The 260,748-nt window shown below is 41.2% G+C and overlaps 5 protein-coding genes across 23 annotated transcripts; 3 read left to right on the top strand and 2 right to left on the bottom strand.

Annotated features, from left to right (window-relative positions):
• The first annotated feature begins 1,154 nt into the window (after positions 1–1,154).
• On the top strand, positions 1,155–15,796 carry MAEL (maelstrom spermatogenic transposon silencer). Its single transcript, XM_074816703.1, has 12 exons — positions 1,155–1,298; positions 1,983–2,069; positions 4,228–4,330; positions 7,126–7,281; positions 7,782–7,823; positions 8,700–8,827; positions 9,681–9,735; positions 10,314–10,455; positions 11,678–11,740; positions 12,592–12,724; positions 12,980–13,058; positions 13,832–15,796. The coding sequence occupies exons 1-12, from the start codon at positions 1,155–1,157 to the stop codon at positions 13,945–13,947; spliced, it is 1,248 nt and encodes a 415-aa protein (XP_074672804.1). The 3' UTR covers positions 13,948–15,796.
• Positions 15,797–25,339: 9,543 nt separating this feature from the next.
• Positions 25,340–36,214, bottom strand: GPA33 (glycoprotein A33). The gene is made up of 7 exons (XM_074816831.1): positions 36,117–36,214; positions 31,308–31,459; positions 30,178–30,388; positions 29,473–29,631; positions 27,196–27,309; positions 26,540–26,663; positions 25,340–25,888 (listed from the first exon to the last, which is right to left on the bottom strand). Exons 1-7 carry the CDS (start codon positions 36,163–36,165, stop codon positions 25,807–25,809), a joined length of 891 nt encoding a protein of 296 aa, XP_074672932.1. The 5' UTR covers positions 36,166–36,214; the 3' UTR covers positions 25,340–25,806.
• A 6,360-nt stretch (positions 36,215–42,574) lies between these two features.
• Positions 42,575–54,274, top strand: STYXL2 (serine/threonine/tyrosine interacting like 2). Its single transcript, XM_074812790.1, has 6 exons — positions 42,575–42,711; positions 43,459–43,594; positions 45,996–46,090; positions 47,099–47,330; positions 48,079–48,296; positions 50,467–54,274. The coding sequence occupies exons 2-6, from the start codon at positions 43,479–43,481 to the stop codon at positions 53,295–53,297; spliced, it is 3,492 nt and encodes a 1,163-aa protein (XP_074668891.1). The 5' UTR covers positions 42,575–42,711; positions 43,459–43,478; the 3' UTR covers positions 53,298–54,274.
• Positions 54,275–81,568: 27,294 nt separating this feature from the next.
• POU2F1 (POU class 2 homeobox 1) lies at positions 81,569–201,774 on the top strand. 16 transcript variants are annotated; one of them, XR_012621664.1, is made up of 19 exons: positions 81,569–81,675; positions 144,905–144,970; positions 152,032–152,132; positions 155,044–155,097; positions 156,730–156,849; positions 158,593–158,772; positions 164,599–164,725; positions 173,854–173,948; positions 176,272–176,445; positions 180,163–180,304; positions 182,465–182,610; positions 182,838–182,954; positions 183,444–183,623; positions 186,241–186,346; positions 186,773–187,118; positions 187,973–188,061; positions 189,794–189,921; positions 195,810–195,859; positions 198,485–201,774. XR_012621664.1 is itself a non-coding variant. In XM_074812745.1 (18 exons), the coding sequence occupies exons 1-17, from the start codon at positions 81,612–81,614 to the stop codon at positions 189,910–189,912; spliced, it is 2,226 nt and encodes a 741-aa protein (XP_074668846.1). In that variant the 5' UTR covers positions 81,569–81,611; the 3' UTR covers positions 189,913–189,921; positions 198,485–201,774. The 16 variants fall into 16 exon arrangements, 14 of the variants coding, with proteins under 14 accessions (XP_074668846.1, XP_074668829.1, XP_074668819.1 ...); XR_012621663.1 differs by having other exon boundaries at positions 189,794–195,859; XM_074812745.1 differs by lacking the exon at positions 195,810–195,859.
• Positions 201,775–202,973: 1,199 nt separating this feature from the next.
• CD247 (CD247 molecule) lies at positions 202,974–259,873 on the bottom strand. Of its 4 annotated transcripts, XM_074812635.1 has the most exons (9): positions 215,756–215,844; positions 214,246–214,931; positions 212,692–212,798; positions 210,500–210,553; positions 209,004–209,087; positions 208,273–208,308; positions 207,280–207,336; positions 205,348–205,386; positions 202,974–204,097 (listed from the first exon to the last, which is right to left on the bottom strand). In XM_074812635.1, the coding sequence occupies exons 3-9, from the start codon at positions 212,716–212,718 to the stop codon at positions 204,032–204,034; spliced, it is 363 nt and encodes a 120-aa protein (XP_074668736.1). In that variant the 5' UTR covers positions 212,719–212,798; positions 214,246–214,931; positions 215,756–215,844; the 3' UTR covers positions 202,974–204,031. The 4 variants fall into 4 exon arrangements, with proteins under 4 accessions (XP_074668736.1, XP_074668726.1, XP_074668718.1 ...); XM_074812625.1 differs by lacking the exons at positions 214,246–214,931; positions 215,756–215,844 and adding an exon at positions 259,259–259,873 and having other exon boundaries at positions 205,348–205,383; XM_074812617.1 differs by lacking the exons at positions 214,246–214,931; positions 215,756–215,844 and adding an exon at positions 259,259–259,872.
• Positions 259,874–260,748: the final 875 nt, after the last annotated feature.

The raw sequence follows: 260,748 nt of genomic DNA, 5'->3' as shown, positions 1-260,748 counted from the left end.
CGAGCTCACTAATTATTTTTAATAAGCAAGTTTGCCTTTCCAAGCACATGCACGCCCTCTCATCTCCTCCACTTTTCTACCACATCGCTCAAAACCAAACCCAGGCCTCTTAACTGAAGTTAGTCTTCACCTCTTCCCCCACTCCTTCCTGCACCTCCTGGGCCCCTACCCCTGCTATCTGTCACCCCCTGTTCTCACCTAGGACCCCAGCTCCTGGTAGCGCTTTGAGCACTACTGCAAGCGTCAGAGTAGGCACATCACCATGATCATCTCCTCTCACGGAGTACCAGCTCTTTTGTGAGCTCGGAAGGAGAGGAACGCCGGGAGCCAAAGGGGCGTGCTGCACAGGCACCTCTCCCGCCAATGCCCAGCCCTACAGCGAGATGCAGTAGGATGCCTGCTTTTGGCCTAGGTGACGTAGCTGCAACCAGTAACAATGATCTCTGAATATTTTCATAAGTCTCATGTACCAGTTGATGTATTTGGGATATGGAATTCCAGTTGGTCTCTTCTTCTCTTCTTTTGTTTGTTTATAGATGTGAACACAGCTGCCTGCATAAATTAATGCAGCACAACTCTTTGTAAGGATTTTACTAAATTTAGTATATAACATTATTCAGATTGAGAGGATATAGAGGAGTATGACCCTTTTACTTTGAAAAATCAGTATATTCCCATTTTTTGAAGGTGAGGAGCCTGCATTTTTGAATGTCTATGAGAACTTGGTGCAAGCTATTGCGACCGTCAGGTATTTCTTATCCTGCAGCACCAAAGAACATTTAAAAAAAAAAAACCCCAAACCAACAAACAACCCTGCCATGCTCTCCTGAAGGCCTGTCTTGAGGTGGCAGTTAAGGCCCGCAGCGTGCCCGCGCCCCTGAGGAGGCCGCCCAGCCCGCGGCTGAGGGCGACATGCATGAGGGAGGGCGGCATCCATGAGGGAGGGCGGGCGTTAACGTGTAAGGGTTATCCTCCCCTTCCCGCCAAAAGGCCGGGGGGGCGGGCGGTAACGTGCCACAGTTAACCTCCCCTTCCCGCCAAACAGCGAGGGTGGGCGTGTGCCGCGCCCGGGGAGGCGGGCCGCCGGCCAGACCCGGTGCCGCTCAGGCGTGGCGGGCAGAGCCCGAGGCCCGGCGAGGTCTGCGGGCGTCGCCATGGCGCACCGCGGGGGTTCCCGCAGCGGGTTCCGCAGCCCTTACGGTTTCTTCGTGCGCGACCAGCTGCCCGAGCTGCGGCGGCGCGGGCTGCCCGTGACCGGCGTGGTGGACGCCGTCCCCTACTGCTCCCAGGCGTGGGCGGTGAGAGGGCTAACGCCGCTTAATGGCGGGGCGGGCCGGGGGAGCCCCGCGGCGCGGCCCCGCTCCAGCCGCAGCGTGCCGGGGCCGTGGGTCACGGAGCCGCTCCCTGCCTCTTGCCGTGTGGGGCAGCAGCCCCCGCCGGGCGCATCCGAGCGGTGCGCCAGGGCAGGTGGCGGGGCACACACACCGCACACGCAAAACGGCGTGGCCTTTCTCAGAGGGTGAACTAGCTGGCGGCTCAGCTGCCGTATGTTTAGCGGCTCAAGGGAGTATGTTGAGGGGCTTCAGCTGGCTCTAGCGAAGAAGCACAAGCTACGGCGGCCTCCTCTCAGCTGCGGGGGGCAGCTCTGGCTTGTGTGCCATGGGGAGTGGCATCCGTGGCTGGCAGGAGTCCTTTCGGAAGACCTCCTGTTTGTGGTGGTGGTGGCCCAGTGCTTGTTGGCCCCCGTCTGAAGATGCTTCAGAAGCCTGTGCTTGCCAGGTGTTTTGGACAAAAGCTTATGGCTTTGTTAGGGAGAAAGCTACTGGAAATGTTTGAGATGATGTTAGCAGTTGGCAGTTCTTGCCAAGCATTGATAATGTCCTTTAGAAATGTGCAATTAGTTTCTTACATGGGGTTTGTTGGTTTGTGGGACTACTAGAAGGAAGCAATAAAAACCTTTTAACAATTTGCTTTCCTTCAAGTTGCTGACTAAGGAAGAAAAGATGGCATATACAGAGAAGGCTCGTAAGTGGAATGAAAAGAAGCGCTCTCAGAAGGCCGTGAAAGAGGTAAATGCTGAGAAAGGAACACCCTTCAGTGTGGCTAATGAGAGGTTTGGTCAGCTGTGATGCTATGGAAGATCACCCGCTCTCTGTAGCCTCCAACCTGTGGAGGTTAGGGCTGCTGTGGTAGCCTGTACCGTTACAAAGGTTATGCAGAAAATTGTTCTGGTTTGAATTAAAGGTGAGAATACGCTACAGTGTTTTAAACCAGCACGGCTTGTTCCATTGGGCTCTTCTACCAGTAAAATGTAGTTCTCTAACAACTTTGTTATATGTTTCACAGTATTTTGCAGTCACTGGCTTATTAGAATGTTTCTTTTATTTATAATACTGTAAATTGGTATGACTTCTGGTCATACGTTCATGTTGCTTTTGCTTTGTGAATGTCTTTAATTTAGGTGGTTCTTGTCTGGAGTCCTGAAACCACATCTTGTATGCAACTGATCTGGCATTCTTGAGTAGCTGCGTGGTGGACCAGGTCAATGAAGTGTTGCAACCTATGCACAAAAAGAATAATTATACCTTGCCATTATTTTTAGGTTGGTTTGATTATGGAGAGAACAGTAAAGCTATGGTGGAGGACAATGAAGAATCCCACAATGTAGAAGTAATCTGTTGGGTTAGGCTGAGTATGGTTGTGGTCAGAAATAGTGCTAAACAGATCCCTTCTACTATTCACTGTCTAGAAAAGGTGGGAGTTGGGATGTCTTTTTTTTTTTTTTTTCCTTCCCTTTCTATCTGTCTCTCTCAGCAGTTCCCTGAAGCATAGTTTGCTTCAGAGGTTGAATTATGTGAGGTGTCAGAAAGCTTATTTTATTCCAGTCTTGGTTGGCAGTGTAAAAACTTGTTTGTCAAAGCAAAGAGCCTGATTGAGTAAATGGATAGTGCTGCATTTACTTCTTTATCCCATATTGCTAGTTACTGACTATAAACTACGAATTACCGGTGAGGTAAATTTTAGGACTTTAAAACGCTTACACGATGCTGGATAGAATGACAGGATGTTTGTAGTTTGGAGTAACTAGTAAATCTGGATTAGTTAATCTAGTCAATCTAGATTAGTAGGGAGATGTTAGGCAATATTTTCTGATTTTCGGAGCCTGCCTGTATGGGAAAGAGCTGTTTAAAACATGAGCATCGTTGTGTTATTTAGCAGGCTAGTGGTATGTAATTAATGAAGCTCTATTTTCATATATAATGGAGAGCTACATGAAGTGACAACTAAGTCATAAATGGAGGCTTCTGTATTCGCTTCCACAAGCGGTAGCATTTTAAAAAGTTGTAGTCAGGGAAAGAAATAATTGCTTTACTGAAATAAAGAACATCATCCTTATTGCCTGTCAGTGGAAATAGGGGAGTGTGTATGTACAAGATTATACGTGATCTCAATTTATTAATCACACCCCTGTACACAGACAACCACAGTTATTTTGTGTAGAGAAAGATCTCGGTCATCTTTTGGAGATGACTTAAGCTTATTTGGATGGGACTAATTCCTCATTTTATTTTAAATATTTCAAACTGATAATCAACAAACTTTGGCTAAAATGGTCATCTGGAATTAGTGTACCTAGATGTGATGTTATTCCCAATTTGGGTCTTGAATGTTTGAATTCTATAAGCCTACGAGGTTTCTCTTCCTGTCCTCTTAAAAGCTTATTGTTTGCATGGATCTGCAATGCTTAATGGGCATATGTGCCTCTCTTACTTGTTCTGTGCCCGAGCAATCTGATGACTTCCTTGAGGCTTTATTAGCTTTTCATGAATTCAGTTCCTAGTCAAAGGAAACTAACGTGTGTGTCAAACTTTTTCATAAAGTTTACGGAAAAATTTTTGAAATTCCAATTTGAAAAGTTCCTCACCTGTGACAAGTGGTTGAACCTAACAATTTATTTTTTTAATTACATTTTGTAAATTTAGCGGTAGTCCTTTCCAGTTGTAGTGGGTTGACTGAGGTACTAAGATACCTATCTCTTTCTGTTAGAAGAGGAATCTCGCCTTCCTGGTCTGCAAGTACACAGGCACTTGTACATAAACTGCGCAGTTGTTCCACCTAACCGTAACTGTTAGCGGACGTTAGTTTTCCACTAATATAAGGAGGTGAAGGACTTTATTGGGGGTTAGTAGACTCTCTTGATTTTTTTAACTTTCTCATCTTTTCCAGACATGTAATCTGGCTGATCCAGTTCCTGCTTGTCTGACCACAAAGATGTCCATTGTTGCTTCTCTTCCAGATGCCTCTGCTATGTCTTGGAAGAATGACCAGGGTATAGTAATCTTAAAACAGTTGATCCTGGTAGATAAAAGCTTGCCCTTTATAGATATTCTCAATGGTAGCTATACAAAGGTTGTTTACATTTTGCTAATAGCCATCTGTGTCAACTGTTTGCTTTAAACTAATGGTCTCCTGCTGTAAAAAGGTCTTTTGTGGTATGGAGGGAAGTCAGTGCAAATGTCCTCATCTGTCTGTCCTGTCCCTCCCCCCCCAAGTAATCCTATCTTTTGTTTTTTTAGCTTGATGGGAGTATAGCCACTAATAGTTTCTTTACAATTATTTCATGGTTTTTAAGAAAAAGGTAATTCTTCAACTTCTACATTTATGATTTGCAAGAACTAATCCAAGTTCAGCATAAAAGAATACTTGTACTGATTTTAAAGGGTGAAGAGTTGTTAGATATTGAAGTTCAAAACTTGTGTGGTACAAGTGTTAAATAAAACGATGACCTGGCCTCTTTGGGAGAATAAAAGAGGGGATATGTACTTTGTCAGTGCTTTTATAACATCCTGGCTTGCTTCCTTATTGAAAGAACTCTTGAAAACTAAACTTTTCTTATCTGTACACCATCTTCAAATTGATGTTTTAATTAGAATTGAGTAATGAACACATCTGTAATCTTTTCCCCAGTGAATATTACATTATTCTGAAAAATGATAAATGTTAGTGCTTACAAGATAAGTAAAGCAGCCAGTTAATATAAGCTATATCTATTGTGTGGTTAAGTCTCAGCTCAAGCCTTTTACTGAACAAGTCTTGAATTATTTTCTCGTTGTCATGGTTATGGAGAGGCAGGAAAAAGTAGCTTCATAAAAAGCATGATACCTGTTAGCATCCTTCCTGCCAGAGGTCGTGCTCCCCTGTCATTGTGATGCAAATTTGATCGGGTTGATCATGGTGGCTTGAGCTGACATGATCAATCTTTAAACTGAACAAGAGGGATAATGATAAGGGGTAACTGAGATGCATGTTGTGATGGTGGTCCTTAATATTTCTCAGTAGAAGTCCTGTATGGTTCCCTGTAGCTATATCCTTCTCTTTCATAAGGAAAGCAGTTCACACTTGGGTAGGAGAAATATCTTTCCTATTACCCTGCAGCTTGCAGAGTTTAAGACCCATGTGGGAGTGTGAGAGACAAAAAACCAGGCCTGCGAGAAACATGGACTGAGAAAAACAGCCTGAGAAAGAGAGAAAAGTTGAGGCCCTCCGAGCTAAAGAATGCCTCAAACACTCGCAAGATGAAACTAGAGTCATGGGGTGGATGGTGTGGAGGTCGAAGCTGCCCAAATAACACAGGATGCAGCTGGAGGAGGGTGCCCTGTGGAGACAGGACGGCTCTGCTCTGGTGCACCTGGCCAGATTTCAAGGGCCATCTGTCTGGTGAATGACCTTTGCTTCATTATCCACAAAATGCATATTAAAGTTAACATCCCTCAATATGCTAACGAAGACTAACATGATCATGCTAATTACATCATCCCATGAAACACCTTACCCCTCCCTGTACATGGGATACGTAGGTATGTGGGTCGACCTAGAGGATGGACCCAAGGAAAGTGGGTATAAATCAAGGGGGGGGCACCGGAGAGAGTGCAGTGAAGCGAAGAAGACGGATGCCTCCTGGAACCCTCGCTGGTGGAATCGACGCAGAAACCCAGACTGGTGATCTCTGTTCCTCTATTCCCTCTATCTCCCTCCTTTCCTTTTTCCCATTTTTCCTTCACTACCATTAGACATACTGTATTGCTTACACAACTTGCTCTATACTTAGCCAATTAGTACTTTGTGGGTAGTTAATAAATGTATATACTTAGTTCAATTAGTACGTTGTGGGTAGTTAATAAGTGTTTGAACTTTGAGACTTGTCTCACCATCGTCCACTCTGTTGGGGATTTGCGAATCTGAGTCACTTGTCTCCCTCATCTGAGCGGGATGTGACAGAGAGAGCACCAGCATTCAAGCTTAGTTCAACTGGTGTTAAATGCCCCAAAGACTGGCATACAGCATTGTTTCTGTGTAACAACAGTTATGCATCTCTGTTACTTAGTAGAGCAAGTAGGAATTTTGATGAGGGGCAGAACTTCAGGGTAAGGATTAAATAGCTATCTTAAACTTCAGTGAGAATGTTATGTGACACACATGAAGAGAAGGATTAAGGTGTATTATGAAATATTTTTCATAGTTGATACTTTTAAAATTATTAAACAATAAATTTATTTCTTAACATTTGCCTTGGGTGTTCTTCTTTGGGAGCTCATTTAGCGATAGAGAAACAATCCTTTTAATTAGCAGACTTCTCATATCCTCTTACCCCAGAAGATTATTACCAGCTCATTTGACTTGTGTAAGTTACTGAATTGAGCTTGTGAGACTGCTTTGCAGGTACTGATTTTTTTTTTTTCTCCTCCTAACCTTATTTTCCTAAAGGGTGAGGAGACCTATCATAAAAAGGAATGGTAGTTTCTGTTGGATTCCAGGCCTCTTAATATTCTTGTGCGTTTGAGGGTTGATTTTTTTTTTCTTTATTTTTTTTAATTGGTTGTATTTTGGGTGATCTCTACACACAGTAGCATCTATGGAAGGTTGTACCTGGACTACCAATATTCCTGACTTGCATAAGTATTAGTTACCTTGTCATCTCAGATACAGAGAAAGATCTGTGTGTTTTACTTGATCATTACCTTACTTTACTCACTCATATGATAAAGTGCACTGAAGCTTTCGCTGGATGAAGAGAGGCCAGGATGACTTGCTGTAACCTGTGGAGGCTCTTTTTTTTTCTTTCAGCTGTGATTGCAGACATCTTTTACTTCCTGAACATTTACAGCCATGGCAAGCTGCCGTCCTACTGTGAACAGCGCTTCCTTCCTTGCGAGATTGGGTGCGTCAAGTACTCCCTACAGGATGGCATAATGGCCGATTTCCATCACTTCATAGATCCAGGTGAGTTCCAAGGAAGGGAGATGAGTAGTTTATCTTGCTTTGGGGTGAGAGGGAGGCTTTCTAGTGTCACTTACTACTACCCAGATTAGATTTCTGGTATTGAGACAGGGTAATTTCTTTGACTATAAGTGGTTGGACTTCTTAAAATATCGGAGCGGTGCTGATTGTTTCTGAAGAGATGGACTTAAGCGTCAGAACTGTGGCAGGAAATCCAGGAAGGACCTTCAGATGTTTGTGCTTTATATTTCATGCCAATGAATGTTTGTCTTGATTGGACCTAAACACACACATTATATAATATACTTTCTTTTTTAAAATGCATATAACTGAAAATAACATTTTCAAAAATAATTGTGGCACTTGCACAAGGCCACGAGGGAAGATGAAGCTGTTCCTTTCTGTACATGAAACTATGGTGTGTAGTTGAGAGTTAAGATCTGTCATTGTGGACGTTGGATGATGATTGTTCTGTTTCTCCTGTCTCCCCTGCTCTTCTGCAGAAGAACCACCACGTGGTTTTCGGTACCACTGTCAGGCTGCTAGTGAGTATCAATGGAGAAAAAGAATGGTATGCAAAGGCGTACAGTTTTAGACTCAGCTTATCTGATCTTTATCCAAATGTTTTGTAAGTCTACAGTTCCTCCTTCTGGGAACTTGTCAAGATTCAAAGAGAAAGGAGTGACAGAGCAGCTTGTTGCAGTCACCTTTTATATGTTTCTTGTACCCGCAAATGGCAGAACACTTCACCCAAAACGGTTTTGTCAATGGCAGAGTTATTTGTGTTCTGTCTTCCTATTTTAATTCAATAATAACAGCAGTATGTTCTTCTTAAATGGGACAACACTGTATAGCTTTAAATGCTTTCAAGCTCATTAGAGCAGAGCGTCCTTCCCTTGATAGTCCTTGTGTGTATCTTTAGCACGAAGTGCTAATTCGTAACAGGGTAACTCAGAGGTACTAGTTTGTATTTAAAAGTTGTGTTTTGCAGCTTTACATATATCAACAAAGTTAAAGTATTTATGCCATTGTTATGTCTGGCTTGGCCTGCCTTGTTTCCCTTGTGACTCTTAAGTAGTGTTTATAGATTCCAGTTTGTTTCTATTAGGACGCTTCCTTCCCTTCTGTACAGAGGGAACAAACTTGGCCCGTGTTTTCCTATGTCAAATACTTAGGTAACGGCCTTTTAAAAGGGGTGAGTGTGGGTGTGTTTGCTCACAGCCCAAACCCACCAGTCTTCTGCTGACAGAGCAAGGTTTTCATAGCTTAATCACAGACACTGTATGTGGAGAGGAGGTGTGTGTGTTTGTGTGTATACACATATGTATATAAAAAGATACAAAAGGGGGGGGGAAACTGTATCAATTAAGGAAGCAGGACTTCTTACAATTTTTTTTTCCTCTGTCCCGCCCCTTCATTAGGTGATGGCACTCATAGGATCCCTATATCTGGATTTCATCTTTCACGTACTTGTTATGCAGTTGTCTTACGGGAACTTCTTGAGTTTGTCCAGCCAGTCAGAGGTGTTTGGCCTCACTTCTACTGCAGGGTATGGTCGAGGTCAAGGTCAAAGTAAGATGCTCTAAGTCAAAGCCTCTAATTTCACTTCTGTTGGATGACTAAGGAGATAGTTAACTCTAAAACCTAATGAGTGGGAAAAGACACTCTTTTTCCAAAGTTTCCCAATTCCATGCAGGAAGAAATGGTCCCTAGAAGCTAACCTTTTTATAAAGCAGAGACTAATTTTCTGCCTTCTTATTTTCAGCCTGCACTTTGGTCTACTGATGAACATTTCACTTGGTCTCTGACATCATTTTGACTTAGGTTAAGGGCTTTTAAGATTGTCTTAAATTGATTGTTCTGAATAATAGTCACACAGTCCTGCTTTTCTAAGGGATGTTTTTATGGTTTTATTACTCTTTCCCCATGAGAATACTGTACATCTTAATTTTTGCTCAAGTTTCATTTGCCAATGAGCAAAACAAAATATTAGGATTCAGAGGTGTTTGACAGCTGTATGATGTTTTGATTCCATTTGAGCTTAATGTTACTCGTTAAAATGGCAGGCAAGGTCAAGGTCTTAGGCTCCATCCATAAATACAGGGCTGTGAAGAAATATGCATGAAAAAAAAATCTCAGAGCACTTAGTGGAGACACCTGTAGTATGGGTTAATGTTTAACCTGTCCCCAAACATTAGTCCAGAATTTCTCCTGGGGTTTGGTTGGAAGGCCTCTGTGGCATTTAGTTCCTCTTCAAGAGAACTTTCAAGAAGGGTGTACATTCAGTCCCACAAACGTTGAATTTTGTTTTGGAGGTGACTTTGTCAGACGTAGTCAGAAGTCTTGCAGATGTCAGAATTATATACTGTACTTCAACGTGACTGAAATTTTCTTTCCTCTAGTCTGATGACCGATTCCGAATTAACTGGTGTCTCAATCGAATGGCCAGCATAACAGGTGGGAAATGGATCATTTATGGCCTACCCCCAAGAAAGAAGGGATATGTAATCATGGACAGCTGTATTTGTCTGAAAATCTTTGGGTCTCAAAGGTTTAGTAAAAGATGGTACTGATAGCTAGAACTACTTTGCATGCTTCTCCCTCTTCTTTTCCTCCTCGTCAGTGACAGTAAACCCGTGGTATGATCAGCTCTAACTGGCTAATGAGCAGATCTGTAGCATAACATACACTGTTTCTTGCTCAGCCAGTTAAAGGAGCGTTACAGGCAGTGAGATTACTGCGAAGGTGAGTGTATGGTAACACAGGGGAAAATGTAACAGCTTCTGTGGAGAGGTGGTCCACAAGTAGGATACATAATTACTGAGATGGAGAATATTAGGGAAATACAAGATGACCCACTTTGCTAGGAAGCTAGGTTTTATTAAAACCACTGGTGGAATAACTTGTTAAGGTTTACAAGAGCTTTGATGCTCTGGTAAGAGGCTGGCCACTGAACAGGGACTGACTGAGAAGTGAGTTGAGCAGAATATTCACTGACTCTTGTTTTCCTGACCTGGATTTTCTCTGAGCTACAGGCATTGAGAGCCATCTGGAGCTTCTTGCTGTAGAAGACCTGGTAACAGAACTGTACCAGAAGAAACACCAAAAGGAGCCATCCAAGACTTGGGTGTGTAAAGAACTGGATGTCTTCCTGTGGGATTTCTCCAGTAATACCAGGTATGTTGGGTTCTTCTTTGTGGAAACATTTATTAGCCTGATGTGTCTTGGTGCCCTACATACAGCTTGTATGCTTCCAGGACTGAATATTCTGTAAGCTTTCATATCAGAAATGTTTCTTGTGACATCATGAGTACAACTGGAAATGAAAAATACTTTCCCAAAAGACGTGTAAAGATAGATGGCTTTTTAATGCGGAGTCTAGGGCCTAATTTAAAGGAGGGGGTGAAAAATGGGAGTAAAATATATTGTGATATTTAACGGGAAATCATAGAAGTGGGAAGATTCAGACTCTCTTGGAAGCATAATTTGGATGGGACCTGGCTGTTGCTATACATCCAATGCCTCATCCTGCTACTGTGATGAGGGACAAGGTATGTTTGCCAGTGGTATCAACCAAGTTCTCAAGCATAAGATAGATGCTATCTTCTTCTTCTGGAATGAATGTTTTTAATTACAAATCTGGAATCCAATTTACTTTGTAGGACTTTTTCCTTTTTTCTTTTTTCCCTAATGTCTTGAACACTAAAGCTTTTCCTGCTTTTCAGATTCTTCCATGTTTGTACAAAGAAGTCATATGTAGCTTGTGGTGTTGCGGGGAAATATTTAATATTGATGCAGCTAACTTAGAAATATACTTGTAACTTTTCCTCTGCCACTGTTTTAAGTAAGAACCAATAATGTGATCTCAAATTTTAGTAATTTAAAAAAAGAAAAATTATCCTGTTTATGTTATGGATTTTAAGATCCATTGCAATAATCAGTGTCACTATCTTTTTATAGTCAGACAGTTTTCCATTTCCATGAGTATCTTCACACTAGAGGGAGACCTTAACAAGAATGGACAAATGTACTTTAAAACACATATTTGGAGAGGAAAGTGGGGATGCTTATACTAAGAGGAAGTATTTTACATTAATGGGAAACTTCAAATTGTTACCTTTAAATTCCCATTTGTCTCTTAGGATTCTCTTTTCACCCTTCCCCCCTCCTTAGCGTGAAGCAGTTTGCCTGTGAAGCGTGCCTTTTAACTCTGCATAAACCACTTAGAACTTAGTTTTTGAATACTGGTCCTCTGAAATTTTAAAGGCACTATATGGTCACTGAGACAAAAAGATAACATATTTAATATTTGTTCTTGTTCCTTCTGACCAGACCAACTATTCATGTTGATTAACAATGTAGATGCTTCTGAAATAAGCCTGAACTTCATTTCATGTAGGTGCAAGTGGCATGAAGAGAATGATATAGTCTGCTGTGCTTTGGCATCCTGTAAGAAAATTGCGTGAGTATTGCGAAGGAGTTACCTCCAGTATGGTGACTGTTTACTTTGTTAGAGATGCATGTTTTTGGCTCTGACTTCTCTGGCTGCTGGGAGCACTGTAGTGGTAGATCTTGAGTTTTAGTTATTCCCTCCATCCCCAAGATTTTGTTCTCTTTGTAACTTCCATTGTTGTTTGTATGGCTTAGCAGTATGCTATAAGTCTTAACAATTAGATGTAATGTAATTTCATTCAATCACTGTAGTCATCCTTTCACTACCTCCACTCACTATTGGAGAGTTGAGGGAAGTGTTAATTACATTAGAATTCACTGTTTTTCTTCAGAGGTTTAGTATACCTGTATTTGAAAAATTCTCAGTATATTCTAGTATATCTCTACTTTAGAAACTTTTATACTGCCCTACGTATAATGTAGATACGTAAGGTTCTGTAATCTTTTTGGCGTGGGAAAAGGGAAACAAGGAAATGCCATTTAAGATCCCGATCAGTAGTAGAGGCACTTTGAGAGAGATAATAATGAATAGTCTTTCATTCAAAAAACTCTTGTTATGTACTGATATGCCTTGCAAAAAAATGTTGCTTTTCACACTTCTAAGTGGCTGCATTTGATAGCGTGGGGCAGCAGTTGTTTTAATTTAATGTGTAGCTGTAGAATAGGCTGGTGGTCTTGGAAGGATGCAGTGTAACTATTTAGCTGCTGCAATAATGTCCTTCTGCCCTCTGTCATCTGCTCTGTGCATGTCAGTCTGGTTGCTCTTGTTTTCCAGTTGAAGTAAAAATGCTGTGCTTCTGTACATGAGCATTACAGCCCTCTTAGCCATACTTTTCTTGTTTTCTTTTTTTCTTTGTCAAGTTATTGCATCAGTAGATCTTTAGCTAGTGTGTATGGAGTCTCGCTGACAGCAGCTCACCTACCTCTTCAAGACTCTGATTATGGTGAAAGCAGAAATACCAAGATGGTGATACTGGATGCTGGACGTTTTCAGGTCAGGTTCTTCAGACTGACATCCTGTTTATTTCTAGTTAACGTGAGTGTTCAAACTTGCCAATTTCAGATTAGCTGTTTTCTCTTTGGATGCTGTCTTTTGTGACATATCTTGGGCAGACCAACGAAAGAAAAATAATCACTAGCTGGGACACTTCTTGTCACTTTTGACCATAATTCGTAGATTTCATGGATAGTTGTGTATAGCACATTTTAGAAGACGTATATTATTTTGAACATTTGTGTCTTCATACAGAAAATGAAGGTTCAGGGTTCTGGATGTGACAGACATTTCGCTTCTCCAAGTCAGGATCAAGAGTCTGTCCCTGCTAATTGTGAGTTTGAAACTTTCACATTTGTAAGGGTAAAGAGGTATTTAAATTTAATCCAGTTGCTGCTTTTTAAAATTTCTGGGCTTAAATGTTGCCTGTCAGTGGCATAAAGCTTAAACAGCTCTGCATGAGCTACACTTATTCCTGCATATGGATTTCATTGAATTTCTGAAGACACAAACATAAAGAGCTGCCCTTTTCTTACTGGATGCAATCTTGTGGTCAAAAAGGTCTCTCAAAATTTAGTTTTTCTTATAAATGTTGCTCTCTGATTTATACCCCCTTATTTTTTCTGCTACGTGAAGTCCATTCTCATATGCTTAGGTGCTTTGAGGCAGGGCCATCTTTAAAATACTCTTCTTGCTCTTAAGTTGTCATATGTGCAGACGCAGTACTTGTTGCAAGTATTCTGTTATAATTCAGTTTACAAAGACTGCTCATTTAAAGTCTTCTGTTTGGAGACAAATTTTTTTTAAGAGAAGGCACTTGAGCTCAGTGCATCGGAGTAGTTCATGGCTAATCTCCAGAGGAACAGAATCAAGTTTGCAAGACAAATAACTGTAAGAATTCTGAGTGTGCAGCTTATTTTCTCGCATATAAAACACACGCTGAATTAAACTCTGAGATCTTATGGTCTTGGTGTTTATAGAGGACACAACCCCTGTCTCTTTATATTAGAGAATAGGTTCAGCTCCACAGCATACAAAGAACAATTCCATTAATTTGTGCAAGCTGTGAAGGCTGATTTGATTTGCAAACTGTATTTAATTTAATAGGTGATTCTCCATGTGGTGTGAAGACTGCCATTTATGGAGCAAGTACCATGCGAGGAAGAGGAATTACTCGATTGCTGAAAAATGCATCTGATCTATCCATGTCTTTTAGTAATTGAAAGGGTTGTTTGTTTGGTTTTTTTTTTTACATCCAGGACAGCTGTAAATTATAATTTTCCTTGTTTCCCTAAGATAACCAGCAGTTTCTCCAGACTGTTTTTCATCTTATATGCAACCCTTCACAGTTCAAGTTCTTGTTAGAATGGTAAAACTATTGACTGTATTTAAAGAAGACAAAAGTCTTGTTTATTATCTACAGAAAGACTTCCTTTGAAGGGACCTGACAGTTGCATCCTCTCTTTAAAAATACATGCCATACTAGTTCTATTTCTTAATGGGTGGAGTGCAAATTCAAGATCTGTTAGTCAATATCATTGGAATAGAAGAATTCTTTAGTGGCCAATGTAGCTTTAAACAAGTGCTTTATTGCTTCTTTAATAACATCCTTCCCCTCTTCAGCATGTGGAAGATAGAATTTTGGTGTATAACAGTCTCTCATCAAAAAATGATGGGGGGGGGGAGCACTGAAGGTATGAAGGGCCATACTAAGGGCATTAAAGGTATAACAGTCTCAAAGGTTTGCTATAATTTGTCAGTTCTAGCCATGAAGAGTGTGAGTCATCATTCAAGGCAAAAAAAGCAGACTTTCTATGGAATGTCTTGGAAGAAACGTGGTGGCAAATTTATCCACCTATTAATGTTCTTTTAGAGGCACAGGCTGTATACATCAGGAACAAGTACAACATAGATTATTTTTTTTCCCTTTAAAAAGAATGCATGTCCCTCAAACTTAAAGACTGAAGCAGAGTGTAGGTGTTACAGGTTTTTTTTGAAAGGAATATCAAATTCAAACTGATACATTAATCTGCAGATATAATTTCACGCGTTTAGTCAGGCTGGGTAGATACCAGTCAAAATTATTTGAGGGCACATAAAAACTGGGAGGCTGTCTGATGTATTACTAGGAAGTTAGAAGTTCCGTTTTATGGAGGTACAAGTCTTGGACTAGTCCCCAGAAAGTTGTCTGTTGTCTGAGCCTTGTACTTAAAGCTTATTTTTTTGAGTTGTTCCTGCATTTTGTTGCAACAGAGGTCCATTTGTGAACTACTATTTCCATAGCAACTAACTGTGAAAAGACACTTATTTCATTCCTTGTAGGAATTAGGTAGTTCATGCTTCTGAAAAAAACAACCAAACAAAACCCAACCAAAATAAGATGATGTAACAAGTGTCCGTTTAGTAGTGGTAAAGGCTTCTCTGCATTGGAATAGAGTTGTTTGAGTTTTAAGTTTCTTAACTGACAGCCATTGCTGCATTGACATTTCAAAACATACAGAGCTGTACTCTTTCTGAATTATTTTCAGAGGTCAGTGCTGCAATAAAAGTTTCAGGTTCAATTCTCAGGAAGAAGAGAATTCATTTTTGTTAAAATACTTCTTCACTATCAGTGTAAGTATACAAACCGAAGAGTATTTGTTACTATGTTTAAGGTATTATATATCTTCAAGCAGTTACAGAATCTGAGCAGAAATGGAGAAATGCAGAGTTAGGGTTCCATGGCATGTCTGTACCTTATCACTTGTAACTTAAACAGTATATAAGCTGTAGAAGACCTTGTTATATGCTGTAGGCAGAGGACTGTTAACTAGGGCAGTAACTGTCTTACTGTAATAACCAACAAACTGTGGTGGTTTTTGTAGTGAAAACAGTAAGATCTATAAAATGAGAATGAATACACTAACTTGATGTAGCCCATTTAATGCTATTATTCTGCATATATTGAGGGGGATCCCTAACAGCTGTTGGAGGATTATAGAAAATCCTTTAATTTTGGAGCTCTGCTTCCCTGGTTGTTTTGCAATTTGAAACTGTTTGATTTCTTGAAAAATAAATTCTTAATAAGAAGCATTACTGTATTGTGCTTTCCTTTAATGGAAAAGTAAAGATGAGGGAAAGATGGTGACTTACAACCTTAGCACACTTCTTAAGTGCAAGGAATAGTACTGGTAAGACACAAACTGTGGGTCAAAATCAGAACAAAATTCTTCCCACTTGTATGACAGAATTCTCACGGAGAAGTAAAACCCAGTAAAGGCAGAATGGCTCTCGAGCAGGGTTTGAGTGATGCAGCCTGGGAGTTTTAAACATGTACTTTTCACGTGGTAAAAAGTAACAGTAACTTCATACTCTCTGCATAGGGGGGTGTAAGTACCATACAAATTGAACTGGCTAAAGAGGTTTTTTTGTAAAGGAGACATCTAACAGATTCTATCAAACCTGGCTTCCTGTCCTCCTGTTAGTGTAGCTTACTCAGTCCCACGACAGTAATGGGTAACAGTCATCTGGGTTTTGCATACACATTAGAAAGTGAATAGGTATTTTTGTTCTTGTTATATGAATAGTAGACGAATTGAATTGTGCATTACTACTCTACTGTAAAGGTTTTGGCTAGAACAGTTGTGTGAGGGTCATGAAAATGTAAAGGACTGTGGTGACAACTTTGCTGATCTAGTCTATGTCATCAGTTATTAACCTATAAGCTACTGCTTTGGTGTAGTAGAAACTATGATTTTGACTGTTACTTGTGCATTTCTGGCTTGTCCACCTTCTCCTTTCAATAAATGGTAGAAACTATGTATGCAAATAAGTTCCTGTTGACCACTGTCTCTGCTCCAGCTAAGAATATTCTTATCAGTACCTTGTATTCTGATTTAGCAGAAATGTTCTCTTAAATATATACATATATACTGTAGATACAGTAATACCTGGTTTTGATGTCTTTAATTTGAAACTTGTTTTGCAAGGCTGATGTTCCTACTAAAGATCAAGGTGAAGAAGGCATTCAGTTCCTCGACCTTCTCCTTGTCCTTTATGGCCAGCTCCCCCTTCCCATTCAGTGCACCCATGGAAGTCCTTCTTGTTGCCCTTCATGTGCTTCACCAGATTTAGCTTTGGGTGGGCTTTGGCTTTCCTAACCCCATACCTGCACACACAGTATCTTTGTATTTCTTCCAGATCATTTGTCCCTGCTGCTACATGCTGTATATTTCCTTTTTACATCTGACTTTTGTCAGGAACTCTTTGGTCAACCTCTGCTTGTTTTCCTGTTTATCTTGGAGGAGGTAATACTTGAAAAATCAACAAGCTCACCTGGACCTCTTTTCAGGGCTGTATGCCACAGGATTCTAACAAGCAGATCTCTGAACAAGGCCAAAGACTGCATTTCTGAGGTCCAGGGTTGTGATCCTGCCTCTTGCACTTTTCCTTCCTCCTAGGATCCCAAACTCCACTATCTCATGGTTACTGAAGCTAAGTTTAGCCCCCAGCCTTCACACCCCTGACCAGTTCACAGAATCACAGAATCATCTAGGTTGGAAAGGACCTTGAAGATCATCTAGTCCAACCATTAACCCAGCACTGGCAGATCCCAACTACACCATAACCCTAAGTGCTATGTCAACCCGCCTCTTGAACGCCCAGGGATGGGGACTCCACCACCTCCCTGGGCAGCCCATTCCAACGCCTAACAACCCGTTCTGTAAAGAAATACTTCCTAATATCTAGTCTAAACCTTCCCTGATGCAACTTGAGGCCATTACCTCTTGTCCTATCACTTATTACTTGTTTAAAGAGGCTCATCCCCAGCTCTCTGCAACCTCCTTTCAGGTAGCTGTAGAGGGCGATGAGATCTCCCCTCAGCCTCCTCTTCTCCAGACTAAACACCCCCAGTTCCCTCAGCCGCTCCTCGTACGACATGTGCTCCAGACCCTTCACCAGCTTCGTTGTCCTTCTTTGGACACACTCAAGTAATTCAATGTCCTTTTTGTAGTGAGGGGCCCAAAACTGAACACAGTCATCGAGGTGCGGCCTCACCAGTGCCGAGTACAGGGGTAAGATCCCTTCCCTGTCCCTGCTGGCCACGCTATTTCTGATACAGGCCAGGATGCCATTGGCCTTCTTGGCCACCTGGACACACTGCTGGCTCATGTTCAGCTGGCTGTCAATCAACACCCCCAGGTCCCCCTCTGACTGGCAGCTCTCCAGCCACTCCTCCCCAAGCCTGTAGCGCTGCTGGGGGTTGTTGTGGCCCAAGTGCAGCACCCGGCATTTGGCCGTATTGAAACTCCTACAGTTGGCCTCAGCCCATCGCTCCAGCCTGTCCAGGTCTCTCTGCAGAGCCTCCCTACCCTCGAGCAGATCAACACTCCCACCCAACTTGGTGTCATCTGCAAACTTACTGAGGGTGCACTCGATCCCCTCGTCTAGATCATCAATAAAGGTGTTAAACAGGAGTGGACCCAAAACCGAGCCCTGGGGGACACCACTTGTGACTGGCCGCCAACCGGATTTAACTCCATTCATCACCACTCTTTGGGCCCAGCCATAAAGTTATTTCTTTGTTTGTAAGCATGAGGTGCAGCAGAGGGCGCCTGCCCTTCCTGGCTCTTCAATCATTTGTATCAGGAGCGTCAGGCTTCTTCCAGTTGTCTGAAGAAGGCCTTGTGTACTGCCTCCTGCTAAGGCTGTCTGCAGCAGGCATCTGCTACAATGTCACCCATGTTGGTCTGCCCTCTCTCTGTATCTAACCCCTGAGCTCCCAACTGACTCGTTGTCCATCCCCAGGTGGAGCTCTGTGCATTCCAGCTTCTCTCACATAAAGAGCAGCTCTCCCTTCTCACCTCCCAAGTGTGAGAAAACAAGCTGGGCAGTCAGTGATGCGTGGGAAGGGACGCCTAGTCATCTCTTTACTCCTGAGGCCTGTAGGCTCAACACTTGTGCCAGTTTCAGGAGCTGCATTATAACAACTTACCAGAGACTGTTTGCTGTGTCTAAAGTAACATTAATCTTTATTACTTCTTTAGCAATATGTCAGTCATCAAAATCTTAAAAGATGGAAGGCAGTAATTTGGCGGGAATTTTCTGGGTGGAGAGTCTGTCAAGTATTAGATGTTGGATTTTGCTGTTTGGGTGCATGTCAAACTGGACGAAGCAGTGCTGAGATCTTTGATCAAATGGCATAGTTGATACTCATACCACTGGCTGTGTTCTTTGCCAGCTACCTAGAGTGAGGTCCATGCCGAGTTATACCCAAATAGAAAACTTGCTTCTGTTTCAGGGCCTCTGGGTCTTGAGCCATCACAGTCAGATGGTGTTGTGCTGAACATCAGATTCTTCTGAATAAAAATTTGTGTTGGGTGAATGAAAACCTGTATTCAGGGAAGCCCTGTCTGGATTTCCTTGTGAAATAGCTGTAGTTTTCCGTTCCTGATATCTTTTTAAAAACCCTGCATAATTAACACAAGAGGGACTGTGCTTTTTGACCTGCTGGTTGAATTAAAAAGTGCTAATCCTTTCCCCTAACAAGAATTTCAAAATTTTCCCAAAAGTGACTCAAGTATATGTATGAAACTGAGTTTTTAATTTCTGGTTGATAGATAGAGGTATATGCAGCTGACTGCAGAGGCTTTAACAACATATTTCAATTTGGCAGAGTAAATGCACTGGAGCAGGGTAATAACAAGTTTGTTATTTAGTTTCTGCCCTCTTGATGTCTTCTGCAGGATTATCATCCCTCATTTTCACCTTGGAATGAGCTGCCAGTTTTTATTGCAGTGATTCAGAAAAATTAAGAAATCAGCAAACACTTTTATTAGTCTAACCCTCTATTATCTCTGTTCCCTCACTTTTCCTTGGTTCCATCTTAGAAGCTCCCGCCATTTTCAAATCATTCCCCTCACTCCGTAGTGAACAGGTGAAATGCAGGAGAGAGAAGTTCCAAATTCCCTTATGTTGGGCTGTAATAAATTTAGTACCAGTTCCAACACATCCAGAATTAATCTTGACGGTTTGCTCATTGTACTGTGAACTTCTTCAGATAGAAGACTGCCTCGGTGTCTTTCCTGGAACAGATGATACAAATAAATAGAAAAGTAGTGCTGTTACTCTAGCAACAAGAATTGTGAGATAATTAACCCTTGTCTGACTGATCAGTTCTGAATTGTGTGCTATACTGAATCTTGAAATAAGCAGTGGCAGCACCAGTTTTGTGTCTGTGTAATACTGGAAATACTTCTCGAAGTCCTGAGAAGAGTGAGGAAGGCAGTGAGAGTAGATCTTGGGGGTTATGTGGAAAAGGGGTAGGGGTGCAATCCCTGGGAGGCAGCTCTGAAGAATAAAGGAGTTTATTATGGTTGGGAGTTCATTAAGAACAGCATCTTCCAAATGCAAGAACAGTCCAGGAATACAGGTAGATTGATCAGGGACTGTCTTGTCTTTACAGGGAACTCATGGCTGCACCCTAGTCCTAGTGCAATATAAGGGAGGTAGAAGCAGGTGTGGGCTACAAAGGAAGAATGCACAAACACTGGCCAGGCCTCTAGGGGTGGTGTTTGGAAAGCCAAAGCTCTCCTGGAGTTGATGCTTGCAAGGGATCAAGGTCAACAAGAAGAGCTCTTATGACTTTGTTAATGGTAAAAGACTGAACAAGGAAAAAGTGGTCCTGTTGCTGAATGGTGTGAGTGATTTAGTAACACGGTTGGAGCAACACAGATAAGGCTGAGGTGCTCAGTACCTTCTTTGTTTCAGTCTTTTCTAGTAAGGTCTCTCAGATCTCTATGCTCAGGAAGGGTTCAGGGAGGAGAACAGCAGCAGTGGATGAAGAGTGAGTTGGGGATCAGTCGGGAGTTCTAGACCCATACAAATCCATAGAGTCAGAGGGGCTGCATCTGACGATGCTGAGAAAGCTGCCTGATACCTTTGCAAGGCTCTAGTCTCACCTTTGAAAGGTCACAGAAAGTCCACAGCAATGAAAGGCAAAAATTGCACCCATCTGTCAAAAGGACTGCTGAGCTCCACTGGACTCCTTGGAAAAAATCATGGAGCGAGTCCTCTTGGAACACATTTTTGGGTATGTGAAGGAGAGAGGGGGACTGGAAAGAGTCAGCATGGATTTGCCAGGGCTATATCATGCCTGACCAGCCTGGCTGCTTTCCATGATAGGTTTGTGAATAAAGGAAGAAAAGTAGTGTTTGGTAGTGACTTTAGCAAGGCTTTCAGTACAGTCTTTCACAGTATGCTTGTATCCAAGTTGGGATGTTACAGTGTAGATGGGTGCACAACCAGATGGGTAAAAATCTCCTCATACTCTACATGGAGGCCAGTTACAAGTGGGGTAAGGAAGAATTCTATACTATGGCCTGTTTCGTGACTTTAGCAGTGATCTGGAGGTGATGGAGTGCACTCTTGCCTGCAGAAAACACCAAATTTGGGAGACCAGCTGATATGCTTGAGAGCAGGACTGTTATACAGAGGGATCTGAACAGGCTGGAGGAGCGGGCTAACAGGAACCTTATGAAATGCAGCGAGGTCCTGCACTTAAGAAGGAATAACCCTTTGCAACACTACAGCCAGGGCTGGCAGGAGAGCAACTTCGCCAAGAAGAAAGCCTGAAACTAAGAAGGAAACGAAAAAAAAAAAAAAAAGGAAATTTGGAAGGTGAAATAGGAACTAGGGTGTTGATGAGAATACTTGCCTTGCAGGGTGTATCAGAGAACTGAGAATCCTGACGACTCCTTATCTCCATACTTCTGCATTGTGGTGATCTGTGTCTCCAGTCAGATCATTTAACTTTTGTCAAATCACTGTCACTCATAAATGATAGTGATTTGCCTGCAACATTCAGTAGACCTTTGAGTTCCTTGGATGAAAAGTGCCTAGGTAGGAATAAATCTTAAAAGCTAAGTGACTATATTGGAAACAAATAACAAACTTTTTTTTTTCCCTAGTAAGCCACATAGTATATTATCTTCAGAATGTTATAAGCAAGTGTTTTGCTGATTAAGGATACCAATTAAACTCAGACACCAGCGTGAAAAGAGCAGGCGTATTTTACTGGTGATACCTAAATAATGTAACAGAATAATACAGAAAGCATGAAGTAAGAAAAGGCAGAATAATGCACCTAAATCAACAAATAGGAAAATACAGGGTAATGCATCAAATCGTTACTACACGAGAGAGAGAATAGTGATTAAGAAAGATCCATCACCACTTGCATACGTTACCATCATCCAGATCCGCAGTCGCCGGGGAGCCCCGGTTACAGCGAGGATTTGGAGAGCCTTTCCCGGCAAGTGGGAAATCCTACGCGGTGCGTCCACCCGTAGGTGAGGCTTCCAAAGTCGCTGTGAGCGGGCCCAGCCTTATATACCAAAAATCAGCAAGCTGGAATAACTGGCACCTGAAAATACCTGGTTTCATTCTCTGTTGGATTCCACCCAAAGCCTGGCCAGGGCTCAGGGGGGGAAACCAAGGGAGTTTACAACAAGGCCAAATACGTGGGTTCTCAGCCTTGAACAAGGATGAGAAAGGAAAGCTGGATACATTCTCTCAGCATTTCATCCTCACTACTGATTATATTCTGTCTAAGCTGCATCTTTCACTAGTGAGCTTACATACTTTGTTGATGACTACATACTAAGTTAGCAGTTTTGGCTCGGGGCCTGTGGTTCCGGCTTCAGTACTTCAACACTTTAGCACTTTTTACACCAGCATAAGTGGGTTGTTATAACTTAGTACAATACCTACTAGCACAATGGTTATCGGTTATAAAATATACAGGATTCATCTATAGGTCAACTCTGGCTTGGGCCTGTTGTCCAAGCCTTAGCACTTCAGCAAGTAAAACCTTTAATGTGAATGGAAAGAATTAAAGCTGGGAAGTGAAGGAGCATTGTCCTGGGGGGACATTCCTCCCCTTTAAACACAAGAGGGAACTGTGGTGTAGTCCTGGTTAATGTAATTGCTTTGAGCAGTGCCAGGTGAGCCACTTTTGCATATGAGATTTCTGTCTTGCCCGCTTTTCATTGGGTTGCTAGACTGATGAAGTAGATTTCTTTGTTTCCTTCACATGCTTCATTATAGAGCATGGCCTGTTGCAGGTTGCTGAGGTAGGTCAGAAGGAAAAACTGGTAATTTTTAAATATCCTCTTGGTATGCTTGGCAAAACAAGTCTTGCTAAGTGATGATGTATCAAAATCTTACTGTGGTGGTTGTTCCAATTGGGGTAACAGATGTCAGCAGTCCTGCAGATGGGAAAATGGTTTGGTGAGGGCTTAAATCCTTGTGTTCTGGTCTTCTTGTTCATGCACAGATAAAGCTCACGTGTATATTCTTCCATGTGAAAGTTGAACATAACTAAACACTGATTTACTATATGCTGGGTAAAGGATAAAGTAGGAATTTACTTTTCTGCTTGGTCATTGATTTTCTGCCTACTTCCTGCCTTTTGAGAGAAGTGAGTATTGAAGTTGAGTATATGTACATTAATTCTTTGGAATTAGATAAGTATTGCTAGCTTTCCCCATCTTTACCCCAAATACGTTAGTGCCTCTTTAATTTTTTTTAAAGTTGTGGGTATAATATAGGCTCTTGAAATTATTCCTACTTCAAAAAATATACAAGACACACAAGTAATTAATTCAGTCACAGGAAAACCTTGGAGTAAGATAGGAATTTGAGTATGTGTATTTCTGGCTGACTGAGTTTAACAAATTGGTTGAGGAAAAACACATGTAGCATTCTGATAAATACACAACTTCCAAAATGTTAGTCTTATTAAAAAAAAAAAAAAGAAAAAAAATATAAGCAGCACTGAAATATCTCCACTGTCTCTCTGTGTGCTATCACTTAGTTTATTTCCCAGCGTAGAACAGAGCTGAGCGCTGCAGAACATAAGTAGTTCTGCTGTAATGGTTGTCAGGTTTGACTCTCTTGCTTTTTCCCTGCTAGTTCTTATGGAACCTGCTTACAGAGAAATGAATTCTTGGTTTTGGGGGTCATTATGTAATCTCGTGTGTATTTTGTTGCTGGCTTCTTCAGATAATGCAGATTTGCTAATCTGCATTCTTCTTTATGCTTAAAATGACCAATGTGTAAATGTTACTTCAAGACTTCGGCTGACAAGCAGCAATTAAGCTTCACATATCCTAAAAATGAAGAGTATGGGATAGGTAACACTGTTAAAATGGTTTAGAGGCCAGAGCCAGTTTCTGGCCATAAATAGTTCTAATAATTGTTGAGTCCTTTTGCTGGCCTTCCCGGGTACAATCTGTGAGAATCCACACTACTAGCCCTCAGCAGAAGCCCTCTTCAGCCCCAGGGTGTAGCTGTTTGTGAGGGAATGCAGAGTGCTGACTTGAATATTTATAAAAGAAATAGCTTTTGTTTTACAGTAAAAACTTGTTAAAATGCTAATTAAATAATTCATACTATACTTGCTTGTTACAAAAGAGAGTAAAATACGTATCAGCTCTGTTTCTCAGCTATGCACCTTGTTTTTTATCTGCCTTCAGCTTCTGTGTGCAAAATTCTTTTTTAGTCATCCATTTTTGCAATGTTTTGTCATGCATCTAAACTAAGCACAGGAATAGGTCCTCAGAATGTCTTGCTGAATTGCATTTCAGGTTGTTCATTGCCAGAGAGATTTGGGTTGTATGTACTTTGTCAAGAACTCTGGTTCTTGGTCTTCGCAGTTGTTATTAGTGCAAATTAATAATTATATTTTAAGTACCATGTAAAACAAAGGCAGCTGGAAAGCAAGGCAGCATAACAATTCTGGTAGTCTGATTTGCATAGCTCAAAATCTAGAAAATTCTGCCCATGTGTAGGAGGATTGCTGGTTCTTCTTTAAAGTTATATTTTAGATTTTTGTTACAGATTTAAAAGTAACTACTTGGGGGTAAAGGGTATGTGGGAGGCATTAAAGTAAGTTTCTGAAACTCCTGAAGTCGAAGATGCAATAGAGAGCTTTGAAAGGATAAATATTGTAGTGTAAGTCATTTACTGAACATATCTTTTTTTAGAAAAAAAAAACAACAAAAAACCCCAAACCCACCAAACAGCTCTTAGCTTTAATACTGTAGTTACAGTCTTTTGGACAAACAGTCCATTCTCTTCCAAAGATACTAGTGATGGGAGTTCTCTCCACATTTGCATGCATCTTGCACATACAGTGCTTCTGATTAAATTGTTACAATACTGAATAAAAAGGTACCTTTCCTCCTTTCCCCCCTTTTTTCTTTTTTTTTCCTTCTTTTTATTTAAGATGTACTTGCTATGTACATGCTCTCACACTGTCACTTTTGCAGAAGCAGCAGCAGGAGCAATGGATTATTTCTGACTTGCCCATCCACCAGTCTGGAGGAAAGCATAATGTAATGAAAATTAGTATTTAGGAACTCTCTGAGCTGGAACTCATAAATTCAGGAATCTGACAGTATATAGGCTACTAGACTGTTCCTAGATCTTAATCAGCTGCCAGTTACAAATCCATCTGTTGTTCCAATCAACTTTCATTGGTCATCAGTGAATTTTTTTCCATATTTTTATTTATATGTGTATGTATAATATATACAAAGAACACATTTAATAAAATGTCCTTAAAAATTAGCTTGCTTAGGTCTGCATAAAATCATTTCTATACTGGACAATGCTGTAAGCTGTGACATTTGCGTAACACCATAAACAAAACCACCCTTCCTCAATGACTTGCAGTTGGTGACCTTGAAACCTTCTGTAGATCTGGGGATACAGCAGCAACTCTGTTCTCCAAATAGACCTGCCTTGGCTTCTTTTTACAGAAAGTGGGAAGTCTTAGAAGACTGCTTATTTTTGGATGACTGGGTGAAACAGTGCTTCACATGTGTTTTTCTGCTGTGAGGTTATATATTAGTACTCATTGTATGGTAGGCACTTCTTTCCAGTGAGACAAGGATAGTCTCTCCCAGAACTTGAAGGCAGAGCTTTCATTTTATTATTCAAAAAAGCCTTCTTGCAGTAAGACAGAGGGATTGATTTATTTTCTACAGTGGTGTCTGTGCCCCAGCAAATCCTGAAGATGGCATTGGCCTCCTGCTTCTTCATTCATCTTCAACATCATCCTCTGCTCTCTGGTTCCTTGTAGGCATCTCCTTGGAGGGTTCATGTCTGTCTTCTCTCTCCCTACATTGTACAGGAGTAGAGATGTTAATGAAAACCAGCTAGAAATTTTAGTGAAGAGATTTTGTGTTAGACTGCTCTGAGCTGACCTGGAAGTGTACCAAACTGAAATAGGTAAATTAAGTCTTGCTGGTGATGTAACAGATGCGTAAGCTACTTTTTTTTTTTTCCTCATAGCATGTATGTAGAGAAAAGGTGACTGGTATATCTTTTCTCATCCCACTTTTCTTCCAGTGGTCTGTTTCCATCATGAGAATAAACAAAAGGTTTCTATCTTGGAGTGACAGTTCTGAATACCTCATGGTGATTTAGGCTAGCAAGGACAGAAACAGCTATAGGGACTCGGAGAAATGAGAAACAGGCTGGGCTTTGCTTATCAAGTAGCTGTGCATGCTTGACTGACTTGGGCTTACTAATTCCCTTCCAAGGCTTGAATGTTTGGGTTCTACCCCAGAGACCACAGAGGTGGTTGGTAATACTGGGCATATTCTGTGAGAAGAGATGGGAGCCACTAGGGTGGAAACTGTAAAGGGAAAGCAGTGCACGCTTTCCTTGATTTCTTTTTACTCCCATGCTTTCCACTACATATGTTGCCAGAGGGAGAACGTGAACCCTTGATATGTTCCATTCGCTTTTCTAGAGGAAGGTACTTACGTCATCTCATAGTCCGTGTCCTTGTCTGCCCGACAGCAGCAGCAATAGGCTAAAATACCAATAACTATAATTGCAGCAACAGCTCCACCAATGATGCCAGCATAAAGAGCTATGTTCATGGATGCTATACGGGAAGAAAAGAATTAGTCTTTTGCAATGAGAAAGATATCAAATGCAATCAGCACAATCGCTGGACTTCAAACCCCACCACCAGATGTCAGCTCTCCCTACTGGATCCAGACTGAGTGGAAGCCACATTTATTTTGACTACAGCAACTGGAATTAATTCTGTACTGGGTAGCTGATAAGTCTGCAGGAGCAATCAGTTAGATGGTGATAGGGAGGAGCCCCTGGATGTGAAAACTGCTGCACTTTATCAATAAAGTTTAGTTTCAGACTTTGGGGGCTCAGGCCTATCTCACACTATGCATTTTTTTTTTTTTATCATCTGTGAATTAACCCCATGAGTTAGTGAGTGCTCTGTGAGCATGTAAACCAATGCAGAGAATGTGTCTTACAGGTAAAAAAAAGTGGTATTTTTTTGAGAGAAAGCAGAATTTTATAGTTCTGTCTGCATTGCCTCTATTAATCCTTTGCCACTTAGCTAGGGTACTTTCCCTGGTACTGCTCTTCTGATAAGCAACCCTGTCTCTTACGTGGCACAACGCTGACTGTCATGTTGCAAAATTCCTTTCCCACAATGTTCGTTGAAGTGCAGATGTAAAATCCAGAGGTATCCGCCGAGATGTTCTTCAGAGTTATCTGTTCCCCTGTTGCAAAACACACACCCAGTCCAAAAAAAGAAAATAATTAAAGCAGAAGGGAAGTAGGGACAGCAGCCTTTCAATTCCGGTCCCAGGTAGTGGGAGTGATGAGAAGTTATTAAAGCTGATGAATTGCTCCGTCTTGCTTGGGAGCTGCCATGCTAGTCCCTAGGTTTTAGTGTGATTTGTGGGAGGACAAACGGAAGTGTGCTGTTTTGATTACAGGGAGCATGTGGCATTTGAACATTGTTTTTAGAAAGAAAATTGTGGGTGGAGGGTAAAGAAGTATGTGCTTAGTGAAAGCTCTCTTGCAGTGGATTTTGCTGAGAAATGTAAGATGGCTCAAACTGACATCTGGCTTTGAGAACTGGCCATCTGATGAATTAACTTGTAAAACAACAAAAAGCTCTTCAATCCTCTAGCTCTTAGGATTTCAGATCTGAATTGTTTAGCAGTGGAGAATATAGTTTTCTAGTCTGGAGAGGTTATGCAGGCTGTGAAAATAAATGAAGGAAAAGAAATGCATTGACATGGGATTACTACGATACTGATGTTTTCTGCCCAACCTAACAGAGCTCAGAACCATATACTAAAGCTTAGCTCTGCTCAAGCAGTCCGTTTTTGTTTATTACATCTCCAGCTGACATTTGTATGTGTAGTCCATGCTTTTTGCTTGTGACCTACTGATAAAGGTCCAGATTCCTGCTCTAAAAGCAAAAGGCTCTGAATACTTCTCAGTGCCTTTCTTGTTTCATTTTCCTTGTGATCTCAGTTCTTTTCAGCCCACTCGTGGGTCTGGGATTCTGTTTAGTCTCTGCTGGCGCCTAGCGCTAGATAGTAAAAGAGCATGCAAACCAAGCAATAACAGACTGCTTGCTTGATTTTTTTTTTTTTTTTTTTTTCAGTGTGATGTTTATAGCTCTTAGAGTTGCAGTCTATAACGGGACTGTAAATCCTCCGAAATTAAATCAAAAGTAATTGGTGAGTAAAACTGGGAAAAATGCGGGTCAGATACTGTCAATTTTGGGGTGGTTCCTAAGGGGATTCTGCACATGCTGCAGCACTGGGACTTGCTTAGCACAGGTACTTAGCGCGGAAAGAAATTGCTTGTAGTGACAGTAGGGCATCCAGCCAGTTTGGGGCAGAAGGGGACAGTCAGCACACTACTTGGACATCGGTGCCCTGATGAAAACAGAAATGAGGTGGAAATGGATCAGAAGAAACTCCCGTCCCAAGGAAGAACAGGATGATGGCAGAAGCAGGCAGGCAGTCGCTGCTAGAAGACAAATCCCGGTATGTTCAGGGCCGTGCGTGATGCGTTGGCACCACTTAGTGGCCAGTCAAACGAATAAGGTTTGTGTCCCTGGTGATGTCTCATCTTTTGCATAATTTATGCAAGAATCGGCTAGTGAGTGTTGAATATCCTGTCAAGTCTGATCATAGTTAGTTTACCTCCGTAGTGATGCTACGATAAGTTAAACCAGGAAGGGTAGGTTCAGATACCAGGAAGAAACAAAGTTGTTTAAAGGAATGACTCCAAGTCCTGTCACTACTACACTTCAAAGAGTATTAAACCCTCACTTCTGTGTGAATACTTTCTAGATTCTGACTTAAAGCAAATAAAATACTGGGCCCTGCATGATAGTCCTAAAGAACCAGAAGTCTCTTTTATGCTCAAAGTAGGAATGGTGTAATTGTTTCTCATACCACCTTCCTCTAGGAGAGGAGTCATCTCTGGAAGGAAAGTAGCTTCCAGAGCCAATTTTGTTTCCCTTCATCCCCAAAGCGACCTGGTCATTGTCGAGCAAGCTGGGATATAAAGACACACCAGTTAGAAAACTTGATGTTATTCCTGAATGTTATGCGCCCTTATGCCCAGCAGTTGAGAAGTAATTATTTCTGGCTGCTTCCAGAGCAAGCCAGCTTTCTTGCCAGGTGGAGAGCTGAAGTGAAAATCTTAGTGACCATTGTTACTTCAGTTAACAGTCCTTTTCTCCCTGCTAAGTTATTACTGAGTGTGCCTTGTATCAAAAGGACAACTTCTCAGAATGCTGGTCAGAGAACTTCCTAGAAAAAGCCTTAAGTGTGTTTTTGTATTTACATTTCAAAATCTTTCCAACCTTGATCTACAGAAAGCTCTAAGACTTGATGTCTTTGAATTTCTCATACCTTCTGTTGTTTGCAGTACACGGGGCTCGTTTTGTACATTGAAGCTTTGCCAGGTATATCTGGGCTTTGGGGAGCCCTCATGAGAAATGCAGGTCAGATTGATTGTCTGTCCATATTCTGTTGTCCCCAAGATATTGCATTCTGGCTTGGATGGTGCAACTGAAGGAAGAAGGAAGGAATGAATTTTATTAATGAGGAGTAGTTTTTTGTTTCAACCCATCTTCTGTACCCGTGGCTTTTATTCTTGCTAAACAGAGGCTGGTCTTGCACCTACCACCATCTTCTCAAAGGCACTGGAGTGAACTTTTCTCTAATTTGTTTCTCCCTTCTTGGCACTGGTCAGCCAAGAAGGAATTGTAAGATGCTTTTTGATATATGTCTTATAGTGATGGGTAACTCATCCTTTGATAACTAGAGTATGACAAGCCACACAGGGAATGAGGAATTCCCTGTAATGAGGCAAGAGTTATTAGGAAAGACTATTTAAAGACTATTTTCTACAGTCAAGTATTGAGGGGAGTTGGGTGCTGTAGGCCTTCCAACCTACTTCCATAGTAGTAGGAAAAGACCAAAAATGGAATTGTGGATGATAAATTCCTGGGAATTTGTTTTCTGTTAGAAAATCTGTTGTCTAAAACTATGTGGATATTAGAGGACAGACAGTGTTTTATCTAATGGATCTGATGTTGCCTCCATCATGCTTACCAAGGACGAAAAGAGATAGGGTTGCAGACTGCCTGGGGGGGTCATTCCTCAGACGAACGCTGCATGCGTATGTCCCATTGTCTTCCATGGTCACTGCATTGATGGTGATACTGACGTCCCCTGTGTTTACATCACCACTAAACTGTATACGGTTTTCATAACCCTTGCCATACTGTACAAGTCCATCAAAATACCTAGTGACAGCATCATCCTGATGGAGAGGGAGGGAAGATGATCAATCTTAGTTTCTTCCGTGTGAGTCTACAACCTAACTCGATGGATTATCCCACTCTTAAGAGCAGCTTGGAAAAGAAGGCCTTAAACTGCCCTGGTTTGCCAAAAAGCCAAGAAAAGCATAGAAATTCAAAAGGGGCTGTGTTTCTCTCTGGAATCCCCTTCTTCCACCTTATCTGAAGTCACAAACAACTGATTTCTTTTGCTGGGGTTTATTCACCTTTCCACTCCATGACAAGACCCATGAGACTTGTCTGAGATCCATATGCCAATCAAATTCCCTTATGATTACACAAACTCCCTTGCCTTCTTCCAGCAAAGATCTTCAGAGAAGAAACCCTTGGCAGTTACTGCAAGGAGATCTCTAAAGGCTGCTCCCCCTCTCACTAATTCTCAAGAAGTCAAGAACTTCAGAGGTCTCTTTACCTTCAGATACTCCATATGAATGTAGGAGACCTCAAGAATCTCTCCATGTAATATTATCATCAACTTAAAACATTTTATATAGTATCAAAGAGATATATCTACACATAAGTAGATATCTAAAATACATATACTTCAAAAAATATATATCTTTTTATAAAGTGTCTGAGTATTTCACATATTTTAATAGATGTTAACCCACAGTACATACAGTGATGTATCCTCAATACACATTTGCAAGACCAAGAGAGAGGAAAGAGACGTTTGGGGGCTTGCCTAGTATCATGCGATAGATTTGGGATAAATTGCATCTAGAATCAGAGTTTCTGTTTGCATAGTTCTGAGATTAAAGGAAGTCTTGAAGGGTTCTTTTTCTTCCAGCACACTTTCCCACCCACAGTCCTGCTTCTATCTCTACTCCCACCCCCCTTTTGTGTGCCCTATAATGTGTTTCTTTATGCAACTCAATTTACCTCACTCTTGATTTTCCTCCAGACAACAAAATCTCCTGAGGTAACAGAAGTCTGTGTTTTAAAATGACAGCGGAGAGTAACATTCTTCCCTCGTGCCACCTGTATTTCCTTGGCAGGTGCTTCCACAGTGAGGGCATGAGCAGTCACCAGAACTAGGAAGAGAATAAATTCTGTAGTCAGCAAAATTAACAATATGTGGATTCTACGTTTTGTCTCTTCGGCTTTTTTACATGCCACAACAACCCTACATCCCCTCTGTCATCCATGACATTCCCCATGGAGCAAGAGGTGATGTGTGCTGGGGCTATTTGACTACAGGAAGCTGCTGCAGATGATGGCTAAGAGCTAAACTCAAAAAAACCTTCTTTCCTTTCCTCGCTTTCCTCTTCTTTACCTGGACGTACATTGCCATGGAGTTTATAAAGATGTTTGGGGTTTTTTTTCTGAGCCCTCTTTCAGTGTGACTGACATCCTTTGACAGTTCTAAATGTACAGAGGGAGACAGATAAACAGATAAGACAAGTGCATCAGCAGTATTAAGGATTCAGGCTAAACTAACAAATTGATATTGTCAAATTTCAGGGATCGGGAAAACTGACAAATAACTCGCCTCAATCCAAGTCCATACAGAAGTGACATTTTGTGCTAGGGAGACAAAACCTGTTCATGTAATGCCCTGAAAGAGGAAAATCTAGAAAAGCAAAGAGAGCTTGAAAGAAACAAGAGATGAATAGCTATCCATTTTTAAAAATGAGTAGGGTGGTAATCACCTTTCTCCAAGAACTGTAGCTCCTGCCTGTGGAGCACAGGAATAGCTGAGAGTTGAATACAACAGAAATCTCTCTATGCCCTGGTGGAGCATGCAGAGCACAGGGTAGGTGTTTCTTGTATGCTGTGTTCCATTTGACTTGATGCTTAATTCATCATACCTGATCAGGTATTAGCTAGTGGCAGGTCTTAGTTATTCTCAGAATTGGGCTGGAGGTTTACCTCTGCCCTGCTATAGATGACTTTCATGTCTCTGGGAACCTATGTTTAAAAATGCCTGCTTTCTCCTTACAGTTTGTGTAGGGCTTGAGGGTTTTTTATGGCATCAAACTGAATATTTTGAAAAAAAAAAAAAGTCTGAAACCAGTTAGAGAGAGTGCAGGAAGGTGGAAAAGGGAGTGCTGCTCAGAGGCACTCCTGTGACAAAGAGTAATATGGTCCAGTAAGGAGCAAAGCGGAGGAGGGCAGGGATGTATGCTCTCCTGAGAGGGGCACGCTGTGTGTGGTGGTGAAGGTTTGCTTCCGGAAGAACCAGGCTGAGTCAGTGTTCCCTGGAGAAGATTTGACTGAGAAGTGGCTGTCTAACAAGCTTTGGGCCCTCATTCTGCTGTATCTCTGTCCAGATTAGATCCATAAGGAAGTGTAATGTGTAAGGCAGAGAACAAAGGACGTCTAGATTCCACCTTGAGTTGCAAGCTGATTGTGAATACTTGCTTTTTTAGGCAGGAGAAAAACACAGACACATGCATTAGGTCAATAAGAGTAAGTCATTGGCAAGTTGAGCACTACCAGATCATTGACTATAGCAGCAGTGAACTATAGTGTCCCTTAGAAAACAACAGCATGGAGACCCAAAAGGTTTTGTTGTCACTGCCCTAGGAACCTGCTGGTAGCAGTTCAGGTACTTGCACAGGGTAACGTGGGACATTTGGCATGAGGATCTGCTCCCCCTTGGGAGAGGCAAAAGCTTCTGTAACAGATTCCCGGATCTAGTCTGTTCTCCACAGCAAATGGGCCTTCAAGTCTCTTCTTAGAAATGCTTATACTTCCAGAACTTCCGCATCTTCTCTCTCCTGAGAGAAGTTTGATGGGAGTTTTCACAGCAACCAAACCCTCCCCTCCCCTGCACCCCTCCTTCCTTGCTGCTGGGCAGGGATGCCCTCCCTTCCACAGCTGTCTTCAGAAGCAGCTTCAGACATTTTCAGCAGGAGTGCAAAGACTGCCTTCTGTGCTTGTTAGTGTCCTGGCAAGCAAGGCGGCCAAGTGACCAGAGCAGGAGGCTTCCAGCTGAAGTTCCGATCTTTCTGCATTCCCCATCCCGTAACTGAGTTGTTCTGTGATCTTGCACAGTTAATTACTTAAGTTTGCGTTTTAGTCTTCCTCTGTGACATGGTGGTGGTGTTCTCTTGGGGATTGAATTCATTTACAGCTGCTGACAGCAATGAGGAGGAAACCAGCAGGGCAAAGTATTTCTAGCATGGTTTTATTGCAGCCACTCCCAGATCTTTCCCTGCTCTGGAGCACCCAGTGTAAGGGCCGTGTTTGTGTAGCCCCAGGGCTCTTTCTGACTGCATTTCTTTCTGACTGTTTTTCCTTGCGCCCTCTATGAGAGACACCTATGAAAGCTTTGTCTTGCCTTTTGTGACTGCAGAGAGACACTTTCCTTCATTTAGGTGAAAAGCACCACCATCTATACTAGGAGATGGAGCAAAACCCATTTCCTGATCCTTTTGTCACTCAGAAACTGGTTCCACCAGGCTGGAGTTCACTGACAGGTCATTAATTCAGCCCTGAGGCAGAGAAGAGACTACCCAACCCTAAGGCTTCCCCTCACAAGTGCTTTTCCTTCTGCCAATTGGATGACTCAAATACTACAATAAATGAGATCTTTGTTTTTTTCCAAACATGTCTTAAGTGCAGAGTCGGGGAACAGCTGAACCAAACCCCATGTTCAAGAGACACAGCCTGTAACAAGTGAGACTGCTTATTCATCTGTTGCTGTCACCCTAATGCCCGAATTCTTCTGATGCTCTCCCGTTTTTCACCCACGACAACTCTTTCTGGCTCCCACTCCTCCCTTGTTAGGGCTCCTTCTGGCTCTCAGGGAAGCTGCACAGTTTCATTCTGGGATGCCATTTACTCACACCGATTTCCTCCTTCCCCCGTCTCACCATGTTTCACTTCTTCACAAAGTCACCAACAACCAGCTGGTTACAGTCAGCATGTCTAAAAACAGGGGTGTTTTCTTCAGGGGTTGGGGCCTTTTTTCTGAGACAAAACAGAATCTATTCAAAGCATGGCTGAAGGGAGGGGAGGACCGATTCCGAAAGAACTTCAGAAAAGGAGAGAGGACTAATAGCCTGTGTAGTACTAGAGGGATGGTGTCACCTAGATTTAACCCTTAGAATTACTTTTTTGTGTGCTATCAATTAGTATGTTTTTAGCATAAGAAATTGAGAAAGGTTTTACCTCCCTCTGCTCAACTTAAACATTTGTACAAAGGAAGAAGAAAATCAGAGTGATGTGCCTACTTTCACATTCCTTACTGAGTAAGTGTTAATCAAAACAGAATGAAGGGCAACTAATAGAGCTGGAAACAATTAGAGGAATCTTTTGTTTGCTGAAAAAATTGAGATTTGGATCAAGCAAAATTATTATTGCTGATTTGTCTTGGTAGATTTCCACTTTTCCTACTTTTCTCACTAGCCAAATGTTTTACTTCACCTTTACAAGGAAATGCTCTGACTTTTAATCCATCAATACTTTACCTCAGAATTTAGCTGAAATTAATTCCAAAGTGGGTGAGGGGAAACCTCTTAAAAGTGAAATTTGCAGAGAAAGTAAATATTTTGTTTGATTCAGAATGATCATTTGGGGCTTTTCCTTCAGCAAGAAGTTCAAAGTACCAGTTATTCACACGCTGCAGTGAAAAGCTGTACAGCAGGAGAAGTCAGCCTGATGGAACACATTCAGGGCAGCTCTGGCATCCCAATACGGCACTGCCATGTGCCGTGCAGTTTCTTCACTCTGATGCAGGGCAGGAATCTACTATACTTTCTCCAAAAATTTTTCACAGGACAATATTTTGACTCTGAATTATTACCATTTGAGTCCTGCCCAAACAGACAAGAAGAGCTTCACCCAACGTACGTATCTTTGCTCTAAAAAGTTTCCCATCTATAATTTGGATAGCATGAATAGTGAGAATAATGAAAAAGGAGAGTGAATACCAATGGAAAAACACAATTTACATGATGATCATCAAATCATGACCCAAGTCACATTTGCTGCATACGGAGCATATCCACTTTTTCTAATTACGTTAAGCATTGTGAATTTCCTTCTTGTGGGTCTTATTGTTGAAGTGAGGTTTTCAGGATTTTTGTTAAAAAAACAAGCAATTGCCATGTGCATAGCTTTGTTTGAAGGCTGGAAGAAGGTGTAGGAGCATTGGTATGAGAAGATGCGACAGGTCAAAAAGCAGTGGAACTGAGACTGCAGGCTCTGCAAGGCAGGATGAGAAAGGGCAGGTCTGTGAGGAAGGCCAGGGCCCAGCTGGCTGATTTATGTGTGTTAGGGATTATTGTGCGTCCCCTTGACATGAAGAATATATAGAGATCACAAGTTGTATCGGAGTACATATAAACAGTAGGATTTAGATATACAGAGACAATGCTACATGCAGATTTACGTATAAAAGAATAAAATCCAAGGACTTTACCACTTCCAGCTGAGGAAGTTCCTTCTTCAGAGATAAACATTGTATTTAACAGAAGCTATTAAAACTGTTTTTAAAAAACATTTTCCAGCCTCATGAAGAATAACATTCTTTTCCTGTTCTTAATACTGTCTTGTGGCTTTAGGAGATGCCTGTGTCTGGACATTCGGCCCAGAGATGGTAAACACACCTGCCTGATCATAAACATGAAGGAACTTTTACTAAACAAAAAAGAAACACACAAAGTCCATTGGAGTACTTGGACTTTGTAGTGCTTTTTCCTTCTGCCCAACCCTGGAAGACATAATCAAATTAGTACTCACTTGCACTGAAAACGAACAGCCAAAGTCTTTTCATTGCCGTCCTCCTCATCTCTCCTTTGTTTCACTTCAAGGTGCTCTTTCTTGTATCTCTAGGTGGCTGGGTAAGGAATTGGCTTTAGCTGAAGGGCTGCTTCACCGTGGCCTCACAAGTTCACTCCTCAGTCTCTTTTAAAGCTTTGCTTTTCCAGTCTGCCACTCCCCTCCCAGCCAGAATGACAAGCCAGATCACCAGTAGGCTTTGACATCGCTTGCTGCTCTCTGCCTAGGGGCAGAGAGGAAACTTGTGAACTCCTTCCCCAGTTGTGAACTTTCTTCCCCAATTAAACTGCCTTTCCCAGTTTCTCCTAACATGCAGGTACATAAAGCAAGAGAAGAGGCAAACCAAAGGGTGCGGTGACTGGGAGTGTACAATAAAACAACTGAAGTCATGCATGTGATGACATGTAACCAGGGGAGGATAAGCCTCATTCATCTTAAATATTTATTAAGGGAGCTGTCTACATCCAGGATTTAAGAAACAGAGGTGCCTAACTCCACTTAACTTTAATACTTGTAAGAATATGTAATTATGAGAATCTGATGACTAAAACGTTATCTAAATATAAGTGAGACGCATCTCAGCCAGGTTCTTATGCTCTTATGGCTACTGTTCAACTGTCCCAGTGTGTGGCTTGCACAACAGCCACAGGTGCCAGAGGTACCTTTATGCTGAAAAAGGCTGTTAGAGAAACCGATCAATGACTTGTAGCATGCTAGCTACATAGCCGTTGAGGCATGCGCAGTGAAAGTCCAGCCACTGCTCACGTAGTCTGGATGGGCACTTGGAAAGCACAAATAACTGCTACTATAATTGACTGAAGAATAAAAGGAGGACTGATGGCGGCTCAGGCAAATATCTGACATTACATTTAATTGAGTGCAGCTGGCTAGCATGTCTTTAAAACTCTTCACTGCCAACAGGCAGCAGGGAATGTCTCCGTCCAGGATAGTCATCTATGCTCTATTTCTAGCCATTTGAGAGACAAAGTCACTTTTAGGGTGTGAGTGATCATTTTAGGCATCTTAGATGGGGACTTCATGTCTTCAGACATTATTTTCAGCTTAAATTAATCATACTCACAATGCAGTGATAATACCGATGATCTCTGTTTTGATTTTTGAAGGAGGCTACCTCAAAAGTTGGTGTTTACATCGGAGATACCTGTGTTTAGCCCAGTAAAGTGGGTCTGGATCTTGATCTTGTGCTGACCCCATACTTGCATGGTAAACCTGCCAAAAGCCATGCTAAAGACTGCCTCTTTTTCTATATGGCAGTTATTCAAAACACCTCTAAGATAATGAAACTTATTAGTGACTGGAAATCCAATCTGTACTTCTGTGCTTGCTACATAACCTCTTCAAACAAACTGTTAGCACAAAGCAAATTAAAGCACATGAGACTACAGAAACTATACTCTTTGGTAATCTTCCAAATTAGGGCATTCAGTAGAAAAATCCATCCTGCTGTATGTGTCTCATCTTTGATAGGCTGCAGGCATTAGGAGATGGCAAGGGCCCTGCAAAGAGAGGAGAGCCTTTTTCCAGAAACAGCTTGCTAACTTCTAAATGCTAACTACAAATGACTCAAGACGTAAACAAAATTGGAGCAAGGTCAGTAGTCTCCTTTCTCCTCTTTGGACCCCACAAGGATAAGGTTCCTCACAAGGATGAATTTCTTAAATTTTTACCTCCTTTAAAGACTTTAAGATCTTTGTGACTTTATCCCACAGCCTCCAGGGAGAGACATGTAGGATCTTTGCCCTAGCTTCCACACTTTTGATTTTGCTCCCATTTAATATTTTAACTGAATCTGATGAACAGAGATAGTGACAGAAATGCCATCACTGTACGCCATCTGCCCATACTTCCTCTGTTAATTCTCAGTTCTCTACATAACAGCTTTGAGTATTCACCGAAAGAAGTTGGTTACAGTCTCTGACAGACACTGTACCAACTTGGTAATCTTGCCGTTATCCTCTTCACAGAAATAAGACTTTCACTATAATTTATACAACCTCTCTTCTCTCTTTTCTCCCCAGTAATTTCAAAACTCACTTGACTGATTTCAGCTAAATTTGACATCAGGAATCTTAAAGATGGGAAGTTCCTTTCAGTCTTGTAAAAATCACCAATCCCAGATCAGTTGGGATAAGAGAGAAATCTAAATGAATGGTATCTCTTAGGCATTAATCACTGTCTTCCATTCCAAGAGTCTGTGGTTGTGCAACCGATGCACCTAACTATGGTCTGTCTCATCTCTTGCACAGTCAGGCAGATAGGGAAATATGGCATAGCAAGTAGTCATGGGGGCAAGAGCTGATGGCTCTGTGAGAGATGTTTATTGTGCTGGGGCGCCTGGACTGCAGGACACACGTCCATTAGAAACCAAGCTTGTTAATCCCACTGCCTGTGGAAATACATGGGGTTTAGTCTGTTTTCTTAACTTCAGCAACTGGCTAGCAAAAAACCCGCAACAGAGAGAACTTGCAGTTGAGCTGAAAACAGCACCTATAACAATAGTTCCTCAAATACCTAAAGCAGGTCTGAACTTAGTAACCTTACTGTCTAAAAGATAGTATGTAGATTAAGCACTGCATGTTAACCCTGAAACGAATTATTTTCACATAAATTTATTATTTAACTGTTAAAATAACAAGGTGCATCCTCTCCAAGTGTATTGGCATGTGTCTAGTTCCACTGCTCTGGGGAGGAGGGACAGGCGCTGGATCTCGCCTCATGGTCCATAACTTGGACAGGCTGCCTTGTCTGGTGTCTGTGCAGAGATACTGCTGTGGAAATGATTCACTGTGGGAACAGTTTTACCCTGCCTCTATCAGCCACTCAGCTGCGTTACTAGTAAGTAAGTTGGTGCTCAGATTGATAATGTTCTGTTGTTTTGGAGACTTAACTCAATAAGACTGGTTTCCTAGGTATCATCGAGAGCATATACTTCAACACCTGATACTTACATAAATCTGATGGTAAGGCACTTGTCTAGATGCACTTTATTTATAGCTTTTGTTAGTTATTTAGGCCTAGATTGGAAAAGGTATTTGGCACTTATATCCCGTCACTTCTCCCTGGCAGTTCTCGTTGAAGGCCTCAGGAACTGTTGATAAATGCAGGAGGCAAATGTACAGTTTACGTCTGAGAAGTCAGTAGAGCTGCCCAAACAGAAAGACTGGGACAGCTGGCAATTTTAAGAAATTTTAATTTTTTTTCTGGGTTAACTTTCTTTCCCTGTCTAGTGCGAGCTGCTAAAACTCACAGGCATTGCCACCACAGCTAAAAGAACTGCTATAGGTACCGTCAACACTGCCAAAGCTTAGCCATGGCCCTACTTAGGCTAACGCAGGCCTGTATCTTAGCTTAGGCTGAAACACATCAACTTCTTCATCACTCAAGCATGGGCAATGCAAACCCTTAAAGTCTTATTTTTGGTAATGGCTGCAGCTCTGGGGAATCTTTTTGCTGATATATAAGATTTTTAGGGGATATTATTACTTTATTTAAATGAAACTGCCATTGACATGAAAAGCTTTAATATGAAGCTAGGGTGGCTTTATTGTCTTGCTAAAAATACATTCTCTGATAAGGCTCGCTTGTAAAAGCCAGTGAGGATTAATACGTAGGTAGTGTAGTGCTAACACTATAAATGATAGTAACTCCTGTTAAGACAGAGAAAGATGAACCTTCCATGAAGATCCCATCTTTCCCTCCTAAGAGGACAGCACCTGGCCGTGTTCAGTTTGGGTTCATCTATGAATGGATATATTAATCACCAACAACAGATGCCCAACCACTTACAGCTTGTTACTTTTTGCAGTGTTTTCATGTGCATACGTTCATTAGCAAAGATTTCTAGCATCCTTGCCTCTGTTCTGCATGGTCATCTTGATCCCATAAAGCAACAACTTGTAACAAACAGTGAAGAAGAGCTGCCAGGCTGCCTGCTGTCTGTGTATTCTCCACAAGTCTCCAACACGTGTGACCCTGTCTGTATCTCTACATGTGAATGGTTGCAGTGGGCAGGGCAGAGCTTTCAGGTGTAGCCATCATCCCCTGCTGCACTTGTGTCCTAAAGATTCATGAACAGGATTTTCAGAAGCAGCTCAGTGACTTAAAAGCATCAGTTTTTACTGATTGTCAATGGTATACATACTCCCACAACATTTAGGTCCTTTGAAAACTCTGTTCTTCAATAATAAGGGAGTTCATAGGCAAATGTCTTTAGATCACTTCCTGCCTCAATTAGCAGTAATTAACAAGAACACACGTGGCATTGCATTGCAGAAGTGGCTAAAAATTACATTGCCCAGAGGAGGCAGCTGTAGGATCAACACAACCCATCCTCTTTTGGTACATGAAACCATTAGGATCTCTTCAAACCTGTAATCAGTAATCCATTTCTCCTCTTGATACGACACCCGAGATTCAATGTACCACTTTGTCTGGTTCCTACTTGCTCACCCCAGTAACTGTATTAAGACAAGTCTAGGCTATGAGCACACAAGGACTTGAGTGCCTGTTTCACGGCTCTTCTCTGCCATGAGGTGGATCCCTACAGATGTTGCCCCATCCCAATGTGGGGATCCAGCACTCAAGTAAATTGGAAGGGGGATTTTCAGGCCCTGCCCAGCATGATGCAGCAGCAAAGGTATCTGTGGTATGAGATAGGTCAGCTCTCTTCTCCACTTCTTTTCTTGTTAGCTTGTTTGTTTGCAAAAGGAATCAACAGTGGGATGTCATTGCATGACTCGGAACTGGAGCCCCCGTTACAGGTAAAAATAGCACTTAGGCTTTCATCTGGATCTGCCCCAGACCAGTGTGGCCCATGAGCTTTGCTGGGGTGTCAAGAGATGGGAACTGTAGGTTTTCTCTTTGAAAAGGCATTGAAGAAGACACAGCGTACCTCAGTCCTAGCTCTTCCAAGAACAAAAATCAGCTAATCATACAATCATAAAACCACAAAATGGTTTGGGTTGGAAGGGACCTTTAAATATCATCTAGTCCAACCTCCCTGCCATAAGCAGGGACATTTTTCACTGGATCAGGTTTCTCAAAACCTCATCCAACCTGGCCTTGAACACTTCAATGATGGGGCATCCACAATTTCTCTGGACAACCTGTTCCAGTGTCTCACCACCCTCATAGTAAAGAATTTCTTTCTTATATCTAATCTAAATCTACCCTCTTAGTTTAAAATCATTGCCCCTTGTCCTGTCATTACAGGCCCTGGTAAAAAGTCTCTCTGTCTTTCTTATAAGATCCCCTTTAAGTACTGAAAGGCCACAATAAGGTCTCCCTGGAGCTTTCTCTTCCCCAGGCTGAACAGCCTCAGCTCTCTCAGCCTTTCTTCATAGAAGTGTCCTAGCCCTCTGATCATTTTGGTGGCCTCCCTGTGGACCCACTCTTACACGTCCATGTCTTGTGCTGAGAGCTCCAAAGGTGGATGCAGTACTGCAGGTGGGGTTTCATGAGAGCGGAGTAGAGGGACAGAATCACCTCCCTTGACCCACTGGCTATGCTGCTTCTGATGCAGCCCAGGATATGGTTGGCATTCTGGGCTGCAGGCGCACATTGCTGGCTCACATCCAGATTTTCATACACCAGCATCCCCAGTCCTTCTCTGCAGCCCCCAGCCTGTACTGATATTGGGGATTACCCTGACCCAGGTGTAGGACCTTGCACTTGGCCTTGTTGAACTTCATGAGGTTTGATGGCCCCGCTCCTCAAGCCTGTCAGTGTTTTTCTGGATGGCATCCCTGCCCTCTAACAAATCAAGTGCACCACTCACCTTGGTGTCATCCATAAAATTTCTGAGGGTGCGGTCAGTCCCACTGTCTATGTCATTAATAAAGATATTGAACAGTACTGATCCCAATACAGAACCCTAAGGGACACACTTGTTGCTGGTCTCCATTTGGACGCTGAGCCGTTGACGGTAACTGGATGCAGCGATCCAGCCAATTCCTTATCCGTCGAATAGTCCATCCATTAGAGGTAAGAATGATGTGGGGGACTGTATCAAAGACCTTACAGAAGTCCAGGTAGTTGACAGGTAGCTTGCTTCTAGTAAGCATGGAGTGGCTCATCCTGCACAGCGTTTCCCAAGGACATCAGAGGTCACACCAGCATTTCAAGCTGCGCCTGGTGGGATCCAACTTGCCTGGAGGCTCCCTGCAGGTGGACGTCCAGTCTCACTGGCTCTGGGCTTTCCTCTGGGCTCCTCCTGCAGCTGGGAAATGTCGGAGGATACAGCTCACAGTGGGGAAGGAGTTAAGTGTTTGACCAGCTGCTGCCTATGAGGCACTGAATTCTTTCCCGTGCAATCCAGCAGCCAGTGTCAGGACATCACTATATTTAGAAAGCTGATAAAGGTTTGGTGCCTACAGTTGTCCTGCCCCTTGATGAAGAAACCGCAGAGAGAGTGAGAGGGGGCAGCTGATTTCTCTCCCCCCAGTACCATTCCCTGCCAGGTTTCCTGCCCTCTTCACTCGACTCCTTTGGCGTGCTTCTGGCAGGGACCCCCAGCAGAATCGTCCAGGCACAGGGGGTAAGTGCTCTTTCCTTGCTCCCCTGGCTCCCCGCTTGTTGCCCATGAGTGGCAGCCACTCCTCAGCCCCGTTGAAGGCATGCGGCCGTGGTCCTCCCACCTGAGGCCAGCTGCTGGGGCCCTTTGGAGCCGCTGCTGGCTATCGTGGCACAGCGAGGCAGGAGTTGCTCCGGCCGGACCTGGGAAAGCATCGGCTGCTGTGTTTTCATGCTCCTAACCGAGCTACAGCCCCCTCGCTCTCCCACGCCCAGGGCGGGCACGGCAGCCTCCCCACAAAGGATTACAAGGACAAAGTCCCGAGGCTTAAAGCGCCTTCAGCCTTGAGCTTTAGGAGCGTTTCATTTTGGGGAGGCGAGGTCTCATGTTTCTTGCCCTCAACGCTCCTTCCAGTCCGGCTCTGGCTGTGTACAGCTCCTTTCAGCCACCACACATGGCTGAGCTGGCCAGGGGGGGGATAGAGTTTCTGCCCCGCCACCCCTTCCTTCCTGGCCTTCCTGCACGCTTACTCACAGGCAAGAAGGGCATCGGCGCTCGCTGGGCAGCAGCCAGGGAGCTGCACAAGGCTTTGGGAATGGCAGGCACCCTGGCAGAGGAGCCAGTGTGGCTGGCTTGTGGCGAGGGCTGCTCTCAGGGTTGTGGGAGCCCCTTTGCCATTCCCCCGCCTGCCACCGCCGCCCCACAGCCGGGGGATGGCCTCCGGCCTGGACGGCTGTAATGGCCCTCCCTCCTGCTGTGCTCCCCTTGTAGCGGATCCTCTCACAGCTGCCATGGCCAGCAGCAGAGATTCAGACAGCGAGCAGGCGGTGCCGCACGATGAGGAGGACGAGGGACAGGACGTGAAGGCCGTGCAGGCCCACTATCTCCGCAGCCCCTCGCCCAGCCGGTGAGTATGCTCGCTGCCATGGCCTCCTGGTAGCACGTGGTAGATCAGCTTGCCTTCCCTCCTCTTCCACCACCTCCTGTCCTCACAGGCACTTGGATTAAGTGTGGAGCGCCCAGGGTTTCCCTCTGCTCCCTGAAGCGGGGTTAGCATGCCAGCAGGGAGAAAGACTGCAGAGACAGAACTCCTGTGCTAATTAATCCATCCCGCTGAGAGTGTATGAGCACACGGAGGGGATAAATTGCAGAAAGCATTACTGTGGGGTGGTATCGTTGCTCTTCCCTTTCTCATCCTCTCCTGTCCATGCCCTTGTCGAAACTTCTGATCCAGATTTCAACTCTTCCCAAATTCATCCCCATTTTTCTGTCCATTATAAGGATCTGTGGATTTTTTTATGTTGATATTAGCCTTTCCCAGCCCCAGAAAGACTGAGGGTCTTCAGATTTGGGTTTGGTTCAGAGACATCTTTAGCTACAAGCTTCAGGCACTGAACAAGAGGCTGTCACAGTGCAAGCCAAAATTGAGTTACCTCAAGCAAAACAAGCATGATTAGATGTGTTTTCTCCTATACAAGTAAAAACACATCCCTTTGTACTCTTTTCCTAAAGCAAAATGCTCTACAGGGCTTTCTGTACACTTTGAGATCCTTTAGCTGAAGGCAGGGAGTAGGGATCAAATTTGAAAAGAACGTGCCCCAGTGGCCCTCAACAAGTAGGAGGTTATGAAATGTTTCGCATTAACTGTTGGGCACTGCAGAAAAATGAAGACAGAGTGCTTATTTCATTTAACTACATGCGTTTAAAAATTGTTTAGGAAGTTCACTGAGCTCACATAAAGTAAAATTATGTATTGAACTTGGTAAATCACTCTTCTACTGCTCATCAGTCACTCAAAATGAACAGAATCACCTCTCCAGTTTATTCCCTTCCCTTCCTTTGCCTTCCTTTTTTTTTTTCTTCTGCTTTTTTTCTTGCTGTCAATGCCAAAAGCAATGATGAACATGACAAGGTCCTTCCCAAACAGAATGAGGCCCTTGAAGCATCCAGGCTCGGGCAGTTCTGCACCTGTGTGTCTCATGGATGCTTGGGGCAGCTACAGGTAAAATGTGTTGAGGCTGTGGTGGCAGATTATTACCAACTGTTATCTTTTTATTGAGCTTGGAGGTAACCTTTACAGCAAAAGGAATTGAAGGCAGGGCATAGCTGCAAATTTCTGTCAGTTCCTGTAAATGAGACTGAGGATCCCCTTGCTCATCGCATAAACTCCTTTGAAGAGCTAGAAAAGGATTATTTTCAGTCACGGTTGACAAGTGCTGGAACCCAACTAAATGACCTTTGCAAGTCCATTAAGTGGTTTCCAATGGCTGTGCCCTCCATTTTGATTCTGGAGGACGAAGGCAGTTTAGCTCGCCAGGCACTTTGCTGCACCCTGACTGCACATTAATCATCCACCGTCTCCTGCTTTAATTAAACAAAAACAAAGAGTGTATTGCAAGTACTGCAAGCCTGCATTGCCATATAGCTTCTGTGATGGCAGCAAACTTGTCCTAATGATCTGTACCATCTATTTGGAAGGAAATATAGAGGGTGTGCATCAGGGAAAAAGCTCTGTAAAATATTTTGTTAAGATGGACTAAATAAGAGGATTTGCTTGTGCTATACAGGTGGACCCGGATGGAAATATATTTCTTTTCAAGATTGTGACCTTTTTTTGCCTAACAAAAACTTAAGTAAATCATGCTGTGTGTCAAAGAACTCCCTTCAAAGGTGTTTGTGGGTTTCATAGTTGTTTCTGACCTGCAGTTAGACAACACTGTGTGAGTGGAGAGACTGATCACAGATTCGTGCTATGAAGTGACCAATGTACTGAGGGAGAGATTCACAGTCTTCAATCTTAATGCTTGCATTGCAGCTTGTGGTAACTCAAAGGATGCTTGTAGGCAATTAGCTAACAGAAGAAAAACCCAACAGTTTTCTACCATAATCTGTTCTGAATTGTTCAATGAATTCTAGTTAGGACAATGTTTATGTCTAAGTAAGAGCTACTTTTGAGACTATTCCTTGTGATCCATCCCCCTCCCAGTCTCAAATCAGACATTGATCTTCTCTACCCAAAAACTCCTCCACCAGTCCATTCTCTTGCACTCCAGCCCACCACAGCTCCTCCCCATGGGACCTGTCTATGTCCTGCAAACACTGGATATCAAGGCATGTTTGAAGCCTGTAGTGCCACGCTGGAGAGCAAGGTGGGGGTGAGGGGTGGGAGAAGAGCTGGGGCTTCCCTTCTACCATCAAAGAATCCTCACTGCTCCAGTTCCCTGCTGCTCTCTTCTGGAATGGGAAGTCCTGGAGATGGGATCCCAGTGGAGGGCATTTGCCTAATAGGCAGTGTGGTTGGTTGGCAGGTATTCAGTGATATCGGACACTGATACAGAGAGCATCTTCATGGAGCCAATCCATCTGTCATCTGCTGTGGCTGCCAAACAAATAATCAATGAAGGTAAGAGGAGCAAGGGTAAAAGAACTATGTAAGTGATAGAGATTTGGGTTGCACTTGTTTTGCCTTTCTCATCCAGAGATCCTAAAATGATAAAAAAGCCTTTATGAGAAAACCCCACCTGAGGTAGAGGTAAAAAACACAAAGAAATAACGATTTACAGAAAGGTTTGGTGACTTCCTTTGAAGTTGTGCACTGAATCTGTGGCTAAATCACGTACTGCAGTGGTGAATACAGTTTGATTGTTGGTTGCTTGCTGGAATGGAATGGAATGGAATGGAATGGAATGGAATGGAATGGAATAGAATAGAATAGAATAGAATAGAATAGAATAGAATAGAATAGAATAGAATAGAATAGAATAGAATAGAATAGAATAGAATAGAATAGAATAGAATAGAATAGAATAGAATAGAATATTTTCAGTTGGAAGGGACCTACAATGATCATCTAGTCCAACTGCCTGACCACTTCAGGGCTGACCAAAAGTTATAGGATGTTATTAAGGACACTGTCCAAATGCCTCTTAAACACTGACAGAGATGGGCCATCGACCACCTCTCTAGGAAGCTTGTTCCAGTGTCTGACCACCCTCTTGGCAAAGAAATGCTTCCCAATGTCCAGTCAGAGCCCCTCCCCAGTGGTGCTACTTTGAACCATTCCCACATGTCATATCACTGGATACCACGGAGAAGAGCTCAGCACCTCCCTCTCCACTTCCCCTCCTCAGGAAGCTGTAGAGAGCGACTGCATTCTTCTGGGGCTAGAATGACCATGCCCTTAACTCCCAGGCCTTTGGCCAGTGTGGGTCTCTGGACTGAGAGGACAGTGCAATACTATTACTAACTACCTAGAGGCTACTAGATGAGCATGTACATGCACACACTGCAGACAGGGCAGTGTGATGTTACTGGGGAAAAAAGCAAGCCACAAGGCTTGCCTAGGAACAAAGAACGATAGGTCATATATTTGTTTTTACATGCTTTTAGTTACAATGTCAGTTTATTCCAGAACTGAAGACAAAGGACACCAATGAAGAGTCAGTGTGTCCCAGGATGTTAGAATCTGCACGGCAGCTGATGGTGGAAGACCTGTACAACCGAGTTAAGGAAAAGATTGATGACACCAGCTTGTTTAACACGCCGTGTGTGATGGACTTGCAGAGGGCACTTGTGAAAGACAGGCTGGAGACCCCCAGGGATGCTGTGGATGAAGTCTGGCCTAATGTCTTCATAGCAGAAAAGTGAGTGTCGGTTTTTGTCATCAAGTTGCACGAGATTCCCAGTGAAGGGTCAGATGGAACCACTGAAGGCATAACATGTATTACATGCATCTAATACCTTTCATCCCTAGAGACCCCCAAAGTGTTTTTCCAAATATGCTCACAAAGATCTCTATACTGAAAAATAAATACTTCTGGAATAGAATCAGCAGCTTTCCTATGCTATTTTCATGCTTTGATGATTTAGGAGAGGAAAAGGCAAACGAGCCGAAATTAGACTGTTCTGATTGGAATTTGGCCCTGAAATTGGGACTAAAATCCTTGTTACACATAAAAGACAGTTAAAAAAGAAATGCTGTAGCAAATGTCAAGTGGAAATGGTTAGGTCTTCTGCAGGTCATCTGAGACGACAGTGCAAGTGATCAGACAGAATTAGAAGGGGACATAGTGTAAAACATCAATTGTGTGGTAAAAATTGAGAAATAAGTAAACAGCCTAAACCTAGGATGGCAGGATGAGTTTAAAATCAAGCTGGAGTGGAAACCGACCACGCAGCTCTACTGGTGAGTGCAGATTTCTCATTTTCTTTTCCCAGTGAGTATTGGAAAGAAATACCTGTAGAACTCTCAAAGGACATTAAGGTCTGAGTGGAACCGCATGTTGGATGAGTAACCCAGACCGGGAGCTCTGTAGACCTTGTAGCAGACGGCTTCTTTCCTACCCAAAATAGGAGCATTGATATCTAACATCTTTCTTTTCTTTTCTGAAGAAGTGTTGCAGTGAACAAAAGCCGTTTGAAGAGGCTGGGGATCACGCACGTCTTGAACGCAGCTCATGGTACAGGTGTATACACAGGAGCAGGGTTCTACAACGGTCTGAATATCCAATACCTGGGCATTGAAGTGGATGATTTTCCAGATATGGATATTTCCAAACACTTCCGCCCAGCTGCAGAGTTCCTTGACGAAGCACTGCTGACTTACAGGGGTAAGAGGAGAAGATTACAGTGTTCCAGAATGCTTGGGAATTAATGGGTGGAACTGTTACTCTGATAAACAGCCAATGCCACATTTGTAATTGGGTAGAAGGCAGATACTTTGTTTTCTGCGTCCAGTTACAGTGAACACTTCTTGCCCATTTCTGGCATGCCTCATTCAAAACAGGAAGGGGCAAACTAGTGAGAGGAGGTAGCCCAGCAGCCCCTGCTGCAAGCCCCATGTCTTCTGACTCAAAGTGGCTGCGAGCCACCTCCCTCAACTGCTTTGAAAGTACCCTACTATTGCAAAGAGGTGAAGCACTGCTCCAATAAATGTATATTTTTATATTGATATAATATTATAATATTGATACATTCCTGTACACTGCGAGTTTCAGTTTTGCCAGGATGTTTACTACAAAAGAACAGGCTGATTTACTAGAACAGTCCAAACAGCTGGGTTGAATCCCTGGATATCTACACCCAGGCTACTCTATAATTTGCTGTACTCCAATTCCATGGCAGCTGTTATTCTGTGGACCTCCAGTGCATACTGGTCATTTTGTTGCCATTTCAGTGGACAGTTAGAAATATTGTCATGGAATTCAATAAAAAAATGAACACCACAATCAGTGGTATCACTGATATTCTTCATATATGTATGCAGTGCGTTTAATTTTGGTAGAGAGACAACAGGTTACCTCCTAGTAGAAGTGACAGTGAGAAAAGTGAGAAGTTTTGTTAGTACACAAGAAAAGTTGAGCCAATTTTAATAGCTCACTGACAACAACATGAGGAGGGACACTCTATCCATCTATATTTGTCCTCATAAGTCCCATTGCTACCCTTGGCATAGTACAAATGTTACTGCTGCTGGCATTTATCAACCCTTCAACTCACTAACCCAGCAAAAATGACAGCCCATCAGGGAAGAGATGATTTTCCCTTGGGTTAGTGAACTGCACTGGCTCATTAAAGGGCCTGGTCAGTACCAGAGATGACACAAGAAAGGATGCACAGAGACAGGAGCCTTGAAAGAAAGCAGAGGAATGAGATCTCCCCCTTTTGGTGAGCTGTTACTGTTAAAACACTTGGAAGGCAACGGAGAGTTTTGATACTAAGAAAGGTGTAAAAGACATTTCAGGATTGTAGGAATAGGTACATTAGGTAAATACTTGCAGTAGCATATCAGCAGTCAGAAGGGTGGTGTTTAAAGTGGCTTCATTAAGTTTCAGTGCAAACAGTTTGATTAAACTGAAGTTTATCACACATTTAGAAACAGTAATTTCTGTTATTTGCAAGCTTGCAAAGCCTCATTTAAGCTCTCTTCATATTTACAAGCTTTTCTTTAACTGTAATTTGCTAGAAAAGTAACTTTAAAAAACAGTTCTTCTGTGCCAAAGCTCAGTTTTCTGCAATAGGTGGTTTCTGTGTAAATGCCATGAAATAAAGCAGATCCTCAGCTTTGATTCCAGCTCTTGCAGTCACTGTTTACAGAACAGTGGGTCCCAGTAGTTTGAAGCAGCTGTATCAGTTTGTCAGAGTCAAAATCTTCTGCTAGTTGCTTGGCTCTCCTGTTCTGAGATATACTATGACTCTGGCCTCCAGCCAGTTTACACATAAACTGTTTGGGTGTACCTTGCAAAACAGCAGCTCTGTATTCTAGCAGAAATATAATTAATTTAATATAAAATTGTATTTAAGTCCTATAATGTGCTTTATTAAAAATTATTTGCTTATCCTCCCAATAGCCTCCTGGAGGCTAATGCTAATATATCCCTTTTTACATATGGGGAAACTGAAGCGTGGCAAGCTTAAATGTTTTACCTTAAGTCAGCCAGCAAGTCAAGAATACTGTATCACTTGTCTTTCTAATACCTTTCTAATAAGCTTTTTGATTATTTGGGGAAGTGAAGTGTATAGGTGAAAATACAAATATTACTTAGATTGTTTTAATATGTGCCTGCCCACAGCTTTTGAAACTAAAGTGGTTTTTATTCATATGTATCTAAATTTTTATTAAGATGAAGCTAACAGATATTTTGTATTGGTTACAGTCACTGAAACATATAATCTGTCTAATTTTTAACACTATTCAGAGAATGCTTTTGTGCTACGTATCAGAGCAGCCTCTCTGTGTTATTGGAAATAACTAACTACTTTTATATTCAATATCTGTAGGCAAAATCCTTGTCAGCAGTGAAATGGGAATCAGTCGCTCAGCTGTGCTGGTGGCTGCTTACCTGATGATCTACCACCATATGACCATTCTGGAGGCTCTGATGACTCTGAGAAAGAAGCGTGCCATTTACCCCAACGATGGCTTTCTGAAACAGCTAAGGGACCTCAATGAGCAATTGTTGGAGGAACGAGAGTTGGAGCATACTGGAGATGAAGAAGTAACTCCTAGTCAAAGTCCTGTTGTCCATGCAGGGACTTCTTCCCAGCTGTCTGGAGTTGAGGACTCAGAAAGCATCATGGGAGCCAAAGCCCACTCCATCACAGTAGAAGAAGAGGACACCAGCAGCCTGCTGGGTAGTCTTATGAGCTCTTCATCAGTGGGAAAAACTAGCCAGGTTTCCAAACATTCCACCCTCATCAGTGAGGAGGAAGAGGAACAGTTGTATGAGGAATGGAGGAAGAAACAAGGCCTGCCTGCAAAGGAACCAGGAGGTAACCATGGAAGAAGAACATCTCCAAAGCTTCCAGATCAGGAAGGAGAACAATCTGAGGAGGATGTGGAACAGAGGATCCATGACTGGCAGTGCAGAAATGAGAAATACCAAATGGATGGTCCACCCAGGGAGGAGGATGGAGATTCCAGCATGGGAGGAAGACCTTACCCAACAGGTGAATTCAGTGATGTTGAGAGTGTGAGCAGTTTTGAGATCCGAACCCTAAAACAACAGGTAGAAGCCAGTAGCTTTAGCAGGATGAGGAGGAGCCGCACAGGCTCTATGTCTTCAGAGAGCACCTGGGACATGTGGAACCAGAGGCTTCTGGAGGTTGAGAAAGAAGCTGCTCAGAGGTATCATTCTAAGAATAAAAATTGTGGGGAGAGACAATCCCCAGAAACAGGAAGAAAGGAGAGGGATGTGGATGAAGAGAGTGTGTTTTCAGACAGTAGCTCCTTTTACAATTTCTGCCAGAAGAACAAAGACAAGTTGACTCCTTTAGAAAGGTGGAAGGTCAAGAGAATCCAGTTTGGCTTTCACAAGAAGGATTTAGAACCATCGTCATCTTCTGCACCATCTCCAGCAGAAGATGGCAGCCAGGCAGATGGGGAGGAGACAGAAGGGAAGAGTTTGTCAGATATTAACCTGACTGCTTACCAGGCTTGGAAAACGAAGCGGCAGAAGAAAGTGGGCAGTGAAAGCAAGGAGGAATTTGTGGAGTTTGCCAAAAGTGAGGATTTTGCTTCAGCTAAAAAGAAGCAGAGGCGTGTAGAGCTCCTTGAACGTTCAAAGAAAATTTTAGAAGAAAGCCAGTCCATGTGCAGCTGGGAGACAGACAGTATGATGAGTGGGAGTATCCCACTGTCAGCTTTCTGGCCCTCGGCGCCTTCTGCAAGCGGTGCTGAGGATGCAGCTTCTGCACTGAGCATGCAGACAAATCATTCATCTTTATCGCAGACCAGGAGCAGCACAGGGGCAATGCAGCCAAGTATACCTGTTCCCAATCTCCCAGTTGGCCCAGGTGACACGATATCCATGGCAAGCATTCAGAACTGGATTGCTAACGTGGTCAGTGAAACCATTGCTCAAAAGCAAAATGAGATCATGATGCTGTCCCGTCCATCGTCTGCAGTGGCCTCCAGCATAATGTCAGGAGACCTCGGCAGGCGTGTAGATGATGATAAGGTTTCTCTCCTCAGTGCTCAGAGTGGCTCATCTCTTGCTACCTCTCACCTTCGCCAGCAGAACTTGCACAGGGCTGAGTCTCAGTCTGTCCTGTCTTGCAATACCTCAGTGAGTGCAAGGACAGATGGGACTAGTTCAAACATGAAGACAACACAGACAAGCAAGCCACTGTACAGCCTCTTTGCTGATGAAGTTGACCTAAAGAAACTCAGGAGGAAGGAGAAGGAGATGCAAATGGAAATGAGAGAGAAAATGACAGATTATCAAATTGAAAAGGTGATCAGAGACAATAAACGCAGCACTTTATTTAAAAAAAAGATGACCAAAGGAGATGAAAATGAAATAGAAGATGACAGAGAGAGTACAACAAATAGCCACAGGCGCCCCTTGCAAGCAGATCTTGACAGAACTGATACAGTCTTTGATCTGTCCAGTCAACCTGCAAACACAGGTGCACCAAAGTCAGAGATGGAGACTGATATCACCAAGTGGCTCAGTGGCCTGAAAGCAGAAAGAGAACCACCGTCATATTATGATCAAAGTGAGAAGGCTAGAGAGAAATATAGCAGATCATCCAAAGTTAGAGAGATGGATTCTGAAACATCCAGTTACAGATTCTCCAGATCCCAAAGAGAAGAGCTGGACAGCTGTTCTTCCTACGAGTCAACAGGAGATTCACTGAGAACCATGTCAAGATTTTCCTCAGCTTCTGCAAAAGAGGACAAAAAGATGTATAAGTTCACAAGGTCAAGAGTCAGTGAGACAAGTTCCAGAGAAAAGAGCCCAGAGCTGCACACTTTCAGCCGAACACCTGAACCGTCCTTTGACTCTGAATCCCCTGAACCATCTACACAGAGTCGAGTTAGATGTCATCATGTGGAGGCGTGTGAAGAGGAGGCCAGGTCAGACATGTCAGAATTTGGAGCTAAGAGAAAGTTCACCCAGAGCTTTTCAAAGTCTGAAGAGGGTGGACAGAAGGAGGCAAAAGTGGAACAAAGTGAAGAAAGATTTGCATCTAGACAGTTCTCTCAGTACAGGCGAAGCACGCGTAAAGAAGAGGAAGAAGAGATGGATGATGATGCCATTATCGCTGCTTGGAGAAGCCGACTAGAAGAAACTACGGCAAAGCTCCGGCGCAGAAGGGAAGAGTGACCAAGATCAGATTATAGGAACACAAGCAGAGCCACAGAGTCCCTGAATCACTCATCATTATATTTCTGATAATCCTTTGTGGTTTGTAGGGCATTTCCTGCAGATAGTTCTCTTCTTAATCAAAGGCGATAAAGGGAAGAGGTCAAGTTTTGGAAGTGTTTGTGGTTTGTCAGAAAGAAGATGCTAGTATTAAATGATCAATGTAGGTAGGAACACAAAGTTAGAAGCCATTAGGAGCCAGACGATGTTTCAGCAGCAAAAGCAAGTAACGGTGGCACCTCAATTCAAAAGACCAATCGCATCCCATTTTGGTTATTTCAATTTCCTAGTCTCATTACAAACTGGACATATTTTTTCTAGGCTCTTTTTGATCATAAATGGAAGAAGCCAACAGCCTTTTCTAGGAACTTGAAGAATGTTCCTCTCTTAGTCAGTTTTACTTTATACCGCTGAGAAGATATTGACAGGTAGGCTCCATTTTCTGCACCAGTCTTATGAATGTCTACAGAAATAAGACAGTTCAGGGAAATACATGTATTCTTTCATTTCACTAAGTAGCAGAAGCAAAGTGAAATACTAGAAAAAAGAAGATGCCTCCTTCTTTTTAGAAGTTCAATGCAATAATGAATGTATTCATGTGGTACCATTGTTATCTATTAGACAGAGTCATCTCTGCTTCAGTATGGTTGGTTCCTGCTAATAACTTTGAGCCGACAAAGGAAAAATGCAGTGATGTTAACAGCCGTCTAAAAATGATGTTCTGATGTAGTTAAAGAGACAGAGTTAGGGTTAGGATTAGTGTTAGGTTAGGCTGGGTTTCTGAAGTACTGACTTCTGTTTGTTGTACGTATGCAGCTCGGTTAAGTCTGTGCTTTTATGTCTATAGTCACACTGTCATGTATTAATTTTCAACGTGATTGCCTTAAAAGAAGAGTGATACACAGACTGACCTCATAATAAAATGATGTGTAACTAAAGTGTTGGTGTAAGGCACCATGCACCTAAGGACAAGTTGTATGTCTGTTGAATGTGGTACTTGGAAGCTCATTTTTAGGAGATGGTAGGTTTAGTTGGCGTGTTACAGTTAATGTGTTGTTTGTATCGTGAGCTACAGAACCCACTTTTCAGAGTGAGTGGAAGAGCACAGTCTCCATGTTAACTGAGTACAGCACGTTAAGAATCTTGGGTTTTTCCATGCCCTGCAGAGCCTCGTGAGCTTGTGTGACATGACCTGCCAGTCCTGCCACAGCGTCACTTGTGTGGCTCGTATGACACTGTGTCTTTGACTCATCAAAGCACCCAGCTCTTTGTCACCAGTCAACATCCTCCACCTCTCTCTTATAAATACCTAAGCCAGTTTCTCCTGATTTCTACTCTGGAATTATCTGTTCCCTCTTCTGTACAGACTGTATTTTGAAACAACAAAACCCTCTGGCAGAGCTGAGTATAAAACAACAATGGAGAGATGATGCGGTATTGCTCTCTCACAGGAAGTTTTGTCTTTCTTTTTCTTGTCATCTCTTCTCCCTCCCACTGTGAGGCTTAGAGCTCACTATTACTATTATGCTAGTACCTCTCCCTATTTTAATTGTGTAATATAGGCTCTATGGAGCAAGGGCCTGGTCTTTGTCCTTGTCTGTATGACGCCATGCACATCAGCAGTGCTATCTAAATAATGGTTACTGATAAGAAAATGCAGCTGCCAATTTTCCTAAACTTAGAATCATTTTTCTCAACTATAACTCACTGATTAGACATTATCCCTGCTTCTCTGAAGATAAAGATGACTCTTTCTGACAGCCAGGACTAGGGTAAATGATAGCTACTTATTGTCAGGTGAATGGAGTCTCAAAATCAGGTGATTGAACAATAACAAGGGTAGAAAAATAAGAGAAAGAACATATTTTACTTGTGTGGGTTGTTGGGTTTTTTTGAGTAAACTCAGATTACGTTTTTGAAGTACATAAGGAGCATGGTCTTGTTAATGTTTCAGGCATCGAGAGGTGCTATAAGGCTTATAATGCACTTCTACTACAATATGATATATAATACAATGCATCCCTTGTTTCTGCATACTTCTGTGAATTGTATGTTTTTAAAGTAGTGGAATTCCAGGCTTTGATCCACATTCCGAGATTTTATACTGAATTTCTGCCATGTGTGTTAGGATAGGCATTTTCCTCTTCATCCCTGGTAAAGTTGCTCTGTGGAAAACAAATCTGCATATGCATATTTGGAGCTTGCTTTAATTTCAGTCTATAAAAGGTCTTAAGTTTTGATGGATGAAAGTGGGAGTGTGCTATATCTTCTGGCAATGAATCTACTTTTTTATCAAAGGCTGTTTCCCTCCGAAAAATCTCTCTCCCATTTCCTACGGCTGGCTGCTGTTCTCAACAGAAATGTCTGTCCTCTGCAGTACTGTAGGGGGCATCTTACACTGTAAAAGATGAGCATTATAGGATGTAGTAATTGGTTTCATTTTGCACTCTACAGCACAGCCTTTGTTTGGGTAGCATTTTGATTTAAACAGTAATCTAGGTCTGCCGCACAAATAAATTATTCAAGACTGAGGGGCAGAATATGGTTCAGTAACAAGCCTGAGCCAAACCATCCTGATAGCAAGTTTTGACCCTTCTGGGAAAGGGTTAAGTGGGTTCTGCTGACTCACTGAGGTAGGTGGCTTATTAGTTCAGTTGTGTAAAAGGGAGATAAAAATGGTTTGCTGGGGAGAGGCCATCTAAGATGCTGGCTGAGCAGTCATGAGGGAGAAGCCTTAGAAATAGCTGAACTTTATTTTCTTATTGCTTATATCCTTGTTAATAAAGCCAAACCCCCAAAGCAATAAGGGGGTGGGGATCATTTTGGACTCCATTCCGTGTACAGCCTGTGCTTGAAAGCGAGATGGGAAAGGCTCCAGCTCACAGGTATAAATTACATGAAACAGTGACATAAAGACCTTGCATGGTGAAAATATTAAAGCATTCAGTCATAAGACCAATAACCAGGAGAGACAGAAATGGAGAGGTTGAAGGCAGGCTAGAAAGTCAGGTTTTAAGATGAGAATTTAGAAGGAGATAGGGAATCGGTGAAAGGGGAGAGGTCTGCACAGATTATTTCAGGTGACCAGAGCTGCAGAGTGAATGGTTTTTCAGCAATGACACTGGTCTGACACTAGATTAAAAGAGTAGGTAAGTACCCAAATTTATCTAGGAAGGATTTTTCAGCAAAGATGCACTGGAACTGATATTTTTGCTCAGTCTCAGTTTGCTGCTATAGACAGGAGGGGTTTTTTGGCATTGTATAGTGGCAGGTGAAAGTGCAAGGAGCATCCATACAGTCAGTTAAGAATATAAACACCGGAACATCAGAAAGGCTGTATGGGGTCAGACCAAAGGTCCGTCTGGCTCAATATCCTGTCTCTGACAGAGAACAACAGTGAATACCTAGGGAAGAATATAAGAGCAGTGATATAAGTGATATTTCCCCAGCATGATCTTACAGCTTCTAATCATTTGCAACTCAAGGACTTCCTGAGCCAGATGTGATATTTTTGTATTTAATAGCCCTTGATAGATTTTCCTTTTATGGAGGTGCCTAGTCATTTTTGAGTTATAGCCATTATAGCCTTGTACCCGCAAGCCTCCGAGATCTCTTGTGGCAAGAAGTCCCACAACTTACTCTACGCTGAATGTTAAGCCATCTCCTTTTTGTCCGTTCTGAAGCCGCCTTTAATGCCAAAATAATCTCTAGCTAGTATCTACATGCCCCACAGGATTTTACCACCCTCTGTCCTTATGACCCATCCGTAGCGCTCTGTTTTTCAGCCCGACTTACTCATTTCTCATGTGAGAGCTGTTCCATGTCTCTGATTATCCTGGCTGTTCTCCGAACCCTTTCCAGTTCTACTTTGTCACATTTGAGATGAGGGACCAAATCCTCAGGCAGTATTCGGGGTTCAGGTGTGGCAGTGATTTATCCTGTGGCATAATGACCTTCTTTTTCCTGTTCTCTGTTCCTTCCCCATTAACTCCTAACAGTTTGCTTGCTTTTTTGGCCGTTGCTGAGCACCAAGGTGATATTTTCACGGAACTATTTATTATATCCACAAAATCTTGTTGCTGGATGGCAATGGTCAGCTCCAAGATCATCATTTTATATGTTTTATTATGTGTCATGCTTTACATTTATTAGCCTTGAATTTCATCTGCCATCTCAGTGCTCAGTCTCTCAGTCTCATTAAGTCCTTCTGTGTTTTTTCACAGCTGGCCTCTCATTTCTACTATTCTGGTTCCTTAATGTCCTTTGAACAGGGTAGAAACTCACGAGTATGTGGGAAGCAAAGAAATTAAGGAGGGATACATGAGAGAGAAACCCATTTGATGTTGGTCTGAGTGAAGTAAGAAAGTGATGAAAGCTGGAGAGCTAGGAGAGAAGTGTTCAAAAAGAGATCTGAAGACAATAGGCAAATTAAGAAGGGGACCTACACTGGACAGAGACAGTGAGATAAGGTATGTAAGCTGAAGAGGCTAATGCAAAATATTAATTTGTTTAGATGTAGAAAAATCTGGGGAAGGTTATGGGACAACCTCTGTGGGAAGGAAGGAGGTGGTATGATTTACAGAAATTACAGGTTTGTGAGAAATGTGAAGGGGACTGTGATAAATTGAAAGGGTGAGAGATATTAGTGGGACATAGGTGATAAAATGACATCTGTGCTAGACTGGGAATTCAATGTGGCAGAAGCAAGTTTGGAAGGAAGCAGAAATGTACCAGAGATAAGTTATTCCTAGTGTAACAGCTGCATTCTGTGTCATAATACTGATAGGTGTGGGGCCATGGCCCATTTCCCCCCATCTAGGATTTTCAGAGCAATTTGATTTATTGCATGCGACACTAGTTTAGACTGGATAATTTTAAAAGGAGTTTAGCACCATTTCCTTCTTTTACAGCTCCTTGAGAAATGCTTACGCATTAGCTGTAGTGGAGAGCTAGGTGAATTATGAGACAAAATTTTTTACTTGGGGATGGTTATATTGCATTACCTGCCTTTCCTTAAAGGGTTTAGCTGGAATACATTCAATATAGACATTATAACATGAAAACACAGTAGCCATGACCTTCCTAAATTTATAGACAATCCAACAGAGATGCAGAAAGCATGTGATTAATATAGTCTAGGGCTTGGAAACAGACACTGCATGCTCATGTACTCCAGCAAAATCTCTTTGAGAGCTACCTACCTATTCTCTGGAATTTCACTTGTCATTTAGAAAAATGAAAGTGGGTTACATCTCTGGCTGTTCTAATTGTGAAGAAAACTTCCAAAATTGGAACTGTGTGTAACAAATAAACAGTTCTCTAGAGAGGTGGGAGCATAGCTCTAAATGGTGTGTGAATTGCCCCTGTCATCTCAGCAAGGTGCTAACTTATTTGCCCGGGAGTAATAATTTAAATGCCAATAAGATTTGTTACATTGTTCTTCCTGTAAAAAATGGACGGAGGTTCAAAGTACATGTATTTAGGTTGTGTATTGCCAGTACCAGCATAATCTACTCAAATGAACACCCTGTCACTCTGGCTACCCCTAGGAACAGAAATTTTTTGGACATGGAAGAATCCTATCCTTTTTTTTTTTTTTTTTTTTTTTTTTCCTAGACTGCCTTTTGTTCTTTGGTACATTTCAACATACTCAGGAGCTGAATTCATGTTGCTTCCATCTATCCCCCTGTTACAACCATTCAGTAGCTTCTGAGCTTGGTGTTTTCCTGTGACTGCTGTTTCCCTGCCACAGGGTGCACAGACATACACACAAGCACACACATGCACACACACACACACAGAGACATTATTTGTGACTTATAAAAGCTGGCAACAATATGAATTCAGTTCTTCCCAGGGCTGACAGGTTAAGGTAAATGTTGGGATGTCTATGCCAAGCTATCCAGGTGTGGCGATGTGAAAACTGTCTTAGAGAGCAGGAGAAGGAACATCCTGTCTGTGCTTCGAACCTTCCCCTCTGAATTGCATTTCAAAGATTATTTGCATGTATCTTTAAAATAGACAAATTTAATCCGTACACAAGAGTGTAACTGCTTCCACATATGATTCATACCTGCAGGCAGACTGGTTTACTTTCATTTAAGATATGTATGCCCTGGAAGACACAAATGGGTGTAATGGAAAACTAGCATCATTGTTAACTATGGAGAGAACAATGTTTCTACATAATCAATCAATCAATCAATCAATCACTTATTTTTTTCCAGTGCACCCTTCATGTCAACATGCCTGAATGCTTTACGGTCATTAAATTAAATCAAAGAACACACCACAGAATGGACAAGGCCAGATCAATAAATCTTAAAACCTGATTCAAACTTACCAAGGACTCTGCACAAGTAACCATGAAAGGAAGGATGACTCCAGTCAGAAGGGCATGTGTGCGGGCATAAAACTGAACCAAGACATAGGTAATACTAGTTAGAAACAGAAACATTTAAAGGAACTGATCATTTTTCTAGCATCACCCAACTACCAACAGCATCTACCTGGAGCTCAATGTCTTAAAGTCTTTTCGGACTTCAGAGCGATATTAGAAAATAACCATGGTGGCATGAACTGTTCAGAACTGGCCAGGCAGCTATATGCTTCAAGTCACGTCCTACCAGGAACATGCCTAATTTTAGAAATTTACCTATTTGTGATCTCTCCATTTGATTATTGCAAGGCACCATATCAAAGAACGATGCAGCACACACCAGCTGGTATTAAACATTGTGTGACTGGTCTATCTTCATGGGCCATCCCAGCAATTTGATCTTTGCAATGACTCCATACTGAACCCGGATCCAGATGAAATCCATCCATTAGTTTGGCAGAACATCTCTCCCTCCTTGCTTGAGAGGAGAGCAGCATGAAACCACAACAGCCTGTATGAAACTACCAATTAATGGGGAGCTTTGTACATTTTACTCATAGAAATTTCCCGGTAGCTGTCATAAGCTATGAAGGTTCATTCCCAGAGCAGATAAAATGACCACAGGCCTAACTACATTCAAAACTAAATGCAAACCCCAGTTCTTCAACTTAAACTTCCTTCCCTCAATAATTTTGCAAGGAATGTGCTCCTTAGTCTGTGAATTGGATCAAAAGTATTGCCTAGAGGCAAAGGGTCAGAGGATATTCCACATATGAAAAGCAGGAGGCACTCAAAAGGGTGCAACCTCAGTTGCTGAACAGACACCACAAATAGGATGGATAAAAGCCCACATGAGACTCTGGTATGTGAGCAAGCAGAAGCTGACAGTTGCCCCTCAGGAATACAGTATAAAGCTTTCAGTTCTGCAGGAGACGTGATCTGAAAGTCTGCTTCCTGGAAGCAATCACACCTGAACTGTTGCATGGTGCTGCAGTTGCATAATTTAATAGTTGTCATGTTTCATCCCAAGGTGAGTGTTCTTGGTGGTAGTGTACATATAAAATTTGTAAGTCATTAGGGATAAAAGGGTCTATGCAAGAAAAGGTCAGACATTATCCTCATGACTGGCAGAAGGGGTCCATATTAAAACAAGGAAGGTGTTTGATTTTCTTTTGAACATAGGCAGATGATTCAGACCCACATGCCCTTCATATGCTCTGTCTCTCCCCTTCCCATCTCCTCTCTTTTGAAACAGATTTAAGTCCACCTACTTTTGTATTTTCAAACAAAACCCATAAAAGGGCCATAAATATCATGACTCGCTAAAATGAAAGCTGTTTTCTTCTCCTCCCAGGAGACTCCTGCCTGAGAGAGAGACAGAAAGAGTTCACCTCTTTGAAAATTTCCTCCTCTGTTGAAGTAAAGCGGGTATCTAAGAGCAGTCTTCAAGGCTTTGTTCTTATCATCTTGACCTGGCTTTGTACCGGCTTCTCTCTGTATTGCTTGTGGAAGTTTGAAGGACGGAGCTAGGGGAAGGAGTTTTGGCTATCACTGGCAGAGCAAGGGTCATGCTTGGAAAGGGATTCCATTGTGGTTTCACAAAATGTTATAAACTCAGTGCACCGGCAAAAAGAATGAAGAAACTCATTCCCCTCCTGGATCAGACCAGTGATCCACCCCTTCTGCCTCTGATGTTGGCCAGAACCAGACGCATCTCAGAAGGTATAAAGAAAGTTTAAGTGGGTAATTATGGAATAACCTGCCCTGAGTAAAATTTTTTCCCCACTTGGCCCAAAGCCCTCCTTCATCTCTCTTCCTTGGTTAGAGTTCAAGTCTATGCCCTGAAGCATGACGGCTTCTCTCCCTTCCAAACCGCTTTTCATCCTGGCCTGTCTAATGTAACTGCCTATGACAGTGTTGTGATGGGATGTAGAGGTCTTGTCCATTGAGAGTCTGTGACAGATCATAGCCTTATTGGAAAGAGAGGCAGAGAGGTGAAGAGAAGGCAAGGGAGGGGAGCATAAACTCAGATGAAATATCCATCAGGAAGATGGAAAGAAGAGTGAGTGCCTGAGAAACTAATTGCTGCCTGCTGATCTGGGCTGTGGAGATAGCTTGCAAGTGAGCATTTTTGCTTTCAGAGATTTCAGCCTGGAGCATGCTAGGAAAGTCAGCTCTTGGTTGGAACTACTGTTCATCAATACTTCCCCTTATATATATATATATATATATATATATATTCTTTTTTTAAAGCTGTAGAAGTATGAGAGTAGTCCTGAGAAAACTATTCTATTATATTCTGAGAGAGCTTTTTCTTCCACTGAAGTTCTCTACTCGTTTCTGAAAAGGTATTACAGTAATCTGGGGCTACTAGACATTGAACATCAATGAAAATCAGGCTATTTTTCTACTGCCTGAAAAGGATTTAGTGACCCAAAGTCAGAAATTCCTGTCTAGGTCCTTGTCCCTATCTTATAAACAGAGATGGCTGCTCATACACCTAAGTCAAGCAAAGAGCCTATCTGAAAGTGTTGCAGAGGTTACCAGCTTCTGTGGGCTTGTTTGATCATTGAATAGTGCATCAACATTTATGTGACACAATGCCAGATGCCCCAATGTGACAGGTAGAATTGTCCAACACATGAAAGCTCTTGACTTTTTAGATGTTGCAACATTGTCTCCAGTGATAGCACTTTACCACAGAAAGCATTAACAAAGTTCCAGGGAACGCTTAGTGTACTTTCTAGATGGATACTTTCTGTAGTATGTGGGTTGGGTGACAGCTTTCACTTATTTGTCCAGGAGTTCAACAGTTCTTACGGAGAAGGAAAGAAGACCTAGGTCTCGGATCGTATCCAAGCCTCAGTAATGATTAATTTCACTCCCACAGTATCCACAGTTTCCCGTATTCCTTTCCCTCAGAAGTGCTGCAAAGTGATCCAGCATTTTCCAAGTGATGGGTGTTGAAATCTCACCTGATCTGGATGCCGCACTGGGGTGTTCAAAGCATCCTGCTGGTGTTAGTTCAGCACAGGGGGTTGTTCATTAAGAAAATTGAGTATATCGTTTATACTGGGAACAGCTGCAGTGAGCAGTTCAGTGGCAGTGTTCAAGGCTCTGTAATGTCCTGTTAGTTGCCACTTGCCATTATGTTTCCTTACTGGCCATAGAGGAGAATTGTAGGGGAAATGCGACGTGACAATGATTCCCTGTTCTTCAAGCTCCTTTATCAATTCAGTAACAGGATGAATAGCATCAGAAAGTATTTTGTACTGTGGAATATTAACTAGCTTGCTGTGGGGTAAACGAGCAGCTGTTTGCAACAGATTAACAGTCAGGGGTGCATTTGTAGGAGGTAAACTGTGGGGCAAAGCGGGTGGTGTCCCTATTTCCCATTTTTCCCATGTCCACCCATGACTGACCCTTCAATACGTCCACACCCAATATAGTATGGAAACCTAAAAGTAAGGTCCGTCCATTAGACAGAATTAATTTAGCCCTGACCAGTGAGTGGTTAGTGATTTTCCCATTAATGACTACAATAGAAACTAACTGCTTGCTAAGCGGAGGCTGTCCTTTGTGAGTGTCCTTACCCACCATATTTGGGCTCCTGTGTCAATGAGGAATGTTGTAAAGTAGCAATCATTAACCATGACCATCGCCTCTGGACTGAGATCCTCAGCAGTGGGAGTAGCAGCTGCCAGTACTGCCACTGAACCAAGCCCCCACCCTAGTTTCCTGCATATTCGCAGTCTAGGTTTAGTGCTGACAGATTTGAGTATATCCCTGAGTTCATATCCCTTGCGTTCTCTGGCCCTCTAGTCATTATCCTTTTAAATCGTAGTGTCACTCCATCTCCTGACACAGGTCCCAGAGGGCTATCATGAGAAGTGAATGAGGGAAGCCCGTCCAGCTGCCACACAAGTGGAGTTGGCAACCCATTGAACTGGCTCAGAGAGAGCCCCTTCTCTAAACACATTTTCCATCATCACTTACACTCAGTAGTAACTGAGGGTTTTTCCCAATTTCCCATTTTTGATTTTATCTTTTGCATGGAGACAGGCCGGCTCTTTTACATTTACTTTAGCTGAGGTTCTCCCCTGGTTTATCCTGTGGGGCATATAGTAAATATGCTAGCATACGTTGAAGGATCTCTTGGAAAGGAATACCATTTAAGCCTGTCTTAATGGCTAAAGCTAAGGATTTCCACACCCCCTCAGCTCCCTTTATTACAGGTCAGAAGCATGCAGACTCCCAAATCATCTCCAGGGATGCGGCTCTGTGGGAAGGGGTTGTTCAGCCCCTGGGTCAACGGGTACTGGTCCTTCTAATTCAGCTAAAATCACAGGTTTCAGCAGGGCAGTCTGCAGGCTGGCTGCCGAGGCCCAGGGCCACACACTTTTCCCCCCATGCTCAGCGGGATGCATCGTGCCTCCCCAGCACAAAGTGCAAGACCATAAGGGATTGGTAATGTTTGTCCCCATGGTATCCAACAATATTCCTAAGGCCAGCGGTCGAGCTTCTGCTGGGGCAAGGTGGAGCTGGTTGGCTCCAGCTGTGCAGATCCACGCTAGCCCATCCACGGGTGTTTTTCCTGGGTTAGCTCGGTATCTCTCCCCTAGACCTCTCAACTTTAAGGCAGTAAACCCTCGAGTGGTTGTTGTGGAGGGAGGCAGGTTTTGTGCCACTGCAGAAGTGCTGTGCTCTGTTGTTCAGTCTTGATTACTGGTGCCAAGAGAGCAGGGGGCAGGGAATCATTATCACCTGGCCCTGAGGGGAGGGGATGCGGGTCTGCTTGTTTCTAGGTATCTCCATCCCGATCAGCATCATACATGGCAGAATAGACTTCAACTGGGTCTACCATAGTAGCTTCCAACAATCTCCTCCTGCACACTTCAGCTTCTGCAGTTATCTGGGGCTGAAGTTTTGACTTCAGCAGTCTATTTTGCATTTCTAATTGCTTACACTTTACTTCCCAAGTATTCTTTCAATTTTCTTGTTTTCCTTTTTCAACTGTACATTTTCCCATGTCAAATCATCAATCATATCCATTGCTGCCCTACAACTGCCTAGTAGTCAGCACATAGCATCTTTCCCTTTTCCCTTTTTTAACTTAGAAGAAGCTGTCCATCTGGCAAACTCCTGCCAAATATGATCAGCATCTGTGCAGTGGCTCTCGACCCAGGACAAATCCCACTTGGGATTTCGCCATCCCTCCTCAAATTTTTCTCCCAGTTGTTGCCACTCAGTGTCTAGTTTTTCATGGCACAGACACACAGTGACACAGCCAATATCTTTACACTCACACCAAAACGATTGCCTCAACAGGCATGACAAGGCACCTTGTGCTTGCCAACAGAGCGTGTTCAAGAGAGATCCCAGTTCTGACACCAATAAAATGTCATGGTCTGTTTGGATCTCTCAAGTTTAGAGGAAGGTGCCAGACAAAAGAGGATGGCTGCTGGAGACAGCACTTTGCAGGTGAGCATAGCTGGATAATGGCCCTTTAGCTCTTTCTGGCCACCTGTCCTGCTGACCTGGTGCTCTGGCTTTGACCTAATGGTGCTGCTCCCAGCATACGTCAGGCCTTAGCATGAGCTGGGTTAGCCAAAATCTGCACAGGAGTTGAGTGAACAGTCACAGAAAGGCCAGGGTTTCAAACAAAAAAAAAGGAAGAAATAAAGGGGTTATTATTATTTATCAGGGAGTGTAGTGATAGGACAAGGGGTAACGGTTTTAAACTGAAAGAAGCTAGATTTAGATTAGACTAAAGTAAGAAATTCTTTCCCATGAGGGTGGTGAGACACTGGCACAGGTTGCCCAGAGAAGCTGTGGCTGCCCCCTCCCTGGCAGTGTTCAAGGCCAGGTTGGACGGGGCTTTGAGCAACCTGGTCTAGTGGAAGGTGTCCCTGCCCATGGCAGGGGGGCTGGAACTAGGTGGTCTTTAAGATCCCTTCCAACACAAACCATTCAGTGATTCTCTGAAAATAAAGCAAACCAATACATAATTTCTCATTTAAGCTCATTTCTCATTCACAACAAAAAGGAATCACGGTTAGGAGATATTATCATACTGTAAAGAATGGAAACCACAGCTGTCTCTTTGAAAGCGTCTCCTTTACTAACTCCTGTGGATCAGCTTAGTAAACTGTCCTTTTGATCTGTATGCATCTTTCTTTACGCTGGGGAACTGAAGGGAAGCTGCTACAAGTATACTTGAAATTGCTAATGTACAGGGACCTGTAAAATAAGACATTTAGTTTTAACGTTAGACATCACTTATGATTTACTAGCTTTTATTTTTTCCTGTATTTTTCCTGTATTTTACTATGATGTATATAATTTCATTTATACTTTTTCCTAACTACCTTCTGTAGTCATTGCCCACTTATAAGATGTTTTGAAACCTTTAACTCCTCGCCTAGTAAAGATAAGACAGACCTTGGACAGCCTAAAAAACTCCCTGAGTACATCCCTAATAGCAGGAACCTAAAGAAAACAAGTGCCTAAGAAGACGCCAGTGTCAAGATAAAGTAACCTCCTTGGAACAACCAGGAGCTGAAGGGTGGATGAAGTAACTCTATGACCATGTATGGACACAAGAAACCTAAAGTTCACTAAGGGACAGTGTGAGAAAGGCTGTGGGGACCCCTAAGGAGGGGAGAAGACCCTCACTCTATTTTTACTACGCATGCTCAGACTATGTAAATGAATTCTAAGAACCCATTAGCATAAGACTGCCTTTTCTAAGAAATCTGATGCATATGTATGCTTTTTGTGTATATTAGTCAGAGTGTTTTGCTAGTAAGTGTGGCACTTGTGGTGGAGCAATCCCCAGTGCTGCCCAGTGCTTCGAATAAAGAATACCTGCTTAACAGTTATACTCAATTCTGACTGTTGAGTGAAGCTCTTTGTTTCAGTACAATACTGTTTTTCCCTCAGGCTCACTGGAGAGGCAGCTGGGACATTGCTTCTCTGGCAGAACTTTATGTCTTCTGCTTTCTCAGGTGACTGATGCCTGGGCCTTCTCAGTGCTGGCTAGCAGATTTGCCCCGCACTGGCTACAAGAGATGCTAGAAAGCCAGGGGTTTAGTTCTGGCTAGTTCTGATGCCAGCTTTTCTCTGGTGAGCAGATACTTGGGTGAGACTTTTGCTCGAACAGTCTAACAGGGGATCTGTAACATGGCAGAGCTGTTACCCTTTTAAGCTGCCATTTACAAATTCAGACAACTAAGTGTTTTCTTCTAATCCCATAACACAGTGCCACTGCCTGGTATGGATGGGGTGATAAGAATACTATTTCACTAAAGTGACCTCATACATGTGTCCACAGCTTGGTCTGATGACAGTTACACACTGTAAAATAATCCCTCACCTCACTGGCAAATCTCTCTTCTGTCCGCAATGAAGTCCCCTTTGTAATTCCATTTTTTGCCATGTCTACAACAACATAGTTCTTGCAACTGTATAGAAATTGTAAATAACTTGCCTATTATTTTTCCTCGTCACCTTTCTCCTTGTCTCTCCTTCAGTTACGAATGCCTTGGAGAGGAGATCATCCTTGCTCAGTGCCTGAAAACTCCTTAGCTCTTAAGGGGGAGCTACAGTAAATAAAAAAATGATGTTAGATTCTGTTTTCAATACAGAAAAAAAAGAGCCATGTCATAACCTGATTTGGTGTGATTATACTGTAAATAGGCCATAAACAGTCAAAGGGAAAATAACCCACAATATTCACGTCATTGAGAGACTGTGTAGTGGTAATCACTGTTCTTCCCTGCTGTTCAAAATATTTTCCAAGTGTCCCCGAAACTGCATTGGCAGCAGAATGTGGCCAAATTCAAGGGCTTTAATGCTACTGCTAAGTAGAAATTATTTTTCTCCTAGAAATTTTCAGTGAAATGGTCTCTATTTTGAAAAAAAAATCATAGCTATTCACTGTAAAAGCACTAGAAATAGGCAGAGGCCATCAAAAATATTTCTGACAAGTCAGTCCCATGTTTTAAAAAATTTGGTCCAATTAAGGACAAAGTAGAAATGTTGAATTTCAAAACCAGGCATTTTCTATCTGAAGACACCAAAGAATTTTTTCAGTGTTGGTTGCTGAAGTTAATAGGAAACATAACCTCCACTTTATACATGGGGAAACAGGAACAGAAAAATTTCTTTGCCTTCAGTTCATGTTTTCCCTTTTCCCCAAGAATTGTTACACCTTCCGTGCCACACAGAGAACCAGCATTTTAAATGGGTGTTTTAGCTTACCTTTAAGACCACAAACCTTCTTCACAAACAGCATGGCCACCTCTGCCTGTTGCAATGTTATGAAGAGCTCTGCTGGAGAACCGTTTCCAACCTTGATGCAGGGAGATGCTGCGCTTTTCCTGCCATTTGCGGAGAGAGTCTTTTTCATCTGATATCCATGCTCAACACTTCCAAATATTTTCCCTTTATGACCTTTTATTTCTCAGCATCCTTTTGGGCTTAGTGATAGCTAAGGATATAGTTATTTACTGTTACTCCATTAGTATCCTGAGGTCTTAACTAGCACCAGGACCCCATTGCAAGACGTACTGCATGCAGCACAATTCAAGATGTTCTCACCCCAAAAGACTTACAAATGAAATGAACAAAACAGACCCAGGCTGGGAGAAAGAGACTGCATCTGTCAGTGTATTTGAGACCCAGAAACCGAGCCCAGCGTTGTACAGGAATACTGCAGCAGAGGAAGCCTGTGGAAAATTTCAAAAGATCAGGCTAAATTCATCTTGCTAACAAAGTCATTCTCCCTGAGCAATCACTCAGCTCTGTGTGGCACAATTAAATACTCACTGGCCTCCAGAGAGCACAAGCATGACTCTCTAAACTGGTGATTAAGGCGTTCGCCTGAGAAGGGCAGACATATGTTTCAGGCCTTTTTCCAGAGAATGTGTGATGTGAAAGTGTTAAGCGTTCATCAGTGCAGGCTCTTCCCCTCCCAAGTCATGGCTCCTGACTGCTAACCTGCCAAGTTGTGCCCTTTCTTTTTGGCCCAAAGAATACTTAAATAATCAATTCAAAGGGAAATAGTTGATGTGGGACTCTTTCACTCCAGAATAACCGACAGCACAAGGAAAGAGCGTGACGCTTCCTCGGGCATGGATTGAGGTTCTCTCAGTGAGTTAAAGCACTGTCTTCTGAGATGGCCTGAACACTGAGCTACTGAGTTGAAAAAAGCCACTCTGTTCTTTTTGTCACCTGCTGCTTATGGACTATGAGTTGTCTGTGGATAAGGCTGGTATAAGAACCAAAAGTAACTTCAGGGCTGTGAGCACAGGCTGGAAAGAAGTGTTTCGTTGCCGTTTTATGTTTATCCATTATAATCCAGTATAATTGCAGGCTGCTGCCAAAAGTGGGGGTCCCATCTCCCTTAGCTTGCCTTCCCCAGCCTCCAGGAAGCACACTGACATCACATTTCTTATGTCAGATCTAGCAATGATGTGGGCATGGGGCTTGTCAGATCAACTTATTGATTTGACAGAAAATGTATCTTTTTTTAGAGGTGAGGGCATGGTGTTAATGACTACCCTGTGGCCACTCAAATCACTGTCTCCAAGATGAGAGTCAGCAAGGCTCTACCTCAGTGGGAATCCTCAAATATACCAGGGTAAAATGCTACCTTAAGACTGGAGCACACCCAGTCTTTGGCATTTCTTATTTTCTGAAGAGGTTTCCTATTCATTGTGGTGGTGTTACGGCACTGACTGTATATAGAAGCCAGGTACCTAAGAGGACTGCAGGATCGGTAGGCAGGCGAGTCCCTAAAAGCTAGATATGCTGCACTGAATTCTACAGTGCCTAGATCATTTTTTGGATCTGGGTCACACTGTGATGGTGCAGGTGGTTTCAAATATAAATGCAGGCCATCACATGGATGCAGCACACATTCCTGGCAAAACTGGCAGCTTTACCTATGTTTTTCTGTTTGAAAAATGATTCATAAACAATCAGATTGGTTCTGGCTCTGTGTGGCAGATTGCACTCGAGCATGCGGCAGCCTTCTAGCTGAAAGCTAGGCTAAATCACCCACTGAAAGTACAAGCCTTCTTTAGCATTTAACACTTCCTTAGCATTTAACAGCAAAACTCAGCAAAGCACCAGCTTTTATTTTTGCTTTGTCCTATACTCGCTCTCCCAAGGCTCAAAAGATTGCAAACGCCTCTGCAGTATCAAAGCTTCAAATCCGATGTAGACTGGGTATTATTCCCTTCAGCTGAGAGCATGGCAGTCACGGATATGGGATGAATGCTCCCCATCTAGATAATTTAAAACCTGTGTTTAGTATTAATTCTGTCACTTTTTAACCTGACTTTTAGTTTGGGAAGTAGTTGGCTAACAATGCAAGGCAATGCAATGCCCTATGCTTCTGCTGGACTTGCACAAGATAAGAGATCATCTTGTAAGATCAGGGTGCTTGCTGGAATAGGAGTGCCATCATGATTTTAGGTGAGATTAGTCAACCGGCAGAAGAACCTGCTCTGGGGGAAATGTCTTGCCAAGATTTATGCAGGTAGTGATAGGATTAGAAAGATGTTGCATGTGGCACATTACAGTGGACACACGAAGAGTCTTCCCATTCCCTTATTCTATTGCATGGACTGAGTTACACGTTCTAAAAACCATGTTCCTTGCACGAAAGAGCGGAATAAAATATTGTTTGGCTTAAATCTATTCCTGCTTGTGAATGTAAATTAAATCTGTTCTCGTTCAAATTTCTTTTGTTCCACTGCTTTTCTCTTTGTGGAAATTTTCCTTGGTGACACCTCTGTTGTCACTCTGGCCCTGACAGGTGAAAATCATAAACCTTCTAACATCACAAGCTCTAGGAACACGACCTTGGTATCTTCCTATCATGGCTGGGGGCAATGTGGAGTTACAGAGCGCCAACCAGAGCGCACTGGTACATTGGCTTTTCCTGCCTTCTTCTGCGCAGTTATTTTGGGGAAAGTTATGAATCTAGGCCAGAGAAACTATATTCATAACATCCACTATTTAAGCCTCTCACTCAGGTTCCTTCCTTGCCACAGGAACTGACATACTGTCAAAGTTGACAGCACTACACCAGTTATTGCACCAGAAGACCTGGCCTTTTCTTTCCTCCCATCTTCTGAGCTCGGCTGCTCCCATTATATGAACCCTGGCTCACTCCTGTCCTTAATAAAATCTCCATGCTCCATATGCTCCCTCAGCCTCCGTTTGATTAGCGCTCCCAGAGTCTTCCTCGCTGCTGACGTCGAGTGCATGCACAGCTCTGTAATTTCCCGGCAGCCCTTTTTCAAACAGTGGCTTTTAATCAGGCGCTCTGTTTTACCAGCACTTCCTTCTTGCACAGAGGGTCTTTGAAGCGAGGCTGCCGATGGTGGTGGAGTTCCTTCTCCACTGCCCTTTTTTTGTTGTTTCCATACAGGATTCTAGGACAGAATTTTGTAGCTTTTCAGATGCTCTGATTTTTTTAATTTTTTTTTTTTTTCCTGTGTTGATCCTAATTTCCTTCAGGATTTCTTCTTCCTCTCCTGGGAAATTTGTCTCTATTTCTGGCATCTGTCCTTCCTAACCCTTCCCACTTTTTTTTCCTTCCAAAGACAGGGGAAAAGAATCCATTTAATATTTTTCTGTAGTAACGTCTATCTCATCTGTCAATAAATTACCCTTTGCCATCTCTGGGAGACCCCTTTGTCTCCCTTCACTGACCTTATTCTGTACCTTGCCTGTTTTTTTTTAAGGGAGGATGCAATATCCCTGGGCTGTCATTCCATGAAGAACAGCTGTCATTCCTCCCATAGTGTATGCGTATGTGTTTGAGGAGGGAGGGGAAAGGGAGGGGGGAATTAGGGGAAGACAGGGAGCTGCCACTGGGAAATATGATGGTCCTATTCACAGCGGTGAATGTTTCTTCATTCATGATATTCAGCTGCAATTCTGTCTTTTTCTTCCAGTGGTTTTAGACATTCATTTTCTGATTAACAGAAATTTAACACTTATATATCTGAAATAGAACTGCAAGAATATTTATTAAAGTAAACACATTTTTTAAAGTCATTATGTATGCATTTTATACATTTCTAATTTCTTCACAGTCTGCAACTGTGAATGCTATCTCACTGTCAGAGCTGCAGTCTGATACTGCAGAGTAGGATTCAGGAAGCATATCTGTGGTTAAAAAAAATACGACTTTTCTATATATTTTCAGTGTTACAAACGGAAATGCTCACTGAGAGGATTAAAGAGCATGCTATAGTCCTGCATGCAACTAGCTAGCTGCGCAGACCTGCACGAGGAACAGACAGACCCATGAATCCACCAATTCCTGCCCTGTCCTTACTCCTCCTTGCGCTGTCTGAAGCACTGCAGACTCCCAGGAAGTCATTACGGAGCATTCCCTGTGTATCTTGTGGTCCAAGGGCTGCTTTGTGGGGGTCACATGTAGCACAGGTACAAGTTACCTTCTTCGTGCCCCTGCTCCCCGCCCCCCCCCCCCCCCCAACCTAACCATAAATTAGTAGTTTGGAAAAGCAAATTCTGGCTTTGATCAAATGTTACCAATATCTTTAAAGAAGTAAAAGAACTGAAAGAAATCAACTGAAGATGCCCTCACCTCTGTAGCGTCTGGTCATTACACCTCATAATGCATTTATTCTCACAATATAGATGTGAAATAAGGAAATGCAGTTGTTATCTATGATGCAGGTGTGCATTAGAGACACACCAAAGTGACCTGAAGGTACAAGATATAGCACATGGTGGGACCTTCATTCTCCAAGTATCTGAGTCAAAAACCTGGTGGAACACACCATGACTCTCGTTTCATCCACTCTTGGGGTTTCCTTTGTTTGGAAACCGGTGACAGGCACCATGTGCGTGTCACAGGCCAAACCCAGGCAGAGCCAAACCCAGGGCAGCCCTCTGGACCTGTGAGGTGTTTCAAGGCCCCAGATTAGCCAACACCAGAGAGAGACTTGCTCATGCCAAATCAAAAAGGATGTCTAGGTGTGACGTACATTATCAGACTTGTCACTTCCTTGTCCTGTGCCAGTAGGACATCAGCAGAACATCTTTTCTGTTGAAAGCATTATACTAATTATTTTACAACTGCTTTGACTGATGTTCGCTCTGGCCCTTTCTCTCTGATCCGATGGCTCTGACTCACAGTCTCTGTGGGATTTAGCTGCTCTAACTGAAAAGGTAACCCACCTCCTCAGTCAGAGGTAATAAATTCTTTAGCCACCACAGCAAAATACATTGATATGATCTTGAATTTAGGCACTCATTTCTGCAGTCCTCTGTTTAGGATATCAGAGCAAACTGGTATCAGTGGAAATCAAATTTACATTAGTGCATGTCTATGAGCTGAAACAGTTAGCATGGACACACCATTCATTTGGCCACCTCTTCTTTGGGTTAACTACTTCCAGCACCTTAGTAACACAGGCAGCTGAAAACAGTAATATCTCGAACTTCTCCAGGGTGAATCACTGGGACTTGGGAACCAGAGCCCTTACTTGCCTGCGATGTAAGATCATGGTGCTGGAAAGAGTCTCGTGCCTTCAGCCACTAAGGCTCTGTCTGCATACGGAGATAGGGTTTTCAAATGTGTCCTCCAACTGGTAATACCAACCCTGCTCTAGCACCAGGAATAATGCTGTCAGTCTGCTGAAGAATGGCTCGTGGCTACTGACATCTTCAGGACTATCCCATGTTAATTATTCAGGTCTGTTGTAAAAAGACACCTGTGGCAACTGGTAGAGTATCTGCACAAACATTACCAGCCTTGAGGCTGAGAAACTGTTAAATAGCCTTAGTAATAGAATATTAAAACCTTGATGATGGGTGAGCGTGGGTGGAATAATTGTCTGCTCAGAAAGAGGTGCCTTTTTCTCATTCTATTCCTGTAGTTGAATCCTTATCTCCTGGATAAATAAAAACAAACCTCACCAGTTATTATTGTTCTTGTTCACCTTTTGACTCTTGATTAGATTTACCGCAGATACATCCCTCTGGCAATGAAAGTGGAATCAACACATTTCTGATGCACTCCAGTGGAATTCTCACCCCCTGCTCCACCTCAGATCCTCCTCGTTTTCTGAATGCCTGTTAATTACCCATCCTTCTAGCTCCTGTCTGAGATACACCTTTCTGAGTGATGACTGGTTCTGATCAACAGATTGTTCTGTATCAATTCCAATCTTTATCTTACTTCTAATCCTCAGCACTTGGAGCCAAACCTGATACCTTTCTGAAGAGAGAAACTCATGGTGATAGCTGCCTCACTCGGCCTGCTTCTCCGTTCTATATTTTTCAGTGTTTTCCCAGATGAGGCCCCAGGATTATTGCAAACCAGTCCCAGGAAGAAATGCTGCTCAATTAGGCGAAAAGAAACTCGAAGGAAAAAAGGAGTAGAGCCAGCAAATTGCTTGAGATAACAATCTCCCCCCACCCGTGTGTCTCTGTAACTAAGAGGATTAGCTGAACTTTCTGTGTCACACCAAAACTGACAATAAGCAACAGTGACTTCCCCCCGCTGGCACTTGTACCTTCACATGTTTCATTTTCTTGCCCATACTACTGCCTTGCCCCTTGCTGATTGTATGACAAACTTGGGGATGAACATGATGGCTCTTTCCTTTCCTTTAAGATTTATGACTCAAAGCCAAACAAAACCCAACTCGAGTTATTACATGCTCTGTTTCCTCCTAACAACAACTCACTTTTAACAGTATAAGCTAACCAAGGAAACATGGAAATGTGGTCTGCTTGATCTCACCTGATCTATCTGCTGTTTGCCAGAGACGCAAACAGCAGCCTCAGGTCTGCTACCACGGGAGTAGGTGTAAAGACGTCCCTGGGGAGCAGGACCAAATCCGCCGAATATATAAAGCAGAAGTCCCATCAAAATTCAAAGTGACTGAGGCTTCATGTAGATACAGCACTGTCAGCAAAGAACTGGATGTTTATTTCAGGTAAACATTTATCCTTGTGTGGCAGGGGGACTACCCAGGGTACTTTTGGAGTAAAGGGAAATGAACTTTGGTGAAGGACTAATCACTAATTATGGAATCGGCACCATGTTCCTCTGACAACAGTGTACACATGGTGAAAAGAATGTGGCTTGTGGTTGAAGATGATCAAACATCAAACAACTCCAGTTCCTCCAGCAAACCAATTCATTTTTGCTGAGCTGCGCGGAACATCACTATAAATCAGGTGAGTGACTCCTTTCCATGAGCCTGCCACAGAACGTGTATGAAGAGAGGAAGTTTGTTCTAAAAGACAAGACAAAGGAGGAGCATTCTCCCATCGAAACATGCTCCCTCCCCTTCTCCACCCTGAGTTTCCACAAAGACCACAGCAGAAGGTGGTGGAAATATGAATGTCTCTGATACCTGAAGGGCAGCATGCAGGCACACCAACCAAGCAAGCAGCTGTGCCACAGCAAGAAGGGAAGCCGAAAGCAAGAGCTGGCAGGAGAAGCAGTAGTATTTTCACAGTGATGTAAAGTAGATACCAATGCTAAAAAAGGAATGTTGTGATAAAACAAACTGGGATGTGGGACTCAGGTGATCGCTACCAGGGTTGGGTTCGCTACCAGGGAAAATGTTGACAGAGCAAAGTTTTCCAGAAATACTGGGGTTGGGTCATAAAATGCATGGGATTTGCCCGTTTCTGTAAAGTGTTTTACTGAACTAGGCATCTGTGTTGCGTACCCTCTCATTGCTACACAACTCCCTGAACCTAAATTAAATCACTGTGGCATTTCTGCCATGTTAAACGGTGCGAGCAGGTACTCTTAGGCCACATAAATTCAGTGAAGTAGTGGTTTGGGGGTCCCTGTACAGCTTTATTTGAGATCAAAGGGTATGGTGTTGTGGGGGAAAAATACCTCCAGACAGATTTAGACTTTTACTCCAAAAATCTGTTCAGACTGAGGCATTGTAAAAAATGCCCAGTGTATTGCCATGGGGTAAGACTGCCTTGTCACTCTATAGCAACCCCTGTCTCGCCTATACGGAGCAGCAGTCTTAGTTCAAAGGGATCTAGGACCATTCTCTTTCCCCATTTACATGAAATGGGACTAGAGTGGAGTGTGGCAGCCTTTTAACAGTGCCCCACAGCACTGCAAGAGTTCTGCCTAGAGAGTGAAGGACACCGTGTCCAATTGAAATTACAGAGGAATTTGGGGTAGGCAGAATGTAATTACACAATTGGAATTTAAACTGTGAAATTAAAAGGAAATATTCAAGGATGAAGGGGCAGAGAGAATCCCTAATCTCCAGCCAGGCTAGGCTGTGTGCCAGAAAAGTCCCTTTCTGAAGAGGGAATAAGCAAAGAGTCTGTCCTGGAAGAAAGGGAGGTAGAGAATAAAGACAATGTTTTCAAAAGCACCCTAACTCCAGCTGTGTGTTTGTTTCATAGGCTATGACTATTCTACAGAAAACCTTGCGGTTGCTAAAAGGCGTCAGATGTGTCCCTCTTGGCCCCCTCTTCACTGAGGTCAAAACCAATTTGGTTCCTCATGTAAGCAGCACCAGAGCATTCCCAAGGTCTACAGCAGAAAGCGTGCTGTACGACTGGGTGAAAAAAGGAGTTCAGCCCTCTTTTTCATATAGGTACAGAACAGAGTTTGTCCTTCTATATGGGGTCTGTCAGAATGCAGGCACTCTTGCTGTAGTATCTGAGCTTTCCCAAGGCTTAGTTAATAATCCTCATAACAAAATATTATGTATTTTTAAGGGTTCTCTTGTAGTAAGGGGAGGCAGAGAAAACCACTGAAAACAGATCTGTGGCAGCTTTGAGTGGCAACTTGAATCAGACACTTGCAAATCCCACTCCTCAAGAGATCTGAATCAAGTTGTAGGACCCCATTGTTGTCCCTCTTGGGGTAGAGAGACAGGTAAAGTTGGGGCCAGCCTTGTGGATCTGCGGGATAGGAATGACAACAAGCTAAACAGGGTCTTTCAATCAAGACACAATAGAGAGAATCAGGGGCTCCTCTTCACAGGCTGCCCAGCCACACGTGCAACTGAAGACAAGTTACTCAATTTCTCTGCCTTAGCTTACCATTGCTGAAAAAGCACAGTGATAATTTCCTGAATCTTCTAAATTGGTGATTTTTAAGATGTAATTGATTAAAATTGGAAGGTGCTCAGATGCTGCATTGATGACAACCATTGAAATGCATACAAAAAATTGAGCTAGAAAAAGTAAGTGCAGCCAAAGCAGCAGAGAGTGAGAAATAGATTTGAAAAACCCACCTGAAAAGATAAGTGTCCTCTTAGTGATTACCTCTCCCTTTCCTGAAGATGTGTCAAGGTTCTGAATTACAAGAGTTTTTTTAAATATGAAAATGAAAAGTATGTTTCTTTTCATCTGTGCTCCACGTCTTATCTCCAAAAAAGCAGTTAGCTGCACCTGGGAGGGGCAGGGCATTACGAGATGGTACAACTTTCCTGCTACAATTTCATTAGCTGGGAGATTCAGAGGATCAGCGACAACTCTCAGAAAGAAGAGATTTGGGGTCATCCTTTCTCTGATCCAGAGATAACAGAAGAGAGACAGAAACAGAGCTAGAAAGCAATCTGGTAAAAGGCAGCCAGAGGAGTGTGTAGGGGAAGGGAGCAGAGCATAATACTGGAAAGAGACTGTTCTGGTGGATCCCAAGCCTCAGGGGTGAGGGTGGACTGTCTCCTCCACGCTCGGGAACAGGAGGGTGGGGAGAAACACAGGAGAGAAAGGAAAAACAGCTTCGTGGTTTAAAGTACTGAACTGCACACCCTCAGAGCACCTAGGCCCAGGTCTGAGTCCCCCTAACATCTGCTGTGATGCTGGAGGAACTATGCATGGTCTTTATATTGCTTTTCTTCACTTCTCAATCAAGGAGCTACTAATCCTATTTTTGCCTTGTTCTTTGCCTGCTACCTCTCTAAATTGCAAGCTTTTTGAGACATGGACTGTCTTTTGCTGTTCATATCGATAGCATGTTCAGAAAATGAGACTGTAACCTCTGTAACTATTACAGAGACTGTAACACAGAGACTGCCAGTCTCGCTGGCAGGGTGTGGATTATGCACAAAAAATGGTAAACAGACAGAGACATAAGGATAAGTTTAATTAAAGGTGAGACAATCTGAGCGGTCTGGAAGTGAAAGGAATAGAGAGATTTGGGGGAGGTATGCACAAAAGCATAAGGGGCAAAGAACAACTGTTTTGAGGCAGAAGCCTCCATTGCAGTATCTGGAGGGCCAAAGGGAAAGCTGAAGCAAACAGGACTCCAGAAACAGGGTCTTCTTGAGGAGAGAAATCTGGTGTGAAGAGAACACGATAGAAGGGACAGTGCGAGAAAAGCAGCACCTGGGACTCACGTCTGAGGGGCACAGTGGAATTGGAGCAGAGCAGATAAGTTTGCTCTTAATTTCTCTATACACTAGAGCTGTGTGTAGAAAAGGGTAATTTCCTTCCCAATGTGTTTTTTGCTTAAATACTGCGATTTCTGTTTCTTTTGCCCCTTGCCTTCCCACCTGGTGTTTCTTTTGTCTCCTGCCTCCCCACCTTGAAAAAAAAAATTGTTTCTGAAACACTGTTGAATTAATTCTAGCAGGAGATAGAAATTTCAGAAGGTAATATAGCAATCATAGAAAATTTGGGGTTACAGGTACAAGTAGAGCAGGCCAAGGAGGGCTAGGAATTAGGAGGTATCTGGATCAAAATCAAAGCAATGGACACAGATATACTGCAGAGCTTTAAAAGATTCTGAAATACTATTTCTTCCCTTTACGGGTGTGTTGATTTTGAACACTGTATTGCGTTTCACTGCCAGAAAATATTTTTAAAGCAAAATCGCTGCAAGAGGCGATTCTAGAAGGCTGACAAGTCCAGTCAGAGAACAGAAACATGGAGTCCCTCAAGGCGCTCGCTGTTTTGGGCTCTGTTTCAGCAGAGGATGTAAGCCCTTTCTTAACAACTGGTGTGAGCCCAGCCTCGCTGATTGCAGCCGAACAATTCAGTTTCCCACTTAAGTCTTTTTGTGGAATGAATCTAGAGTGCTCAGCTTCTCCTAGGACTAAGCTTCGTATCATCTTTGTGTCCAATAATCTCAAATTTCAAGTGTTGCCAGCAAGTTGCTCATGAGTAAGACACCAGTCAGGCACTATGTGGCAAGTATCATCAAATAATAAGTTTGCAGAAATCGCAAGCTGTTTGCAGACAACTCGTAACTGAAATAGAGGTAAAATTTACCTGATAAATTATTCATCACTAATGATTTGGCCAGCTTTCCTGGATATATAGCCACAGGGATGTATGACACCTTGGGGAAGGCATCAGATAGAGACGCATTCAAAGTAAACTAGAGAAGAGGATGCAGACACAGGTCCAGAGCAATCTTTAAAGACAGAGGAGAGCAGCTATGTGGCCAAACAGAATGAAGTTCTCTTTATAGCTGGTCAATTACAAAAACACAGAGCAGGTTAGGAACTATCAGAAAAAAAAAAAAAAACCAAAAACAAAAACAAACAACTAGTAAGGATTTGTTTTCAGGCAGCTTTTCTTGGGTAGCTGTGGGTCCCAGCTAACTGTGCAGAAGCTGAGCAAGAGCAAAGGCTAAATCAGGTGTGGTTAATGGGAGCAAATTCTCCCCAGTGAGAAGCTGCTGCTATCAGGGAGGAGGTTACTAGGAAGTAGCATGCAGGACTGAGAGGAGTCTATGGATGAGATGGGAAGATACGGGAGAGAATATTCAGCGTAGGCAGGATTAGAGCTGTGCAGAGTCTTAATCTCAGCAGCCCTTTCTCTACACCTTTATCTGTCATGGTGCAGCCACTGTGTGCTGCAGTGCTGGTATAACCTGGCCATAAAACTGGATTAACTGGCCCGCGAGGATCATGGCTGAACAGAAGAGGAGCACGACAACATGCCTTTGTTTACACGTTCACTTCTGTGAGTGAAGCACAGATCTTTGTGCGACAAAGTGCTTAATTACTACTATGGAATATCATCAAACGAATGTGCAAGAGTAGAATTAGTGTTAAGAGAAGATTTTTGCTCTTTCATAGTGCAGTCCATTTCTACTAATGTTTTCTGCAGTATCAAGAGGTTATTTTTTATTATGGAAAAAAAATACCATTACCAGAGGAACTTATTTTTAAATAAAAATATCAAAATTACCTTTCTGATTCAGCCCTTGGAGAGAAACCTTGCTGTCTCCCTCCTTCAGCCTTCCTTTTCGGCTCTTCCCTACCAATGAAAAAAATCTAGCGACTGCCTCCAACACGACTCGTAATTTCTTCAGCAACAGCATGCAAGAACGGATCCTTGCCAGCTTCTCTTATCCCACAAGGTTTTGAGCCCCAGAAGAAAATCTGTCTTGGACTCTGACCCACTGAAATTAATGACTCTTGGAAAACGTTAAGACTGAGTCCTTAACGAATGCCATTCTATACCACTTTCTGTTTCTTCTTTTTATGGATGTACATTACAAAGCTCAGGGATAACGTGTAACTATGCAATATTAAGAATGTAAGCAAGTTTTATTTTTACTCTGCCAAATCTGTTGAGAATCAGCAAAGTTTTGCCACTCTGCCTGTTTAGCCGATTGCTTGTCCTGATTTGGAAGTTCTGAATCTAAAGCTAATTTTGTTGGTCCCTCTAGTCTCTGTTTACTCCCTTTTAATGAGGGAGGCGTGAAGCCCAACTCCCTCTTCCCCTCAGGTTAGTCAAATTTGATGTGGAAAGTGGGAGAGGATAAAATATTTGTTTGGGAAAGACACCCCAGGAGCCTTGTAGTGCCCAGAACGAGGGAGCATGTTACAGTGGGTTTCTTAACAGAGAATCACTTGCTTGCAATTGCTCTTTTCTGAAGGAAAACCTGACCACCACTCACGCGCCCTCCTCCACGGACAACCGCAGGTTCTGTTATTTCCTCTGTATGCAATTCCTTTTTATTCATAGGGGATTAATTTTGCTGTGAGCTTGGGGAGTACCTGTCGTGCCGACGCAGTTACGACAGGTATTTTCACACCACCGCTCGCGCACACAGCTCTTCTCGAAACGCCCTTTCAGCCTAACGGCTGTACGCCAAGGTGTTGTCATCTAGTTGCCTCTCTCTTACTACCACCATTAACTATTTGCGCTAGCCCCGTCGCTCCGGCGGCTGAGCGGTTAACGAGGGCTGTACGAGCCACGGCTGGAAATACCCGCTCCGGCTGGCAGCGGCTCCTCCCCGCCGCCGTTAACCCGTAGCGGCCTTCGCTCCGCCGAGCAGCCCCCGCCGCCGCAGGGGGCACCCCCCGCCCCACCCCGTGAGGCGGGAGGGGGGGTGGGTCAGGCCGCCCCGTCCCCCCCGCCTTGCGCCGCAGCTCCGGGGGCGCCGCCCGCCCCGCTGCCGCCGGGGGAGCCCCAGTGCGCAAGCGCCCGCGCCCCCCCCCCCCCCCCCCCCCCCGAGCAGAGCGGCGCGGGCCCGCGGGGGGGTCAGCTGAGAGGCTGCAGCGCGCGGCCCGGCGGTTCACACGTTAACGAGCCCTCGGCCAGAGGTGCCGGGAAGGCGCCTGCGCGGGGCCGCGCGAAACCCGCCGGCGGGAGGGGGCGGGCAGCGAGTCCCGTGGCTCGGCGCATGCGCGGCCTCGCACCTCTCGCCGGCCGGGAAAGGAGGGCGGGGGAGGAGGAGAGAGGCGCGGGGAGCCTGCGCAGGCGCGGAGCGGGGCCGCGGCGCGGTGGGTTGGCGGCTGCGCAGTGGGGCGGCGGGGGGAGGGGGCGCGCGGCGGGGGGAGGGGAGGAGGAGGAGGAGGAGGAGGAGGAGGGGAGGAGGGAGGGGGGGGGCCGGGAGCGAGGGAGGGTTTATCGGGCGGCCGATTTTGGTTAAAATATTCAAAATGGCGGACGGAGGAGCAGCGAGTCAAGATGAGAGTTCGGCGGCGGCGGTGGCGGCAGCGGCAGGTAATCATTACTGCATTTTACATATTCATATTCATACTCGCACACGCGGCCCCCCCGCCGCCCGCCCGCCCCGCTTAGCATAATTTATTAGTACTCAGGATTATTATAATTAACGGCACAGGAGGGAGCGGGGAGGGGGGGGGAGAAGGAAAGCAGCCTCCCCGTGCGGGGAGACACACACACACACACACGCTCCCTCCCTCCCTCCCTCACACGGAGCCGCACTCGCACCCGCCCGCACGCCGGGGCACCGGCGCCGGGGCAGGCAGCGGGGCGATGGGGGGCGGCGGCGCGGGCAGCGGCGGCGGCGCAACGGCGAGGCGGTGGGGTCGGGGTGGGGAGGCGGCGGCGGCGGGGGGGTGGGGGGGAGCCGGGAGGGGGGGAGGCATCCCCGCACCCAAAAGCGGTCGGAGGTGGCTCGCCGCCACCCCGCCGGGCCCCCCCCCGGCCCGCACGCCCACAATAAAAGCCGCTTTACATATTCATGGCTGGGGGGTGGGGGGTGGCGGGGGGATGCTGCTGGAGCGGTCCCGGCGGGGGCCGCGGGAGGGGGCACGGCCCGCCGGGGCTGGGGGGACGCGGGCGGCCCCCCGAGGGGGGCAGGGTCCCCCCGCCGGCACGGTGGCGGCAGGGCGGAGGGGGACGGGGGTGCTGGCCCCTCGGTGGGGCTGGGTGAGGGTGAAAGGCTTGGTTCCCTCATCCCTCATTCCCCCCAGCCCTCCCCCACACCCCCCCCCCCGGCCAGGGTTATTCCCCCAGAGCCTGGGGCCTGCAGGCATAGGGTAGATGGGTGCGGATGGCCTCGGGGAGGGGTAGGAGCAGAGCGTGGTTTGGCTTTTTATTTAAATCCCCCCCCCCGCCCCAAAGGGCAGTTTCAGTGTGGGGTGGCTCGAGGGGGTGTGCGGGCAGAGTTTCTCCGTGCCCCTCTCCGACGGGGGAGGCCGCGTGTTTGCACCCCCGAAGGCTGGATTTGCCCCGGCGGTGTTTGCCCTCCTCCTCCATTGCCCTCCCGCCTCCGCAGCCCCGAGGGCTTGGGGGGAGCCGGGTGCTGCAAGCCCCCTGGGTGGCGAGCCCCGGGCCCGCGGCCCCTCGCCCTGGGTGCCGGCGCAGGGGCGGGTGGTGGTGCCGGCAGCCCCGGTGGGCTGGCACTGGGGGTGCGGGTCCCGTCCCTCTCCCTCGCTCTCTCTCTCTCCCTCTCCTTCTCATTTGAATAATGTCTAATTCGGGGAGGTTTATATTATTGAAATGGCCGCCTGGCTTTCCCCGCCTCTCATGTTTAGTAATTCAGACCTTTAATAACAGCCACTCAGAGCCCAACGCCGTGTTTATATTTTACATTCGCCCCATGTGCTTTTGTGGTTCAATATGATTCTTCTTTCTCGCTCTCTCGCTTTTTTTAAATTTTCTTGGCAACCCACAGGGCCCCGAGATCAAACCCAGGCTGTGTGAGGAGAGGAGGGGGGAGAGCTAGGCCCTGGCTCCTCTGGCAGGCGCCTAGGCCTCACTCTGCTGCTTGATTTATTTACTAATAACCAAAATGACCCCCCCATCTCCACTCCACCCCTGCCAGCAAAAACAAAACCCTCCTGGGGCTTGAGCAGCATCAGATCTGCTCATAGATTCTCAAACACTCATGTCTTTTAAATAAGGAGCTTATTTTTAATTTATAGCAACTCAGGACTGTAAAGCTGTTTCTTTCATATCTGCTTTTCAGAGGCTTGGGCATTTTTGGTCCCTTTGTCCTTGATTCTTTTCCTTAAAGGAGAGTTGCTTCTAATTTACGTTTTCTGGCACTGAGAGAGCTATAGAAGACACACTCAAAATCTGAACAGCTTTCCTCCTCCCTCTGAACACAAACAGAATTGAATACATTGAAGATAATCTTATTCACCTTCCTTTTGCTTAATGTGGATGCAGTTTAACAGTGCAGTGTGTCAGATGCTTTTGTCGCTGCTTGTATCTGACTGTTCTGGGTTGTTTTTTTTTTTTCTTTCATTTAGATTTGGCTTTCAAGACGGAAGATACTACTAGGCAGTACAGGGTCTAGAAAGGAAGATAAGTTCTCTGTGATTGTGTCATAAGGACACCAAGTTAAAATTGAAATTAATCCTCTTAAATTGTCTGGAGTAATTCAGTTTTAAACCAGATATTAGTCGTCTTAGAAAACAAATGGACTACTTTATTAGGAAGAGGCAGTAATTAAAAAAAAAAATATTTATGCAGGGATGGGTTTCAGATAAAACTGTAGGTTTTCATTAGTGACCATTGTTTTCACCCTGTGGAGAAAAAGGACCTAACAGCAGGGTACTTCAAAGTAGCAGTGCCAGATTAGCATGTAAACATCTTTGAAACATGACTGGGAAGAGAGGTCACATACAAATGCAGACAGCATATTTTGTAGTTTGGTTCTAAATTTAATTTGTCACAAAATACTACGCTGCAGCTAATGAAAAGCATTTTGATTTAAAAAATAACGACTCAGATTATTTATCCTTTTTCTTCACCCTTGGTGAAGACAGGCCTTGAATACTAGAAGAAAAAAAAAATCTGTAGAAGCAGTAATGAGACTGTTCAGGTGACTGACTGTTTCACAGACCAACAGCACAAGGCTGGCTGGACAAAAAGCAGTAATATGATTTCATGCCTTAAATAGCATATGTTTTTGCACTCGCTTCACAAGATGTGGTCAAGCCGATGATGTCATTGGCCAGAGGACAAGGTGCAGTTAATTTGATTTATTGACCTGGGGTGAGGTGTAGCACTGAAACCTTCTCATAGGGAAACCATTTATCTGAGGACAATTTCCTTTATAGCAGCAATTTAACCACTGCTGAGACTGTAGATATTTTATCCAGCATGATAAAAATGTACATTGCATCTTGCAAACAAAATTTCTTTGTCACTGACGTTTTAGTAATTTTTGTAGAATGGAATACTGGACAGTGGCCTTGTGTAGTCTTATGATCGAGCTGGGGTTTATAACTCTTGAATTCAGGTATTTACATGCCAAAATACAGATGTATTTCTCTCAAACATATATTTGTGTGCCTGTGTTGTAGATTAAAGTTTTACCGGAACATGATGCGGATAGAAATGTGTATTCACTGGTGAAGCCTGTAGGAAACATGTTAGTGGGAAGCCCCTTTTCCCAAACCCTGGCATCATCTTCACTTGTCGGAAGGTGCTGAGACTAGTGCGTGGGTATTGCTCCTCAGTCTTGAGTAAGGACTTTTATGTTAGTTTAACACTGGTAGGTGTCAGATTTTAAGCTGCTTCTTGGACCTTCTCTATCAGTGGTGGGTGGGAGAGTAAAAGAAACTTTTTTTCTTCCTTATGGACTACCTGGCTGTGGTGAGAGTCGGGGGTTGTGCTGCTGTTGCAGTGCTTCCTAATTTTTACCAGGGGAACATGTTCTCCTATTTTGGCTGTCCTTTCAGCTTTTATTAGGGACAGAAGGAAGAAGGCTTGTCCTCCTCATGAAATAGTACCACTGCCTGAGTTATCAGTTATCAAGGTGGCTCTGCCTCCTTATTCTTTTCTTTTCTTTTTTCTTTTCTTTTTTCAAAACTGACCAGTCTAACAGCTGGTTGGAAAATAGGCTAAGCTATGGCAGTAACCATGCTGCTGCATGTGGAGCAGAATTGGGAAGGTGTGTGTCAGTATGGTGATTTCACAGGTAGAGGAGCTAGAGCTTACTCCTCGCTTCCTAGAAGGAAGAGGGAAGTCTGAGCTTCCCACTCTGTCATTTTAAGAGGAAAAAAATCTCAGGTTTGCTGTCACTAACAGTTTCTCAAAGATTAGCCTGCAGTAATAACTCAAGCAAGTAAGTGTTAATACTGACTTGCTGATGCTGAACGTGGATAGCTTCTGAATGCTTGTCTTAGCAGGTAATGGCGATGATGGCTGGAGTTGCCTCACTTGACAGAATCAGTGAGGTAGCCTTCAGCTCAGTCTGTCCCTTAAACCTAGGAAGCACCAACATAATCTGTGTTAGGAGTCTCTTATGCGGTGTGAAGGAGTGTTGTTCCTGCTTCTGCTCGCTCGTTATAAGAATGAGATTTTGAACACCGTTGTCAAATAATAGCTGTCAAATTTCAAGTGGTAAATCCCACATTGAGTAGCACATTTTTGCTGTTTATGTTCAGATGTGTGAGGATGCAGAGAATTTTGGGGTAAATGTTTTGTCTGTGCTGTCCAGAATGTTTTTGACTGATCTGTCATCCAGCTCCTTTCTGTTAAATGGTGTTTGTCTCCTCCGTAGACATGTTGGTTTTCTCTCCTGGTTCTCTGGCAAATTTGCGGAAGTTTTTCGTAGGATGCAATAAGTTTTCATTTGCTTTCTGCAAATTTTGGCTCCTGTGGAGTTCAAGACTTCAGAACAGATTACAGCATCTTTAATGTGCAAATCTAGCCAGTTAATTTTCTTACCTTTTTTCCAGCATTATTTTCTATTCTCCTTGAACTGTTGTTGCCCTTAGGACAATAATCTTGATACTGATATTTTATACAGCTGACAATTAAGCAGCCTCTGCTACTTGCACTTACAGCTTTATTATTTCTGTCTTGAGAGAATCAGTGACAGTCCTGGCAAATGATTGTCTTTTATGACATATGTGTTTTCAGTCTGTGTGACAAAGCTGTTGTCAAAAGAAGGTGTTGAACAAAATTAAGTATGACTTGTGTCCCAAATGTGATATGCTTGGTTTGCGTGCTTAAGCTAGTATGTGAATGAAAGACTATCTCATGTTGCTGGATAGACTTACAGTGCTGGCTGTTTACTACTGCAGAGATTTGCTTCTGTGTTAACAAATTTTCCCATCACTTTTCCTAATGTGCTACATTGTTACACAGGGCAAGTTAAGCGTGGGATTTGTTGGACTGAGCGTGGGAGATAAATTTAAGGAAAGATCCTGGTCTTGGTTAGTGTATATTAAGTAATTGCTTGTATTTCACTTGAAACTTTGACAACTGCTAATCTGAGAAAAAACATATACATAGATGTATTTTCCTTCCTATAGTTCTTTGCGTTAAATTTCTTGAATTGTGTGAGTAGGCCCTCATGCTCCTGCTTGTGCACTTATTTTTCTCTGTAGAAAAGGAAATAATTACTTAAAATCTCAGTATTATTCCTTTTCCTAGTTTCTTATTTCACAACTAGCTAGGAAATACCCACATTTGTGAACATAGCTGTATTATAAATTATGAGCTCTACAGTGTATTACAAAGTATTTTGCAAAAGGAGTTTTTTAATAGACTGCTACTGGCTAATTGAATTAGTTTAGGGTTAATAAACAACACAGTTGAGTGATGAAGTGTTGGTTTGGTATAGAGGATTTACTGGGTTCCAACCCCGAGTTTGTCACCCATTTTGCTTGCTTTGCTGTTCTGGGCTAAATCTGTGTAATGGTAATTATAGAGCACATTTTCACAGGGGGTGTTGCTGGGGGAATAATTAGCCAGTGTTTTGTAGTATTTCTGAAGGTAAGAGTACTGTGCTGCTTCTGCTCTTACATGTAATCATCCAAGCCTGTGCCAGGGTAAACTTTGCTTAGGATGTTTCAGTGCTGGTCCTGTTCGTGTACTCTCATCGGTGATGAAGGCCTCCTGTTGTAAAGGCACAGATTACTGTCAGTTCTAACTACAGTGTGATGCCGATCTGCTGTAGGGTATGCGGTTCAATGACAGTTTAAATCAGCCGGAGTCTGTCCTCATCTCCCTGTGTGTTCCTGCCCCTTTCTCTGCACTGGTGCAGATGCTTGCCTGATTCCTTTGCTGAGCTAGCTCAGGGAATTAAATTGGGAGAAAACAAGCTTTGCCAAAAATAATGAATAGTTTGTTTGTTGGTTTAGCTCTCTGAACTGGCTTACAATGAGATTAGGCAAGTAGCAGTACCAATCAAGGAGGGGAACAAGAAGCACACATGTTGACCCAAGTCTTCTCATAATTTCATTCTCTCTGATGGCTTTCCTGTTGGCATAAATGGGGAATCATGCTCTCAGCCATGTGATCCTACCACTTAATTGGCACCTGTCCTAGCACTTAACTGGTTTCCAGGGTGCTCTAGCTTAATTTGCTAACCTGGTGGAAAACTAGCCCCAGATCATTTTAGCTCTCTGGTTTGTGAGTTGAAGTTGGCTCAACGAAGGCCTTCAAGTGCAAGAGAGAGGGTAGAACCAAGTGAGTGAAAGTGGAAGAAGGGGCAAGAAAGAAGAGAAATGAAGTTTCCTGTTTTCAAAAGCAGCAGCAAGCATTCTGGTTAGCTTAGTTGTATTGTATGGCCTTGTGTTTAGATTGACATAAACCACTGTGAAACCACAGCTGATTGAGTTGATGAACCCAAGTGGATCTAAAATGGTACTGGCCCAAGAGAGGTGATAGGAATGTATAGCCAGTGGCACTATGCTGGACCTCCTATTCTAGCAGCAGGCTGTACATAAATCACTGAAGCCAGTGATGAAACTGCACCTGTGTAAAAGAGTAGCTTAGAAACCAATAGATGCTGAAAATTTGGCGTGGTTTGTGCTGTCCTAGGTATGATTGCAGTAATGATAGCCACGACAGAAACTCTTAAATAAAAATTGTGGATGAGACCTTTAAGTGGCTCCCATTATTTTAGTGCTGCTTACAGTGAGACACTTCTCTAAAAGGGGCTGTGTCTTAAAAGGGCATATTGGCAAAAGTACTTGGGAAATTACAGACACTGTTATTTCTCCTAAATTTTGGACTGATATCCCTGTAAGGTAACCTTTAAAAAAAAACAAACAAACAAAACAAAACAAAAAACCAAACCCACAAAAACCCCAAGCATAACTGCTTCAGCCGTTTAACAGGATCACTCTGAGACAGACTTAGCTTTTCTATAAATCGTGATATTGTGACAAGGAACCTTTTGCTCATCATTACTTTTATTTTTTTCTTCCCAGAAATAACATTTGGCTCTATAGGGATGAAGTAGCATATATAACATGTTTGTCACTGTATGACAGGGCATGAAGTTTTGGAAAAGGAAGATATGAACAGCTAAGTTACTAAAATAGTAAATACAGTTGAGGACTTAAAAATAAATGTAGAAAAACCTGTTGAATCAGGCTGGAGATACAGCTTGCTTCTTTTTTCCCCTCCTTTTCTTTAAGGGCTGGTAGGAAGTCACCATCCTTTTTGCAGTGAGCTCCTTTGCTATTTGTTCTCTTTGTCCTTTCGATGATTCAGTTTTATTTGAAAAATACCATGTGACTTAGTAATTTGTGCCTGACCATACCAGTGTGAAGTTGTAGCTTTATACTACTTGGATATAGCTGGGGGGGAGGAGTATACAGTGAATACAGGTAGAAATGACTCAGACATTTGATGAATCACTTATTTCAATATTATTAGTTAATACAGTCTACTGAAGGAGAAATGAGATTCAAATTTCTTCTGGGAATCCTGTTGCAAAGATGCCTTTCTAATTATTCATAGTTTTGTTTCTTACCTGCTGATCTTTAGTAGGTTATCGCCTTCATTTGCATTTTCACATGCAGGTTTAAATAGATATTTGAATTTGCTTATTTCTAGGGCTGCAGACATATGGATATGCCACAAAATGCTACCTCCCCTCCCTACCAGCTTCTCTGGAAGTGTTTCCCACCCAATCCTCCAATGCATGTACACACACCTGTGTGCACACATGCTTTGGAAAAAGTACCAGAAAGCTTGGGCTGGGGACAGTTTCTTCTAGCTCTGGTTGTAGTAGTAGAAGACATTACTGCTTCTGACTGTTGGAGTTTCTTGTTCCCCTGCATCTGTTGGTGGGTCTGCCCATCCAGGTACCGTCTAATCCATTTCAGTTAAAATTAGCTGGGTTAGTAAAGACTGTGATCTAAGCTGCCTAAAGTAGCCCAGATAATTCTGATTGAAATCTATGAGTGAGGGATCATCTGAGTTGCTTTGTCATCATACCTGAGGGTATGGTTCATGTTACACTTAATCCAATTTAAGGGTGGGCTGCTGCCAAAAAGAAGTGGGAACTTAAGCAGGAAGAGTATTGGGCCGTCACTTTCTGGACTATTGTCTGTTTTGACAGAGCCTATGTAAAACTGTCCTAGCTTTTGGCAGAAATGGGTTGGGATTGTGTGGAGAAACTGGAGGTAGGAGGGCGAAGGGAGCAGTAACTTTCCACTTGTAACGTTTGTTTCTGAATGAGGGTGTCTGTTCTCAGTGTTAGAAAGACGTGGTCCTTTTTGGGTTTTATTGAACTTTCCAGTGGTACTTTTCTGTTATTGAATTTATGTCGATCTGCACTACACAGTGTAAATTGTTATGAATATTTCCAGTATCTCAAGAGAACCTTGCCATTTACAAGTAATTTCCCTTAAATGGACTTTATCATAAGATTACCTTTACTTGCTGTTCCATTTCAGTCAGAATATAGTTACTTTAGACAGTTTATGGCTACAAAGCTAGCTAAACTTGGGAACTTAGGAGTGTCTTTCAGAACAGTTGAGAACTTGACACTTAGGCATATTTTAGTCTAAGGTCTATGAGCTTCTGACTTAAGATCAGTCAGTCTCACACAGCAAGTTGTTTGAATCGCATCACTGCTAACCTTTACCCAACTATTATTTTACTGCCAGCAAAGCTTCTCTTTGGTTAGGATGGGTGTGCCAAAGTAAGGAAGTTGCCATCAGCTGCCTATTCAGCTTTGCCAACCACTACCCTAGAAAAACATGTTGAAGTAGCAGCAGTGGTAGGGCAGACTTTTAGTCAGAGTTCTCAAATGAGAACACATCAGGTGGGAAAGCGTAAACTAGAAACCTGATCGTTTTCCAAAGTTGCTTTTACTCAGTTTTGCAGAAGAAGGATCTTCTAAAGTTGCAGAAGTTTTTCATGTATCTGGTTTTAAACTAGCCTTTGCTGCTTACCCTTTTTATTTTTTTCAGCACGTTAGGTTGTACAAAGAAGGGCTAAGCAGTCTGTTGCATGTTCTTCACCTCTGGCTGAGGCAAGTGCTGAGCTGCAAATTCTTGAACATTTGGGAATGTAATCAGAGGAACTATCCCTGTGCTTGCCCTGCTTTTACACTCTTTCCTAGGTGTCTGCTGTTGGAGGAGGGTCAGATAGATCTTTGGTCAGAGCCGGTATGGTGATTTTAGTATTCTCTTTTGAACAAAAAGAAAACACCTTCTCACTTATTTCTCAGTCCATCTGAAGATTTCCACGTGGTTCTTTTCCTATCCTGAAGTGCTCAGGAGCACCATAAGAGTTCAAGGAAAGGTGATGTTCCTTGTCTGCTCTGCACATTTCCAGCTATGGGAAACAACTGGAGGGTTGCTCCAAAGGCTGTCCTACTAATTTCTAGTTCCCTACCAGGGAACTAGAGAACTGGAAGCTCTTTTGCCCTCTTACTTTGGGAAGATTAGGGGCAAGATAAGAGACTGGGTGTTAAAAATACAGCCTCTGTTACTACTTCATGGAAAAGATCTGCAACTGAGTGGATTCTCAACTCCTTAAGGACCCACTGAGGGTCTTGGGTGTGTTTGATAATTATCCTGCAGACAGGGACTGCAGATATCTTTATAATTTTTGAGCTAGTTTTATTTCAAGACTATTCCTTTTCTCATTACAGTGGGAGACTGACATTGTAAAGAATATCTCCTCTCAGTTCTCAGAGATGAAAATGCTGTTTTATTGTGATATGGCTTTATTTGATGTGGAACCTAGTTGCAACATGGTTGCACCTTACAGGGTGCAGTTCAGTGGTGCAGAAGGGACTTGTTACTACAGACTGACGAAAGCCCAGTGCCCTAAAACTTCCTGAGAACACGCTTCAGCCATGCCTCTGTTGGGAAAAACTACTTCATTAATAGTGTTCTCAACATAGTTAAAATTGAAAATGGATCCATGCATGTCTTGTAATGCGTTTTAATAGTATCTATATAAACATAACTATTTATAAACTAACAGATAAATTTAAAGGATACTGCATTGTATGTAAGCGCTTATATGCTTAAGTGTTCTGTAATTGTGCGTGATGAACTCTGCAACAGTGGGAAGGATTTGCTATATGTAAATTTGATTAAAGATATAAAGCGTTAGAATAGTTGTCATCTTAGATCCCCCCTCAACTTCATTTGCTGGAGGACTGAGAGGGGACAGGTAATGTTTCTTTGTGTTGTGGTGTGTCTAGTCAGGTTTGCAAGTGTTGTAGGCATCTCTAAAGATCATAGCAGAAAATCTTCAGTTGTTGCTTCTGTTATAATATTGGTAAATGAATAATACAATAAAAAATACCATGTACAAAGGTGGGCCAGCACCTACATCTTCTCATTCCCCTATCTAGTGTTAACGTAAGCAGAGCTTAGACTTAACAGAAGGACTGTTGAGGAAAACCTAATTCAATCAGTTAATTTTAAGGTTATATCGAAAGCTTTCTAAAGTCTTGAGACAATCTGTAATCATCTGTGTGCGCTTGGAGAAGACACATTAGTTGCTTAAGGGATCAGTCTTTCAAAAAACAAAATTAACTGCAGGCACAGTGTATTTTTTTTATTACTTATTAAGTAGTGATTTCATATTGTGTGGGTTAGAGCTAGAAATGCTGTTTACTAATGAGGAAGGGAATGTCGTTGCCATTTGTCCTATATTTGCATCGCTAATAGGTGTGTAAGTTGTATAATACAGACAGTTTAAGAAATTTATACTCAGAATTGCAGAGAAGTTGAGAACTCTGCATTTCTGCTGTAACATGATTAACAACTTGCTTCTTTCAGTTTTCTGAGTTTGTGGCAGTTGTATTAACTGTATTAGGATATAAGCTTGTACACACAAGTTATTACCAAAGGCAGCATCTGTTCCTAACGTTTTTAAAAATATGTGGAAGATTGTTCATTTCTTTACTTTTCTCAGTGGTAGGGAGTAGATTGACACACTCAACAATTTCCTTAGAATGTGTTGTCAACTACAGTCATTTCCCAAGTACACTTCACATTGCGGAAGGTTAGTTAAACTGGGGATTTCCATGATGTCATCATTCAAGCAGTGATCATTATTCTTGGTTGTGTGAAATAGTCTTAGGAGAACACTGAAGACAGAAACATATGGGACACAGCTGTCCACTAACCATCTGTATCTGAAAGTCGTTTTATTGTTTGTTTGTATCCTAATACTCATTTGTTGAGACAGCCTTTATAAAGAGAGCGAGGACTGGAGAGGCAGGTTACTTCAGTACTTCTGTCATTTGGTTTTGGTGTAACCAATGTACTTCATAGCAATAGAGTCTCCAACAAAGGCATGAAGCCAGTATAGAAATGTGGTGCTGTTGTTTAATTGGTAGCTAGGACAGTTTTGTTTTCTTAGAATCTGAAAAAAGCCATCAGTGCATCCTGAAACTGTTCAGACACATTGACTAATTACGTATGGTTGTGTAGAAGTGTTCTCTGGTCCAGCAATAAGTTATGGATTGCTCTTTAAGAACCACTGAGGTAGCAAATAAGTATACTTTATACCTTATACTGTTTGTTAAAATTTGGTTTGAAACAATTTCTTTGGTGCTAATCAACTTGAAGGTTGAACTGTAAAATGCTATCTGGTATTACTGACCTACAGCTCTGACTTTTTTATTCAGCAAGTTAATATGAAGTAGTTAATTTTCAGGTGTGCTTTCCTGTATGTGCCTTTGTAATACTAAGTGATTTATTTCAACAAATATTTGAGATTGCAACATCAGATGTGGCATTTGTGCATTTAATACTTAACCGTTAGCCACAAACCTAATTGTGACCTGATAAATTGCCAACTGCGTAGCTTTTTTGGAAAAGATTTCATTTCTGAAGCTTTTGTATTTGTGAGTGATGAGGAGCTGGGAATAGCAGATATTCCTCATGTAAAAGAGGACTGTTTAGAGGAAGAGGGAAGATGTTTTTATTCACTAGAAAGCTACGGAGCCTTGCAGATTCGAAGCATTGCATTTAGCGAGTGCATGAAAAATGTGCGGCTGGTGTTTGAAGGCCCTGCTGGGGCAGTCCTTAAACAAAAGGAGTTGTGGGCTCTAAATGTGGAGTATGTTTTCTTTATTAGTTCTGCTGCTGTATGACAGTTCCAGTTTGACCATCTGCCTGGCTTGTTGAAATAAGAACTGGAAGATGTGTTTTTTCTTTGGAGTTTTTGCCCTCTGCTTCGTGTCTGAACAGAGGTTTGTTGTGTGTGACTGCAGTCATATGCATAGGAAAGTGCAAAGAAGAATTACTCTGTACTGGAAAAATTGAGGAACACTGTGGACGAAAACCATCATTTTTTTCAATTAGACTCTTTTTATTGTGTGTATACTTTATCAGACCTCTTTATGTGTGCCCAAGTGTTTAAAAAGTCTCACACCAGGTGAACAAAATAAGAGGTATTGAAAAGGCAATCCACTTACAGTAATATCTTATTTCCTGTGTTGTTGACTAGATTTGTGTTTGAATAAGAATGTTTCTTTTGTGGCAGCACAGGTGCTTCTTGATTCTGCAGTGAAGGCAGTGTTCTGTGCTTGATACTAGCTAGTTGCCATGGCAACAATTATGATGTCATGAATTCAGTACAGTGACTTCACTGCAGTGTATTTTATCTTTATTCTCAGTTTTCTTCAGATCTTGCTAGCAAACCAAAAAGCATCTGCGCATGATACTGTGACTTGTTTATTATGTGATAATGATGATTAATATGATCCAGATCTCTCTCTCAAAGTAAACAGAACCGCTGCTTACCTTTAAATTCACCCCAGAATCTGGGAAACTGAGACCTTACATTTTTATTTATCTGGACCTGTTTCAGCTATACTAGCCCAGAAAGTTGGCTGATGGGAATGAAGAGGAAAATACTTTTTTTTTTCATCCCTCAGATGTGATTCTTTTCAGCTGAGAGAAATACATGTACTTTTAAAACTGAAAATGTGAGAGTAGCAGTCTCCTGTTACGTCTCTTCTCCCAGAGTAATTTGTTCAATTCTGGCTTGCCTTTCTTAGTCTGGTTCTTTTCTGAAGCAGGTGAAATGTTTTCTTAGTCTCTTTTCAAGGGTTTGTTGACCTGCAAATTGTACCAGGAAACTTCATGCTCATCAGCCTTCGGAAATGGTCAGATGTTTTCTGCTCTCTGAGCACTTCCATTTATCACCGGGTTGTGCACCTCCATTTCACAGGTAGCAGAGCTGACTGTTCAGTGCATACTCTTTACCCTCTCCTCCATTGCCTTCTGATAGTCGAAGAGAAGTATTTAGCATTTTTCCTATATTTTTAAAGTGATACGACTTCTAAATTTATCCTCAGTAAAAATGCCAATGAAAACATTGAGTTTAACTAGCCTGCATTTCTTTTGTTGACATAACTGTGTGTCTGTTTAGAGCTGGCTTATTGGTTTAACTCGAAGGTTGCCTGAGACTTCTGGGCCATCTGACTTTACCTTATCAGTGAATAGCACAAAGTGTGTTAAAGTGGTATGCCATGTATTTTTGTAAGGCTTTTTTTGGCCTCGGCAAGTAGAAGGTTCTTCACCTTTGGCTTAGTTTTTGACAAAGGTAGTTTCTATGTATAGGTAGGGCTTAAGTATGTTGTTGTAAGTGTGCTTAAAGCTTTTCTAATAACAGAAGAAAATGTTAGGATGTGCTGATTTCTTCCTGTGGCTTACTGCTGCAGTGATCATTTGCGTTAAATGGATATATGTTCAGTACAATTTAGGTGATGTTTGAATTAAATGAGCTCTTCACATTTTTCTTCCTCTGAAGAAAGATGGAGACTTGAAAAGCACCCACTAGCAAGTGGGAGGATGTCACGGACAGCATGTAAGGAAGATGAAAAACATAACAGGAAAATCAAAGTTGCAGTTGTCTTTCTGCAGAAAAGAAAAAGTATCCTGTGCAGCCTGTCATTTATGATAAGCATATCATAAAAGTTGAATTCTGACATGCTGCAACTGGAGTTAAGAATATGTAATAGATGTTTTTGTTAATGAGCTACTACCAGGGAGCAAACTGCAAAATACTGTTGCAGGTGCTGTTCCCATTACTTAAGTGCAGAGGTCCTGTACTTGAAGATTTGCTGGTTTATATTGGTAACAGCTGTGCTTAGAATTAGTAGCTTTTTTCTTTAATCAGCATGAATGTGCTATTGATGGGGTATTTTGTGTTAAATTCTCTGAATGCTTTTTCAAAACTGTAAACATTTGTATCTTACTATAATGCCTGTGTACGTGGAGGGTTTTAGTAATTTAACAGTACTGATACGATTTGACTGCTAAAGCTTTTGGTCTTTAGACTAGGTTTATGTGACCCTCAGAGTAGCTTTTTTTAAATTTATGTGGGTTTTTTTGTTTCTGTTCACTTCTAAACATTAAGGTTTTTCGAAATTTGCAGGTTTTCAGGATGCAGAGAGGGTGCCAAAGAATCTCATCTAAGCTCCCTTGCCCACAAAAGGTTGGACCAGGTGATCTGAGGTCTCTTCCAGCCTGGGCTAGTCCAGGATTCTAAGATTAAGCTGTTGGAAGGAATAGCAGCTTGCTTAATGGCAAACTGACATAACTGTGCATGAAAAATTGCTAACTCAAAACTCTTGACTTTTTAGTTTCATGGAGATTAGATCATTCAGTTCCCAGCAGTGTTTGTATGAAGAAGTATTGCATTTAAAAATAGTATTATGGCAGTTAATACCAGACTGAATAGATAGGGAATTTAAAGCTCTGGACTGCAGGTGTCTTGGCAATGCAAATTCTTCTGAAGAAGTGAAAGGGGAGTGCAGAAGTTTTTTGGAATGCTTAGAAAAAGGGATCACCTCTACAGAACTTCAGTGTGTGAAAATGAAAGGAAACTTGTAGTGGAAATAGCAAGAATAAGTTCTACCGTGTGAGTCCTTTATTCTCTTTTATGAATGGATGGGTATATGGCCTACCTGCAGTATATAGATCAGAAAGGAATGTGTTGAACTTTCTTCAAACTTAGCATTTAAGAGAATGGGATGATAGTGTGGCGACAGGGGGGAAGCAACAACAACAAAACACTAACACCCCCCCCCCCCCCCCCCCTTTCTTTTAGAATTATTGAATGAAACACCGTAAACTTCCAGTGTCGGCTTTTATTCTGTTCTAAATTCTTCTGTGAGAACCAGTTATTTTCTTGCCCACTGGGACTTGGAAAATAAAGAAGCTAATTGGAATTGCCTCAGTGCTGTTGCTTCTACTTAAAAATACAGCATAAAGCCAGGGTAGTATGTTAGTGCCTAGTTCACATTACAAGCTTCTACATGCTTTGTTTTGCAGAGACACTAGAACCCATCTTACGAGTTACTACCAATACTGGTGGTGCATGAAAGAATGGAAATATTGGTGAAGTATGGCAAAGTAATTAGTTTGCCTTTCAGGATACAGTGGCAGATAGTGACTTGAGTTTGTGTTTGTTCAGGGGCTAGGACTAACGGTGGTGTTTTGGTACCTTTTTTTGGCTGCAGCTTTGAAGACTTTTTCTCCAGGTCAGCAGCTTCAACAGGATTTCAGTGAAGAGAGTTAAAATGCTTGGATGGGTCATTTTGCAGTGCCTACTTCATAGCCCAGAACCAAATTTGGTTCAGAATAGGAGTGTGTGAAAGGAGTTAACAGAAGAAAGTGGAGGCTTGAAGGGCTGCTTGCCACTGTAGAAAGGTTAGGAGGCTGGAAATACCAGGGAGGCGTTTCAGGGACAGTACCTGGTAAAATACTGAGCTTCTAAACTTGGTCCTGCTCAGGGGTCCCTTCTGACCTATTAACCTATCAATGGGTTCATCTGTCATCATTCTGAATGTAAGGTGACCTAACCCACCAGTCCTTTGCTGCTTCCAGTCTGCTGGGGAAGACTATGAACAGCATCACAGGTAGAGAGACACCTTTTTAGATGTGTCCTGTCCTCTAACAAAAACTCTGTCTTTAGAGGACAGGGTTTTATTGGCTTCATAAATTGCTATGTCTCTTGCAAAGACCTATTAAAAAAAAATAAATCTATATATCACCTTTCAAAGCAGTAAGGGTTTGAAATTTAATGTTTTGAAAGCAATCAGGAGCATCTTCATCAGTACAGGGAGGCTGACCTTAAGCATATATTAAAATCATTATAGATGAGTTTTGGAGAAAACATACTGCATTAATTGGGAGCCATGTGAAGACCTGCATGACAAATTTGTAAATGGAGATGGGTGATTCCCCCCCCCCACACCTAGGCCTATGTCCACGACTGGGAGTGCTGTGGGATGCCGGGGTGACATGGTTATCTCGGCCTCAGCAGGCTGCCTGGCTCCCTTTTTCTGCAGCTCTGATTCAGATTACCCAGCAGTCCTTGTGCTTTGCTATGATCAAACGATACAGCCCTCATGGAAAAATGTGCTACTCAAAGCTCTGTGTGGCTCCTGTAGCCAACTTGATCTATACAATGGGAAATAGGAAAGCCTTCTTTATCTGATTAAACAGCCGACTTTGGCATGAAATCTCCTTTTTAATATCAACTTGCTGGAAGTGCTATGACAATAAAAATGCCTTTTTTTTTTCCTCTTGTTGGGAAAGCAAAAAAAATTGACACTTCCTCGTTTCATGTATTACTGCCAGAGCATTCTCTGACATTCTTTGAGTGTAATCATCAAATGTGATACCCTGGTTGTACTTAAGCACATAACTTTTCAACTCACTATTAACTGCCAGCATCCGTGCTACATGAGGGTTTTTTCACGGTGACCTCAACTATTGTTTCTTCTTGCTTGCCATATTGCTGTTAAATGAATTGATAATAAAATGAATCGATAATAAAATGAATCGTGTTTCAACAGTAATCATTAAATTACAGACATTGAATCATCAGTTTGGGAAATTACTGTGACTGCTTTAATAGCGAAACATTACCTTGCACGCAGAAATCTAGAAGTACAGTATATTTTCTTTAAAAAATGGGCACTCTTTTTCAGCAGTTCCTTGATAAAGAACTTAGCTGTCTTTTTTTTTGGCACTAAGTTGTGATTTTACTGAATCAGAAACATTAGCAGTTGAAGTACTGTGTTACCATGCATATTTTTTTGTTCCAAAGCACAGTAGAAGGCACTGTACTTAAGGCACAAACTTGAAGAAACAAACTGTCCTAATATCCCACTTGAATAGAAAGAGAAGGTGAAGGTTTGCTATAGCCCTTTTGGAATTTTCAAGGCTGTTATGTAAATGGCGTTAGGATAAACACCTTTCCGAGTCCGAATATCTCTTTAAAAACAAATGTAAATTTTGGGAAATAACAGATGAATGGTATTTTAAAAGTAAAATATATACATGGTTAACAAGAAAAAGTTTGATAAAGTTGTCTGTATAAATAAAAACAAGTTGACTGTGTCTTTTTTTTTTTTCCAAAGAGCTTTATGAATGTATCCCTAACTAATTTGAATCTACTGAGACTTACCTACTGAGGCTCCTGCTACACAGTGTAGGTGATGACTCAGGTGATCATGACTGACTTTCCTTCCAAATAGTAGGTGTGAAGCAGCACTCCTTGTGTATCCAGATTACCATGCATAATAAGCACATATTAATGAACTTTCAAAGATTAGTCTGTATTCTGTATTATTGTAAATGAAAACTACTGGTGATAGCTATGCCCAAGATAGCCCCATCTAATGATGTTAGGTGATCCAATTTTCTAAAACATTGCATTTGCAGTAAAGTGTGAGCTGCCTCCATAGTAAATGGAGAGAAGGAAGGGTTAATTTCAGTAACCTAACAACAGCTTTTATGATTAAACTTGCTGGTTTCTGGTTTTGTTTTCTCTGGACAATTTTGGTTTTTGGGGCCTTGGGAAAGGACGTATTTTTATGCTCTCTTCTTTTTGATGACTTAAGATTCTCTCCTTGCTTACCAAATACACACATGCTTACTTCTGTTGCAGTGCTATGGTGGAGAAAAGATTTGGGAGAAAGGGAGAGGAAGCACAAAGGCAGGGGAATAAGCCATGAAAAAGTGTTTGGAGAAAGATATAGCAGGAAAAGAACAGCTCTATAGGAAAAGAATACTCTGCATATTCTTTATTTTTTATAAATAGTGCATCACGTGGGTGAACTTCACTTTTATGTCTATGGTGCAGCAGATACAGAGATACTTGTCTGGTTGTAACTGCAAAGTATTGGGTGGAGTAAATGCTAAAAGTCACAAACTGTGAAGAAGAAATTAGGATCAGTGGACTCTTTTTGTCATTCAGTTATCTATTAATGCATGTAATTAAAAAAGAGCAGTTGGAGTAAGTGCAGTGTTCAAGTAATGCAACCTCAAGATTTTAGGCAGAGATTAACATTTCATCTGGCTCCCCAAATTTGGGGTGTTTGCATTGGCTTTTGCTTCTCAGATAGCATTGATTGAGTAGAAAAAAACCCCATGTTTACAATAAACATTCTTTCATATGTAGACAGCAACAATTAATTATAGGGTGGGGATAATAAACATAGAAGGTTGATATCTAGTCACACTGGAGAGAAGTGCCCTTGAAATGTTCTCTTTAAAACGGTTGTCCACAGCCCTTACGGCAGAGATAAACAGCATTTATTGGGCTTTGAGAGGATCACAAGGTTCCATAGGTGATTTTCTAGGGATGATTTCAGTTCTGAAAGCATGTATAGCATGTGTGTGTGACACATCTTTTTTCAAGATAAAGGAATTCCCTTTACCATCATGTTTTACTAAATGGACGTGCATTATAATAGTTTTATTCTTTGATCCAGAACGAAATTAAAATCTAGAGACTGTACAACTCAACTGGTTGAGCTCAGATGGTGGGTTTGTATTGTAATTTGTGCACTGTTTACAACAGTAAGAAGACATACAGATATTGTAGGAAGAACATGGATGTCTGATATTTTCTGTTCCAGAACCTTTGCTTGAGAATCTGTACTTCCTTTTTATATTTAAAGAAGATATCCTGAACACTTGACTGTTTAAATACTGTATGATGTGCCACTGCAGAGGCGTTTTCCTTTCATATTGCTTTCATTCAATAAGATGCGCATTTTTTCTGTATAAATGAACTCATATTCAGTAGTGCAATTGATGAATTCTCCTCCTCCTTTCTTCCTGCTGTAACACTGGCAAGCAGTTCAGTTCATCCAGGTGTCAGTGCTTTTAGTTGTGTGATCAGAATTTTCTAATGAGGGGAGAAAACTGTAAGAACTGGTTTGAAATCACTTTTCAAGTTCCAAAAAGAAGAAAGCAAGCAAAGCCATCTTAAAATTAACAGCTGGAGTATTTTATTCTTTATAGCCTTTCAGAAGGGAAAGAATGGAAATGGATTTTTTTTTTCGCTTGTATGAGTGAAACCTTACACAGCTTTCCTCCCATTTTTCTCTCATGTTCACCCTTCATCTTTATCAGAGTAATGTAATTCCTCCTTTGATGACTTTCCTCTGAGGTTTGTCCTCTGTGATGTAAACTTAGTTTGGTTGACACAATCTCTGATTCTGTTCCGTTTTGCTTCCCTGCCCCCCCAATATCACCTTATTTTTGGTTAATTAATTTTAATAATCTTTTTAGAGAGATGCTTCCTTTCCATTTTTTTTTCCTGAAGCCCAAATAAATTGAATGTAAAAATAAAGCCATGCCAAGTGGTTGCAGGCTGCTTAGGACAGAGTAGTGCCTGTACAAGGGCATTCCAGCCCACCTTGTGAATAAAAACCTTGAGTGAGGTATGTTTTGCTAGGCTTCAGTTACTGTTTTCTTTTGGCAATTGGAGGGCTGGGAGTGGGGTTGATAATCATTTGAATATTTTGGTGTGGGCTCCTTTTTTTTCTGTGAGAATGTTTCTACCAGCAGTCAGTAATTTTTTTTCTTTCCTCTCTTTCTCCTTCCCAAAACCCACAGGACAGAAACGAGAAAGTCCTTAACCATTCAGGCTTGCAGGATCATAGATGAAAAACTTTGTATCTGAAGTGACTGTCTCCTGACCTTGTTCATTGATTGTAAGAGTCACAGACTCCTTCACCTATGATCTTGAAGAAGATAGTGGAACAGTGCTAGATCAGAATACCTGGATAAATTCTTTGCTTGAAATACCTTGTTTTCTTTAAAAAGTACCAGGAGAGCTTGTTTCCGGCTACAGGATACTTATATCCCATTTGGGGTGACTTGGCTTTGTAGGCTTTAATGGGTCCACTTGGACAACACTGGGATATACTGCTTCTGCGAGGCAACTCTGATTTTTATGTAGTGAGTCACTGAGTGGTTAAGGCAGATGACGGCCTTCATGTAATAGTTTCTTTTCCTAAAAACAGTATTTTTGATGACTTTGAGCAGCAGCATTGATGTGTGTTCTACTTATAACTGAATAAGAAGTGTTTTGAAATGGGCATTGGGACGGGAAGCTTCATAATGCCATGTCTCACTTCTAGACACAGAAAAGTTCTCCAGACACAGGTTGGTCAGATAAGGATAGATGGTACTGTTACAGAGACTCAAGCTGTCCAGACTGCTTGTAGCATTGATGCTTCCAGTGAGCAGAAACAAATGTTTGGCATACAAAGTCTTACGGCTGTTTGACTTGGAAAGGTAGTCCAAGTTTACAGTAATAAAAGCCTATTTTTTATTTATAGTGTTCTAGTAAGGAAGGTTTTTGCCCTTAGAAAGTCTCTGTAGGAATAGAGTCTGTAAATGCATGACAAGTTGGGATTGTAAAGTGGTGGCACAGTGCAAAGTTTGCAGTTGAGTGCCAGAATTTAATTTCTAGTAGAAACAGATTCTCATATGTCTTTGCTGCAAAATGGGGCATTCTGGTATTTAAAACAGTAATTTTGAAATGCTCTTCCCTGGGTTTGCAGCTGATGGCAGTTAGATCACCTTTCAATTGAGTAGCAATTCAGAGGTACTCTCTACCTTCCTGAAGTCTTGAATGTGAAGCTAATGCTGCAAGAATGCACTCTGCTTGTTAGAGGAGTCTTACCAATATGACATACTTTAATTCAAGGTAAAACTGAATGGACAAATATTGAGAAATGATACGGCGCTTCCTAACTTTATTCCTGAGAACCCAGCTCTTGGTGCCTGCCGTTCTGTCTCAAGGCTGCCGTAATCAATAATCCTCGTGCAAGAAGAAATGAGTACTCTTTCTGAACTCTTCCATTTGATGGAGTGTCAGCTGTCTTGTGGAAAGGCTGCTTGCCCTTATACAACAAATATCTTACTTAATGTGCTGTTTAACAGCAACTGAGGGGAAATTATATCACAAGGTAAAGGATTGTCCTTTTATGAAGTAGCCATAGTTCCAATTACTTTCTTTCATTTCAGAATGGGAAACTTCTCATTATAAAACTTAAAGACAGCTTTGACTTCCTTCAGCACTATGAAATGAATGGGTCTAATCCAGCAACAATATTAAGTACACAATTGCTCTTCGCTTGAAAGGAGAATGTACTTTTAGCTATATCATCTCAATTTAATGACATTGCGATAGTAACAGAGGGTCTAGGAATGCTATTATAATTAATTCATAGTTAAAACTGACTTTTGCATCTAGATCTGGGGGAGCAGTGTATCTGTTCATCAGGATGAACACATCTGGTGAATCTTGAAGATCTATATGTACGAAAGAATAAAAGCTGGTATGGGGATGAATAGGGATAGTTGAAGATTCCTTTGTAGCACTGTACAACAGTACTAGCCATGAAAAGAGGCTGGATGCTACCTTTCCCAAATCAGAAGTTTGGTGTGCTTGTGGAAATCTGCTGAAAGTCAAAAAAATTCAGTCTTTCAAAGGGGCATAATAAACCAAAGGTCTTAGCATTGTATTTCTGCTTTCCAAGTCAGAGGCTTACAGGTCTGTGAGCTTTGATCTTGGAGCCAGCAAGGGAGAGGCACTGCCTATTGCAGGAGCATTGCAACTCTGGCATCTAGCCATCATCACCAAATTTTAATTTTATTGCTGTTTAGGGATTCTTTTGTCTCAGCTGAAATTCCTTGAGGGGGTTTGTTTCATAAGTATTAGCAGATATTCCCCTTTTCCCTTGAACACAATTCTGCCCTGAGGTGTTGCTGTTTCTTCCCTACATTAAGGTTGCATGCATTTACTCTGCGCATATTCAGTTAAAGGTATTTCGTATACATAATGTGCTTGCTATTTAAGGGTTTGGATATTGTGTGATAGGAAATAAGAAAACCAGTTCAACGGGATAAATACCACACTCTTAACTGAGGAGAAAGAAATAAGATACGGAATGTATATTAAAATAAATGGTTTGCAATATTGTTTAGGCAACAAACTTGGGTGTTTACAGAGCAAGGGAAACTTTGAGATACTAGATTCCATAGCAAAGTAAAACATCAAATGAAATAAAGTGCTTACAAATAAGGGTTGATTAACAAGTAAAATATTAGTATGCTGCTTTTAAATATGTGGAGGTGAGTAATTCAGAGAACTGAGGTTAGGACTTCAGAGATTTTCACTGGTTTATACTGCCTCCAAATGGTATTTTAAGCAAGTTTCCTAGCTTACATGTTCCTCAGTTTCTCAAGTTGTAGGGTTTTGATTTACTTTCACTTTCAAGTAAAAAAACCCAACAAACTAAAAGGTAAACAAAACCCAAACAGAAACACCCCCAAAACAAACCCCCAAGTAATCAGAAACTTCCCTGCCTTGTTTGGTGCTTGAGGTTTTAATATTTGGGATGTATTTGGTGATCATTAGATAAAATATACTGAATAGATGTACAGTAATAGATAATGAATTTTCCCCTTCTTCCCCTAGTATTTCAATTAAGCGTTGCTTGAGTAAGTCATCGCTAATGTTGTCCCACTAGTAAAAGATACTTCTGACCAGATATGGCTCAATACATACACAAAGGTATGTTCTACTTTTCCTGCCCAAGAAATAGCAAGTGTCTTGAATTTAATTTTTAGATTCGGATATTTTTTTCTCTGAATCCCCAGTCTGCTTTATATTATTCAATATTCAATTTATAGTTTTCACAGAGTGTTATTCAAGCTACAATAACCTTTTGCAGCACTTTTATTACACTGTCTGTTCAGGCTTTGGTCTTCTGATTGCTGTCAAATATCTGCATTGTGCTAGTTGGTTAGCTTTGGATAGTTCTCTTGGATATTTTGGAGCTCACTAACACTTAAAGACCACAGATGTAGTAATCCAGCACTGACGACAGGAATCTTTTTGCTTTGAATTATCAAAAATAAGAATTAGTAAGAACAGAAAAGTTTGTCTAGTGAGAAAGCTTTGGCTCTTTTACGTCAGATTCCTGAAAAAGAAATGCTGTACAGATGGAAAAGCTATTGTAGCAGCGTGCTTTTCTGACTGAATTAATAGTGAATGGTCTTAAAAGCATCCTTTGTTATTAACCCAAATCAGTTACTAATATATGGGGACAGCTGAGTGAGGTGTCACCAACAGTACACTGCAAAAAGTAAGCAATTGTCAGAAGGACTTAAGGAACGCTCTTCCTAGGTGGCATTTGTAAACTGCCTGGTATGACCTGCTGCTGTTGTGAAGCAATAATCATGTGCCTGCGATATCTTCATCAGTTGCCGTTAAAATGAAGGTGATGTCAAACGTTTGCTATTGCTGTTTCAGTATAGTAAAATAAGATTGAATAAATTGAGAGGAAATGAATCAGTCTTTGTTTAAGTACCCATTAGTGCACGGTGCACAAAGCCTTGTCATGAGGGAAGTTGTTCCCTCTACTGTAGTTTCCTTTATAAGTCTCCCGTCTTCTCTAAAATAAGCATGAAGGGTGTTTTTAGTTGCCATGGAAGTTGTGTCATGCCAAGACAAGAGGTAGAGTCTTCTGGTAGAGTAATTTTAAAGGCAGTATCAGGGAGATAGTGTTTTTCCGGTACAAAGAATAGAATGTGGTGTTATCAAGATGTGGTAAAACAATATATAGTTTTTATAGCACCTTTTAACTGAAGCTTTTGGATTACACTGAAGCCATAGGTCTCAAGGCTATGTTTTCATAAGGTTCATTTGACTGTTTGGGATAAGGACATGGTTCCTTGTTTTTCTGCCTTATCAGATTTGGGAAGTTTTCCTAAACTCCTCAGCAGAGTTTGAAACTACTTGACAAGTTGTACTCTACATGGACCAAACCTTACCTTATTTGGGGTACAGAAGTGCTATGTAATCCTGTATTTGTGTAAGCAGTAGTGTGTATCTATCATTCAAACAATAGCTTCTCTTTTTCCAGCAGCAGCAGCTGCTGTGAGGATGGGGAGGCCAAAAAAAAAAAAAAAAAGGGAGAGCTTACAGCTCACAAAGCTAGAGGTGGGTGGCACTGTTGGCTTAGGGAGCACTGATACAGCAACTGCCCTGTGTACTTCTGCTTCCTTAGTGTCAGTAGCAAGTCTGTCTCTGGGTAAGAATATGCACATAAGAAAAGCTGAGCTGCCTAGGTAGCATTTCCTTCTTTAAGGGACATTCTTACCTTGTGGAAAAAGTTGCAAAGATGGGAATAGCCGTTGACTACTTGTTGGACCGCACTGTTTTTATGTTGACAAATCTTGGAAGAACTAACTAAACTGGCTTAATATTGCTGCAGAGTCTCATGATCATTCAGGACTTGTTAAATAACAAAGCGCAGAAAGTGAAAGCAGGTAGAGCAAGTTGTAAGTATGCTTCTGTTTAACTGAAAGAAAAAAAAAAATGCAGATCATATCCCCCAAATCTGCCTCCATGGTATGTACTGCTTTATAAAAGTATAGTGAGAGTGGGTGGAAAAGACGACATGCATATATGCCATCTATCAGGCAAACTCAGTTTGACACAGGCATGTATATAAATACCTAGGGGTACTAAAGGTAAGCAGTGATAGAATTTGTCATGTTACAGTGTCCTGTACCAACCAAGTTGAGGGGTTTGTATTTTGGTATTTAATTAAGATGTAAGGTGTTTTTTTTTTCCTCTTGATGGTCTTACTTTGTTTTTTGGGGGGTTATCTGCACTATGGCTCCTATAAGCACACTGTCTCTTAAATCCTGCAGAAATGTTACCTCTAGTGCAGTTTCATGTTAAGAGTTTATCTGATATCTGGCCCCTGCTGAAGGAGATCCTCTTGCCTTTGGCTGTTGGTTGTTATACCTTTCCTCCCCAAGTGTTTTGTTTTGTAATTGAACAATTAAAATATAGCTGGTTTAATTTACTCATTGAGTGGAAATCTATCCCTCTCTTCAGGGTTAGTTTTCCTCTGCATTAGCTAGGGGAACCAATTCCCCTGATGCTGCATAGTAACTATCTGACAGAGGGAAGCAGTGGGAGCATTTGCTCTTTGGGGAGATCTTGTCCCTTCACATCATCTTTGTGCAGCTGACTCACAGCCTGGCTTATCTGTTTTGGCAAACTGTGGCATCAGTCTGATGCCCTTAGTTCTGTGGTGATTTTTTTTTTCCCCCCCAAACTGGCACAAGTGTGGGTCGCTGCTGAACAGGGAGGATCTCGTGTTTCCATCCCCATCCAGTATTCCTTTAATTTGCACTGCCGCCTGCCCACCACCGAGCTTCTAGATTGATTCTTGCTGCCACTGCTAAGCAAGTGCAGTGGTAAGGTCAAGTGTACAGACATCAGGTGCGGATGGAAAGTCAAGAACTTTGTGTAATAACCTGTATTTACTTCAGTTTAGAATGGTGCTGTTTCTGGTCTGCTTGAGGTTCTCTCCTAAAGAAGCGATCTGATATTAATAAAGTATCTTTGGAATGAAGAAATGTTTTGCCTAATTGCTTCCAGTTCTGGCTTGATTTTTGTAGGTTTGCTTTTTCTACAGACACCAGTAGGAAGTTCATACTCATTTGTCCTTTTGGTGCTGTGGTTTTGAGTAGGAAAGAGTGTTGGAACAGTAAAAAGAGGATGAGAATGTAGAGGAATTATGATGATGATGATTATTATTAGGTTTTTTTGCTTCTTACCATGGGTCTAGTATAGCCCTGAAATATGATGTATCTTAAAGTAAAATAAAAAAATCAGAGCAATTACCTGTTTTTGGTAGCGTGGCAACATTTCTGGAGACGTTCTCTGAAGTGTTCCCAGTGGACATGCACAATTAAGGGAAGTAAGTAGTTTAAGATAGAATATGTAATCTACATAGTGACTTCCAGAATAGAAAGCCTCTAAGTAGACAGGTGATTGCTGTGCACATCACAGGAGAAGGAAGACTGTATGAAAGCTATTTATACAATATACATATTCCCTGTCTGAAAGCTAAGTGAGCATATGCCTGGAAGCTGCACTAACAAAATAAACAGATGAAATTTCTTTTTAACTTTAAAATAATACAACTGCTGCCTCCAGTCAGTGGTACGATGAATGACTTCTCTTTTGTGATCTCTATGCTGGATTAATGCAGTGTATCTCATTTGGGTTGCTTTATAAACTATTTCTTGATGACTGGTTGAAGTGTGGTACATGACTATACACTGCTTGTTGCCCCAAATATTAAGTGATAGCTGCACTCTGGAAGTGCCTTTTCAGAAGCTCTGCTTGACACCTTGTTCTCCCGTGTGCATGTGATAAAACGATTCAGGACCAGTCTACTGAAGGAGTGGTTTGACTTCTGCCAGTCAATGCTATCATGATAGGTATGGGTTGTCTAGTACCTGTTATTTTCTGTCTGTATACTTGAAATGTTCTGCTGCATAAAGCTAGTTTTTCATCTTTCTTTTGGCTGAGAACTGTCAGAAGCTGGTTGTTAGAACTATTAGGCTTAAGCCAGAAGAAAGGTTTTATACAAATTGAGTATCTTACTGCAGGAAAGAATTTTTAACTTTGTTTCTTAAGTAGTAATGTGTCTTTGTTTCCAGTTCTCTGATTAACTTTCTCATCTTCTGATTGATTTCAACCAATTTGAGGTTATATTTAGTTATATTTAGTTATATTTAGAAGTTTTTCTGCAAGCTTCATGAAACTGAGCCAGGGGAGGAGAGGGATCCTAGGAATGCTCTGAGAAGACAATAAGATGGTCTCATGTTACAGGCATTGAAGAGTTAACATAAATAAATCCATCCTTAAAAATGTCCCAAACATAAGAGCAGCTTTGGTCAAACATAATATGTGACTTAGCAGACAAGTCAGTGTTCACAGAACGGCATGTTTAAGATGGTCGGAACTCTGGGTTTTGGCAGAATAAAAGTAATTTTAATATGTTTGTGTACGGTTTTGGGTTTTTAAATTATATGAGAATTCTCAGAAACAGCCAGAATTCGCTGTAGTCGTTAATATATTTGCTTTGCCAGCTGTAGGAGCTTAAATGCTGTCCAGCATCACCAGATACTTGTGACTGCAGTTCCCTTCAGGTATGTGTGAGGTTTTTGGGTGGCAAAGGTAAACTTCCACTCGCCAAGAAACAAGTGTGGGGGCAGACAACTTCCAAGAGAAAGCAGCAGAATCTTTGGATTCAACTTCTCTACGCTTACTCAAAGTTGTTAGTAATTGTCTCATGTATTTTACAATTCTATAGTACATCAGAAATATTCCAGTGCTGTCTGCTTTATATGGCTGTAACACTCAGTATTCACAGTGTTTTATAAGTGTTATTAATACTCAAAGACGCTCCTGGTGAACAAAACAGATTTAATTGTTATCTTCCATTGTTTAATTGTTCTATAAACGCTTTGTTTCCATCTTTTTTGCTTCTACTTGGTATCTATAATCTGAAATACATTCAGTCTAGTTTGTAAAGTTGATGTAATAGGTACAGGTTCTGTAAATCTCTCTAGTGGAGTTCCCCCAAATTAAAAGAAAAAACAAAACCAAACAGAATTACTTCAAAATCCACAGTTCTTAACCACAGAAAACAAGCTTGTGATAAAGAAATATTTCTACCAATTTTATTTCATGGTGTTTCCCAGGTTACCTTACAGGTAGCATAACATAATGTAATAACAGGTTATAAATATGCTGCTGATGTGAGACAGAAACCTCTCTACAAAGTATAATGACAAACTCTGCTGTGTCAGTGGCCGCACTGGCAACTGCCGGAGGCTTATTTGCTTGTCAGTTTATAAGCATGCATTTTGGTGTAATTTGCATGGTCTAATCGTGCCTTTGGACTTCTAAATAAAATGAACCTTGTGCAGGCTCATTAAAATACATATCTTTAAAAATGGATGTACTTCATAGTAAGTACACTTCATGTAACTTTAAGTTACAGAATTAATTTAAAAATTTTTGTTTTGGGTACCTTTTTTGTTCAGATGAAGAAAAGATCTGTTCTCAAATAAAATAGATAAGGAGAAGAGCATTATCAAGTAGGAATGTTACATTACGGATTTGCCATTACCTTCCACACTCTGGAAATAGTGTGCTAGAGGCAGACGCTTCTGTGGTCGGAATATGTAGATCAGGAAGGAGATGGGTTAATTGTCGGTAAGGGACAACTCAAGATCCTTCTGCATTAAAAATCTTTTATTGAATTTACTGCGATGTTGACACATAAATCTCTCTACATTTTGCAGTCTAGTGTTTTATTACGAATACCTCTGCCAAACGTTATAGATAAAAATCCACGAAGGAACGTGTACATGATGTGTCGGTAGCTGATTGATGCCCAGTATTGAGGGGAGGAGGTGGTCTGGCGGGCGAGATGCTGGAGAGAAGTGCAGTCTGCAGTGAGGCATTATTTCATATAAATACAGCCTACGGCAGGGCTGCGGGAAGAGGGTGCGAAGCCCGCTGTGCCGGGCGCGGCGCCGCGGGGGGCGGGGGCCGGCCTTGGCCGCCTGTCCCCGCCGCGCCCCGGTGTCCGTGGCTCGGGGAGGCGGGTTCGGGCGCCGGGCGCGCGGCCGGGCGATGCTCCGCGCGCCGCCCCCAGGGGGCGCGGGGCGGGCTGGGGCCCGCGCGTGCCGGGCGGGGGGCTCGGTAGGGTCGTGATAAATGTATTGGGGCCCACCGAGGATCAGATTTAACGTGGAAATAAATAAAAAGCGCCCAGGGGAGCAATTCGGGTTTATTTATATTCCTTAGCCCAGATACATTTATTTTCTGAACATTTTTGTGCCGCTCCTTTCTCCGAGCCTTCTTAATAAGGGCACTGGACAATTTATCCCCACGATGAAATTATATGAAATGTTTTCTGCCCTTTTTTTGAATCTAAAACCTTCAGCAATGCATACAGCACAACTGAATTTTCAAAGGAAAACTCTTTGAAGTCCTTTTTTCTTTTTTCTTTCTTTGTGTCTCTGTCTCCCCCTTTCTCCATCTCTCCCCCCTCCTTCTCTCTGTCTGTCAAGTTCAAGAGCAGCTCAGATGCCATGAATTAAGTGAAGCACAAAAGGGGAAAAGGAGACCCTTTTGAAGAACAAAGGCCTCCCATTAGGCTGCCGTGTTCTTTCTCTGACCAAAATTGCTCCCTACATGGTTTTTATTGCTGTCCACATGCTTGGCACATAAGGTAAATACAGTAGGACCCTCGTTACCTCACACTCTCTCTTCCTCTTCCCTCTTCAATAAATGTTTTGTCTCTTTGATGTCCCTAGTAATTCTTATACTGATTGTTCCCACCCTCATAAAAGCCCCAGGGGTAGTCATGGTGGTGGATAGCATTAGATACTGTGTAAATGCTTCCAGAAAAGAAGACAAACTGCAGCCAAAGAATTTATTTCAGGTGGAAGAGAATGGGAAGGAAATACAGATGTTTTCTTTTCTTCCCAGCATGTTGCCTCTGTGCCCCAGCTACGCTTCCATATCTCAGGGAAGTTCATAATTTCTTCCTGTTTGTTTCAAAAGCAATCATGGCAGTTAGGGCTAAAAGAGTTAGGAGAAACGCATGCCACAAGACTTTAAAGCTATAGAAATCTTCTGTTGAGCCTTGATTATTTTTTTTCTTTGTGTTTTGGACAGCTGTCTGTTCCAGAGTTCTGGTGAATAGTACCAGCTAAGGTTCAGACCTAGACGGGTATAAAATGTGAACTTTGTAGTGCGCACCTTTTAAAATTGAATCAGTCAAGCCCTTCTTACTGAAGAGAAGTTTAAAAATAGCACTGAAATGTATGCATGCAGATAAAAAACTGAAGCCAGTGTAAAACACTATTTTAAAATTGCAACTAAACTTCATTAGTACTTAAATGACAAAATTTGCTAATAGTTTAAAAGACCTCTTTTGGGGAGTTGATTTTTATGGCAGAGTCTTGAAAGGTGAAAATAATTGATGTGGGCTAGCATAATTCATGCCTAAGTTGTCTGGAAATTGTAAAGCATACAAGTATTTCTTGGAATTTGGAATTTATGTTCTCCCAACTTCCACTTCTTTCCAAATAAATGATTTTCAAGGATATCTATTTGGTTTGGTATTTGTGCTTGCTTTCATCTTCTACTTCTGCGTTTTCACTGACATGAAGTATTTTTATTAGCTTGTGTAACACAGTTAAATATGTAATGATCAACAAAACATGCCCCGCCATTTTTATTTTGGGCACTGCTTCTTAATGCTACCACCTCACCTTCTGTAATATATGCTTTTATGAGCATATACTGTTATGAACATTGTATTCCAGAGAAAATGTCAACAAGGCTACTTAGAGGAATAACAATGACTTTTATCAGTCTGTTTTGTAGATTACGAGGAAAATCCACCTTGAAATCTGACCTCTTATGGCAGGTTTGATTTCCCTTCCCCCCTGTTGATCATGTTGCATAAGAAATTTTTCAGTAAATCTTATTGGTTGTAATCAGTCAGATTTTTCTTCACTCTGTATGTGAGCAAGGTTTTACACACCTCCTTCCCTGTAAAGGAATTAAACTTGCTCCCCCATTCACTTGTAATTGGCCTACTTAGCTTCCTGCTGTGTGTGGGGGGGAGGTGATGCTGGCATTTAATGAACTTTCAGTATATAATTAGCTTATTTTGATCCATGTTTTATGCAAGAACAGATTGTCTGAAATGGAATCTGTAACTTCAGGTGTTCTGGTAGAATACTGTATAGGTAGGAGTATTATATCTACTTGTGGTAGATGTAGATGCTGTGATTAATGGCAGTGGCTACAGCTGCCTGAGTATGGAAGATGAACCTTTGTTCTGTCTTCCCCCTCCCCCTTACCATGCACCATTTGTCATGTAGCCTTTCCTGTTGTCATTTAACCTATGTCCTCTTACTCCATCATGGAACTGTACCTGTAGTCATCTTCCCCAGCCTCACAAATCTGAGTCAAATCCTCCCTCCCCAACTGCCTGTGGGGATGGTCCTATTCATGATCAGAGTGACACTGGGAGCAGATCTTCACCCTGGTCCTGAGCAGCAAACACGGGTCTTGACTGTGCCAGGGTGGTCACAGCAGCTGCTGGACGTAGAACAGTGGGTGAGGAGATGCAGCTGCCACATCCACAGTTCAGTTGCAGCAACTGTTGATTAACGTTAGCTACCAATCACTAGCATAGAGATGCTTTTGTTGGGAATTGAGTGTAATGCACATACCACCACTGACAACGTCTGTGGACCGCTGGACTAAAAGGCTCCCTGTTGCGTAGAGTTTCTGAGATAGGTGGGGCTGTATCATGCAATTTAGTAATATGATTTTAATACTACTTGGAATTTCTATTAAGATGGTCAGGAACTTGTATATAAATACATTTTACCAACACAATAAACAGTGAGTGGCAGCTTCTGAGTATTCCTTCCAACAATAATAGGAGAATGACTTTCCCAGGAACATCTTGTAGATAACTTGCTTTTTAAAATTCCATCAGATTATATTATTACTCATCTTTTTTCTTTAAGAACAAATAATGCACACCCAGAAGAGACCACTGAATTTTCAATTGTATGTCTGCACAAAATAGACTTGGGACCTGAATTTTGAGTTTTATTTGGTAATTGATCTATAAAGACCAGTGACAATAGTAGAAGTAATTCTTGGTAGCTTCCACTGAAGACTTCTTGAAATAAGTAATGAAAGAATATATTAGCAAGAGGCTTAGTTTTAATTACTCAAAACTGTGTTCCTTAGTTATATAGGAACTGCAAATTTTCAACAATATTACCTAGTGCCTCAAGGCAGAGCCCCACAATGGAAAACACTTATATTGCTACTCTTGAAATAAGCTGAAGATTTTTAAGAAGTGGTGATGTCTTCAGAATGGTTTTGCACCACCATGTTGGTGCTTGCGAAAACAGTTTTTAGTTGAGGTCCCTGCCATAGCTTCAAAAAGCACTGGATGTGACATGCAGACATACGAATCTTTAAACCAGCTGAAACACACCTAGATCTGCGTTTGTGAAGGGTTGTGGGCATGGGACTGGTGGACTTGTGGGTTTTCAGATAAAATGTAGATGGCTTTATGAGTCTTAACACTACACTCCAAGACTGTGGTGCATAAGAGATCCTGTTCTCCCTGCCTTCAGATGTGTACTTCTGCCAGCTCTCTTACTCACCTCTGAGCTGGTATGGCTGAAACACACCCTACAAGAAAAGAAGAATCCTATTGAGTTTGGGCAGCAAGGTGATCTTGCCCTTCTCATGACAACACAGTCCCTCAAGTTGATTGAGAAGTGTAGAGGTGGAGGAGGGAAAGGGTCAACTGTTCAAATGGCAGCCCCTGTTCCTGAGCCAGTGGTGAGATCACAGGCTGCTGTCAGCAGGTGGCTATGCTGTCACCAAATGCCTCTCTAGCCTCTGTGCCAGTTTTTTTGACCTAAACTCCTGTGACTGGAAGAGACTTCTGGTTTTTAAACTTTTAAATTTGAGCACAGCTCTTGTGAAGATTGTCCCTTTGCCACTACATTTTCAAGATCTCTGCATTCTTCTATGTTTGTGATACCCTAAATACTCCTTAGTACAAGTGCCAAGCCACCATATGCGACTGAGACCTACAGATTGAGTATTTGATGCTTTGATTAAAAGGGTTTTCTATATCTAAAACTTTATCCTGTAGCGTGCAAATGGAATTGAGTTCTTTTGCGCTGATGCTGCCAGAAGTTTCTCAAGTTTGTCTTCATTTTGAACTTGTAGTTGTTCAGGAAAGGCTTGCTTATCAGAGCTCTGAAATGTTAGGTTGCTTATTCTAGTCAGTGAGATTCTCACGGGGTCAGTCCAGGATAAGCAGTCCATTATATCATCTGCTCCTTCCCAAAGGGCTAATATTTCTTATTAGATTCCTAGTAGAGCTTTGAAGCTGTATAACTACTCTCATTCTCATCGCACAAAATGTAAATTTTATTGAATTAAAACAAGTGAAACTTTCTGCTTTTTTTCTTCTTTGGTTTGCAGACGACAATAAGCAAGACTCCATTGAACTGTAGCTGGCATCCTGAGTTCTCTGCCACTGGAATGGGCTCTTTTTCCACTAGCTTGCTTTAGGTTGTAATATGGAGATTATTCTTTTTATGTTTAACTTCCTTGTTTCTTGTATTTAGCTTTTTTTTTTTTTCCAGGCAGCAGCATAAAATGGAAACTTGCAAAAAGATTGTGTTGCATGTTGGATTTTGAACACTGAGTAAAACTTTCGAAGTTTATTACCATTCTCCTGTGTGTTAAATCAATCTCTTATCAGGTGTGTGAAGAGGAGATTTTGCATACTGACACTTGATGTTTTCCTTTCTAAGTGTAAAACAAAATGTTAAAGTAATTAGAAATTGATGTAGCAAAATCTGTTCAACCACATTCAGTAGAGTCTCCTCTTTGGTGGGTGGATTTTTCAGGCCATAGTGGTTTAGGAAAGCACTACCTGTCTGTTTTGCCATGACAGTGTGGTCTATCCTGACTGGGTGTTAGAAAAGAGAAGACAGGACTTCACATACAAACGAATTACCTTATGGCAAACACTTACTCTGAAGGGCATACAGTAACTGTCCATGTATAAGAACAGTCAACACCTTTTTGACGGTAATGTGAATGATTTTGTACAGCTGCAAGCACACAGCTATTTAACACATGTTATTGACATACTATAACTTGTGGTGCTGGAGACTTGGCTGGTTTTTTGTATGCCATTCCCTGGGTTAGAACAAAAGAATAATTTTCTTTTCTATGCGTTTCTGTCTTTAGAGTAATCAGGAATATGAAGACAGGTTCGTCACCAACTGGCAGCAGTTCTGGAGCTTTTGGACATAACTGATAAAATTAGTCTTGATTTATTCTTGTCAGTTTGGGTTCTTTAGTCACTTGACTATCTTCCAAAAAAACCAACCCCAACCTAATCCACAAACCAAAACATCCCCCCCGTCCCCCCCCCCCGTCCCCAACAACAGAAACAAAACCCCCTGCTATGCCAAAAAATGCTATCAATTTTAATTCTTCATCTTTGGTGTTTATTTTCCTTATCGATTCTCACTGACACAGTCTAGATTATGCTTACCCTTTACAAGCTATTTGGTTTCACCACCCTTCCAGTTTTTTCATGCTGCCCATCTGAATGTAGAGATTTTTAAAGACTTATCTTGCATTCAGAACTATTTCTAGCTGATCTTCTCTGTTCTGGGACTGGAATCAAGCCACATGTCTTTGGTTTAGATCCCTGTCACTGCAGCCGCAGTATCTGAGAGCCTCATGAGCCTTGCTCACAATATCCTGTGAGGCAGGAAGGATTTTTACAGATAATAAACCAAGGCACTAAGGGCAAGTCTATATAGATATTTAGATATGGTACTTCTTTCTTGTTGGGGAATTACCTTGTTAAAGGTACCATCAGGGTCAAACTGGTGCCTAATTATCTCATGTGGATTTTCTCATGACTTGCCTGTATGTTAGAAACGGGAAAGTCTGAAACCAAGTCTCCTGTGCCCAAAGCTAATTCAGTGATCGTTGTATAGATTTTTTTTTTTCTTTCTTGATAGATCATGATTTTCATCTTCTATAGAAATATTAACCATTCCATTAGAATTTCTTGCTAAAAGCAACAATAGTAGCAAAGAAAGCCATGAAGCCTATATTCTGATTAGATCTCTTCCTTTTTCTGCTTACCATGACGCAATAGTCTTTCCAGATAGAGTGGGACTACTGCCATATTCTAAACTCCTTTTAGTTGGATCCTTCCTTCTGTATGTATCTTCCTGCCTATACTTCATTTTTGGGTGAGGAGTCTATTGCGTTGATTTTTTGGATGTGTGTGTAGTGCTAGAATTCAGGAAGATCCATTCTTGGGCAAAGGTTTTGGACGTGGAGCACTTCTTAAAATGTAGTCCTAAGCTGTTACCTAGACATAAGGTGTCTACACTTACCTGTTCATTATGGTTTACTTTTAGGGAAAATCTCCCTCCCAAAATTTTTCAAAATTATTTACATATTTGTATGAGCATATATTGTAATGTTGTGTTGAAGTAACTATTGGTATTCTTGGTGAGGTCTAAAGAGCTGTATAGATGACTTCTGCACTTTGGAGCTGCTGCGTGGAATTCAGTGTCTAGGATTAAGCACTGTGGTCCTGGATTCAGTTTCTGGGCATAGTACCCACATTGGAAGAGAGTAGTCCTGCAGTATGCAGTTTTACATACAGCCATGAGATATCTTCCATGTCCATACTTGAGAGCTTAATTAACAGAACTAATTACTGTTCCAGATAGATCTACATTTCCCGATGTGCATTAACATACAGTTTAAGAAAGTAGAAAGGAAATGAAGCTGTCATGTTTGTGGCTGCTTATCAGCTGTTAAGTCTAAATGCTCAGCTCTCCATGGGAGTTAGGGCATGGCCCAAACAGTTCTTTTCCCCAGAAGGCATAATTTTCTCAGCTGAGAGAACACAGGTTTCCTAAACAGAGAATCACTGCTGACAATCCACTTAAAAAAATTACAGTTAGTGAGCAAAACGCCCTGTCTTCTGGCTTACCACCAGACACTGAACACTGGCGTGATCCTAGGCAACTGAAAAGTAGCATTCATGGTTGTGCTTGCCGTTAGGAGAAACACGTATGCTTTCTTCTTGCAACCCTTTCTGAGAGGCCAGTCTGCTTTTTCTTTCACTTATCTTGTAGCCAGAATGCGGCTGGCTTTGTCTTCCTTCGGAAAATTGCTGCTGCTGTGGGCTGTGCGGGTTTGTTCTGCGAACACAGGCTGGGAGTCTTGGGAGGAGAGAGAGGCTTGCAGTTCTAATCTCTCCTTGCCTTGCCTCTGGTCAGGCAGCCGATTGTTTTTCTGGTTTTGTTCCTCCGGGTGGCATCTGTCTTCAGGAAAAATTTCCTTACAGCAGAGTGTAGACTGCTGAACTGTGGCTGTGTCAGTATTGCTGTTTCTGACTGCTACGCTGAATTAATTATGTGAGCAGTTACGATGTAGGTGCTTGAAATGTTTGTGGCTGTTCAAAATGGAAGGGTTGCTCTTAAATGAATTTCTTTTTCTTCCTCTGCAGCCTTTTTTTGTTTGTTTTTACTTTATTCTTTTTTACTTTTTCCAGAATAACAAGATTTCATATTTCAAATGTATAAAAATTGCTTTTGTGCCACTTGGGATGCCTTTCCTATTTGTTAATGTCTTTTGTGATCTTATTGTCAATATTAGAAGTGGTTCACATGCCTACACAGCATTTCACTCCCATCTTTTAAGCTTTACCTTACCATAACTTTCTAGTTGTATATTCTTGTTTAATACCAATCAACTGTTTCTTTGTTGTTCAACATGTTATGCTTTAACTCTGTATAATTGACTCAGTATTAGTTGAAGGTTTCCCTTAACCTGTTCTGAAGGACTGGAAAACACTGTTCTTTAAAAGATGGGGTTAAAATTACTTGATGTACAAAATTAAAAAAATATGTGAACAGTGTGGCTGTACACAGCCAAATGCTGCAAGATCAGCATGAACCTGACAGAGCCTAGAAGGGATTCTGCTCTCGCTAGGTAAAGACTTGAACAAATACATGGGACTTGCAGTGTTCCCCCAAAGGCCAGAAGAAATGAATTCTCTCAAATCAGAATGTGATTTCTCTGGAAAAGTTTGCTCCACTGAGAACACCTTCTCAGCATCTCCTGGGACTTGAACCATAAAGGTCTTTGGTTCAAAGCAAGCTGGAGTTTGCACAGGACAAGGGTAGAGAAATAATTAATCCAGTGAAGACTGCAGAGCTCAGTTATCTTGTGTTTCATGGAGAAAATGTGTACGTGTGGTTGTATTCTGTGCTAGCTGAGTTACCTTATTGTTTTCTGTTGAAATACTCTGGTATTAGTAAGGGGAGAGCTTTAAATGTTCACCTTTCTTGTTTAATTTCTAAGAAAATAAGGTTTATTGAGCTGGGATAGTGATCTATGCCATCCATACCTCTAAAACTGAAGTTCATAATATAAAAATCAACTTGTGTAATGGCAAGCAGTCTTCCAAATACAAAACAAATGTGTATCATACAGTGTTTGTATTGCTTTGCCTACAGTAAGCTACTGAGTTGCCTCTGCTGCTCAACGGTTTACTAGTCAGTGCCAGAGTAAAGTTAATAGGACTTGCAGGTAGTCAGAACCTATTTAGGGATTAAACAAAAAAGTAGTATCACTTTTGTGCTCTCTTCTTGTTCATAGGGGAACCATGACTAAAGACACAAGTTAAAAGTATGGTGTATACAAATGGGCAAGATGCTATTAAAATAACAGAAATTATTTTTACGCTGCATTTACCGGAGCATAAAATATACAGTGTAACGTATTGTAGTCTGCCTTCACAGGTGATAACTGTATTTTTTCAGGTGAAAACTGAACGCAGCTGAACCTTTGTGTGGCAGATACTTAAAGCATTACTGGGACAGCTTTGCCTACTCCACTCCTGCTAAATTTATGTAAACTGTACCGAAATCTAGATTTTGTGGAAATGTGTTTGCTGAAGTTTCCAATATTGTTTCTTCAGATGTGTTTTGAGCTTGTCTGATGTGCACAGAAGTTCCAAGTGCCAATGCTGCTTTAAAGTTAAAACAAATTTTTTTTGCATTTCAGCAAAAAGGTGTGCTGCCCCAAATAAAGGAGGGGAACTCTCTTACTCCATTTGAGAGAATTTCTCGAGGAGGTACCTGTAAAAATGCTGCTTGTGTAAGTTTCCTCCTCTTCTTGAGCAAGGTGGGGAAGTAGGAAGGAATGGAAGTTGGAACTTTGAAAATGGGTATTTCCGTATAACTACTAAAATTACTCTTCAGGTCACTAGGGCTGTGGAGTCAGCTGTTGTGTCCAGTAGATTCTGATTAAATTGGAGCGTAACATTTTCTTTTCCCCTTTGTATGACTCTGGTTCTTTGAGGCATGCCCTCCTAGAGCATCTACTGTTTCAGGCCTTATTTCAAGCATTTCCATTCTTGGTACCTGCTTTGAGCTGTAAGAGGTTTTTTTCCTTATACCTTGACCTTGGTGTACTGCGCATTTGTGAAGCTAATAAGGTAGATTTAAGGGAATGGCCTGTCCCTCCAGTTGAGGGTAAGCAGCTATGAAATAAACACAGTGTGTATTATAGAATGGGAGAACAAAAAGAGATATTTAAGAGGAGGGTAAATACACCTTTACACCCTTTCTGTGTGGCAGGTAAATGACGTATTGACAAAAGGTCATATTTTCTTTCTTTGAGAATGTATTTTTGTTGTTTGTTAACCTGTTTATCATCTCTAATTTAGATGTTATACTGAAAGCCTATGAGCTTTATTAAACCTCGTAGGTTGGCAGGATTTTTTAGGCAGGGAAATGTTTAAGCCTCATTTCCAAAGAACGTAGAGATTACTTGATTATGCTGACTGTTAATCCCATCTCTTACAATTTTTTTTTCCATCCACTGTCCAGTTGGTCACATTTGTCAGTGGCATGGAAGTCTCAAGGAGACTAGGTTCTTATACATTACCCAGTCGATGGTCACGTGGAAGAAACCCTGCTACCATTCTCATGAAAGGAAAGGATTCAGTATGAATATGAGACTCATCAATTACTGGAAAACTAATGCAGAGAAGAGACAAAACACACTTATTGTAGGCGTGCAATAATTTGGAGAAACTCCTCCATCTATCGTGTGTATATGTAATATGCCCTTAAGTTAGACAAGTCTTTGGTATGGTGAACTCTACAGTTACTTTTAACCCCTATCAATTCTTTAATCCTGTTTCTGGGAGACTGTACAAATGATCATACTGGTAGAACTGAGGGAGTAGAGCAGAGGTGGAAACAAGTGCAGGGGCATAGAATTTAATTCAGAAGACATGGTTGCCAAAAGAAATGCTTGCCAAAATGATGGCTTCTCTATCACATGGATTCTTGTTCTGAGGTGACGCGGGTTTTAAGCTTTTCTGGAAATTAGGACATGCAGAACAGCTTTTTTGTAGGTGGAGTCTCTGATATATCAAAAGGGGTAAACTCCTGCTTGAATCATAACCTGGTTAAAAAAGCCCCAAATACAACAACTGCAAGATACATATACTTTAGAACAGAACTTTTGCTAGTTTCATTGCCCATTGAAGTACACTGCCACTGCCTGTGTTTTAATAACACTTCTATCTTGCATTGTTTCAAGGGGAAAAAGGGTTTGGACGACTTTTTACCAAAATGTGAAAATAGCATGTATCCACCATATTTTCCTGGAAGCTTTTATTCTGAGAAAGTGGATAGTATGTAAATAGATTGAGAGCTTAAGGAAAACTCTGAAGTTGAGCAGTGTTGTGCCAGCTTTTTTTCTATGAACTTCCTCTATTAGAATATTACACATATCAGATTCTAATTCAGCCCAAAACAAATGTGTTTATAGTATGGTGGGCTCTATCTTGTTCTTTACTACCATGGCAGGTAGTAGAACCATTCTGGAAAAAAAATGAGAAGTTTATGGATGTCTTTTCATTCTCCATTGCTGGTTAAGAGAGTTGATAGAACTTAGCCTTGTGTAATTTTGCAGTCAGAGAAGTATATAATCTAATTTTTAACATGCTTATCTATCAGCTGTTGATCTGTAAAAGCTAACTAGTAATTCTAAGAGATGAGTATTGCTTCAGCTGTCTTGAGTCAGTATTGACAAAAAATGTCTGGATACTGTGGCAATATCTTCTGTGGCTTTCTCTTGACATTGTTTGAGGCATTGGATTTTGCACATTGTCTTGTTTTTGAAGGAAGCTGAAAACGTAAGAATGCAAGTGTGTTTTGCAGTGTAAGACTTTTGGGTGGTCACAGTCCTATGCTTTATTTAAGAGGAAAGCTAATGTTATAGTGTATATCACTAATGTAGTGGAGAAGGTAGCAATTGGCTACCAGTAACAGTGATGGTGACTCCTGCATATGTGTATCTGATTACAACATTATTTTTGAGGCACTCTAACAGTATAACCACACATTGCTGTTTCTGAAAGAGAAATGTATATACTTGAGTTATGGTTCCAAACATAGCTAAGCTCACATAAGAGCTCTCTGAAGCTGAAATTGGACTACCCTTACTCCTTACCCTCAGCATCATCGTCTTGCCTTTACTCCTCTTCCCTTGGAAAGTCTTATACCATTCTGGCAAGTTATATACCCTTCTGGAAGGGGCTTGCTAGTGACAAAGCCAGTACAACATAGCCAGAAACAGTGTGAAATCCAAGTGGGGAGCGTGGCCTCCTTTTAACAGTAGTAGTAAGCCATCACATTGCTGAACCCTGTCTCTTCACCCTCATGCTGAAGTTACAACACAAACCTTTTTAAGTTTCATGCCACTGGAAGGACAGACCATTTCCCCTTTCTCTCCCACTCCTTCATGGTTCAGCCTCTGGCCTTGTGTATGTGCTCAGTCTCTGACTTCCACACATAGCTGCTCTAACTTGAAAGAAAAATAATTTTCTGCTAGCTTTTTATCAGGTTAATTTTCTTCTGGATTGCCAAGTCACATTGTCTCTTCCTCTGGTTAGGGGAGCACCAGGACCGGTGTGAGGGATGAGGTAGAGCCATCTTGTTGTGACTGGGGAAAGGAAAGGAAACGAGGCCTTTCTATTTCAGTGGTGGACAGTCATTAGATTGGGTGGGTTATAAAATCCAAATGTATTGTGAGGCTGTGGTTTAAACAATTTAAACCAAACTAGATTGGTTCTGTTTAGTCCCACCCTCGGTGGCATTTGCTCCATTGGGCTTGTTTGACTCTAGTCAGGCCGGTTGGGGAATTAAGCTGCTGAAACTGCTTTTCAGATGGGTTAATTTTCTGCTGTCCAGTTCTCTGACTTTGCTAATCTCGCCAACTGTGAGATCAGTTGAGTGCTGGTATGACCCTGTGGGAGGTACGGCCAGGGAAAAAAAGGGGTCGGCCTACAACTTTGTCAACTTCAGTTGTTTTCACTATCACGTTAATATGTCCATATAAATTATCCATATATACTACATCCATATAAATTATGTAGATGAGATAGTTGACATACATAATGCTAACAAGGGCGAGATGTTACACTAGTTAGAGCAAGACAGTGTTTCTTCAGTCCTAAGGAAGATTGAGTTACAGGGAGAATAATCAGGAGTTTGTGAAAAATATGAATCAACAAAGGAGATAAAGGAGGCTCTGATGGGTGGAAGGTACTTGACTGGGGCTTCTGGGAGTCAATATGAGATGTTGTTCTTGGTATGTTCCTGGCAATCATGTTCCCATGGTGATAGGAAAGCACTCAGTTATCTGCGTCTTGTGCTGGACTCGTATTGGACAGATGGAAATCAAAATACAGATCTTATACTTCTTGCATAATTAACATTTGCATCTCACTGCTGTGAGATGTAACCGAGGCCAAAAGATTAACAGGATCAGGAAAGAAAAGGGATTATTCATTTACAGTACATTATGTTAGGTTAAATGAAAGCTTTGTAAAGCCTTTGTAAAGAATTGAAAAACCATTATACAACAGGGAACAAATAAAGTGCTAACCAAAGGGGATTAGGAAGAAACTTCTCTGGTAAGTAGGCTATTCCATGCGTGTCCACTGTGAGGTTTCTTGTACCTAGTATTAATCATAGGCAAGTTTTAGGTTAGGTGATTCATCTCTTCGCAACAATTCTTATGACCACTTAAACAGATGATAGCTGTTGATTTGAATAGAAATGTGTAGCTGGAAAGGCTCCTTAGGGAAGTAAAGTTTAAATTCAGTTATGCACAAGATCTCTTTCTAGGAGAGAGCGCCTCTGGAGAAAAGATAGGGTCTACCATAAACAAAGTGTAACCAGAAAGCTGTCAAAGAAATAGCAAGAACAATTATTTGCAGTCAGGGTGTATGGTGAAAACTGTGAGGAGGAGCATTTGGAACATCAATCTGTGCTGGGGAGGTCAGTGGTATTAACACTGCCAAATAGAGAATTTAACAGCTAAAATAGTGGGTGCATGATTCAGAACTGAACATGTCTCTGATTTCAAGTGTGAGAATATAATAAAAATCCATTAGGAAAAATTGGTATTAAAAACAAATAAGGTGAGGTCAACAGCAATAAAAAGCGCCCTTAATATGGTATGTATGTTTCTGTAATTAAGCAGGACAGAAACCGACGAAATTAATTATTAATTTGACTGTTACTTTAATAGTCAAACTGATGATTCATTGCGCAGATAGGATAGATTAGCTGTAAGCCGAAGTAATGCTGCAAGATTCCCAACTTGCACAGTGAAGTAAAATTTGAAAGAGGAATTGCGACGATCGCTGTTTGAAGGGGCTTCCCTTCAAGATCTTGGAGTCTACCTGTTGACTACTGCAGCCAAATAATCTCTGAGAGAACAGATCTCAGTGAAATGCACAAATACTGATGGCTGATATTTTTAAAATAATATAAAAATGAGGGAAATCAAAGGATAAACTCAGTGATGAGGACTCATTTAAATTGTATTTCTGCTACCTGGTATCTGCTTTCTATCAACAAAAGCTGCATGACAGACACATAACTAACTGCCCATACTCTGCTATTTAAAAGGATGCTATGGATTATTTTTAAAAAAAAAGTTTATTGAAAAATAAGCACAGTAAATACTTTACATGGCTTCCCCCTCCCAGTGAGACAGAGGAGTCCAGATGGAGTCTGGTCTTCAGTATCTTTCTGCTGGCTTGGGAGACGACGAGTCCCAGCTACAGCTTCATCAGTTTGCTCACTGTACTCTCCTTCTGAAACAGCGGTCTGTGTTTTCCCTTCGAGATGGTTATGACCTGGTTAGAGAATAAGGAGGAGAGGTAGTAGCATGGTTTGGGAAGAATTGTATGTTGTAGTCGTGTGAATTACAGTATCTACCTTTCTCAAGCTATTGGAATACAAGCACACAAAGAATCGTTTGGAGCAATATTCTAACCTATTTTTCCTGATGGTATTTAGCAAGCGGTAAAGCTCAAGCAATGCCAATAAATGCCTCCATGGAAAAATTTACATAAATCACTTGTTACAGGTTTATGATTATATGATGAAGGATGAATATTTCTGCAGATAGGATTTCATGAGGCAAAGTGAACGACCATAGGAGCTTGCTGTAGAAGGAATCCGCACCTCTCCCCCTGCTCTGCAACCAGCCTCTGCTTCTCTCTTAGGAACTTCTTGTGCTAGTTAAACACCTCTGTGGCCTGATATAGCAGTGCCAAAAAAACAGACAGACCCTCAAAAAAGAGACCCCCCTCACCTGTTTGGTGGGAGCCATTGACTGACCGGCTCATGGAGCTGTAGTCCACAGGCACTTTTTGAAATGCGCAAGCCTACATCTGACATGTTTGCACACTTAACCTGTTTTAAGGGATCTTCCATTTCTCCTCCCCAGGCTTACAGACTTGAGCTGGCATGACTGAACACTACCTTGTTTGCTCATCAGGAAAGGGTCATACATGTTCTTAACTCTGTAACATCAGGGTCACAAGTGAGAATGCAGTCTTTGAACTTGGTTGGATACTTACCTGCTTTTGAGTTGCCTTAGCCATTTCCTAAAAATGGAGAGAAAATGCCGTTCTCAAAGTGAGTGGGAAGGGGGAGGAATGCTTGAGATTGTATGAGTTGGATTTCTAAAATCTGCAGGATGAGGCAGCTCGCATTTAGTAATTTACAGTGACTGGAAAGGAATCTTTCTAATTTGTTGATGTTATGTAGTTGTTGATGTCAGTAACCTTAAGTGGCCAAAGAAGCTGCAGAGGTGGAAAAACGGTTGTGTCAATAATGAGAAAAAATGGGGCAGGTTTATTTCAAAAGCTAGAGGCCAGTTGCACTTGAGTGACTAGATAATTTCATTTGCTGATAGACAATTTTTGGTCAATAAAAATAATCTAATGTCAATTTATACAGTTTTCTGGGGGAGGAGAGAAGGTCTTCTGGTGAATTTGTTGTAAGCTTTTTCAGTTCTTGTTAAGATTAAAGCTCTGTTTTGTAATTGTATTGATAAAATGCACTCTTTTATAATGTATCTGATTTAGAATGGCTTACTTCATTGATTACCAAATTAAAGTGATACAAAATCAATAGTAACACATACTAAAAGGATTAAGGACAGAATAACTGAAAAATCTCAGTACAGTTGTTAATGGAAAGTCAAAATCTACTAGCTGTGTCTTTTTCTTCAACAAGTACTCTTCTGTATCTGCCAGTGATCAGGAAGAAATAAGGAAACTTTGATAAAGTTTTCAGATGCAAAGATTGGTGGAGTTGCAACTGTTGGATCAGTTACTATAAAGGGATCTAAGATTCACCAGTTTTTCTGGGAAATGAACCAGGTATTTTAATTTAGCCAAATACACAGTGTTTGCTAAACATCTAACAAAAGAGATGTAGATTCCACTTTGGGAAGAGTAGCCTGTGCTCTGAAACACATGGACTCTAAAAATGAATTGAATTTTGATGAATTACAATCTGGAAATGGCTTTTGAAGTGAGACTGTACCTATGATAACAATTACAATACTTGAGTTATAAATACAGTTGAGACTAACCTTATGGTAACTGCAGTTAACAACTGCAGTTGTTAACAAAGCCAGGGATATTTCTGAGAAGAGTCATGATGGATTCAGAATGTGAAAAGCCTGTCAAACTGCATTTAAAATTCAGAATCTTTGGTTAAACCAAGTTGGACCGACTGTACAGTGACTTGCTCACAGTACATAAGGGGACTTCTGTTTAAGGAAGCCACTTTAAACCAGCCAAAGGTGCATAACAAGATCCAGTTGCTGGAAACTCATCCTAGGTGATTTCAGTCTTAAAACATGCCTTATATAAAAAAGGGACTTCAAGTTAATAGCTCAAGCTAAGAAGAGGGTATAGCTCCATCTCTTGGCGTGTGTTAACCAGAACACAGTGTTTTTATCTAATCTATCACCTGGAAGTTGAGGCCTAAGTTACACAGGCAAACTTAATGGCCTTCTTTTATTACAAAAACGCTATGCATGTCTCCAAGTCTCTTCAGAAGTCAAAACCTTCACTCCTCCCTGTTACCTTCTCCCTTCCCCTCCATCCCCCATTTAAGTTGTTTATAAGCAAGTACCATGTGTATGGTTGGTGCTGGTCTGGCCAAATGACATTCTAATTACATGTGGGCAATTTCATTGCAACTTTGTCCTCAGCATGCGTCAACTGTCGTGAATAGAAACCACAGCAGAGATAAGAGCTGTAGAGGACAGAATCAAGATGTGCTTAAATCTTCTGTATTTGAGATGTACAAAATCTGTCTCTTTGTTGGTATAAAAGATATGTATGAGTGCGTGTGTGTGCGCGCACACACGTGCGTGTGCATGTTTGCATTTGGAGTGTCTCCTCAGCACTTGACATTAAATATTTATTTGTTTTACCAGTATTAACTGGTACTACACTTGAAATTCTTTCAAGATAACATGTCCACTTCCAGTGTAAAATCTCTTCAGTTTTCAGCTTCTCAAATTCTAGACTCTGCCACCTGTATGTCCATTTAATTTCCTTCTGTAAACTGTGTAAACCTCTTGCTTGCAATACAGACTGAGAGCCTTTGATATTCAATTCTCTGGCTTTTATTAACATATGATGGACTGTTGATGTTAATATGGTGTAGTTCTTAAAGTACAAATTATGCCAGGCCTATAGGGCAATACTAATTTTTTTTCCTAATGAATTGTGATTTTTTGGTTTTTTTTTTTTTCTTCAGTTGAGTGGACTTACAGTCATCATTTTTAACACTAAATGGCATGTTTCACTTGCTCAGTGGTTGTACCCTGTTAAAGCTTTGTGTGTTTCCCTGGTCATTTTAATGCCACCAGCTCAGCTGTTTCTTTGAAGTGCTGCTGATTAGTCTGAAAAGAAATTTGGAAGGGAATGCAGAAAGGGTAGAGAAGAAAACTAAACCTAAACTACTTAAGCAAATGAGCAGCTTTCAAGTTAGTGATGGATTAAGGCTAATTCCCACAGGTGGGGTAATGGATAAAGCTCACAGGTGTACAATGTCTTACATATGTTGATGGATGAATAAAATTTATAGCTAACTTCCAGTATGCACATTAAACTGTTTGCTTATATTTCCCCTTTCATACATAAATGTATATTCTCATATGAGACAGCTAGCATAATGGTGGCCTCTTGCATAGTTAGAAGCTGAATGTTCCTGGGTAAACTTGCCTTGCCCTCCTTGAAAAATAGGGATCGCTTGCAGAGCAAGTACAAGGACAGGCATTTTGTAAAGTCAGCACAAACAGAACTGACTGATACTGAGTCTATTTCTTATCAACCGCTTGCTCTTTTGGAAACAGATAAGCATCATGTTGTTATTTTTGTAAGCCAGATTTCATAAGGAAAGAGAAGTGTGTGTTGTTTCTGTCTGTCTTTTCCTTTCTGCTCTCCCTCATAAACAGTTGGGCAATTTTAACTAAATTGAACAAATTGTGGTATTTCAATAATACGAAGCTCCTGTAGTTTTCCTGAAACTGGTGAATAAGTTAGAGATAAGATCCTGACTTTATGAGCATTAGTATAGGCACTCTTAACGCTCCGGGTATGAAATCTTTCATGTTATGATTTTTCATGGAAATATCTACTGTATTTTCATGCTCAACAAGTAGTCATAAAGCAAATCAAATCCTAGGACTTGCCAGGAAAAGAACAGAGTGCAAAGCAATATAAGAAAAAATAGTATTGTGCCACAATCCATTACTGCATCTTTCTCCTGGGTACTGCACTGTGCAGCTCTTCTCCCCCAACCTGGAAAAGATGTGGAAAAGCAGCAGTAGGAATCATTGTACAGAAGCCATTCACACTTACTATGAACAACTGTGTAGGCTGGAGATTATCATCCTAGACAAGATAGAGCTAAGGGGTGATAGAGCGGAAGTCAGTGAGGTGTCATGGAGGGGTGAATAGAGGCTTACAGTTCATGGTCTGTTTTCTGCAGTAAGTAGGGGAAATTGAAGTAGAGTTACAGAAGAAGATAGATTAAAAACAAAATTAAAAAAAAAATGTTCTTCAATGTATACTTAAGCTGTGGGACTCCTTGCTGCAGGCTGGCTCCCAGAAGTTTACAGGGTTTCAGTGGAATGTTGATGTGGATTCATGGGAGAGAAAAATCTGTTGAGGGTTACTTAGTATTTATCAACATCCTCTGCCCCAAAAAGTCTTTGAGTTGTAATCTGGGGGGGGGGGGGGGGGGGCAGTGTCTTACATACCTTCTGTGTTCCTGCACTCTTGCCAAAGCATCAACTTTTAGTTCCTGCTTCCCCGCTAGCCATAGGATATTAGCTGGGATACACGGGCCCTTTTCCCTAAGCTTGTAGAGCTGTTCTTACTTGAAACCACAGTCTGAGTAAAAGAGAGATGTCTGGTTTGAGGCCATGCTAAAGGAAAAGCAGAGGAAGTGTAGTCCTTATCTGCACTGCTTATCTGGTCAGTTGACCAACAAGTCCATGCCTATGGCCAGTCAGTGCATCCACAGTTCCAAATTAGCCCCAGCGCCTTCTCTTCTTTAGCCAGCAGATATGGAAGGGGGCACAGCAAGAAGGCTGGGGTGAAACATAAAGGAGAAGAGTTGAGGGCTTGGATGTAGGCAAAAGCAGTGAGCTTTGTGTGAGGATGTGGAAAAGAGCAGAACAAATAGAAGGTGGGATACGTGTTTGTGGGTAAGGAACAAAGGGTAGGATTTGTATGTGACAAACAATTGTTTGTCAGTTGCAGGATAACTTTAAGATTTTTAGAATGAGGCTTAGAAAGCCGATACAGAGAGAATACAATTAAAATTGGAAATTTTACAAAGCACTTGGAGAGGTACTGTCTTGTGGAAATCTTACAACTTGACCAGAAGGATTTGTATTTGGATTTCTGACTTCCCTCTTTCAGCTGTGTATTCTGGATAGCAATTTACAGAATGACAGGCATTTTGTAAATGGTATGGTGTTTCTTAAACTTCAGTACCTTGCAGCAAAAGAGAGAAGCCATTTCCTTCGCAGGCATCACCTCCTGTAATAACAGCTACTCACTTTACACGCTGAGCAGTTGCTGAACTAGGAGCATATCCAGAGTTTTATTTTCCTGTATTAATCAAGGAAAAATGGATATGCTTTTTAGTAGATGTTTCCTTTACAAGATGCTGTAATTGGTGTTTCACTCGCTGAGTGTTTAAACTCTGTAGCCAATATGAAGCAGATACAACCTCTTTCTCATGGCCAGCTGTGCAAGTTGCTATGGGAACTCGGTGGGGACTATCTGCAGATTACTGCTCTGGGGACCACACCTGGCTTATTTGCATTCAATTTAAGTTGGGGAAAATTCAAAAGAAGAAAAGAGGAGTGTAGACTAGCCGGTAGGCAGGCAAAAAAGGGCTTGTCATTTTAAGATTGTCACATTGGATGGACAAGCTGCTCGTATTCATGGTTCTTGCAGACTCATGCAGCGTTCTGAATTTTGTAGCCTTTTTCATGCGTTTTGCCAGTGTTGTGAGGCTTGTTGGAAATGTAATGTCACAGAGGATTTTTTTGGAATTACTGCCTCTAATTTAGTGAAATTCTAGAGAATTTGTCAACTTTCTGTGCATTTTTAATGGGTAATTTCTCTGATGGTGAGTGTGAAAGCAGTATGGAATACAGGTCATTCTTTTGAAAGAGCATTTTCAACTCAGTGCAATATTAAAATGTCAGTGCAATATTGAATGTTGCTGGAGAGCTTAGCTTGATTTTTTTTTTTTTTTTCTTTTTCTGAATACTTATTTCAGTGATGACTGACTTCCTAAGAAGGCTGTAGAAAAAATTTTCATTCAAGTCAGCAGCAGTGGTCAGCTGGCAGCTCTCAGGCTGTTTGTGGCTGAATTTTGGGGGACGATGGTGTCCTGGCACTTAAGTGCTTCACTTCTTGCTTGCTTGTTCATTCTCACTACATCAGCTTGCTTCTTGACCAAGACTGGACAAAAGTGATTAAAACAGCACTGCGTGCCGACTTGCTCTTTATGTTATTTCTTCCACTAGGTTGACAAACTGCCTTGATACCTTTCTGCAAGAACGCATTACAGGAGCATGTAAACTGTTTACAGAACAGTAGTCTTAGAAGCTTTGAGAAATCTGAGATCACCACCTCAGTACTTCTAAAAATTTTTTTATATATATACAGAAAATATGCTATATATAGAGAATATATATAATATGTATGTTTTTATATAAAACACAAAGTATGTATAAATATATATAAAGTGTATAAGTTTATATATAAAACAGATAAAGTTCGTGTATATATATACACACATTAAAAAAATTTTTGAGAGTTAATGCGTGCTTGTCTACCTGTAGACATTTTCAGTTCTGATCTGTTGCAATGTTACCAGAGCCTTGGTCTTCCTTGAAGATTGAAGTTTTCAGCCTGTCGTGATGCTGTAGACCAACACATGGAATTTTTATATAGATGTGTCAGACATTTATAAGGTGTAGTTTTTGTTTATTTGCTATAGTTTAGTCTACTATGATATTATAGGGTTATTAGTAGTTATTTTTAAGTTCTTCTGTGAACAATTCCTTGAATTTGGAGTTTAGTACTCTAAGCCAGGTCTATGCTAAACTACTTACTGGTATAATTATAGCTGTTAACTCTGCTGCTGCTTCTGTTGGTTTCTCATCAACACTCCCCATTTTCTTTACTTTCAAAACTTTGTGGTTCAAATGCCTTCTTCAACACATCTGATGAAAATAAGTGATTATGTAGTTTAAGCCTTACAGTGGAGAAATCACATTTCCATTTCTGAGCATGGAAATGATGTGTGTGAGGAGATCTGAAATCAAAAAGAGTATTCTCAAGCGTGGAATTGGAGGGGTATGTTCATATGTAAGTATACTAATTGATACGAGCTGTCAACATTAGAGCTGAGAGTAAGTGTCCCAAAGAAGAAATAAATAGTTGTTGTGAGATTTTAGTTTCTTCTATTTGTCACATAAGTTGTGTGATGTAGTTCATAACATGAATATGTAACATACGAGTGGATTTAAGCTATAGACAATAAAAGTTTAAAGGCAATACTGCTGCTGAAACAGTCTTGCCCGGTTGTTTGTTCCTGCTGCCTTTGTGCTTCAACAGGGTAAACATTTCTCCCCTTGGATTAAGAAACAGATTTGGGGTTAGTGTGTTCTCCTTGTGGTTGGAGTAGTTTTAACAGATCAGTTCTCTTGTGTATGTGGCAGCACAGAGAGGAGGTGGTATAGCAGTGGGGGATGAGCGGGGCTGCTGCTACTGGTGTTCCTGCTGCCTTTTTGCTGACTCAGCGTTCATGGCCAACGGCTGTAGTACTGACAGGCATTTATTTAGGGTCCTAATTAAGTATCCTATTTTTAACTTCCGTTTTTTTCTGTGAAAATGGTGAGATATGCATATATGAAACTTGTGCTTTATTGAGGAATCAGCAACTAAGAATTACTCTGGGTATCACTTCTAAAAATTATTTTGTCAGGCCTTTTGACCTAATTTTTTCAGTTAACTACTTTTACCCTGTAATTTGTGACTAGATCATGAATTTCTTTTGAGAGGGTTCTGTATCTGTCAACCCAACAATTCCAGTCAAAGTAAGTTACAGAAAGTGGGGCAGTGCTGAAAAGTTTACCTCTGCTCCAGTTTATTGGAGAAATAAACAAGACATTCCTGTCTTCAGTGGTCTGTGTCCATGGGCCTGCAAATAAACTGCTTGTCTTCCCAGCAAATCCTCTGCAAACACAGCCACAGGTGGTACTCATACTGCATGCACTTCAGCACTGCTGCTAGTAAACCTGTTCTTGTGGTTATTTCCTGGAAAAGCTAATCAATGCCTCTTCTGCTTTAGCACAGCACAGCTGCTAAAACGGGCAAAACTCTGCTTGTGAACATTTCCTGGAAAAGCTCATGCAGCTAATACTTCATATGTGTAGTTACGCTGTGGTTTTCACTTTCTACTGTTCCTAAATTATAAGTTGAAGACCCAGGTGCCCAGGAACTTTGTATTTTTATTTTTTTCTGACTGATGGCAAATGCAGTTATATTAGCTCTGACCATCCAAAATGATAGATACTTGGATAGGTGTGCTGATGGATGGAATCAGTGTCTGCAGTGTGAATAACTCCGTTTCTTTTTTCAGATGTTGCATCTGGCAATTTTTTGTTCAATTTGTAACATACAAAGCAGCTTGTCTGGAATTTGGCCTTTTCCTCTTTGAGATCAAATAATTTAAGCTTCAGAAAGAAGCATTCTCATGACATGTCTTGTGGTTCCTACAGGTGTTAATAGTGTCTGGATCAGTGTGCTGAGGGCATTAAAGCAATATCCTCCTTCAGATTTGAGATAGTTATTAAGGAAGAGAGAGCAAAAGCAGTTTCTGCAAAGGACGGTGGTAACAGCAGTGCAACTTCGATTCATACCATGAACTGTAGAGGTTTTGCATGTGCTTTTTTCTATTAATTTGTTTGTCAATCTAATGCTAACTAGAGCTAGATACTGCCTCTACTGTTAACCTTGATGTATCCAGTTGACTCCAGCAGAAATCATAATACACTTAAACTTGTGACTTAAATTTATGTATTTTGAGTGACCTGTAGAGTATTTAATGACAAGTGGCGTGGAGACTCTGGGATTTGAATTGAACTGAATTGTATGGTTAAGTCATATACTGAATTAGTCTATTCTTTGTAGAGCCTCTATTCATCAGGCTAGGTTAGCAATTACTACTTTGGCAAAGTGGAGAGCAGAAAAACAGTGTGTTTGCAGAAGGCTTTATGTTTTGATTTACAGGTGAGTTTAAAAATAATGTTTTTAAGTTCTGAAGGCCTGTCCCTATTATGTGGGTGGACACGGAGAGGCAAATATAATGCCTTTGGAATGCACATACGGTGATGTTTCCAAAATGTATAGGTCATACAACTGCTAAAACAAATACCACCGGTCAGTATTTGAGCTTGGCACAAGTAGCCTTCATATGTTGTCAGATCAACTGTGTTGTGATTTACATATTAGAGAATATTTATTTTACTCAAATACTTGGTATTTTTAACGTGTATTGCAGTAACAATTTGAAACTAGCAATATTAATGCCATCTTCATTGCGTTTTGGTAGTATGAACTGCATTTACCTTTTCTTGTCAAATGGTGTGCACAATTTCAGTAGCTGCTGTGTGTGTGTAAGATGTGTTCCTAGTAAGACACAACCACTTTAGGTCCAGGGCATACAGGAGCATGGGCTGGCGTTCCTTGCCAGGGGAAGTTTGGGGTCACCCACTCCTCATGGTGGCTGGCGCCTGGTGGTGCTCCAGGTTCTCCAGTTGCCCTAAGCTGCAGCCTCGCATAAAAACTTGTAAGCTTTCAAGGTGGCGGTGGTTTTTGTTGGTGTTTTTTTGTTTGTTTGTTTCAGTACTACTGTTACACAGACCTGTGCCCTTAGGTTGCTTTTCAAAAAAATACAGCAGGACACAAAGTACAGAAAGACTGAAAGAAAGACTGATGTGAAGTTACATGAACAAAACACAAGAGAGGGCTGAAGAACACAATCAGTAAAACCTCAAAATTTATCCGAATAAGAAAAAAAGTGAGGCATGCAAATATTGTAAAAGTAATAAAATGAGGTGTTTACTAATAAAACAATATATGTGTTCAGTACTTGTCAGTGTGATATATTTCTGATTTGACAAACCAGTAATTTTAAAGGAAGATGAGACCCACATATGTGGATAAAAACTCAAGCAGGTGTCTCCCTTAAAATATTTACATTTTAAATTCTTTTGTGTGTGTTTTTAAAAAAAAATCCTGCTTAACTTTGGATACTACTTTTCATGTGCAAGTTTACTACAACAACAAATATGTAATTATATAGAACCATACCTCAAGTGTGGTGGAATCAAAGCATGACTTGCTCATTTTCAATGTTAACTTCTCATTAAATCGAAAGGAGGTGAGTGCCCTCCTGCAAATATGAAAAAGTGCCACTGTGCAACAGCTCTATGGCAGGTGGAACATGCTAATTAATAACACAATTTGTTTTCAAATGTGTGACACTTTGGGTTGTTTTTTTGAATTAAGTTCCTGGAGTCAGTGCTTATGATATAATGTTTGATGCATGTAAATAAATAAAAAGGTCTCAAGCCATTATGAGAAAACCTTGAAAACATAATATGAGTGAAACGTGAGTCCTTAAATCAGAAGATATAAAGACCTAATGTTTGCTACTCTTCAAAATATTCCATGATTTCTAAGTAAATGTTATGATGGTTTCATGGATCAAATTTGGACAACATGGGTTGACTGCACTGAATTTATATCCCTTGCTTTTGAAAAGAAAACACTCAACAGAATGAAAGAAAAACTTTTCTGTAAATATAATATGGATCCTTTCCTATGTTTTATGGCTTGTAGGCACTACGGGGAGGGCAAAACTGTTCAAATAATGTGCCAGAATGGTAGAATTAGCCATGAGTTTCAAATAAGGCTCAGTTTGCTTGCGAAAGCTATCATGCTGTAACTTTTGAATAAGGGTATTTATCTTCTTTTCTCTCCTCCCCCGCCTCTTGCCACTCCCCCCACTTTTTTCCCCTTCTCATATGGTGGTACTGTACTGTGAGTTTGTCATGACCGCAGTTTTCTTACTATAAAAAAATGACTTAAACCATGTTAGTCGCTACCTTCTGCGGACAAAAATAAGTGAGTCTTAAAAAAACAAACCCACAAACAAACCCCTTTATATAATGTGTCAGGTGCTTATGAGTATCCGCTGTCCTGCACTGATAAGATGAATTAGCATTCCTGCTTAGCTGTCTGCATACTTAATTTTCTTCAGAAAAGGTACACGAAATAATTTTGAAAGACATTTTGTGCAACGGAAAGTTTGAAAGGATGGTTATGATTTGAGTTTGTGAGAGAGAACTGAAATTAGATGTAGACTAAAATTCCAATTCATAGCAATTGCGTAATGACCAGTTATTCTAAAGCAGGCCAATTTTATTTGACTTTTCCAGACAACTGCTCTTTGGCTTTCAGAGCCAACTTAGCAATTTTCAGATAAAATCAATTTTGTTAGCCAAAGTCAAAGGTGGTGGCTAAAATTAGAGCTTAGTTTGTAGCCCTAACTATGAACAGGCTGCTGCCTGTCTGTCCGTAATTACTCTAAGAGGATTGTGCCAACTTTAATAACAGTTTATTTTGTTGAAGTACGTGGGGTTTTTATAATTTTTTTTTATAGCACATTGGAGTTCTGTTTGAAATTTTTATTAGATTTCATTTAGCTTGTGGAATGGAGACTTGGAAAAGTCTTGAGTTAAAATGTAGTAGCTCCATGTAATATGAGTTTAGGACTAGCTGTATATATGGTCGTGGCTGGTGTGGCATATAGAAAGCAGCCTTACTCTGAGTGTTGCCGGTGTTCATGGACGCTGTGCTTAGTCATGCACTATTTTCAAAGCTTTGGTGACCAGTCTTCTTCAGTGGTTCTTCAAGATAAAATATACTAGACACTGATACATATGCTGATATGTTACAGTTAATACCTTATTTCCTTTCCTTGTATCATTCCGAGTGCACTGTTCAAAAGGGAAATAATGAATTATTGGTTTATTGGGTAATCTTGCCATGTTGATTCAGAAAGCATGCCTGCACAGTTTACAAAGGTCACGCTTGTCACAGAGCTGGCTAGTGGCAGAAATTTCCTAGCTGTCATTGAGGGCATGTAGTAAATGACATTTTACTAATACGTGGAAACATATCTATATAAAAATTAAGATTCTTTTCCCCTATAAAGGTGTTGGATAGAAAAATGCTGATAATAACTTTGCCCTTTATCCCCTTAATTCTGCCTCATTTGTGTTGTTTTATTTAAAAAAAAAAAAAAAAAAGAGACCAACTGACCTTCTGAAGATAAGGGTTTAAACACCCTGGTTTGTAACAACTTTAGTTATCTATAACACTTATTTACAATAGATTATATTGGGGAATAGTTTTGTGGAGTTTACAGCCAGTCAGTTGGTCATAATAAATGGAAAAAACCCAGAAACAGAAATAAAAGAGACGATGCAAAAGGAAGTCTAACCAAGAGTTACATAACCTGCAGGGGAAAATAAGGTTCCCTATCCAAAAAGTAAGGTATTAAAGTATCAAGTATAATCATTAGAACTGAATAAATAAAGTGACATATTGGTGGGACAAACAGCAAAACACACACATTCGTTTGAAATGGGAAGGTGTGGGAGATACATAAAGAGTGAAAAGAAGAGAATGGGGTAGAAAGTCTCCTGAAGCCTTATCTGCAGACTTTGAAGTGTTTGAAGGACATCTGCTTTTGTCATACCTGGCTCCGTGTTAGTGACTTAGTTCGTGTGGTTTTTAAGGAAAAATAAGAATAGAACTATGTGGGAAAAATCTTCAGTGTAAGAATTGCAGAATTGGGTGAAGAGGAGAGAAACAGTTTTTGAGACATCTGTAGTTGTGCAGGATGTGGAAAATTTTGCACTGATGATCGCAAGGTGTACCACTTTCTCTTCTTAGAGGTGCCTTTGGAGGAAAAATGAAACTGTGTGCAAAACCCAGAGTGGTATTTTGCTTAAATGTGAGTACCAGAAGTGTGACTGATTCAGGATGTTAAGTAACTTTCAATGTAAGGATCCGGAAAGAAAAGAACAACCAATGATGTGGCAGAACCCAAACAGAAAGTTAAACTAGCATATTCTGCCACTGGTTTTGAAGCAGGGTGGTAATGCACTGTTCCTTTCCAGACTTTTTCCTACCTGTGTCTTTGGAAGCCTACCGGATAAACAGTTGCAGTAGCGTGACCTAAATGAAACAATAGGTGGGGTTTTTTGGACAAAAATTAAGAACTACATAAAAGGGAAGATAATAGAATTGCCAAAGAACGAAGTGGTCACTGGAAGAATTTTTTTTTTTAATTGTTATTTTGAAAAGTCAATGTATAAGGTTTTATTTCAATTAGCAGTGGAAGTTACAGTTCAAATGAACATTTGTGTGGGGGTTGGTGTTTCTAAGGCAGCTTAGTTGGTACAGTTGGGAATGGGAAGATAATTTCTGCCTTGTCCTTGCTAGCTGTCAGTGCAATGTTGATAGTATGGACGATGAGTAGAACTGTGGTACCACCAGCACGCTGGCTAACACTGCTTGAGGCACATCCTTCCCTGGCCTTTATTTGCTGTTTGCTTGTTGTGTTGTTTGATACAAGTCATCCATCGCTACACACGTGTCTGCTTTTAACGGTCACTTCCTGCGGCCGCGTGCTTTTGATGCTGCACCTGTGTTCAACCAGCTCAGCACAGACTCTTGTCTGAAAAGGATCCCAAACATAACACTGCTGTCCTCTTACTATGCTACTGGCTGCCTCAGCTCAGGCACTACTTAAACTGGCACTTGCTTTGTGAAGTGCTTGGCTTGTTACACCATTTATGTCTCAACTCTTCCAATGAAGCAAACAGATTATCTCCCAGTGCACTCCAAAAGCATGTGTGGAAGAGTGAAGTTTACTGAAGGTCTGTGAACCATAGAGATGTGCCTCAGTTCTCAATGGGACACGTGAATGAGTAGAAAACCAAGTTGAAAACAAGATATTAGGAAAACCTATTCAGTACTCACAGTTGTTTCCCTGCAGTTGGGAGCACCTTCACACCTTCCCTTCTTGCAATCTTTTTCAAGTGTAGATCACTCATGTTAAATATATAGCAGGGAACATCTTGTGTTAAGTAGAGGTATGAACCTGAACAGAAGAAGAGGTCAAGCATGGAAATAAATTCCAGTCAGTACTGGATGATTGAGAAGTCTCTTTTCTCTCACTGCCTCTTGTTTGGAGAGGCGGTGCTTGAATTCACTTCAGAAATGAGGAGAAGAAAAGTACAGCTAGCTTTTTAAAAAGAAAAAAAAAAAAAAAAGAAAAAAAAACAACTTGCTCTTTAAATTTGCATTAATATCTGGAAGTGGGTGGCTCAACCCGATAGTCACCTCCTGCATCACATTATCTTTTCCTGATCAGAATATGGAATAATAAATGTTGTGATGCCCACATTACACTTGAATTTTTATATAAATGTTCTTGCTGTTTAGGATACTGGTATTTGAATGGTAAACAAACTGTATGAAATTGTTTAATCTAGCCTTGTGGTTTGTCAGTACACTTAGTTCTGTGGACCACTTTTGGAAAAGAAGATTGATAATGAACAGACAAAAGCCTCCTCCCACTTCTCCGTCTTCAGCGTAGTTTGTGGTCACAGTAGCAAGTGTGTTCTGGTTATCATTGAGTGGTTCAAAGATGCAACCTGGGTGTAAAGTGCCCTTTCAAAAACCATAGCTCCACAGTAAGCTTTGTTTAGCTATATTGTGTACGTTTGTGGAAGGGATTAGTAATAGATTTTTGTTTTTTCTTGGAAGTCATTGGAAAGCAAAAGACTAAATCTATTTTGATTTCACTAGGGATAGATTAGTGGGTGTCAAATGTTACACAATACTTGACATATTCACTGCTGTTAAGTTGGCCATGGCAAAGGGATTACCCGATAATGAATCACCAAGCTCTTTAGCTATTTAAAGGGAATCACGCTGCTTCCTTGCCCTGGTGGTACTCTCTTTCCTGCCCAGGACCTTCTTGTGACAGTTCGTGTTCAGATGTGGAAAACTCCATGCAGATGTGCAAGCACCAGTTTGACAGCTTCGTGTTCAGCTTCTACCTTGCTAATTGTTTTCGTGGGATTATTTGGATTGTGTAGAAAGCTTTCTCCAAATCCCCTTTATTACTGAAGTTATTGTTGCCAGCAGGAATAAGATTAAAGGTGCTTAAGTCTGTAGAGTTGTTTCTAATTTGTACGTGTCATTTCAGTGGCATTTGAACAGAACTTTGTCTCTTCCCCTCCCTGCTCCCCTGTGGTACTGTGCTTGAGTTAGGGCTGAGAAGCCAAGCTATTGGAAGAAAATTCATTTTGTTCCCTAATTATTATGCTGGCACTCGGGAGATAATTTTTCCCTTCATGCACTGCCAATTAATATGCAAATGAGCTGATAAATATTTATACCGTGATTTAAATTATGCAGGGAGCGCTTTCAGTGTACTCTGCAAATGAATTGTTCATGGACTTCAAAGTGCTGGCTGCTGTGCTAACGAGAGGAGATTTGCATAAGGCCCTAATCAGGCGCATACTGATTAAGCTTCATTATGGAAACTGCCAGCTGCAATCTTTGTTTCTATTTTATTACAAAAAGGGGAACTTTTCACGCTTCAGTCGCCTTGACAATGTCAGACACAGCTAGTAGGAGAGACTAAAACTCCACAGAGCAACTGAAGTTTCCCTGTTCAGTTGAAGATTGCTATGGTGTAACTGAAGTTGTATTTCTTCCCCCACCTCCCCACTCCCTTTCGTGTTCGGTTGAGAGCAGTAGTGTAGATTTGATAGAAATTGCCATTCTCCCTTTCCTTGGACTATCTGAACCTGTAGAGGATACCACAGCAATGCTGGACTGCAGCGACTACGTTCTAGGTGGGTACCAGCTCAGCTCTTTCTTATGAACGTTTAATATGGAAATAGAGGCTGTGAGGTTGACTATGCATAGAGGCTTAATCACGTATGCAGAGGCTAGAGAAGGTATTTGTAAGGCTGAAGCTCACCAGTGAATCGGCAGCAAGTAGCTGCCTGGTAGATAGACAAATAGATCTGTACCAGGGAAATACATGGTTTGTTTTTTTTCTTCTTCTTTCCCTTGCTCCAGGAGAATTTGTTTCCTCTGCGCTGGACAGATTTGCTGCTAGGCTTGGATGATATTAGTACAGACCTTTTGCTTTTAGGATTTCAATCTGAGAAGCATTTGGCTTCTAACAAACACTGGACTTGACTTGTATATCCGTGTGTTATGAATTTTAAAGCATTAAAATGAATGAGAGAGCATCCCGGTCTTGAAGAATTTAGCAGCTGTATTGAGCCATTCCCCAACAGAATGTATATTATGTCTGTGTATTTTTAATGTAATAGCAAGGTTCTTCATGCGTAATAGAAAATAAGGTGGAGTGCACAGTGGTTGCCATTGATACCATTGCAAGCCGTGCCTAAGGTTACTGGGATAATGTATTTCCTGTGCTGAGATGCCATCAGGACTGCAGAACAGACATCCCATAATTTCTCCTTCATGTCTTTTAAAGTTATTTATAATGACGGATCATCCCAATTTTTACAATAGGTTTTATTTATTTTTAAAGCTCTTTCTGCAAAGCTCAATGTAGAGATTTTTCCTTTATTATTCTTTCGATTCCATTATGTAAGTTCATGTAAGAACTTATGTCAAAGAGAATATATTTTTGGATGGTAAATTTTAAAGCAGACATACGAATTTTTTTTCTGACTAGGAAGTGGTTTTTTGAAAACGAATGTCTAAAGAATTCTTGGCATGTTTTTGCTCACATTGAACTTTGGGTTTTCCATACTCGTCAATGAATCATTTTTGCTGGTGCTGATGGAGTATTGGGCAGTTTCACTTTAATGGGTGAAAGGAAATAGTTAATGATATATTCCATGTTAAGATTTTCTGTGTTTTACTAGCTGTGTACAGTCCCTAATACTCCAGGTTGGTCCAGTGTCCGCTGCTTCTTTCTCCTGAATACCTTTTGAAATGTTACTGAGGGTGTGTGAAAGCCTGGCACAGCACTGCCTTGCGACACCCTCAGCCCTGCTAGCAGAGTAGCAGTACTGAATGTTATTCACTCCTGAGAGTTGATTTCAATCATGCACCTGCTGCTTTCGATCCTTCCTTCTGTGGAGTTTGTTTTTAGATAATGTTGGCAGAAGTTGTAGCCCAGGGCCTTTATTTAAAACCCAAGTAACATCTAAAGGAAAAAGAAAAGGTGAGGGCATTATGGTTTGGTTTTTTTAGCCCACTTCATTTATTCTTTTAACTTTAAAGGAGAAATTGCATAAGCGTGTATAAACCAAATAACCTTTTTATTTGACATATAACGAGTCCGTAGGTTTAGTATCCTGCGGGTATGTGTCTGTTTTGCTGGTAGCAGTTTTGTGCTTCAGATGTATGTCATACCATTTGCAATGGAAATAGCGGCATTGTTCTTGGTGCTTTACATGCAGAAGGCCCACAGATTGAACAAGAAATAGTCAGCTGGTGAAATAATGGATGCTATCCTCTGTTTGAACCTGAGCAGTACCAGAAAGATGTTTCTTCATCCAACTTGCTGCTTTTTTGCAATAACAATGTTTGAGGTCTTTGTTAGGGATGAATCTTCACAATAAAATATTCTTCATTTAGACTTGCTTTTAGTAGTTGAATAAACTTTATGTGTATGTCTAGTACTAGCAAAACTAAACACCTTTTTAAAAATAATTCATTTTTTTGGCATAGCCTGACAGAAAAACGTGTCTTCATTGCTTTATGAAAAGAGGTCTGTACAGTTATAACTTTGTCCTAAGCAAACTTGCTGGTCACACAGGAACGTTTGTTGTATGAGCCTCCTCATACAGAGGGAACAGGCACTATGTTGCTTGGAGTTCTGTGCACACGACAGTTGTGTCCCCCCTCCAGGTTTAGTTTGTTTATTCTGCCATTAGTATCCTGCACAGTGGCTCTAATACTTCAGTTTCTGCAGCAAGCTAGCACAGGAGGCGGTCTTGTTTTTCTTGCAGGAGCTTTCTGAAGTGGTTCAGTGAATGGATCCCATGTTATTAAGAGATCTTCTCAACCTATCATGAGTTCAGGCTATCCTTGTGCTCTGGGCTTAAAAAATACATCCTACATCCAATAGCCCCATGAGTTAGCCTAGTTTCCACAACCAAATGTGTTGGCCCTCTAAGCCCTCTTTGCTCATTTTCCTGTTGGATGAGGACTCTTCATCTTTGTGTCCAAAGTGAAGTCTCCCATTCAATGTTCTCTGAACCTAAACTAATTTCAGTAGCTAGCTGTGTGTCAAGAAACGCACTAGTGCTGTTTATCAAATGAATGTTGCCTATAATCACTTTAAATAAATGCATTGTTGCCACAACAATAAGCCCAATTTAAGGTACATGTAACTTCTAGATAGAAACATACTTTGTTTTATACACTTCTAGATAGAAACATACTTTGTTTTATACACAGATCTATTAACAGGGCAGGGCATATCAACAACAAACATTTTTGTGCAGTTAGTGGAACCCATGTTCTCTTTCTAGAGTGTGGGTCATACTATCCAAATGCGGAAAATGACAAAGTAAGGAGCTGGGAAGCAATAGGTTCTGTATCTGCAACCTTAGCAGAGCTCGGTCTTTCAAGACTATGGACTCATAGCTTGAATCTGCTGAGTAGAGGTTGTGAAAAATGGGGCAAAACTTGCAGCCTTTTGCAGACGTGTGGGCCAGCAGTGCTCAGTTGGAAAGTTTCTCCTCACTCCCCCTTTCAGAAAGCAGTTTAACACATGTGCCTTTATACTAAGAGTAACACTAATAGTTCGGATCTCTTTTACACGTGGCTGACATTTGAAAGATTCAAGCATGGGCATAGGAACTTTCTGAGAAGAGTTGAGGCTCTGTAGAGGTTGTGTTAACTTGCTAGGGGAAAATTCCTGTTTGTTACAGTCCTGCATTTTCTAGGCCCTACTGGGTTCAACTGCAGCAGTTGTTTACGTAGAAAATTACATTTCTTTCAAAAATATTGAGGGGTCTTAAATTGTGTTTCCTAACGGCTTGTTGGAGTTTTTCCAAGGTTGATGTCTCTTATATTTTCTCTCGCATGCGCTGCATTTCTAACGAGTTCCCTCCTCTTCCCACCCTGCAGTCCCAGCCAGGCTTCATCCAGACTCTTGTTTTCGTTCAGGCCCTGTGCACGTGCTGTGTTACTCCTGGCTTGTGCTTTTGTTCCTCTGCATCTGTCACCCCTGGTTTTGGGAGCCTCAGGGTGGCACTGGTCTCTCTGATAGTACACAGCAGTGGTCCGGCTTCTCATTTCCAGCTCTCATAGGCTGCCAAGCAGTGAAATGTCTGGGCATTCTTGAAAATAACTGGGGGAAAGATGCAGCAGTTAATGCTGTTACTGTATTCTTCTTCAGCCCGTTGGTATTTTGGAAATCACCGCTTTGATGAAAGTACATGACAGAGGTAACCTTTTAAGGACCTAGCAAGAGAATATCCTGGCGTAAAGGGTTCATTTTGAGCTCATCGAACTTGAGTTTAACTTGTTATGGGAATGGAAGAATGTGCTTAAGGATTTGCTTACACTTCATTTTATGAACTGGTCTGTCTTGAGATTCTTTTTGTAATTTTGGTTTGTGATAATGTGGCACACTAAGGTCGGTAGCAAAGAATGAGGAGGTAATAAACTGGAGAGCTGATGCTGTACACAGAACATCTGTATAGATTCCTATATAAAGAAACTATATTCTCTGTCTGCCATCTGGAGAGGCCCTCTGCATTGCACTGTATTCAGCTGACAGGCTTTGAAACCAAGAGCAGACTTTTCAGTAGGTGTATCCAGAGGGAGAAGGAAGAGGAATTATTTTATATTTGTATGGCTTTGCATGAATATATAGGAAATACAAAATAGCTTCATATCTGACATTTCTGTAAAATAAAAATGCTGTATTAGAAAAATGGCATCTATTTAATTATAATGTCTGAATTTCCTTTCTGTTATGGGAGGGGAAAAAACACCCAACACATAATGTAGGCCATGATGGTCAGACTTAATGTTTTTAAATCTTGTTGTAGTCATTTTTCCCCCCTCCACCTCCTCTTTTTGCTTTTATGACTTTCATTGTACTGAAAATTAAGTTCCTACCTATCTTTGCCCTCCAGCATGCTGTCTTTTATTCCCTTAACACCATGTTTTCACATATGGGAATAATGACATACAAAATTTTGAAACAATATTTATCTGGAAGATTCAGTATTGTATTCTGCTTCTGATCGTTCTTTTTGTGTTATAATCTGACTTAGGGTAAAGTACATACCAAATTCCTGATGATCTGTACTTCCCTTGGACAAGAAGGTATGAATAGATTTGACTTTTTTCTTTCTGTATTAGTTTATCTTTATTTCTGTTTTAATGCAGACTCAAGAATGAACAATCCGTCAGAAACCAGTAAACCATCAATGGAGAGTGGGGATGGGAACACAGGTAAGAAATGATGAATTGGTGCACAGATATTTTCTGGTGAAATTGAATGGATATTAAAAGCAAAATTTCTTTACCAGTTTGCAGGAATTAAAAAAACAAAACAAAACAGAATACACCTACTGTTTTTAGAGACTTGAGAACACTTTTATCTTGTCATTATCCCTCCCGTATGTAGGGCATTATTCACACCTACTGTATCAAAGCACTACCCACACTTTGTATGTAAGATTCCTCTTCCCCACTTCCTCTATCTGTAAAGCTTCTGATATTGCAGAAGGTCTGGTGGCACTAGCTCTTCATAAGTAGTCTCATTTTTTCCTGGCAGAACATACCCTCAGCACCTGTAACTTCGTCATTTATTTTTGAGTTGAAATTTTCCCTGGCAGATGTGGGCCACTGGCTGATCTTATTTCCTTTTTAGCTTTCATTCAAGCTCTCACAACAGTTCTCAAGAACAAGGCAAAGGGAGAAAGCATAACTTCTCAACATTAAAAAAAAATGTGAGCCGCTTTTCTGTAATTTCTTCGTGTGTTAGAACAGAACCTTGAAATTTGTCTGGGGAAGAATCGCCCTTGTCTCAGGGCCAATGTGCCTTTTGTTGCATCCTTAAATTGTGGCCCTTGTTAAGCCACTATAACTCAATCGTGCTATCTCATGCTTTAATTCCTTTCTGGAGGTAATTTAATGTTCATTTGGGAAGTAAGAGAAATGACAGTTCTGAATGGAAAGTAAATAGTTTAACCTAACTCAGAATCTTGTCTGAGCTCAGAATAGCATTTGGGAAGAGAATATTTTAATGAGAAGGAACTTGTTCGTGCTGCTTTGAGAGAAATCTAGTTACCTTGTATGAGGAAAATTATTTTTCCTCCTAGTTCAATAATAAGAGTTTTACTTTAAACTCTGGAGTTCTGATGAAATAAACAGTTTATTTCATTTTATGCTTCTGTGTCCTCATTCTTTGTGCAAGGGTTTAATATGGCTAAAAGTGGCTGAATGTTCCCGATACTGTTCTGAGAGGTTGGATGTTTTCTGCCCATGCAGGGGGTCAGTCAAAAGGAATTCCGCTCACTTATTAATGTGTGTTTTGTTACTGACATCTCAGTTTTTATAATTTCCCTTGTATTTGTAACAGGAGAGCTATCAATTCTTTTTATGTACAAAAATAATTTATTATGTATTTAATACTGGTTTAGGATGATATAAAACATTATTTCAAAAAACATATGGGCTGTAAATATTTCATAATCATAAACAGCGTCAAGAGAACAACAGTTTTAAATATCCCTATGGAATCCTTGCAGCTGGAGGGTGTGTGTAAACTTCTGAGAAAATTCAGACTTCATGCTCTATATGACCACAGTTTCCCTGCGTATGCTTTCTCCAATGAGCACGTTTCCAATGCACTTCCTTAAGTGCAGCTTTAACTAGCAGTTTCACCTAAGCTGTGCTGCTAAAGAGGAGGACTTGGGTTTATTCAAAGGTAGTCCATTATCACAGAAGTATTGCAGCTTCTCCCAACACTGGACACTTCTAAGATTCAGCTGGACAGGGTGCTGGGCTATCTTGTCTAGACCGTGCTTTTGCCAAGAAAGGTTGGAACAGATGATCCTTGAGGTCCCCTCCAACCTGGTATTCTATGATTCTATGATCTGCTTCAGCAGAACCCTGACTCTGCTCTCCTAGGCAAATACTTTATCAGTGTGAAGGTAGTGGTCATGGTAGAAAGAAATCGATGGGTTGTAAAGCTGTAGTAGGTGCTTTCATCACAGAAGGGAGTACAACATCTGTATTTTTTTATACTCTAATACTAAGGTTAGTAACAACAGATTGACTCTTACTGGTGTTTGGACCTTTTGCAAATGTTGCTTCTGTAATTTAAGTGTTCCTAGTCCTTCCTTTCAGTTTTGTGTCCTGACCTTTTAAATGAAGCAAGCTAAAATATTCTATCGTTTTTGAGGACCCTTTTTTCTGCAGTCATTGTTTTGTTTTTAAATATAGTGCTTATAAACCACTGGAGGTAGTGATCAATGGCATTTGTGACATTCTTTGCTGGCTCAAGCATCAGTTGCATTAGTCAATTGGCAGATGTTGAACCCTGACAGGAATACTCACAGAATGTAATTTTAGGCTTCTGAGCAGGGTACTTAGATTATGGTTCTGGGCTCTGTGCATACTTAGTGAAGAGAAGTCAACTCTCAGCTTGGATGCAAAGGAACTGGAAGTGCCATTGATTGTCTGGGAAGCATAGGCTCTGAAGCAAAATGCAAAGTGGTGACGTTTTAAACATCCAGTTCTTATTTTTGTAACTTTTAATTGTTGTCCAGTGACATTTGTAAATCACTTGTCTGCTGTGTAAGCACTGCTAGTCTGTCTTTTGAACCTCGGTGGATGTTTGTTTGGGTCATTCCTGTTATAAACTGTAGTAAGCTGATGCAGCTTGAAATTTATAAGAGAAATTACTGTAGGGCATGGAATTTACATTTGGCAGAGCTACGGTTCTCAGGATAAAACAATATGGTTGCCACTGGTAAAGATGACTTAACATCAGTAGTTCTCTGACCTAAGTTTCATGGAAGTAAACAAATTAGGGTTTTGCATTTCTAACTCTGACTATTTAGGGAACACAGTAAAGTCCCCTGAAAACATTGGTCATAACAAAATGCCTGAAACAGATTTTAACTGTTAAATTTTTGTGCTAACTGGACTGCCCTTTTAAGCATCTGAAAAAGCAACCCATATTTCAGAGGAACTAAAAACAACAAAAAAAGTCTTAATGAGTACAGGAGTTGTTGGATGGCTGTTTTCACAAGAACATTAACTGATCAACTGGTTATCAGTATTGCAGAATTATACCAACCTTTTCCAACCTTCAGTTGTGGTGGACTGTCTACTTAGTATCTACTGGGAAAAAAGAGAGAAGTAAAAAAAAAAAAAAAGAGATAAGTCTTACAGTAAACAGATAGCCCTTTTGGTTTCCTTTTACAGGTTGCAGCTTAAAATTTTTCAAAACAGCTCAACCTTTTTTTTGTTTGTTTGTTTAATGCATATTAGTTTTTAAAAGCTGTGTGAATGCAGTACTATGAAAGCCAAGGTTATAATGTCTATGAAAACTGTAGTATTATGACATGCATTGACATAGCAGCAAAAAAATGTTTTTAAGTGTAGTATTTGGAAGGATTCTGAGGATTCTTGTTTGCATTGCTTCATTTCCAGAGATTGATTTTCCAGTTTCCATAAGAAGAAAGTCTATAGGAGAGTAGGAGAGGGACCTTGAAATATTTAACTGCTAAAATTCTGGGCAAATGTCAATGCTAAACTTCTTATTAGTAATGTGGACAAGAATTAACAATTTCTGAATCTTGGGGATGTCTCTCTCAATGCATGCACACAGAGAGAAAGAGAGCGGGGGGAGATGGGGAAATGGACTGCTGGTGCTGGCAGATGTCTCCCAGAGCACAGTACAGATACCCACTCAAGTTAGTTTTGAAATCTTCTTTCTTCTCCCTTGCCTTCCCTTCCTGAGTCCTTTCTTGCACCTTACACCACATCTCCGCAGACCTGTAGTCCTTCGCTCCTCTTCCTTTCTTATGCAGTTTATAAACTCAGACTAAAGTCATCTGATTATGCTCTTGGATTTTGAGAGTATGTTCTGCTGACTTCAGGTGTAGCGTTACCTTGCCTGCTCTATTTTGTCATGCCTTTACCCTCTGCAGGTACAATTTCAAGGCAGCATAAACTAATCTATGTTCAGGATGTCCTGGTAGTTAGCATTCTGTTCCTTTCCCTGGAATGGCATTGAGTGAGGTGGCTCAAAGATTTGATTTGGCTGAAGATTAATTGCATTTACTATGAGTCCTCATCCAAACCAACTCTGTGAAGTAGCTAAACACACGACTGAATTTATGCCAGAATTTAAACGTGCTTAAGTTGCACTGGACTTGGGCTATAAGGTTGAAATTTCATCCTACAGCTTGATTCAGTCTTAACAACTTGCTGGGGGCGGGGGAGGCTCATTTCCCTACTACCATGTCTCTGACCCTCCCCTGCTTTGCATTATCTCCTGCTTGCTGGCCCCTAAAGTTAGTTAATTCATCTCACATAACTGGTAGAAAACTAACTTGGCCGAAAGAAGAAGGGAACAGTTCACATGAATAGTTTTCTACTCACTTAGAAAGGTGGATTGGCTTACTGCTGGGTCCATGAAGTACCAGAAGGGGCAGCACAAGGACCATGTGGTTGGAACGAAGAAGAAAGAGAAGATGGGAGATAGAGGGGAAAAAAAGACCCCTCTTGTTTGGTGTTGGTGAGCTGTTAGATCAGCTCTAGCAGTTATGGGAGGTGGGATGGCGATGGAAAAGACATAAATACTTGACACTGTTAAAATCACAATACTTGTCTTTGCATCTGCCATGTCTATTAATCACTACGGGTTTTTGCATTTAACTCTTACTGAGCAGCAGTGGCATTCTGATCCCTTCATGTGCTGACCTTCTGCTTCTGACAGCTCCATTTTCCAGTCTCCTTATCAGATTTTTTGGATTCCACAGGAGTGGTGTCACATCCTTATGAGCACCTTAAGAGCAAGGCCTCTCATAGGCTGGACTCAAAGTTCATTTTCCCTGCTGTTCAAGAGACATAGGCATCCTGTCATAAATGCAACCAACCTGGGTAGCATTCTTTTCAAAACTAAGGCTGCACGCAAAGGGGAAGGGACACTTCCAAATACCAAAGAAAGCTTAAGATGCAAGTAGAACCCAGAGTGAACAGATGTCTTTTGAGGTTTTTTGCTCCAAGCTTGGTTTTGGGAGATGTAGGGGAGGGAGTGGAAGTCTTTCAAGGTTGAGTTTAAAGAAAATGTTGCTTTCTCTCAGTACCTGTGTAAACTGTTTTTTGGGACCCATGGAGATTTTAAGCTCAGTCTTGCAACTTGCTTTGTTCAAAACTATCAGCCCTAGGAGGCTCGTTTCAAATTTCCATATTAAGAGTCAGCAGAAGTGCTAACTGGAGCATTTCTTCTGCACACGTGCACAGTGGTGCTCTTCAGTATGATACTGTGATTTGAGGTTCTTTTTGGAAGATAGTTTACTAGAACAGCTTCACCTATATATTTAAGGTGAGGCTTCGAGCTCTCAGAAGTGGATAACTTTTTTGACCCCTGCAAGTTTCCATTCAGAATGAGGAATATGTGCCTTACAGTAGGTTTTCTTATCTGTATTTTTTTCCTACTTGGGGGTCCCTGACCACAGGTTGAACACTGATTCAGAGCATCTGCTTAAATGAGGAGGTGGTAGATTGTTTCCTTTGAATTACAATAGCTGTTTGTCAGGAATTGTTTTTATATATTTACCCAATCATCTTCCCACTACCTTTGGCCTTCTGCATTGAGAGAATTCTGCAGTTTACTGGGAAGAATAAAAATAGATGAGATTCTTCTAGCTCTTTGCAGCAGACCTTCTTATCTACCTTTATTTGGAGAAATGCAACCAGGTTGCATTCATTCAAGATCAATGCAGACCAGTGATAGTCCTTCCATTCACTTCAGATTGGAATGTTAGGCTCATTAAAGCAAAATCATTTTACATAGTTTAAAATTTTAGTATTTTTAAAATGCCTGTGAATCTTTGGCTGCATGTATATCTCTTAAGTCTTGTAAACCCTGACCCAAAGCATAGAATTAAAAACTTGAGAGTAGATCAACTCTTCCCCCACAGCACCTCCACCAAAGATGCATCAAAGGGCCACGTTAGGTATACCTTACGTGACTGCTAGAAAGCTTGACTGTCTACGTTGTATCTGTATTTAATTGAACAGCGACTTCATCTTTGGAAATTTTATCCATGTAAGCTGTTTGTAGGTCAAAATAGAAATGTAAAATACTGGATAGTGTATTTTACTAATCAAATTTTACGCCCGCTTGCTTTTGCAGATGTTTCTAAGGAATAGCAAACCCCTGTTGTTTAACAACTGTGAGTCTCTTTTGCTTAGTAGATAGCCTAGATTTTTATGGTGAAAAATGTAGATGATGCAAGGAATTTTGCAGTAGGAACTAGTTGAACACCTGTCCACAGGCACTGAGCAAAATCTGATTGTCATGAAGAGTAAACATTCAAGTCTAAAGCTGGTTTTACTTCATTTCAGTCATGCAATTTTTAAGATTGCATCATCTGTTCTAAAAATTCCGTGCAGCCTGATACACTCAGTCTCTCTTCTTGTAGGTAGTAATACCCAACATACAAAACCCATTGTTGATAATCTCTAATGTTGATTTTATCATCTTCCCACAGAATGATTCTTAAAAGTTTGTAGGTACAGTTCCTCTTGGCAGAAGAGAATTCTGTGGTAGTTTCTTGTGGACAAAACATTCAGGGTGTGTTTCCCCCCACCCTTCTCACAACCAGATTATTTGGGGATAGTTTGTTTTCATGTCTTCTGAGTTGTTTTAAGACAACAGAAATGTAGGAAAATAATCAGGTTTTAGTTACATAAAAGTGGGTGAGAGCAAAAGCAAGCCCAGGCAGTTATCTCATGTAATGAGAGCTCTGCACAAATATTCATGGAAATGTGGAGGTATCTTTTATCCAAAGAGTAAAACTGTGGCCCATTACTGCTATATATATATGGTACTTCTGGTTTTGCCAAGTATTATTTCACCTGCTTTTAATGAAAGGTGACTTTATATGAACCTTGTTCTTGCCACTTGCCGAACTTGAAGATAGTTATCAGCTGTTGGATAGAGAGTGCATGGAGAAGGGAAACGCAGTTTAACTGTAGCAGGATGAGCTCATTTGGTTCTCAAACCATGGTAGAGTAGGTAAGATGAGAGAAACTAAAGCAAATACAATGTTGATTTTGTTCAGCTGACAAATGCTGTTTTACTGAAGTCTGGAAGTGACACTGCTTCCCCACCCTGCCTTTCAGTAAAAAACATCAATTCTTGTTACAGTCAGAGTACTTTTCTACTACATAGTATTGAGAGAATAGCAGGTGACTCGGTAATACTAATTTAATTCCATTTCATAAAAGTAATAACTTAATAGTTCTTAATATCTCTCTTTCTCCAGGCACGCAAACAAATGGCCTGGACTTTCAAAAGCAGCCTGTGCCTGTCGGAGGAGCAATCTCTACAGCCCAGGCCCAGGCCTTCTTTGGGCACCTTCATCAGGTAAGAGGAGACCCATTTCAAAGTAGGGGAGATTTGGGCAGATACGAATGCAGCTGCTCTTGTATGTTCTGTGTTCTCTCTGTGTGAATGATGGATAGCCATGTAAAGGAGCATATGGGTAGACCACATGCTTAAATAGCTTGGGTGGGAAGAAGTTCTTACTGTGGCACTCACTTCATTGCATTAGGTTACAGAATACGTCAAGATAGCGTGAGACTTATTTGGGGGAACTAGAAAGCCCCTTTCTGGAGACTTGAGAATGCCTAAAGTGGTAGGGTTGGGGTTTTTTTGTTTGTTTGTTTTTAAACCTTAATGGAAATACCAAATCGAAAGGCAAAGTAAAATTTAATCTTTTTGGTAAAGGATTGTATTGGCCCAACAGCTGCCAAGGTTCTGAAACTGTCACTACCTAGTTAAGAAACCAGAAGTGGTATTGAATGGTAGTCAGCACTACGCTTCAGTGTTTCAATCTCTTACACGTTAACTAGAAATACAAAGTGATCGTACTTACTAAGCATATTTGGTTTGTGAATTTTTTTTTTTTAAAGTTATTTCAAGGACCTGTTTGTCAGGTGGTATTCAGGCTTCTACTACTATCCCTCTGTTCTGCTGCTGCTGTGTTTAGGGAATCAAAGCTGAACTTCAGATGTAGGCTGAAGCAAAATGGGGCATCCCTAGGTGAAGAAAAGTATAAGGGGCATTTTTTTGTAGTTTTTTTATCTGTTAGCACTTGATGTATGAAAACAAATGTCCTAATTTCTTTCCGTTCCTCAGCACCAAGTTTAAACTTTAAAATACTGTACCTAATTGGCTGACCTTGAGTGTTTGAGGTCTCAGGTTGCACAGTTATTGTGGTATAATTGACGTACTGAAGCTTTTATGCCCTCTTTTAAGAGCTCTGAACTACCATTTTATTGTATGGAACATTCCACACGTCTTGTCACATAATTACAATTTTCCTAGCAGATTGGGTTATACAGGACCTAGAGAGTGCCAGTGTTTGAATTTGCTGAACCAATAGGCTGTTGTAGGCTGCCTTTATGTGGAGAGAAGCTGACTAGTTTTCATGGGTTGTCAGTATGTGTTTAACACGGAGACAGATACAGCTGTTCTGCAGAATTTTGTGTGTTTGTTTTAGTCTTCCTTTTGTTATACAGATTGATCCAGGACAGTAATTATATTTAGCACAGTGCTTTATCTTGCTTTGGAAATGTATTTATTTAAACAGTTGTCAGGATCTTTGTAACTTCATGTTTGATAAAGTGTGATTCATTTCTTGAAACTAGTTCAAAGGAAAATCTCAGCTATTCTTTCATGCATCTGCAGGTGTGTGGGAATCTATTGTCAAACTGTCCTCTTCTAGTGTGGCTGCTGTTAGTGGGGTGTTATTCAGCCTTAACACACAGTGCTTTCCTCCAGACTAATACAGAATGTTAGGTTGTAGGTAATGTTCAGGAACAGTTGAGTTTCTAATTAGAAAATGTTTGTTGTGTGGTGGAAGGGGGGTCCAAATTTCATTCGAAGAGATTTTCAGGAATACGCTGGCCGTACCTGAACGAGATACGGTTGTAGTCTTTCATGTGGGTTTTCTATTATTATGTAATTTTTAAAGTAGTATTTCTGAGTATATTTTTTGGATGGAAAGCTATTATTGTTTAGGTTATTCTCTGCTGTTAATTCATGTTAAAAGCTCAGATTACATCAACTATCAAACTACATTTTGCTTGTGATGAGGAGGAGCTTTTCTGAGAGTGTTTGCTTAGATGTAGAACGTGCTTAGTAAGTCTAGTACCTTCATCTAGAGCAGTAGGAAATATTTCCAAGGTGACACTTAAGGGTTGCCTGCTTGAATATTCAGTTATTAATTTCATGTACTGCAATTTAAATGAATACACTCCTCCCTGTGCTTGCAGATATGTGGACTCTGATTTGTGATGTATATTATGTGGGGACATCTTTTTATAGAGGCAAGAGTGCTACATTTTGCTTTGCTTTATTGTATCCTTACGTGTTGCCTGGTTTTCAAATGAGCAGTGGTTTCCAAACATGGAATTCACTACAGGCTGTAACTCTGACCTTTGAAAGTGTTGGTAATTAATTACATAGCATTCCTTTGAGTAGTGGTACAAACAAGGTGAGACTGATAAAAATGGTTTTCAGTAAATTCAGTAAATGAAAATTTAGCATTTATTTTACAGAGAAAATCCTTATTAGAGATGAAGTAACACTCTTGAAAAATCTCTCTTTCTGAAGGGTCAGTTTTTCTTCACTGCTAACCCACAAGAACTTCCTTGAACCTGTTAATCACAAACATTGAATTCAAGTTTTGAGTATACCTGAATCAATACAGCCTTTGTGAAGTGTCTCCAGTCCTCTGTATTGAGACCTTCTTTTCAGTGGCTGAAGACTGCAAATACTTGAATGGGTTGATTTGAGGAAGAGTGTTTATGCTGTGGGTTTTGTGCTATGCAGGTGATTGCTCCTCTGTTGTATAAGGAAGCAGGTGAATGCAGTGTACATATTTGGGGTAAGATCTGTTGTGAAATATTAGAAGGATGGTGATGAGTAGAACTTAATGCCCTCCACTGAAGACTGGATTTTTTTAACAGGAATGGTTAGCCTGTCCACCCCCAAATGCTCTGTTTCAACTCAATTTCATGATAATATCTAGGTCTCTAGGCAGGAGTATGTTCAGCAAGAGGTAGACAAATAACACTGTGGAAGAGTCTTACAGACTTTTTTCAGTCTGGAGCACAGCCCCTATTTCACAGATTCAGGTGTTAGAGGGGCATGCATAGTTCTTGGGGGAGTTTTTGATGGGGTGAGGGTGGGGAAGTTGTTCTTTTTACATTGTTACAGTTTTCTGTGGATTCTACGTTTTTTCACTTCCATTTTTTGCACTGTATTGTAGGTCCAGCTCGCTGGAACAAGTTTACAGGCTGCTGCTCAGTCCTTAAATGTACAGGTAAAGACAATCTCCTGCTGCTGCTTGTCCTTCTCTCATTCCAAACAGCATTATGGTCCCATTAGAGATAGTTTTTAAGCTATGATATGTTATTCTGGTTTTTTATTCTGACTGGTCTTGGAAGCGATAGGTATGAGGAAATAATAGCTTTACAACTGTAAATCAGGTTCAGGATTGTAAGCATTCAGAAACTGGAGTTGTTTAAAACATGCAGTGATTGTAATTTTATACGGAATTTCAGTCAGGTGCTGTATCATGAAAACTATAAAACTCCGGGAATATTTCATGTTCTTCCATCTATTCACTTACTTTAAACATAGCAAGTACTACTTTGCAATTTGTCCTTACTTCTGGTAGCTGAATATAGGAGTATAATGTAACATTAACTGTGTAATGTGGCAAGTGTAGATTGCTTGTGTAAATAACACAGTGATTTCAAAATAAGTCAGAGTAATTGTTTAATAATGTACGTGAGACAACAAAGCTTTCAAACTTTTTTTATGATGCTGAACACTTCAGTGTATCAGTTAACGTGTCACTTCCTCTCGGTACTATATTAAGGGGCAAGGGATGCAGTTTTATTGAAAACTGGTTTCAGTATTGCTTGTTATTAAAGAATGTAGGTAGTGCATTACATGAAATGCAATAGAATGTGGACCCACTTATACATAATAACAATTTGGAAAGAAGAGGAGGTATAGTGACCTTCCTTTCTAAGAGGAAGGAGGCAGAAAATTGCCTTGGTTGCCATGGTAAACTTCCATCCCTGAGAGAGATGTTGGCAAACAGGCTGTATCTCCAGTGCAGAATGTTTACAGTCCTGCGCTGTAATTATCGCTCAATGACTGGCAGAATTAATCAGAGCCTTTATGTTAATTAGCCTGCTCTGCAGTCCCCAAAACAGGTGGTGGAAAATATGCAAATCTATGCAGAATTTTAATGTTCTGCATAACCAGTTTTAATTATCATAAAACTCTCTCCCTCTCTTCATGCACTTGCATTTCCTCTCTCATGTCTTCACAATTTCTTCTGTTTAAAAAAAACCCAAAAGATAAAACACACAAAAAATTATTTTAAAATAAAGCAACAATCAATTAAAAAATGCTAAACTTTGATTATTTAAAAGCACTGTATATATTATGTATTTTGCTGTAGGTAGATAAACCTGTGAGAATTTCTCAAACCAGTTCTGTGTAAGCCAACAGTATGATGACTTAGAGGTGCAGGATGCAGATATAGAAAATGGAAACACAATCTCCTTTCCCTCATTCCATTGTTCAGGATTTTAGGCAATGAATAATTTTAACAACCTTTTCTTTCTTTATGCTGAAAGGTAGTGTCAGCTTCAGTTGCATTGCATAAAATGAAATGAGACCTGAAAATAACGTCAAAGAGTTACAAAAGACCTGAGAGTCTTTTTGTTTTGTTTAAACTGCATTGCCTACAGACGTGTTTGAGCAATCGTAACTGAGATGGTGGGCACATAGAGCCATTGCTTAAACACACTCTTAAAATAAACCCAAGGGCTTTTTGTATGCAGATGAAAGATTTTTATTGTGCAGTGTTGAGATAGCAGTGTTATACATTAACATCTGTTTTACACTATAAAGAGTTGTATCTTTTTTTGACTAGTCTAAATCTAATGAAGAATCTGGGGACTCTCAGCAGCCAAGCCAGCCTTCCCAGCAGCCTTCAGTGCAGGCGGCCATACCCCAGACCCAGCTCATGCTGGCCGGAGGACAGATCACTGGGGTAAGGTTTACCCAAGTATACTGCAGTAAGCCTCCTGTCCAGCAAACGATGGCAGTATCTACAGCAGTCCCCATAGAACTGTCAGTGGAGGTTATTGTAATTTCCTTTAACATAGGAAGAAACTTGAGTGAAAGAGGGGACAGAAAATACCTTCCTATAAAAAAGCAGACTTTAATCTTTGGTTTTTTGTTACAAAGTATCTCCTTCCAAAAAAAGAAGAAAAATTATTACCCTCTGTTCTCAGTATCCGTCTTACTCTGCAATGAAAATAAAACCCGGTGTCTGTAGAAATAAGAAAGTCACTGATGTCATAAAGAGGAATATTTTTTTTTTCAAGATTAAAATGAGGCATGGGAGCATGAGACTAAATCTTATCAGATAGCTGGGTGAAGAACAAAAATGGTGGGAACTGCTGACACTAATTCTTCCTCTTCTCAAACACATTTCTTTTTAAGTAACTATAGTAGTGCTTGCCTTAAGCCTATGCAACCCTTATGTTTTAAGCTACCAATTTTGAGTTTTTTAATTGGAAGGCTTTGGGAGTTATTATGGAATAACTGTTGTTTTAGGATTACTGGCATTTCTGAATTGTTGTAAATGCTTTCAGTCATTTAAAAAAAGAGCAAGTTTTGTGAATGGACTGGTTTGGTTAAAGAGTTTCCTTCCACGTAATCAGCTTTGCAGTTTTAAGAGTTTGCATGTTAATAAGGAATTTAGGGCAGTTGCTCCAACAGTGTATTTATGATTTGAAGTATTAGGTTAGATCATCTCTACACTTGAATGAAGCGATGTCTTAATTTCATATTCAATTGTTAAATCTTCTTGTATGCTAGTGTGTAAATAAACATCCTATTTAGTTTTTGGTTAATTGCATTTGAAAGTTTTAAAAGTGAGACTGTTCTAATACGTTATTAAAACTGAGCATATTTTACTATTTTTCTCATTCTCAAAAAATACCGGTTTGTTTTAATTTATGATTGTCTGCAGTAGTGAAACATCCAAAACTCCGGGCCTGTGCAGATATGGACTGTAGTAAATATGGGCATCAAGAGTCATTTACATGTAAAGGAGAGAGTGCTGCCACCTGTTTCACAGAGATAATGTGTGTTTGGGAAGGAGAAGGGATGTAAACTTGCCAACTCTATTCTATTTAAAAAAAAAAAAAAAAAGCAGATGGGGAGACTTGGAGAGAAACAAATGGAGCTCATGTTCTTTACTTATATCTTAGGGCATAATGGAAATGATGGAATATGGCAGGGATTCATGCTAATGTGAAGCAGCTGGGGTGTTATCAGTTTGTTCAGTAGCCATAGCCAGCATTCCTGCTTCTCATTCATCTGGCTAATCACTTTCTGTTCTGCTGGGTGTAAATTTCCTTTCAACTCCTGGCAATACTGATTCTTTTCTTTTGCTTGCTACTTAATTACCTTTTTCCTGAACCTCCTGGTAGAGTTGTGAAGAAAACTTAAGAGTAAAGTTAGGTGCTGTAAGTTCCAGTAAGTGCCAATGCTTGCGTTTGTGCGGTTTGGTCTATGTCAGGTCTGTGGTAGGTTGGTTCGTACACTGTGTTGAGTAGCCAGCTGTCCTTACTCAAGGCCAGAGTCATTGGCTAGTTAATGGCTGAACTGTAGCAATAGTGCTAGGAATGTCTGGTTAATATAACTAGTAATGAGCTAGCTAATGACTTTGTAGCTGAAGTGGCTCTTTCCATTATTAATGGCTGTGTTTTCTAATTATTTATAGCTCACGTTGACGCCAGCCCAGCAACAGTTATTGCTACAACAGGCGCAGGCACAGTTGCTGGCGGCTGCAGTGCAGCATTCAGCCAGTCAGCAGCACAGCGCTGCTGGTGCCACCATCTCGGCCTCTGCTGCAACGCCGATGACGCAGATCCCTCTATCTCAGCCAATACAGATTGCACAGGTGAGCCTTGAGGCTTGAGAGGGTGGAAAATAAAGAGGTTTGACTAATTGCATCATTCAAATAATATTTATTCCTTATTCAGTGAGTTTCTGGAGTCTTGAGTACTGTTAGTCTTTCCTCATGCGTCCTTAGGTGATGAGGTTGAAATTGATAGTTTTAGCAAAGAATGCATACCAGCTGCTCATCAGTTCCACTGGGCTTCTGAGTTTGTTCCAGAATCTGAGCAGATGCTGTATTTTCTGAATTTTACTCCTTGTAGTTAGTTTGAGAAAGGAGAAAAAGGGGTATAGAAAGATGCCCATAGAAATTACACTTGTCGAGACCTGTGTGGATGTGAAAGGGATACCTGTGTGTCATAAAGGATGCTTCTTAGATCTAAACAGCAAAATGATAGAGCTAAAGAAAGGCAGTTTGACTTGACACATTTGTGTGTTATTTTGGCTTGGTGCTTAATGCTCAGAGTTCAGTGACAAAGAATGGGCACTCGTGTGTCTAAAGAACTTGCCAGAATGAGTCTGGTGTTGGAATCTGTCCAGTTTTATGGTCTGCTGCTAAAGACCCATTAATTCTTAATTCTGAAGAACTGCTTGCCAAAGAAGTTCTGTTTACTAGGAGCAGCAAAGATCCTCCTGGGTCTTCCAGGACTGGCTTAGTTCAGTGTGGAGAATGCAGCACCACTGACTCAACACTTAGCATACGTAGTGTGGAAACTTCTTAGACTTCTGGATGAGGGTAACTGAAAGTACAGCATAGGCATCTTGAATGCTACTAGTAGGTGATGGTGTTGGTGATGCTGAGGTCCATCTTTCCATAGATTAAGGTTCTCTGTATGTAATATTTCAGTTTGATTAGTCTAGCTGTGCAAAGTACATTGGATATGTAATCTCCAGAGGAGTTGCTTCTTTAAGACTGTCTGATGCTTTCTATTTAGACTATTTTCACTTGCATTCAACTGGGATGAAGTGTCTAAAAAGTGAAGATGAGGGCTGATTAAGTAAAAGAATGGAAATGTTGCAATTATCTGTGAAGTCCATTTGTGAGAGGTGCTATTCCTTTATTGTGCTAGTCCACTAGCTGAAAGCTGAAAGCCTGGTTCTGCCATCGTTTTTTGTCACCTGAAGCAGCAAATGTCTGTGGCGTTGGTCTAACAGTTCTGACTGCTCTGGCTGTCCTTACAGAGGCCAGAGTGATGCCATCCCACATTTAAAAGGCCAGTACTGATGCTGCCCACAGACCCCTAACACTGAGCACTGCGACAAGTCATGTGATCAGATATTAAAACTTCTTTTAGCAAAGGATCCCACGTCACTGTCATGATCTGAAGATGGCTCAAGAATGTAGCATTCAAGGAAACTCGTAACTCCCAAGACCATCTCTTAATTTTGTTAAGCCTTTGTCTGTAGCCAATAATACAGACCAAATGGGAAATGTCCTTGTCAAGAATTAGCTTCTAACATCACTCCATGCATCTGTCACAGAGTTCCCATTTGATATTATGGGAGTCTCTTAACCTAAATGTAAGTGATCCAGAGGTGTGTGCCTCTTGTCTTCTAGGTGTGCAGCTTAGGATAGCAAGGTCTGCTTTACTGAAGTGCAGAGCATTAAAATTTCATATTAATAAAATCTGTACCTTGAACTTTCTGGCTTTGCATTTGTCAAATATGCCACCAAATTAGTGGATGCTTTTGAAGGCATTATTTTGCATGCATGAGATGTTGCTAATCCCACCCTTCCAGTTCAGTAGGAAGCTATGAAAATGTGTGAAGCATTTACAATTATTAATTTAGTACTGGGTTTTTCTCCAGAACTTACAAAATCTTCAGAGAAGTGTTTGAGAAGAGTTGAAAAGATCAGGCATGTGCTGTCAAGTAGGAGCTTCTGAAGTGAGCATAGTCTGGTTTGTGTGCGTGAATGAGCTAAAGGCTCTATGAAAAATAGCATGTGATCATGTAGTTGCCACCATATAATGTGTATTTGTAGGAGTAAATTAGTTTCAATTGTTTTCTGGCATTCCTAATTACTTAAATGCTTTACTTCACAATTTATTTTAGGATAGGTTATTTTGATGCATAAATGTAGCTTGGTTGAATCTTGTTAGCTGCTTCTTATGATGAAAGCGCAGGGCATAATTTGTGCAGGTGTTGGATATAGCTTGAGATACTTTATGGAAAACTTCTACCATCTAGGTTTGTAGGTGGATAACACCATGCTTTTTGATCCATCTTGACGATGATTTATAAACAGCGCTAAGCTTTGTTTGCATTGCTATTGTAAACATATAGCTGACTACACAAATAGCTGAATGTTTGTTTTAATTGATGATTTTTGAATAATTGATTAACTGGCAGGTCTCTGCAGCAGGGGGATTACCATATTTATTTTAATTAACTAATTGCGCAAGCATGACTTCTTTAATGTGCACTGCAGTTAATGTGAGGTATCTGCTGCAGCAGTCTGGTAAGGTGTTAGGGCTGCTGCTGGGCTGCTGCTAAATTGTCACTAAACAGTTGTAGCAAGTTTTGGAGTTCTTTGTAAACTTTACTTGTTTTCAGGATCCATGATCAATGTTTATATGGCGTAAACCTCAGAATGACAGAGATGCTTAAGGTTGTGCTGAAGTTGTAACTAGAGATAGTGGCATTGAATTTAGTATTTCAGATGATTTTTTTTTTTTTTTACCAAAAAACTTCCTCACATCAAGATGAGGCACGTGGCAGATTATTCTGCCAAGGTAGGAGTTGAATTGTTTTGATCTCTCTAAATTGTTAGGCAGCACCAGAAGACATGCATGTTTTTCTATCTCTATGTGCTTGTGCTAGTATACAGATTTTACCACCGAGAAAAAAAACCCACAGGAAAACAGTGTCAGGGTTGCTTGCATGGTGGCTATTGGGAGATTTATTGTAATGCTACAATTAACTAAATAATAAAACTTTCCCAAGGTAGAAATAAAGTTGGATTTCAAATGAATTTGAAGGGATGGTAGGGCTATTTAAGAGTGATTAGCCTTGGAGGTATTGTTTCCATTCTGCATTACAGAATTATATTTCTGTATTTAAACAAGACTCAGCCAACATACCATTTACTAAGGCAGATGCACAGAATAAGATTGCTTATACCAGTTATCCCTGAGGCCTCAATTTAAAAACAGTTTTCTCATATTAAAGTGTAAGAGCCTGATGATAAGAGCTGTCATGTCTTAGCTGGGTACCCTGTGTTATGAATACTATAGTCTTAAACAAAAAGCTCTCCTCCTTTGATCTTACAAATACACTGCCACGGTTTCTTTGTATTCTTTCTTGTATGTAACTCCATCTCCTGTGGTGCTTCTTTGAATGATCTGAGATATACTTGGTCATCTGGGGGTGTGTGTGTGTGTGTTCATTTATTTGCTTTTGGTTGGGGAGGTCCTCAGTCTATCTGTCTTTTTCTGTCCATACTTTTTCCTTCAAAAATATCTTCCCAACTCTTCCTTTGTGTTTCTACTTTTTCTTTAATCCACCTCTATTTTCATCCTTCACCCTTTCTTAATTTCTTTTTCTTCCACCCAGCATTCACAGTCAGCCTGCCCTACTCTTTCTATTTCTGTTTCTTCCTCTGCATCTAGCCCTTGCATGTAATTCAGTATGAGCCCCTCTGTGCTGGAGGGTCTGCTCAATCTGCAAAGGTAACCAGTAGAGCACTGAAAATCAATGAATAAATGAGTGGAGATCCATGTTATGTTGGGCTCAAGAAGTAAGAGTTTTTAGTAGCAATGTAGCTTTATGATACAAAGTCAGAAGAAATGTGGAGTTCCTGGGAAAAACTGGAACAGCTGTATCTCTCTTTTTTAGGAAGGAAATTGGCCTTGATTTCATAGGAATGGCTGCAGTACTTCTCAAATTTTCTGAAAGTAAACAATGCTATCAACTTTTAAACACTCATGCTGGGGGCACTTTTTAAAATTTTGCCATTCTCTTATGAAATCCTCTTCTTAAAGAGCATTGCTTGGTCAATCCATCTGGTGTCTGTCTACCATATTATTACATTGCATGCTTTTGACTTAACATGACCAAGTTGCCTAAGTGATTGATGGCCAGTGTCTTTGCAATGCAGGTTAAGTAGTTGTTTTCTTATAATGCATGTCTATGGTCTCATAAATCAATGGATTCTTTCTTTTTTTTTTTAACTTCCTAGTCTTCCTTTCCATCCACTGACACTCCCCAGCCCTCTTCCCCAACAGGAGATTGTGGCAGCTTTTAAGTCTTAGCTTAACAGTTTTAAAATAATGTGAGGTCATAGAAACATAACTATATTCTGTAGATGGTTGTGTTGTGTAAATAAAAAGTTATCCTTGTCAGTCTGTCTTGACATTCCATCACCATCTCCATTGCTGGCAGCTAACGGCCTTTCACATCTGCTGGCTGAGCAACTCGTGTGGGTGCTCAGTAACCTGCATCAGTGAAAATGTGTGGGGGCTACTTTACTGGCCTTAAGAAGCAGGTCTTCATTAGTCTGGCTCACTTTAACTCAAGTATGTTAGGAAGTATGTTAAAACCAGGAGCTCCATTTAAGCAACCAGATGGAGCACTGTTTAGGAGCAAACTGGCAGCATTAACATCTGACACAGTTGGACCCAGAAGAGGGTGTCTGTCTGCAAACAGGTACCCTGGTATCTGAGTAACTTCTCTGAAACAGAGTTTTGGGGAGAGTTTTTGTTTGGTTGGTTGGTTTGGTTTGTTTAATGGGAGGCTCTAAGTGTGGGAAGTATTTCAGACTTTTATCCACCTGCTTGGCAGGTATTTTGAAACAGCTGCTTCTCAGAGAGATGGAAAGATTCTGCACACGTATAGATCATGTTCATAATTACCTCTGTGAAGTTGGTTGGCTTCACGTTGTGCTTCAGTTTTCAAATTTTTGTTACTCTTGTTATTGTCCTGATTGGAGAGGATGAAAAGAAAAAGGCTAGTTTAGGGTGAATATTTTTAAGTGGTTCTCTATGTTTTCATTCTCCAGCTAAACAGCAAGGTGCAGCATTTTTCTTGATGATTCAGTTTCTCAGATTAGCATTTATGTTGAGACTAGTCATTTAATTATAGAAAATTAATAGTTCTGAATGATTTAAATACATAAGAGTAGGGTTCTACAATAGTGCAGTGTTTTGGGTTATTCCTTTTAACCTTTAATTATAGCCGTGTCTATTAAGCTTATTGTAATTTGTTTCAGAACTAATCAAATGTATTTGTTTACTATTTGAGTTAGCTACTTTCCGAAATTCAACCTGAACAACCAGAGTGCAAACTAGGAATCTGTAATTTTTTGCTTTCCTGTTGCTGATTAGAATGGTAATTGCAGATTGTTGTTGTTATAAGCAAAAATAGCTCCCAGCTAATATGCTTGATTTGTCAACAATGAATTTTGTAGGAGAGTTGCATCCTCAAAAAAATAAGTCTGAGAAATCCGGGTGCTGATAAGTCTAAAGTATTTGAAAACTGCATTTGGGGAGGAGGGAGATGGATGATTTTTTTTTTATTTATTTTGTTAAAAGCAGAACACAGCTGGAGGTGTTTTGCTGGGTTATTTGGTAAACAGTTTTTGTTTGGTTTTATGAAGTACAGTGAAATTCAAATTGCCAGTCTAAAGGATATTCAGTAGAAAGACTGCTGTGTTTGACATCCACTTTTATCTCTGAATGTTAGAATGTAACTGGTTGATAGGAAATCTAGTTACATTGGGAGTCATGGCTGACTTAAATGTCTAACACACAGCTCTTTCTTTTCCTTTTTCTTTTTTCTTTTTTCCTCTTTTTTTTCCCCCCTCCCCCCCCCCTTCCCCTGTTTCCTTAAGGATTTGCAGCACTTGCAGCAGCTTCAGCAGCAGAATCTCAACCTGCAACAGTTTGTGTTGGTGCATCCAACAACCAACTTGCAGCCAGCACAGTTCATCATCTCACAAACACCGCAGGGGCAGCAGGGTAAGTGCTCCTTGCCAGAAAAGAAAATCATACATAGCTTTTTAGAGGAGAAGGTAAAACTGAGGTGGTTTATACACCTTCACTAACTTGATATTCCCTAGGAGAAATAACAGTATTGCAATTAGGAGTCTCTAACAGGTTGTCCCTTCCTGGGTGTTAGACCTCAGCTTTGTCAAAGTTTGTGTAGCTCACATCTCAAGGAGGATCAATCCAGAGATCATGTCATGGGAACATTTGTTAACAACAAAGCGTCTTGGGAAATACTGCAGCATCTGAATTTCTGGGTCAGGCTGTCAAGAAGGAAGCCTACTGGGAAGAGAACTTGTAGAAGACCTCAAAGGCAGAATCCTAGGAGATGGGGGCCTGGAGGGTATGTGAGCTGTCTGGATTAGGTCAGTGCTAAAAGGGCTACAAAATTCTAAGACTGGAAAAAGATTACAAAATCAAGAGTCCCTGTGGGAGACTAGAAAAGTCCTTAAGCCTAAAGAGGGTGCAGTGAATTTTGTCATAAACTGAAATAATAGTTACACCCTGGGAAAAGAGCTAGAATGCTTGATTTTGTGTAACATCTCTTGGAAATAATATTTTGGCGGTACGCTGGATATGGCTTACATGCTAAAGGCAAACCGAGGCAGTGCTAGGTAGTAGTAGTGTGCCAGACCAATTAAGATATTTTACAGGAACTTTGCTCTAAGAACTAATGTGTTCAAGTTGCAAAACATCACGGTACCACTTGCATCCCGTTTGCCCACAGAAAACTGCATTTAGCCATGGCCTCTTATGCTGATGTACTCCAGTGGTTTCCCCCCCCCCTTTCTCTTCTACATGAACTCTACTTAGTTGTTCAGGTCTGGCAATCCAAAGATTCTTGCTCAGAAGGCAAATCCTGTTATGCTTGAAGAGTCCTCCAGAACCTGGTTGTCCATTAAAGCAGATCTTTGCACTCATTTTCCTCTGTTCTTTTCAATATTTTCTTGCATCATTCCTTCTTATATACTATGACTTGGATATAACTGACTTTCCATTATGCTGAAGCTCTCTCACTGTCTGAATGCTCTCACATTTGAATAAAAGGTTAGTCAAAATTAACTTTCTTTTAATAGGACTTGATTTAGGAGAGCTTTTATACCAGCACTGGTAGAAGATGGCTAAAAGGCTATTTATGGAGGCATATAGTGATGTACCAGTTTCTTAAAATGAAGCAGAACTTATAAGCTTAACATATTCTTCTAGAAGAAATTAAACTTCACCAAAATTTAGTTCAAGGATTCTTTAAAATAGGAGCTTTTTAAAAAATAAATTATTTTAAGGAAGCAGCAAGTAGAAAAGCATTGTTTTGAAAAACTCACTGGTCTTAATGTCTTGCCTACATTTTTCAGCTAACTTCTGCTGGTTTTCTAAAATGTCTCTGGAGATGCTTCACAGAAAAGGAAACTAACAGAAGCAAATTATATTCGTGTCTCAAAATGAATTGTTTGCATTATAGAAAGGAAGGAAGGCTTTTTGTTTGTTTGTTTAAAATGCGAAGTAGAATAACTACCAGAAGGGGTTTTCATATTTTCCAGGGGCCATCTCTGAAAAAGATTTCCTCACTGCAATTTAAGACCTGCATATTGCTGTCATAAGTGACGCAGTGTGTGTAGAAACACCCATGTTTTACTGGTAATGTGCAGCCTGGACAACTGAATAGCTCAAAAATGTAGGAAGATTTATATTCTGTATTCTAACCATAGGCCATTAGCGTGTGACAACCTTCCAAACTGAAATGCTTGAATGGATCTAATTTTCTTCATGAGCACTCAATGATAAAGCAACATGTATGTCATAATACCCCTTATCTCACTTTTTGGTATGCCTTTTTGCAGTATTTCATGGTTATTGTTAGAAGATCTCAAACAGTATGTTATTATTTATGAGAAAGATTGAGGAAGTGTGTATTTTTATTTTGTTGTTTGCTGTTGCAGCAGACTTTTCTATGTTGTTCTTGTCCTATTGCTCCTTTAGTCAGCTTCATAAAATACTAAATATTCTGAAGAATCTAGCATAGAGCTTTCTTCAAAACCAGCAGCATTCAGATTTTTTTGGATGTCTCATTAGTACTGCATGCAGCTTTATAGATATATGTATGCATTTAATAACTAAAATGAAAATTCAGATTTACTTACAGATTATTCTGGAAGAAATCTGTTGCTTTACACACCAGACTACATACTTTGTACATGTCACGTAGTCATGTAAATGAGGAACATTGTTTTTAATACTTCAGAACAGTTTGGAGGAACATAAGTGAAGAATAGTATCTCTAAACAAGATCATAGAAGACATGTAAACATTTGGTAGAGAAAAGCTTCTTTTACTTGAAGAGGTGATGGGATGCAGAGTAATGCAATCATCAGCAAAGCAATCATATTTAGATTCTTGGAAGAGGTTGAACGTCATGGCTTAGATCCAACTTCTGAAAAACTTCAGAAAATTCAATACCAAAAATATTAATCAACAATCAGGGTGTTATTCTGCTATCTTTCTTCAACACACGTTAATAGATCACAGCAGCAGATGTGAAATTCTCCCCATAAATCCACTAACATATGTCTAACGTAGTCATCTTCCTTTTTCACATGATTTCTGGTTATTCAGGGGCTTACGTGAAACAAATTGTAAAGTTCCTGTTTTTCATGGCTTGTAATGGATAACATCATAACTGAAGGAATTGTTTCAAGCCTCATCAGAAATGCAGAAGATTGAATGAAAATAGAAATTTGGAATGATTTCTTAATCAAAACAATTACTGTCCCCATATTATTGTTAAAGTCATAGTCAGGAATGTAGCACCTTGTACAGTCTTTATACATCTTGTATCTGTTCTTGTATCTAATACGTCTGTTTCTAGAATAATCAATTCAACATCCTTTACTACAATTATAGCCACTTCTTAAAAATATTACCTTCATCAGATGATGATTTGCCTTTCTACTCGGCAGATACTGTCAATAAAAATCATATCGGTAAAAATCTGAATGGAGAGGGGAAATGGTGCTGCATTTCATTTAAATTAATCTTGCAAACAGAAGTTGTTAAGATCTGAGAAAAGACTGCATCATTGTCAAGGAGGTTTAGAAACAGTACTTATAAAGAACATATCCAGAAAGGCAAATGTGGAAGACAAGCTACTAATTAAACCTCAAAACTGGGCCTAATGATTTTCAAGGTATTGCTGTTTTTTATTAAAGACCTTGTGTATGTTTTCATTTTTTTATTGTAAAAGTACCTGGGATGATGATAGCAGACCAAATCCAGTCATGTTCTCTTGTTGTGTACTTTTCCTACAGACTTTGAGACTTAACTTGTACCATTAAAAAACCCCAAAACAAACACATTTTTAAAATGGAATAATGAATGTGAAATATTGGTACCTGCCCTACTGGCCTTTGGTACCATAAATCAGAGTACAGCTCCCTCACCCAGTGTGAGGATGGAGGAAGATGCCTGAAGCTGCCTGTGTTTCTTCTCAGATGCATCCAATTTGTAATGGATAAGTGAGATTGTGCAGCTGCACTGCCTTTACAAGACTCCTCATTTTGTTAAAAATATGCTATGTGAACTAGGTGAAAGTGCTTTGGTCCCCTCAATATGCAGATGAGGTGACCCAACTCTTCATTGTCAAGAGACTCTTAATGACAGCGTATTTGTTGACACAGCAGTTGAAGAAAATGTAGCTGACTCAAACTCATTCCCCAAATAAGAGGGGAGAGCTTGAAGTGGAACGAGGAGGAACTTGGCAGAAGTGATGTAAATGGTGACTTTTTCCCCTATGCTGCAAATACCCATTAACAAGATATGAGTGAAACACTTAATATTTGCTGTCCTCTTTGAAATCAAGTCTTTGCTTCTAACATCTCAACTGCATCAATGGGTAAAAGTGTTGACTTTCATTGAAGTAGTGTGGCAGCACCTTTGCTTGGCTCACTGAATCGGTACTCCTCAAAACCACAGTTCACCAACTTCAGCACATTTCCGTTGTGTTCTTGAACTGATCTTAAAGGGTACCTGGATACTGCAAAAGGTGCAGCAGCATGCAGCAGCTCAACATCTCAGTGGAACAGATTTGTAGGAATGCATAGGTTAGTTCTTCCTCTCCTGTGTTGGATCCCAATATAATTCTGACTACAAGTCCCCATTTTGGAAGATCTGGATTTAATAAAAAGAGGTACACCAAAGTGTCCAGAAGTTTTTGCATCAACAGTGATCAACAAAGTTGATCAGATGGTACTGTATGTAATATGTGGTGTGACACCCTTCCTTCTTCCCTTTCAGTTGTTTCCAGTTAATCAAATTATGACATTGTAATGGCTTTGTCTTGCAAGCTAACTTCCAGGATATGTCTGTGAGAAGATGAATAGCTTTGGCAGAGAAAAAGCAGTCAAGTTCTTCTTAGATGAAAAAATTCACTCTTTTGGGAGATCAGTTAGGGATGAATTATGTATTATGCTTCTGGGCCAACTTTTTTAAAACTATGCTGAAAAAATCTGCACTTGAATGTTTGTTTTATCTTTTGTTTAATTTTAGACCATAAGAACTGAACCCCAGATCAGTCCTTGAGGACTGTTGGCTGGCAAGAAGATATTTTTGGCTTGGGCGATTATTCATGCTACTCGTAGACATTACAGGAAAAGTCCTGGATGATGGTAGATGCATTTACTTTAACTATTTAAAAAAAACAACCCCAACCTCTAAAGCATCATACTTTTGCATAAATCCTTATCTACCTCCATGCAGTCATTCTTTTGGAGTGTCATGTAGGTGATTTGTATGCCATATTTAATGTAATAATACCACTGGGCTCTTAGAACCCAAACCCGAGAGTTAGAAATAATACCTCTGTAAAGGTAAGTATACAAGTACAACACTAGTTTTCATAGATTCAAAAAACTGTGTAGGTTGGAAGGGAGGTCATGTAGTTTGGTCAGAACAGGTCCAATTACAGCAAAGTGTTCAGCACCTCTGCCAGTTGACTTTGAACATCTCTGGGGATGGAGATTCTGCAGCCTCTTCAAGTACCTGCCCCAACAGTTGACACTCATGGTTTTAAAATAAAAAAAAAGTTTCCTTACATCTAGTTGGAGTTTTCCATGTTCCAACTTAAGTCTGTTGTATCTCATTAATGTGCATCCTCAAGAAGAGTCCATTTCTGTCTTTGAAGACGGCAGTAGTATCTCACCTTAGCCTTCTCATGAGACTGAACAAACCAGCTCCCTTCCTGTTTCTTGTATGGGTGTTCCAGCTGGTTAGCCACCCTGGTGGGCCTTGAATGTACAAAATCCATGATGTCATTGTGTCTTGTACCGGGGAGCCCAAGGCCACTCCAGATGTGGTCTCACAAGTGCCAGATGGAGGGAAAGAATCACAGCCCTTGACACGCTGGCTGCAGTCTTGTGAATACAGCCCAGGATGTGGTTGGCTGCCTTTAATGTAAGGGCATGCTGGCTCTTGTTCATTTTGCTGTCCTCCAGGACACCTAGGTCTTTTTTCCACAAAACTGCTTTCTAGCCAGCCAGTGTCCACCCTGTATTGCTGCACAGGGTTATTGCAGTCCCCATGTAGGATGTTGCATTTTCCTGCATTAATCTTCGTCAGGTTCCATTTGTCCAGCCTGTCTAGACCCTAGCTTCTGGCCTAGTGACCACTCTTCCCATATTTTGTGTTGTCCACAAACATGCTGAGAATATATTTGGTTCTATCAGCATTATTGGTAATAAAGATGTTAAACAGTATTGATGCCAGTAGGAATCCCTAAGGAAACAGCAAAGTTTGAAATGCCAATACCTCAGCAGTTGCTTAAAAGGTGCAGTTTTGGACTTAGGGTGTATTTAAAAAGGCTGTCCTGTGTGCCCTGTAAGTTAGTTTACTGGAGTTACCTTGGACCAAAGTGGGGACCAGTAGTTTCCTCTCAGAAAAAACATGAAGGTGAAGCTCAGACTAGTACAAGTCATGCCTGAAAAGAGCAAAGCTGCAGCTGCCCACCCATGGAGTCCAACAAGAGTCCAAAGCGTGTGCACAGCAACTGGCTGAAAGGACACTTAAGTCAGTGGAAGATATGCATACTCTGCTAAAACAGTTTAGCTACTTTCCTCACCTCCTGGTCATTACTTCAGTCAGCTGCAGGTTGAACTAACCTGTTCTTTCTCCAGTTTCTGCCTGAGATGCCTTCTATCTGTATTTCTTAAAATAGAATAAAATGATGTAAAACTGAGTCAATTAAACATGTCCAGAATATTTTATACTGTCCTTCAGTGATAATTACTTCAGAACACACGGGTGAGAATAAAATGAGGAAGAGTGTAGTCATCTTGTGCTCTTCAGCAGAAGTGTTATTGCCAGAAAAACATCCTCTGGGATTTCTCTGAGGACAAAAAATCACAAAAGGATGGTCCTAATTACTCTGATTAGTCATGAGTCAGTAACTTGTGATCAATGGTGTTACCAGTGGACTAGAAGTCAAATGTGGTCAGTCAGCTGCCTATTTTTTGTTTCATTGTTGTTCAGCCACTCTATAGTGTCGGTGTGATGGCTTGCCCCTTTCTACTTCAAGTTAAAATTCACTGCTGCTAAATGAAGGTCAAAACCTCTTCACTTAGAGGAGACTGTTCACTAATTAATATTTAGATTTGGGCAGCTGAAATCATCTTTCAAGTGAACAAATATTTGCACTGTAAAAAGCACTGTGTAACTGTAGTAGGTATATGTCTTGGAAGTTACTTAAACTGATCTGTTCCCTCGCCGTGGCTTTTCAAAAAAACCACAGCTGAAATATGTTGATTATGTGGTGCAAAGCAAATTTATGTAGTTGTCTATGTTGTGCTGTTATGTTGTTTAAGCAGCTGTCTTTATTCTACAGGTCTTGAGCATTTTGATAGCAATACATTCTATTTAAAGTACATATTCAACACTTTGTAAAAAAAAAAAAAAAAAAAAAAGTAACACTAATATCACTGCCAAATGACAATTCTTCTGTAGTTGTGTATCCCTCATTCCTTCATTGAGGATACATTTTCTCCTTTCTACTCATGGTAGTCCCTCTTTTCATGTCTCCTATGGCCTTAACCTCGCATAAAACATCCAGTTTCTCACTCAGTATTTATCAAGTCCTAAATGGCTGTGTACCCTACCTGGATTCTGCTAAGATAGCTGGTCATGAGTGGTGTGCTCTGATTGATCGGCCAGCTGATGAACCAGAACAGACCACGTCAAACTCAACTTATAGAATTTAAGTGGTACTTTTTAAGAACTTGGTATATTGAAGATGCCTGTTAAGTATAGGTTTGATTAGTCAGGTCTTAAATTATTATAGGGGAAATTGATAGTCATAGCCAGGAGTTACCTAAAGAATAGCAGTAATATTTTTCACAATAAAATTGAGGAAGTTGACTAACTAGGTATATTTTTGTCAGGATTCTTACCCCTGTAAAATATATAAATTTTAGTATTAGAAATGCAAAAAAGCCCCGAGATAGCTTTTAGCTAAAATACATAGATGCAAGCAAGTATTAATTTCCTGAGACGTTTAGTAGACCATACAAATAGTGGACTGTAAGAGAATTTATTTTTAGAATGACACCATATTGTGTATATCGGTTGTATCAGTCCCAACTGTTCTTTAACATCACCTTTTCATAATAGCAGGGGTTTTCATATATTCAGTGTGATGTTTATTCTATTTGTGCAATTTAAGCAGTGTTTAATATCTTACCTAAGCTTTAAGTTCTGATTACTTTTCCAAAAGATTCCTTCTGTATTCCAGCCAGGAGGTTATCTGGGCTTGTTTTGTCGTCTGGTGTGGTCTGCTTAAGTTTGCCAGAGAAAGTTGCCTTCTTGTTAGGCAGCTGGCATGGAGTGATACGAAGGGGAAGAAGGGTGATCAAGGAGCCAAATTTGTGGTTTTGATTAATATTCAGTTGTTGGATTTGATCTGATTAGTGTTCAGTTGTTTATTTTTATATGGCTCCCTAATTCTTGGTCAGCTGTTGGTTATAGAAAGAGGTTAGCTCAAAATCTGCAAGCTGAAAGGGGCACAATAAGTGATTCCTGCACACAGAACTGGGATAACCTAGATCAGGGGTTCTCAACCTTTCCTTCACCATGGACCCCCTTTAAATACTTTTTGTGGCCGTGGACCACCAAGACTTAATTCACGATTTAAAGCACCAGGCTGCATCAAATATTTATTTCAGTTTTCTCACGAAGGGTCTTCAAATTTGGAGAGAAGGGGGAATAAGATAATCTGTTAATGCACACGCTCCTATTATAATATCTTTGTTGCAATGATTCCATATGAATTTAAAATAATAACATCAACACTCTTCTTGTTCAAATGGCCTGTTTTATGGTATTTTAACCTTCTAGTTCTGAATTTGATGCCGATTTTTATATTCAAATTTGATGAAAAGTTTTTACAATTCTTCTCACCTCCCCACTTGTTGGTCTGTGTTCAGTCACCATGTATTTTTGTTTACGGGTCCAGGGCCACCACTTGAGGAACAGGCTTCACCCCCGTTGTGGCCCTAAAGAGGGCCACTGGGTTAAGAAAATGTCTTTAAGAAAAAATTTAAGTGGGTCCCACCAACCATACTAGTACTGGATATACTAGCGTGTCAGGGCAGGCATTGGGGGGGTGTGGGGCTTGAGTATGAGCGGAGCGTTGAGGGGAAGGGGCTGTGGGAAAAGGAGCCACAGTGCTTGCTGCAGACCAGACCAAATGTTTCCGTGCTGGACATTCCCCACCCCTACTTTAAGCCTTTGCGGACCCCCTGTGATGACATCGTGGCCCCCCAGGGGTCCGCAGACCACAGATTAAAAACCGCTGACCTATATCATTACAGACTTTTTCTGCAGAGGAAACTAGTACAGACTTCTCTCTTTTACCCTTCTGTCACCACGTATACTTCAGGAAAATGCAAGGGGGTTTTGAACTGAAAAGTCCAGAGTCTGAAGATATCTGTGCAGGGGTGAAATGAAGGCTTGCATCTCAATTTTTCTGTAGCTTTCCTTATTTGGCAAGAGCCTTATTTCATTTCATTTTATGTTTTAGGCTTTTAAAATGGTAAACCAAATCCACCCATTTCTCTCTCCAGGTCTCCTGCAAGCGCAGAATCTCTTAACGCAACTACCTCAGCAAAGCCAAGCCAACCTCCTGCAGTCTCAGCCAAGCATCACCCTTGCCTCGCAGGTCAGGCTTATTTCTATAGTTCGTGAGTTGCTTTGAGGAAATTTAAGCTATTGTGAGTGAATAGATTGTTTATATTAGTTACCAGAGTAGGTATTGTAGCCATAACAGTGAGTTTGTCTTTCTAGATAGATTCAGTGTAGAGCTGAAGTATCAGTAACTTCAGTTTTGTAGTTTCCACCCTAATGTGCCTCTTTTAATGCATTTAGTGTTCTAAATTTTTATTTTTAGCTGAAAATTTCCATGATTGATCATTTGATTTCTTGTAAGGCTTTCTTGGACAATCTGCAAATTTGTGAAATTCAGAGGAGCAAGATGTGGGTAACCTAAAAAGCTCAAAAAGAGGATTACTGACAAGTATCTTTTTCTAAAGATTGCAGTGGTAATCTGTATTTATTGTAGCCTAGTTGTTTTGCTATTATTGCTACCTCGTTGCCAGTCTTACTAGTTACCTTCTGTGAAAGCGAAGAGATTGGTAGAAATGCATAATATTCTGTTAGGTATATCTTAAAATATTAAAGTGCTATGATTAAGCTTTCAGACTGTAAGAAAAGCAATTTTAAGGTTGCACGTGCCTGCAAATTTAGTTTTGCTTCACTCTGGGTTTTACTGTGCAGTTTAGTTACATGACTGCATGCTGTTTCTCAAATATCATGTAATACCATACGGTATCTTCCTGCTAGCTTGGTTAAATATAAGAATTTTTTAGTCTGTAATAAGATTCCTGAGTCTATCAGAGTCTTAGAAAACTATATTTTTTATTATACTACCTATAGTATTTTTCATGCACCATGTGGAAAATGGAATTTGTCTCACCTCTGTAGTTCATACCTCAGTTACCAGCATGACTCCCTACTAAAGATTATACTTGGATTAAAAAAATGTATCAAAACTACAAAGAGAAAATAAATTGTGTAAAGGGGATGAAGTCAGTAAAGACATATTGCAGCAATTACGCACTATAATGTAAATGAAAAAATATTAAAAACTGTTGTAGTGTGACATATATATCTGCAATCCTAGAAAGATCATACATGATCACATTATTTCTCAAGTAATGGCATTATAGATCCTGACCTCCCTCTACCATCTGCTGTGCACTGCAAAATACTGCACTAACCCAGAAGAAAAACAACAGAAGGAGCTATGTAAAGACTCAGCTATATGTAGGCCATTTCTTTTAGGACAGCTGTTTCTGGACCTTTGCATAGAGTGCTACTTGCATACAGTACTACTTTGCATAGTACCATAGTGTTGTGTAGACTTGAGGCTGTTCTTACTTGCCTTGAAGGAATCTGTAGTTTCAGAACTGGACATAGGGCATAAAAGCTTGAAGTCACCTTTACTTAAGAGCCTCAGCTGAACTGCATAGAATTTAACTGGAGTAAACTATTTGTCTCTGCATCTCAGTTCATCTGTGGCATGTAAGAAGGTAGAGTTACGTACTGAAAACGTGTTTCCAGTGTTCCTGTTGCATATAAAGCCTGAACTGTGCAATACCAGATCTTAATATATTTTGTTCACCTGTGAATATTTTCCATGATGCTCAGGTTTTTTCAGATTTTTATTATTGCTGCATAGCAAATGCTCTAGTATGCCAATGTTCAGGAATAGTGAACCTCGTGTGGACTTCCTGGAAAATTAACCTTTTATATAGAAGAAAAATGTGCCCTAAAAGAAATGACTTTCTACAGGTTGCCTTTGCTTAATTTCTCTTATCACCAGTACATTCATTCTTACTGTTGCAAGTATCAACAGAAGAGTTAGAGGTTGATCTAGTTTTTTCTTACTGGAAGAGTTGAGTCAGTCACAAGAGATGGCATCAGAGGAAACTTGCCATGTTTGCTGCGCCCGTATGTGCTCACTGTTCCAAGATTAAATAGGAGACTTGACTCTTTTGGGTTGATGACAATCTGCCACCTCACACAAGCTGTAAATTCAATTTTTAAATGATTAAAAGGGGATGAATGCCAAGCTGTCTATAAATAATAGAACTATATCAAGTAAGAGTGTTAAACCTTTCTTTGAGCAGCTTCTGTAGCAAGTGGAAGTTGTTGGTTATCTGCTGCATTGAGCATCTCTTACTTTTCTTTAATTGGTTCTGACAGAGCCTTTAAAAGGCTGTCATACTAATGCAGTTTTCTGAATTGTGATTGCTCATTCTTGAGAGGAATGTAAATAAATCGGAGGAACTTTCAGATTGCTGGAAATGTCAAATTCATTGATCCTTCTCACAGAAACCTCACATACCTTTTTTGAATTTAATTTTTGCTGATTATTCTTTTAAGTCTGATTTTCATCTTTTCCTTGCTCTCTATCTTAATAGCCAGCAACCCCAACACGCACAATAGCAGCGACCCCCATTCAGCCACTTCCACAGAGCCAGTCAACACCAAAGCGAATCGACACTCCCAGCTTGGAGGAGCCCAGTGACCTTGAGGAGCTTGAGCAGTTTGCCAAGACTTTCAAACAAAGACGGATCAAACTTGGATTCACTCAGGTGAGACTGCGTACCTTAGTGCCTGCCAGTGTGGAATCTGAGGTCTCATCTTTCAAGTCTGGAGGGAGACTACAATTCCACCTTTTCCTAGGAGAACCTTCTTAAATAGGGTTATGCTCTGGCCTTTATGTAGGGAATTTCTAAGAAATAACAGAAAAAGCCATACATCCATCTTACTTCCCTGTTGGTTTTAAAGCATAGCCATTTTCCCAGCAGGTACACGCATTTACCAGCTCCAGATGTCATTGCGTGTGCACTATTCATTCAATACGATGTAAAATGAATGGGACAAAGCACTTTAAAGCTGCCTTCAGAAGTACAAAGTTCCAAAAATCATACAGCACAATTAACTGCTCTGTGTGTTTAAAAAGTATATCACAACTGTGGAGTTGCTTTGGATGTCAAAGGGTTTTTATCTCTCAAGCGTATTTTCCTATTAAACATCAATGATTTCTGTATTTAGTGCTTTTGCTAAGGTTCCTAAACAAAACCTGAAAGGACTGTCACCTTTGAAGTTCTCTCCTTACAGAGGTGAACTGGAGTTGTGGTTTGTTTTGGTTTGCTTAAAAGCTCAGAAATACCCATAGAGCAGAAGAAAAGTAATGTTGAACATAGTGAAGACGGTTGAACAAGGAGTATAAATGCAACAAAGTGCATTTATATGTTCAGTTATTCTGTTGAAGGGAAATGCTGCTTGGATTCAAGAGTCCTTATTAATACCAAAATGCATTTTTTTCCTCACAAAATTAACATATTCATCCAGGTAAACAATTACTCCTTTGGCAGGAGTCTGTGGGGTAAGCATAGGCGTGTTTTTGCTGGAAGAAATAGCATGCAAAAATCAAAGTAGGTATTTAAAAGCCTGAGCTCAGAGCAGTCAATCCAACATATGTGATTTGTTCCCCCTGCGGAATAAGTAAATCTACTCTAGCTGAAAGTATGTGCTGAAGTCAGATTTATTTTTCTGGCAAAGGTCTAAATGTTTGAAAAATCAGGGTTCATAATGAAAGTTCTTGGCAGCATCTTAATTATAACTCAAGAACAGAATGTTCTTAGTAAAATGAAGTGCATTTTGCTGGCGTGTGTGCCTTCTTCCCTCCCTTCTTTCCGCTAGAGGGAGGCACAGAAATACAAGTGATGGACTCACACAAAAGGTAGAATAGAGCAGAACAGAATAGAGGAAAATACAATAGCTTCCCTATAGCCTGACTGAGGAGGTTCATGTAGCTCTTTAGTTATTATGTTTAATCTGCCCTGCTGTGAAATGATTATAAAGGCTCAACTAGACTTTTTAAGTTATGGGTTAACCCTTCTTTATTGACCCTGTTGTGAATTTTCATGGTGAGCAAAAATGAACACAACTGCTCAGGCTTACATTTCAGTATTTGCTTTTGAGCTTAAAACAGGGAAATCTTGAGAAAGTAATAAAATTGCATTTGATCATTCTTACCCTACTCTGAGTTTGTATGTGTATAATTAGGCAGTTCTAGTAACTTCTACCTAATTGTGTAATTGGGTGATAATTTAAGACCCCTATTACTTTGGTTTGCTACAGTTGGATAAATAGACTGCCTTCCAGAGTATAAAAGAAATTTATTTCCAGTGGTACTGTAAGCCTTTTCAGACACATGCACCTCTGCTTTTCAAAAATAATTGTAAGATTTAGTTTGCATTGCAAACTAATCACTACATTCTGTCTTGTGAACAATATAACAGGTTTCGAATTTCAGCAGTTCTGTCTCTTCTCCCACCCTGAAAAGTTGGTGATGGATTTAAATCCTTTTGTTTAATTGTTTCCTTGCAAATATCTCCATGTTTGACATAGAGACACATACTGCATTTAGCATTGTTGCAGGTATGTGACTAATTGGTTGGTACAGATTCAAGCTATGTGAGCAAACATTTTAGCCAATGTTATTTTTATTCTGTAGAAGGTACTACCTCTGCTAGTCCATCAGAGCTTCTTAACAGACCAGTACAACACAACAGTGATGTACCTTATAATCAGTTTCAGTTCAGTACTGGAGCTTCATTGGACCTGCAGAGTAGATCAGATGTGTAAATGGTGCCTTTATTCTCTATCCCATCCATCCTCTCAGTGGCCCATCCCAATATATAAAATTCTCATCCCAATATGTAAATTCCTTTGCCTACAGCTGAAATGCTGCCACCTTTTGGCATCGAAAGCTGTTGACAAAGAAATGGTTAACTATTCATTTTAAATCAGATGGCAAGTGTTAGTAAGAACAACGTAAATACCAGAATTAAATTTAGTTGGGGGACTGGAGCAAATTTCATAACTCTTTCCTGCCAAGATATAAATCAACTTATCTCTAAAATGGTTTACATAGCCAGGTTTTCTTCTTCATAAACCCAGTAGAACATCCATGTTACTTCTCTTGGAATGATTTATGAGTTTTTAAATGCACGAAATCCTGGCATATGGATAGAGGTATAAATGTGAGTTCCTGTGTGTTTCCTCTGATGGAAGGGCATATAGACCAATTGTTCTGGTCCTCTTCTAGGAAGGAAATTGTTTTCTTTATGCAACCTGCACAATTTACTAAGCTTACCAAAGGTTGTTTTCTTCCTTGCTTGTATGTGGCCACTCTGCATGCTATTAGTATACTTGTATCAAGCTGTGGTTGCGGATCTGACCTAAAAGGAAAGAAAGCAAGCTTTATGCACAACCCAACTAACCCACTTGCAATTAAACTCCACTAACTGTGCTCAAGCTTTTCAATCTCTTCTTCTAGACTTTTCATACTTCTTGTGTTAAAAAATAAACATCTAAGTTAAACTACTTTAGACCAAATAGCATACTTAAAAAAATAATTACATTTTTTCAAAGGGCAGGACCTTCCAGCTTTAAAACAAAACAAGAAAACATTATGGTGTTTTTAATGGCCACAATCAAGATTGATTTTTTTTTTTTTTTCTTTTCAAACAAGACTTTCCAAGTGTAAACTTCATAGATGTGTGTGTGTGTGTATAAAAGGGTAAGCAGAATGTCTGATAGCTAGCTAAAACTGAGTTTTGAAAAGCAATAACAGATATAAAGAGATGATCATCTGTCTGTAGATCTTCTGGATAGCTTTTTGGCAGATGGGTAATGGTAGTGAAGACTACAGTTAATAATTATTTGAAATGGTTCAACTTCTTGTCCTCTTTGAAATGTGGATCTGTGGGGAGAAGTTTGGTTTGAACCTCACAAGATGCTAAAAGTTCAGATAAGACTGATTTTGCATCTGTTTAAATGTGATACATGTTTGCAGACATCTTTTCAAGAGTGTTTTCTACTAATTTGAGAACATGAATTCACTGCATTTCTGCTTATTTGAACTTTTCTTCTTCGGTGTGAAATATGCAGATACTTAAATCTGCTCCTAAAGAGAGCTTGGCATTTACTTATTTTAAAGAACTAAGAAAAAAATTACAAGTTAATATTCAATGGAATGTTTTGCTCAGTGATAATGCTAAGAAGACAAAGCATTAGGGGTTTCCTGGAAAGAGTTACATGGTTAAACTGACTGAGGTTTGACATTTCTTCATGATTATTTGCTTTAGCATGAAACTTGGTAGTGCCGAGCCAGTTTCTGTGAAGCTGAAATCCCACGCAGCAGTGGGGTCACTAAGAGGACACAAGAATGTGACAGGATTCCTTGCTTTGGAAGTGCCTATGTTAGTGAATCCCTTTTTTTCTCTTTCTTTGTCCAGGGTGATGTTGGGCTCGCTATGGGCAAACTCTATGGAAATGACTTCAGCCAAACTACCATCTCTCGCTTTGAAGCCTTGAACCTCAGCTTTAAGAACATGTGCAAGTTAAAGCCACTTCTGGAAAAGTGGCTCAATGATGCAGGTGAATGAGTCTGTGTGTTTCTTCACCAGCCTACCAAAATCAGTAGGATTCTGAAAAACCCTGAAAAACTGCTTCATTTCTGCCCTTATGGTTTTATGAAGCCACCAATCTTTATAACTGTCTATGGGACAAATAAGGGTGTATGAAAAGGGTCCATACTTGCATTTTCATGTGCCTATACACATCCGAATTCATTCCAATGTGAACTTTCAGAATTGTGTTCTGCAGCCAGCTGAATAATTGCATGGGGTGAGGTGTAATATGTCTCATGGTTTTCCTCCTTCATGTACATTAATGCATATAACTTCTAATCCTCTTCTAGCTTTCTTTTTCAGATGTGTAGTAGTGAGTGGGTTGCATGGTTTTGTTGTTTCAGTAGGCAGAGCTTATTGCATTCATCTCCTCCCACACCCCTGTGTGCATTCTTTTCTTTGCTTTCCAAGAGTCTATATAAACACTCTTTCTCCCCATAGGAAGAATTTTTTGTGGGTTAGGTTTTGCTTTTTCCTTCCAGAATTATTTTTTCCGGGGACGTAAGTTATTCATGATGCCAATGTTGGTGGTGTTCTTTTTTGTTTTCTTTTTTTTTTTTTCCACCAGCAAAAGGAGCTTGGATGGTGGTGCTAGGTGTTAGGATGGAAAGTGTTTAAGAGCGCTGTCAGCCAGCTTTTTCTTCCAAAGTATACAACTTTACATAGTATAAAACTGATGGATCTGCTAAACAGATGGCAGGGACGGTGTGTGCCTTCCTATTTTTACCAAAATGAAGAGAGCTTTATGCTGGCGCCTACAGCATTCTCTGAAATTTTGAAAGTAATTGGATGCAGTGTTGAAAATTTGTCCTGCATTGAAACAAGGAAGTGTCATTCTGTTTTGCTGACAAGGGTTATCTTTAGGTAATCTAGATCTGTGGTAAAAAACATAAAGATCTTCACACTGAGTGCTCTAGTCCATAGGCCAGTGGTCCACAAACCTTCCAGCAACATTGGATGTGTCCATAGTTTGTCATAGTTTGCTTTCCCTGCCTGAAGAAATACTTGGATCTGTTAAGGACTGTAAACAGTGTCAGGGTCCTTCACAGCCTGGAAGTTGGGACCGATGTCTTTGGCTCTCATTCAGTTTCAGGAAAATCTTTGGAAGAAAGATTCAGATGACTTTAAAGGCTACTTTTAGGTAAAGCCAGGCAGGACAAGCATACCAATGATCCCTTCCATCACATTACGTTGGAGTGTTGGAGAATTTATTGTTGCAGGACTCAGCTTATTCCAGGGGGTTTTCAGGATGGAGAGGGGTTTGGGCACATTTATGGGAGCCATTACTGACAAAAAAAAAATCTGTAAAATAATGGACTGAATGTATTTGCTCATCTGAGCCTACCAGAACGATCTTAGGCATTATGAACTTTGGCACCTGCTTATCACCCACAAACTCCAGTACAGTGAGGGATCTCCAGCCATAATTAATCATTTTGTTTAAATTTCCTGCTGGAACCTGCCTGTTGGTTATTTTGCACTTTCTGCTACAAAGTGGGTTCAAGTGTGTTCTCTCTTTGCTCTTCTGTGGAGCCAAAAAGACAGGCTTAGGGGTTGACAGCTAGAGCCCTAGTGAAGCTAGGGAGGAGGAGCTGCTAGCTGCGTAGGCTGTTTGGTAGAACTGCATAGCACTGAGTATCTGCTAAGATCTTCAGGGAGAACAGATTGGACACCGTGAAGCTGGCTATGAACTTCCTCTTGCTCTACTATATTGCGGAATGGGTAAAAGAAATTTCAGACTGCTCAGATTTTTTCATAATCGTGTGTGACTTACAGCTGTGGCTTACGGATATCAGTTACTGCTTTTTTTCTTTAAACTGTGACTTGCAGTGAATGAGTGTAGGGTGGAACAATATAAGGGAGACAAACTTTGTATAGGTATTATAAAAGGGATACTGTAATAGCATACAGGAGCAGAGAGTGCCCTCTGGGCTTACTTGTATCTAAGTTTCAAGTACATGTTGTAATTTACAAGTACAACGATTAATGCATGCGATCTCCCGAAATCTCTGTGTATCTGGAGTAGATACAGAGTGGGTCTTACCATACCTTGCACAGGTGAACACTTGCATTAGACTGCACCGCATTCAAATAAAATCTCCTGATTTATGTTACTTTCTTTTTTCAGAAAACTACTCACCCGATTCAGCTCTCTCCAGCCCAAGTGCCCTGAATTCTCCAGGGCTGGGGGTCGAAGGCTTGAACCGTAGGAGGAAGAAACGCACCAGCATAGAGACCAACATACGTGTGGCCTTAGAGAAGAGTTTCCTGGAGGTCAGTGATCCTGTTGCTCTGCTCAGCCTATAAAGAAATGAAGAAGCTTTGCTTAATAATGGTATTTATTAGAGTGAACCCATTATTGTGCTATTTAGGAAAATGTTTGTACTAAACAAGGTGAATACAAAGGCTGTGCCAAGAAGCACGCATCAACATCTACTTCACTTTAAAAAAAACCCCAAACAAACACAAAACCCCTCAAAAAACCTCATTGGTTCTTGCAGTTCGCCAAGATACTGAGCCATAGATCTAAGCTTGATATTCTGCACATCAAAAAGAAGAAAAAAAGATTACCCTTTCTGAGGATGGATAAATGGGGTGACAGTCTAAACATACATAATGTGAGTTTTTTAGCTGGCCTTATGTTACTCTTGTTAGGCACTTTGTGCAGCTGTATGGGCAGATAGCCTATGTTCAATCTACCTGTCTTTCATTATAGGTCTAGACAACTTGGGGTTCATTTGGCTGTTGCTATGGTTAATCTCTCCTATTCCTTTTTGAGAGATGCTGAACGAAAGATTTCCTTATCAAAGTGTAGAATTCCTTGAAGGATTAACTCACAAGTCAGATCCCTTCTCTCAGAAAGAAGCACGTGAGCTTAGTCTTCATCACCCATCTCTGAGGAACACAGCTTGCTATTGGTAGAAATGTTCCTGTAACTAGGAAGATGGAGGGCAGAAGTATTTATTATGGTCAGTCTCTACTGTACCACTGACCAGATTCTGGATATAAATGGCACATCTAGATTTCTGCCTAGTGAAGAAACAGCTATAATATAAAACTTCAGAAGGTAGTTTCACAGCTTTTCAAGTACTGTTTCCTTTTCTCAGAACCAAAAGCCTACCTCGGATGAGATCACCATGATAGCTGACCAGCTAAACATGGAGAAGGAGGTGATCCGCGTTTGGTTCTGTAACCGGCGCCAGAAGGAGAAAAGGATCAACCCACCCAGCAGTGGTGGAACCAGCAGCTCGCCCATCAAAGCAATTTTCCCTTGCCCAACCTCACTGGTAAGAATCAAGAAACTGTGTTGACAAAGATGACTGGAAGAGATAGTGCAACTGTGGAAGTTGCACACGCTACACCTTGTTTGTACAGCAGACCTGTTCTCACAAAGTTATCTTTTACTGGCATTTTAAATATCCTACTTGCATACTATCTAAGAGAGATAATGCTTTGCAAGTCAGGCACTAGTTGGGCCTTCAGTTTGTGTGTTTTATTTAGTCAGCTGGTGAGTAAATATTCTGACTAGCAAAATTGCAGTTGGGGTTATTGCTTTGAACATATGCCAGATAGTAACTCCAGTTCATATCTGGACTTTTTTTGTAAAATAATAGTAATAAAAAAATGCTTAACAGCTCTACCCCTCCCCTCTTCTTCTGGCTGCTCTGATAAGTAGACGAGCAGCAGTAAAATGTATCATTTGGAGACTTAAGTCTCACAAGTCCAATGACACTGTTGTTGTCACTTTTAGTCAGGAATGATTTATATAAAAAAAGACGTGGAACAAAGGAACAATTTAGCTAATACTCATGTAATTAATTTCCCACACTTGTATTTGCCTCAGGTAAACACAAACTTCATGAAAATAAGAGTAACAAAACACATGCATCAAGGTTCCTTCAGCTCCTTTGCTACCAATGTCCATGGAGGTCTGTTTTCATAAATAGAAACAGTAGCTATTAGATTTCATAGTAGCTATGCTAATAGGAATGTGGTGGAATTTATGTAGCCTGTAGCTGTCCTTTTGTAGTATTTATTCCACCCTCATCACTGTAGTAGCTAATATCTTCCAGTACTTCATTAAACCATTGATTTTGGTGACGTGTCATTCTTTTCCCTCATCCTTGTCTCAGGATGTGTGCATGCAGCCTTTTGTTTGAGGGGAAGGGATGTGTTAAATGTGCTTAGTCTTTTTAAAGTTTTTCTACTTTTTTTTGTCCCCAGTTGGAAAGCAAGGTTGCATGCCTTGCTACCAAAGCAGAACATAGTGAGGTTTGTGATAGTGTGTTTTAGTAACCATGCGAGTTTACTCAGACTGCAACTTAATTAATCTTTCCTACATAAATTTCCATTTTATCATAAACTGCCATTATATGTAAGAAATTGAGGTGTTAACCACAGTCTGCATTTTTTCAGTGATGTTTCACTAAGCATTTTCACTCATTGTAAGCCACTCTTAAGACTGTGCTACCACTCAAATGGATGTTCCAGCCCTGCTGCCCCCAGCCTTCACTGGCTATGTGCTTTGTTGATTCCTTGTGTCAGCTCTGGAGATTATGTGTCTGTAGGATGATTGGGCTTTGTTTACTAGTTTGACTGCAAATTAACCATGTGAAGAAGAATGATGAATTTTCAGTATGGCCAGATAACCAATCGCACTTGTAGCCTGGCTGCACAAGTGCTAGGGCTCTGAGGCAGGATTGGAGGGGAATGCTCTTTTTCATGGCAGCCTAGTTTTGCATTGGCTGAAGTCAGTGATTGTAACCACGGGGTTAGCTGTGTGTATTCTAGGTCATTCGCTGCCCTGAAATATGGATTGTGACCTTGGCCTTAACTGTTCGGTGGACAGATGACAGATACGATGTCTGGGCTGCATTAGTGGGAAGCGTACTATGTATCTAGCTCTTCTTTATTCCATACACTATTTGAGATGGACAGAAAGCTTTTAGATCTGTCCCAGTTGCCCCAGTCTTGTTTAAAATGTATGAAGCATTTGACTTCCTATAAAAGGATATGCAGCATGAGAGAGATTTCTCTGATAATAAACTTAAGGTGGGAAAGGAGGAAGGTTTTAGCCTATATCCGTGGCTATGTTCTCTTGGGCAATTTTAAAGGATTCATTTCTCTCATTGATGTATAACAGCCTTCAAATACTACTGTTGGACACCATTTCTTGTCCATAAATGTCCTTTCTCTCCTTATCTTTCATTTTTCCTCATAAGCTCGTTCCTTCAGGCTTAAATCTTTGGTGTTTTTTATCTGTAATATCTTCAGTGTATTGTAGCATTCTTGTAATTAGCTGTCCACAAGTAAAATTAGCTAATGCCATTTGAGTGTTTTAAAATTCAGAGATCCTTCCTCTGGCACAAGGAAACTTATCAAAGTAGAATTATATTTTGGTTGAGTAAAAGCGAAATGTTACTCTGTTTATCCATGGAAACACGTTACCCTAAAAACCTTTGGTAATGCTGGGGCATTTAAATAATTTTATCAGAGAAAGAGATTTGGAGCTGAAAAGATGTTTAAATGAGAAAAAAACCCATGCAGAAATAATATATTTTGTAACTCTTTCTGGAAGAGTAATTCTATTAAAATAAGGTGTGGTCTTTGGGGGAGACAGAGTGGGAGGGCTAACTTGCAGTCCTGAGACAGTGTGGCTGTAATGGATATTACCTCCCTTCAAATACTGAACGATAAAGAATAAAGATACTGCTGGTAGTTAGAGAAGATACTATGATTGGTCCACTGAGTGATAGAGTAATGGAGTTACAAAAAAGTTAGCTTATATGCAGTGTTTTCCCTGATAGCTTCTTCAGCTGAGGATGAGAAGAAAGAAATCCAAGTCTAGTAGCCAACTTTTTGTCTTTTAACAGTTGAGCAGTTGTATTCATTTTTGACCTCCAGGTGGCAACCACGCCAAGCCTTGTGACTAGCAGTGCAGCTACAACCCTGACTGTCAATCCTGTGCTCCCTCTGACCAGTCCTGCTGTAACTAGTCTGTCAGTCACAGGTAAGGGCTGATTTCTCTTTCCCCCACATTAACCCCTACCATTTTCCCCTTCTAAACTCTTCAGAAGGTCATTCAGTATTGGTCACTAGTATCCCAGGACATTCTTGTTGCTGTTCCTTGTTACACCACTAGGAAACTTTAGTCTTTGTGACCGTTCAGTTGACTTTTCTGGGGTTAAAATCACAGGTGATGCTGAAATGAAATACATTATATTCCATTGCTAGCTTCTGGAGCTCCTCAGCCTCCTGTTGGGAAGTGTCATTTCGTTGTAGTCTGAGCTTCTTATTTGGACTCTTGGTGCTTCTTGGTCCTCCAGAAATGTGTGTTTGTCTCTCAGTTGGATGTGCAGTTCAGTTCAGGTGGGTGGTGGTTTCTGTTTAGTCATATCTGTGTTTTGTACTGATCTAACCAGAATCAATCTTCTAGGCACAACAGAAACCACCTCCAACAACACGGCAACAGTGATTTCAACAGCACCTCCAGCTTCTTCAGCAGTGACATCACCGTCCCTGAGTCCTTCCCCTTCTGCCTCAGCCTCCATTTCAGAGGCATCCAGTGCCAGTGAGACCAGCACAACACAGACAACCTCCACTCCCTTGTCCTCCCCTCTTGGGACCAGCCAGGTGATGGTAACGGCATCAGGGTTGCAAACAGCGGCAGCAGCCGCTTTACAAGGAGCTGCACAGTTGCCTGCAAATGCAAGTCTTGCTGCCATGGCTGCTGCAGCAGGACTAAACCCAGGCTTGATGGCATCCTCACAGTTTGCAGCTGGGTAAGGATGAATTTTTCACAGCCTTTTAGGTGAGATGACAGAAAAGGGAAGGAGAATTCTTGGGATAAATTGCTTTTATGTATCACTGTTTTCTGGTAGCTCACTTGGTGATTCTAGTGTCATTTATCTCAAATTCTGAAGGTTTACTTACAGATGGGTAATTGGCCATTCCCATCAATGTACACAAATACTGTTTTCATTTTACAGATGAAAAAGCTGTCTTGCAACAGTGTTGTTATTTGATAAGTCATCCATCCCACTGCAGAGCTTGACTTAAGAGCTGCAACTTACCAGTGAATCATAGACTCAATTGTACTAATTGTAAAATGGAGAGCTAACCTAGACCCACTCCACACCTCTATTCATTTCTCCATCATCAGCAAGAAGCTGTAACAGATGCATGATGATGTATTGTTGAAGCTTTATTTTTAAAAATGTTGCTCTGAGAGATGAATCTTTGTTTCTTCAGTTCCTCTTGATTTACATCTTCCTTATCTGAATTTGGGAGATGATGATAGCTCTCTAACGAATGGCAGTTTCCCCAAAATACAAGAATTTTTTTACAGCAACAATCATTACAAGTCATGTATTTACAGTGCCTGTACTTCAGGCATGTTGCTAACCACACAGCTGAAGGGCAGTCTCTACTCAAGGCATCATGAAGGGAAAACTAAAATAAACTAAAATTAGCCCTTAATCTCTGGTCTTTCCTCCCTCCCTGCCCCCCCCCACCTCCCCCTTATTTTTTATTTTTTTTAAATATGATGGTGTACTTCTGAACAGTGACAACCTTTTCTTAAAAGTAACACTCCTTCCCTTTGTCTTTGTTTCTTCCACGATCTTGCTTCCTGCAGAGGTGCCTTACTCAGCCTCAATCCAGGGACATTAGGTGGTGCTCTCAGCCCGGCCCTGATGAGCAACAGTACACTGGCAACTATTCAAGGTCAGTAGTGTTCCTTTTAATGCATCACTGTCACACAACTTCAGTTTACGTGCTTTGTTTTTCTCTACCAAAAAAGAACACTGACTCCTCAGCACTGGACAAAAACATTATAGGAGTAAAGGTTTTACAAAATTTAAATGTGCAAATGCTTTTTATGTATCACGGAGATAAGAGCAGGTACAGCTTCAGAAAGGGGATTAGAACTGTGTATGATCTTGTAGTGATATACAGGAGGCATTTAAGATATTGAATGATATCTGAATCTGGAATTTGTATTGTTATCCTCCCCCCATTGGCGTGTATCTCTAGCAGGTTAGAGATTTGCTTTTTATAGCTCTTCTAGCATAAGCTTGAGCAGAGTTGTGCTGTTTTGAGGTCTGTTAGGAGGGCAGTTTCGAGCAAGACTTGATCCTGGATTCTTGTCCTCATATGTATTTAAAAAGAACCCACAACAACCAACCTACCTCCTAAAGTCCTTATGTAGAACTTTAAATCCATAAATCCTTATTCAGAGGAGTAAAGATTTATTTCAAAAGTGCCACACAGCCAGAAATTTCTACTGACTTTAGCAAGAGTTGTTCTCAGTTCATAGTTTGTCATCTGTAAAAACTAGATAGTACAAGTGCCTAAAGAGCTAGCTAACCCATATTCAAATATCCTCTAAACTAGCTTAATAAATCTTGTTCCCAGGGTACAAGAAAGTACCACTTCATAAAGTGTCATAGATAAATAAATTTAGGAGATCATATTCTAAGGCAGACTGAACCCTGCAGACCGGTGAAAGAAACTAAGTTGTAACAGTGGTTATATGTCAACATTTCAAGTGTTACACTCAGGGTTACATCTTGTGATAGCTGTCATTTCATGTGAACACTCATCTCAACCCTTTCCAGTACAGGTTGCCTGAATGTACAGGTTTTCTGTGGCAGGAAGGGATCTGAGATCTGAGGAAAGACATGATGAAATTAGTTTAGGAGCAGACGACAGAGGCATTTTTGTACCTGCAAGGTCTCATCCACTCTTCATAAAGAGGTTTTTTTTTTTAAAAAAACAACCTATAACGAGATGACTGTTGTTAGTGGTATAGAGAGCACACATATATATCAGAGAAAGGAAAACACAGAGACCACTCGCTTTTAGGCACATTTTGCATTATTGCTTACTGTTAATGTTATCTCCTCCCTGCTCAATTTTTCCCTTTTTTAGCTCTTGCATCTGGTGGCTCTCTTCCAATAACATCACTGGATGCAACTGGAAACTTGGTGTTTGCCAATGCTGGAGGTACTCCTAACATCGTAACTGCCCCTCTGTTCCTGAACCCTCAGAACCTTTCTCTGCTCACCAGCAACCCGGTTAGCTTGGTCTCTGCAGCTGCAGCCTCCGCAGGGGCCTCTGGACCAGTCGCCAGCCTTCACGCCACCTCCACCTCAGCCGAGTCCATCCAGAACTCTCTCCTCACGGTGGCCTCTGCGAGCGGGGCCACGTCCACCACCACTACTGCCTCCAAGGCACAGTGAGCCGGGCTGAGCTGTGCTGCCAGCAGCCTGTTTCACTGTGCGGTGGGACTGGCTGCCAGCGGGGTTTATAAACTGAAAGTGTGATGGGCATCCTCTCACCGTGTTGCTGGGGACAAGGGAGAGAAGGAAAAATATAAAAAACAAAAGCAAAACAGGAAGGATTTAAAGCTGGGACAGACATTTGCCTAATTTTATAATAAACACTGTCTTTTCAGGATCGCTTCATGGATCGGAGAACTTTCTAACCAAAAATGTAAAAAAAACAAAAAACAGAAAAACAAAAAAACACAAAAAAATTGAAAGGACTACTTATCATTTCCAGCAGTCACAATGACAAGTTAAGGTGGGTTATCAACTCAAACATGGGAAGGGGATTTCTTGTTTCTTTCTGGTCTAAATATCTTTCTTTTTTAATTATCATTTTATAGGTCTGTTGTACAGGCCATTATGTCATACAAGGTGTTTATAATCGTATCAATCGTGTTGGGGGTTCCTTTCTTAACTGGTACAATTTAGGCAGGCCTGTATTACTGGTGTATCTCTATTATTATTATTATGATTATTATTATTATTATTTTTATATATATAGTTTGGACGCGTTTGTCTTTTGCTCCTGGATTATTTTCAGCGAGCTCCCACACCATGGGGGGAGGGCGGGAGGGTGGAGAGGAAGAATGGAGCACAAATAGACTTTCTGTCCTAATCTTCTGGGAACGTTCTGAACGGTTTCCTCATCCTTGAATTTGTCTAACGGTTACTTGTAGGGATCAGAAGAATTTCTCTTCATCATTTGTGCAGGAAGCTCAGTGTAGCAGTAGAGATCATTGTGTGCAAATTTCCTGGCTGGTCTGTGCTTTTTAAGCAGAGGTAGCAATTAGTTCCAAACTGCAGTTCTCCTTCTCTCAATTATTTAGACAAAATGGCCAAATTCTGCTCTTAGCTTTGTGTGCATGGTTCCTTTTTACTTCAGAGAGTGGGATTTGACCTCCTGAGTCTAGACTGTGTGACATACCAATGACTCTTCTGTTCTGTTGATTTGATTTTGCTGTTAAGAGCATATACAAATATTTTTAAAATGTCAAGTTACCCAAGTTGATTGGCAGCATGTAAAACAGCATTTACAATCCTAGATTCCTGCCAGGTGAATTGATACAGGATTTCAAAAGGTCAGATTCTCCCTATTCATAGCAGTACTCCTCTTCTGTTAATTTTGACGTTTCCGACATCATATTTAGAAAAACTTTCTAGTAGAAAAGTGCTTCTGGCTGCAAAACACAGAAGCCAACGATATGAGAACAGAAGTTACCGTTGTTTATGCCAACACAGTAGAGCTGACTCTGGGGCTTTGCACATACCTGGGTGATCTCGTGTAGTCTCTGAGCTGTGATGCTGCTAGCTATGTAAAAATGGCAGTAAGCATCTCTGACCAGAGCGTCAGGGCTTGCCTGCCACTATAACTATCTTTTCAAGGTTGATTCTGATCCGTGTAGCAAAGGATATTTATGTGGATGAGGAAGAGTAACGAACTGTACAGAAGTTAGATCTGTATATTCTTAAATATACAATCTAGTATCTGAACCAAAAAAAAATTTTTAAAAAGAGAAGACTGGATCACTGCAATGCAGTTCACTTTGAACTTTCCATTCCTGATGGATTTAAAGGTTTCTGCCATGTGTATAAAACTGAATTACTTTTAGCTAGCGAGGGTATTAGAAGAGTCCCTTTCCCTCCCTCCCCCTTTTCTTTTGTCACCAGAGTGTCCTAAAATAATGAGCTGATGCAGCTATGTTCATTTTGTTGATGATTCAGGGGGATCCTGGAGCTTCTCATCCAAGATCCAGAAGGCAGCAACTTTAAACTCTACATGTGCTTTGGTTTGTGACCTGAGCACGTGGGATTTGCGTTTGCACTCAAGTGGCAGAACCCCTTATCTCTCCCCCACCGCCATGTTTTGCTCTGTTCATCTCTAACTCTCCACCTTCCTATTTTACTGAATATTTAAACCGGTTATCCCTAAAACTTCAAAACTAGTGAACTGCGAGCAGGGAAACTAACAAATGTCCGTCCACCGTTTCTAATGTGTTTTTGATTTTTTTATGTTTTATTTTTTTAAAACTAAGCTTGAACCAAAGTCAATTTCTAGCAAGCTGCTGTACTAATGGACTAGTTTGTATAAGTGCAGTTCAGATGCAGAGAGGCGATAGATGCTACTGACAATTTCTTTTTCATTTGTCTTTTGTTTTTATTAATTTTATATAAAAGTTGCTGCTTGTTTTTAATATTTTTTTTTTTGGTTGGTAATTTGTGTTATCCTTGGGGCAGACTCTTAACTTGATTTTAATTTGTTTTCTTTTATTTGATGTGTAAATAGAATGGCAATGTCAGGGGATTGTTAATCCAACAGGTCCCACCCTCATCCCACCAGTATGGATAAATCTAAGTATTTTTGATGTGTCTTTATGACTTCAGGCTGTGCAGGAGACTTTTTAGGGCTATGAATAATACTGCAGAAATGGAAATGGCCCAGAAGTAATAGCTCCAGAGCAGTAAAAGGTGTAGCTGGGTGAGCTTCAGGGAGGTAGGGAAGAAGTGGAAGAGGAGATGCTGGTACCCACTATGTTGGTCTGGAGGCCCTAGCACAGACTACAGTTTCTACCAAAGGAATGCAAGTCCCTGAGACTTGTGTTCAGTGAAGTAAGAGGATGGGGAAAACTGCAGCTATAAAAAAGTTCATTCCTGACTCTGAAAGTTCCCGCTTACTTTCACACCTGTGCAAAAATACGATTTATCAGGAAGCTTTTTTTGTTAAAGGTCGGGGGTGGATACTACTGGTCTTTTTTCCAATGTATCCTCTACTCCCGAAGGGTTTCGTGGTGGGGTGGGGGGGCATGGTCCTTGCATATATCTAGGAAACACAAAGAAAGGTGGGCCTTAAATCAGCGGAAAATCCTCTCTCTACAGTTCAAAGAGACTGTGCCATTAGCTGTCTGAATGAGTTTTCATGTCCCATTCTTGCTGGTTTGTGGTTGGGAGAGAGTCTTATTGAGTACATATCTGGAACACTAATGCAGCTTGGATGGTTTATTTATTATAAAAATCTGCTTTTTTTCCTGACTACCTTTGCATTGGTCACATGGCTTTGGTGTGAGCACCTTATACCCCCTTACCTTCCTCCTTTACCGCATCACCCTCTTTGGGGCCCAGATTCCAGGGAATTTCTTAGCAAGTCTTTTTCCGAGAGAAACTGGAAACTCTAGAGTAGCCACATATCCAGAAAGGGCTTGATTTTTGCTTGTGGAAGCTGACATAATACCCAAACAGCACATATCCCATGGAGTCCATCACCAGTGTGCTCTGATTCATTGTCCTAAAACACCCCAATGACTGACTGTCGCTCCTGGAGCCTGCTTTTCATCCCTAGCAGTGTTTTGTCTCATGGATTCTGGCTACCTCCAGTGTTTAGGTGAAAGACAGAAATCAGATTGGCAGTGGGTGTACGTCTGCCTAGTTCGAGCGCATACGCTCCTTCAGAGCGTGAAAGGAATATGAGATCATGTACTAGAATTTAGCAGAAGTTTCTTTTTAAAATCATAATCATGCTGACAGCAGAAATTGATGCATCTGAAAAGAGACAATAACAATTGTATACAGACTTAGTAAATACGATCAGAAGGAATTTCATAGCATGTTAGAAAAGGATAATAGCATCTTTTTCAGAGCTCCACGTCTTCGTATTTAAAGATGTGCGGGTTGCTTTTCATAGTTGCAAGCATGCCAAAGTACATATGCAGGAAAATAGGTGAAAAACTCTCTCATTATAGCCAAGGACAGTTAGCTCAAGAAGCAAGAGATTCAGAGGGACACAAATACAGATGTGCCCTGAAGGTCAAGAACAATTTAGGAAATGGCTTCAGGATGAGGTGTTGTAGGCTGGTGCTGAAATGTGTTCTGATGTTAAGAAAATGTATTCCAGTTTGGCTTTAGCACACTTGATCTCCTCAGAACACACTCTCTGTAGTCACCATAGAATGATTCATGAACAGCTCATAGAAAGTACACGGGATATGGCTGCTTGCAAGAGTCACATCTGTCTATTTAAGTCTCTTTAAGAGGATTTATTTGCTTCTGAGTTACTGTGCACTGTGTTAGTCTTAAGTACGTTTTTATCATGTCACTCTGAGGTGGTGTGTATGTGTGTGCATTCAACACATTGTTGGGGAGATACCATGCTTGTTTCGTGCACAAGTACCTGATTTTTAAGAGGGTTTTTTTTTTCCAGCTCATGTGTTAGTGTCCCTTCAGTTCAGTTTTTTGTTTTTCTTTGGGTAACTTGTGATGACACATCATTGTTCCAATACTTCTTAGGATCCTCTGCTTCAACAAATAGTTGTCGAAACACGAGTTAAATTGGATTCAAAAAGTCACTTTACCATGAAAGGGAAAGCTGTGCTCAGCTGAACCAGCAAGGAGAGCATGCTTGAAAGTTAGTTGGATCTTCATGTAGGAATGTGCTGCTGCTGTTGCTCAGTGATTTTGTTTGAGTGCTAGTGAGGTTATCTTGTATGAGAAAAATAAAATGCCAGAGCATTAAGAGGAAGACGTATATTCTGATGGCTCAAATTATAGACCATTTAGGACATCAGAAGCTTCAAGTTTGAATTTTATCTTTCAAGGAGCAGGCTGACAAAGAGATTTTTCAGTGGAAACAGTATCGCTCCTGATGTATTTGGAGTTACAGCTTGTGATTTTTGCACCTTTTAGGTTAATCAGGGGGATGCCAACACTGGGCGAAGAAACGATCTGCTGATCTTAACACATGGGAACAAATGTTCTCTCATAGTATGATAGCTTTTCATTTGAGCACGAGCAATCCACTGCCTCTACTTTCACCCCTTTTCTTCTTTTTATTTTATATACTTTACAGTGAGCATTAAATGTAGACAAAAATTTTATACTTCTGACCTTTTGGTATCTTGCAAAAATTTTTTAGGATAATTAATTAATTTAAAAAAAAAAAAAAAAGCATAAGAATAACCAGTTTTGCTCAGGGGGCAGTAAGGGAATGGCTGATACCAAAGCATGTTAGAGAAAATTCTCTGTGTGCATCCATGCCAACGATTGTATAATAGAAAACTGGTGTTTTTTTTTTTTTTACTCCTTTTGGAAGTATAACCTAATGTTTTGGTTCGTTCTAATGTTTAAATGTCACCTCTGTAAGCCTTGCAGTGTGCTTTGGCTCAGCACACCTTTCTGCAGTTGAGTTACTGAAGGAGACAACAGTGTTAATTCCTTAACTCTGTGCACGGCCTTGTAGAACAGCATTCTTTAAAACAGAAATTCCCTCTTTCTTTGTTACAAATGGAGCAGAGCACCTGTTACAGCTGGAACCATACCACAAATACTAAACCAAAACATCATCTAATTCACCTTAAATATCAATTAATATTTTCTTAAGTAAAAATTCATTTTACAAAATCGTCTTAGAGAGACAAGTAGTTTCTCATGGTCACTAAGAGTGTTTTGGGATAGATGGAATAGTGCACCTGGTCCAAACTTTCAATGAGGCTTGGTTTTAAACCAGAAGTTTAAAATGTAGGTTTGTTTATTGCCATGTTAACTTTATTAAGAGCAACTATTCCCTATTCCTGTTCTGCCTGAAATGGTTAAATGATGTTTATCCACAGGGCCTGCTTATACCTGTTGGATGTACACCTGACTGTTGCCTAGGGTGGAGCGTTACCAAAGGAGTAAGCTAGCCTGCTGCCCCCCGACTGGGTTTGTGGTTGTCAGTCCTTACACAGCCAACTCAAATTCCTTTCTATTTTTGCAACCAATACCTCTTATTTCTCCCTCCCTTTCCAAAATACCATAGCAATACAGAATTCAAGATACGTACTTTGCAGAGGTTCTACCCTTGTCAGTCATTAAAGCTCGCTCCTGTTGCTTGCTCAAGAGTCTTTCTCTTCTTTCCAGCAGGGAGACCCCTAAAATACTTCAGAGATTTTTGACAGAGGAGGCTTTGTCATAAAGTTATTGACTCACATTTTGCAATTTCTTAAAATGTTCAGATCTTTGGCTTCGTGATCTGAATGGTACCAGGTTCCCTGTGTGTCAGCGCAAGTACTTTCAGTGCTTTTGGAAGGATGAAAAGAAGCAATTCCTGTACTTGCATAGCTTTGCAGACAAACACACAGAATAACGCGTGAAAAAGAACTTGATTTTTTTTTTCAGCTCATCTATCTTCACTGAATCTGTCTGCCACTTCTCCCAGGACACTCTCAGTGAGTACATGCTCTGAGCTTTTAGCCCCGTGGGATGCTGTTAGAAGGGTGTTAGGAAGATTGCACTGGAATTACAGATAGTTTAACTGTGGGAGAAGAGAAAAGACACCTAACTGAGTAGACAAATACGGTCAGTATGTAGAACGTATCAGGTACTTCTTTTCTGACCAAATTCCTAGAACTGAAGCAACTACTGGGCTTTGCCTTGGGGCTGCTTTTAGCTCTGTCTGTGATACCCTGCTAAGAACCGTCCATAACTGGAATAATCTGGGCCCCTTCCCTCCCTCTTTCCCTCTCCCTCCTTGTTCCTTCCCCCGTCTTCCGTCAGCGAAAGGTAGCACCATACAGCTCTGAGAACAATACTTGTGGGTAGCAGCTGGCTTCTGGCACCTTCATAAAATACCTCAGCATAGCTTAGCATTGTCGCAGAACTGGTTTTAAACTGAAAAAATCAGAAGAGAAAAGCAAACTTTATAAATAGTGGAGATAATTCTAGCTGTAGAGTTTAGTTGAACTGATGTTTATTATGATTGATAAACATGATTATGCTGTATGTATTTGAGATCCTGTTTATAGGTTACAACTTTATAGGGTCGGGTGGGGGTGGGTGGATGTTGGGGGCAGAGAAGGGGGTTGACTGTGTTAGAAGGAAAATGTTTGCTCATGAATTTTTTTCCTTGTATCTGTCTTGCCAAAGGAAACATTTTGTCGCTCCTGGGTTTGGGATTGTTGTTTGGTTGGTTTATCTGTGGTCTAATCTGCAGCACAGCACGTGGTGGCATGCAGGTTACTGATTGGGTTGCTGTTCAGGGTCCTTTCGAGTGTGCGCACACTTCCCTCCCTCTTGGCCTTTCCTTGCCCTTCGCTGGGATCTAAAGATGAGGCAACGCGTATCCGGGAGGCTCGGGGGAAAGAAGATGGCTGTACTGGGTTAGAATCAACCTAGGTGGTGTAAATCCGTTTCAGTTAGTTGAGTTGCTCCAGAGCTGAACTGGGTCCGTTGTGTTTAACTTCGGGGAGGGAGAAGAATGGTTGTCGCATCTTAATCTATCTGGGAGAGCAAAAGTGAAACAGGTTCCTTTTATCCCCCTTGTCTTGTTACTGAATGTAGGGCTTGTAGTGCTTGATAATAGGTGGAAAACTTTTTAAACACTTCCTTTTCTAATAGCAATGCTAATCCTGTCTAGACCAAAAACTATGAAAGAAAAAACCAAACTGAGAAGTGAAAGCTAACCTACTCCTAACACCTGGCTGGTATGCCTGAAAGGGTTGAAATACTGTGAGACAGTCATGGGAGAGGAGCTTGGAGGGGCTGTTGGCGAGGGAGTGGGTCGTTCTCCTGGCATATGTCTTGGTGTTGCGGTGGGAGCAGCGGAAGAGCGAGTGGTTACTGCCTTGGGAGGGGGCTGCAGCCCCCTCCGTCTGGACCCCAAGGCGCCCTTCTCGCCTCCCTTCGAGGCTGATGGCGCGGGAGAAGAGGGGAGGGGGGCGCGTGGGGGTGTGTGCGAGTGCGTGTGTGCGCAAGCGTGTGCGCCTGGCTGTGTGTGGTGATCGGGAGAGGTGGGTTTCTAAAGGAGCTCGACTCCACTGGGGTGGGAGAACGCCCAGTGGCCTCGTAGGGAACCAAAGGCACTGATACGTTGTCAGCTCTGCTGTTCTCAGAGCGGGTAAGAGGAAAAGCTGGGGGGGGGTGTTGAGCTTTGGGTCAGTGTCCCTTTCTGTAAGGACCTCGTCTCTTGTGGGTGCTCCCGCCTTTTCCGTGTAGAGTCGCTTTGGCTCTGTGAAGGCAAACGGCGTGTGGGGCTTGCCCAGTGCTGCAGGTCTTAGGCTGATGTTGGGATACAGTCAGGGAAAACTGTTTCTTTCCTTCGAATGTGGAAGCAGTGTAGTCCAAGGTCAGAGTCTGTTCAACAGCATTTGCGTATGGTCTTTCTCTTAAGGGAGGGACCTTGAAGACTCCTTTCTTTGCTCCCCAAAGTAGCCTTGTACATGTTCATGTATCGTGCTATTGGGCTGAGTTGTTTTATCGGTGAACTTGGTGAGCTCTTGTGAAGAAAGGGAGGGAGGGAGGGAGGAAGGAAGGGGGAGAGGTGGGTTGTCCAGCTACTCTTCCTCCGGACACCAATCGGGTTGCAGAACTTCACTGAAAGCTTTACTAATAGAATTGTTGTTCTGACATTATGTAAAAGTGGTATTAATATTGTGTGACTTTTCAAAGAGCTAGTTAGATTTATAGATAGGTAATAGGGATATTGAAGAAATGACTTCTCAAAGAAAAGAGCACTTGGAACAAAAGAAGTGGAAAACAAGGTGTGCTTTAAGGAAAACAAATCTGAGGAAGGAAATGAAACAGCTTGTGGGAGGCGAGGGAAGACGATACCCTTTGGCGTTCCTTAGTGCTGCTGAGGCTCAGCCCCAGAACTGGAACGTACCCCCTCTGCCTTATTTCATCTCTCTACCAAACAGGACATTGTCAAGTAGCTCAGACCAAAATGCTGATCTGTCTTAAAACTGTGTTGGTCTGCTGGTGAATATTCTCCGGCAGAGCTTTACATAAAACCATAAGATACTTAATTTATCACGTTAGCTTCCCCTTTCCTCCCAAAATTCTCTTATCTGTTGTAGGCCCCACTTCAGGATTCATACTGCCTTTGCTGAATTTTGTATTAGCAGCTACTTAAGCCCTATTCCCTGAATGTGACAACGTTGTGTGCGGACAAAGCTGGCATGTTGCGGTGCTATAGAAATCTGAAATTCTTAAACAGAAGGAATCCCAAGACATTGGAAATGGCATGCCAAGGGGCAAATCGTGGAGATCGCACAACCCCCTTGAGAAACAATTTCGGAACAAGAGCACCCGTGACAGTGTCCTGAGAACAAGGCAGTTGAGACAAAACCTTTAGTTCTTCCCCCGTTCACTCTCCATGTGTCGGCCTCTGTGACCCTGGTGCTCCCTGCACCCGAGCGAGTCCGAGGGGAAGGCGTGATGCGAAAGACGTGGAGATCGGCACCGCTCCCCGCGGGTTCCCGGGGAGCTGGACTGGGCCTCCCTGCGAAACGGGGAAGGGAAGGGATCGCTGCCGAGCCGCCCGCGGTGGTTTGAAGAGGTGTGGAGCCGCGCTGGTTCCCGTGGGGCGCCTCGCGTGCCAGCGCTCTGTGCGAAGGACCCGGGTAGTAGCTTCTTTGTCCCTGCCAGTGCTGTTGTTCCATTTCCTTCCTCTGTGGTAGTATCTAAGGCTAGGTGTGAGTAGGTGTGGGGTGTTTATCCGCCACAGGTACAGGAGCTGTCGTATACCTCATTTCTAACTCGTAACTGAGTAACTTGCTTTAACTTTCTCCAAACCCTACAGAGTTGCCAAGTCTGCCCTCCCTCCTTTGATTAACACTGAACTCTGGCCTATAGCACCCCGTGACCTGCAACCTGGGGAGTGACCCCCTAACGCCTCTGAATGTCGCTGCTTAAAAGCTACTGCAAAGTGAGGGCAAATTGCAATCTTATCTTATTTCCTTTGGTTACAAGGGGTCCTCTTGATTAGTCTGTGAATATCCACCCCCTCCCCTCCACTCTCCGCGGAAAAGGGCCGCCCGCGCTGCCTTTCCCCACACCGGGGCAGGTGCCCCGGGGCTGCGCTGAACTCCAGGGCCCGGAGGCACGCTCAGCCCAGTGCTGCGTACACGCTACTCACTTTTTAACATGACCAAAAAAAAAGAGAAAAAAAAAAAAAAAAAAGTCTCCAAATATTTAATTTTCTTCTTTATTATTTGACAATCCTGTATCCCTTCCCTGCTCCCCAACCTGGCCAGAAGCTGCATCCTTAACCCGGTCCATCTTTATTTGAATGTAGTTCCCCTACCCCCATGGGAAAGAGAAGCTTTGTCAGGTCACGGTGGCTGCTATAAGTCGGGAGGGGGCGGTTTCTTTGTTTTGTTTTGTTCTTTTAAAATTTCCAGCCAAAACCAAAGATTTCCTAATGATTGTATAAACTCAAAACAAACAAACAAACCAAAGACAAAGGGCGTCTTCAGCACCAAGCCCATCTGTGAGGCCGGCCTGGCCGGGGCGAGGGTCTCCGCCAGCTGCCAGCCTGGGGGGGCCAACCCGGGGGCTGCCCCAGGTGAGGGGGTGCTGCCCCGGGCCCAGCCTCCAAAACCCCCCAGGCAGAAACTCGCTGCCCTGGGAGTGAAATCTGGGGCGCAGGCCCTGGGAGCGAGCGGCCGGGGGCTTCGCAGGTGGGTTGAGGAGCTGAAGACTTGGGTGCAGGATTGGCTGCTCTGCTGGGTGCTTTAACCCTCTGGGGGCTGGGTGATGTTGATTAATACACGCTGAGGTGCACTTCTGAGCTTCCCCCCTCCCCCCGTCACTGCTTGGAAGAGGCTGTCCTGTTGTGAGGAATCCCTGAAAGAAGAAGAAGCAGCTTTTCATTTCTCCTCTAGTTCCTTTTTTCTAGATTTCTTTTATTTTTGCAGCACCACTGTGCAACTATGCATTGTATTTCTCAACCTTTTATGCTAGGTAGATGCCTGTGACTTTTTAACTTTTGGGGGGGGGATTGCAAATGGAGGAACTTTTTACATGGATCTTTTTAATCTCAGTTGATTGGGGGGTGTTTGGTTCTAGGGTCATACAAGCTCTATCCCAAAGCAAAATCCAAATGTTAATATTATTAGCCTGATGCAGATACCAAAGATAATTTCTTTCCTGCAGAACCTTAGACTTGTGTATTAAGTACGATTACCCAGCACTTGCATTAGTCTAACCTCAGTAATTCCAAAGCTTAGATGTATATTTTGGTATATTTCTGGGATATTAAAAAATTGTCGTTTAAATTCTTGTTTGTTTCAGTGTAATGCTCTTAAAGTCATAGCATGGAGATAACTGAACTTGTCCTATTCTTAGTAGTTTGAAATAATAGTATTTTTGTATGTTTTGGGTGTGTCTATGTATGTATTAACATAACAGTTTTCACTGCCTAGGTGTTCATAAATAAAAAGAAAAACAACTAAGGGTTTTTAAACTGTACATAATACTCCATGAGGAATTTCCACCAGACCGCCAATTTGGATTGCATTTTCACTGACGGCCGCTCCCAACTGGGATTCTTTCTTTCTTTTTAAAGAGACAGCATATTCTTTTTTTTTCCCTATTGACCTGAGGTTCTTTCTCAGCGTAAAGGGGTTTTCACTGTTTTTTAAGGGATGGGCCAAAGAGGAAGTAGCTTAAATTTTGTTTTAAAAAAAAAAATACTTAACATGTTAGTTTGAAAACTAACCCTTTGTATGAAGAATCAGGAGTTGAAAAACAAGCCCTTTCTTCTAAATCCGGCAATAGTTTTCGAAGAAAATAGGATTTGTGAATGTCTGTAGCGTCTGGGCAGTCCCTTTTTTGCTTCGTTTCTAAGACAAATTTTTGGTCTTGATGGTTTCACTACTCTGTGCAACTGCCTGCTTACACTGGCTGGGAGGTTTTTTTCTCTTGCCCTTCCTCGTATACTGCATTTATACGCTTCAGGTCAGCAGAACACTTGAAATCGAGGGCCATAGGGGAGTACCCGTACCCAAACGCAACCCAAGCTTCTCTTGAGACTGAAATGTGAGAGTCCCACACATTTCAAAACCTTGCTGATCACACTAGGGGTGAGGAGGAAGGCGAAATGCTGTCTCTTTAAAGATGTCCTTTATTATTATTATTATTATTATAATTATTATTATTATTATTATTTTCCCAGTGGTTGCCTACAGATAGCTGTGGGCATTGAGAGATTGTGTAGATTACAGTAAATCAGAATGAAAAGGTAGATTTTGTGTAGATGCATTTGTCTGCTGTAATTTTTTATATATATTAAACTTACTGTAATTGTACAGTTCATTTCTGTTGTAAACATCATTAAACCATTTTCCAAGTGTTTTAACATGTATGCACTTGTTTGTAGTTTTTTCAGTGTGTCAGGGGAAGGCTAATTTCCCTTCCTCCTGATGCATCAAACTGGGCCACAAGATTTGGTCTTTCGTGTGCTTTGTCCTGTCAAAATGGAGGAGAGACCAGGTTTTTTTTGCGCTCTGCTTGAAGCTTTTGTTCTACTTCTGTATTAGCAACTCCTCTCCTAAAAGAAGAGAACAGCTTCAGTTGCCTGCTGAAGGCAAAGGGAAGACTCAGCTCACACCCACGGTGAGTGTCCCCGAAACAAGCGTTGGATGCTTTTTGAAATGATGATCTGTTTATATATAAAGAGCATAAAGGTGTTGTGTTTTTTTCTCTAAGAATTTCTTCCCGTGTTTAGTGGTTGGTATTTTATGACTGCTGAAACTTTTAACTTCATATCTTGCAAATATGGTTATCATTTAAGAAGAGAAAGCTATTTTGAATACTCTTTGTTCTTGGACCAAGAACAGTGGCTTTGCAGTAGCTGCTTTACTGCAGTTTTCAGCTCAGCTGTTTGAGGTATCACCCAATTCCCTCAGATTTTTCTTGTCATTGCAGAACAATAGTAAGGGAGCTAGGAAGTTCATTGCAAGAAACATTCGTTGCCATGCGCGGGATGTCTCAGTTTTTACTTTTTTTTTTTGCATGAATTTAATGTCTTTGAAATATTCATCAGAAGCTACAAGCACCTACTGCAGATAGAGTTTTACTGCTGAAGAAGTTAGGCACAGCCTTGCAATTTACATAGCAGCAATTTCAGCAGGTTTTTCTGCTGCTAACCCAGTCCCTAGAAAAGAACCTCACCTGGGCAGTGCTGGCAGTGGCAGCTCGTTCCCACAGCCTTGCTTTAGCTCTGCTCCCTCTGTCAGGACTGGCAGAAGGGACTGGTCAGCTCCTGACCCGAGTTCCAATGCCCTTTGTTGTGCTGGCTTGGTTTTGTCCGTGCTGAGTTGCTTACAGGCTTCATTCCACAGTCTTCTAAGTCACTGGCAAAACTGAGGATGCGGCAGGAGGTGAGTGTCCCTTTTATACTTGGGCTCACAGCATTTTTCCAACACCCCATCCCACCTCCTAGGGTATGTTTAGAAGCTCCTGTGGGAATACTGCCCTCCCCAGCTTGTCCAGGAGATGACGCTGCTGGGGGTGAATTTGTCCAGTTCCCACAGCTGTTTGCTCCACACACACACACACACATCTTTGACACTAACTTTATTAATTCATCAAAAATGCGTTACATTATTGAACCACTCTCTCTTTGGAATGATACCTGCATCATCTTTTAAAGGTAACCTGATGATAGACTGCTTTGGAAACTGCATTTACATTGGCTTTTGTACAGTTTCTGCTGCCCAGGAAGTGATAGTTTTGGTCTGTTTCTGCCATGAGAATTGCCATACCAACTCTGGCAAGGGGAGCCTGTTCTGCAGCCAGAGGTGTAGCTGTTGCCAATGTGAGGGGGCAGATGTTTCAGCCAAACGGGATTCTCCAGGGTGAGTTTTCCTGGCTTTTCCAGTATTACTCTCTTTATCAGAGTTCATTCTCCTTATTTTCATTGTTACAGGGGCATCTTCTGCCTTCTGAGAAGTCTCTTACACGAGTTACCTGCTCTTGTTTAGCTCCAGGTGCTGGATGAGGGGCAAGGCCATTGCTTGATCTTTTTTTGGAGCTTAGTGCTCATTTTCTTCATATTGAAAAGCTGGCATTCAGCCTCTGTCCTTCACTACTGTAACATCACATCACTTCTTACAAAGAAAAAAGTTGTCTTCCACTGAAAAGGTAAATTTAAAGCAAAAAGTTTATCATCTGGCCTGTGTCAATAGTCTTAGGATAAATACTACAGGAAAGAACTACAGCCCTATCTTTACAAGTTCTTTAAATGCAATGAAACCGTAATTGCATGTCTTGACACCCCTGGAAGGCAAGTAAGAGCTACAGAAACAGCTGTGTTAGTAGGTGTGGTCTTGCCCCACAACACAAATCTTACAAAAATCAGCCTAATAACCACTATTATTGGAAACAACTTTACAGATATGTACATTTTAATAGCTAAAGCTTGCAGTTACATGATTCAGGAGGGAAGGGAGAAGGGACTGACTGAGCCCAGACATACTGCCTCTGTGCACCGACCAAAGTAGATCGCTGCACTGAGAAAACACACAGTGCTTGTTTTGGATGACCAAGGCTTTCCTTCCTCTCCTCCCCAGCACAGGTGGGCATCTCTCTCTCTTGCCCACCCCCTCGCTGACTCCTGCTTAGCGGGGAGGCAAGGGCTGCATTTGGAGAGCATCGTAAGTGTCCTTGGTCGCTGTGCTGAGTCCCTAGAAAAGAGAACAACAGGTGAGGTGTGAGTGCTTCATTCTCCCTTGCTGACTGGACTGAAAGAGGGTGGCAGGGGCTCTGTAGCATAATTCTAAATTTTTTTTTTTCCTACTGAGGTTTTACTCGTGAATGATTCCTATGCCTGAATAACCATTATGAACATATGACTATAGCAACTCATCCTCACCGGTCTTTAGAGTACCTTTTATTTGCGTATTATTGACTATTAAGAGCAAATTGATGCTAGGGTGAGCTTTGCCTGCTAACGGAATGAATAGACATCAAATCATGAACTTTGTTCTCTGGACTGCTCTTTAATTTGGAAGAGCAGTCAGTCAGATGCAACTCTGGGTAAGTTGGCAGCGCGGCTTCAGGTGGCTGTGAACCCCAGGAAGGAGACTGCCAGGGCAGAGGTAACCAGGGCTCCCAAGAGTGAGGATTTTAGTAAGACACCTGGTGCCTGCTTGTAGAACTTGTAGCTACTCTTCACTCCTCTGCTATGAATATTTAGTGGTATACAGAGTACATTGATAAGATAGTCACAGGTAGCTGATGATAAGCACTATCTCAGTAGAGCAGGTTTTGAAGAAAGGTGCCATGAGGCTACAACTATGCCACGTTACAGGAAAACCCCCTGGCATGTGCTGCATCAGAAAAGCTTTTAAATATATATTTTATTTTTGTCATTTTGAGACGTCAGCGGCAGTGTACGGGCTTCTACAGAAAGTAAAATGCATTTTGGAACAGTTACGCACTGCGGCCCAAACACAGCCTTATCGATGGACCCCTTGCCCTCCGGTAGGTGTGCGCAACACCGAAACCCTCCCCGTGCACCACAGGATGGGAGGTGCTGACCCGTGTGTGCTCTGTACGCCGTAGTGAGAGGGGCTGAACCACTGCTCCTTGCAGTTACAACAGCAGTTCAGCATCCTGAGGGTTTCCATTTCAGCAGTGAACAATTTGGAGACAGAACTCTATGCGTCTGCCACAGCCAAAGGTGGTTCTCCAAGATGTGGGACCAGGGAAATGGTTCCTACCAGAGCAGCTAAACAGGCGTTCTTGCCAGTTATATTTAGAACGTGCAGCCACTTTATCAACGTGCCAGCCGTGGGGTAACTCCCCTCAGGAAGGTGCTTGGAAAGCTCTGCTTCATCACGCGTCGCTAACAGTGTGCTTAGATATGTAACTGCAGGCTACAATTAAGCTGTGAAGACAGATGAGGGGAGCAGCTGCTGGATGTGTTGCCTACCTGGTAGACACCTTCATTCCCTTTGCCTCGCCGCCTCTGCTGGTTTGGGGAAGAAAAACAAGCATCAATCAGTGAGTGCTTTCCCGATTATGCAAAAGGAAAGAAACCCCTGACTTCCCCCATCCTGTAGTGAGGGGCAGCAGCTGTGCTCGGCCTGGACACCCGTGGCACAGGAAGGAAAGCACCTCCCAAAGTCTGGAGCTGCCCAGACATGCTGCAAGGGCTGCGAAGGAGAAGAGAGCGAGGACTGGAAATAAAAGGAAATTATCGTGGCTTGCTGACATATTCTCCTGTCATACTGGTATAATGCTGCTATTTCTTTGATTTGCTGTATGTATAGAGATTTGGCAGTGTTCCTATAGGCACCGATTGTTTTATGAGCTGAAGCCACACTTGGAAGAAACAGGGCTGTATTTTTGAGTTGCTGCGTGTCACCTGGTGTCCGAGGGCCTCTGTCTGCTATTGGAGGATAAGTAGGAGCCATGGATAAGTAAGAAAATTCTGCAGCACACATTCTGTAAGTGTTCTAGACGCTCAAAGGAACTGCAGATAAGGCTGGCTGAGGACAAAGTCGTGCAGAATTCAGATGTCATGGTGCAAGTAGGGCACACAAACAAGGTCACTCGGACCAGCCAGGTACAAAGAAAAATCTTCCCCTTGAAGCCGCTTGCTGTTGCATTTCCAGGGCAGCCAAATCACACACAAGAGTGCGATTTCCAGGTGAGAACTGGGGCCAGCAGAGCTCAGAGCCTCCTGGATGGAGCCTCGCGTCAAGCCCAGGGCTTGTCATAACTGCCCCACTGCAGCAGGGCCCTGACCGACACGAACAGGGGCAAGGAGTAGTGCCTGCCACGATTAAAACTGCAGCAGCCTGTTAAATGATCATATATCTAGAAGGAGACAAGGGTTTTGGTGTTCCCACCTTCCCCCAGTAATAGAAGCATTCATAGAAACAAGGCGTGACTTTCTAAACCCACAGATCGTAAACTGAGCTTGACTGTGGCAGAGGGACATTAGAATAAAAAAGGGGAGGGGATTAAACATCAGCGTTGCTTCAGCATTTCTCAACACTAAACTTTGTTTTGAAATGCCCTGTTTTTCACATTTCAGAGGGAAGTGAAAGGTTATATATAAGACACTTTGACATAAAATAGAATTTTTTGTTTTGCCTTAAACAGTGTCCCCAGATGGTTTGTTCTCAACACAAGCTTCCTTCCCCCAGCAGTTTGTGCACAGAGCTAAAACTCCATTTGCTGCTAGCTTGAGACATAACGCATGTATTCCTTCTTAAATGTCTGAGAGTGGATGTGGAGGAAGGAGGAGAATGTTTCCCCCATACCGGTCTGAAGACAGGCACAAGGAGGAGCTTGCAAATGCTCACCTGTGCCTATAAAGCAGGCCAGCCTCGGCAGCCCGCAGCGGGGAAACTGTGACCCTCCAGCTCGGAATGGCTCTGGAGGAACGTGCTCAACTACTGGGAGTTGCTGGGCCACAGATGTCGCAGTGCTTGAAACCAGACGTTTCCTTCAACTATTCCTCACCCATCTCATACCCTCTGCCTCCTCAGCTGGGGCAGCTGTCAGAATTTTAAGTTGAAATCTTTTCCCGTAACATTACTCGATGCATCCAGGGGCACTGCTGGGGTAGGGGCTGTGTTCTTACACCGATGGGCCAAAGCCTACTGCCCAACTTCCACCTTGTTCTAGGGCTACTAGAACGCTGTAGCTACACATCGGATTTACTGCTGCACCAAACACACTGGTTACTACAGGAAGTAGGTGACTGCTCTCAGCTGTGCCTGTGGGTGCTGTGCAACACAGGGACCAAACTGTGCAAGGCAGCTACGTGCAGCCGGGGCTACAGCTCTGTAAGGGAGTGGCCACGACGAATGTTTCATCCCGGGCTTTCACCAGGAAGGAAAGTAGGACTCACCTCTCCCTTCATGCCGATTTCACTGTACGCCTCACCCATCTTGTCCTTCTGCAGTGACTGCAAGCAGAGAGGGGGAAAGAGTCAGTGTCTTGCTAGAAAAGCCAAGCCAGCCCCTGGGTGATGGCACTCCAGCCTGTGCTTCTGGGGCTGCTTTGCCTTCAAAACTTCAAAATAGTCCGAGAAGAAGGGACAGCGGTGGGACTTGACCAACCTGCATTTAAGTTGATCTATACATGACCAAATCTGCTTAGCATATCAATATCACATTGTCTCCGAACATTTAAATTAATATAGCTCTGCCATCAACCAAGTCATTTATCTAGACTGGCACCAGGGACTGCAATCAAAGCTCTCCAAAGAAAAGCTTGTAAGCAGCATTTGTTCAGGAGACAAACCCAAACGTGCAGCTCAGGCCCAGAGAAAAGGGAAGGCATAACACTGCAGGGTGAAGGTTAAGAAAGAGGAGCTCTTCCTTCCTCCATCCAGGGAAGCAGTTCCCAAATGACCAGAGCATCTGATTCAATAACACTGACAGCCAGTCTTGGAAACAAGCTCATTTCTCAGCAAGCACCGAACACCCAGAAAGACTCAAGTTAAGACGTGAGCATTATAATTCATGTATGTGTCCTTTGGAGCACAGGCCGCTGTATTTAGCCAAGGTCAATCAATTTAATCAAGAGGCTCCTAAGCAGCCACTCTTAGATGCACTGGCATTTGGCCTTTGTCAGGGAGCAGTCAGAGAGGCTGGAGAACAAGCACATGAAAACTGCCACATCAGTCGCATGGGATGCAGGTTGGTTAGTCACTAACAGCTAATGTAAAGGGATCAGCAGGTATCTTGATCCAAAATCTTTTTCCCATCTGCCCAGGCAGTCAATGTTTTTCTCCCATCATAGAGAAGGGAGCAGAAATTTTCCAGCAAAAAAAGGGGGGTAGAAAGGAAGTCAAGTCTTTGAAAGCAGCTTTCTTCTCCCTCCAGCTCTCTCTACTCACAGTGTAGACAGTGTCCTGAGGGTTCTTTCTTCTCTGCTGTAAAACAAAAGAAGAAAGTTGCCCACGTGTTGCACTCCCAGCCTCCCCCATCACCTTATATGTGCCTGGGCATTTGCTCTGGCACAGCTACAGCCCTATGGACAGGCCATGACCATTACGGCCCATCTTGCCTCCACCCACAAGGCTCTGTTAAGACAACTTGTTCTCTGGAAAATTTGATAAAACTTAGCTCTTCTCTGTTTAATCCCTACAGCTGTCACCTGCAGGCAAGCCCTGCATGCTGATGCAGGTTTCCCCTCCCTTTTCCTTTGAAACTGTTGGGCTCTGCAGCAGAAACAGTTGTTTTGGCTGCTGCTTTACTTTGTTGGCACTTGTTTGGCGGCATCACGTGCACGAGCTCTCATGAAACACCCACTCCTGCCTTGCCCTCTCCACATCCGCCCCGAGGCTGGGTGTCACTTCCTATTCTGGGTGGCTGCAAGCTCTCAGCAAAGCGACGGGGGGTTCTGCGAGGGGCAAAGATCAAAGGGGAGGGGGGAAGATTTACACTCTTGTCCCCGCCACGCTACCAGCCGCCTGAATTACTACACAGATTTTGCCGTTCCCTCTCCAGGAAAGCACTTATGTGTAGCAAACGCATGATGACTGCCTGCATGTCTGAACAGCGGTTAGACATGAGAAGGAAGGAACCAGATTAAAAGAAAGAAGTTTCATGTGTGGAAAGAAGTTACCTGGTGTCTCCCGCCCAGCTCGGGGTCTCCACCTCGCTTTGCCCCCAGAACATCATATTCATCTCTGTGTCCACGTGACAGTTTCTGAAACAAGAAAGCAAGAAGCAGTGATGGAGATTAGGATCATGAGAAAATAGATCTTAACGCAGGGAAAGAAAGGGAACCCAGCTTGGTGTCCAACTTCATGAGTACTATAACTGAGCTAGAAATTATCTTTACCCCTTAATGCAACTGTCAACAAAAATGTCTATGAATAAAGTCACAGAAATGACAGAGTGGTCTGTGCAGCACAAAACTGCAAGCCATAGCATCAAGAACCTTTCTTAAGTAGAAATGAGCTGAAAATGAGAGAGCATGAGGGGGAGGGACTCGGACTTGCATGTTTTCTTTCCTAGTGGGTGAAGATCCACGAGCTTGATTTTTCTTGCAGAGCTGCTTGTCTAAATTTACATCAAAAAGCTGCAGAAATTTTATGCCCAACACATTTCTTAGCTGGGAAAGGTTACCTTGGAAGAGGACAAAGGAGAGATTTCAGGTCAGAATAACACAGCTGACAGAATGCTACCTGAAAGGTGACAGGCAACACTTCTTAAACTGATCAAAAGGCATTAGTGTTCGTACATGACACAGTTAAACAGCAGAACTCATCACAGGATGTGGCTCTGGTCAAAAGTGTGAGAGAAAAAAATATTAAAAGACAACCAGACATAGCAAAAATAGCTAGAGGTTAATGTTGCCATGAGTGAGCAATTTAGCTAGGAAGGCCAGACAGGATCTTATCTCCGTTCTCTTTCACTGCTTAAAGAGCCATCTAACGCTGGCTGTGCTCAGGGCACAGCAGAAGGACGACACAGGTCTCGCTGCAGGGCAACAGGAAGGCTACAGGCTGGAGACAGCCGGGCTGTGAGGACTCGGGCTCCACACACATGATGATACAAGAGCTACAGTCACCCAAAGGCGGCAACACAGCATTCCTGGGCATGTGCCCTTTCTCCAGCCCACATCAAATAACATCGGCAACAGGGATGGTGTCGTGCCTGCGAGCCACCCAAGGAACAGCGATCAGCGAGAGCAGCAACCAGCTGCCGAGGGCCGGGCGAGGAACTGGGCTCCACACATCATCTCTAACAGTCCGGTGGCTGCGTGCGCGCGCACACACACACACACACACACAGCTGTCGCAGGTGTGTTACGTGGTGCAGCACACTGAGCACTGCCTCTGAAACAGCCTGGGCTCCTGGTATACCTTCAGCTCGGTGGATCAAATCAGGAACCTACCGCCCATATACCTATTTAGCATCCAGCCAGACAAATGCCAACAGACACTGCCCTTTCCTCCATACAAGTGCTGTGCTGCACACGTGGGCATAGCGCTTTCATGAGCTGGGCCATCCAAAGTTTTTCTGATCCACAGGTAATTCAGTGTCTGTAAGTGCCCCAAAAGGCCTGTCTGGGTAGCAGATTTGAAAACAAACAAAAAACCAGTAGTTACTTACGTTATACACATCATCCTGGCCTGGTTGCAGCTGTGGTTCAGAGGCCTGGCTAAGCTGGAAGAGAGACCATACCATGAGCAGAGAGACAGTAAAATATTTATGAGCAGTTAATTGCTGAGCCAAACTTTCAGGAAAAAAGGGCAGGTTTGGGTCAGAGAGAGCAGTGTTCTCGTCCTTTCAAAAAACAGTGTCAAACTACATTCTGTATTGCTTTAACCTTCTTGAGTTATTATCATACGTTAAAAATCTTTATTAAAAACAACTTTCTAGATGGGTTTGTTTTTAGGCATAGGATAAACTTGACTTTTCTTTTTTTAAAATCATATTTGTAGTAATTACAAGTTTCTCCATGAAAGTGCCATTATCGCCATTGAACCTTTGGTGGGGTCAGTAATTTACCAAGCATCTAACCCATGGTTCTTGCAGCGAAGCACTAATGTTCACATGCATTGTCTGTGTGGTGCACAAATAAAAAGCTCACAACAGAGACAAGGCTGTGCCCTTAGCAAAAGCCTCCACATGCAATTCCTTTGGCCAGGAGGTGAGGGGAGAGATATGACACAGTTTGGAAGATTTATAAAGAAGCCCTAGGTTTGGGATAAGACAGAGGCCCCTCGGAAAATGCCCTGCCAGCTTCTTGGTGCTTTATGGCGGTGTTTTAGCTGCAGCGCCTCTGCTGCTGTGAGATTTGGCATAACCACAGGCATGGCTTTCCCCTTCCTTCTGCCGCCTTCCCTCATTCAGCAGGTTACTTGCTGCAGCTCAGCGCTCGGCCTGTCACCAGCAGCCAGCGAGGCACACCAGGAGGACAGCGAGCGCTCCCAGAGCTGAGGGCGAGGGCCACTTTCTCGGACCAGGAGCCATTTCCAGCTCCAGCTCTGCCCCTGCCGGGAGCCCCAGTGGGAGAAACCACACAAGTTCCTGCCCCGGCCACAGCACGCTGAAGACACACTCTGGGTGGGGGAGGCAGAGCGGCTGGCGAGCGCGCTGCGGCAGGTCCTGGTGCCAGGCTGACACTCCTCCTTGGATGCTTTGCTGAGCCCTCCTCAGCTGCAGCATGCCTGCATGGCACCGGGCGAGGTGCCCAGCTCCTGTGGGCAGGGACAGGGCCCGCGCTGTGTGTCCTGGCAGCTCATCCCTTGAGTAGTCTCAAAGACTTCCAGTCCCAGAGCAGCGCTGTCATCTGCAGTCAGGATTTACACTGGCAACAGAAAAGGTTTCTCCTCCGCCATTACCAGGGTCTGCTCATTTTCTCCAGACATCCCTCCCTCCGGGTTCAGCACTGGCTTTGCAGCCCTGAGAAACCATCCCACCGCAGAGCCAGTGGGGCACCAGCAGCAGCACATCACCACCCCGTCAGGGCTCCTGCTGGTGATCTCAGCCACGACCCGGCGAGGAGCAAGCTGAGATCCCAAGCGCAGCAAGCTGTTGCTTCTGCGGGGAGGCTGAGCCAGATGTGTAGGCAGCGGCCACAAAACCTTTTGGCCTGCTTAGGCTTGGCTGAAAGCACCACTGCACTGCAGCGCCCTGTGCCAGGGAGAAGCAGAGCGCTCCACTCCTGTGATTAGCGGAGCTCTCAGAGCACCTGCGTGTCTGGAAATGTACGTGCCCCCATCACACCGTGTTATCTGCTTCCGTGCAAGTGCACCAAAGCCAGCGTGTGTCTCCCTAGGTGCTGAACAGCTGCTGGATGGTAACAACAGCCCATCAAGTAAGTTGTGTCTGTCCCAACCCCCTGACTCTCCTGTGGTTGTTGGGGTTATATCATTTGCATCATTGCACCCATTCTAGCAAAGATGTCTGACTTCTTGAGAACTTTTAAAATATCCTTCACAAGCTTGGCATTTATCCTCAATTTTCTGTATATCCCTTCCTCTGTTTCCAATGACAAAGCAGAAGAAGAAACCACATCACTGTTGATCAGGCATTTCCCAGCTACAATACCCAGAATCTCTGACAGCATCCGTAAATGTAGCGTCAAAACACTCTCATATACACTCTTCCCCTCCATACATGAGCCCTCAGAAAGAACTCCCGCAGGTTGCTCAGACTGGCGCCAGAAAAGGAGGAAAGTAAAAAAAAAAAAAAGTCTTATTCGAAGAGGCATGCTTCCTCTCCACCCCCACCTTCCAGCTAAGCCCAGCTTCATTACACCACCAAAGCCAAATGCATCAGTGTTTGGATAGACTGACCTTTGCTTTCACATAAAGGGCTGTCATGACGACGGCGTAAATGAAGAGGAAGCCATCCAGTAAGTAGCAGAGTCTTGGGTCTGTCAGTCCAAGAACTGGTACAGCATCTGTACAGAAACATCAGATACATCAACAAACAAGGCCATTTGTGTCACTGGGTGCTCGACAGCATAAATGTGGCAGTGCTGCTTGAAAATATAGCCAGTATGAGGGCAAGTCTGTCCATTTGCAAAGGAGATGGAAATCTGAATAAGAATCATGGGATTACTTAGGTCAGAAGGGACCACTGCAGGTCCAACCCTCTCTCTAAACAGGGTCAGTTAGACGAGGCTGTCCAGGACCTCAGCCAGCTGAGTTAGAGTCTCTCCAGGGATGGAGATGTTTGCAACCTCCCTCAACCAATACAGGACATTTTACCCAGAGTTTCCCACCCGCAGAGCACAGGCTCTTGATCCCTGTGGCACAGGTCAAGGAGCAAGCGCAGGCTCTGCATGGAGATGACCAAGGATCACTAACACTGCAGTTGCTGCAAGAAAGCCTCACACACAGCATTTATTTTCTGGGAAAACCCAGCAGCATCTCCTGCAGGGATTCATTACTAGGCCTGGTTAGGGATTCCTTCATCAACTAAAACTTGTGTGTGTGTGAGAGAAAAATACATCCATTTGGACAAAATTTTAGCTTCTCGGGACAAAGTTTTGTGTTAAATGTAAAGAAAGATTGACACTACCCTTTATTCAGAAGAGGAATTTGAAAATTTATCTCCCGTATCCCGGGTTATATATTGTAACCATAAAGCTACAGTATCTTCTCTGTGATGGTTCTCTTGGGCTCCCAGTTTGGAGATGCTGAAGACCATTAATCGTGAGAAGGGAACAATGGGCAGGAGAGACAGACTTTTAGCCCCAGATGTCAGGACATATCCATGAGATACCCTGATGTGCTTTTGGTTTGAGAGGAAGGTTTTAAACCTGAATTCCCTTCACAGGAACCTCAACTGGCTGCCTCTTGTCAGATGGATCACCCCCAGAAATTTTTTTTAATTTGTTTTTAAAAGAAGTGTTAAAACTTTTCTGAGGGAGAAAAATCTACTTCTACCCTAATTGAGAGCTCAATAAAATTGTTACTCAGATGTTGTTGATATTCATTGCATATGTTTATACTATGACTGCATCAAGCAGGGCACAGTGATATTGTTGGTTTTCAGCAGGTAAAACTGATGAAACTGCCCCTGTATCAGTTTGTAAACATGTAGTAAGTTTGAAAATGTAGCTTAAAAGAAACAATCAAAACCGTTCAGGTCAAAAGGACTAAGTAACTATAGATCCAGTATGCAGCTCCAGGTCTTCCCCAAAAGAAAAGCTGTATTGCAGTTATTCAAAAAAAAAAAAAACCAACAAAACCCAAACAAACAAAAAAACCACTTAAAAAAATTAATCTGCGATGTCCTTTGTACAAAGAATTGAAGGGAGTTCAAAAGAGAAAGTCAAGAATGATCAAGAGCCTGTGAAGCCCTTCGATGAAGATAAATTGCAAATAATTGGTATGATTCACCTCCTTCCTAAGGTGAACAAAGTATGGCAATTCTTATTAACCACATGTGATGGGGGGTAGTGGAACCACTCGGCGCAGTGCTTCAAGGTGCTGAGTTACTCCAGTGCTGACACTGGGACCATTCCGTGTGCTGAGGTCTCTCCGTGGCCCATTGGGCCATGCTGATGCAGCATAGCCCAACGATGCAGCAGTAATTCAGCTCCTTTTGTGCAAGTGCAGCAGTCTGCCCCAGCATGCCCTGGACTCGAGCTGGATCTGTCCAGAAGCAGTGCAGGGTTTTCCAGCGCTGGGCCCAGGTCAGAAATATAATGTAAGGAAGGTGAGCAGCCCAGCAAGAGCCAGCCAGAGCGAGGAAGCCTGGGGGTATCCGAGATGCTGCTGAAGAAGGCTTTGGGGATCCTGGCCCTGACTCTCCTCTTCCCAGGGCATGTTCACACTGTCATCTCAAGTCCAGTATTTCTCCAGCGCTAATAAACTCCCCAGACCAGGAGGAGCTTGAGCAGGAGACATAGAGGACTATGGAGGAGAAGTCAAGAGTGCAGGAGCCTTGGCTGTAGCTCTGTGTCCGCCATGGTCAACCTACACAGTGCTGATCTGGGGCAGCCTGGCTTCTGGCACCCCAGGTAATGGATTAAAGTTGCCCAAGGAGGGGAATCCTGCTAGGCATAGTCTGGCTGTGATGGTTGCTGGAAAAACAAGTATTGAGACAATGATAAAGTCCAACGTTTAGAAACAAACCAAGAAAATTAGTTAGTTCATGTCTTTTCCTTCCTTACTATGTTTTATTTCTGTTTTGGTTTTTGTTTTTTTAAAAAAAAAAAAAAATCAAAACAAAGGGGTACAAACCACTTTCTAAATAATAACCTTTGCAACAGCTTTTCAGATTAAAAAGTGAGAAAGAGACAAAAGATACAAAGCCTACTGAAACAAAGGTCAAAGAGATACGAAGCATAATGAACAAGCAGCAGTTAAGAGTGAGCATCCATTCATGTGAACAGGATCAGTATAGGTTTTTCAATCGCTAGAGGAGGGCTTACTGCCTCTTCAATATTTGCACAACACACACAAACACAAAGCCAGTCCCTTAGGCACCACCAGCATGTAGTTTCTGCCCCTCATCAGCCCTGAGCTGTCGTCTGGGGGGCTGAGGCCAAGGTCGTACCCCTGCAGTGGATGGGCTGGTGATGGGAACAGGGCAGAGCCAAGCCTGCCAGGCTTGAGGGAGCAGTCACGCTCAGCTGCCTCAGCAGAGCAAAGCACAAATAATAAACATTTCCCTAATTCCCACTCTGTTAACCTTACAGATTACCCATCGCCTGCTATGAGCTGCACAGCATCTTTTCAATATTCATGTACCTGTGTTTTACCAGTCCGAATTTCAGCAGTCCAGTAAAATATGGAAGGGTTTTAAGGCAAGATGCCTCAGTGCAGCCATGTGTCATGGCTAATGTCAAGCCACAGGCCAGCGGGGAATACAGTTACATTGCATTTTAAATGATGTCAAGCTTACTGCTTAAACGTGGCTCAGACAAACGGCATCTCTCTCTCTCCAGGCATCAAAATGGAGTTGAGTCACAAGTTGACATCCAGGTACACAAATACACAAGGGCTTAAGGATGAGGTCAAAGCGGTGCTCTTGCTCAGGAGGGAAGCAAGCTCTGAAGGAATAACAATTAGTAAGTTTGCACTTACACTTGCTCCTATGTAAGTAGCTGCAGAGTTAGATCTCCCACTGCACAGCGGGGATGATGTTTACTCGTAGACCACCGGGATGTTAAGGAAAACCAGAAACAAACTATGCAACTTACAGCATTAGGTGATTACTGGGTCTTTTAGGAGCTTGTACAGGAGAAGCTGTGGAAAGCTTTGTACAAGGAGCTGACACAGGCTGAGTAAGGACTGGCAAAGCCACAGCAGATGAGGCAGCAGGAAAGGAGACGGAGTCAGTAAGGGGAGCACTGCTGCATTTTGTGACAAGGTTGCCAGCCCTTCTCAATCCCAAACCCCAGGTGTGCCTGCCACCACATTTGAGACTCTCCCAAGCTGCGCTTCTGCTGCTGAAAAGTTTCTTCCCAGCACCTCCTCCTTCCAAGGCCTGGACTTTTGTTCCCCCTCTTCTTCTCTCCTCCCACCCAGCGATGCAGCCCTGCCTTCCTCTACACCGGGCACTCTCTCAGGCCGCTGCAGGTCACCTGGACCCCAGGCTGTCACACATCCCTTGTCCTGCTCCACATTCACGCTCCCCAGCGGCACTGCCCGTGCCCCCACAACAACCCCCTGCAGGCTTTTACTTTTTAAAGGAAGGGGGGGAGGGGGGAGAAAAAGAAAAAAAGGAAATAAAAAAAAGCCATTCACACCAACTGCTAGAGACAAGCGAGTGAAAAAAAACCCTCTACCAACAGACCGACAGCAAGGCCGGTAGGCGAAGGAGAGGAAGCCTGGGGGCTGGCGAGGGAGGCCGTGCTGCGGGCGCCCGCCTCGGGAGCGCTGCGTGGCAGCCGGCCCTGCGCGCTGTGGTTTCGGGGAGCGGTTTCAATCCCCCATCTCAGGCCCAGCACCAGCTTCCTGCATGTGGCCATGGGTTTATCTCCAGCCGCCTGCCCACCGGCTGCCTGCACATGCTGCCAGCCGCTCCCCTGCCTCAGGCTCGGAGGCAGCCAGGGAGTCCCAAAAGCCACGTCCAGACACGTGGCTCCGCTCCAAAACATGGCCCGATCGGTGGATGCTGCACCCTGAGGCTGCCCGGGGCCCGGGCTGCAGGGTTGGCCCCCACTGTTGGCTCAGTGCAGCCAGTCCCAACAGGGATCTGCTGAAGCGAATCACTGGAACACAACCCGGACCCTTGAGACATGCCAATGCATTATTTTTTAAACAGGATTTTACCCCTCCAACATTTTTCATGTGCATCTGGATTGAGTTAGACTACAATTCCTGGTAATAGTTTAAGAAATACAGACCGTAAAAGCTGAACTACTTGTAAATTCAGATCACATCTGTCCACCATAAAATTTTCTCTCTCCCATGGCCCTCATTAAGTGATTCATTTAAGAATTTTACTTTTAGGGGTTACCAAAATTCAGTAACACAGTTATAAACGAAGAGTTTTATCTTCCCTAAAACTGAGTTTCTCAATGAAGCCCATGAAAACCAATCCCAGCACAAGAGATTTATTGATGCAACCACAGTTGCATACAAGGGTGTTTAAAGGCAGAAACTGTAGTGCCTTCTCCCAACAACCGAGAGCTGCCACAGCTACACCTTGGGGCAAAGCAGTCAGCATTTCTCAGACACCACCGTCCTGCACCAGAGTAATCTGAGGGACTCACGGTTGCTGCATGCAATTCACCTCACGTCTACCCCTCACCTTCCAAAAACCTCTTGCTGCAGGTTTGTGTTTCCAGAGCCCTCTGGGGGACAGACTTGCACAGCAGTGGGTGCTACCACCACCACGCCACACACCAGGCGCCCACCAGATTTTCTTTACGGAGGTCGAACGCAGGGAGAGGCTGGGCATGACAGATCTTGCCTCGCTGCCACTGTCTGAAAACAAGATGCTGAAGCCAAGACAGCTGCCCGGGCTCAGGGCAGAAAGGGAAGAGAGACGAGCCCCCCACACGGTGCTCCACTTCAAGTGTATACAGGCTTCCATCTGAAGAGACAGCCCAGACTAAGTGCCTAAAAGTTAGCCACCTCAAATTATGAACGATAATCCTGTTCATAAGAAACACATCTATCCTGGGTTTTATTTCTTTGTATTTATATATTTTTTACTCATGGATACAAATAATAAACAAACATGGGACTCTGCAAGAAGAAGCAGAGGCCAAATCCTCCTTCTCTTGCAGAAGGAAGAAGCTCCTCCATGCCATTGTTTGGGCACATCAATGGAAAAAGTCTGAACAAAAACAACTGAGAAAAGAAAAGGCCTGTATTACACCAGACATGGTGTATTAACAGCTCCGATCTGCACGGTAGCCAGTTAACAGAAGCAAGTGAAGTGAAAGGCACCCCTTGCATCAAACCAAGTGCGTGAAGTCAGGAAGCTTCTCCCTTTATCTTGAAACTAAAGAAAGTCTTGATGATCATTAAATTATACTAAGATTACAGGGCCAAGTAACACTTTCAACATAAAACCTTCCCACCACCATATCTGCAAAACCAAGACACCCAATGAAAGCCATCAGGCTCTTAACACAGAAAGATACCATAACCCCACCACAGCAAAACGCCATTGAGTTTGCTGCCTGAAAAAATGTCCAGGTTTGTCTTTTTATACCAGCCACTTGCCCTAGCAAAAAAGTTAAAAGCTGTTTAGACTACTGTTGTTTTGTTTTTCTCACCACCAGTTCTTTTAGCACCAAGGAAGACTCTTGTATTTGTCATCATCACAGATTTATGAAACACAACAAGGCCAAAAGCACAGCTCGTGCCCATGAAGTTCAACATTATGGTTTGCTGTTGTCCTCAGCTTCAAAGCCAAGGAGCAAACTGCTGATATGATCAGGATTCACGTTACAATACCAGATATTAGGCAGCCAAAATAATTACATTTTAGAAAGGAAAGAATTTCAGGTCATTAACTTTTTTATGCCAAAGCATGTTAGCACTATGGAAACATGAGATCAAGTCAAGGTGCTTTAGGATCCTTGTGAGCTCTTTATACTCCTTCTAGGATCCCTTTCAGGGAGGCACCATCACAAGTTCAAATAATGCAAGGTTCCTTCAGATTTATTTGGGAAGAAATAGATTCAAAAAAGTGAAAAGATTGTAATGCCACAAAGGGCCAAACATTTTCTAGCACGTCATGGAATAAAGACTAATAAAAAGTCCAGGGTACCGTAACAGGAGCAAAACAGGAAGATCTCCAATGGCTGTCTGATTTGTGGGAAGAGGACCCAGTATGTGCAGAAAACAATAAATAGTCTAACTTTCCAGTCTGAAGGTGAAGAAGATTAACTTTGATTATATCATTAAATAGGGCAAACTTTCGCCCTCCAAATCCCTCCAGAGCCTCGTCAGAAACGGAAGGGAGGGGAGTGCCTTGCTCATCTCTGGAAGGGGACTCCTCACTTCACCAAAACAGTCAGTCATTCTCAGAAAAAGCAACTGCTTTCACTTCTCAGTTTTGCAAGAACTTGGTGCAAAGGGCTTTCCTGAAGCAAACCTGCTGTTGCCTCCTAGAGACAGCAAACCATGCACAGGGCAATTGCAGAACCTGGATATCCAACAAGCTCAGGAGACAGATACAAGCTGGGCAGCTTTCAGCCTTTGTTGGGGTTTTAGATTCAACATGTACTTTTACTAGACCCATCTTCATCAGGAATAGCAGAAGTTTGATCTATTTAATGCAAAAGATGTTCCCTGCTGTAAATTTTCTATTGTCTAATCCAATCTGGTGTTAAGTGTCCCAAGAGGCAAGACTTACTCAAATGGTTGTTTCTAGGTCACTTACCCCTTCCTGTCTCCTACCAATTCTGTCTGTGCATCCCACAACAGTAACTCACCCCAGACTGATTTACTATCAGGTGGCCTTTCCACATTGAGCTTCTACAACCCAATGCACATGATGAAGGACTACTTAAAAGAATTCAGTCTACACATCTCGGTTCACCGGGAATCCCAAAGAGACTACATGCCACAAGGCTGAAGAAAGAGACACTTAAGTCAGACACAAGGTGCTGTTGATCGCAATCAGATGTGTTTGTTCAGCGAGCACCTCACAGACTTGGCAGACGTTTCCCTAGCACTTTAAACTAGCACTTTTAAGTTAGACTTTACAAAGAGCAGTTGAAGTATGATTATGCTAAACAGCTTGCAGCTAGCTCGCTGCCGACGGCTCCAGTAATCAAATACACTGGTAACATGAAGAACGTTCCCAACTGGGAGACTTTAAGGCACCCCCCACTCCCTTTTATCCTAGTTTCAGACTTCCAAAAGTCATTAAGCTTATGCTGGCTATCACTACGGGTGGGAAATGGCTTTCTACTAGCTTTAATAAAGTCATAAAGTAATAGTAATATCTGCGCACAAAGCATTCAGAGTCAGTCAGCAAGCACAGACCTATCAGTGCATTTTTTTCTTGTCTCAGTGCTGGGGAGCACTACTATGATTTCACAGCTCACGTCAAACTAAATGCAGAGATGCACAAGCCCAACAAGAGACTTAACAGGGCTGTTTCAGACTGAGCTCAATTGCAACTCTCCCAATCAGCTGCAAACAGAGAAGAGAAGTAGCAAACTTTTCCATCACAACAATGCAAGCTAAGAACGGAGGTGCTGGAGGGAGAGTTGCAGCTACAAGGTTATTTACTTACAGATGTAAGTCAGCCCATAGGCAATTCCTTGTGTTGCAGCCAACATGGACCAAAGCAGCAACACAGGAGCCATCCTCGATGTACGGTCAAAGCCATGACTGTACACTCATCACAGCTAATCCTACTGGGATGAAACCAGTTTTCCTTTCCTTTCTCCAGGATCAATTTCCACCTAAGCTCACTGACAGCACCAGATCTAACCCGTGCCAAAAGAGCCAGCGTCAGGAAGGGCACCAAACCCCCAATAATGAAAGCCATCCACTTTTAAAAGTTAAGCCTATAGCAACATTTTGCAAAACCCAGGTGGCCATCATCCGAGGCTTTCAACACATTCCTCCTATAATGTTTTTCAGCAGATAAATATCATGCCTGAATCAAAAGGAAGGTAGACATATGCAAAGCCACGGAAAGGTTGCATGATTTACTTTAGCTCATCCAGCAGGAGAACTGGGAGCAGGCTGTTTAAGACTTGAAGTCTCAAAATATTTTCATTGCGGTTTCTGTATAGACATCCATTTGCAAGAAGGCTTCTGAAGGTGAAGACATTACTAGTGGAGCTTGGTGTCAAGCAGAGAAACAGTTAAATCATCTTACGGAGGCAGTGGCAGCCTCAGGTTATCAGGCAGGAAGAAGGTTATACCGGCCCCAACGGCTGAGGCTCCCTATATTGTAGAAGCTACACACACCAGGGAGGGGAGGGAGAGGTTTCAGAGCAGGCCTTCCATCCCCTGCTACTGACCCACTTAACGGGGAGCCATTAGTGTCACGTCCTGCCTCTGCTAGGAGACACACGGACAAAAAAAACAGGCAACAGCAGTTACATACTGAGTAAAGAAATAGGTTGATTAAGGATTTGGTGTAATATTAATTCCCTGCATATTCTTTTTGCAGCATTGCTCACCAAAGCTTACCAATAACACCACCATCGGGGGATATTCCACTCTGAAAAAGCACTCACATGAAGCATTTCACAGGCCTCATAAAAAAGAGCCAATGAACAAGCTATCACAAAATGGAAATTTCACAACAAACCTTGCGTGGGTCCTTGACGGAGCCCTTCAGCAAAGGGTCTCTGAACAAACCTTAACTCCAGGACCCTCACAAATTCCCCTTGAGAAAAGAAGGAATTGCTTCTTCCACCTCTGAAATGATCTTCCTCTAACTTGGGAGTGTTCACATTTTCATAGCATGTAGCAGCTATACAGCTAAAATTTTATGGCAAAGTAAAACACTGCTGAAGGGATTAGTCATGGATCTGCAAGTGGGGCACAGGGGGCATGGCTTTATGTCCCCATTAACACCTCACTGCTGCAGCCTGTGCTCCTCTGTCAAGTGATATAACTGTGGCTGGTATGCCTCTACTGCTACATTTTATTACAAGCCACTTGAGGGACTACACCCAATTTTAGAAAACCTTATCTCAGATTGCATTACAGGATAAGAAAAAAAAAAAAGTCTATATTTTGAGACATACCTTCTCATACATAGGTAGGAAACAGCAAATATGAAGAGCCTATCCTAGATTTTCACTGAATTAAGGATTGTTCCAAAACAAAGGAGAGTGTGTGCAAGGAAAATAGGAGGAAAGAATTTCCTTATCATTAATGACTTTACGCAATACCTTTATTTTGCCACTGATAAGAATAACGAAAGTAATAATTTAACTCAAAATTACTGAAGTGTTCTCAAAATCTCAGACACTAGGAGTTAGTACCTTCTTAATTGCTTCTCTATGAAGAGATAGACTTGCAGAAAAAGCAAAACAAGGAAAGAAAAAGGACCCCAAGCTCTCATCACAAAGAAAATTTCCTGTACATTTACAGTAAGAGTTCAAACCTTCCTATGTCAGTGTTTGCGACTGAGATGAAAGTAAACGATTATGCTTTACCCATATCTATAGTGCATGCAACTAATATTAAAATTTATCAAGTTAATTCCATTATTCCATAGATACATTAAAATTATCTCTACATCACCACTAACAGATGAGAAGTGTTAATAGAGGTATCAAACTACTTTTGCAAATATTAAGCAAAGTCTCCAGCCATGCCTGATAGCTATTCTCTTAATTTCTATTGTATTAACAATGTTTTTTCTAATTGCTCATTGGCCATAACAACTACTATGCTGAAAAGGAATACGAGAGCTTCCAAGCAAAGCTATCTAAAATTAGTAAGAACGACAAACCTAAGAATATAATGGTACAGGGTTAGGAAAAAAATAAATCACAATTTCTGTTGTTGATGTATATATAATATGGGTATTAAACCAGCATTTTTTTGTAAAGCAGAAAATCCTCAGCATTGTAGGCTTTCTGGAAAAGCATTTTTTTTTCAGTTTTAAATGTTTCAGTGTTCTATGTTGTTGACAGCCCAGGTAACTGCTCTGTATTTAAGCTTACATTGCAGACCTATTAATAACATTAAATTATTTTCCAAAAGAGGCTCAACTTCAGAGTTCATTTGATAGTGATACTTACAGACAATGTTGCAAAAAGCTCTAATGACCCATGGCAATGCTCTAGGTCAGCTTTCTGAAAAGCACAGGCCAAATTCTGCACTCCCTCTAATCCAGGAAATCATCATCGATTCTTGCAAGCATTTAATGACAAAGTGACCGGCTCATGTTCTGCAAGCTGAACAAACGATGGGAAGATGACAGAAATGTGCTAAAGACCCTGAGATTTCATATAGTTCTTGAACATGCTGGTTTCAGAGGGGCAGAAGAAGAAAGTATTTGAACAGTAACACACTGGGATTTTTGCAGATCTTTTCTGTAAAGGGAAAAAAGTGGCAATATTCTACAGTAACAGTCAATCCAGCAGAGTGAGTACTAGAGTTTGTATCAATCCACCAAAACGAACACTGCAGGATCTATTATTTTTATACTGTCAAGTACATATGATGATAGAGATGGAATTTCAGAGGTTGATCTGTATTTGCATTAAACCAAGAACAACCTGAATTATAGACACATAAAGTTAGCACAAACAGGGGGGAATCTTGAAATCACTCATCATACTAATTTGTATTCTCTGTTTTATATCCCCAGATGCTTTGCCTCCTTTCTCCCTACATTTTTATTCCTACAGTATAAAAAAAAATTCCAGCGTCTCTGAACACACCTTACACCTTATTCCACCCTCACACCCCTGCAGGTCACGCAATGCCAGCCTTGCCCAGCAGTGGTACGTGCTGTGGGTGCCCATCAGCCGGCCAGCGGCTGCCCAAACCAAACAGGTCCCTGCTAAGCTCGTGCTGCTGCCACGCTGTTTCTCCCTCCATCCAGCCATCAGTTCTCATGAAAGCTGAAGAAACTTAATTGCCTACTGAAACCTTAACCCCTCTGTTAAATTTAGTGGAAAAGGGCCAACTGATACGGTGACTGCATGAGGTTGATCTCATTAGGAAACACGGCTGATCACGCACGTATTGCTATAAGCTACCATGCTGATCTTATTTGTGAAGTTTAGTATGTGTACATTGCACTTTGTAAGTCGTGTTGAAACAGAGAAGCCCTTTTCTGAAAAGCTCTGCCTAGGTCATGTAAATCAGTATAAGGAACCTGGAAAGGTGAGCTATCATCAGCAATTTAAACTAATTTTGTCAACAGCACTGAATTTACCCTATTGTTTTTTCTTTGGGATTTTTATTAAAAGATTTTCCAGAAACACTACACAAAGAAATCCCTCCTTGTTGTTTATGACTGGATTTTGTTTTGTTTTCCTGGAGGAATGTCACAGCTATTTCTAGAGCATTTAGATTCCTTGTATTTATTCCTTGCGTCTTAATGCAGACAAGCAGCTCTCACCCGCTTACCAGATACAGTTCACAGAACAATCCTGTTCATACCTTCGAGTTTTAGAGCAAATATCTGAAACAGCCACTTAAGATGGGACATTGTGTTCTCTCTGATTTTTCTCATTCCAACTAATTTTGTAAGTGTACTTTTGACATCACTATCACTGCACTGATCTAATTGCTTGTCAATCTCATAAAACATGTTTCTTTTAAGGTCTTTAATGCTTCTTCTAAAATGGATGAAAATTTTCAAATTATATTTACTTTAAACACTCCCTCTCTTCCCACAAAAAGCCTTATCAGGAAGCCTCTGAGATGTGCAGACAGATAAAAAGACTGCCTGGAAACTGTATTTGTTTACTTTCTGCGTGCAGCCGAGATGGAGTTAGAATGCAAAGAGAATTATACAAGCTCCATTTTTCATAACATTGGGAGCTTAGGTAAGCTTTATTTGAAGCACAATGTTGGAAAGTGCAGTTACAGAACTGTTGGATGGGGTAAAAAAAGGATGGGATTGGCAAATGATCAAATGCCTACAGGAAATAAATTTTCTCCTAAACATGAAAAGCATCCTTAGCATTGCATTTACTTTTGCTATGTACTCTCTATGAAAAACCTTCTTCTACTATCCATTAAAATTTATTCTTGCCACAGAACTGTTTGTTGTATATTGTACTACTTAAAATACGTAACACAAAGCTGGGCTGCCCAGATAATGAACGGGCTTGTATAAAACAAAACACTTCTCCCTTAACACAAATGCCTTTTTGAGATTAGCTTTAATTCATAATTAATTCACATCTGGACTTAGTGTCTATTCCTTATATGATAGAGGGGAAGAGGGAAGGTACTAGGGACAAACACTACTTTCAGGGGCTTTGCAGTAGCCTCATTTGTGCCTCTGGGAGTTTCTTGTATATGCAAGATGGAATTAATCCCATTAACCAAAGTGTTATCCCACCAAAGTAGCCATTAGGCGTGCATTAATTATTTCAATCTATCCCTTGAAAACTGTTTGGAGAAGTTACCCTGTTTTTGCAGACAAAAAAAAAGTAAAGCTATTCAAACTGACAGTACTTGAGAGAATGATATTCTGGTTTATCGCATCCAAATAGAGGAAGAAACACAAGTGAATGTAAATAAATGGCCCAGTTCTCTTTCCACTAAAGACCAGATTCTGTAATGGGGTGAATTCATTCTCCACACCATTGATTTCAACAGAAGTTTGCACAGGCCATTTAATTCAATGAGAATAGGTTTAGTCCCAGACACACGCATACCTTCAAGGACACACAAGAAACATGTAGTGATAAGCAATAATTAAAAGACAGATGCAAGTGTTTTTTCTAACACAATATTCATTACACAAGAAATCTTTACTTACTGTAACAAATTTAAGTTTGGGCAGCTATGATGCTATAATATTTTTTTATAGAAAATAAAGCTTTTCATTACTCACTTCTTTAATTTGCTGTATTTTACACTGCTTGCGGAGTACCTTTACAATTTGTTCTTCTGCAATTCATTTTCACATGCCTACACATCAAAAGTCAGCAAAAAACAGTTGCCTCAACCCTTCATTTTAAACAGCATTATTTTTGTAGAAATACACCCCAAAGCTGTATTTCTGTTTTATCAACAAAAATGAGCAATGGTTTACTCAAAGCCCGTTACAAGAGCTACATTAGAATGATTTACTACAAGGCAAAAAAAAGCAGAAGGACCAGATGGTTCAGCTTATTGCACAGGACCAAATACATGTATCTAACTCTCCAAACAATTTAATTGAGGAAGAAAACAGCACATGCACAAGATACAAAGGTCTAAGAGAAAAGTCCATGTGCATGAAGCAAAAGAAATCTGGCTTTGTAACCTGCCCTAGCTGGTATTGTTTAGCATATAAAACCGATTCACAAAAACCAATGGGGAATGTATTTGTCTGTCAGTCAATTTTCAGCTTAGACAGGACTCAAAAAGTCATTCCCTAACAGACTCCATGCAGTCACCTGGAATTTCTAGAATACGATGGCATCTACTGTCACATAGAGTTTTTTTAATTTAAATTAACTGCATACATACAGCTCTAGATACAGCTGTAGCTATAAAGCAAACATTATTTGAAATTAAACAAATACATTGCATTTCATATGCTGGAGAAAACAGGGATGAAAATTTCAACAGAGAAATAATAAACAAAACTGCGTAGACCTAAGATAATTTTATTTATCTTAGCATTAACAAACCAGTGCTGTAAGCCCCTTAAAGCCAAATTTCCCTGCTACAAGCCTTGTTCTCCTCCAGTGCCCCACCATTATGTATCTCGGTCTTGCGAGCTTATGATCAGAGTAGTTAGAGTCCCTGAAAAAGAAAAAGTCCGACCACCTGGGACAGAGAAAGTGTCTCTTCAGGTATTTTATTACCATGCTAACAATCAGTGATCCAAACCCTATGGTTTTAAGACATAGTTTACCAGCTTGAAAGCAGTATTTCTTCTTTTCCCTATCACATTTCTAGCACTAACTATTATAAATATTGGTAGCATACAAGGCAAAAAAATACTTAACAAATCCTAAGAAAAATTATTATGTACTCTTTAGGAGCAGTAAATGAATGACAGTTTTATGGCAAGATTTAGAACCTAGTTAAAGCTAAATAAAGTATCACACTGAATACCCTGCTTCACTTAAAATTCTTAGCTGACTACAGCATAGAAATACCCTCTAGATAAGCTGTTCAGAGATTAGTATTTCTGCATCTTTTAAGAGATTACATTAAATTCTGCAGCTGGTTATGCTATCTGCAGAATAACCCTATACCAGATATCAGACACAATTAGAATTCACGCACAACCAATTTGTAATTCAAGACATAACTGAATAATTAAGATTTAAAAAAAAAAAATCCTATTTCAAAGGTAGTTGTAGTTTCATTTTTTTATGAAGTGTCAGTAAATTATATTTTAAAGACAAAATCAACTCTGCTATTTGACTTAATCCTAGCAGATCAGTGCAATTCTAGTGAAGAGATTACATTTGTCTGTCTGCATACAGACTTGCTTCTTCTAACCAGGATCATATTCCTTTTCTGCAAACTCAGGGTAGACAAACAATCAAGTTCTACTAGCATACAAGCAGCTTAAATTTTACCATCCATGCAGTTACCTATCAGTGCTGAAATTGATAATAAGAGTTATAATCAAAGTTATTAACGTGTGTCGGTCTATTTGTAAACCCTTCTGACTTCTAGAAACCCTGACCAACTCTACTAATTACCACGGAAATGTTTTGTGCTTATTCTAGTGTGGCTGATGACACCAGTATTTTCATGGAAAAAATGTACAGCCATTTTGTTCAATAATTACTCACTTTGCAACTGATGAAACAAAATTAATATACTTGTTTTCAGTCAGGAATTGTATTTGATTTTTATCATTGAGGACAAGCATAAAAGTGAAAGAGGTTGGTTCCGCATGTTGCTGGCAATATTATAGAGAATTTAGCATTATTGTCCCAGTCATATTTATCCAAGTTCCTCAAATCGCATATGCACCACCCCAAGTCAAAAGAGAAGAACCCTAGAAGTTTCAGCAAAATCATGTCTGACTTTATTTTAAAATATACTTTATAACCTTACTAGGTTACACAGGAATGAAAACGTATAGAACAATCGTTGAGATTTTTAGAATGTGTTGAAATCAGAATGATCCTACCCAAACAGCTGATGCACAAGCTTCCCGAGTACTTGTCAAAAGACCAAGAAAGTCCATTTTATGCAGACAATCTTAACGGTGGAAAAGGACAGAAAACCATTAAAGTGACTTCATGAAATTATTTTCTATAGTTACCTACATACTGTTCAGTGTTTCTCCTATTCTTTAAAATTAGTCTGTGCTGTAAAAAGTTAGACAAAATAGGACTTTTAAGCACAAAAAAGCACTTGCAGTTTAACGACATTCTCAGTGCTGATCAGCATAGTTCAGAGAGGAACAGAAAATGCAGAGCCATGACATCAACCAAGGGCACCCTTTTATGCTTGCTGTCCCCCTGAGCATTGCACACTAGATGCTCTCCAGGCTGGTTTTCATAATAGCTTTATAGCCATAGTTAAGTAGAGAATGACTATTTTATTATCCTTTGCAGACAGATAAATCACATTTCCTACACCTATCCAACTTGCTCACCTCTATGTTACAGCTTTCCATCCTGACCACTAATTGTCCTTTTATCGGATTTTATTAACAACTATACGTATCTCTCCGTAGATACAATACTATAGGTACTATATGGATTTCTCTTTGTCCTCCCTTTATATTCTAGATATGCTATACTTTGATCAGAAAGGATCAGTTCTGTGCCTCAGTGTGTACCATAAAAATCAGAGCTTGATGACATACTTTCAGAAAACCAAATGTGTTTTCTTGCTCCAACACCTTGCTGCTGCATCCCGGTGCAGCCTCAGAAAATCCCCCATCATACACCCCAGAGCACAGCTCTCCCTAGCACGCTGCGTGACACCAGTGTCAGGCCAGCCAGGGCATTTCAGGAACTCCTCAGGAACTGTTCTCCCAGCTGATCGCTGGGAGATTTTTCTGGTGATTTTTCTGGTTTGCTTTTGCTTGCCAATAGGCAGGACGGAGGGGTCAGCGAGGGAGGGAGCCTGATCCTTGCATCTGCTCACCTCCAGCACTGCACAACCTGCTGCGCTGCACTCCATTGCCACCACACAGGCTGGCTTCTTCTTTTAGAAATCTCCATCCTCGTCAGTCAGGTTAGTATCAGTAAGGTCATGCTTATTTTTTTCTATTCCATTTCTTCAACCTTTCTTCCTTGTTCAAGACAACTGATTTCTGGCAGCCCTTAGAGTATTTCCAAGACCCAGCTACGAAGCTGATTATGAAATGGCTTGAACATCCTTGTTACACAGATTTGTTCCCATGCTCTGAGAGAATCAAGGCGGGGGGCACACTTGCTTGTCTGATAGCAACCACAATATTCATACCCACCAAGTCCCTTTCACTTATAAGCTGCAGCGACAAAACAGAGCTCGTGGTCCCTCACTCACGCACACCCCAGCCCCTTTGAAGCCTCAAAGCGAGACATTACGCCTCTCTTAGACAGATACGAATCTATCCCCCTACACACCCGCCCCAGCAAACACACATCTGAGACTTTTGTTAGCAGAGACAGGCAATACCAGGTGCGTCTGAGAAAGCACTTGCTCAAAGTAGCTGAAAGCTGCTGTAACTGAGCTAGAAATCGTTACCTCAAAATAAAGCAAGTGTAGGACTGGGCTTTGTAATTTCAGGGCTCTTCAGCCTCTCTCTTTACAGGAGGGAATTAAAAAAAAAAAAAGAAAGAAGTGCTTGACTAAGACAGGGCAACACTAATATAGTATTTTCCTTAAATCTGGGTCACAGGCATCCTTTTCCCAAACTGGGGACTTTAAGGAGACAGAAGCAAGCAAGCAATCCTCTGAGAAACCCCATGAGCGATCAGATAAGTGACCCCACTGATGCAAGAAGCCACAGTAACATCTGGGATCGACATCCCACCTCTGCCAAGTGTCAGACCCTGGAGAAAGACTGCCAGGTTTTCAATCAAACAAACATAGGCATAGTGCCAATCCCACTACACAGCATGGTACAGCATACGCACAGACTGGTTTTCCTTTGAAGTAGCTGGCTCCAAAGAAAGCCCTTTCGACACCCTGAAGGCAATACGTATATGACGCAATCTTATACACCAACGCACTTTCTTTTTTTTTTTTTTTTTTTTAAGCAAGATGGTGGTGGCAAGGGGTTGTTTGTTTTCAAAACGTGGCTGTCTTTGCAGGAGTTGTTGTGTTCATCCATGAAATGGGTCATGCCTGGAGAGCTCAGCAGAGAGAACCAAATGCCTTAACATCTAATGTTCTGCACCTCTGCTGCCTGAGCTGAAAAATTTTGCTCTCAGCACACCCCAGGAGCTTGGAAAAGAAAACCACACTAAGTGATCTTGTGTTGCACAGCCAGACTCGGGGTGCAGCAGGGCAGCATGAGTGCAAACGCTGCCCAACAGGCTAAGACAGAAAGGGAATGCTACAAGGTTGGGTTTTTTTCCTCTTTTTTTTTTTTTTTAATAAAAGGCAAAATACAGATCTCTTTTCAGAACGTGGCTTTGACTCTGGAATTGAAAATGAAATTGCCAGAGGGAAAAACAAATTCACATCCATATAGAGTAAGCACTGATACACAAATTCTCTCTCCCTCTCTTTTATAAGAGGCACCCAGAATAGTAGCATGAATTTTCTGAATATTTCTTGCCAACTCCCACTCCTTCATCATGAGCAACTGGAAGGTTTCAATCTGAATAATTGACTTTATAGAATTAGGGAAAAATAAGTTGAGTTACTATGTCAAAGGGCAAAAAAGCTGTGTTTGTCCTCTCTGGAAGATACTGTATTGGCTCCCAAGCAACAAAATGTGGCTTCTGTCAATCAGAAGTCAAAATAAATATCCAGAAGTTTAAATTCAAGTCTTACGAGGTTAGGCTGTATCTTTCTCTTAAGAAATATAAATTCTAGGTAACCACAAAATACAGCACTGCTCACAAAGCTTTAGAACTTCTGGTATTAGCTGCAATCAGAAATGCAAAGCATCACAAAATATTTGTATTTGTATTTGAAGGTTTTCTGTTTATTCAAGAAGACTAAGCCACTTCATTCCAAACATGTGGTGGAGTTGGAATAACCAAATAAAAATCTATACTGATATTTGATAAACATCTTCAGTTCAGCAACATTGGTTTTGCCTTTTCGCCATTATTTTGCATTTATGTTGCCTCAGAGCATTCTGCTCCTGAAGTGACTATTGATAAGCCAGTAACAGATATACTGAAAGAAATACAGAGATATAACAGGGTTCTGCTCCAATGACATCTTCCAGAGCTGTAGGACTTAGCAAAAATCAGCAATGCTATTTAGTTTAAATGAGCAGCTCAAACTTTTTGGTTCACCCGTTGCCATTTTCTCTTCACTTAAGTGCAATGTGCTTGCTGTCTTTCCCTTTCATAAAAATATATGTGCGATACCATATACTAAGGGTGTATGTGCACATATACACACACACATATTTATATATGAGGGAGGTGTGGTGTATCCATGTACGTGCATATATAGAGCTATATCTACATACACTCACCCCAGCCATTTCCTCTCATTGCCTTGCTGGGTTACAGACCAGAGCAGAGAGGATGCTCAGCCAAACAAATCACTTGTGTAACACCACTGGTTTTGTCGGGCAGACACATGTGTGAGAGCAAAAAAAAAAAAAAAAGATTCAGTAATGAAGGGAGCCACCTGCCCTGCTTTGCCTGGTTGCAGGAGAGCCTCCCTGCCTCCCCCCTCACCAACAGGAGGGTGCCAGGGACCGCAGCGCAGAGGAAGCCGCACCACCTTTGAAACGGGGCTCGGCACAGGGCTCCCACGTCCCCAGGGGTTTCCTTCTGCAGGGTCCCTTCCCCCCTGGGCTGCACTGGAAGAGCGTGCTCGTCACTAGTGTGAAACCACCTTCAGCATCCACCCAGCCTGGCTGTACTGCTGTGTCACTCGTGCCTCCTTTCACATCAGTGTCTGACAGGAGAGGAGTGGAAGGAGTCCAGGGAAGGGCAATAAAAAGCTGGATAACAGCAGGAGAAAGAGTCAGAAAGCAGCTATGGAAGAGAAGAATAAGCAGCTTTAAATGGATGCATAAAACCAGACAATAACACATTTTCCACTTAAGTGGAGAGGAACTACAGAGTCATTTATAATTTGACTCCTGTATTTAAAGCAATACAGACAAAACAGTGGCAAATTAAAGTATTTAACCTGTTCAGCATTTTCTGTCCTGTTCTTGCTAGTGATAATCACCCCTATCAGTGGGCAAGTCCTGCTCCCAGCTCAGGAAGCATCCCTGAACGTGCCCGTATAGCCCGGGGACAGCCAATGCCCAAGACACGCAGCAGGGATACAGCTTACGAGGAGAGACTGGGCTCCTCTCCCTGGCCAAAATCTAATTCTCTCTGTGTGTGATGTTTTCTTGCATATAGTCTATCTGCTGGCACTCCTGGAGTGCCAACTAGACCTCATCAGGGACAATGCTAACAGTTAAAACAACATGTATATGTTAGTACTCACATCTGTGTGCTAGCCCTGTCTAATTCACTATTCCATATTTCAACAACCTATTATCTGGGACATGTGTTATCATAGGCAATCAAAAATGCTACAAACTACATTCTTACCTCCCACCCCAAGATCATGACAAAGAAAGCAGCATCCTCCGCTTTCTTTCTAATCAGAATTTTTGCCGTCCACACTTTCAAGTTTTTCTGTCATTGAGAAGTTAAAAAAGAGTATTATGTATTTTTCTAAAGATACAGGTAATTGCATGAACCCCAGCAGCCAAGGTTTGAAGAAAAACTATCACCTTTTTGAGACAGGTGAGAAATTAATGACAGGTCAGAAATTTATTCTTCAGAGGCTAAAAAAAAAAAATCAGGTTAAGAAATGAACTCAGCATATGGTATCTTAGGCTACTAGAGAGTTTGTGTGGTGCTTTTCAGAGAGTTGTGTTTTATATCTTAACTGCATGGAGAAGAGCGCTATAAAATCAGCTGTTTTCTTCCTTCTCTGAGAGTTTACTTATAATACTCCTAACTTCTGGGTACTTGTTAAAGCCCAGTCACCACACTTACAGAAGCTAAGAAGTTAGTCAGTAAGCCAAAACCAAAGTCTCTGTGGGAAAGCATGTTCTGTCTCCTTCAAAATACTGCACTATGGTAGCCTAAAACTGCCTTGACTGATAGCAGAGCCTCAGACATCAAAAGTTAGGTTACAGGGCACCAGAAAACAAGAAGTACAGCCTGTTAACATTTGTAATAAACAGGACTAACTTATTAACGGGCAAGGAGAAAAAAAAAGGACTTTAAAATAATAAATTTTATTTAAAAAAAAATTTACACATTATTCCTCCACTTTCTTTTGATCTTAAAGGCTTGTTGTGAGCACTTGCACTTGATATTTATACCATGTTACCACAAGAACATTTTTCTTTGCAGAAATAAGAACGTGTTAAATTTCATATTTGACGTGTTCATTTATGCTAAAAGAGAAGTAACTGCCCAGGGCCCAGATTACATCCTCCTCAAAGCAGCAAACCTAAGCTCTAACTTAAACTAGTAAACTAATTGCCTGCTTGAACATCCTTTTCAACCTTGAGATGAACCCGATAACTCACCCAAAAAAGCTGAAAAGCTGAATTATTTTGTCCCAGCGCACTTTGAAGAAAATGGTATGTGTGCTCTAAGTCACTCTAATGATGGAAATTCATACCTTCTGGTGCCCCAGACTGTTAGCTGAGTTTGCATGCTAAAAAGTTCAAGCTACATTTATCAATATGCTATAAATAAAAATGATGTTTTCATTGCTAACACTGCAGTTGGTTTTAAAGAAACAAGATCTTACAGCACTAAAGAGTGCCAAAAATACAGTTTCAATACTTCATGCTGCTAACTTGTATCCATGGAGTTACTAAAAAAAAGAAAAAGAAAAAGCTCGATCTTTGCTTAAATGCTCTGTTCAGAGGAGATTACAACACGCAGGCATTTTCTTTCTGAAAAATTAAAACTAAAATATTTTTGTTGTTATCATTTTTGGTTTGGTTTCCTGACATATCAGAAGTAGAAATAAAACCACGTACATTTTCATGTAATATTTCATTTTTAATTCTCATGAAGTCTTTTTTTTTAAATTTCAAACAATATATCTGTTCTAAATCAAAGAATCTTCTGGCTGTTATAAGAAAACTCTTTTGAAAAAAATCAAAACAGACAAAAGATTTCCAGCTAACTCCAGAAAAGAGTTTTACGTCTCACTATTTTGGGATGTCTTGTTCTGGTATGATTCAGTAACATCTCTCTGCTATACTGGTATTAAAAGATCAGTGTTTATCAGTTTAATTCACTACAGTTATACATGAAACTTTGTAACAGCCTGAAATTTAAATTTAGTCTACACAGATGGAGAAAATTCAATGACTGAATGGCAAGGAAATAACTTTTAATAACAACAAGGATATTCTCTGGGATATATACTACCTCCACCTCTATTGCACAGGACCGTAACACTAGCCTTTAATCAAAAAGACGAGTGACAGAGGCCCATCAGAATGCAGACTTGACCTTAGTGGTTCACTGAAAAGTCAAAACTGAGTTTTCTGTGGCTTATGGCAAGCACCAACTCAGCTGCATGCTACCGTTTACGATAAAAGGCAACTGTGGACCCCACGGGAGTCAACCTCACACGCGGAAACACACGAGTTCACAGAAGTCATCGTCTTTCTGACTCTACGTGGGTTTTTCTTCTGCTTGTTTTCAGTCCCCGCAGTGCAGCTACGTATGTTCCACTGCCTAAGCTGTGCCCCAGAGTCACAACCTGGTGATGCTCTAACACTCAAAGACGTTTACTGAACAACTCTTATCACCAACACTTTCTTCCACCTAAGTCTTACAGCCAACTTCTTTGCCAGTATACCCCTTCCCACTACAGAGAAGCTTTCCAGCTCATCAGCATGTCTGCAAGTTTCAGATCAAAAACCACAGGGTGGAACAAGGTCAAGAAGAGACAGCGCAGGTGACCATTAATAAGCATTCAGCAACTCCTAAAGCTACGTACGGGGTGAGGACTCGTGCACCTGCCACAGAAGGGCAAAAAAAATTTGTACAGACAGGCAGGCATATGGTTACTGACAAGGTACAAGAAAATTTAGATAGAATGTGGTGGAAACAGCAGAGCCACTGGAGTGCCAACCCTACATGCTTTAAAAAAAAAAAAAAAGTAGTCAGGGTTATATAACTGATTAGATTGCACTCAAAAGTAAACAAAAACAAAAGCACAGGATACTTGACAAAAATATGACACATTGCCCCGCAATCTGCATAACTAAACCTAGTCCTGCAGAAAATATGTACCCGGTTCTGTTTGTTACAGAACTGTCAATCTCAGGCACCGACACAAAGCCAAGCTACCATCTTTCACCTATCACCTTCCTTCCAAGAGCCACATTTTCCTGCAAACTTACGGCTTCAGAACCGGAAAGAAATACAGAAAAAAAAAAAAGTTCACGCATGCTGATTTTAACAAAGGATCTCATCCTGCTCCCTCTGAATTTAGCAGCAAACTCAAGGAACAGGATCCAATGTTGTCGTATTAACAATACTTGACTTTCATATTTGATAACATTAATGAGTTTCCTTTCATATGCATTAAAACACATTAAAAGTAAATGAATGCTTGATGTGTCCAATCAAAATCACTAGGAAAAACACTGAGTAGGGCACAGAAATCTAGGCTAAACTGGCAGTAGGCTTGAAGTGGGGAAAACACTAGAATTCACTTTCCTGGTTTTGTTTTAAAAAGTTAACAGTCATCTCCTCTTGTTTACCAAGGCAGAAGAAGGCATGTTCAAGTAGCAAGCATGAGCCTTCTGACGTATCAGAATTATGCTGATTTGAATGCCTTGCCACTGAGCAAAACATAGCTAAAGATACAAGATGCTGCAATACTTGCATTCAATTCAAATAAAGTTAAAAAAAAAACCAAACATAACTTCACACAGCAGTTGGTGAACTCAAGCATCATTAGAGTTGGTACAAACTTCCTCTGAACTTCAGATAGCAATTTACATGTAATTATTCCTTGTACTTCTGACAGGAGGGAAGGGAACCCATGAGCTAATCAGTTTACTGCTGTTTTGTTAACTCTAAAGGCATAATTTGCAGGGAAATAAAGTGACTGTGTTCTGTAATTTTTAAAACAAAGATAAATGGGACTCACTGTATGAGTTATTACACACAACTCAAGAATGCCTTCAATCATCCCATCACAGAGCTGCATGAACATAGCTCACAGTTTTAGGACTGCTCTGAGCACATGTACACAGTTTAATTCCCCTGGTCCTTGGCAGACTGAGAACCTGAGTTGCTCTAAGGGACAAAAAACATCTTCCAATTTCCATTTTCAATTAATTAAACATTAATTTTACATTAATTTGTTTTGCCCCAACATTGTTTATTTTAGCTTAATATAAAAGTAGAGTTCCAGTGTATCTTTGTACAGCAACACCATCTCAATAAGCGGCTGCCCCTGCCCCCTTTGGCCCTGAGCTGCCCATCGCCAGCCTTGCCCTTCATCTGCTGCATGGCCTTGGTTCTCCAGGCTCTCACAGGCAGCTCTGCTCCTGGTAGCTATGGCCCGTACCTGTTACACTTCAATTATTTCTTTTTGTATTTGGCTGATCCAAACAAAACACAAAATTTGGTCTTACCAGTGTTTTATGCAGTGACATAAAGATTATTCCAGTTTATGGTACATACAGCTTCTAATATATCCTGAAATCTCTTTTTATGAGGCTTCTCTCGGTACTAGTTTTGATGATACCGCACACGATCAACATACCAGTCCTTCTCCTCCACTATGTACCCAACTAGCGTAAGGCAGAAATTTGTCACACGTTCCCAAAGCATGTCTATCCTCTCTGCACTATGACCAGTCCATGAAATCCTGTCTGATATTAGTCTGCTTCTGTGCTGAAGACATGTTCCTATCTTGCATCATCAGTAAACTTTATTCACAAGCTCCTGCTTTTTCTGCCACTGTTATTATGATGTTAAATAGTAATATCCAGAACAGTTCTTAAAGATCCTCACTAATCACCTCTTTAGACCCAAATTTTCTCCTGCAGCAATGTCCTACTGACACTTTCTTGCGAGCCACTTGACTGTGCCCTTTTACAGTACCTGTACTAAACTCCTTCCCCTCTGTTCCACACAGCATCATGGAAAACAATCCAGCTAAATCCACCATCCATTCCTATCTGAAGATAAGTAATAATCCTTTACTGAGTAATCAGTTTAGTTATCCTCATAATCAATCTTTGATAAAGCTGCTTTGCATTTTATCTTACTTTCTATGTTTCTCTCCTGTGTCTTTCCCACGGATTTTATCCTGAAGCATGTCAGCCCACTGAGGTACCAGGAGAATTGATCACTGCACTTCCTGTTCCCCAAGTATTAGCAGCATGTTTGCTATTCTTCTGTCATATGCAGCACCAATCCTGTAGTGGTTCAATCCCAATTTTAGCAGTCAGTGAAGGAATAGTAAGGATTATTTACGGACAGCCAATGCATGAGTAACTCAAATATCTGAAGACAGATAGTGTTAAAAGGGGAGGAAAACAAACCTGGGCGCAGACAGTTCAGATGGACAACATAGATGTTTATCCAAACCTACGTACTTACCTGCAAGGGAGGTACTGCTATCACAGGTTCATGCTATGTGAGATTCAACCACCACAATCCTTGAGATGACTCCAGAGTTCTCTCTGGGATTCTGTGCTCATCCTCATCTATGTAAGTGAAACTTTAGGAAGGTCATTTTCACCTTAGCCTTAGAGGTCACAATCAAGGCAGTGTTTAAATTGCATCTTGTCTCTGAACCACAGCTTGGCTTCCCAGGATCACAGGTAAGTTACTGGGCCATCATACCTACAATTCTCCCCTTAATCTTATGCTTTGCTGCTTATTCTCTGATGCTTTCCCTTTTGTTTCCATCTTGGTTGTCTCTGCAAGTAGTTTAACCTTTTACAGAATATTTGCCTCGTTCTCTCCTCCCCTTCATCTTCCCCTTTTTCCCCACTCCACACACATCTCACAGAAAAGCTCTCCAACTTTAAAACATCCAGTAATAAATTACAATCAAACGTAAAATAGGGCATCAGTAACCACATAATCCCATGTGACAACAGAAGGCCTGATTCTGCATCACCATTGAGGTCTCACTGCTCTTGTTCACCCCAACAGAAGGTCTAGGTCCAAGCCCCTCCAGTATCAGGCTAAAAGATTCACCTGCCGCTACCTTATAAACAATTTAATGGGTGTCTGATGACACCCACTGTATCTCAGAACTATCCCTCCTCCCCTCATGTGGGTGGCTTCTGCTTCCCTCTTCTTGACACCCATACCATAAATCCTTTAGAATTACTCAGTTCTCCTTCAGTTCTTCGCTAACAGTCCTCACAAGCTCTCTCCTGGTAAAAGAGGGCGGATGCAATGATGTCTATTGGCGCTTAGCTCTCCTTAGTCCCTCTGTGGGTACCCTGGACCTGTTTTCTTGCAGGACACCCCCACTGCACAGTATCCCACAGCCTTGGTCTGTCCTGGAGGCCGCAAAGCATTTGCGAGCTGCATGGGGAGGAGGCAGGTCCGACTTTACGTACAGGTGCATGACAGCTCATCTGAAATTAACAGTTCTAAAACCTCTCTGCCTACATCTGCCATGCCACACTAGGGTCTGAACAAACCAGGTGCCTGACAGAAAAATTTTAGGAAGTTCCTAAAAGCTATTCTAGTCTCCTTGCTGTATTTCTACATGCAGAGAGAAACTTCGCTGAGAAAAGTCCTGTTGTTTCAGAGCGCCGAGGGAAAGATGCATGTCAGACGACTAATGTTACTTTTCCATATGAAAAGCAGCCCTTCTTTTAATGGCTGTAATCGTAAAGACTTGCCCCAGAGCACAGCTTTGAGATGCATGCTGTATTCTCTTGGAAAGCTTCAACAATATTAGAGTACACTTATTTTTAGCATGCAGCATATTGAGATACTTTATATATCAAAAATATAAAATATTACTAATAATATAAAATAGATGTATAATATATAAAGTCGCTATATGATTATATATATTTACCACCTTAAATGCTTCTTTTATCTATATGGGGTTGGCCAAACTAGGAGGAAATAAGAAAACACGCAGTAACAGGTATATTGTTTTACAGCTTGGGTCACTGAATTTGCCTAGTATGCTTGAGTCATCAAAAGTTATCCAGTAGCAACAAATAGTTGACAGTGTTGCCAGAATTTAGGTGGCTTAAGTTATAAAAAAAAAAAAATAACAAAACCAACATGTGCACTATACCTAGCACTTGAACATACTATGAAAATTCGATCAAAGGTCTAATGCACCTGTAGTAAATTTTATCAGATCAGAAGTCTAATGTATTTATTCAAAATAACTCAAATACAGCCATTTTATTTCCAGTGGCTAGAGGGAAAAAAAAAAAATCTAATTATTCTTTTCTCCCTTAGCTGCTCAGGGAGTAGCTGTCTCCTAGGAGTATAGCTAGGCTTTTTACTGCAAATAGCATGGTACTTAATGAAAAATAAATTTAAAAAAAAATTATCTTTATTTCCACTTAGCTGTAGGGTAAGTGGAAGGCAAAGCAAGTCAGTATCAGACTCAAAACAAGATTCCCACTTCCAAGAGATAAGGCACTGAACTGTATTACCTTAAGACTATAGACAAGATGAAGAAAAATAAGCTTACAATCCAGAGACAGTTAACACACTGAGACATAACAGGACAAAATTAAAAATAAAATGTATTTGGAGTTGTGCTGTTACAATGTGAAATGGATTATACCAGCTACATCATCTTTTCTTATATATTTGTATTTTTAAACAAAAACTGAAACAAGAATTGGTAACAAGCTTTGTTGAATATATTCCAATTAAAACAGCAAAGTCTCTTAAAAAAACAACCCCAAAAAGCAGTTTCATGTGGGAGAAAGAAACAAGAGGAACATAGAAAAACATGTGCAAAAAGTAGGGTATATAGGAATCAGGAGTAGATGAGGACTGCTATATAATTTCTTTTAAACAATCTCTTAATTCTACAAAATGCATTATCCTTCTGAACAGCATACCCAGTAATTCGTGTCCCCATTTGTTTTTCTTTCAGCTGAGTCCTCAGCTCCTAGAATAAAGCTGTCACTTCAGCCAGCAGGTGCTTTCATTCCCCCCTCCAACCTACAACAGTTATGACAAGAGATTAAGAAAAACAGCTACCCCAGGCAGCCCAAGCTGGTGCGTAATGAATGGTTTAACCCTGGATAAATCTAATGACAAGTGTGGGTGGCTTTGATTGAAATGACAAGGCAGTTTGTCACCCGTTGCTCTGTCACAGAGATCAGCAGTGCTAACATTTTCTGCTGAGTTGAGGGAAAAGAAGCCTGAAACTTGTGTATTTTGGAGACTGTGCACAAAAGACATTGAAAACAAAAGGGGTCAGCCTCAGTGATGAAACGCCTCTCTGGCCCTAAACAAGTCAGCAGTGGAAGAGACGTGGTTTCTAAGATGCTCTTGCAAGAAAACACCACTGTCTCTGGAGATGGACAGAAAATTTAAAACGAAAAACAAACCAAAAACCACAAACATATTGAGCTCTCTTGCTTTAAATTACCCAGAGATTTTTGACAGAGGTACTCAGCTATTCAGTTTACCATCACATGAAACTCCCAACAGCCACCTGCTTTATGACAGGAGTTGCATCTTGCTCATTGATCAGTGCCCATAAAATGCTAACAGCAAGACTCCATTGCTATCATAAATCATTAAATAGTATTGAGGACCCCAGCCCTCAACCATCGCAGTTTTGGATGATACTGTTTGTGGTGTTACAGGTGTACCTGCTTAAATACAGCACTTGCCCTGCAAAGGCTGCACGTACTTCAGTCCTGCAAAGACTTGTGTTTCTGTTTAATCTTAGCTTCAATTAGCGCATTAATTTCTGCACTGTGTGAGGTGCTACACAATCAGAACCCAAGTAAACAAGGAGCAAATGCTGGTAAGGAGCACAAGCACAGAAAGAGGCAGTGGCTGTTTGAATTTCACATGGCAGGTCACCAACAGTCCTGGATCCAAAACCACTGCAAATGGAAAAGGCATGGGACAGCATCATATGACACCCAGCAGTGTGAGAGACACCGTGGTTTTTCTGTATAAGAGGGAAACTAATAGCACAACTGCAGACCCCGTGCATTTATTGAACTTATTCATGGTATGAATTTGAAGACTGTGGCCCTACTGTGTTTTCATTTTCTACACCCACACAGAGACTTCCTGAAAGCCCCTCTGGTTCTTGCCATTAACTTAGCCTGGCAAGTCTAAAGGGGAAGAATTCAAAACATTTTCAGCCTCTGTGCCTGGAGAAAATTTATGGTGGCTCCTCTGCCTCCCACTCTCCACACTCCTTTTCAACACCTTGGAAAACCCCTGCTGTTTTAAATTTACATACTTTTTCAGTTACAGATGCCAACATTTTGAGGTAGTCAAATGTTCATCATCCTGCTGCTTTGCAAAGATCAGTAGCAGCCTTGCTGAGGGTTTGCTACCCAGCACTAATCCTAGGACATCTGGGTTGACGCAGACACACTATCCAGTCTCATAGCAATCCCCTGGGAACCAAAGACCTTATTATTGCTCTTCATATGTATTTTGCTTGAAACAAAATGTACTTCTCTATTAAAATGTTGCCAGAAATAAGAAATAAATCAAGAAGGTGGATTGGTACACTTCCCTTCCACTGAAGCCTTTAATTTAATACAGCAGTTGCAGTATTGCCATTTCAAGAGAAAAACAGACTCAAAGCAAAGAGATTTCCCTTCTGGCCATAACACAGCAATCTGTCATTTTGCTACAGAACACCACATTCATGGCAGGTTTTTTTGGTGGTTATTTTCATCTTGACCCCCTTCTAATGTCAGCTGTTGATGTCCAGCTCTTTCAAGGAAAAGCCAACTTTGCCGTTTCTATCCAACAGATGGTTGCTTAAGAGAAATCCTGATGTCTTACTCGTGTGGTTTCCAGCACTTCCTTAGCATTCCCAGTAACAAGGGTAGTATCATAGAAAATTACTATCTTTTTAACAACCAGTCTCAAATCTTGTATCTGATATCAGGTAAGAATTCCCTTTCCCAATGCCCTTTCTATCTTAACCTAAATGTTAACTGGTGAATCTCATTAGCTCCTTAACTCCATGTTTCTTTGCATTTGTCCCTTTGGACTCTTCTGTTTGGTAACCTTTCAACATCTCCAGCATCCTGTTATGAAGCACTGACTGGATTTTAACCGTGTTCTATGTCTTACTGCTACGTCTGGGCCTTTGCATGCTGGACCTGGCACTTATTTTCTGTCAATCAGATTTTGATTTGGCTGATGGTTTTAAATTTTTTTTTTTTTTTATTATAAAGATACGTAGAGTATCTTACAACTCATCTACTACATGCTTCAGCACTGCATTTATCTTTCAGTCCTTTTCATTCTTGCTGCAACAGCTTGTGTGGAGATACTTTTCTTATCTTAACATGGGTTTCTATTTATATCGCTGTTTTCGTTCACAAATAGCAACATGAAACAACTTCCCCTTGCTTTGGCTGAAAACTCATAAGCAAGGGTCCTGAAATAAACTTTTGCGTAAATAGTTTCTTGCCCACTCTAGTCTGGTCTTCCATTCTATTAGTCCATCATGAATTCAGAAATGGAAACATACTATAGTTAATGGCTAAAGCAATTGGCAGTTCTATCGCTGGCTTTGCCAGAGACTTTCTGAAAGGTGACTAACCATTCTGTGCCTTGATTTATCCCACTAGAACATAAATTACAGGAACATACTACTTCAGAAGAGAGTGGGAAGACCTATTAATGCTTATGAAGCACTTCAAATTTCTAAGAAATCATTAGATTAATGAAAATAATGCAATAAGTAGCAAGTGCTGATTCATTAAGAGATTTAAAAAATCCTACACTGGGGAGAAGGTACTCATGAGATTATAATTGCTCAATCCTGCTAGGAACACAGTTTATCCTGTAGTGTAGATGGTGTCAGGCCACATTCCCAAATCACGTTACAGCCCAACCAAAACCAAAGGCTATCACATAATTCAGGGACAAGGTGAAGACCCAAGTCACAGTCCTGTCTACACTGCAAGACCAAAAAGTGTTAGCCACACTGTAATTACGACTATCAAAAAACTGATTTTGTAGCATATCTTGATGATTTTGCACAGTGGCTTCTTTCTGTCTGCTTTCACAAAAAAGTCCATCTACAGTGAGGCTTTTAGGAGATTTCTCATTCATATTGCAACACTGATACTTGTTGAGGTGCTAATAATGGTCAAAATCACCTAAACTAATTTAATAAACTGGGTGCAACACTCACATGGTTAATTCTGATGCATGATGCTGGGTATGAAAGCAACATCTCACACATTGAACAACACAGCACTGAGGCTTCTTGTCCCTCCACAACCCCACACAATCCACCCACCAGCACTGGTCCACTTGGAGGAGAAGGAACATGATTGTGGCAATGACCTACACCTTGGGGTAAGCAATGTGAACAGGCTTCTCCAGTTAAAAAAAGACATATCAAAGTTATATTTCCCTATGGCAGAGCATCACCCGACTCTTCCACTATCAGACAGCACAATGAATTAGACTTGTCTCCCTCCTTGTAGCCCAGTATGTCTCAGTCTTATACATACAGCCAAGTAGATGTACGGTGCTGGTTTAATGGTTTCCTGTCTTGACTTCTTTCTCCTCTAGGAAACCAACCCATCAAAACCTTTCTGGAGCTGACAGAATTGCCATGGTTGTGATCAACTGTCTACATATCTTCTGTCATAAAATCAAACATTTTATTGAAGTAGTATCAAAATAAAACATTATGTTCTTTTTTCATTTTTAATTCAACAGACAAGTTGTTTGTATTTAATGGTAACTACAGAGGCAGTTATTGCTACGCTAGAGACTTCAGACTTGTTGTGATTCAGAAAACTGGAGTTTGATGTAAATTTTAGAGCCTGCATGTCACAGAACTGCATTATGTTCATACTTGTAAGCTGGCTAACAAAGGTTCTCAACAGCAAAAATTCAGAAATTAAACATATTCACGTCTATTGCTGTTTGATGAACCCAAGCAAGGAGGCTACTGAAAAGCCCTTTCTTTAAATTTAGTTGCAACTACCATTGCTCTTCCCACACCACAGACGGTTCAGTGTATATGAAAGGAATATACAAGGAAAAAAAAAATATCTTGTGTCTCACAATTCCATTAAAAGGATCTGTACTATCCCTTTCTCTGCTCTCAGTTTTAAAATTTCCTGAAGCAGCAGCAGTCTTAACCAGTTATTTTCCCTTCATTATTTTCAATGCTAAAAATAAACTGCTACTGAAATATAGCATTAGATTCTAGAGAGTGGGACTCATGAAGCCAACCATAATAAAAAAAAAAAACCCTACTTCCACACCAAAGAGAAGAACAATTGGAGACAGAAAGATCACAGGATGGGGTAGGTGCAGCTTTAGAGGAAGAAATTAATTGCTTACATAACCACTTTCACATATTCTTCTCACTTAAAATACACACTTTATTGAATGTACTGCACTAGATTATATGAACATCATCTGAATCAGAAAACCCAAGTGAGCAGGTCAAATCATTATTTTATCCTCAGTAACAATCGTTTAGTTCTTCTATTCTAAATTCTTCCACTATGAGGTTTGAGGAAACCTGTTTTGATTCTTTGTATTTTCATTTCCCAATCTGTCCTTCAGGGATAATAAAGCAAATCTGTCCATATAGAGACACAGAGAGAATTTTGTTCTCTCTCAAAGCTTTCTTACAGCAGGGAAATTACACATTTCTCTAAAATAATGTCAAAGGTGTTACTCTTAGCAGGCTCTTGTTATTCAACAAATTCAATATTGTAAAGCCAGGAAGTTTGCTAGCCCTTAACTTTCAATAATGTAATTGTAAAAGGTGACAGGCACACACACAAAGCCTTTTCTTATATTAGAAAATTGTACTGCATCTGATCTTATTTTTCAACAATTATGTTAACATTATGCTTCACAGATCAGGGCAAAGTGGATGTTATCAAACAGTATTTCACATTTCATTAATATTTATGTTACCCAAGCAAAAACTCCTGCAGTTTAGTTAAAACTTGTATATCATTCTAATACACATAAACTTTAAAGTACCTGGTTTAATTGTAGCAGTTCTTATTGAGACTCCACCTCTTCTGTGAATTAGATAAGGTAATTGGTCAGTTACCATGGTCTCAGATTTGTATTAAAAAAAAAGCAAGTGAATAAATAAGATGAATGAAAAATAAGAACACAAATAGGGTTTACAAGACCTTCTCTTAAGAAGGGTGAAAAGGGAGAAAAAGGCACTTGTAAACTAGCTGACAGAATAATTATTGAAATTGCAATTTCATACTGGGAAGTTAAATCAGAACAGATAAATCTTTAATACCTACATCAATCATCAAAGGAAAGAGTTTGTGTTGCTTGTTCAAAAAGTGATTTCAAGTAGAGACTGGTTATAAGTTCAGCACATCAGGTCACAAGGATACCTGGGAATGTCTGACTTGCATCTGTCCAGTGTGCGTGTAGAACATCCAGGGATATACGCATAGTATGGGCAGAGTAAGACAAATACCATGAAACTTAAAAAGGTATTTATGAATTCACATTATTGGATTTCCTGATTTCTATTTGGATTTTCAAACCATTTAATAGTACTCTTTACTATTACAGAAGCGATAATAAATCTCAGATGTGTCACTGGTGGGAAAGTAAATAACTAGAAAGATATACCCACACCCCTTGCTTATAAAAGACAAAATCCAGGTAGTACTCAGCAAGAGAAAGGAAGTAGGACTGAAAGAGAGGAGGTCTCAGCAGCAATAGCACTCACTGCCTTTGAAATAGTAATGTCAAGCTTAAAGATATATTCCATTATTCCTGACACCTGCTGAGAAAACATTATTCCCCCCACCTTGGGCTGCATGTCTGTAACAGAAGAACTTCACTTACTCACAGAAAACTGCTTTTTATCTGATAAAAGATGAAAGATTATCAATAGATTTTGTAATTTTAATATGTATGCATATAGCTCTAAACGAACACTTGCTAAAGATCATCTTTGATCCTTATTAAATCTACATTTTAAAATTACTTCAATAATGGAAGTGAAACACATTTTCATGCTAATATACCAAATAGCACATATAAACTTAATGGGTTTGCACGGATCTGCTTGTAACACTTGCTTACAAACACATCTATGCTTTTTTGTCCTTCTCTCTGCACACACACTCATGCAACGTCAACAGCATCTGTGTTTGTATCTAGCCATTAAACTTATATAGCATAAATATGTCTGTAATATGGTCGATTAAACATTGGGTATTCTTGTGTACCTCTCAAGCATGTAAATAAGAACAAAGTCTCCTTGACAAACTGTCTTTTGCTCCTACAGCCAGCCACCTGAGGAAGTCCATTCCATAAACTCAGCAAACTGCTCCCAAGTAAGAATTCAGTTTCTACCTCCTTTGCCCCAAGAACAACCTATACCAAAACTATTCAGATGGTTGGAATCCTTCTTCTGGTTCCCTGAAGTAAATCAACAATCAGTTTATAGCTTTTTTTTTTTTTTTTTTTATAATGTGCACTCTCATTTTCATTTCATCTTCTCTCCTTCCAGTGTATTTTAGACAGCAGTCATCACCTGTCTCAAACCCTCTGCATGAATACGCAAGTTGGGGTTCTTTTACATGCTACATATAGCTGTTGAAGAGGCAGCATTTTGATGAGTTATATGTAAACTCCATTCAAAGTGCCACTTGACTTTAGGGCCCTATTGCCAAGTATTTCACACTTCCCCTTGTCCCTTTTCAGCTCGAGACCCCAAGACTGAAAGGCTTTGGGAAAAAAAATCTGACATAGCTTTCAGGCAAGCTCATACTCCCCTGGTTCTCACGCAGGACACAGATAATGGGTAAGTGCCATGCACTGAGCATTTTCCAAGACACATTACAGATATTACCCTGTAAAAGCCAAAACACCCTGAACAAAAGCTCTGCTGAAGTATAGGTCCCCTTTGGCAGCTTTGCTTCTCAGAAGCCAAAGACCAGGGAGTTCAAGACCAAGGTGCTCTCTTTGGCGCCTGAGGCAAAAGAGGCTACATACACTGAGCAAATGAACTGCAGTCAATCCCCAAAGGAAGTCCTTGCCTTGATGCCTCATTAATAGTTAATGCACAGGGCAAGTCCTCCGTAGCCAGGAGCTACCTGTGAGAAAAGCAGCATGCCGTTATAGGAAGACAGACAGCCGAGAGCTGAACTTCAACATCTACTGAAATAGCAAGAACTATTTCCATTTAAAATAATGTATGCTTTAATTAGTCTAAATGAGATATTTAGACATTACATCAGGTCCTAGAATAGGCGTTCCTCATGGGAGCAAAAGGTAGTTAGAATAATCCTTCAAATATATTTGCAATACTGCTGTCTCTAAACAATAACACTCGGACGCCAACCAGCTTAAACATCATCACATTAAGAGCTGTACCAGGATGAACAGCATGCATGTGTAGCACAGAGTGCAATAAATATTCTTCATCTCTAGAGTACATTTTCTAAAGAGCTCAAGATGCTTTATAAGTGTGAAATAACAGGACATTATTTTTTCCTCTCTCTCTCTCTCTCTCTCCACTTCAAGATGACTAACAGCGCATCCATAACGGAGCTTTTATTTTTTTGTTTCTCTCATCAGTTCAATTGAATTTAGAATGATAAAGGTTTTTTAAAGAGAGGGAAGGAAAAGGTTGGCCATTTTCCAGATGCACGCAAAGCCTGTCCTGTAAGCAGTAAGGGTCACTGTGAATGTAGCAGCAAATTAGACACAGCCACTACTTTAATTTCCTGTATCTAAAATACATTATGCTGAGGATCTAAAGGATACTTGATAGATCTCAGTTTTCAAAACACCATCATGAAATAGGCAAATGAACCTCTTTGTTGATTAATCAAACACTAAAGTAGCACGTCATCAGGGTCATGTGTGTTAATACTTTTTAAGTGTTATTTGTATATCAACAACCAGGTAAGCAATTTAAAGTTAACAAAACCAGCTAACAGAGTGGCCCATCTTGATTAAGCTTGGACACTGGTTTATGGGAAAGCCTACACACATTCCAGTGGGTTTCTAAAGGTTACACAGTAAATCAGCCACCATTAAAAGTAAAAAACCTGCAACCCCATTTTTCCATTTTCTTGCTTTATCTAAAAAATAGCACTGTTTCACTAAGGGAAGAAAGACTTTGTAGAGCAGTGAGGATGATGGGAATTGCCAGAATTATTTACAAATCCTTCCGACAAAATCCCAGAGTTCAAACTTCCCAATTTTAAAAGTTTACATTCCATTCATACTGATTTTTCTCAGTATCTTAATAGCCATCTCCCTAAGCAGATAGGTTAAAAAGCACCAGAAGACACTTTAAAAATATTCAGAACTACAACAAAACAAGATAATGAGCAGTTAAACAGAAAAACACTGAAAATGAAAACCTCAAAACAAAACTGCTTTAGGAATTAAACATAATTTAACTGCAGATGTCATTAAAACCACTTTGTAAAATCATTTATACATGCAAATAGACAAATAAAAGCTAGATAGGATAGCTACTTAGAGGCACTGTTTTCCTTGGGTATAAGATACCTTGTAACTATGGATGAAGCTGAACGCTACTATGTTTTGGTTATAGTACAACCCTGAAGCTTCAAAAGAGGTGAAGACCCCACTGAACCCAAAGGCACAGAATGAGAAACTTCCTCCTTTCCAAAACATTTGTATATAATATACTGCAGTCATCATGGAGGCAGCAGCGGCTCACAAAACCATCACTAAATTGGTTCTCAGCTAGCTGATAGCAGTGTATTTCCTTCAGCACAGATCTTCATGTGAGCTGCAAAAATCTGGCAGAGCAGTTTGGTAAATACCCAAGCAGTTTGCCTGAAGTAAAACTCCTGCTGACACCACTGGGGAGCTGCCTAAACAAGGCAGCTAATTTAAAGCTAGTTTAGGTATGTTTAAATAAGTGGCATTTACTAAAACACTGACTGACCTAATTAGGAGGAGACAGTTTGACAGAAATTAAATACCATCCCCACATCGCAGTTACAGCATGTAGCAGACAGCACATTTAGAGGTGAAGCTACTTGCCAAATCTTTCTAACTACCTGAAGTCCTCCTTTCTGGCTCCAGATAATCCTTCAAGAAAGGTCAGCACGTGCGCTGCGCTTTCTCAGATTGCCTCTTCTGATTGCATTTCGTGTTGCTGACTCTCTCAGATCCCTGCATTCCCTTCAGATCTAGTAGCCTAGGACCTTCTAAGTCTTCCAGTCCTGTGTAATTACATGTGGTTTCAGAAGTGGCAGAATCATCAATATATAAGCATATATTATCAGTACTCATATTGATGTTATTCTTACACACCCATGCATAAGAGAACAGCACCACCTCTATGCCCTATTTTGCAGTCTCTCACACAGGAGCCTGCTTAGGGTTCCGGTCGTGCTGAAATACAGTCACTACTTAAAGAGCACAACCATTTTTTGCAAGGGTGGATGGGGAAACTCTTAGATACATTACTTTATTAATTGACTACAAAAGATTAAACTGACTATAAAATACTACAAGTGAAGTGGAGGGTTTTTTTGTTTTTTGCATAGGTTTATCCAGTTCATCAGAAACACTTCCCAGTACAAATTCTGATGGCACACTAATTGGGGAATGTTTCTAGATTCCCGTTAGAATTTCTCATCAAAACCAGTGAGCATCTCTCGAATGGCTTAGCACATGGGAGTCCTGTGCAAGCTCCTGCTCTGAGTCAGACAGAATAAGGAGCTGAATCTGGGTTTCCCTCTTCCCAAATGCAGAATACTAATTGCTCACAGACTTTGTTTGGTGTCTCACAAAAATACTTTGGAAGGGTTTGGTTTACCTCAGTTCAAAACAAGGGGGAAAAAAATTAAATTAAAATCTTGCAAAGTTTTGCAGAAAGTTGCTTCCCTTTAAGCTCTATTTAAACCTGATATTCATTCTGCTAAATCCATCGTGTCTAACAAATGGACAATTGGCCCAAGATGTAAAAAGAAGAGCAAGAGAGAAAGGGGGCAAACATGTTAGCTGCTACTTTGCAGCTGAGAAAGATAAAATCAGATAAAAACACCTTGGAAAAGATGTTACAATAAGATAGGGCTGAAAGTTCATATCTGTAACTTCTTTAAGAGAGTTCTAAAAAAAAAAAAAAAAAAAAGAAAGAATTGTCTCAAGCCTGAAAATCTGCTGCTGCTGCTTTTCTGTCAGAAGAGACATAGCTAACAGCAGCAACAAATGCATTACAGTGCTGGTGGGTTTTGAGGCAAGTAGTAAAATAACATCTGAGTTGTTAGAAGAAGAGATTAATTTAGCTCCAAGAATAGACAGGAGAGGAAAAATTCACATTAGTACTAGAGACATCTAGTATTAATCTAGTTCACATTAATGCTAGAGACATCTGAAATTTCAGAGAGAATTCAAAACAAGGTAAGTTAAAGTTGTTTCTTCTAGAGAACAGTAATTTTGGGAGACTTTTTTTTTTTTTAACATTCAAGTCAAGGAGAAACACCGGAGATGTGATCAAAATGCATCCCCAGGACAAAAGTCAAGTAATGAACCCAGTATGCATAACTTTTCATATTTCATTATATTTGAGGCAAAACTCTTGAAGATCTGTAGTTATTTCCAAACTTTTGGGAAGGGACAATAATTCTGAAGTTACAAGCAGTCTTCATTAGATCACATCTAAGTCAGCATTGCGAGTCATCTGGAAAGTAGTTGCCTTAAAACAAATTACTCCGAGTTCTCTCGCAAACTTTCTGTATAAAGAAAATGGACAATGTTGTGCTATTTTCAATAATATTATTCCTAATCTGCAAGGGAAAAACAACCCATATTCTTAGCAAACTGTATTGAGCTTGATGCAGAAAGTAGAGGCCATCTGCCAAAACTGGGGATGGAAAAGCAAGCACTCCATGCAGTGGTTTGGGCTTTCAAGCGAGTGCATTTTACAGCTCGCTGGCAGTTACGGCCACCCATCTGTGCCTTGACCCACAGGGGCCAGGTTACGGCACTGTGCTATGGGTGCTAGCGGTCACTGCATAATTCTGCTCACATACAGCATGGTATGTGTGTGTAGGCAAAGCTCCCATCACCTCCCTACTCAAATAGAAGCGAGACTGCGTCCTACTGAAAGCATAACTAAAACTAATTTTACTGAAAGAGATTTAGAGATTTTCTTTTTTTTCTTTCCATTTTAGACACTTGTTCTGAGAAGCTAAGTTCCAGAAAGCCTTTATGGCATATATTAGATGCTCATTTTTTAAAGTAACTGGAATGGTGTTTGACCTTCTGCTTGAAGTCTAGATGGGTTAACCTTGCTTATCTTCTCTGGTCCACTGGATATAGTCATGCTCATAACACATGAATGCTCAGTTTTCTATTTAAAAGATCAATAGTTTCAAGAAGTTAAAAATTAGGCAACTTGTGATGGCGTGTTACTCCCTTTCCTTCTCAGAAAAAGGGAAATCAGAGGACGGTTGTTGAAAATGGTGGGTTTATCTCATTTACTTTCATCAATTCTCTTTAAGTTTACCACCTGCAAAGATTTAATTCTTATACCTTATTCATCAGAGCAACCCCCCAGCAAAACTTATGCAGAGAATCTACATGTCCAGAGAGAGACTGAAAGAAGCAGAAGCCCATTACTAATGAAGAGCATGTTACAGGTAAATGAGGAGAAAAAATTGCAGGTAACAAACGAGCACGAGATCAAATCTGTCACTAGTATAAACCTCCAAAGTCAGTTAATTATCACATGGATTACTTTGGTCATGTTGCGTTTGTAACTCTTCAAATTCCAACTGACTATTAAGTGCTGAACCAATATTAATTGCAAGAATTCTTGCATTTCCTGAGAAATATGAAAATAAAAAGTTATAATGAAAAAAATCAAACGGAAAAATGCATACTTATATTACTTCATACAGCACCACTCCCATATACCTCTCCTGAAAATCTGTTATTACAAATTCCCTTAAGAGGTTCTGGTCTATAATGACTAAGACTTTAGGAATGAGTTCACCTGTGCACACTAACTCAGGTATCATACCTTTAGGTAATAAACCATAAAATAGCATAAAATAGCAAACAAATCCTGAGAACTAGCAGCAAGATGTTAGGAAGAAATCTGTAGAATTGAAATAACATTCTTTTAAAAAAATATCAAAATAAACTCATTTGCTACAAGACATTTTATGAACAGAGTAACTATACTCAGAGTAATTCACAGAATTGTTTGCTTGCTTCTTAGAAACTGTCCTTAGTTTAGACATGCTTTTTTTACAAGATACAAATTACTTAATATTTCTCTCTCTGTATCCTGTCTTCCTTCCTTCAGAATATGATTAACACAACTTGCAAGACTTTATTCTACTTTTGCAATCTTCAGAAATACACCTGCAGGCTTGCACAAAGTCCTGCTGAAATTACTTTACTTACATAATAGCCCAAAGTGATGATACCGCACAAATGCGCATCATGGAAAGAAAAACAGAGAGAAAGAGAGGGAGATGACTCCACACAATTCCGGTAAGACTGCTTTCTTGCAGTTGGTTTCACATGGCTGGACAGGAAAATGTAAATCGCAACAACACATAGTAGATAGACACAGAAACGATTTCTACCAAAGATTTGACATTGGGTTCTCTGACTGAAGCCTGCTGATATGCGACCAAAAAAATTGTCTAATGTTATAGTAATTATACAGCTATAATGTATAATATGATGCAAGTCAAAATTTTTCTTTGCAGAGGTTTAAAATCCTGCTGTATTTGTGGTGAGCTGTAAAGTCCCAGCCCAGGAATCCAATCTATGTATACTTTTTAAAGACATCATTCAAACTATTCGGCTATTTCTGAATGACAAAACATTTGATAACGAGGAACGTGCAGTATCTAACGTTAGAAAGCTGATCTCTTTCACGGAAATCACGTTTGCCGAGAGTATTTAAAAAGTGACATTGTCACACTATACCAAACTTGCTTTAGATTGAGCTAAGTAATAAATTATCATGTTAATTTTTAGTTTGAGCTGAATTTGTATATTAATTAAATCAAAATAAATGTTTTGCAAACAAAGTATCTAATTAGTTTGGGCCCTGCTCCTATATACACTTGCCTGCACAAAGAACCTCAATCCACCTGCAGGACCCGTGCAAGTACAAGGGTTTGCTTTCACCCATCTAATAGTTAGCAGCTGGACATTTTCCTGTTTGCTTTATGAGGAGATATACATCATGGGGAACTGGAATGGATTTACAATACATACTTATGCATTAAGTATTTGGGAACCATTTTTATAAATATATGGCTCTGTTTATTTCAGGTTTGGCTGTCATGCCAATGACAGCAATGTTCTAAGTGAAATGAATGCAAAACACCCATGCTCCTGGCTGGAACAGACTGATTTGGATAAACCACCAGAAAAAGTTGGGGTTTTTTGTCACATAGCTTTTCCCTTTATTCAATGGCCAGTGTACACTTACTTGAAATAAAACACCACCCAAATTACTATTCCCTCCTTAATTTCCTGGATATGGCATCTTATCCCATTAGAAAAGTGTTTCAGTCCATTACTCTGACTTTTTTTTTTTAAATAAAAAAATTTGCTAATTCGTTTTTATGATTCAATTTTGGGGTTCTTCGGAAGGCTCCTCTAAGTGTTCTCCAGTTCTAAATGTTTGATGTGCTTTTCTTTTTGACCAGGAAAATATTTTCATTGCTTGTCAACCATAAGCATTGCAGCATCCTGAGGCAGGCTGCCCTATCACCCCCCAAAATAGCAATTGCCTTTAAAAAAAATAATTGTGACAGGTTATATAGCTGGTTTGCTCTTTTTCCGTTTCTGGAGCCATGCAGGCTTGCATTTTCAAGGCTTCCTTTACAAGCTAGAATACTTGTCTAGGAAATTAGAAAAGTTTATTTATGGTGAAAGTTAAGATTTTCGCCTAGGACAACAGCTTGAATTTTAAGTAAATCATATATGTGAGATTCCTTTAAAAAATCCCACAAGTGTTGACAGCTAGCCACCCTCTAGACTTATTCAGTGTGTCCTACTACAGTTTATGATATCATTTGTTGAAAATTTTCCAACCTTTTTCCCTTGTCAGCTTCTATCAAATTCTATTTTGGTATATATTTCACCTCCGTATTATCATCTAAGCTTTCAAAGAGTTGTGTTATCATTATGGCTGCTCCTTCAGTTAAAAATAGAATAAATTTTAAAAAAAGTTCTGCTACTCAGAAAGAGTCAGGATACAGATGCAATTTTCATTATAATTACATCCCATGAAAGAAATAGACCAAATAGCATGAGTATTTCATCAGGCTTCGCAACCTGCTTGCCAGAAGCACAATGTTTAACATACCCTCACATATCAAAAGTACGTGAAGATGGAAAACTCCAAACTTGCTGTTCTTGTAAGACTTGACAGACATATAACAAAGTATTGAGAGCAAAATACATAAAGAGCTTCCAAAGGTTGATGGTTCATTCCTAGGAAACTTGTAGGGATTAAAATATTTCCAATCTATAGGGTTTAAAAACTGAGACGGCTTCTATCCCTTAAACAGAACTTGCATAGACACTAGTGCTTGTGACCTCCGAGGCTTAGGAGCTAGCTGTTTTCACTTCTATTTTTAATAGCTAAATTGTCAAAGGATTGAAAGAACTACACATTGGTAAGTCTAACTTTCACAAAGATGGATATATCCATTGTATGTGGCTAAACACATGTATTTCCACTGTTTTCCATGATCTGTGCATTTGAACGAGTAGACTGGAGAACTGAAAACTAAGCTTTTCATTTACTTGCACATTTTATCTGTTATATATGAAGTTATAAATCAGTTGCAAAGGACAAAGTGGAGTTAAATGCCTTCATTGCTTTTCTGAAAAAAAAAAAAAGATCTGATTTGGACTGTCATATTTTAAAAGCTAAAAATACTATGTATTCTTTAAAGAATTTAAGAAAATAATATTCAAACCCAGTCTCAAAATATTATGTTATACAACAGTGCAAATCTGAAAAATCTGCAAAATTTCAGCTTCTCGCAGACTCTGGACTACCATAAATTGTTTTCTTAATGCTAAAAAGAAACAACAGTGAAACTTTAATTTAGCTGTTGACCAAAGTCGTATCAGTAGAACAATGAAAATCAACAATACGCTTACAAGTACATGCACATGGACAAATAGATACCTTTAACAGGATACATATTTTAAGTATTATTAAGAGTTGTGTCTTTCATTCATGCCACCCTAAAAACTTACTCTATTTTCTTTCCAGAATAGCTGATGCATCTTACAGTTCTACATACAATATAGACATTCAAATATGTGATGAATTGGAGGGGGGAGGGGGATTCGATGGTTATCTGCAATTGTGCAAGCAAGTTTTTCTTTTTTAAAGAGAGTTTGGTTACAGTTTGGAGATAGTTAGGAAACAATTTTTTTTTTTATATCTATCTATATTTTTTTTCCTTGCTTATCTGTTTACTCATTGTGCTAGTCACAATTCAAGTTTGTGTAAATAACAGAAAACGGCTGTCAAAAGCGTTCCTCACATGAACGTTCATTTATAAATCAAGTTCTCATCCCCTTTAAGCTGCTACTGAATTTCCTATTTTTCCACCACTTTGGCTTTTTATCCTCATAGTCTTACTTTAGGAGGACACACTTATACAGGAGAACTATAAATATATTTTCAGATAGCTTTCTCCATTTTGTACATGCTTCCCATCTAGCATACACGAAAAGCCAAAAGGAATGCGATCATTAACTTGTTACTTCACTCATTAGGAATTTTGCTTGGAAGGGTTCAGATAGAAAGCTCATGCTCTATAACGAGCATTAGAGAATTGAATATAGCACTGCAAGAGCTCAGCAAATGTCCCTTTACAAAGAAAGGCTACATTTGCCTACATTTTGTTCCATTCACTAATGTGCCAGTTCATAGTTTTTTCCATGAATTATTAATGAATCATTGTGAACAGGCAGGAGAAAAAGGAAATAAAACATGTAAAATTAAGCATTTTTTTTCACCCCCCCTAGGTGTAATAAGAATTCAGCAAGGAGAACTCAAGACAGCGCATAAGGACATGGGGATGTTAGCCAAAATAGCCTGTATTTACTGGTTTGGATTTCCCAGATAGGCTTGTAAACAACTTTTAGCTTTCAAACGTTGTAGTTTGTGGACCTGCCAAGTCATCTGATGAAAAGGAAGGAACAAATGAACCCTAAGACCCATTACCTACCCATTTTATCTTCCTGTCCATGAACTGATTAAAAAAGGCTCCTGGCATCATGGCACCCAATGGGCAGAAGACAGTTATGCAGAGCAGCAAAATATTGTGAAAATAAGCTGTGCAAGTAATATCTGCCAAAGTCTGACATGTTTTAGTTTCCGCAGAGTTAGCAAAAAACAGGACACTGTCCAATTCTGTTTAGCAGATGATTCTGAGAAAAGTGATTTTGTAAAGAAGTGAAGAACAGGGAAGGGCTCTCCTTGAACTCTTGCACATATACATGTGTGTGTTGTGTATTTGTACAAATCAAAGTGTCATCTCATCAGCCTTAAAAAAAAAAAGGAGGGGGGAAGCGATTCTACAATATTGTCCACAGTACTGTTTTATTGCCGTTGAAGCCTGTCATACTTCAGACTAAAAGCTCTGTAAACCATATGAAGATTTTTGGCATTTTAATTGTGGTATTTGGGTAGAAGTCTTTTAATATTCTTCTTATGTCTCAACAACCAACATGATTAATAAAGTAATCTGCTCAGAAATTAGAATTATTTATTTTTACGCACTTTTTAACAGTGGGGTTATAGGAGGACCTCAGCTAAACTTCCAGATGTACGCTTTTGTACCTTTGAAGGGGGAAACTCAAAAAACTAAATGTGTGTATGACATGGCTTCCCTCTGTAATTGCTCAGAGGCCAAATGTGAGCATTCTGAAATTTGTGGTCTGGTGTCAATACTTCAAAATCTGCATCAGAACTATGGCCCATCTCTAGGATTACTTATTTTAAAACAATTTTTTTCTCATGTCTGATACTTCTGTACTCAAAAGATCAAAAGGAAAGGCTTTGCAAATTCATCAGTCCCAATCTTGGTAGCATCTTTCAATTGACCATTTGAAGAATAAGCACAAAACACATTATAATGAAGTGGAATGAACTGACTGTAAGGTGGTACACAGCTTACTGAATCTCTGTCCACTCTGAGGTTGTTTATGAAAAAATAAAAGTTCACTTCACTCTAAGAAGTCTTGAAAACACTGCAGGCAGCAGCAGATCTTTGCTTCTGTTCATAGCTCTGAGCTGAAAAACCATCTGTTTGGTCTCATCTTAGTACAAAAATGTAAGATCACCATGAATGTAGTTCAGTGTATTTTGCATCAATGATGTAGCAATAATTCCACAAGTTTTGTGCTACATTTCTTTTATTCTACCTATACTCTTAGGCTAAATACTATTCTTCAAACTATTACAGGTATCCAGTCAAAAATACTCCCCCTCAAATTGACAAGACAACAATCTCCAAATCAATGGCAATAGTAGCCCGTTCAAAATTTGATCCCATGTATTCTTTGTGAGTGTGAATATCCCTAAGAGCTTTGCACCAGAGACCCTTACAGGGCTAGCTTTACCCATTTGCAAACTGCATTATATATTCTTCCATAAATGTTTTCTGCTAAAAACGTACAAATAGGAGCCTGAACTACTGATATCTTGTGACAGATTAAAAGGAGAAAATGCAAAAATATTTTTTGCAGATGCATTTTGACCTAAAGTAATCTCCATGGCTTTATAGCCCTAGACACATCTATGGATACAGAGCAATGTACAAAATATAAGTACCAGAAGTATCATACTTAAGTACAGTATCATACTTGGGTATCAGAAAGGGACAGAGGCCCCAAAGGTTGAATGGAGGATGAACAGAAGACACGCCTGTCACAGAGCATGCAGCTCTGCTTAAAATCCTCTTGAAATATAACTTCCACAAACTAACTGGTTTCACAGCGTTAGCAAGTGGCCGTAAAACCCTTCTCTAATCTCCAGAAAACTTTCAAATAACAAGTCTGTGGCAGTTGCCAAAGCTCTTCAGTGTAAGGATGGTGTGTTTGTTAAGTACAGTTAGGGCATACATTGTGGGGGAAACTCTTCCAGCGGCTTTTGGTTTAATACATGTTCAAACTTGGCCTACTAGTATTGGTTGACTTCTCCGAATTCAGGCCACAGCTGAGGCCTTCTCTGGATGTAAATGCTGTTGCTCTTTTGCCTACCAATCTACTGAGAAGTACATTCCTATCTCCCCAAGAGATGCACTTTTGAGGATTTGTGCATTCCAAAGCTGCTTCGCTTTCTGCCCAAGTGGGGCCAGCATATACACCACCACAATTAAATATCTAAAGGTAAAAAGTCATTTTACACTGTGTCTAGCAGAGACGAGCATGAAGGCAGAGACACAAAAGGAAGGACCCTACCCTTCTCATCACCTACGCCCCCCTATTTCCAGCCTGCTGGGTATGCTGTTTACTGCAAGCCAACCACCCAAGACGCCGTTACAAACAACATGGCTCGAATTTTACCTAACTATGTTAAAAGCCTCTCTTGTGCAGATTACTGCAAGTGACTACATTTTCATTGTTGTATCAAAGTTCCCCTTCTAAATCGCAAGGAAAGCCACCCAGGTGAGGGCCAAGAGCCTTAGGACGAGTTGTTGCTGAGCTGCGGCAGTCACTCCGGCAGGAGAAGAGGCCACACCGACAGCAATGGCTGTCCTCGCCTCCTCCTCCTCCCAGCCCTCCGGAGGGTCTCTGTATCGCAGGGCAGTTCAACACAACGAGTCCGGCCGCTTTGTTCACAGGCAGTGATGATTTCAGCCATGATCAGGAGGACAGACGTGGCTGAGGTCCTCACGCAGATACCCTCCTGCTACCAAAATGGTGGTGAATCCACCCAGAAACGTCATGCTCTTTCCTCAAGAAGAGCTTTAAAACAGCTCCTCATAAAATAAAGCTTGCCTTACCTGTGCCTGGCAACTGTGCCTGCAAGATGGCAAAGACTGCAATCCTCGTCCACTTCATCTTGCTTGCCTGGGGGGTGCTGGGGAGCAGGAGGCCACGGGTGGAGGAGAAGAAGAGGCACCTCCGCAGGCTTTGCTCGTCTGCCGGCCCCGCAGGAAGCTCAGCTCCTATGAGGGCTTTTGGAGTCCGCCTGCCGGCAGCAGCGCCGGAGCACGCGTCTTCCTCTGCCTCGCAGCCAGGCAGCCACTGAGGTCTGGGGTTTACGTTCTCGGTATTGATGCTTGGGGTTTCCTTTTGTATTTTTTCGTTCTTTTCCTCTGTGCAAGATGGTTTTTGGTGGGGTTTTTTTCAGTTTGTCTGACGGTTCCTAGGTCATCCCAGTCAGCAGCTGCTGATTTCTACAGGGAGCCTAGAAAGTGTGTCTGGTATCAAATTTGGCCTGACTTCAAAAGGGGTACTATATTACTATGCCCAGTATGCAGTGAGGCATAAATAGAAGCTTAAAATTGTAAGTTACAGTCACTCTTGAACAAGTAGCTGGCTAAACTGGTAAAGATATAAAGTTCATTTCTAAATCTATTTGAAATATGGCCTTAACATGAGCAACTGAAAGCAGCTGCACTCTCAGGGCTACTGGGTGCCCAGCATCAGGGAGCGTTGGACTCTGCCCATCCTTGCAGACAGCATCCACAGGACATAAAACAGCAGCACAACTAACCCTGCCTGGCTCATTTCAGTTGTACCTGCCTATGAAATGGAGATGCTTTTGATGTGAACACACCACATCATTGTATTTTGAAAGGGTGTCAGTGTGTGCAGAGCTCTGGAGCCATTTTGTCCTCCGAGACACTGCAGCCCATAGGGAGGGGAGCCCGTGTCATCTCTGCGGGTGAGCACAGTGTGCATCTCCTCCTCACTGGGCTTGAAACAGAAAGCTTGGCAGCCTCTAGCTATGCATCACACTCCTACCTACTGAGTGGGCCATGGGATTTAACCTTCTTGCTGCTTGAAGCTGTCCTCTGACGACAGATCCCGAGGCAGACCGGCGCACCCCAGGAGCAGGACGAGCAGTTTGAAGACAGCTGCGATCTGGGAGCTAACAAGGCTTTTCCGCTTGATGTCGTAGGCTCGCCTGTTAACAGTCCTCGGAGCAACACAAAACCAAGCAGGTCTGCCCAGCAGCCACACTGGCAAAGCCTGGTTTCGCACAGGTGCACGTCCTCCATCCAGCACGATGACTGCAGTGCCCCCCACATTGCCCCAAGCCCCTGCCACCCCCTTGGCTCTCCCACGCCTGCCTCTGTGGGGCCAGGTGGCTGGGCACGCAGCCCGGGTAGCACCTGTACGTGCTGACTGACAGACCCAGCAGCCCAGTGCAAAAATGAAAATGCCCGTTTTTCTGCTGCTCTGAGGGAACTAATAAGATCGGTGCAGCTAGCTACACAAAACCATGAGTAGGAACACACTATGTTTGAGTCTCCTTTGTTTAGCT

This window comes from Strix aluco, chromosome 2 (genome assembly GCF_031877795.1).
Source record: "Strix aluco isolate bStrAlu1 chromosome 2, bStrAlu1.hap1, whole genome shotgun sequence".
Lineage (NCBI taxonomy): Eukaryota > Metazoa > Chordata > Aves > Strigiformes > Strigidae > Strix > Strix aluco.
Note: the sequence above shows the minus strand (reverse complement) of the source record. Positions and strands in the feature narration are given on the sequence as shown.

Coding starts and splice junctions, on each gene's coding strand:
- CD247 (XM_074812617.1), bottom strand. CDS start 259,316: ATGAAGTGGACGAGGATTGCAGTCTTTGCCATCTTGCAGGCACAGTTG. Junction 207,337..208,272: donor CTCAGGACACTGTCTACACT/GTGAGTAGAGAG, acceptor CTCTGCTTGCAG/TCACTGCAGAAGGACAAGAT. Junction 204,098..205,347: donor GGAATGAAGGTGTCTACCAG/GTAGGCAACACA, acceptor TCTCTTTTCTAG/GGACTCAGCACAGCGACCAA.
- MAEL (XM_074816703.1), top strand. CDS start 1,155: ATGGCGCACCGCGGGGGTTCCCGCAGCGGGTTCCGCAGCCCTTACGGT. Junction 9,736..10,313: donor TCGAATGGCCAGCATAACAG/GTGGGAAATGGA, acceptor TCTGAGCTACAG/GCATTGAGAGCCATCTGGAG. Junction 13,059..13,831: donor AGAGTCTGTCCCTGCTAATT/GTGAGTTTGAAA, acceptor TTAATTTAATAG/GTGATTCTCCATGTGGTGTG.
- GPA33 (XM_074816831.1), bottom strand. CDS start 36,165: ATGAGGAGGACGGCAATGAAAAGACTTTGGCTGTTCGTTTTCAGTGCA. Junction 29,632..30,177: donor CCTATCTCTTTTCGTCCTTG/GTAAGCATGATG, acceptor TTCTTCCTTCAG/TTGCACCATCCAAGCCAGAA. Junction 26,664..27,195: donor GACAGTCAGCGTTGTGCCAC/GTAAGAGACAGG, acceptor CTTCCCGTATAG/CATCCATGAACATAGCTCTT.
- POU2F1 (XM_074812658.1), top strand. CDS start 81,612: ATGGCGGACGGAGGAGCAGCGAGTCAAGATGAGAGTTCGGCGGCGGCG. Junction 155,098..156,729: donor CTCAGTCCTTAAATGTACAG/GTAAAGACAATC, acceptor TTTTTTGACTAG/TCTAAATCTAATGAAGAATC. Junction 164,726..173,853: donor AACACCGCAGGGGCAGCAGG/GTAAGTGCTCCT, acceptor TTCTCTCTCCAG/GTCTCCTGCAAGCGCAGAAT.
- STYXL2 (XM_074812790.1), top strand. CDS start 43,479: ATGGCCAGCAGCAGAGATTCAGACAGCGAGCAGGCGGTGCCGCACGAT. Junction 46,091..47,098: donor CAAACAAATAATCAATGAAG/GTAAGAGGAGCA, acceptor AGTTTATTCCAG/AACTGAAGACAAAGGACACC. Junction 48,297..50,466: donor AGCACTGCTGACTTACAGGG/GTAAGAGGAGAA, acceptor CAATATCTGTAG/GCAAAATCCTTGTCAGCAGT.